The sequence below is a fragment of the Rousettus aegyptiacus genome, unplaced genomic scaffold (assembly GCF_014176215.1).
Source record: "Rousettus aegyptiacus isolate mRouAeg1 unplaced genomic scaffold, mRouAeg1.p scaffold_m13_p_10, whole genome shotgun sequence".
Classification (NCBI taxonomy): domain Eukaryota; kingdom Metazoa; phylum Chordata; class Mammalia; order Chiroptera; family Pteropodidae; genus Rousettus; species Rousettus aegyptiacus.
The window spans coordinates 46388980-46677337 of record NW_023416285.1 but is presented as its reverse complement, the minus strand read 5'-3'; the positions used below and the strand labels follow the sequence as shown (position 1 = coordinate 46677337).

The following is a 288358-nucleotide window of genomic DNA, read 5'->3' as shown; positions in this document are numbered from 1 at the left end:
CTTCTCCTCGGTCCAGCAATCAGTCCACTAATGTTGAAAGAGAAGATCAATCAACCAATGAGCATTTACTGAGTCTTTACTTCAATGTGGTAAAGAATATCATTGGAAATCCCAGAACTTGTCCATATACTTCACAGCAAAACAACTATCATCTATCCCCACATTTATTATATTTATCTCAGCAGAATACTAAAGATTTAACCTCTGCTGAACCAAAGGACCCTGGACATGGAACCAGCAAGCTCAGCTTAGAGCAGAGAAGCTATAGTGAAAACATAGACTTCTGTGAAAGTTTACATGTAAAAACTGAGACTTGCCCTACCCTTACAGCCCAACTTCTCAATAAATCCCAAACTACCAAAACAATCTTGAGGGGAAAAAAAATCTAGAGGCCTCATATATCCTGTTTTCAAAACATATTATAAAGCTACAGTAATCAAAACTGTATAGTACATATAGATCAATGAAACAGAATAGAGACTCCCTGAAATAAACTCTGTGTATATGGTCAAATGACCTTTGACAAGGGTACCAAAGCTGCACAATGGGTAAAATATAGTCTTTTTACCAAACGGTACTGGGAAAACTGGATACCCATGTGCAAAAGAATGAAGTTGGACCCTTACCTAACACCATATACAAAACCTAACTAAAAACAAATTAAAGACCTAAATGTAACATCTCAAACTATGAAACTCCTAGAAGAAAACATGGAGCTAAATCTTCGTGACATTGCATTTGGTTATGATTTCTTCGATATGATACCTAAACACAGTAAACAAAAGTAAAATAGATCAATGAGACTACAATAAACTTAAATACTTCTGCACAGCAAAGAAAACAATGAACAGAATGAAAATGCAACCTATGGAGTGAGATAAAATATTTTCAAGCCATATTTCTGATAAGGAATGAATATCCAGAACATAAAAGAACTCCTATAATTCAACAACAACAACAACAACAAATAACTCAATTTTAAAATGGGCAAAGGACTTAAATAGACATTTATTCAAAAATATATACAAATGACCAACAAGCATATGAAAAGGTGCTCAACATCATTAATCAACAGGGAAATGCAAATAAAAACCACAATGAGATACCACCTTACCCCTGTTAGAATGTGCGCTATCAAAAAAAAACAAAAAACAAAAACAAAAACAAAAAAAAAAAACAAAAAAATACCTCAAGGGAAAAAAAATGGTGTAGATAATAGAGGTTCCTTTCATCCCTCTGGTGACCAAATTAAAGTTGCTCTGTACAGAAGTACTGGCAGGATACATTGTTCCCTGTTGAACCCTCCTCCCTCCTCCTTCCCAGTGCACAGACATGGTGCTGCCATAGTCTGAACCTCACCAACTAGATAACCAAGGTTGCTCCGCCCAGAGGATTCCCTGAAACTCCACCTCCCCCAACTCACAGCACCACCCAAGGCACATCCAGGTGTATCTTCAGCGAGTCAGGTGCTCCTTGCTGAGCAGCAACAAGAGTTACACTGGAGGCATCCTCAGTTTCTGGCATGACTTTGGAGGCAACTAGAAGCACAGTATTTGTGGATTGCTTGCTGAATCTTAACAGTGGCCCCAGAACGGTAGAGGCTTAGGCTAAATTTGGCTGGCAGCTGAACCCCTTTCAGGACTGTGCCACTGGACACCTACTTCACAAATCCATACTAACACGACCAGGAGACTTAGGAGTTTTGCTTAATACATAGAAACAGACCTGGAAAAGAAGCCAAAATGGGAAGACAAAGAAGCAGAAACCATATGAGAGAACAGAACAGAGACCCATATATAATGAAGTCAAGAAATCTAACAGATGCAGAGTTCAAAACGTTGGTTATAAAGATGCTCAATGAACTTTTGGAAAGTGTAGATAAATTCAGTGAGAACTTCAACAAAGAGATAAAAAACATAAAAATAGAAATGGAAATTATAAAAGGGAACCAGTCTGAAATGAAGAACACATTATCTGAGATGAGAAGCATATTTAATGGAAAAAAAAACAAAGGAATAAACAGAGTGAATAAAGATCAAGTGATCTATCTAGGGGGCAGGAAAGCCAAGGACTCTCAATCAGAACGGCAAGGAAAAAGATGCCAAGACTATAAAAATTATTAAAGGAGCAAATGGGACACTATTAAAGGTCGAAATATTCGTTTTATCAGCTTACCTAAAGGAAAACAAGATGTTGAACAGCTACTTGAAGAAATAATGATGGAAAGCTTCCCTAACCTGGTGAAGGAAATGCACATAAAACTCCAGGAAGATCAGAGAACTCCAAAAACCAGGGATCCAAAGAGACTCACACCAAGACACATCAAAATTAAAATGCCAAAGATTAAATACAGAGAAAGAATATTAAAAGCAAGAGAAAAACAATTACATGTAAGGGAACACCCATGTAACTGGCAGCTGATTTCTCAAAACAAACTATGTAGGACAGAAGGGCTTGGCAAAAAAAATATCCAATGTGATGAAGACCCAGGGTCTACAACCAAGAATACTTTATCCAGCAAAGCTATCATTCAGAATTGAAGGACAGATAAAGAGCTTCCCAGACAAAAATTAGCTAAAGGAATTTATCACCACCAAACCAGTATTACAGGAAATATTGGAGGGACTTCTTTAAGAAGAAAAAACATGTATCAAAAACAGGAATAAAGAATGGTAACAACTACATTCCTATCAATAAGTACCTCAAGTGGAAAAGAATTAAGCACTCCAACCAAAAGATAGAGTGGATGAATGGATAAGAAAGCAAGACCCCTACATACTGACTGCAAGAGACTCACTTCAGATTAAAAGACACACTTAGACTAAAAGGAAGGGTATGAAAAAAGATATTACTTTGATGAACCTAGAAGATATTTAAGTCAGACAGAGAAAAATAAACACTATATGATTTAACTATATGTGGAATCTAAGGAATAAAAAGAACAAACTAATCAAAAACAGACTCACAAATATAGTAGACAATTTGGAGAGGGGTTAGAGGGCTGGGAGAAAAGGGTGAAGGGTTAAAGAAGTACAAATTAGTAGCTGATGGACGGTCATGAGCATGGCATAGGGAATGCAGTTAGCATTAATATGTTGGTTAGGTAAAGGGTCAGGGAGGGAGAGGGCAATTGAGGGGATCATTTTATGAACTACATAGGTGTCTAACCAATGTACCATATGCTGAAAACTAATTAAAATAAATAAATTAAAACAAAACAAAACAAAACACGAATGTGGGCGAGGATGTGTAGAAATTGCAACTCTTGTGCACTGATGGTGAGGTTGTAAAATGGTGCAGCTGCTATGGGAAACAATAAGAACCAATAATATAATTAAAATTAATAAATTGGACTTCAAAATTAATGACTTTTCTTCAAAAGACATAATTTAAGAAATAACCAGGCAAACCACACTTTGAGAATAATATTTGCAATAAATGTCTAACAAAATGTATATTAAAACTATATATATAACTCTTATAATTCAAAAAATAAGAAGGAAAAACCCAATAAAATATGGGAAAAGGACTTCAACAGATATGTCACAACAGAAAATATATGAATGACCAATAAATACATGAATAGGTGCTCAAAATCATTGCTCTTCAGGAAAATGTAAATTAAAACTATAATGAGATATGACTACACACTGAAGTTAATGGCTAAAATTAAAAATACTTACAAAAATAAGTGTCAGTGAGAATGTAGAACTACAACTCTCATACACTATTGTGAGAGCATGAATGGTACAATATTGAAAAATATTTTGGAAGTTTCTTATCAAGTTAAACATACACTTAACTCATTTCACTACAAAGATAAAGGAAAACATGTTCACCCAAACACTTGTGCACAAATACTCATAGTAGATTGAGTCCTAAAAGTCAAACACTGGGAAAAAAACTCAAATATCCATAAAAGGAAAATAGATTTTAAAAATTGTGGCATATCTATACGATGGAATGCTATTAAGTGATGATACATACAATGGGGATGAATTTCAAGATTATTCTGCTGAACTAAAGAAGCCATATACGAAGAAGAATGTACTATATATGAAGTTCTAAATAGCTAACACTAATTTATGTAAATTTCTGTTAATAAAAATTACATCAGTGCCTTGGGTCAGCGTGAGTAGAAAGAAAAGAGCAAAAGAGAACTTTCTGGGGTGATAGTAATATCAACCTCTTGATTAAGGTGGTGATTACATGGTTGTGCATATTTACCTAAGCTTATTGAACAGTATATCTTGTGATGTGATGAATTAAAGCTCAGTAAATTCTATTTACAAAACATAGTGGTATCATCTTTGTTATTTAGAAGTATTGAGGTAAATGACTAAAAATCACAGATAAAAGAATTGAAAGGGTTACATCTGGTGTAACTTCAGATTTAATGTAAGTGATTGCTATTTTTAATTTTATTTCTTATTAAACTATTTGAAGTTTTTAATAAGGTACATATATTATTTTAAATGTGTAAGTAAAATAACTAAATTAATTAATTTGACTATTAGGACTAATTAATTATTAATTTTCAGTTTTCTAAATCTTGTAGATTTGTGTTCTAATTCTATCTCTGCTACTAAGCTCTTTGATCTTGGATAAAATAGTTCACCTCTCTAAGCCTCAGTTCTTATTCACATAATTGAAGATAAAAATGTCAGTAGTCTCACAAACTTGTTCTGAAGTCTGCAACCTACATTCTTTGTGAAGCACTTAACTACAATGCCTGGTAAATAATAATTATTACATTTTAACCTTTAATATTATTAAATATCTCTAGCCTTCTCATTTCCATATCTCACAAATCCCTTCGTCAATTGCAATAGTCCTTTCAATTTTTTCTTTCTTACTCCTTATGTCTTTCCAAATTATTAGGATAGAATATTTTCTCTATTCAGACAAGTCCCAAAAGTGGCCATATTCTTAGATCATTAATGTAAGAAACAGGTATATCAAATGTAGCCAACTATTCATCTTTTGTTCTGTTTTGTTGTTACTGTTGTTCACATTAATAAAAATTTAGGTCACTTGAAAAAATCGTTACATGAAAATTGTTTGTGTTGGTGAGGCTTTCCTTGAATAAGATTGAACACATATTCCCTACGCCCTGAATACTAAGACATTGAAATTAGTTTTCTATGTAAAAGAATTTGCCTGGGTTTCATCTAGATTTCAATATAAGTAGGATAAATTTTACCTACTTATACTGGTGGAGAAGATAGGCTTTTTATTCCATAACACAGGAGATATACTCAATCCAAGATATTAAATTTGGGATAATCCATTGATTCTCATAATTTAAATATATGTCTTCATATTCAAAAGTGATCTTGTTTATTTCCTGTTTCTAATAATTTAAAAAAATCATGTTTTCTTGGTATAAAACAATAACTACCTCTTTGAAACAGCGTCAACTAATAAAAGTGATAGCAAGGATCTTTGTTTTCTTTCTTACATTCAAGATATTTAGCCAAATTAATAATAGCATAATGAATAGAATGTATAAACAGTTTTTCACTGTATTCTCATTACAGTTTTGAGCAACTTCATCATCAAGTCACATTCTAGGGTTATTGAGATAGGAAAACAAATTGGTTTTATTTATACCTTATACTGACAGAATATGTTCATAAAGCAGAACAATTGATAGAATGGAAGTGAAATAAGGGGACAGAATTATTACAGATTAAATTATTAGCCTCTATATAATATATGTTACATGAGAAGATAGAAATAGGATTCACAGAAAAATTAAAAATATTTATTCTCATTAATAAAGAATTTCTATTAAAAATAATGAGAGATTTTCTACATAAAACTGGCAAAGATAAAAATATATATAATATTTAAACTGGCAAGGTGCAATAAGATACTTCTATCACACAATACCATTTACTAATAATTGGTTATCCTATTTGAAAATCATTTTCAAAATGTGCATTGGGAATAATTTTGTATAGCATAGCTAGAGTAGGTAGTAGACCAAATTGTCAAGAAATTTTATCTTTGTAGCAGTCCCTCAACATCTGTTTTTCAAGTCCAGTGAAGTTGTTTATTTCTCTTTTGATTTTACTAACTCTGTGTTCCATTCTGCCTCTCAATTTAAGGAACTTCTTTGGAATTAAGGAATTTCTTAATAGTTAATTAATACTTCAGAGTGAACTTAACATCCAATAATGTTAGTTTAAGCAAGATATTTTACTGTGTTAAAATGATATAGGTGTTAATATTTGGGAATGGTGAGAGCTGGTTTTATTTTGGAAACAAGGAGCCATATATTTATCTTATTCCTAGAGTTGGGCTAAAGTATAGAGACAGAATTTTCAACACAGCATTCTTTCTGTATGAATGTAGTGTGTTTGTGTGTTCCAGTTGGTCAAGAGTCAAATGGAAAATATAAAGTGAGTCTCTGCTACTTTATCTCTTTTTAAACTATTAACTCTCAAAGTCATAGGCTTCATGAGAAGCATTTCCCTAAGGCAAGGTTCCTCAAACTATGTTTCTTAGAACAATTGTTAAAAGGTGTTTTGTGGAGAAAAGTAGTGAATTCTATTTGAAAAAAAAAATAAACTCAATAAAATAAATAGATGATCTTAATTATATTTCATAAGACTTAATTTAATATTTTATATATGAATATGCATTGTGAAGCTTTTAGAAATATAAAATTAAGTTTTTCTGAAGACTACATCTTGGCATTTATTTATTTATTTATTTATTTATTTATTTATTAATAAAAATATATCCTGTTGAAGGCAAGTTAGGTGGCACTTCTTCCCAGATGTCTTTGCAAGTGGACTTACTCAAATCATAATACCCTCTTGAATTTTCAGGATGGTGATTTAAGGGCAACTACTATAACTTTTACCCTCTCCCCACTTGCTTTCACAAAGAAATAAATTAGTAAAATAATTGCATAGACCACTTCTGAGAGGTATGGGACTCCTGATCTGATCTAGAATTAAAACAGTTTCCAACGTTCTAGAACCTCTTTGTTCCTCCATTTGATGGTTTATATACTTTTTTAAAAAAAAAAAATATATCCCTCAGGGATTCCTTTCTCACAAGAAACTTGGAAAGGCAGTGTGTGATGATTTGTGAAAGGAAAGAGATCTGTAAAATGCACTGAGACAATGATTTAAAAATTCATTCCCAAGACACTTTTTAAGAAACAGGAACTTTCGGACACCTGTCTGGAATTCAACTCAGTGGGCTTCTGATAACTGAGAGAACATTGTGAACATAATTAAGCCCTTATACTTTTAGTAGGTTGCATTGTCCAATTATTTCTCCCAGCACTTTAAATTGCACATCATCGAACAAGCACAAATCAGAGTGTTCAAAACAAATATGTGATGTTGAATGAAGCAGACAAGACAGGGGAAATTCTTTACTCAGAAGTAAACCGCAGAGCAGATTGTGAAGCCATGAGAATTACATAAATTACATAGAATTGAGATTTAAAGAGTGAACCATGCATACCTAGAAACACAAATAAAACAACGAGACTGGAATGCCCACAGAGGTTCCTACTACTGAATGAGATCTTAATGAAAGGTAAAAGAATGAAACAAAATATTTTCTTAACTGAACATTATTGAAATTACAAGAAAAGTGAAGAAACTTTTTCCTTATTTGAAAATTCCTTTTACTGTGCTGGAAGCTGCTATCGGGTAGGAGAGTTGGTGGCCACCTTACCCATCGCTAAATCCCTAGTTCCTAGCACATTGTCCACAATAAACCAAGTTCTAAATTTACCCGGGGTATCAACTAACTAACACTAAGATGTGGTATGAAAGGAGTGGCAGGAGCCATTGATTTCTTTAAACATGGAACTTAAAGTGGGCACTGGAGTGGCCGGGTGCAGCACCATGTCGCCAAGGCAGAGCTACTGCAGCACCGGGTGTGGTGGACTCTACAGTAGAGTCTGGAAGATGACTGACGTTCCAGCACAGCTCCGGCGGTAGTGCAGGCAGCCAGGCTTCCATGTAGTGGGTGCACCAGTGCACTGAGTCACTGACTCAAGCTCAGGCCCTGGTGACCAGCCGGTTGAAGTCCCAGAACTGCCTAGCCTAGAGCATCGTGCGTTGTAACAACAAAGCAAAAACTTTGGTGCCGAGTAGAGAGTTTGGGTTGAAGCGGCAGCTGGGAAGTTGTGTGACCGTGTGTGGATGACTACATGAACCTCATTCCAACCATGATCGAGAAGATGGAGGAGTGTCTCTCATCCATTCAAAATAGAAGTCTTTGTCATTGGTCTTCGGGGCTGAGGGCAGGAATCTATTTTTTAAAAGAGTGAGAACTTAGGTCTTTTAAGTGAAGTTTATGAATAAAGGATAACAGCAAGTTTAAGGCATATGTCACTGCCCTCTGGACACTGGTTCCTTTATGTTTTAATTCTAGAAAATGGCGCTGAAATTTGGGTCAGAGATTTTGAGAGCCTGAGTTTCTTGGGCAAGCGCTTACCCTGGCAGTAGGCATCTGCATCACACAAAGCCAGAGCCCTCTGAAGTACCAGATTCTTCGTAGGACACAGTTACCAGCAGGCTGATAGTTTCCTCTAAACTGCCAGCAATCTGATGGAGTGTGAGGAGGGTGTTTCTGTTCGTTAAAAATCCCCTATTCACCAGAAGCATCAGCACACCATTTTTTATAAGCTATAAAACAAAGTCCATGAGGTCGTTAATTCAAAAGGGGGTGGGGGCAGTGGTTCTGGGTCTTTTGTTTTGCTTGGTTTTGTTTTATATGCAAGGGTATGAAGTCGATTTAAGATATGGAGTTAGGAGAAAGAGTTTGGATGAGAACTTTGAATGGTTCCTTTGGATATCTGTTTTCTGGCCATCATAATATAGTTATGCATGTCTTAAAACTCTCACACATTACATCTTGCAGCCTGGAGAGCCTCCAAAAGCACAAGGTGATGTCATACTGGGTATGGGAAGCAGGGCTTCCCTCTCACTGGCTGTCATTATGGGCCCTGAGGCTCTCTGCAACAGAGTGACAGGACAATCTTGCAGTGACAATCTCCTTGAAGGGAGAGAGGGTTTTGTATATCAGTGTATATACTAGTATCTACTCTGGTTTTGTATATAGCAGTGTCAGGAATGAATAGTGAAAGAGGAACTGTTGGTTGCTTAATTAAGAGAGTTATAAAGTACCAGATTTAGGGAAAACCTGGTTTTCAGGAATGAAAACCTAAACCCAGTGTTGCTTATTTAACTCCCTAAAATAACAGAGCCCTACTGAGACAATACCTTGAGAACAGGGAGGTTAAAGGAGAAAAAGTAAGCAACTCAGGGGTGAGCTATGGTTTCTTTGGGGCAAAAGAGGGGCAGCCCCCCATTACCAAATGCCACTTTTGTCTGGGGCCTTTGCAACAGGCAGTATTCTTGCCTCAGCTCTAGCACCTTACCATTTTGATAAGGACCTTGATGTCTCTTTACCATTTTATTACTTGAAATGGTAATATAGCCTGTCTGTTTGCTGTTTGGGGGCTGTGATATACTTTCCTAGTGGTTCAGTTTAAAAAAATTAATAAGGTTTAGTTTTTCCTCAAAAAATAAAAATAGACCAAAGGCTATTATTGAGGCAACCATGTAACACATTATAATAACATGTTCGCTAAAATTGATTGGAGGTAAAAGTTCTCAGAGCAAATTAATTAACAAAAGTTTGGAAACAGAAGAGGGAGGGAGTAAAAATGTCTTTACCTTGCAAATTTACTCATATTTCACAGTGGGTATTCATTAGATACTGCCTCATTTCTGAAGATGAGAGATTTAGAAATATAAGTTTTATTATTATTATTTTTTGTTCATAAAAGTAACAACTAGTAGAATTAAAAACAGAACTATATCTCTTCCTAATTACCCAAAATAACTAAGAAAAGATAATAAATTAGAGAAATAAACACACATACATTAAGTATAATAACAGATGTAAATTGGAACTACCATTATAATGATTCATCTACATGTAATAAATTCATAAATTAAATAGAAGAAACTCCTGGATTTATGGGTTAAAATAATGGACAATAAAGTCCCATTGTAACTAAATACTATCAACTTACCTAAATGAAGTCGACTCAGAATAATTCATGGTATGAAATAATAGTATAAAAGAAAATTCCAGAAAAAGAAAACAAAGATTGCAATATAAATAGCTGACAAAGATAACTTCATGTAAATATGATGGAGTTTTTTTTTTTTCAGTAATTAGGAGTATGATGCATAACAAAAATATAAGGAAACTATACAACAAATTTCTTATTATTTAAATTGTGTAACATATAAGTAAAAATTAACAGAAGCACTCTTTCCAATTTTTTTCTTCCCTTTCCCCATGAGATCAAAATATAGGCTATAGATTATATAAATAATCTATATTAGTGCTGAGGGAACAATCTATAGCTTTCAGCATATTATCAAAGTGCTCACAATAAAGTTAAAATTACTATTCTCAGAATCCTTTATTTTGTTTTATGGCAGTACTCATCTAGCCTTTCCACTACAAACAAGTACAAAACTATACTATACATGAGGTAATTGTTTTCAGGTATTCAACAACACCTGACTGTACAAGAATATGATCCCTGAGTGAAGGGACATTCATAAGGTGAGTCCCATATTCACTCTGTCATCTGTATGTAGATAATTTTCCTACCATGGCGTAGGACTGTGGAGCCAATGGCCTGGCAAGGTAAGGAGGCAAAAATCACACTTTGGGTCTGAAGACATGATTAGACTCGGCAGGGCACCTGGTAGAAAGGTAGCTTCACAGAATGGGGGTGGGAACCCCAAAGTCTGGGTAGGACTTTTCACAGCCCTTTCCCAAGAGTTAGACTTCACATGCATAGGACAAGACTGCACAAAGTTTACCAAGAAACAGCCACTATGGGGCTGGGAATAGAATAAGGATACTGAAATAAATCAATGCTGCAGGATTTTAGAGTTACATTCTAGCCAAAGTGGAGAGACTGTTAAAACCCCAAAGAATCCAGCTAAGATTCCAGAAAAGCCAAGATTTAGGAGTAAGAGTCAGTCTCCCGGAGCAAAAACTACTCTAGATCCACCATAACAAATCCTAATCCTGACGAGATCTTCAAGGAAGACAGAGTTTGAAGTTTGAATCCTGCCAAGTTATGAGTTTGGTTAATATGTTGGGTTTTCCACAACTCATCCCTAACAAAACATAACAAATTCTATGTAAATGATTATATTAACTCATACCATAACAAATGCTGTTTTCTGAAGTATGTAAATTTTAACTCTCTGAAATAATTCTTTCCACCTACAGGAGTTATATAAAGATTGTCTGTAGTTCCCACTGTGACTCAGCCCTTTGGATTAGTTAACAAGGCGAGATCATCTTCCATCACTAGGTAGTAATCTCTGGAATAGACAAAAGGGCCTTTTAGAGTGCTTTATGACAGTTAATTCATCTGATATGCTACAGTCATGATCATACTGCAAGGCAGACTCAAAAATAAAATTCGAAAAGTATTTGTGATATTAACTAGAGACAAGATCATTATTCAACTCTATGAAGTGAAATATTTGGCATACAGTGATGACCACCTATCTATACAAATCAAGGTGATCAGAATATTCCCTACAACTCGACTGAAGTTTAGACAGTTTTTTTTCTTGACTATAGGCCCCTGACTTCCCTTTTCTCAAAGGATTTACATTTGAAAATTGATAATTGTAGATTTTTTTTCTGCTCCTTGAGATGTAAACCTTTTCCCAATCTCTTGATAGTTTTAAAACCCAGGAATGTCTTTCTCAAGGACCTGAGAGCCATCTCTTTGAATTTTAATCATCAAAAAAGATAGTGCTGCTATCTTCCAGTCTCTATGGGAGGGTAAGAGCCTAACTTTCATTAACCAACACAGATCACATAATCTCACTGACCATCGTCTCCTCTAACATCCTTCTAGACTTTTCCACTAGATCACCCCAGTGTTTAACACTCTCCCACCTTTTGTTTCAGAGGAGTTGAGATCAATCTCTCCTTCCTAATGTAATAGTCTTGAATAAAGCCCTCCTTGCCTGTTTAACTTGTCTGGTGCAAGTTTTCTTTATCAGTTCTCTCTTTGCTTTCATATCCTGGAATCTAGTTGTTTTTGTCAGTAATTAATTAGCAACGTCTGCTGTTCATCAAATCATTTTATACCTAACATATTAGTAACACAGATTCTAATAAAATTAAGTTGTATGTATCCCAAATAAGAAGATTTGGAACAGATAAGATTCACTCATGTATTAAGATGTGGTGGTAAAATATTCCAGATGAAAGAATATAATGGAAGAAAATTTGGGAGCCCTTAGATCCAGAGAGGCTATGTTTGGAGCCCCAGAACATTCATATCAGGCTGACTTATTGAGTGTAGCACTGAATTGCAGGTTTAGTTTTAGGTGGACTTTGGACATTTTTGCCACTGGATTGTAAAATAGAAACAAATACATTATGTTTCCATTCAGGAGGGTTTTAAAGGCTTCCATGTAAAATAGTGCATAACTTAGTTGATAGAGAACATATGGTTTTGAGTCAAACTAAATGGAATTTGACTGCCAGTTCTGTCACTTATTACGTAAATGATTTTTAAAAAATTACCTAACTTTTCTGTATCTCAGTTTCCTTATCATTAAAATGGGATGATAATAACCACCTCAGAAAGTTGTTTTGGCAATTATATGAGAAAATGCAAGCACCTGGCTTGTAATAAGTCCCTAATAAATGATAAATTTAAATATTTCCTCAGTGACTTTGACCCAACTTTGGCCTGGTGAGATATAGGATTTAATTTTAAATTCTGTTCTCAAAGATTTTCTAGGATTTCTGGGAGATAAGTCAAATATAAATATCAGGAATTCATTTATCAATTCAACAAATTTTTATTGAGCACCTAATACTTCACAAGCATTCTTCTAAGCTGTGGTGATATAGCAGTAATCCCTACAGACAAGATCTCTACCTGCACGAACCTTATAGTCTAGTTGGAGGTGTGAGGAGACAGACAATATACAAGTGTACAAGTAAATGTTTAATTTCTGGTAGTGATAAATGCTATAAGTAAAAATATATTAGGCAAAGGAGACAGAGGCTGGTAATTAGGGAAAGAATGTTTAAATGATGTGGTCAAGGAATGCTCCTCTGGAAGACGTGAGGAAAGATCTGAACAAAGCGAGGTAACAAACTATACGAAGGTCTATGGGGAAGAACATTTCATTCAGAGAGAATATTTAGGGCAAAGACTCTGAAGTAGGAACAAGCAGTCAGCGGACAAGTCTATTCTTTCTCATCTAGAAAGAAACTTTTAATTGCATGCATCTGTATTTATGAAATACTCTAAAACTTGCTACATACAACATTCATTAGTTCAGCATAAACTTTTATGAGTAGTTGTGATAGATCATGAAAATATGTTTAAAATATCTGAATTTACCTTTGTTTTCATAAAGCCTATCACCTAGTATTGTGTTTGCATCATAATTAACCTCTACAGTATATTTTTACTAGATTTGGACTGCTTCTATAGGCATGGTGTGGAATTTCATGTGCTCTGATAAAAAAGAAAGAAAACTGTAGAATGAAGTGCCACGACCAAGATCATATAATTAGAGCGAGAAGTCCATAAGACGTTCTAAGAAATAATGGTTTTCAAGTTTCGAGTTTTTAAGATAAGCTTCCAAGTCAGTTTTGAATATTTTACAGTAAGTAAAAACGTTAGAAAGTAAGTACAATGTAGTAGGCAATATAAAAATCATGGCCGAATGAGAACTTAAGCAAATGATAGCCTTCTCTGGTTGCTCTACTTTTATGTTTGATTTTATAGAGTATTTTAAATATTTTTATGTTCTTTATGTATAGTTGATAACTGAATAAAAAAGATTTACAGAAAAAGAAATCAAAATTATTGAAAAGGCATAATCAAAAAGAAAAAAATTAATATTATTTTTAGCATTATTTAAAAATAATATGATATACATTTTATGTAATTTAATACATTTGTGATTTAAAATAAAGCCAATGCAACCAAAAATACAGGAGGGTATTAGAAGCATATTTAAGGCCAGAAATCCTGGTACCTATAAACGCTTAAGGAAATAATTTAATGACTGGCAGATCTATAGGGGTAGATCTGAGAATCTTTAATAGAGGTCATCATTCATTCAACAAATATTTATTAAGTAAGCCAAACAGTCAATGAAAATCTAATATCTGTACAACCCTTTCTATAACATATTCCTTGATCTTTCCAGTATACCTATTCATCTGTACAAGGTAGATGCAAAGACATTCCTCTTTCCAGGGCCTTAATTTTCTTTGATTAAGAGTCATTTTTACCATGAAGTGAAAGGCTGAAAGTTGTATAAAATGTTGTTAGAACTGAGTGAGAAGTGATGTGCACGTGAATGAAGAAAAATATATATATATTGAAAAGAGAAGAAATAGAACTAATTTGAATGAAGAGTTTTCATTGTGAAACAAGAGCCTGAAAGAGAAGAGTGAAAGTGGTAACAAGGCAGCAAAAGATGCAGGCACACACTCCAGGGAAATTTTCTTTGTTGTCTGTATTTTTCAAGTAGCCTTGGTGCTTCTTATACTAGTTTCTAAATATATTACTCAAGGAAAAGTATGATAATCACAGTTAATTCTTACTGTTTACTAACATCCATTTCCCCTAAAATTTTTAATATCATCTTTAATCCATTCCCATAGTTTCCATTAACACATCTAAGTTGCTCACTCCCTAATTTTTATCTCTAGACCCAATTGCTCTCAAGAGAATACTGATACCTACTAAAATAAATCAACTTGGATGATGCCACCAAGTACCTTAAATTCAACCTGTCCAAAACCAAATTTATAACCTATAAGAAAACATCTTATTCCTCTTTCTGCCTCCTCCTATATCTTTTATCTTTCTAAGACTAGAAAAGCTATCTTTTTCTCCAAGGCTAGCAAATTTAGCCCTTGTATGGCTCATTATCTTCCTCATCCTCTATATCCATTCACAAATACCTGCCTTTATATTTCACTACTAGTTCATGAATCTGTCCACATGGCCTTGGTAATTTCATCATTATCTCCTGCATTACCATAAGAGCCTAGTTTTTCTCTCTGTTTTTTGCGTCTTCCCTTTCCATTCCAATCTTTACACTGTCAGTAGAGGCAACTGTCTAAAGCACAAATTTAGTCAGATAATTTTTTTGAAAAAAATTACTGTGGGATCTGCAAGTTCAAACCCAAATATGTTAATGTGGGTTTCAATGCTCTCAACAAACTATATTCAACATTTCTCACCATACTCAGCTACTTTTACCCTTAACCAAGCCAAATTTACTTTCTTTTTGCTTAATTTTTTTAAAAGACTTATCAAGGCCCAGAATTGTCTTATTTATGTGTTATCGTTGGTCTCCTCCTCCACTAGAAAGTAAGTTTTCTAAAGGCAATTACTCTACTCATTTTCTTTACTATGTAATCTACAGCGCATAGAACAATGTCTGACACCTAACAGAGGCCCAAAAGGTATTTGTTGATTATCTGATTGACCGACCGAGACAATTGCCTTTAAAGTCCAAATTCATAATATCTATTATGTATTATTAGATGTAATAAATTGGCAATCACTTCATCACCTTTCACTCTCAGTAGTAAAATTTAAAAATTGATACAATAGGGGAAAGTACAGGTCTGTGTATTAGAAAGACTCAGGTCTGAATTATGGCTCCACCTTGACTCAGTTACTTCATTTACAAAATGAGGAAATACTTCTTTCTTCATGTAGTTATTTTTATATCATGTGTGACACATGATTTACACTGAAAATATTTTCTCCCTCCTTTTTTCCTTCCATCTCCTACTCTTCCTCTTTGGTATAGAACCTGTTTTTGTAAGACAAAGCCTCTGGTTTTAAGTAAGAGAAAAAAAGAGGGACATTTCCACATATTATTTTAAAACTATCCCCCTTATAGCTTGAAATTCACAGTGTCTGATTTGGAAAGGGTCCATCTGGTCTCCTCTAAGATGTGTCAATTTCCTCTATATAGTCATCTCCCCTTATCTACAGTTTTGTTTTCTGAAGTTTGTTACCATGGTCAACTTCAATCTAAAAATATTAAAAAGAAAATTCCAGAAATAAACAATTTATAACTTGTAAATTGTGTGTCATTCCGAGTAGCTTGATGAAATCTTGTGCCATCCCTCTCCATTCTACCCAGGATGTGAATCACCCTTTGTCCACCTTTTCCACACTTTATATGCATCCTGCTCATTAGTCATTTAGTAGCCAGCTCAGTTATTAGATTGACTGTTGCATTATCACAGTATTTGTGTTCAAGTAACCCTATTTAACTTAATAATGGCCCCAAAGCACATGAGAGTGATGCTGGCATTTTGGTTATGCCAAAGAGAAGCCATAAAGTGTTTCTTTTAAGTGAAAAGGTATGTATGTGTAAAAAAACATAATATATATAGGGTTCAGTACTATCCATTCAGGGATACATACACTGGGGGTCTGGGAACATTTTCCCAGGGGACAAGGGGACACAACTGTATTTTCTCAGCCATGTGAGTGTCCAGTCTAAGTTTAAACAGCTTAGCAAGGAAAATTCTACCTCCTATTACTGTTTTACCATCAAAAATCACATCATAAATGATATATCAATACCATCTAAAATTGTAGCATCAGCTAATATTAAAGATAGTTTTGATAGTACAATAAATTAATTAAATTATTTTTAGTGAGTTTATTTAAATGGAAACTTCAAGTTTCCTGCAATTTCTTATCAAGGCCTCTAAAGTTGTATTTTTATTGCTATTTTTAAAATAAATTCCTGTAACATCAAACCTATAAAAGGTTCATCACAGACCAAATATCTCTCTAACCTTTTAAGCTTTCACAGTAAAAACTGTCTTTTTTATTTATATAAGTTTGGGAAAGATACAAATGTAATCATAACCCCCAAGGCAAAATTTTATGGCAGTTTTCAGAACTCTTCACTATAAAAACTACTCATACCTACAAACATAAAAGTTTCCAATAAAATTTGCTTTAGATACTAGCAATAAAACATTCTTTGCTTGCCTCTTAACTCCAAAATTTGGAGCCACAGCTGTCTAAATGCAAAAGATATATTCCAAATCTCTCAGCCACATATTCCCTAAACTTTTAATCTCCTCCAATTGAAAAATACTATTGCTATTTATTAAATATCATTAATATTTCATATTTAAGGAATGTGTGTTAATGAGAATAAAAGAAAAAATAGATCACAGCAAAGAAATCACAGAAAGAGAATTACATAAATCACTAAAGCACCTTTAAGTAACTATTTGTAAAAATAAAGTCCTCATGTTTTCATTTAAAATGTGATTTTTATGCTCCAGGACATGTTTCATAATGAAAATTTAAATAATAAGGGGAAAAAATGTGCCTATAGCATACAAGTGATTCACATCGAAAAGTCTTCTGAGGATATGTGTATATTCTCCTATAAAGGGCATGTAGAGAGCTGATTTCCACTCCAATTCTGACCTTCCCAGTGCCACAGGGAGCTTATTAATGGCCTCTGCACCAATAAGCACCTGGAAGCATCCCAGCTCTAAACTCTAGTAATTTTACCAAAGTGTTCCTTTCTGGCTTGAGACCTTAAAGTCAGTTAATTCCATCCATTGCCCTGATCTCTATTTCTCAGACGTACTACACAAAATATAAACTAAGCTCCATCCTTCAACATCAACATATTTTTCACTGTGTAGATAGCACTTAGTGGTATGTCATCAAGGACCTGAGCTCAATGAACATCTTACACACAAGTTTTTTACTCTGCTTTAGAGAGGAAGCATTGTGTGGAGATGTGCAAAGGCTTTGGCACTAGACACATTTATATTTGAACCTCAACACTGACATTTTCTAGTTGTATTAGCCTGGCAAGTTAAGAAACTGTCCCAAGTGACAATTCTCTCACCTATAAAACTGGGGTGATTTTCCCAGTTTTGTCCTCCTTCCTGACTCACTATTCCCTTGCTGATATCCATGCAAAGTCTTTCAATTTTACATTCAATTTCTCTTTAAATAAACTCCATGAACCCTGAGACAAGAAATTCTGCATAACAAACTCACCATGGTACCAATAGAGATTAGTAAGAAAATGGGGGAAGCAGGGCAGGGAGAATGAAGAAGTCAAGTAAGGATCCCCTTTCAGGCAAACATGTGGCTTCACTTGATCCTACAGAGGAATTCTAGAGCTTAAATTACATCTATAAGTTTGTCTCATTCATAAGGTTTCCAGATAAAATACAGAACACCAATTAAATTTGAAATTTAGATAATCAATACATTTTTTTTCTAGTATAAGTGTGTCTCAAATATAGCATGGGATAAATTTATACTAAAAAAAAAATTGTCATTAATCTAAAATTCAAATTTCATTAGCCATCTTGTATAAATCTGGAGACTCTACAAAGGACAAGTTGCTGGAATGTCAAACCCATAAGGGTTGTAAGGGTGAGACATAAGGATGGGGCTGGGGAGGGATGGACTTGCAGACCCAGTAAAAGAGATTGAATAGGATCCAAATAAATCACCAACAGTGTCTGCTAGCATCCTAAATTCTCTCATGTTCTCCACACAAAGCTCTTTCTCCTTTCTGTGCATTCTGGAAACTTGGCCCATCCCTAAATACGCACTTCTTTGCAGTTCTCACAATGGAGCTTGCTTTTACTCTTGCTTTGACAAAACTGGTTTTCTATAGTTCTTCACAATGGCTTCCAGTTCACAAACCTATTGTTCTGATTCAATAAAGCTTAAGTCTTTCTGTCTTTCTTTTTCCTTTCCTTTTTTTTTTTTTTTTAATCTCTTGCTAACCTTCTGGCCCCCTGAAACTTTGTCTACATTTATGAGACTCTTGGCCAATTCACTGATAACTGGTATCTGGGTCACAGGTTCCACCATCCCCAAATACTGTCACCATTTTGGTCACTACTTTCTTAATTAAGTAGTCTTGAGGTTCTGTTATCTTTTCTCTATTTCCACAGCACATTCTCTTGATTTCTCCCTGAGCTAATCATTTCTGGGAACTTTTCCACCCCCTGGCCTTAGACTTAATAGAGACACCCTCCTAATGCACCAACTCTTCTTGAATTCACTCCCTTTTTTCATCGGCTACCCATTTCATCCTTGTATAAACATTTATAAACATTCTCACTAGCCTCATTCCCTTTTCATTCTACTATATTCACTAAAATCCTTCAACCCTTAATGATGCAAACACCTCCCTTCTTCACCTTTCCTGAATTTGATTAAAAGATCACCATGACATTGGGATATCGGGCTAGCAAAACTTTCTTTAATGATAGGAACAAATTTAAAACATACTGAAATTAACTACATTATATATTATAATAACATATTCCCAGTGGATAGTATTTTAAGTGCAAAGATGCTGTGATACATTGCAAGTTTCCTTTAAGAGTCATTAGGCATTTAATATGAAGAATATTAGCTAGAGTAGAATAGAAGCTTGAGTCTATGTATTTAGTAATTTCTCATGATGCAGGATAAATTGGAAGTACATTTTTTTAAATGCTGAATCCATGTTTATATGATATATTGAAAATAGATACAAGGAAATGCATAATTATTTTTCTTAAAAAGTTAAAATTTAATCCTTATTTCCAATAACCTTTGATTACTTATTTTGAAATCTAAAAGAACAAAAGAAGCAGAAATAAAGTGAAACAAAATAGGATTTATCACATGCACAGACATATGTATACTTACACATAAACACATAAAGGAAGATGAACTAAAGAGCAATTGTCATATTTGAATATACATAAAAACAAAAATGAACTATTTGCAAAGTTTTATTTTCTTCTTGGAATTAACTATAAATAACTCGAGGAGCAATTTAAAACCCTAAAACATTTTTAAGTTCAACATTGTAGAATTAAATATAATGCTTATTTCAAAATATGGTAAATAGATATTTTATAACAGCTTTTTCATTCATTTTGCTATCACAGTTCAAATCCAGAATAGCTAAAAGCTGGAAACTACATTGAGTCCCACACTCCCAATACTGAAATTGAAGTATAAAGGTTAATGGTATTTTAAACCTATTATTTTCCTTTCTTGTCTTATCTCACTGTCTAAGCTATTTAGTATTTAGCATTCATGAAGGTGTATGAATATTATGTTCTTGTTTCAGACATACTTAAACTGAAATAGTTTGATTACTACACAAAGTATAAGGTAATAAATCACAATGATTCTTCATTTAGTAGAATTGAATTTCACCAATCTTTTGCCTTAAATTTTTATTTGCTGGACTATAATATCCTCAAATATTTCCATATACTGTATAGTTAGAGTCTTTCAGCAAGGGTCTTGAATCCCAATGTAAGTTGTTGTGTGAAAGGAGATAGTCTAGCAATTACGAAAATGATTACTTCAAGCTGCTGGGATGAGAAGGCCCAAAGGTATGAATTCCAGATTAATAATAATTAGTTGGAGTCTCTACTGATTGAAAACCTGAGTCTAAAATTTCATGAGATCCAAGTAGTCTTTCAGAACAAGAAGTTACAAGGACTCAAAGAAAGGTAACTTTCACAAATAGCCCTTTAGAAACTTAAATATCTACAATAAGGAGCTGTAGGGGAATCTAACTTCCTTCTCCACTGGCAACACACACACACACACACACACACACACACACACACTCAGATTAAATGAGCTGTGTGCCACTGAGATAGACATGTCTTTGAGACCTATTACCTAATACAGGATATGCATACTAGATTTAATAAGTATATAGTTCTGCTGATAGTATTTCTAAGTGTATAGTTCCAGCTGATATTCATAAAATATTATCTAAAAAAACCCTCCCCTCTATACTTTAGGGTGATGTTGATACAATTACATCTTTACTATTTGAGCTTTTAGTTCATTTACTTGTTTATTCATTTAATAAATATTAATTGAATATCTACCATGTGCCAGGCACTCCACTGAGTACTGAAAAGAATAGAACTGTGCCAAAGATAAAAGTAGTTTTACCATCCTGGAAACTTACATATGTTGAGTATTATGATCCAGACAACATGCACTTTACATGGCCAGGAAAGTTTTCATGTCTTAGAGGTCAGGGAAGGCTTTTGACCAAGTGACCTTTGAGATGAGACCTGATTTGTGTGGCCAGGAGGCTATGAGGAAAGGCCGAGGAATCTGGAGGATAGGATAGCCTCTTCTTCTGGAAAGGATTAGTTGTATACTTAGCTTTCATTTTCACCTGTTCAAATAACTACATTCACAATGGTTAATAATAAACTAAGATATAAAAAAATAAAATATGAAAGCAAGGTGAAATTTGGCATTCTTTATGGTCTTTTTTCTCTTTGAAGTGCTCTTTCATATGGATTTGACTTGGAAACAGATGGCATGTAGCAGTGATTGAATAAGATAAATGCTCTTCCCCATTAAGATTTTAAATAGTAAAGTATTTAAAAAGAATAAAGTCAGTTGCTGATATATTACTGCTTCTTAAGTTGATAATATTTATATTCCTGTTAACCAATTTTAGAATATATGGTCCGGGATGTGGTTATACTATCAATCCAGTCAGTACTTTTACTTCTTATGGTTTATCTTAAACAGGGCTAGTATATAATTGCTCTTGTGCTTTCTCATTTGTTTTTTCTTGTAAAAGAAAAAAAAGACTGAGAATATTAACAAGCCAGATGTTAGCACTTCCTTGATATTTCCCTATGGTCTGCTCCATTAGAGGGGCTAAGTTCTTAATATCAATTGAATTTGTTAATTATTGGTAAACAGAGCTCTGTTAGTATTGAGTAATGGGTTCATTTTGTGCAGTTATTTTTACCATGGCAATTTGGGTGTTCTCTTATCTTTAATTGTTTAAAAATACTTAAAAGCATAATGATTTACAAGGCTTCCACCAAATTAAAGAAAACAACACTTTCCTTTATTTATATGACTAAAGTATATATAAAGTTAAGTTTTTAATTTAAGAATTTATTTCAGATGATCTTGGATCACATTCTCTATACCTATCACCTTGAGAAAAAGAATAGGAAAAGTCATTGCATTCAGGACATGAGCTAACACTTTACTAAATTATTCAGATTCGATAAAATAGATTGAGGTTCTACTTTATACCAGGTTTTGTGTTTGACTTTGTGGAGACAAAAGCAATGGTAACGATGGAGAAATTTTCGCCCTAGAGGTTTCTAAATAGTTGATCCTTTCAAATAAAGTTCAAGGTCATTAGATATGGTATTTGCTGTTCTAAAGGAGACAAAGAAGAGCTCTAGTAAATTATAACAGCCAACAAATGCCTCATTCCAGTCTCCTTGTTGGTAGCCCAACTCTGAGATAGATCAATTTATGTCTTTTTAGCCTCATCATAAAGGATATTCATGGGGAAACTAAGAGACATAGATCTGGATATTTAGCTCTAGAGCAGAGAGATGATAGGAATAATTTGGCCAGTAGTATCTGGGAAAAAAAAACAAAGTCCTCTACTCAGTGAACTCATTTGGAGAACATTTCTGAATTAACCCTCTACTGCCATGTATGGCTCTAAGCTCAGACATGCAAGAGAGTTCCCCGTCTCCCATGAGGTCTTCATAAAGTCTGTGACAACTGGAAACACAGAGAGAGCAAAAGATACTGAGAGACTGAAGTCTAAGGTGCTTTCAGGATCCTTGAGGCCAGATCCTTAATTTATCTGAAATTTTACTCAAACGTCTCACCGAGGCAGAAGCATGAATGACATGCAGACTGCTTCACAATTTTCTTAGCTGATGACTGTTTCCCAGAACTGACTCCTAAAAGCCCCCTCAGTCAGTCCCGGGAACATCCTAAAGAGGTTGACCACTTCCCTGATTGGAAGATTTACAAGGCAGTAGATTTCCCTCCACCTCCCTGTACATATAGGTCCATGGAGGACAACAAACTAAAATGATCCTCCTTCCCTGGAACCAATATGGAGACAATGTGAAGTGCAGGCAAGTCCCCTGAGTCCTAAATGGCCTTCAACAGACATGTCCTAATGAAGCAAAGTTAAAAATCAGTAATAAATTAATGAGAATGTGCCTCTTAGTGGCAATCATCCATCCATTCCCTCTTAGAGCACCTTTTAATTATCGTTACTAAATGACAGAGTTTGGGGGTCACTGATTTCAGAAAAGAAGAAAACTTTTCTGCTTTTTAGTCAGTAATATGTAGCCTCCGCCTTCTGTTTATTTGGAATAACAAATATTTATTACTTGCAGTTGTTTCTTTTTTAAATATTGAGCAATGACATTGCTTCACTGGGCTGACAAGACACTTTCTAAATTTGCTTTTTTGTCATTCTGAAAGAGATTGTTCTTTTGGGCTGTTTATCATTTTTAGATACTAACGATGTGAGTAATATGCCCCACACACTTTCTCTATCTTTACAGGATATCTCAATATTTTCTGAAGAGTCTTAGAAGTAGGAGGTGGAAATGCTCATTTTTTATGCTTCTCATCTTTCTATTAACTGGGCTTTTGCCTAATTTAAGCAGAGAATCATTCGGCTGCTTACCAGTGATCTTCACAGCTGCCAGCTAATGCAACCTCTTAAACAACTCTAAGATGCTCTAAAAATCTGCTTAGGAATTTGCCTGAGTGACATATGTTGGCAGAAATTTAATTTCACAAAGAACTATGGAGTGTATTCACTACCTATTTTTCTCTCTCTCTCTTCATTTTTTTCCCCCACTATACTCTATGCATTCCTAATAGGGCAACTTTCTGGGGTTGCCTCTTATAGAAGATAATTTACAAGTTAGAAAAGTATACTTAACAAAATGTGTCTTATAGCAAATGAAGAGCAATCAACACAAGTCAATAATTTGTCATTATTTTTATAGGCAACCGAGATGTAAATGAGAAATAGAGGGTGAGGTCATCCCACTGGACAGTGACAGAGAATGGAACAGAGTCATTGTGCCAGAGCTCTCTGCTTGGCCATCTATGGCAAGTGCATGCTCATTGCTGTCTTGTATTTTTGCTTCAGCCACCAAGTCCATCTGATCTGTCCTCTGTCATCTAACTTCCAGATTCAGAAATGATGAAGTGTGCAGAAAAGCAATTATAGAAAAACATGTATATATTTGATAATAACTAATGAGGAACTATGGCTTCCATAAAGTTGCTAATCACTATTCTAACTGGCTTGCTGCTTCCTATTTAACAAAAGAGCAAGAAATTACAGGCAGAGCTAGAAAGCTCGTAATGAGGAAAATATAACAGTAGATTTATACTTTTAGGGAATTTGTTGAGCTTTACATTTTTAAAACTTCTCTCACAAAAGTACCTTTTTCTCCCCCTTTAAGACAACTAATACAGGATCTATCACTCAAGAGAAAATGATATTCTTATAATTTTCAAAAACAATTTTGATTGGAAAGAGAGTGTAAGATTAATATTTTTAAATGAATTACAGAGCCTGGATGCAGCACTTTCTTTAGTGATTATTCTTAGCAGAGCAAAATATTGACCCCAGTCCAATGTGAAATTTCCCTAACAGAAGTAAAAAGTTAGAATTTAATATCAGCAACAAAGTTGTGATCGCTGTTCATTGATAAATTTACATAACTGAAGTGCTTCAGCTGTCCATGGATGTAGTGCACACTCCCCCGTCCTCCTCATCACAAGGCCAGCAAGGCTGAGACCCATCGTCTCATTTTCACTAATTCTCATATTCACTTTAAAATTAAAAATTAAACAATCTAATTTTATCTGAGGCTTTTTGCAAAAAACAAACCCTTACTTGAACTAGCATCATTTTGAAATAGTTTCTAACAAGCTAATGCAGCCCCCTTTGAAAAGAAACCTTCCAGGGGTTAAAAAAAAAAATGCAATCATGCACATCCAATTTCAAAAGTATCACTGAAAGTGAAATAAGTTCAGCAAAATTTATTTTAACTTGTTAAACTCTGAAAAGTCATCCACACAGAGAGCAAGCTTAAAATTACTCTTCCCTGTTCAAAGGACTGGAACATCTTGTTGCCACCAGTTAAGAGGCTGTGAGGCCATGAGGCTGGTGAAAGATATCTTTACATATTCGTATGTTTTAAAGAAGACTTTTAAAAAAATGTTATTATTTAATTTTCCAGAAGTCCAAAGGGTCTTGAGAAGAAACCCACAAATTTAAGGCACTGTGCTTTGGATGTTAAATTGATAGCAACCATTAGAAGGGTTGCCTAAGTTAACTGCCCTGGAGATTGGTGAGTTAGATTTCTTTTGGCAGTTTCACCATTATTTGTACTACTCAGAGAACAAATAATTCTCCCATTTTCTGTATGTTTTATGTTGGTACTACATTTATCTTTTAGTCAAAAGTTAAAAAAAAATAATACTTATATTGGTACAACCCAGAATTAAGGGGAAAACCATGAGAAGATATAGCTCATACATGACTTTGCTTGTTCAAAGTCTCTGATTAAAATATAGTTGATAACATACTTTTATCCCGTGCCTTGCACGATATCTTTATGCCCTCAAAAGAGAACTGGAATTGCTTCTGCTAATTTAAATCCCAATGATCTATTGCTCTTTAAAATTAACAGTCATTGCTAGTCTGCCTCTTGCAGCACAAGCAGCTTCAGTTCCAAATCTCAAGGTCTAAAGACTGTAGTCATTTATCTAATGAGCCCCGGGAGGACCCAGGGTAGCTCAGCCCATTAAGCAAGCTAAGTCTCAAGTAAGAGCTGATGAAAGTTGACCTGAAAGTGCCAAAATCCTTCTTTGTGGGGTTGTGTTATGAGTCATAAAACTCACTTTCTTTGTGGCAAATCCAACAGTATTTGTTAATTGTGTCTCTGCACTATGCCATAAGCTTCACTTCAGCAGAGCATCTGCTTTGGCTTCATCTTGTTGCTAATGATCATTTTCTACTTTCCAGTCACTAATTTTTAAGCAGTACCAGTGCAATATTGTAAAAATATGCCCTTAAAAATATGTCATGAGATTTGATTTCTATTCTTATGTTATGCCTGCTAATAACTATCCAAGTGACACTGGAGTTGCTTGACCTCTCTAAATTTCAGTTTCCTCACATGCAAAATGGAGGTGGAAGAATGTATTAGATGGCATACAAGTTACCCCTGGCTTTAAAATTCTAGTTATAGTTACATATAAAGCAAGGGCTTTATTTCTACTATTTTGCTATAACTTTTGGTGAAATTGGACAGTTTTACATGATGTATAAAAAATGTAATAAATATTCAGTTGCCAAAACCTGGGACAACTCTTTAAAACTGGAGAAAACTTAAAACGTTAAAAAAAATACCATCTGAGTGTCAATGCACACTTTCCTGATATGATTTTCTAAGTGTGCAAAAAATAATTTAAATATTTATTATTCACTTCTTGAAAGTCTGGATTTACTAGAAGAAATACTTAGTGTTTGGTATTGTGTGGTTTCATTATATTTGTTTTCAACATCTTAACTATCTGAAGTACCTCCTTTATTTTCTGAAGGTGGAAATTAAAACACAACGACTTTAGGAACCTGTGGTTTCTTTTCATTCCTCATGCCCATCCACCTCTTTGCAGAATTTAATAATTATCTACTCCATTCTTAACACACTCTTCTCATTGGGCTTCTGTGGCACTACATTTCTGAGTTTCCTCTCCCTATGTGACTGCTTCTACTTCATGGTTTTCACTGGAATGAACCTCTTCCTCTGCTCATGCTGATATGTGATTGTTTTCCCCAGGTTCCATTCTAAATCTTTCAATTTTAATCTCTCTATATGTGTCCCATTAGTAATTTCAACTACATGCACATAGTATTCAAAGTTATTTCTTTGTTTAAAAAAGCCTTTGTGACCCACCATTACTTCTATGATCAAATTTAGATTACTTGACAAGAGAAATATGGTACCAGCCTGCCTTTGGAGAATTAATTTCATTTTTCTCTGCCACAAACACCTTATTCTCTAGCCTTGCTTAACTAAGCATAATTCCCTGAGCTTTCAACAGCTTTCAACTTTTTCTTCCTTTACCTGTTATGTCCTCTTGGAATATCTTTCTTTTCCTTCCATTATCCTTTTATACCTTAGAATGTTCTATTCATTTTTAAAGGTTCAGCAAAGCCCCTTTTCTTGTTGTAGCCTTACCAAACCAACAGGCAGAATGAATTGCCTCACAGTCCCCCTTCCCACTACCCCATGTATTTCTCTAGGGAATTTTAAAGACTTTCTGTGGTAGATATTGCATCATTTTAATTGAGTATCTGGTTAATTAATTAATCTGTATTTTCCAGAGAAAAGAACAGAAAGCAATTTTATTTTATTTTATCACTATCCCTTTCATTGACTTTGTCAAATTGTTTTTCTTTGACTCTGGATTAAATCTTGGATGGATCTCATTATTTTTCTCATCTTTTTTGTGCATGGAAAACTAAACGCTGTTTAATATTTAAAAAGCAAAAACCTTTCACAGGTTATCTAACTTAAAACTTCTCTTTTCCTCTAGCTTACATCTGACTCAGCCTCAGAAAACTGAGGGAAAAGGACAATTTTTGGTCAAATTCTTCCTCTTTCATGCACCATCTCCTCCTCAAATTAGCAGCTGTTTTAAGCCCAGCCAGATCAAACAAGAGAGTTTGGATTAAAAAAAGATTAAACTCTTAGTGGCCTCTCTGGTTTTAACCCAGCATTACTCCCTTTAAGGGTGGCAAAGAACAAGAAATAAGTTATTTCTCTTATGGAAACTTTTGTCAGTAAATTGGAAACTATTTGTTTTGGTTAACTCTGGCTGCCATTATACCAAAATACCATAGACTATCTGGCAAACCACAGAAATTTATTTCCTCACAGTTCTGGAGGCTGGAAGTCCAATATCAAGTGCCGGCTTGGTTAGTTTCTGGTGAGAGCTCACTTTCTGATTCATAGATGGTCGCTCTCTTGCTGTGTGCTTATATTGGGGATTGAGACACTTTCTGGTGTCTCTTCTTATAAGATACAAATCCCATTATGAGGGCCCCACCTTCATGACCTCATATGAAATCAATTAATTCCCAAAAATCTCATCTCCAAATATGATCACATTTGGGTTTAAAACTTCAATAGATAAATTGGGCAAAGTGGGGCATAATTTAGTCCATAGTATCATTCTTGCTGTTATATATTCACGGTTTCCGGGTACAGGAATGTCCTTTCTAGTTTTCATGACAGACCTTCAGCCTCTGGCTTTTAGCAGTCCATTCTACATGAACTATCTGTTGAGAAGAACTTGTCCCTCCAGACAGAGATTAATTTAAATTCCTTCCTTTTCTCAAGGGCTCACTTAGCCAGCCCCCTTGGAAAAATTCACACTATCCTTCTATCCATGGAAACTTAGCTTCCTTCTTCTGTAATATTCTCTACTCCTCCACATCAGGTCATTAACCATCATATATCTTTGGATGAAAGCCAAGCAGCAACTTCTGTGTTCTCCATCCTCGTCCATTCCATGTTAAGTAGGTCTCTGAACTACTTGGTTTAGAGGCTGGGGAAGGAATCTGCTTCTCAAGATCCAGTTGGAGAAATGCACAGTACATCAGTGACACTCTCATTCTCTCTCTCTCTCTCTCTCTCTCTCTCTCTCTCTCTCTCTCTCTCTCTCTCTCTTTCTCTCTTTCTTTTTTTTTTCAAACTTCCACTCTTTAGTAATATATGCTTGGGGCAAAGCACAAAGATAAAGCATGCTTGGCTTGTTCAAGGAACTGAAACCAAAATTTTGTGGCTGAGATGTAATTAGTAAAAGGGAGATGATAGACAATGAAATCAGACAGGTTAACCAGACTGAGATCACATAGGCATCTCAGAGGTTATAATAAAGAGCTGGGTTTTATTCTAAGTGTAATGGTTACCTAGTAGAGGTCTTTAAGCAGGGAAGTAATATGAACAATATACTGTAATTTACATTTTAAAGATGTACCTCTAGCTGATATATAGAGAATTGACTATAAAGGGAAAAGAGTAGAAACATGAGTGTCAAATATCAGGTTCCCAAATAATAAGGGGATGGACATGAAATATGTTTTGAAAGAAGAATTGAGATGATGTGCTAAAGGACTAAATGTTGAGGATGAGGGGAGTAAATGATTATGAATGACTTCTAATTGGGGGATGAACAACTAGATCTATGGGAGTGGTAATAACTGAAATGGAAAATATTGAACTAAGAGTAGAAATTTTTTTGCTTTTGTTTTCTGATCTGTATTTGAGGGCAGAAGGGATTATAGAATTCTATTTAGGTTATATTAAATGTGAGATATTTATTAATCCAAGTGGAGATGTCAAAAAGGAAAATCGACAAATGTTTAAATTTGAAACTCAGTGGCCATGCTACAGACAGAAATTTAGTTGCTATGGGTGTATATATGTGGATTTAAAGCTCAACAACTGAATAGAAACATCTAGTGAGATAATGTGAAGGAGAAGAGTGGCTTAGGATGAAGTTCTGGGGCAATTGACATTGGTAAAAGGAGAAACCAGCAAAGACGAAAAGGAATCAGAACGCATCTTATTCAATAATTTTTCAATATTTTAAATATATAAATAACGAAACAATCCTATTCTTCAACCGTTTCTAACTTAAGCACTAGTGAGAATCTAAAGAGCAAGACTGAAGACAAAATTATCTAATTTGTAATTTAATAGGTAATTATTTGAAAATATCTCTAAAGTTTGGAGAAATTTCCAAATAATGCTGATATTATAGAATTGGACTCATGAATATCACTTAACCAAAACTGGTCATTATCATGTATAAACATTCATATACAGAGGTGAGGAGCATAGGCTTTTAAGTATAGACCTTCATTTCTTAGCTATGGGACTTAGGGCAGGTTACTTAACCTCTCTTAACCTCAGTGTTTTCATCTGTGAAGTGAAAATAATAGGACTTATTTCACAGGACTAATACAGGGGTTAAATTATTTAATAGATATAAATGCTTAGAATAGTGTCTCGAACAAAATAGCACTAGAATAAATATCAACTATGAGCATTACATGTAGTTATTATCTTCTAGGAGCTTGAGTCATCTACAATACAACCAGATTAGTAGAAAAATTAATGATAATTTTTTAGATTCAATTATAAATTCAGAATTAAGTTCATTATGTCCTAGAGAAAAGTAGTTATGAACTAAGAAAACCAATTTGTTCTACAATTCTGGCACATTCCAAAATTATGATTTTGGAAAAGTCCTTTAAATCATGGGGCCCCAGATGTCCAATTTAAAGAGTGAAGAAGTGGAGAGGCTAATAGTTATTAATGGTTTTCTCTAAATTTTATTTTCTTCATTTCTTCATTTCACACAATTTTCTTTCTTTTGAGTCTACCTGTGGATGGAATCACTGAAAAATAGATTGAAATCATCACTTAAATTAAGTCTGTGCATAATTCATCTCATACTCAGCTTTTTTAAGAACTTGAGATAACATAGAATAATAGTTACATTTTACATTATTTTGGTAGGTTACAGGTACCAAAGGTCCATTATAACTGTTACTGTAAATCTGTTCAAACATCATGCTGAAGTAAGAAAATTCTTACTTTAGTTGCATCTGACGTAATTTATTTTGTCTATCACTCATTTGTAAGGTGTCTTCTAAGAAAATATATAGTGATTTCAATACATTTAGTTTAAAATGGACAATTTTCAAACTATTTGTTTGAAAGTACTTATTCAGTGAGTATTTTGTGAGGGTCTTAAGTTTCAATATAAGTTTTGATTTGGTTGAAAACATATACAAAGTATGATTTAATGTGTGAATATCATAAAAATAAGAACATTGTAAACTATTACTAATTTTTCTCTTTTCAAATATTTCAAAAATAAACTTCATATGAGAAAATAGTTTATGAAAATTTGGCAGTGCTTCTTGGTTACGATCAGACATTTTGGTTACTCAGTCACCCAGCCTTCTGAAGACCTTTCTTCTAACTACAGAATGTAAAACTGTTTCCCTTCTTGTAAGCCATGGGACCTTATACCTAGAGATTTCAGAACAAAAGGTAAGAAAGACAGTTAATTATAGCCCAGGCCTCAAACACAGAGTTAATGAATTTTAATGCATATCAATTAATAACTAATTGAGTTTTGCCTGATCATAAATAGAGGTATTAGGTGATGAGGAGAAAAAGGCTGTATTTTAATGGGAATACAACTGTCATTCTTCTATGGCTTTGTGTCTCTAGTTTTTCTTGTCTTTAAGTCAAAATCAGAAACAAAAATATCCGAAGCTTCTAAAGCGGTATGCGTGACTTATCACAAAAAGTAAATACAAAATCTTTATGCAATGCTGTATCAAAGCATTTTTAGATGATTTATAGGTAAGATGACTATTATATTTTAATTTCTAAAATAAATAAAGGGGGAAAAGAAAATAAATGAAGAAAAAGGAGAGGGAGAGAATGTAGAAGAGCTCAAATATAAAAGTCTTGGTTTCATTTCTTAGCTAGTGAAGTTGAAACAGATACGAGACTGAGTCTTATGAAAACAATTGCAATTCTCTCTTGCCATGACATAAAACGTTACCCAAAGTCAGTGCATCATTAAAGAAGAACAAAGACTTATAATCAATCTATAGTAATCACATTTGTGTGGCATTGACTTAAAGATGGATAAATATATTAATGGAAAGAATATGGAGTCCGACAATAGGCACAAATATATGTGGTCAACTGATTTTCAACAAAGGCGCCAACATAATTCAATGGAAGAAGGAATAGTCTTCCTAGCCAATGATGCTAGAAATAACTAACATAAATATTTAGGAGAAAAAAATTGAACCTTGACTTCTACATTGTACCACACACAAAAATTAATTTAAGATGGATCATAGACTTAAACATGAAATCTAAAATCATGAAGCATCTACAAAAAAAAAAGAAATAAGATAACGTATTTATTAGAGTAGGCACTGACTTTTTTAAAGGACACATACAAAACCCCAAGAAATTTATAGAAATTAAAACTTCTTTTCATCAAAAGACACACTTAAAAAATAAAATACAAAGCCACAGCCAAGGAGGAAATATTTGCAACACATCAAGATGACAAAGGACTTATATCTAAAATATGTAATGAGCTCTTACAAATCAATAATATATAAACAACCCAATTAATCAATATGTAAAAAACTTGAGCATAAAGTTTTTTTCAACTGCATAAGAAATGTACAAATGTCTGGCAACCACTTAAAAATATGCTCAATATCATTGGTCATCAGAAAATACAATGTATTTAAAAACACAATTAGATACCACTTCACCTCTATTAGAATGGGAATGCTAAAAACTGATAAGCTTTCTATCAAAATTTAAATTAATGACTTTTTCTTTGACTTTGTTAGAAAATTATAACTTCAGGGCAAAAATTTTATGGAATAAAAAAAAAAAACTTTTTTATACCTGGGTCAAATTTCATCAGATGCCTTATAAGCCAATAAGAAAAGTCAGCTAAAATTTTAATGAATTACTGAAGGCCAACGTGTATTGATAGGAGATGTAAAGTCATTTGTGACTCTATATATAGGTAAGGCCTGCACCCACTTACAAATTATTCCTTCATGAACCACATCAGATACTCACGGAGAAGATTGTTTGGAGTCTTGAGAAAACTTCCATCACAACACTTGTCAGGAGGAGAGAACAGCAGCCACTGTCAAAACCCCACTTGAATTCATCTTCCTTAATTCCATTATAGGGAGATAGTCTACAGGGAAAAGAGCAACAAAACTTTTGATTAGGGCATTGTTGGAAACCAATTAAATCTAGAGAAAAGAAACAGGGAAAGAATGAAGTTCTACTTTTGAAGAAGGAGAAGGAATATGTATGAAGCAAAGCACTATAGCTTGAAGCAAGGGCAGGAGCACTTGAGAGGGTCACACTACTGTGAGATCCAGGTTCAATTCTGCCTAAGAATGAGGCTTAATCAGAACATAAGAGACTATTTCCCCTGCCCCTACCTCCCACCACCATGCCAACAGCATCTGGTAATTATAACAATAGACTGCAGCTAGAACGCTGTATTCTCTATAAAATATATATATATGTATATTAATTAATAAAAAGCTCTGGAAAACTAGTTCATATCCTATGACTAGAGAAATTTGAAGCTTGTGTTACAAACTGCAAACCCAGCCCAACCTCTGAGTATATTGATACAGTCCTCCACACTAAAAGCCTAGCTAGCATCAGGATAAGCATAACATATCTAATTATAGAAAATTATTTAATTCAGTATCTACTGTTCTATAAAATGTGTCCAACAAAAAATCACAAAGCATCTAAATAAATTTTTTTAAAAAAACAAAATATTTAAAAAACAAAGCGATCATCAGAACCACTCAGATATGACATGGATATTGGAAATATCATAGAAATAATTTAAAATAACTAAAATTACTATGTTAAAGGCTCTTAATGAAAATGTAGAGCATGTGTAAGATTGAATAGATGTTTTTTAGAAACTATAAAAATTCAATGAAAATGTTAGAAATATAAAACACAAGAACAGAGGTGAAGACTGTCTTCAGTATACTTTACATAACCACAGAAAGGATCAGTGAGCTCACAGCTAAGTCAATAAATATTACCCAGTCCGAAATACAAAGAAAAAATAAGTGAAAAAAGACAGAGCATATATGAATTAAGGAACAATATGAAACAGTCTAACATATGAATAATTAGAATCCTAGATGGAGAAGAGAGTAAATGGGGCCAAAGTCTTACTTGAAACATAAATGGCTGAGAATTTTTCAAAATTAAGAAAAGTCACCAAAGCACACAATTAAGAAGCTTAGAAAAGCATGGGGAGGAGAGGGAGGCGAGAGATACTTATGCATATCATATTTGAATTGCTAAAAATTAAAGACAAAGAGAAAATCTTGTAATCTTGGAAAAGATATTACCTAAAAACAATGATAAGAATTACAGAAGACTTTTCATCAGAAACCATGCAAAAAGCATACAGTACAAAGGTATCTTTCAAGTACTAGAAGAAAAAGAAAGACTGTCAATCTAGAATTCTATACCCAATAAAATATCATCCAAAAGTTAAGGAGAGATATTTTTTCTCTCAAACAAACAAAAAAATAAATTTATTGCTACCAGGCTATCTTGAAAAAATAAAAGTGTTCAAGAAAGTTCTTCAGGCATAAAGAATATCAGAAATTTAGATTTACACAAGATATGAAGAGCCTTTGAAAAGGAATAAATTAAGGTAAATTAAATTTATAGGGTTTTTTTTTTTTCATTTTACCTACTCTAAAGGTAACTGACTATTTGATTCTAGAGGTAATATCAGTGTATTCTGTGTTTATGGCATATTTATAAGTTAAAAATATATGATTCAGAACAACAAAGAATCAGAGGTAGAAATCAGGAATACACTGTTATTAAGCCTTTCCTACATATGAGGTGGTATAATATCATTTGAACATAAACTTAGATGTATCTACATACACACACATATACATGCACACAAATGTATAAACTCATGTATATATTAGATTTCCCAGGAAAACCACTAATTTTTACTAATATATAAATATTAAGTCAGCAGAGGTGATAGCATGGAATTATAAAAAAGTCCAATTAAGTCAAAAAATAATAAAAGGACTTAAAGAACAACTGGAACTAATAAACAGCTAACTAGGTGGTAGATTTTAATCAAACCATAATAATTATCATTTTAAATATATATTTAGGAAGAAAGATATATATATATCTTAAGAATCAATTAAAATTGAATGTTTCTTGATGACTGACAACATTTATTCTTATAGCAGATTTTGTTTCTTCAAAGGATTTCTTTTTAATGAGGCACTATGTGATGGATATTGTCATTTTAGAATTTCATTTTAATTTTGGTTGTTCATTTTGATCACAAGAAATCTGATAACTTTATTTTTGTAGTATTTGATAGGGTACTGCCTCATTTATTAAAAATGGATGACTTCCCAAAGTGCAGTATGTCTTTCCTTCTTGGCTAGCTTCCCATGTGGGAAAATAAGTGTTCACAAATATCTGAAGAAGAGTGTTTGCATATTAATCCTTAAGCATATAATTATCTCTTATATTTTGGGAAGCATTTTATGTGTAGGCCTACAGCATACTGTATGTTTTCTTTAAAAGGCAAAGTAGCTAAAAATGAATGTGTGGAAAATGTGACAGTCATACCATGCTAGCTGTATTTGTTACTATGCCACTATATGATTTAAAAGCCCCTAATGCAAATGGAAAGTGCATGATACTTGCTGTGTGTTTCTAATTGGCACAATTTGTTAATACAGTCCTTGACGCCAGAATTCTGTTGTTCACATATCTGATTTAATATAATTAAATGGCAGGCATTTTTCCTTGCAATTTTGGAACATCAGAACAAACAGAAAGAAAGGCTATGCCCGTGAATACTAATTAATAGCAGTTCCTGCTAAATATAAATCATTTTTCTTAAAAGCAGCTATGATAAAGACAATATTAAAAATGAATGCCTGAAATTCCATTTTATAGAATAAAAGTCTATCAAGATTTTCTGTTTTTCTTCTTCAGTCCTCAAGTACACAACAGTTTGAGCTTTGGAAATGTGATTAATTAAACAAAACCTTATTTTATCCCTCACCAAATTCCACTCATAAGAATTAATATCCATGCTGGTAGAATTTGAGCTCTCCATATATAATGCTGTCTTTTTCTCTTTTTCACTTCTTTTCATTCAACTTTCTCACTCCAAACCTATTCATTGATGACGAGACTCCCCAATACAACCTTAAATTCACTCATTCATCCATCTATCCATCTACCGAGATTTATTGAGCATCTACTAGATGTCGAAGACCACATTGGGTTCCAGGAATAAAATATTAAGATATTAAGATATTGCATGCTTTCAGGAAGTTTATAGTCTAGTGGGGAGAAGTAACTCAACTACAATAGCACACAGTGAAAAGTACCATACTGAGGTACTATGAGAAAACGTAGATATTTAGAGAAATCTTCCATTCATGGATGAAGTTTGTAATAAGGCTTCAAGAAGAGTAGGAATTATTTAAATGTAGCAGAGAAGAAGAGCATATCAGGCAGGGAACTACAAGTGCAGAAAAAGTACCGCTCCCCCTGCTGTGTACAAGTGTTATATAAGAAGCTTGTAAATGGATGTGAAAAATTAATGGTCATCAGAAGCTATAATATTCCTTCCCCTTTCCAAAAATATCTAGGAACTTTATATATATATATATATATATATATATATATATATATATATATATATATATATATACTTCTATATATATATACATACATATATATATATACACACATACTTACATAGAGATAGAGCCCATCACTAACCTGTGTCTTGAGAATTGGCTTCTTTTAGCAGAATTATTTACCATATTGTTTGCATAGTGATACCTATCTCTTCTTGTCAGAAGATTTGGTATGTTTTCTTTTGTCATATAATGAGAAATGTACCCTTATTTGACTTGGCAATCTGGAAGCCCAGAGCTATATTTAAATCTAAATCATAGTGCCTTGTCATATGTTCCTGTTATAATTTTTTTCATCAACCACATTTTGTTGAAGAATATGTTTTTTGACCTCTCTAACTTTATTTATAACCATCTGGAACTCTGTATGTCATCTCAGATCATATTTTATAAGTGCATATACATTGCAAACATTTATTTCTATAGTAGATTCTTATATTTTCACATGGGCCTTGATACAATGTTAATAAGAATTTAAATAACTTAAATACTTTAAAAATGCATATTCTCCTAAACACTCATTGCATATTTTCAAAAATCACAAAGATGGCTTGCAAGCAACAACATAACATTTATAAAACATTTAAAGTCATTATTCTTATTTTTTAAAAAAAAAAAAAACAGCAACACTTGAACTGAAATATTCTTCATTTAACAATCAGCATTACCACTGCTGCTGATGAAATCTGCATAAGGTAAAAAATTTATAAAAAAACACTCACAATCGCCTTATGTTTCTGCAACGGAATTTATTTTCATCTATATATTTATATTATTTTTTACATTAAATTGTGTTGAATCATTTATTTTATTTATTTTTAATTAAATTTATTGGGGGTGACATTGGTTAACAAAATTTTATAGTTTCAAGTATACATATTTATATTATTAATGCATATCTTGAGTTGTCTGTGTCAGGCTACATTCCATAATGTATTTTCATTTACAAAATAAAAGTAGAAATATTTAATACAAATTTAAAAATGTGTCTCTGTTCTGATCATTCTTCCCCCCTCTTTATTATTCAAAAGATAATTTTAAATATTTTAAAACCTGAGGAAGTTAAAAGAACGTCCTTAAAATGAAGAATCAGTCTGTGCCACCTCTTTTAGAGAATAAAATGTTCTAGGAAATCATAATGGAACAAAATGCTATCTGGAAGATAGCAATTATAGGACAAGCAGTACACTCATCAGCGCTTGCTGCCACAAATAAATTGAAGGTCCAAATGGCATACATAATCCAAAATTATAATAAAGTCTTTTCAAAATCATAGTCTAAGAAAAGGAAAGATGATGCTTATCTTGAAAGAATAAATTTAACATTTTGTTGTAAATGCTAAGAAAAAAATACAGCGAGAATTGTGCTTAAAAAGCAGCATAAGAATGAAAGTACTTTTATATTTGATTCGGTTCTCCTCACACACTCACCAGTAATCATTTGTCTTCCTTCTTTTTTTCTCCCTCATTTTTCCACCCTTCATCTCTTTCTACCTGCTTTCCCTCATTCTTGCCTGCTTTCCTTCATCTTGCCTTCCTGCTTTCATTCCTATGTATGTTGGACTCACAAATGCATAAATATACAAGAATAATAATTCAATAATCAATATTATTATGACTTCACATTCTGAATTCATACTTTGTACTTATTCCCAGTGTGTTGCTTTCTATTTTTCCCTCATTAGGCAAGGATCAGACCCTTTCAGATTTCATAACTTTCTAAGCAAGTCCATATCTAAGACTTAACAGGAAGACACAAATCAATTCTACTTAATACCAGAAATAAATACAGAGACTTAAGACTTTCAGAAAGAAGTCAGAGAATGTACCTTTCTCCTTATTGAATTTATTCTCATTTAATGCTACAAAAAATTGTTTGCAGTGATTTGTTGTTTTATCGAATCCTCATTAGGAATAAAGTAAAATGTTTACCTTTATTCCATAGCATTTACCTATTATCATCTTTTCTTAATTTTCAAAGCTGTTTGAAATAGACTTTGTTTTGTTTGTTGATATGTAATTTTCTTTATCTTGATATCATAAAAAACACTAGAAAATATGTTCAGTGGAAATGGATGCCTATGTTCTTTCTAGTGGTTAAAGAGAAAATTTATATGCAGACTTCCTTTCCCTGCAATTCCTGAAATATATTTATTAGAAATTTTGCTGATCAACAGCCAAAGGTGTATAAACCCACATGCTATTAATTTTAAAGCACCAGAAGAGAGAATAGTGATAATAAGAAAAAGAAAGAACGCATTAGTTTTTAACAGAGCATTCTACAGCTCAGATTTTGCCATCTAACTATTTAACCAGGACTTCTCACCATGCCCTTCAGAACTGCTGCACAATAAATAATAAAAGATTAAAACCTTAAACCTGGAAAACTTAGAAAAAAATATTAGAAAATTTTATTTGAGATTATAAAAATCCTCAAATGATTTACTTTAAGAGACACCTTCATTGCTTCCATGTGCAAGGACTAATGATGGCCCAGGGTCTAGGAATGGTGAGAATGCTGTTTGGGAAACATAGCCAGGGGTAGGTGATAAAGCAGGCCTTCCAATGACTCTCTTACTGTCACCCACATATCTTTTTACCATTTGTTACAAGAAAATGATAGTCTATATACATATTTATGTATCTGGACTGTTATAACTCTGATTTGCTTTTTCTGGGACAAATCTTTTTGTTCTAAGCAACTCAGTTTCAAGGCAGCGTGATTGCAATGAGGTTTTGTGTCTTGATCTTAGACAAAATAAAAGAAGATTCTAATTAAGGGATCAGTTTCTAGGATAGTGACATCCACAGATACAAAATTTCACAATCATTTTGGCTCCCTCTACACCCTCTCTGGCATTCTACCCAGGACTCCTTTAATTATTATATGATGTCTTTAGTAATTTGACACTCATTTTTTACTTCTCCTTCTCATGGTAGTGTATCTTTGATAGCTGCTCAGATGACTCCTGAAATGAGGTTGGATGTGCCTTTTCTGGTGAATAAAACCTGAAGGTGTACTTGCCATAGTCTCAACTAGGAGATAAAGATGAAGGCTGAATTTTAATTTGGTCACATTTACCCATGAAATAGAAAAATGTAAATAAGCTTGAATGATGATATTATAGTCTGGAAAAATCTATTGAAGCCAGCAGGCTGCACATATTCTTTACAAAGCCAAGTTGTTTACTAAATAGTGCATATGTTTTTGTTCAAGTTTATAAATAAGTATAAGGAAATGAAAAGAATGAGAGAGAAACGAAATATTGTCTCTCTCACAGGACTTAACACACTTACTTCTTCCCTTGTCATAAGACTCCAGAGCAAAATGTTATTTCTGAATGCCTTGAATTGTTTGGAAACTATGAATATGATGTCTCCACAAGAGCTAAAAGTATTGGTTCCAGGACCTATAGAGTGATACAGTGACAGGTAAACAATATTCCAGATCCAGACACCTCTGCCTTTAGGAAACTCATCTTGACCTCTTACTAGCTTTATGATCTTAAGCTCTCTCTGAGCCTCAATTTCTTTGCAAATGAATTAATTATAGGGTTTAGATCACAAAATTTGATAAAAGTAAGAAAGAAAGCACTTAACAATCCCCAACACACAATAATTATTAATATTATTACAGGTTATTTTGCAATCACCAAAGTGTTAACTGTATGTTCATTATGGAAAAGATACCAATGAATTTAATTAATACTCTAGGGCCTACAGATAGCAAAAGATAGCAGCAATAGAAAGTTGGGGGGGGGCGGATTATTTTTTTTCCCTATCAACTGCTATTGGAAAAAAAAAGAGAAAAAGAGGGAAAGGAGAGAAGAAGAAGTTAGGGAAGTTCTAAGAAATCAGCATTTATTAACAGAATTATTTTTAATATAATGATTTTCTAAAGGAGAAAAGGTTTGTACATCATTCAAAAAACATTTGAGAGGGATGTACTGGGTTAGAAGATTGGTGACAATTTTTTTTAACAACAAAGTTATTGATGGATATTCAAATTCAAAGTATGTAGTTTACTGTATCTGAAAAATTCATAAAAATATTTTGACAAAAATGATAGTTAAAATCTAATTTTTGATGTCATTAAAATTGTCTATGATGTGTGTCTGACACTTGTACTTTTCCATCCATAGATCTCCTAACAATATCAGCAGTGTACTCTACAGATATAGCTTTTGAAAACCTTCCCTCTTTCTTGTGATTTACATTGTATTTCTGAGGAATAAACATCGTTGATTTTCTTTTTTGCTTTCGTCATTAGAGAGCTATACAATGTATTGCTCACTTTGGAGAATTCTTAACTCCCAATCTGTTCTGGCAATATGCTACAGTGGTTTTTGTTTTTGTTTTTGTTTGGTTTGGTTTGGTTTTATCTTGTCTTACTTTTGCAAATATCAACTTTCTTCTCAAGATTCAATACTCTACATTTATCTGCATCGATTTCTGGCATTTGCCATCTTTTAGCCCAGTTACTTAAATAATCCAACTTCTGCATCTGGCTGCATAGTTCTTTATTATTTACTATTCTTCCAACTTTATTATCATCTGCAATATCAGGTATCTCTATGATAAAGTTTTTCTTTTGGGTCACAGTTTGAAGTCAAACCAATGTGTAACACACATCTCTCTGGGTTTGAGTCATCTCTAATAATATTTGCATATTTTTTAAAGACTAACAAGTATATTTTGTATTTATGCTATATCTCTGCAGGTGAAGGTTAACCTCTTTGGAAGATAGTTATCCCTGAATTTTAATTCTAATTTTAAAGGTACTCTCTCCAGACTCTTGTATAACCAATAAATATAATCTTTTTGCCTCTTCAATATACAAAAATGATCAATAATATTTGTGTCTTTTACTTGTGCAAATGCAGTTCCTTAGAATGTATTAGCCTTCTCTCACCTTAGTGTGTATTTTTTAAAATTGATTTTTAGCTGATATTAGTAGCTCTAATCAAATTGGAATTTTAACCAGGAAGTCTAGAAATTTTGGAGAAGGAAGAATTCTAAGGAAGGACAAATTATATAGCTTATTGAATTCTTTGGTCATGGGTTAAGAGAAGAAACTAAAAGAAAATTGTGAGGAATAAAGTTGGTAGAATTTTGACTGCTTAATTTTTGACAGAGGTTCTAACATCTTAATAACAGATATCATTGCACAGGTAATGATCCATACAGATTTTGATTTGCTTATTTATTTTCTTTATACATTTTATCATTGTACTGCTTAGTTTATTTCTTATTCATTAGTATAAGCTCTTGTGTATTAGTCATTACCCATTAGCATATGTTGGAAACATTTTTAATTATATTGTTTGTCTTTTAATTCTGTTGTTGATATATTTTCTCTGAAGACATTTAAAATATCCTCTGTAACCAAACCTCTTAGTCTTTTCTAATATATCTTCTGTGTTATCTCAGATGAGATGTTAGATTAGATAGGTAATAAATAAATAGGTAGGTAGGTAGGTAGGTAGGTAGATAGGTTGGTAGACAAACAGGTAAATGATAATTCAATAGATGGAGGATGGAGAGAGAGAGAGAGATGGATGATGGATAGATAGGTGGAGAGAGATAGACATAGAGGAATAGTGAAATGAGTGGGGTAGGAGTAGCGATAGGGATAGGAACAGGATTAAGAATAGATATATAGAGAAAAATAGATAGAGGTACGTAGTCCTTAAGGAATCTATTTTTGTGTATAGTTTTAGTTAGTAGTTTAACTATAACAAGAACAATTATTTTTATTTATTTATCTTTTACCTATTCTTATGCTATTGCCATATTGTTCTGTTTGCAGCTTTATAAATTTTATTAACTAATAGGGGAAGTTCTTCCTTAATATTCTTTCTCAAAAATTTTTGGCAATTCTTAAACTCTTGTATTACCATATATATTTTTAATTGTTTTTATAAGCTAAAACAAGATACCATAGAATTCTGATTGCCATTTTATTAAAAGTATATATATTAGGATTGTTTTATAACCTTGTAATATTATTTTCTTCAATCAGAAACATGATATGTCTTTCTGAATTTTAAACATTCTTCTTTCAAATTCCACCTCTTATTATTTAATATTAGATCTGTTACTTTTTTCTCTAAACATTAATTTTCTCAACTAAGTTTTGTCTAAAATTGCTTTTTAAGAATTATTAAGAACTTAATTATTATTAAGAACTCTAAGAAGAGAATTTTGGGAGTAGTTTTAGAAGACAAATTTAATGCCTAGCAAAGCAGGTCTGTAATCTCCATTCAACTTTCGCCCCATTTCTAGTGAAAGAGTAGAAGTAATAAAATGAGTATAGAAAGAGCATAATTTTAGACATTATGAGTCGCCTCCTACCCCATTAATAGTATTCATTAGTGCTTTATTAATATGGTATTCACAAGTTGTACTATTTGGATCAACCTTTAAAATATGTCATGTATTTTTATAGTTCTTCTTACAAAGAATCTCTAACCTCTGAAGCAAATGAAGTAGTATTTGAAGTGATTGTGACCATTGAAAATTTTTTTTTAGTCTTAGGCATGGCTGAAATTTGTATGCACCATAACTTGAAAGAACGAGACTTCCAAATTCTTAAATCAAACAAATAACAACAGATACAAAATTCTTTTTTGACCTTCAATATAATAGACTGGATTATGTCCTCATTTCACAATTTTGATTGTCTATTAACTCTTCCGTAAGTTTATTTACTCCTTTTATCCTCTCCTCAAAGTGAGCTCATGGCAGTTTTGATGTCTTCACTTTCTCCTTCAAGTCTGGCCAGAGTAACTTACACATTTCAAACATCCAGCCAGTGTTAACCCAGAGAGCAGGACACTCCTTTCAGCCTGACCTATCTTTTCCTCCAGAGGCTACTCTGTCTCATTCTGTAAGTTCAGCTGCCACAACCAGAACTCCCCATTACAGTCCCATTATCAAGAGAGATTATGCTAAATGAAACTTTGTTACTGGGCAAATTGTCACTATCATTATTAATTAACAAATAATATTTTCTAATGAGACTGATTTAATGCCTATTAAATGCCTAGCACTATGCCAAATATTATACATATCTTAAAAAACATTTTGTAAAAAAATTGTGTAATTTCCATTAGTGTGATGGAAATATATTAAGCTCAGAAAGGTTCAATCTTGTCTAATTTCATAAAAGTAGTAATATTGGACTCAAAATTGTTAGTCGAAGTGTTGCTACATTGCAATTAAATTATTAGGGATATGTTCATTGATTTTAATAAAAATATTTAATGAGACTTGAGCATAATGAAAACTGAGAAGATAGGGCATAATCAAATGTTCACTTGTTGGTCTTTAGTTTTGTCTCAGTTGCCTCTTCACATACTTCTCAAAAACCATCGCACAAGATCACTGTTCCCATTATTTACAAATTAATTGATAGGCAGAGTAAAGTTTTAAAGTTACAAAAACAGATTTGTTTACAATCCTGGAAGAGCACACATTTTGTAGAGTAAATTTACTTTATAAAACTTTAATAATTGCTGGACTTCATCTTCATTTGTTGTTCAAGGAACTGACAATTTAGAAAGATATTTTCACTATTGCATTTTTGCTATGTTTCTCATATATTTAATCTCTAGTTTATAAATGTAGGTCTGATATTGTCTCTTTAAATATATGACTACAGTTCACTTAGAAGTGTTTATCTGTTTATGGAGGTGTTTATCTGTCAGTCAGTCAGTTAGTATTTATTGAGGTCCCACAGAGTGTATGTGTGTGTTTGTGAACATGAAGCTTATAGATTACTTAGTTTTGAAAAATTGCACTTGTAAATCATGGCAGACTAACTCCATAATGAAGATAATATTGTTTCCTAAAACTATACTGTGTAAATGCTACTTTAACCATCTTTTAGCCTCTAATACATTAATCACATGCACCTGGTATGACTTTCATGAGTGACCCAATGTATGATTAAATTTTTGTTGTTAATACTCCTAATGTTTTGGTCTGCAACAGGATCACTTCCCAGGTCAGATTTGTGTTGTCAGTTCACAAATTGCTCTCTGCAGACACACTCACAATCTTGGTGTCAGAATGAGAATGAGATTTAGCCTAGAAACAGCTATTTGCTGTTCTTTATAGTTATGGCACTGGAATAATTATTTAGCTTCCTAAGACTTCAGTTTCCTTCTGACGCAAATGTTGAGTAATCATCATATTCATATTAACAATGAACTCAGATTTTTGTTAAATACTTACCATAGTACATTCTCTTTGCTAAGAGTTTTGATAGATTGTTTTAAAGGAATTTTTATAACAAAACTTAATTACAACACCATGATCATCTCCATACTTCATCCTCCCACACCCCAAATAAAAAATTTCAATGGCTTCTTATTACTTTAGAATAAAAAAATAAAATCCTTTACACATCCTATGTGTTTCTATAATTCTGATCTTTTTTTGGTCCTGTTCCCCTTCAGTCTCCGTGCCTCAGCCGTTACAGGCTTGGTTGCTTGCTTTTTTTTCAACTCCTTGAACACACTTTTTTTTCTCTTTCCATCAAAGATACACTAAGGAGGAATATTTGAAACATATACAACAAAAGCCCAGAAGCAGCTCCTCATATCAATTAAGAAAAGGATATTATTTAAGTAGAAAAAAGGCAAATCACTATAAAGAGATAATTCAGAAATAGGAAACAGAAGTAGACATAAATGATAAAATGTTCAATTTCACTAGTTTTTAAGGAAATACAAATGGAAATAATGAGATGGTTATTTGCCTGTGTATAATTCTTCTCATTGACAGAGATAGGGAGGGCCAAAGAATTGTAATATCTTTCTCATCCACTTTTATACGTATATACTAAGATGCTAGCAGTGTGTCTTTTGGTATTGTTTATGTGTTATGAAAAAGATCTATACCATAACCTATGTAATATATAGGAACACGAAAAAGAAATTGTCAATAACAAAATATTGATATGTTGTTTCAAAGTATTCTTGACATCACAGAGAAACTATAAAATCAAGACAACTTCAGCATTTTACATTTTTTATTGTACTATTCAAATATATAAAACCCTATTTGCAATAAAGGTAAAAACGAGCAAATGTCACAACAGTGTTTCGACCAAAACACTTAAGAAATTCTGCCCTCCAAAGAAAAATATCAGATTGGATGCCATGTGTTCATCACTTAAAAACAAGAGTACACTATGCATTTGATGAGTTGATATGCCACCTGCAACTGCTTGTCAAAAGCCCAAATATGTACAGCTTGCAAATAGCATCATTCAAACTAAAATCATAGAAAACATTTAAATGTAAGTGGTGAGAAAAAACAGGACTATTATACAAGTCAATATTAACTGTGCTCAATTATTTTTTATACTTTTACTTTGAAATAGTTATAAATTCACAATAATTTGCAAAAATAATCTAGATAGATGGCCTATATATCGTTTACCCAGTTTCTCCCAATGATTACATGTTATGTAACAATAGAACAATATCAACACCAGAAAATTGACAGTGATGCAATGTTTCTGTGATATTTTATTATATTTTATTTCATGTGCCATTTGTAGCATGTGTATTACATGTGTGGATTCCCAAAACTATCACCACATTTAAGATACAAAACAATTACATCACCACAGAAATATCCTTCTTGCTACTCTTTGTAGTCACAGCCTTCTCCATCTTTTCTCTCATCTCTAACTTCTAGCAACCATGAATCATTTCATCTCTATAATTTTGTTATTTTGATTTACTCAATAGCTTTAATCTTTAATTTTGTGTGTTTTTATTTATAAATTTGTTAATTTTTAAAGTAATAACACTTTCAAAAATATTTCAGATGCAAACTCATTGCTTTTAAATTTGTCAAGGTGACAATGTCAAGTAAATTTGTAAATGGCTTAACAAATTTTGGCAATTCTAAACCAATGACTTCATTCAAATACCAGATAAAAATGTTGACAGTAGAAGAAACTGCAGTAGTAACTAGTATACATCCTCTTATTCAGCAGACAAATTTTTTATCAACTATTATAACTTTTATAATGAATAGAACCTATTATACCTCATCTACTAATCTACTTCCTCCTAAGACCAACCATTTATACATACAAATAAAATATGTATTTAACTACTACTGTGTATTAATAATGCTTTAGTATTGTATGAAGAAATATATAGGCTTGATGAACCTAAAATACAGATAAGGACTTAAGTTATTTTAAAATATTTTATTACTACATTTAACTTTTCTAATCTCATTTATTAAGCACAAAGTGGCTACTGAATAATTATTGTTACGTAATTATTCCCTTTACTTGCTGCAATGTCACATTTTTTAGATACTAGTCAAAAGATGTCATGAATATAAGTAAAAGGTTCCATGTGCCTCTGTTCATTAGCTAAAGCTTGGAATATTTGTGTCCTGTTTTGGACTGGAGTTCTACTCCAATTATCATTGGATTTGTAGTTCAATTAAACCTTGATAGGCTGATCCAAGGATGCATTCAATCATCCAGCACAGAAAGCTAAACCCATTTTTGCACATTCAGTACCAGATAATCCAGATTTTCTCCATGTTAATAGATATTTGGGCATGGAGAGCAAACTGCGTCAGTCTGTATTGGCTATATTAGTGTATAGCAACCAGTGCCAGAGTTTCATTTCCTGTATAGATTGGTGTATAAAGAAGTAAATAACTATGAAAAAAAATAGACTATTCACGATAGAGCTAATATGTTGCTTTCGTAAGAGAAAAATTATAGCGACTATAAAATATTGAGGTATGTGTTTGTTTTATTTTATGAATACATTTATAAGATGAGTTAACATTTGTTATAGTGATGTTATTAGAAATAGAATAATCAGTAAACAGTATTATAAAATATTGAAGTATGTTTTGTTGTTATTATTGTTTCTTTTTATTTCTTTGTTTTTGTTACTTTTCTTCCAAGGATAATCTCTATAACATAGTGGTTGAGGATATGTAATTTAGGTAAGTAGATTTAATATTCAACTCTAACATGTATCACTTGTGAAGTCTTAAACAAGTATTTCCATTTGTAAAATTTAATACTGTCATCTCTGTTTTAGAGTGGTTATAAGAATAAATTAGGCTTTCTTTATGGATACTTAGCACAACATCTGGCATAGAGTAAAAGTTCAATAAATGTCAGTAGCTCTTATTTTAATTGTTATTATATGTAATACAAATAAATATTTAGATAAAAAAATTTAATTTAACAGTATATAATCTCCACTAATATCCACAATTCTCTCTTTAGAACTTCCTTAATATTAATAACAATGAATAAACTAGTTTATGTGTAAATAAAGATAATGGCCAAATAAAGACATTTTGCCCCACTCTGCTTGAAACCAACTAAAAACAATAGAGTGGAAACCAGAGGACAAAACTCCATCTGCAATAAAACTAACGAAACCACAAACTGAGACTGAGAGCTGCCAAATCCAATGGAATTTGTACCAAATTAAGAAAGGTTTCTGAGAGGAAATCAATCTTTTATATGATGAAATCTCCCTATAATCATCTGGGCTGAAGGGTTCAAACAATGACTGCTTGCAATAAGAATGTCTGAAGAGAGTGGAAAGTGTGAGAGCATCACATGGCCATTTCATACTACAGAGAAGCAGAGAGAGAAGGCAGAATGAGGAATCAAGGAAGCAACACAGCCTTAGCAGAAGCTGATTGCCAGTGTAGAAGAGGCTAGGAGTAACTTGGACTGCTAATCAAAGATACTTGAAGACAAATAAGTGCATCAAAGTCATATGCCAAAGTTCTAACCCCCAATTAACTGTATTAGGAGATAGGATCTTTCAGGAGGTAGTTAAGGTTAAATGAGATCATAAGGGCGGAGCCCTAGGACTAGTGTCCTTATGAGGAGAGAGCCACACAAGGGATATGCATGCACAGAGAAAAGGACGTATGAGGACACAGTGAGAAAATAGCCATCTGCAAGACAAGAGAGAGGTCTTAGGAGAAGTCAAACCTGCTTATGCTTTGATATTGGACCTTTATCCTCTAGAATTGAGGAAAATTGATTTCAGTTGTTTAACCACCCAATCTATGGTATTTTGTTATGTTCCCAATAGCCAAATTTGTAACAATTTGAGCAACAAAATAAATACTGATTGTCTTTAATTATAACTTACAGGATAAAATATATATCCATGAGTCCATATTGATATAAATAAGTAATTGAGTAAGTAAATAAACAAAGTAGCAGCTCTCTTTTACAAAAGAATTCTAATTAATAAATGTAGCATGGAGGGAAATACTAAATTATCATTAGAGAAATACCACAGTCCTAATTGCTGCAAGCAGGATCCACACAGGATGAAAAATGAAATGGATGAGTGTGTGAGGAGAAACAGAATATTTGAAGAATCTCGAAATATCTCCCTCAAGATATTTATCAGTTACAAACGGAAAAGAGTAAACTCTCATTGGAGAAACCTAGCAAACACCACATTAGTCATGTGATTGATGTTTACAACACTTATTTTAATTCTGATGAAAATCATTTCTCCTTGTTATAATTTAGTGAAAAGGACATATCACTTATATTATTTTCTTGCCAAAATTCATAACCTCTAATAATAAGAAAACATCAGACAAAAACAAATTGAAAGATTTTCTACAAAATAACTGACCAATACTCATGAAAAGTGTCAAATTGTAAAAGATAAGGAAAGACTGAGGAACTGTCACAGTTTGGAGAAAATTAAGGAGACACAGCAACTAAATGTAATGTGGAATCCTAACTGGATTGTGGAACTAAAAAGGGACATAAAGGAAAAACTAAAATTTGAGTAAGTCTGTAATCCAGTTAATAGTAGCACACAAATCTTAATTTCCCAGTTTTTATTGTTATACTATCGTTTTAGAAATCATTAACATTACGGGAATCTGAGTGAAGACTATGTATGAACTCTCCACTATATTTGTAACTTTCTTGTATGTTTAAAGTTATTTAAAATTTTTTTTGAAGATTATATTATAAAAGAATTGCAAAAGAGGGTGTATTTCTAGAAGTTTACATATTTGTATATACATATACACTCATTTTCTATGTTTAAAGGTACTAACCAGGTCAATATTGAAAATTTCATCTTATTTTTCTAAAAATGAAAGAAGGTCGAATCTCAGCACAACATACTTTCGTGCTTTTTTTTATCAAAGAGAGACTTACTATGAAACTTGGAAAAAAGTAATTGTGTTATGTCATTTTAGAACAAATTACTGATTAATTATTTTTTAAAATAAAATTCTTGATTGGAAATAAATGAAAAATTGACTCAACAAATCCTTTTTGAAAGATTGGTTCCACACATAATTTTACACATGCATGAAAACTTAAATCAAGCAGTATTTTTCCAATGGAGTACCTTGAAACTAATAAAAAGAATGAAGTAGATCTGTATGTTTTCATAGGGAAATAGAAATCAGTTGTAAAATTAAAAAGTAAGTCAGATCAGAAAAGAACACATTTTACATTCCAACTTGTACTTTAAAATCTGTGTAATTTATATCTATGTCAGTAGATATATGTGTTTTTAGGTGAGAATTTTATCAGAGGATCTCCAAGAAAACTTTTACAATGGCTACTTTTGAAGGGTAGGGCTGAAGGGACGGAGTGAGGAAGAAATACTTTTTATTTTATATTTTTATGTTATTTAATTTTTATTATAAGCCTGTGTTGTTTTCACAACAGAAATTTTAACAGGAAAATTATTTTGGTATTGGCAATAAAATTATCCAATATCTGCCACAGAATTCAAATGGGTCCAATTGAAGAACATTTCAGAAAAATATTTAACCACTTAACATTAGAGAACTTTTTTTTACAAACAAAACTGCACAAAGGTAGAATTTACTGTCTCAAATAATTATGGCAATCCTGTTAATAGAGGTATTCAGGGACAGACTCACAAGACAATCACTTGAAAGAAATCTTATACAGGGAATCCAAGCACTAGATTGGACTGGATGATTTTGAGATGTTACATTCTTCAACTTTTAACAGTGTTCTTTCTTGAAGCACACAAATTGTGTCATGCTTCATAATAAGGAACATTAGAAAGTGATGAGACCTTCTTATTTTCTCAGGATTTTTGTAGATTCCTGAATCATAGAACAACTATTATTATTATTTATTATTAGTATTAGTATTAGTATTTGGTATTATTATTACATGACTATTTAAGTGTTTGAATATTCTAAATTGGCATGTTCCAATGCCATAAGCAGTTTCTCTCCCAGAGGAGGGAGATGATTAGAATAATTTGAAAGTAAAGAGAGTCACATTTATTTGACCCAGTGACATCAATGTTCTTTTTCTATCAAATGAGTAAAATTTAGATGCATCCCTCAAATTCAGATACAGGACTTGGTGATAAGACAATTTGGAAATTAAGGCTTTTGAAATAAAAAAGCCATCTTCTATTTACCTGGAAAGCAGAGCACATACGAACTAAATATGGTCACCATGATTTCATGTAATTAGCTTTAGACCTCAGCTTAAAAAAAAGATGTTGGAATCAAACTTCAACAAAAAATCTTAGAAAAGAGCTGAAAGCTGGTTGGCAAATAGTATTTATTCATTCATGTATTCAATAATTATCTATTGAGCACCTACTATATTAAAGGAATTTTTTACACATGGGGGAATAGTGAAAAATATAAGTACTGCCTATCATGTGATTACAATTTAGTGGAGGGAGAATATTTTTATTTAAAAAAGAAATAAAATACAGACAGTCCCCAACTTACAATGGTTCAAACTTACATTTTTTTGAGTTTACAATGGTGTGAAAACAATATGCTTTCAGTAGAAATTGTACTTCAAATTAATAATTTTAATCTTTTCCAGGGCTAGAGATATTTGATATGATACTCTCGTATGCTGGGCAGTGGCAGAGAGCCACCACTCCCAGTCAGCCATGTCATCATCAGGGTAAATAACCACCACTCTACAGTGTACTGTTTCCAGCATTTTTGGGGTATTATGTTTTGTGTTTTCACATCCTATCATGTCTACAAAATGCCCATCTGTGTTTCCTGCTTCTGGTGAGAAGAGAGAGACAGTTATTCTTGAAATGAAATGCAAGATAATTGTCAAGTTGTAGGTTAATTTAAATGTTCTGAGAATGTTTAAGGTAGACTAGACTAAGCTATGATGTCTGGTTAGAGGTATTAAATAAATTTTTGACCTATGACATTTTCGACTTACCATGGGGTTACTGAGACGTAATCCCACTGTAAGTCATGAAGCACCTCTAATTTTATACAGTGTTATGTGTTATGAAAAAAATAAAACAGGGCACTGGGTTAAAGAGCAAATGATCAGGAAAGCCCTCTTGAAGAAATGACTTTTGAATTGGAAAGGAATCAGTCATATAAAAATATGAAGAATAGTACTCCAAGGAGAAAGACCAGTAAAGGTCCTAAAATAGTCAAAAGACTCTAACTTGGCATGCTCAAGGAACAAGAAGAAGGCCACTGTGACTAGAATTTAGGTAGAGAAAAGCAAGGTAAGGAAGAAGAAAAATTAAAATCACTGTGTCTGGTACACACCTGACTTGATTTCAATTGTATTTGAATAACAACATTGTTGTTATTAAATCTTTCCTCTGAATGTCTATGTTCTTTGAATAGCATAAAGTTGAAAATACTATGGGTATTCTGTTATGCTTTGGGGATTTATATTCCATCACTAAGAAAAATGACTTTGAATAACTACAAATCATTTCTATTCAGATATGAAGATATATATATATATATCTTCATATCTGAATAGAATTGAGGAAAGCAGTTAGGAGGAACTGTTATAGGATATTGGACAGAACTGTCAGGTCTGTTAGCAAGATGAACTGCTGTAGTAAGGTGGGTTTGGCATTGATTATAGTTCTCTTTTTTGAAGGTGTGTTTCCTTATAAATTGGAAATTATGAGAAATTTGTGTCAACAAGGCTTAAGATGCATCCATCTAAAAGCTGAATATTTAAAAGATGGCTTAGGAGTAGTAGAAATGTGAATATAGCATTTTCCAACTTAAATCTCACCATTAAATAAACAGTTGGAGAGGAAAATTATTGAATGTTGTAAATGTCACCTTTATTTTTTCAATACAGCAAAGAAGTGTGTGTCTGCTTGCTTAGAAGATTTTTGCTGGACAGATGTATGCTCAGATCCAGACTATTTATTAGAGAAGAGTCTCGGCTCTCATTTTCAATTTTAATCACTGTGTCAATTTTTAAAAGGGCAGTTCTCATTACATAAACATTTGGAAGTTATAAAGCTGAAAGGTCAGGGTATAGACACGACAAAAGATAACATACTACCAGCTGGCATAGACTTCCATAAGCAAACCTTTTTTTTCCCAGTAAGCTCAACCCTCAGATATCAAGCTCCTAGAACATAGTAAGCATTGTTAACCATTTTTATGTTTGTCCATCAAAATAATTTTACTTGTATGGGAAGAATTACATATATGTTTCTACCCAAGGGTTATGAAAGGTGGAATTCTGCAGTAAAGCTACATAGTAATTAATACTCCAATTTGATTCAAATATCTTTATCTAAAATAATAATCATAATTGTTACTGTTCATTCAGCAATAACTATGCACCAATTGTTCTCTTTGCATTATCTCATTTAAATTCACCATAGGTAGGTATTTTCATCACCAATTTACAGAAAGAAAAATTAAAATTTAGAGAAAGCAGTTATACAACAGGTATGTGGTAGATATGATACTTTAATTCAGGCCTGAGTTACTTCAAAACCATGATATTAACCTCACAAAGACACTATGTCCTTTAATAAGTATTGCTTGAGCTGAAGGTTTTATTCAAGATGCAGAAAAATTGGTACTGTAGGATTCAAGAAATTTTAAAACACCTGAAAGGAAGTATCAGAAATCTTTGACATTATCACTTTTATCTAAAAGGTACAGTATAAACTAAAAGCTTCAAAAAGTACTGGACTTCCAGTTAAATATAGCAGAATAAAGTTTTTTCTCATTCATTTTCTTTGAAATTAATGGAAAATAAATATTAAAAATGTAGAAAATGTGAAACCCAAATCATGCTTTCAAAATATTATAAAATGTGGACCAAACTGCAGAGAAAGATGAGATCTGACCTCCTTTTTTTCGGACTTTTTTTTTTTAATTAAGGAGCATTGTCACCAATGGACTATACAAATATCCCTTGATTGGAGACACCAGAACTACGGGTATATGTGTATCACATGAGAAAATGGATAAGATCCTGTTAGAAATCGTTTGAGATCACAGAATAAAAAAGGAGGTAAAGCTGAAGGAGAAACTATGTTGATCAGGTAATTTTATGTTCATCGTGCTAGCCCAGGAGCCATTACAAAGTAAACTAGGATCAAGGAGAAAAAAAAATAAAGTGATTGTTTGGTAGAAACACATAGAGCTGTGATCTAATGACTTCTTCAATAAGCCTATTAAACACTAACAACAATTACAACTATAAGAAAATTGGCCCCAAAGAAAAAGAAATAACAAATTTATGTAAGTCACTTGCAACAGAAATTTCAAGAAGAAAGTTACTGGCTCATTTCACTATCTTCATTTCAAACCACATGAATTTTTAACAAATAATTTAGCTTCACTCAAAATAATAATAACAATAAAATCAGCTGAAACTCTTAGGCGGGAAAGAGGATCAATAAAAAAAACTGAAACATAAGTAAAGTGCAGATGAATGACACATATCACAAGAGTAAATATGTAAGAAAATAGAAAAGGATGTCATAAAAATAATTCTTTATAGACGTTATTGTATATTATAAAGACCAAAAAAAAAAAAAACCAAAATACCACAAACTTTCTAAGTGAAATTATACAAAATCAAGAGATACGTTTGGACCAGCAAACTTTTAAAACAAATTATAAGAAAAAAATACATTTAGAGGGGAAAAAAACACATTAAAAGCAACAACAACACAATACAACATATGTGATTAAAACATAAAATGGTAAATAGGATAGAGAAGATCATGTAAATGACATTCGAAAAGTTCATATAGCAAAAATGGCAGACATAAGTCCAACTAAATGAACTAATTGAACTATATATAAAATGATTGAAAATTGCATTTAAAATAAGAGATTGTCAGACTGTAAAAAGATTCAACTATGTGCTTTTTATAAATGATTCATTTTGACGTAAAATAAATAAGAAGACATACATATACCATAAAAGTAATAAGCATAAGCAAATTGTCATGACTTTATTAATACCAAAAAAATAGACTTTAGAATATTACTAGAGATAAAGGAAATATTTCATGGTAGAAGAGTCAAATAATTGAGAAGACAAAAAAAATTACAAATGCATATGCACCTAATAGCAGAATTTCAAAATGCCTAGGAAAAAAAAAAAGTTAAAACTAAAGAATAAATAGACCAGCACAGTTTCATAGCTGAAAGTTTTATACAATTCTGTTAGTAATTGATAAAACAGGAAGTCAAAAAACCAAACAGAATAGAGAATATCTGAATAATACTATTAGCCATTATTACTTTGCTTGACATTAATAAACATTTAACATAACAAGTGGAAGATATATACTCTTTTCCAACGTACAGTGGATATTCATCAAGATTGAACATATACTGAGTCAAGAAAAAAATTCTTAATACATATCAAGAAAACTAAAATATTTCAGAGTAAGTTTTCTTATTATAACAGTATTAAATTAGAAATGACTAACAATATTCCTAGAAAAGCTACAAACACTTGTAATAACATGCTTATAAATAACCTATGGGTTAAAAAAAAAAGAAAGAAATTAGATAATAGGAAAACTTTAAATTATAAAATATCAGAATTTGTAGGAGAAAGCTAAAGTCATAAAAATGTATAACTTTAAATACATCAGTAAAGAGAAAAAGTCTCTCAATATCTAATTTTTCATCTTAAGAAGTTAGAAAAAGAACAGGAAATCAAAGCCCAATAAAGTAGAAAAAAAGAAAAATGAAATTAGAAATGCAAATATCAATAAAATAGAGGAGATAATTATAGTAGAGAAAAATCAACAAAGTCATAAGTCAGTTCTTAGAAAACCTATTTTAAATTGATAAACTCCTAGCAAGAATGCCCTAAAAGGAAGGAAAGAAAACATAAATTATCGATAATACTGATAAAAAATAGACAAGAGTCAGATCCTAGATATAATAAAAAATTAAGGATGGACTATAATGAAACAACTTTACACCAACAAATTTGATGATATATTTGAAATGAACAAATTCCTTGGGGAAGCAAATTACCAATTTTGATATAAAAAGAAATAGATAATTTAATAATTATTAATCTATTAAAGAAAGTGAATCCATTGTTTTAAATGTCCATGCAAAGAAAGTACCAGATCCAGATAGTTTCTCCACTAAATTTTTCCACTATTTTAAGAAAAATAGTTTCCCAAAATTATTTCAGAAATTAGGAAAAAGGAACATTGATTTCTGGGTTCAAGATAATCTTTGCACCAAAACTGAAAAAGAAATTAAAAGAAAAAAGTCAGACTATGCTTTTTCATAGACTACTTATAGATGGAAAAATTGTAAACAAAATATTAGTATTAAAAAGAAGTTTACTCTAGAATATAAAGTTGGCTTAACATTAGAAGATAAATTAATAAATAAAAGAAGAAAAATTATGGTATAATATCAATAAATACAGAAAAGTATTTATAAAATTCAACATGTATACCATAAAAAATAACTCCCTTAATATTTGAAATAATCTACAAAAATTTACCATGCATCATACTTAATAATATATTACTTAAAGTTTTTCTCTTAAGGTTCAGAACGAGATATGGATGCCTATTGTATTAGTAGTCCTAAGTGTAAAACAAAACAAAATAAAACAAAAACAAACAAAAATACAAGTTATAAGTATTGATATGGAAAAATTAAAACTAATTATTCATAGACGACCTGATTAACTATACAGAAAGACCAAAAGAATCTACAGAAAAATTATCTGAATTAATGAATATCTAGAAATAAATATAGTAAATTATGTACAAGACCTCCAAACCAAAAAAAAATTTCAAAATAATACTAAGAGGAATTAAGGAAGATTTAATATATGGAAGGCTATATCATATTCATGGCTTGGACTATTCAGTACTATAAAAATGTCAGTTGTCATCTAATTGATTTACAGATTTAATTTACTTAAACTAAATAAAAATTGATTAATTATAAAATTTATGTAAAAATAAAAAGGCCCAAGTATAGCTGAAGCATTCTTGGGGGAAAACAAAGCTAGAAGTGACAATACTAGATGTCAAGATATAGCATAAAGCTGTAGTAATTAAGAAACTATGGTAACAGTACAAGGAAAAAAATAGACCAGTGAAACTAAATTGAAAGTAAAGAAATTATCATCTTTTTTATGATCTAGATGACTTTTCAATGCATTGCAGAAAATATGGTATTTTCAATAAATGGTGCTGGGTAAACTGAATATTCATATAAAAAATGAGCACTACCTCAATCAATACACAAAAATAAAGTCAAAAGCTGAATGTTAAAGTTAAAACAATAAAGCTTTTGGAAGAAAACAGAATATTTTCATGGTTTTGGCATAGGCAAATATTTCTTGAACAGGACACAAAAAGTATTAACCATAAAGAAAAAATAATAAACTAAACTAATTTATAATTAAGAACTTTTCATCAATAGACAGTATTAGAAGTGTAAAAACAATAAAATACATTTGAACTATATATATTCATCAAAAATTCCTATCCAAAGTATATAAAGAACATCAAAAAGTCAATATGAAAAATGTATATAATGGAATACAATAGAATGGAAAATGTGCAAAAATACCTAAAGACATTTTACAAAAGAGAACATCCAAATACCAATAAACATAAAAGAAGGTACTCAAGTACATTTGTTTTCAATGATATGCAAATGAACTATTATATATCTTTATACCCACTGGAATGGCTAAAATTAAAAAAAAAACTCTTTTTACAGATCAACTGGTGGTTAGAGTGTAAATTCATAAAAAAAAAAACTTTAGAAATTTATTTGACAAAATCTGCTAAACTTAAACATATGCATACCATGTGACCCAGCAATTACGATCCTAGGTATAAACCCAAACAAAAGACTTGAATCAAATGTTAACCAAAAGACATTCATAACAATGTTTATGGATATGATATAATAATCTCAAACTGAAAATACCTGTTGTTCATCTACAGTAGGATGGGTAAATCGTGATATGGAAAAATTAAAACTAATTATACATACAATGGAAAATTTAAAAACAAGAATAAATAAAAATGAGAAAGATCAATCTCACAAACAATATATTAAGCAAAAAGGCCAGTTACAAAAGATGATATAGCATACGTTTCCAATGACATCAAGTTTGAAACTACCTGGGGTGGTAGAAGCTAAGGTAGTGGTTATGCTTGACAGGGTGGAGGAAGAGATGGAAGGGGACAGGTGTCAGTTTGAGTCCTCCAAGAATCAGATGTTGAGATGAGATAAGAGTACAACAGGGTTATTGAGAGGTAACACCTGAGAAATATAATAAGTAGGGTGGAAGCATGATTGAGAGTGAGTCTGTATGCCCTAAGCTGCTCTGACAACTGTGGAAGGAAGCAGAACTGAGCAAGAAAAGCCAGAGTGGAGTGTGGATTTGAGAAAGTCTCAGACGATCAAATGGGAAGCTCTGCAAGAAGATTACCAAATAAAGGAGATGGTCAGAGGCGCTCAGGCCCTAGTAAGCCCACTCTGCTCAGTTATTGACTGAGGGTTGCCACAGAAGAGCGGGGCCCTAGCAGCCATTGACCCTGAAGGGGACGCAGTTCAGGGCGATCTGCTAGTTGCACTCCTGGCAGCTCCACAAGTAAGTCTTTGTTAAAGAAAGATGAAAGCAACACCTCCAAGGTTGTCATAGGCTGATGGGGGACTTCAGAGCTGCTAAGTATGTAACTTTATTCCAGTTCAGTTTATTACTCAAGTGAATTCACTTTGTGAAAAAAAAAGAAAAATTAGAGCTGTGTTCTCATAATTTGTGTATCTTCTGTAGTATGGTATACCTTAATAGAGGAATTTACTAAGAAACTAATCTCTTAATGTTTGTCATAATATTATATTCTTATCTTAGGCTAATTGTGGCTCATGGCCTGTTTTGTTCAGTCCTGGAGCTAAAAATGGTTTTAAACTTGTAATATTTATTATTAATATTTATCACAGAGAAAGATATGTGACCATGTGTGGCCCACAGTCTTTTAATATTTAATATTAAAAATATTTAATATCTGGCTTTCTACAGAAAAAGTTTTCCCATTTCTGCTTCAGAGAGCTCTAGAACTAATATGTCGGGTAATAAGGAAATTATCTAGTTTAGCATACCTTTAATTTCTTGTCTCCCTAGTAAAATTCTATTTTATTTATTTTAAAAAATGCTATAATATATCCATTTTTGTCCTATATATCCTTTTTACTTACATATATACTTAAAACTATGAAAATGATATCTAGAATAAAGCTAATAAAAACGGTAAAAATATTACTAGGTATTGGGACTATCTATGAATGACTTAAAAAAATCTGCTTAGGAATTCTCTTAGTATATAATCTATATAAAATTTGATACACACATACCAAAATGAAAACAATGAAATTAATTTATTTTAAAAAACAAAATAAAATTCTAAGTAAATTGCGTAGTTTTCAAAGCCAGAATGATATCTCTCACACACACATATTGTTTAAAGAATAAGATATAAAACCTATTTGGTCATTTTGCTATATTTTGCTTTTCTTAGTCCTAGAGATCCATAGGAAACATACCAACATGTGATAGAATATACATACTGTGATTTATTTTTAAAAATGACATAAAATGTTGGGCACTTTTCTCAAGCAAGGAAGAAATAAACAAAGAGGAATCCCATGAATCCTGGAAGTTACCACAAATACATGTGTCACTTTAGAAAAACAGTTAATTTTTCCTAGCACTATATGATTCTTTCCTGCCAAATGTCTTTTGATCTCACTAAATTGAGTTCACAGAGGTCTTTATGTGTAAAGAGATTTTTACACCCAGAAATGTAAAAAGTTTAATAGAACCACAGGAGAACTTCCCTCCGCCTGACTTATCTACATGGGAATTTATGAGTGACTTGACAGAACTTTAATTCTCGATCTCTCATTTCCTCTTCCAAACTTCTTTACAAAGACTAAGGCATTTTAGAAAAGATATTAACCACTGAGTCAAAAGTTTTTTGTTAAAATCTTTTCTGCCCATTCTTGAGAAAATTAGTTCTTAATACTGAGTCTGCATTCCTTTTGTAAAATAAAATGAGAGTGTAGAGGATATGGACTAGGTTTCTACTGCCATGTTACCAGTTACCTACTGAAAACATAATAAGTAATGAAACACAACACAAATTTAATCTCTCAGTTTCTATAGTTCACACATGACTCAATTCTCTGTTCACAATCTCACTGGCTGAAATTCAGGTGTCAGCGGTTCTACATTTCTAATCTGTGGTTCAGGGTCCTTTATAGAGCACATTTGCAGAATTCATGTCTTGCCGTTGAACCAAGCCTCTCTTTTTTCTACCAGGTGTGGGTGTGGGACCACTGTTTACACCAAGAAGTTGCCCCCATCCCTTCCCATGTGGTTCCTCTGTCTGCAAAGCCAGCAACCTGGCATCTCCCTCACTTCAAATCCCTTTCTTGCTTCTAAACTCTGACTTCTTCTGTATTGACCTCAAAGACCCAAATTTAAAGAGTTCATGTGGTTAGACCCAATCCACCCAGATAATCCCCCTTTCTGAAAGTCAATGGTGCCATCTGACATAATCTAATAATCAAAGTAAAATCTGAGAATCATAATCCCAGTGATAATGTACAAAAATGTGCATCGGGGTGGGTGTCTTAGAGGCCATTTTAGAATTCTGCTTATGATGAGATTAGTTTAAAGTTTAAATAAAATAATATGAAAAAAACATCTAAGTAACTGGCCCTGAATAAGAGCCTAATAAATTATGATTTAATATGAATACAATAAATGGAGGAGGAGAGACAACTAAACTACTAACTAGTCATCTACTCAGTTGAACCATAATAAATTTTTGTAGATCAAAAATAATAATATATCAACAATTTCATATAGTTCTATTTAACACATCTGCTCAATATCATATTTTACAAAATATTGAAGAAATACTTCTAAATTGATTTTTAGTCAGTAATTCATTCGATAATTTCTCCTTTCATTTATTCATTTGTTTACAAGTCTGGATGGTATATATCACCTAGTATGTACTAGCCACTGAGCAGGGCAATTTAGAGCACAAAGAGAAGAACAAGGCAGCATCCCTACCCCTCAAAATGTTAGGATCTAATGAATCTGAGTCCTCAAAAATTTTAATAGTGCAGTTGATATCAAACAAAGCTGCTTCTGACAGATCTAAAAGAAGCAACACATATAGCAGTTTCATGTGTCTAACATCACATTGTTTATAATTCTATAACAAAAACAAATGGAGAAGATAAATTTAGAAGAAACTCTGTACTACACAGGCCCTGTGACAAATGGAGTTTACAGTCTTGGCAAGCAGCCCCCAAGGTTTTTCAGCGTTCGATGGCATCGTACTTTGGAAATACCTTTCTTAGTTTCTCAGCAACAGTTCGGATATGACAAACAATTCTAGCGTCTCCTTTTTTAGCTTCAAATAAAATAGCATAGGCATATTTAAACATCTATCTTCTGGCTTCTAAAAACCCTCTTTCAAATAGCATTTAATTCATGGCTTTGGGCACCTTACTAGAGCTCCCAAAAAGTTTTCAAAACTTTTCTGGAAACATAAACGCTTCCTTTATAACACGATTCAGGATTCTTTTTTCAATGTTTTTTTTTTTTCATTATGTCATCAGTCAGAATGGGCAATTTTTGCTGCTTATACAGTCTCTTTTCTACCCTGCTGATAGCAACTTGGTTGAGTTATATTGTGATATAAAGACGATTCCCAAATCATTATTAACTTCATTATGTTGATATATTATAATTATATGTAATATATAATTATATTAAAATTATAAAACTCATGACAGAAGATATCTTAGACATGATCTAGTCTACTCCCTATTATACTTTGAATTTTTATCACAGTATCCTTAAGCAGTTGATACTCAGTCTTTCTCAAACCCCGGGATTGAAAGGGAATCCACTAGCAAAGCAGCATTGCTCATACTGTCATTCTGAATTTCTAAGTTGAAAAATAGTGCATTAAAACTTTATTATTGTTGAATTTCTGGTATTTTGTGTTGGTTGTGGCCTGGTAAAAAGAAGCTCTCCCACCTTCCCCAAATACATACATATTATGTATATTAAATTCCAAATTTAATTAGCCATGACACAAATAAATGACAGAAACAAGATGGACCACACGAGTTAGAAATAGGTGCAGTTTAAATTGCTGTGACTTTTCCCAGGCCTCCAGTTCCCTAAGAAGTCAGAAACTGATAACACTTTGAATGGTATAACACCTGATCTGAGAAAAAGTGTAATTTTTGTTACCATGAGCCTGTTTTACTCATGGTTTACCATCTGCAGTAGGTGACATAATGACATCCCCCACTCCTAGAACCTGAGACTAAGTTAATTTTCCTGGAAAAAATAGAAATAAAGTTTGCAAATGCAATTAAGTTTCCTAATCAGCTGACTTGAACATGAGGAGGTTATCCTGGATCATCCAATGTAATCACAAGGGTGCTTTAAAGTGGAAGAGTGAGGCAGAAGCGGAGGACCGAGTAATGGAAGAAGAAACTGACTAGTCTTGCTGACTTTGAAGATAGAGAAAAACTTTCTTTAGTATTTCTTGAAGATGAGGCTGTGAATAATAACTTTTCCACTTTTAGTTTATCTTTTAATGTCTTTACTTTCATTTTTAAAATGTAGCTTTGCTGCATATAAGATTCTTGGTTGATAGTTTTTTGTTTTTGTTTTTGAACACATTGGATATTGTTATTCCACTGCCCTCTGGCTTCCATTGTTTCTGATGAGAATTTACTTGTTAATCTCATTGGGGTATCCTGTAACTGATGAGTCATTTTCCTTTTGCTGCTTTGAAGATTTTCGCCTTGCCTTTTTGGCTTTCATTATTTTTACTATGATTTGTCTATTTGTGGATCATTTTGAATTTATCCTATGGAGTTTGTGGATGGATAATGTTTTCCAAGAAATTAGGCAAGATTTTAGCTATTATTTCTTCAAATAATTTTTTCCTCTATTCTCTCCTTTGCTTCTGGCATTCGTGTTATGTGTATATTGGTGTAGTTAGTAGTGTCTCACACTCTTTGAATGTCGGTTTATTTTTCTTCACTCTTTTTCTTCTTTACTCTTCAGATTGCATCATCTCTATCAACCAACACTCAAGTTTGCTAGTTATTTCTCCTGCTTGTTCAAATTTATTGTTGAGCCCATCCAGTGAATTTTACATTTCCATTATTAAAATTTTCAACTCCAGAACTTCCTTTTGGTTCTAATTCCTTTCTTCTTATTGATAGTCTCTATTTGTGTCATTATACCACTTTTATTTCTTTATTCGTGTTTTCCTTTAGTTCTTTGAACATATATAAATGGCTACTTTGAAGTTTTTGTTAAATCTGACATCTAGTCATTCATACATCTGCTTTTTTCCAATGCATGGGTCACATGTTGTTTCTTTGCATGTCTCATACCTTTTCTTTTTGGAAATGACATTATATATTACAACAACTCTGGTAGTGGTCCTCTCCTCCAGATCTTGTTATTGTTATTGCTTTATTTGTTTAATGACTAACTGTACTTAAAGTGAAATATGTCACCCACCCACCGCTTTGTGAAGCTTCTGATATTGCTCTTTAAGGTACACAGGCTTGGATAGCTCACAGCCACCTAGGGTTGACAGTAGTTTAGCAGGAGTCTCTTTAACTCTTTCATTCACTGCCCACATCAGGCTGTCAAACTAGAATAATTGCCAGCTAATTGCTTTTTTGTTTTCAACAATGTTCCAGGACAGGAATTGCTCAACAGATCCATTCAATCAAATTTGGGTTCCTTTGAAGGAACAGTCAATATTTGAGATTTGTTCTGGCCCAAATAATATTCCTCCCAGCTGTCTCTTTCCCTGGCTCTCCCTGGTAAACTAGCTGAATAACACTTCTGCTTCCATCCTCAATAAATTTGCCATTTCCTACCATTTTTTTTTATTACCATACCCCTCACTGTTTTTAAGAGTATCCTTAGGCTTAAATTTCTCCATACTCCATTGCAAATGAAGTCAGTTCCTTTGGGAAAAGATTCAGAGATCTCTAAAATATAGCCTGATTCTTTCTCTAGGCAAAATATATTAACCATGGCTCTGAAGCTAGGTATGGAAACAATGCTAAGTCTTTCTCTGAGACATACTACTTTGGGAGCTAAATGAAAGTGGGCAAACAGTAGCTTCAGGTCTTCTCAGATTGCATTTGTCATCATGGAACCCCCACCTTATAAGCAAGGAAAAGGACAGGCCTCAGTATTCTCAGTGGTGCTGTACCCAAGGTAGAGTCTCTGTCCCATGAATGGGGGCTGAGTGGAAGAAAGGAGCCCCCACCTGTCAGTCATACTTGCCCAGAACTTAGGCCCAGCAACAGAGCTGAGAACAGGATTAAAACTTCTGTTGTCCTGCTCATCCTAGGAAAATAACTCTCTCACTTGGAGCTGGCATGAGAGAGAGCTCTGTGTCTTGGCTACACAAGTTTGGAATGGAGTTTCCATCTTGCTGAGATGGAAGAGGGAAGGAGAGAATGCCTCGATTCCAGTACCATCAAATCTCACTGTTCTTGCCAAGTTTTAGTAGATTTTCTTGAGAAAATATTTCTTCATTTGGTGTGTGCCTTAAACCTGTTTCCAGATGAATTAAATGGTTGTCTTAAAATATTTTGTATTAGTCTTGCTGGGAAGCAGGTTCATGGAGCTCTTCACACTGTCATACTGGAGGTAGAGTCTCCATATTATTTCATCTTTGAATTTTTTGAAAAAATTGCAGAGTTGGGGAACCTCTGTGAATGAAATATATCATCCTTACTTTTTAGATAGAGAAATTATTCTTATTCCACATCACAATTCATTGATGAGAGAAGATTGAATACAGTCCTTGAAAATGCAAATTTCAAAGTTTCTTCTCAATATATTACACTAACTACTTTAATAGAAAAGAGGAGATATGAAAGAGAAATGACTATTCCAGAAAAACACTGAGATAACTTATTTTGAGATTTTGAAGTGCAGAGAGGTCTATTATAACAGGCATCGTAGAGAGAAGTTGTCATGTGATATTTATATTCTGAATATTGAAGGAGTGTCTGGTAATAGGGATTACTTAGCAGGTTTGTTGCTGAATTAATACAAAAATTAATTATAGTGGGGGAAATTTTAATGAGTTTGTCCTTTTCATTTTTAATTTCAGTTCATGATCATTTTGAGATGAGATATGACAATTTTTAGATCATGAGGAGAAATTCTATGTAGAAACACTGGAGGTAAGTAGCCTGAAAGGCAGGAGTGTATAGTAAAGATAAATCAAGTCTAAGAGCAATTAAGTCATTCATAGGCTGTATATCAACCTCTGATACTTCAAGACTGTAGTAAGCACATAGATAAATAAGGCACCAGCTTGTGAGCACTATGTAATGTTTAACCCATGACTACTTATTATTTGCAAATATTCAGGAAGATTTTAATTAAGCTAGATAGCAAAATTAAATTAATAATTATTTTAATTAGTGTATAATTATAACTATTATGTTTTCTAGATAATTATAAGAATATATATCATTATAATATATTTTATGTAGTAAAATGTATAGTCGTGTAATTATGATCAGTATTATAAACATTCTGTGCTAAGGTTGTATAACTTTAAATTTTGATAAAACTATTTTAAGTAATAATTTCAAATAGTTTTAAATATTTTTGCTTTTATTTTAAGGATTTAAATTATTTTGAGTAATAGTTTTTCAGTATGGAAGTTTTTACTTTTTTATTTTTAAGAAAACAAATACCTTTATTGGATGAGGTCTACACATTTGGCAACTTAGATAAACGACATCCTACAATCTGATGACAGTTACTAAAATTACTAACATAATCTCTAGGATAGTATTTGTACAAAAATGATACCCTGACCTTCTGCAAAAGGAATTCCTAGAGACTTCCTTACACATGTAGCTCTCTAGGCACCACCCTACTGCCTTCCAATCAGAAGCTCTGGCAATGTGGCCTAGAAATCTATAGTTTTTTATCATGCATTCCCCAGATGTTTCTTATGCACACCACTACTTCAGAACCATGGATCGAACATATCAAATCCTAATAAATGTACTCTAAACATCCAACATATTCTCCAAATATCAAATATTATAAAGGAATAAAGCAAATAACCTCTGCAGAAGACATAAGGGCAATCAGAGAGATGAAGGGGTAATCAGTGAGGAAAAGTTTCTTTGCCAGTATTTAGCATTAATATTTAAAAAATTGTAAGTTAACAGACTAAAAATGAAAAATGTTTTTATTTGGTATAAGTAAATTACAAATACATGCACTATCAGAACGGATTTAAAAATATTTAATTTTGTGCATGAACAGGCATAATTATAGTTCCTCAATCAGTCTGGACATATAATACAGTAGTAGTTTAAGTATATTTCTGTCTTAACAGTAAACCTATAAAGGGGATGAAAAGCAAAAAAAAAATTGATTTCTCCTTTTTTATGGTAGGTTAAATGGGTAATGGCATATTGAAGAACTAGAATTTCATCAGAGGTTATTTAAAGCAAAGTACTGTAATTATTCATGTTTTACAGATACTAATTATATTTTTGCTCATGCTTTTCAGTATTTCAAAATGAAATTGCTCTTCATTTTTATGCCAAAACATCTTTACAAAGTTGTTACAGATAATTTTCAATACCTTTTGCTCAGCCATTTGGCATTATCACTATTCAGGCAACGATATTCATATGGTAACAATTAAATTTGTTTTTCACTAGGGCCCTTTGTCCAAATTTTTCATTTTCATTCTGCACATGCTGAACTCTAAAAAGTGTTTTAATTATTTTATTTCACTATAGTATTTCTAATTCAATTGATATAAGATATATTTCCAATTTCCCTTTGCTAGTTGAAGAGGGGGACTTACTTTACAAATTTAAGGGTTTTTTGATTTTATATTTTCAGGTCATGGTTAGTCAGGTTTTGACTTACATAGCACACACTAATCAGTTATTACTGCTGCCTAACAAATTGCCCCCAAACTATTAGAGCAAACATTTTACTTTACTCCTCCTTTTATAGGTTACAAATTTGAGACACGGTTGGCTGGATCACTCATTCTAAAGGCCTGTGATACGGTTGCACTCAGGTGTTGGCTGGAACTGCAGTCATCTGAAAGTCTGAATAGACTAGATGTCAAAGGTTGTTCTCTCAAATGCTGACGTGTGATATTGACTGTAGGCTGGTAACTCAGCGGGGCTGTTAGGTAGAGTATCTACCTGTGACTTCTCCAGTTTAGTGGTCTCAGGATAATCAGACTACATGGTTTCTCACTTCCCCTAGAGTGAGCTTCTCAAGAGAGACAGATGAAAGTTTCATTGTCTTTTCCGATCTGGCCTTGAAGTTACATAGCTCACATCTACCACATTCTGTTAATTATGAGTCATTAAAGCCAGTGTAGATTTAAAAAGAGGGAACTTTAGACCCCAAGTCTTGATGGGAAGAAGTTCAATTTCTTTTAAAACAATCACATAATCCTACAGATTTGAGATATGCATAGTCCATGTAATTTAATTTTTCTTTCAAGTTTTTATATATTATACCAGAAATATATACTATATAGCAGGAGTATATACTATATACTGTATATAGTATATGTATATATATACACACACTACATATATAGCATATATAATATATAATACATATACACTTTACTCATTTATATATGTTATAAATATAATTTATATTAGATTTTTCTAATATCTACATCAAGCAATCAATTGATGTAAATATTAGGAAAATTCACTTACAGCTGTCAAGTATTAAAATAGACTATTAAAAGATTGGTATCTCTTCCAGATTATTAATTTTTCAAACATAGTTTAATTATAGGCAAAGGTACTAACTAGATTTAAGATCTGTAGCAACCTAAGGTTCTATGAACCTACATTCTGAAAAGAAAACATAATAAAAAATAAATTTAAATTATGACTATTCAAATATTAATTGCCGAAAGAGAAATATGAAAATACTTCGTAAGCATTTCTGTTATGTATTATGTATGTTCTTTTTTCTCAGTTATTTCATTGCATTACCTCCATGAAATATTTCTATTTAAAAGAGTGAGTTCAGATGTTAATTTTCAACTTTGATTTGCATGTTAGTGTTTTGACACTCTAATTCTGCATGGAATTGCTATTGTCATCAATAAACCACACTTACTGAAAGCAGAGCTAGCTAAATTTCTTGAGAATAAGGTCTTCACCAATGTGACAAATTTCTAGGTTGGAATTTAGCCCTTTTGCATCCAATGAATTAAAAATCTGGGTATTTAGATCTGGAGCCTTACCTGAAACACCAGATGAGTTCAGCGGCAGTGCTGCCCAACACGTTCAACCAAGCCATAAGGTCCAGTAGGCACAACAGCAATCCTGTGTATGAGTGGGAACATTTCATTCAGGTTCAGACTTGAGCAGATTTAGAAAGAACGAACAAATTACATGACAGATTTCCATGGAAACCATCTCTGTTATACTGATGCCTTTTCTTCTAGAGCAGCGGTCTCCAACCTTTTTGGCACCAGAGACCGGTTGCTCCTATGAGAATCTAACGCCTGATGATCTGAGGTGGAGCTGAGGCAGGGGTGCTAGTGCTGGGGAGCGGCTGCAAATACAGTTGAAGCTTTGCTTGCTTGCTGCCGCTCACCTCCTGCTGTGTGACCTGGTTCCTAACAAGCCGTGGATTTATATCAGTCCATGGCCCAGGGTTGGGGACCCGGTTCTAGAGGTTGACTACCCCAGCATGTGCTGAGATTAACTACTCAGATTTCCCTTTAGGAATTACCCCCACCTGCAATAATAGCCAGGCTTCAGCTATCAGCTGTTTTGGGGATTGCTCAGCTGAAAAGAGCCTTCTTGCAAAGATCACTCTTCTCCTTCAGCAGCCTACATTAATGACCTTTGGTAAAGGCATATAAAAGTCTTGCCTCCTTGTCCCAATTCAAGACAGCTCTGAGACTTCTAGTCTTCAGATTTCTCTGTGCGGATGGCTGATGCATTCCATATAAACTGCATCATAGCTCACTTCTCTCTCTACCCAATCCTGCCTCGTCCCTTTTTCCTTCCACAGATATTGTTCTCAAGAGCACACCCTAATAAACCTCTTACATGTTAAATATGTTAAACAGAGTCTGCTTCCTAGGGGACCCAACCTGAAATAATTGTGAGCAACTGACAGAGGAAGAAAAAGTCAGGTCTGGTCCACAGATGGGAAGATGTAATACACCGGGACCAGCCAGAAGTTACTCCTGCCAAACCACAGCTTCATTCAGAGGTGGCCCCCAAAGACTGTGGTGAAGGAAATTCCTCCAGTGTTCAAAACTGTCAGCAGTACAGTTTATTGTTTACCATGCGTGGAGGGGTTGGTGGTTTGATTTATGAATATACATTGACCCCTGTGTCCGAAGGAACAACAATCAAAGATCAGAACGAAGGAAGTTTGGAAAAGTGGCAAGGGCAAGAAGATGGTACAATAGAAGTGGGCTTAGAGTATGCAAATATTCATGTCTCACATTAATGCCCAGTGAGGAACATCCACCACAAAAGAGGCACTTAATTACCAATTGGACAAAATTCTTATAATTCACAGATAGAAGCACTGAGCACATGCTTCTTAGCATTGGGCCCTGGCTCTGCATAATGAGTGGTCACGGTTTTGTGGGTGGCTCTTCTTTCTTGTTGGGGCCAGTGCTAAGGCATCCCCCTTTCCTGAGGAGTCTATAGAAGAAGCCTCTCTTGAGTCTGAGAACTGGGTAACCTGTTTTCTTTTCTAATGCCACGCTTTCCCCATTTCCACTTTCATGGATGTTGTTGAAACATTCAGATGCAATTGTCTTACTCTGCCGGGGAATGGAGACACATCCCATAACGAATTGAGCATAGAAGGTGTTACCTGTGGTGTCCAGGTGGACTCCTTTCACTGTGAGGAAGTGTTTAAAATCCAAGACGTTCTTACAATAAACTGCCTGAGGGTCAGGACAGAAAAGGGCTCTAAGATATTTGTTTCCAGTCTCCTGAAGTTAATGTCCTTGAATGCAGAGTATTGCTTTACTCTAGCTACACCACGGCCCTTGCACCTTTGGATTCTTAGTAACTACAGCCCTCCCTGTCTGAGTTCCAGTAGCAGCATAAATTTAGTTGTTTTTTTTTTTTTTTTTTTTTTTGCCTCTTCAAACTTGCTGTGTTGTGCCTGCCCAGGGTCAGTACACACACTTTTACCTACTCTTTATTTTTTTTTCTGAAGTTCAAGTATTTTTTCTTCAAAGTTAAAAAAATGAACTATCCTGTATTATTGCAAAAATTCACTAGTATGAAACATTTCGCAGCTGGTGAGAAGGCAATAAAAAGTTGATTTTTAAACTCATTAGTATGAATTATTCTTATAGTACTATGCAAATTCAGAATTTCAAACTGCATTTTCTTTTTCGAAATTGCCCACAGTACTCAAGATTCCTGAGGCTAACGGCAGCTGTTCCAGAAAGGAGGACGGAGAGGAATAGGTAGTTGACATCAAGGGATTTCCATTTCTCTTCCAATGCTTATGTACTTCAGGGCATCAGCTTGACTGCACCTGTAATCAAAGACAGCTCTTCACCAGTCTGGATGGCTCTATTTGCAAAATTCCCTATCCTGTGAATGCTGATAACCATTATGACTTCTGTTTAGCAGTTTGGATTTACTGAATGATTTACAAAACAAATTTTTTGTTACCTGTGTGGGTTCCATCCACCACAAAATCATTATTTAAGCTGAGTATAAAACTTTACAAGTATGTATAGTAATATACCTTCCCTCTTCTGTCTGATTCATCTTGAGAAGAACAGATCAATTTACAACAAAAGTGACATAAGAATGAGCATATACCCACAGAATCCATTCGTCTTATTGCACATTCATCAGTCAAAAGCTAAAAGTCTGAGTCAAATAGCTAACTAAAGAATAGAATAGTAGTTAAGCTTGGCAAAGGCACCAGCTTAGATACATCATCCTGTGATTTTGGCATGCAGTTCTCCAAAATGGGTTTTATATTCTGAACCAATGGTTCTGTGTCCCATGTGGATAGAATATACAGGTCTGAGAACCAAGGGTAGAAGTAAGGTAGGTGCTTCTCACCATTGTTCCCTGTGACCCACTTTCAGAATGTATGCTTCCTGTCACCATCACTTTAGGTCACATTAGGACTCCTATTTCCCAGGATGGACTATTTCTATCAGGATACCCTGTCAGCATTCGTGTAAACTTGAAGCTGTAACTATATCAGGTTAAGTTGGGTTCATCATGCCATGGAACAGAAAGCAAAGAGTTAACTATGTTGCAGATGATAATTTACCTTAATTCCTATGGGGAGTTAGGATTGCTGCTACACACTGGAGTCAGGGAGGAATATAATCTGAAAAAGAGAAGATTCACAGTGTTTATACACTGAGTAGTAACTGAGAATCAGCAGTTGCAGCAACCACAGCCCAGCAAGGGTGAAGCAACTAACCGTCCAGACCCACGATGATAAAAGTCTGAGGCCATTGCCCCAGGCAACAACTAGACTGTCTTACTAGCCCAATATAAGGGAAATTCAAAGTAAGGACCACAGCTCATTCACTCTCTTTTATTAAGTCCTTGCAAATTTGGCCACTACCTTGAAAGGAACACTGTAATAGGAATGAAAGAAATGGAGAAATGTTGGACTCTACTCCAAATTTTCTCCACATTCTACTCCACGACTGCTGTGGTGACCAGTTCTGAGAAGGCTGTACCCAGCTTCCCACAAATATAGCCTGACAGCACTGGACTCAAGCCTGTGTTAAATAAATATCTCTCAATTCCTGCCTGGGTTTTTGGCTTTTTGTTAGAATTTGGTTTTAAGGCACTCACACGGGAAATCTGTAAGAACCCATGTGTCCTTCGGAACTGCAAAAGAGTTAAATATCAGGGAGGCTTCCTTTGACCAATGGGAAGCAGAAGCTAAGGGATTGATGTCCACCTTTTTGATATCCAGTTCGTCAATTTTGAAACACATACCATAAGGCTCTTTAGAAGGAACTACAGAATCAAGCACCAACCCTGTGGCCAAATCAGTAGTAGTAAATCCTTTCACTAGCTTTTCCCCCTTTCTGTTCAATACTCCACCACTTCTTGCTTTCTAGTTATTCTTTAATAAACTACCTATATATAAGACTTTGTCTTAGAATCTGCCTTCAAAGAGTGTCTAAGACAAATGACTTTTAGGGAATCTAAAGTTGTGGTGAGCCAGAATGGAAGAACTTCTGAAACATGAAAATGTTAACCAGTTCAAGGAATTATATTTCTACATAGAAACCTAGGAACCTTTACTTGTTTATTAAATCAGGACTTATCCCAATTAAATTATCTTTGTAGCTTTTAGAAAACTAATTATGAGGATATTTAATTCTCTTTACATCTGATTCTAAGCCTGGAAACTAATTTTATATCTAGATCTAAAACACCCAGCCATGATGTATCCAAGACTGGAAGGACTTCAACCCGGCACTCCCATTTATGTCACTGGGATGAGTACATGAAGATCCTAAGACAATGCTTGGCTGGCTTTTAAACAAAGGGAGGGCTCTGTGTTGTGGCAGATACGCACTGACGCACATCTTTCTGATTTCGAAACAATTTCCACTCATCTCTGAACATTTCTCAATAAAGCTAGAGAATCTAGTACCCTAAAAGATAGCAAACAAAATAAGTCTGATGTTCACGGATGTTTCCATCTTCCTCTGCATGGCATATTTTTTAAGCATTCCACATTGGTATACAAATGTTTCCTTTTTTTTTTTTTTTAATAAAAGTATTTAAAAACATCACTCTATTTTGGCATATCAGATTTAAAGATTAGACAAAATATATAATGCAAATATGACTATCAACAAACTTTAATTACTGAGATTTTTAGATTTGTCACAAATCAAACATTATCATGTCTGAAAATTAAACCTATTTTTAGAATTTGAAATTAAAAAATAAAAATCTTTTCTTATACATGTATATGATTCCCTTACCAAGCAGATTTGGAAGGTGCTGATTTTTTTATGTTTTTATGTTTTCAAATCAGACAGTTGTGATAATTATGTAAAATTATAGTCAGAAGTTATATGCTATCTTCAAACATAAAATTTATCATTTAAAAATTACTGTGTTCTTGATTAACCTGAATTTAAATGAATAATGATGGTGATGATAAAGATTATTACAGCTAACACTTATTGGGCACTTCCTATGTCCCAGCATTTTGTTCAGCACTTTACATATTTTATTCAATTTAATTCTCAAAGAACTGTAGCAGGTAGATTCTAATATTATCTCCATTTAGTAGTTGTAATTACACAGAGAGATTTAAAAGTTTCACAATAATACCTAACTTGTAAATCATGAAGTAGCAATAAAATTCATTCAAAAAAAAAAACAAAATAGAGGCAAAAATTACTTTGTATTTCTCTGAGATATTCATTGGTAATAGTCTTTCGACTTAAAGAAATGAGATAACACTAAATAACAACTGATACTCTCTTTATTTCAGCTTATATTATGGATCTATTGACATTTCTGAAGAGTCATTTTAGAAACAGATTTTTTTATAAAAATAAGTTATAATGTGAGTAGTGACACTGAACAATTGAAAGGATCTTTAAAATATGTATTTCGATTATGAAAATACAGTGGTACTTTATGATTTGCTATGGGACTTCATGCCCTATTGTTGTACCAAGATCAGATATCTGTTCTTAGGCTTTAGTAAACATGTCTGTCATCATATTACCAAATGCTAAGAAATATACAAAACTTTTAGCCTCAAATGTTTTTTTTCCTTGCAGTGTGGTCATGCCACTCACTTGTATTTTGTTTCTCTCTTCTTACACTGCCCTTGTGTTTGGTGAAAGTGCCCTCAGGCTCCTTAAGTTTACTTAGTAAAGGGGATTTCTGGACCTTCTGTAGAATCCTTGGGGCTTTTTTCAATCATCCCTTCCCAGCTGTTCCCTCTCCACCTGGCCGGGTTCCGAGGAGATGATGCAAGGCTGTGAACTGGGACTGTGCTTGGGATCCAGCTGAGGGGAAAGCATGCCGGAAAGTCACAAAAACTTCCACATAAACAGAGCTGTGACTTGACTGGGTCTGGTTAACAGGGTTAAAGGTCATCTTTCCGAGAGAAACACAAGCAGCACTCAACATGTTATGTTCCAGAAATGCTTCCTCTTCCCTTATACAATATTGGGAAGTGCCTTTGACGTGTTTTTTTCTCCTTTGCAAACGTGATTCAATGTCTCTTAACAAATTATTTCACTCAGTGATGGATCTTATTGTATTATACTCAGAGCAGGCCTTGGGCACAATTACGAAGCAAGCCAGATTTATCCAGTGAAGCCTCTTCTCTTTTGACATCTTCAATCAACATTTGCTTTTTCTGTTGGATTTTGAATGTCCTTACATTGTACTCATCTGATATTAAGGTACCACACCTTAGTCTGATCCCCCTGGTGGCTTAATGTTCTAAATCTTCTCATAACCAAAATTTACCTGTGCACTGTTTCCTCTTTCTTACTCTACCACCTTGGAATCTGTAGTCTTTAATTGGCATATAGTTCTCAATAGAGGTTCACATGTTAATTGGGTTTAATTTTTGGAAAGGCCTTCTAGAAATGACCTATTATGCCTAAAGTGAAGCTAACAAAATTTGAAGCCATATATGACACTGGAGAGGACTGTATTGTGAATACGTAGAGCTTCTCCTATTCCTCAGACATCACTGCCTTCTTCACTTCATGATTATGTAATGATATATTTTCGCCACCCCTGGAGAAGGCTGAAAACATTTATAAAAAATTCTTAATGTGTAATTTTCTTGATTATTCACAGTAATTTTGTCTATTGCTTTGAAAATGTGTTTTGGAAGAATTCCCAGTGCCTTGTAATCCAGGTCTTAGCCCTTCCAATCCTTTCTCAGTCTGTCCAGCTTGCTCAGTTTAACCCCAGCTACAAGCCTTCCTCCAATGTTCTCTTTACCAAAATAAAAACCAAAGGTAAGAGTGAAGGATTACTAAAAAATGGAAGTTCTATTCCTTCCAAAATTTTTGGCCTAAATAAAATTTATAAATAAAAATACCAAATGAAAAGTATGGTTTTAATTAACAACCTGACTTAACCTAAGAGACTATTCTACATTATCCAGAAATAACCAGTTATTCTTCAAATAAAATTTTATTTGGTCCAGTATAAATAAGCCTAGAAGAAAAAGTATAGAACTTGAAGTCAGAAAAAGGTAAGTTTAATTCCCAGATCTGCTACTTTTAGTTGTGTGGGCTTGCCCAAGTTAGTAACCTTTCTGAACCTGTTTCTTATGGGCAAATAGGTCAAATAAAATCTACCTAGAAGGAATGTTACAAAACTGAATTAAGTTTTAGAATTTAGTATGTAAAAGATCATTGTTTAGTAGCGTGCACTTTTTTCCAGAAAAAAAAAGAAAGAAAAAGAAAATTAAGGAAAGAGAAAATGAATCAGCCAGAAGGAAACAAATATATGTCTTTAAGTGTTCTGTGATAAATGGCATGTCCTATAGTATGTGTCCCCCTGAGGAATATAGAATCCCTGAAGGAAAAGAGATGAATCTACTCACGAAATATACAAAATCTGGTATAATCCCATCTCTAGTCTCTTTTCAGCCTCTTCTCACAAGGCTTCACTGTTCCACTAAGGACGTGTCATACCAAACTGTCTTGACTTCCTGAATTCCCCTGCCATATCATGTCTCATTATTTTTGCATAAGCCATTCCTCCCACCTAGAAAATATTTTTTTCCATTTTAATCTCCTGAAGAAACTAAGATACTTGTATGTGTGCATCTGCACACGTAGGCACCACTGGCTCACTCTTTCAGTTATGCCCATGCTGTAGCACAAAGATTCTAAAATCTGGATTAATCCCAACATAAACTGTCATAAATGACCTTTAGAAAATAAACAGATATTCTGAAATCATACGTAACATTTTCTTTATATGTGCCTTTGCATATTTTTTTTCTGAAACTAGGATTTGCAGATTTGAACACAATCTCTTAAGATTCTGTGATCGAAAACAATGAAAGAAGTACTGTTGCAGTTCTGGGTGCAAATTACCCACTGTACTATCATATTGTTTGCAGGGATCAGGTCTCATTAATCTCTGTTTTTTTTAGCCTAGAATGTGTACTAATGCTCAAAAGGCATTTAATGGATGATAAAATGCATTTGCAAGAGAGCATTCTTAGGGTACTAAAAATTATTGTAACAATATTGCACAAGGAAAAGTGACATTTGTGAAACAGAAAAGTCCATCCTTGCCCAGCTGCCATTGGATAAAGCTTGGTTGGTGCCATTTACAATTAGCTAATAATTAGTGCTTTTCTACATACAAAATTAATTATAGCATAATAAAATCCAATAGCATTTGTTCTTAATTCTCCTCTGATCTGCATTCTGTTGTTTATTCTCATTTGTTCTGATAAGGTCCATTGTCTCTAATATTGCTTCATAAAGGGTAAGAAATAAATCAATGGTATTTAGCTTTTCTAACCATCTGGTTTGGCAAACGTCCCAAAATTAATGTTTAAATCTGGGTGCAGTTCATGTATTTTGTCTTGTCTTAGGGAACATCTCTGGAGGGAGGAAATGAGAGGTAGGAATTGTTCTCTAATATCACTGAGAAATTTGATTTTTTTCATAAATATGGCTCTCTATACAGGTTTTCATTACACATTGTGAGGTTCAGTTTTACAACAATAGTCATGACTGGTCAGAATGAAAGCTCCACTTTCGATACTTTAAAAAAAAAAAAGGGCCAGGTAGTAACTCTTTCAGGCTTGGCAGATCATACAGTTTCTGTTGTAATTATTTAACTCTGCCATTGAACTTTTAAAACAGCCATAGACAATATGTAAAAGAATGAATGTTGCTGTGTTCCAAAATTTATTTACAAAAACAGGTTATTCTTTAACTCAGATTTCTGAGGTTAGGTCAGAAAGGACCATGCAACTTCCTATTGGTTCTCTTGGGAGACACTGTGGAGAAGACTGTCACCAAGTAAGAAGTCCATGGCTCTCTGTTTAATTAAGAATAGTATTCTTTACTTCTGATTTCTAGACCTCCGTATTCTGACACCAGACTGTTTTTCCAGTCTTATCCTGCTTTACCCATTCCATACATTGTCGGCTTCTGAACTTACTTTCTGTGACAATGACACTAGTGAGGATGGGAATAATATGACAACTACTGCTTGGTAAATAGGTGTATTTGAGCGGTGAGATGAAGGAAGACATGAAAATGACTCTGGGATTCAAAGTTGAATGCATAAGAAGTGGTAACTTTAGTAAAAAGGTTGAAGTCAAATGAGAAAATTGATTTTAAAAAAAACCCATGAAATTGGTATAAAACCACGCTATAATGAAAATCTTCCCTGTTTATGCCTTCACTTCCCTTGCACCACTTTCATTTTAGTATTGCAAAAACCCCATCCTGGTTAAATTCAACTCTCTGATGGTTCTGCTCCTCCACCCAGCTGCACATGGTTGGAAAAAGCATACAACTTTCAAACGGGTCATTCCTGTTATTCAAGGACCGTATATGTTTGCCTAAGCTGTTCACTCTCCCACCCATATAGAAGACCATTCCAAATCTCTTTGTCTATCCTCACACACCCAACACCTCCTCTCCCATCTTCACCTCAGCTGTTGACCTTGCTTCCTATTTAACAGGAAAAGAGAAACAGTGAAAAAACAACTCCCGTGAGCTTGCCTCATCACACCTAACCACCTCCCTGCATCTGTGCCCATATATTCTTCCCAGCTTCCTGCCATCCTGTCACTTTGTACAAATTGTGCTGCTATTAATGGTCCCTTGTACGTTGGAACACATAATCCCTTGACTACTCAAAGCCAGAGCTCTAGCAATTCTTTCTCTTCTCCTGCATCGCCATTTTTTCCTTTCTACTGAATAGTTTCAAACAACTTGCTATTATCTCTTCCATATTAACAAAAGAATCCTTCTCTTGACCTCACAGACCCCCTCCAGCTACAACTCCACTCTGGACTTCCCTTTAGAAGTTATGCATATTCACTCTCTTTAATTTTCTTCTCCTTTACTCTTGAACTCTTTCTGACTTTTGACCCTACCTCTCTACTGAAACTGCTCTGTATGGTCATCAGTGACCTCCACATTGTTAAATCCAATGGTTAATTCTCAATCCTCATCTCACACACCTCCCTTCAGTGTTTGACACTGTCAAAACTTTCTTTACCTGGTTGCCAAGACCTAACTCTCCCTGTCACCTTCTACCTCAATGTCACTCCTTCTCTGGCTCCTTTGCAAGCTTCTCCTTAGCCTTCCAACCTCTAGATGTTAGAGTGACCGAGAGCTCAGTCTTAAGATCCCCCTCTTTTCCCCTGCACACATTACCTCAGTGATTCATCCAGTTTTGTTACTTAAACTATCATCTACATAAGGATCCCAAATTTACAATGCATCCCAGGCACTAGCCTGTACTCTAGATACATATACCTAGCCCACTGCCTAATTTATATTTCCATTTTGATATCTGACAAGTATCTCAAACTTACTGCATCCAAAACCTGATCCTCTCCTCAGACTTACCAAGTGTCAGCATTTGCCCAGTCTCAGCTAATAACAACATCTTTCTTTCAATTAAAACATTAAAATTATCCTTCATTCCTCTCCTCATATCTTGCCTGTTAACCAATTCTATTAGTTCTACTTTCTAAATATATCTAGACCCTCACCTCACCTTCCTGCATCTATTGCTTCCACCTTTTATAAAGTCACTATCATCTCTTGATGGAATTATTGTAACACTTTCCAAACAGATGTCTCTACCTCCACCCTTGCCCACACAATCTCTAGTCTAATCTCAACACACCAACCACATCGTGTTGGTCCTTCTCTCAAAACTTTCCAGTGAGTTCTCATCTCATTGGAGCCCAAGACATCATCTTTAGAGAGGCCTATGAGGCTCTCTACATCCTGGAACCATTATCTCTCATCCTATCTCCTGCTTTTCTTTTTCTCTGGCTCACTCTCATCCAGGAATTGGCTCCCTTGGCACTTGTGAACATTCTAGTCACGTTGCTGCCTCAGAGTTTCCGCATTCTCTTTCCTGTGCCTAAAAGGCTCTTCTTCCAGAAAGACTCCCTCACTTCCTTCAGGTCTTTGCTGCAATACTATATTCCCAGTGAGGTCTTAACTGACGACCTTTTTAAAATTGTCATCTGCCCCCTCCCCACCCAGGTACCCTTTTCTGCTTCTTTGCTATACTTAGCACCAGCTGACATCTTTTCAGCCTCATCCTACTCCATGGAGGCACAGATGTGGTTGTGCAGCTGAGACAAAGTCCAATCACGTTACTACTACACACCACTTGCTGCAACAATGGCTGATGTAAAAACTGACCCAAGAAGATGTGAGACAAGGTATGTAAAGCACCCAATTTAGATGCCAACTGGCATAATCATACCAAAACATCAGCTTGGTTTTCCTAACTAGTCTATTTAAAACATTGCCTCTCATGCCCTTTTTAAAATTGATTATGTGGAAATAGATTTGAAACAGATTTCCATTTCTTTATCTGCTTAACTCTTTCATCCAGTCCATTAATCAGCCATTCACTATTTCCTTTAAATTAAAAAAAAATATATGCTTACTCTACTATACCTATAATACACAAGTAAAAAATGTATTTGATATTATTATGTTTCTCTATTACCCAATGCACCAGTTTTTTATGCCTCTGGAAAATGTCATTTTCTGTGAAGGAGCAAGGACATAAATAATTTTGGTAGTAAGTTTAGTTATGCTTTTGTTGGGATGTCTTAACAAATTGATTTTTAAACTCTTATTTAACAACTTGATATAACTTAGTAAATATAAATAAAAATCTCTCAATGTGTGCATTTGCATATTTACATGTTTTCAAAAATAAGGAGAAAATACACAATATTTGGGAATAAGATATGAAAATCATTTTCACAAGTTACAGATGTCCTGATAACTCATAAGCAGTGAAACTATATAAGGTCATCTCTAATGAATGAAAACATTTTTAATTTCACACTTCCCACATCTTGTATTCTGTTTATAAGAATTACTTAAGATGTTTTAAGATTTTAGAAAAATTTAAAATGGTAGCTTATTTAACTCTCAAAACTAAATAAATACTTCTTATACAGTTTAGTATTGCTAAGCTTTCATTTGACAAAAAGGGACTTGAAATGTTTTTAAATTGATACACTCATCATAAATTCTGTTGTTTCATTTTCTAATCACTGTAAATAAATCCACCTTTTATCTTTTCCACGTGATAGATTTTTTTCTGGGTTTAATGATATAATTGATTTCAAAAAATTATTTTTAGAAATGTATTCACTTTTTTAGGCCATTTCAAGGGCAGAGCTTAGTAGCAGAATCATAATAATTTTAGAAATATGTTTCTCTGGCTTGCAAAATTCCAAAAATCACTGAGAAAGTTCAAATCCTAAGCTCATGTATTCACAATAATTATGTGCACATTTAACCAAACCACCTCAAATTCCACATCAACATGGAAAAGAGGTAGAGAGATTGGATAAGAGCCCAGTTACTGGAACCTGGATACAAAGTGAGACATGTGGCCCTGTCCTGACCAATTGTGATAATCGTGTTTAACGGCCATGGTCACTACTTCAGGACTACATAAGAGGCCCCAAAACCCCTAGAATTTTTCTTGCAGGGGCTCACAGGAACTTTTCCATTTCTATAAGATCACCGAATTAGAATGATATGAGCTCAAGGCTGTTTAAACCATATCACCTACCACATGGAGAAAGACTATCTGGATTAGGATAGGATAAGACCAACAAAGACAAGTGTGAAATAATAAGAAATATATTATCCTTCCCCCATTATATTATAGCATCCGTTATAACTGCAGAAAATAGGAACACAGTAGATCAAGCAGCAATCTGGATAAGTGAGAAATTCAAATTCTCTCCAGCTCATGTACACTAGATTACGGTTCCAGTTGGACATGCTAGGGATCTAGCAACCACCCTGCACTTAGCTGTGTGACAACTAAAGAGGTTCCAGATGATGACATAAAAGTTTCCTGAACTCACCTTCTGCCAGAGACACACTGAATCTACAGCTACATATACAAAAGTTTCCTCGGAAAGAAACTTCAAATCTAGCAGAGCGACTCCCACACATTGGGCAAACAAGAAATAGCCACATCTAAACTGATAGGAGAGGCTGAAACACAATTTCACCATAAACCCCACCCTCAGTATGGCAACTCACAATCAGGAAGAAACTCATAACATCAAGTTTCTCGCTGAGGAATGAAGTGTTTTAACTCCACATCTGACATTTCAATTTTTATGATATGCACCTGAGACATAAAGCCCCCAAACACGTAGCTTTGAAAGCCTATGTGGCTTACATCCACAATACCCACAAGGGCATAATGAATGATCTGAGAAACAGATCTTCAGTGGGTCACATGGACTTACCCATAACTACACCCCAGGGCCCAGGAGGGAGGCAGTTGAATTAAACACCAAGTCTTTCTGTGAAAGAGGCCTATTAACTGTGGCCTGAGAGGCAGACTTCTAATGAAACATACATCTAAGGGATAACTATAATATTTTTTTTAAGACCTCAAAAGACAGTGCTATGCAATCTTCATGCTCTACCTCTGGTGAAAATAGATAGATGATAGATATAGATATAGATGATATAGATATAGATATAGATGATAGATAGAGATAGAGATAGAGATAGAGATAGAGATAGAGATAGAGATAGAGATAGAGATAGAGATAGAGATAGAAATAGAGATAGAGATAGAGACAGATATAGATTAGACACAGATAATGTCTCTGCCTCCTGTTCCTGCTCTCTCTCCTTTTTGACCCTTGTTCTAGGAAATTGTGAAACCCAAAGAGGGAATTATAGGAACATTGATTTGCAGTTGGTCAGTTAGAATTAGAAACAACAACCTGGGACTTGCAATTGACACCTGAAGTGGAGGCAGTCTTGTGTAGCTGGGTCCTTAACTTGTGGGATCTGATGCTAAGTTCAAATAGAAAATGTCGGAACTGACTTAAAATTAGGACAGCCAGCTGGTATTGGAGAATTGGTCAAATGAGAATAAACTCACACGTCTGGTGTCAAAAGTGTGGTTGGTGTGGTGATAGTGTGAGAGTAAAGGAGAACATAGTGCATTTTCCCCCAGAAAGCAAGAGATCCAGGAGAAAGGAAGTCTTGGTTGCATTGTTTGAATCCTACAATTTTACACCTGAGTCTTGCTGTGCAAAAATCATTATAACAATAATAATCCCTTTGTTTTGTATGTCAGTCTGACTTATATTTATGTCACTTTTGAACTAAAAAATAATTGATTAAAAGATGTAAATGATTAGTGAATTAATTAATTAATTAGTTAATTAATTAATTGTGTGATTAAGAAAGAACTTCTCACCACTGGGAATGTGAAAGGGACACAAGTCTTTTCTTATAGCATGATGCCAGATCTTCTAAATTAGCCATACTTTATATGTTCAACAATAAAGAGAATGAAAATTCTCAAGAGAGCATGATCCCTATCTGACTGCTGAAAAGAGACCCTTGGTCATTAGTCACTTAGTGAACAGCTGTCCTCTACATGCACAATTCATTTTGAACAGATTCATGGGTATTGGCTGGTTGTAATATTGTGATAATGCTTGTTCAGCCTTTATGTGACAATATCACTCCCTGTATATAGGAAATAGGGTCTCTAGCGAAAGGCAAATGCATTTATAAACTTGGCTATCATGACTGTCAAATTCCTGAGGATAGAGACGTGTCTTTCAGATAAGTATTTAAGGGGTGGTCATAGAAAAAAACAAAAACAAAATTATTCTTCTGAGCTCTCAAAGGCAAAACTATAAATGAAAGTTACAGGGAGTAGGGTTCAAATAAAAATAATGACTCTAGCAATTCTCATCATTACAAGTATTCAAATAAGATTTTCCAAGAACATTTAAAGAGGATTCCTAAATTGGGCAGAGGAAAATGTAAAGATGATTCATGCATTAACTTGAATGATTTCTATGCTGATTTCAATTTTAACCTTCAAGTTCTATCCTCTAGATCCACACTTAACTGCTCAGTATGCAAGTTTTTTAATAGAAAAAAGAAATATGAATAACCAGTATTTTTCCACTGTTTTATATTTTTATAAAGTAGCAGTATGAAAAACAAATAGAGTTCAGACCAATGTGGTTTTATGGCTTCATCTTTAAAGATACGATGTCAGATGTTTAAAACAAGTGTCTGCTATCAAGAACATGTCAAGGATCTCAAGACATAAGAAATTAACCACAATAATTTTTTTTTTATTTGGGGAAGTTTCCTATGCAATAGAAATAAAAGTGGAGGATGGGAAAGTATCTTCTAGAAAATTATATTTTCTCAAAGGTCATTTGTAAATTTTAATAATTTAATCAACCATCTGATTCTGATTTAAAGAGTATGGAGGTTTATTTTATTATAAACAGAAAAACTTATATTGTCATTCAAATTTCGATGACAGAGACTAACACCATTAACTATGCTGAGAGGAAAACAGGAGCCAAATAAAAAAGAAAGATGCTTTTTGTCACTCATCAGTTTAAGAGTGTTCTTCTCCCATTCTAAAGCCAAAATTGGAAAATATATTTCTTACTTTAGTACATAATGATTGTTATTCCATCCTTCACATGATCTATGTGTCTCTGAAACTTGGTTTCTATCTAAGTGTCTAAGTAAAGGCTTCATTAGGGTAAAACACATTTTTGAGGGCATTAATGTGATCTCCAGGTTTGGGTTACCAATCACCTAAATGAAGAGAATAGAAGTAATGTATGAATAAGGAGAGAGAGGCAAGCACGTAGCTACCCTCCTGCCGTTGCTCTGTTCACAGTGAGGATTGAGCCATTCTAATCCCTTTGGATTTTCTATCTACCAAAACAGCTTGGGCCCATCAACAAATTGCAGTGGCATATGGTCCAGGTTTACGAGTAATCTGGCACATGATTAAGGCAAGGGGGATGTCATACTTCAGCAAATACTGAAAATATTGTAGGAGAATTTGGTGGACTTTTAAAAAAGTTAAACTGATAAAATTATAATTATTAAATACTTCTAAAAATCAACAATTTGGATTTTGTCAAAATAAAAGTTTTTTAAATGTAGAAAGTTACCATGGAGCGGGGGGATCAATTTTCAAAGTGTTTAAGAAATACTAGTTCTGTTTCTCTTCTGTAGCCTGGGTAGCTTGTATGCTGATCTTCAGGATCCCATAGGGCCACATATGAGGTCTGGATTTCATTGAGAATCAAGTTTTCGCTCCCCTGTAATCAGTTTGCAGAATACTTACAGCTATTCAAAGAGCCCAGTGATGAGGGAAACAATTTCAAAGAGAGGTATGATATGAAGGCAGGTAGAATGATGGATACTGTTTAATATAACCTCATCTACGTCTCCCTCAGGGGCGTAAGTCTCTAGCTACAGCAGTGGGTCTCATCTTTGACTGCACGTTAGATTCACATGGTGAGATTATAAAAAATGTCAATGCTAAAAACTTATTTCAGAGATTCAGATTTAATTGGACTTCAGTGAGGCCCTGACACTAGCATTTTTCAAAAGGTACTCTACCGTTTCTACCGATGGGCCAAAACACGCAAAACTATAGGATACAAACTGAACACATCTTTGTGGAAAAATCCATCTTACTCAAAGATTTGGAGAAGAAAACATTTCATTATTTTTTGTTCCTAAAGAAAATACTTTAAACGTTAAGCCATTAATTACACTTATAGTAAGCCTAAGACAGATATCAATACATAGTAAAATGCACAATTTATGTAAGGTTTTCAGGTAAAATCATGCCCCAGTAACCTAAGAGTAACATGTTTATTGATTCATCTATTCCTTCAATCATTAGACATTTTTGAAGAGCTAACATACATAAGATATTATACTTTTATTGAGGCTACTGCAGTGTTCTAAATTTCTCTCATTTGTTTACTCATACATAGCAATATAATAACTACATAATTAAATACTTATCTAGTCATCAATTTCTTAATATATATGTGCATTTGGGCATGTATGTAAGTTTATCTTTTAATCAGCAAAAAAAAAATTTTTTAAAGAATCCTTAATGTTACATTATTACATCTATGTCCAAACAGGTACAGTTACATAAGCTTGATTTATATTCTAACTCCTTCATAGGTTATTTAGCATTCATGACTGTGGGGACACTGAATAACAAATCAAGCAGCAGAAAGAAAATAGGTAAAAAATTTTTATCTCAGTCTGCTTAATATTACAGTGTTCTTTAGAGCCATGACATAACATAAACAATTTTTCAGGATTTCTGGTTGTTCTGGGCATTATATTCTTACTTTATCAAATTATTTCTCATTGGATTAAAGCTAATTAGTGCTACAAAAAATCATCATATCATTCAATCCACTTTTTAAAGGGACCAAATTTCCCTGCCCTTCTATGCTCAGCACGTACCATATGAAAGAGAAGACATGTTTAACTTCCCTGTCTTCTCATCTTTGATGGTGAAAATAGTATTAGCACTTGCTACAGTAGGGTTCCAGAAACTTCCTTTACTGACAACCTTTCTTTTTTCCCATTTTCTCTTCATAGTTAATTAATTGAAAATGTACTTATTGATCCATCTTACCTACACCTTCCAGGAGAGAAAAAATAAGAGTTTTATTTTACTGTCATAAAAATAATTGTTGTAAAAACTCTTGCCAGTGACCTCTTGGCCAGCTATAGAGTAACCATAGCAACACAGTCACCTCATCACATCAAAACTCCTGCACTGTCTGGGCGTTCAGAAGGGCTCCATATCCAGTAGCACAAACTGATGTAAAAGTGTAGACATGAAAGATTCATCACTGTGGCTCTGTTGGGAAAAACAAAAAATATCTCCAGTTTTAATTTTAAATTTTCATGTTGAATACTTCTATTACTTTGAAAAACCCACAAGCATAAATCGAGAAAGCATTACAAGAAATGTGGACAAGATCCTTTGCATTGGAGCAAAATCTTGAGAATGCTCCAAAGTTCACTGATGGATGAGAAGGAAATGAGAAAACTAGTGACATCAAGGCAATTTCCAATATTGAAAGGAATCAAGTTACACCCCCCATTTGGTAAGATTAGAATGAATTCTGATGATTTTCATGGAAATTTGTTTTGATGGGTAAGAGCTATGTTTTAGTCTGTGGATTTTTAAAGCAAAAAGCATAAGGAAACTGTAGGCTGGGCCAGAATCAGTGGTAAAAGTGTTGGAAGTGATTTTCCTGGCTTCCCCGTGAGTCATGTACATTCTAACGATATTAAAGTGAGTTTTGGAGAAGTGAACTACTTATTCCCAACAGAGATGTTTCCAAGGCTGATAGAGAAGGAAATGGAGTCAAAGCATGGAGTCAGGAAAGCCAAGATGCAGCTAAGCCACAAAATCCCAAGACAAACCCAGGTAAGGAATAAAATAGCAGATTTAAATAAGATAAATGGCTTTGCTGATAGAAATCACCCAGATTCACCATGTGCACATTTGATACAGTATAATATCTTCCATTAATTAAATGACAAACTAATATTCTTAAGATTTCTGATTCGTAACTTGGGTATCCCTGGGATTTCTGGGAAAAGTGAATACTATAGACTGTGATTGTTGTCGAAACTCATGAGCTTACACAAAGAAAATTCAAGAAAAGCACAAACTAAGTAGAAACCACAGGCATGCGTTTCCTCAATATTTTACCTTCTTCTAGGGTTTGAGTACATTTGAAGTGAGAAAAATAACTGCACGATTCACAGAATAAGCAGACACCCATTTCATTCTGCCCAGGGAATTCAAAGTTTACCCAGGAAGTTTGTAGCCAAAAGAGCACTTGTTAAAAGTCAGTAGAAATTTTGTAGTTATTATTAAAATGCAAGAAAGGCATTCTCCCTAATGAGTTAATTAACTGTTAACATGTAATATCCTTTCTAAGATATCTTACCAATAGTCTCCTTGGAAACCTAATAAGAAATATTAGAGACCTGGCTTTGAATTATTGTCATACCAGATTTCCTCTTGAGAATAAAACCATTAAAAGAAATAGTAGCAGCAAAAGTTGCCATTTATTGAGTGCCAACTAGGTTTCAGGTGCTTCGAGAAACTCCGAAGGATAGTTATTAATAAAACCTATAATTTATAGATGAGGAAGTTGAAACTTAAAAAAAAATTAAATCACTTGCCCAAGATTCTCTAGTCAGGATCCTGACTCAGAACTTTCTGATTTGAGAGATCATGCTCTCAACCATAGTCCTACACTGTCCCATCTCCCAGGACTCATTCCTTTCTTCCTTGAACAAATATTTGTGGCACATGTATTATATGCCAGGTGTGTGTTCAATACAGAAGTAAACAAAATATTACAAGTTCCTGCTCTCTTAGAGTTTACATCTCACATTCTACGCATATATGTCAAATGCTAGTAAGTGTTAGGAAGAATAGAACATGGTAGAGGGTTAGAAAGATGAGCCATTCGTCATTCTTGCTAACCTCCCCAAATAGGGACAGATCTCAAGTTATATTTTTTCTTCCATCCTGTGATGTCCAGTTGGTCTTTTCTATTTTTCTCTTAACCGGTTCTCTTACTCTTTTACTTTATGAAATTTTCCACTCTCCTTTTCATAGAATGTTTCCTATATTTCAATGTCCTTGTTAAAACCTGAATTTAATGATAGCATGCCCCTTGCAGCCCTCTGGAGAATTAAGCTGAAAGGTAGCATTTACAGTTTTATTTTTATTTTATTATATATATATATATATACACATATATATATTTATTTATTTATTTATTTATTTATTTATTTATTTATTTATTTATTTATTTATTTTAGGTGAGGCAACCCTTGGTTGGCATCACAGATTCAAGGACCTTTTCAGCTTTCAATCCCTTATGGTTTTTTTTACACCTACAGCACCTGGTCTTCCTAGGTGGTCTCTCATCTAAGTACTAACCAGGCCTGACCTTGCTTAGCTTCCGAGATCAGACAGGATTGGGCTTACAACAACAACAACCACTTCTCCACTACAAGCACTTACCCGTTGTCACGGCTGGGATTTTATCATCACCCAGACCTAAAATATACTTCTGAAATCTTGAAGTTCTATACCCAGTCTCTGAATAGAGTTTCCTGTATTTCTAGCTATCTTGTTTGTACTATTAACATCTTTGTTTCCTAACCTTAATAAAACTTGAAATTTATTGACTATTTCTTTCTCACCCATTATCCAGCCTCCTCCTGTCCCCATTTCCCATGTGGACAATATCCAGACATTCAATCGTTCTTTTGTACCTCAGTACATTGTGCCAAAGCCACAAACCCCATCACTGAAAATAGACGAAAGAGGAATAAAACATAAAACTGAGTAGATCTGTGTCACTCTAAAATAATGGTGTCCATTTGGCCCTGAATATCGCCGGAAAATCCTGTAGTGTATTCCTAATCAGCTTGTTTCTCACTATTCAGAATAACCATTCAGATCTTACCTGCCTTCCATAGGTTCCCTATTCTGTAATCTCTTCCTTAACTCTTAGCGCAAGTGCTCCTTTCATATTTTACAGAGAAAACAATCAGGTGAAAACTTGTCCAACTTCACATTCATACACACACACATTTGCTTTCTATTCATTTTTTCTTCTTCCTCTCTAGAAAAGATGTTCTATCCTTTTTTTCTGAAGTTAATCCTGCCATCTCTCTACCCATACAGAAGTCTTTCAATCATTTACTCTTTTTGGTGGAAAATTCTCTGACTTCTCCTTCTCCCTTGACATTTTCTCTTTTGCATGTAAAAGTGCTCAAGCATCTGCCAAACAAAACATTTTTCTTTAACCTCTTCTCTCCTTTTAACTCCTACTCAGATTTCCCCTTTAAATAGAAGATAGTTCAAAAAAAAAATAGTCTATACATGGGACAGTTTAATTTCTTACCATTCTTTTACTCCTTAACTCTTGCCATCTACAGCCACTACTCCTACCACTTCATTGAAATAATTCTTCCAAATGTAGGATGACCATACATCCTGGTTTGCCCAGAAAACTGCATTTTACTTGTTGTCCTATATTAATTTTTAATAGCAATCCCTGTATTAGTCAGAGTTCTCCAGAAAAACAGAACCAACAGAATGTTGAGAGAGAGAGAGAGATAAATGATATAGATATAGAAAGAGATTTATTATAAGGATTTAGCTCACGTGATCATAGAGCCTGAGAAAACTGGCCATCTGCAAGCTGGAGACCCAGGAGCTGGGGCGGTAGTCCCAGTCCAAGTCTGAAGGCTTAAGAACCAGAAGTGCCAACGATATAAATTTCAGTCTAAGGGCTGGAGAAACCAATGTTCCAGTTCAGCAGTCAGGCAGAAAAAGAGTAAATTCTCCCTTCCTCTGCCTTTTTGTTCTATTCAAATCCTCAACTGATTGGATGATACCTTCCCCCACTGGAAAAGGCAATCTGCTTTACTCAGTCTACTAATTCAAATGCTAATTTAATCTAGAAACACCCTCACAGACACCCCCAGAAATACTGTTTAGCAAATATCTGGGAATCCCTTGGCCCACTCAAGTTGACACATAAAATTAAACATCACAATTTCTTTCATTTTAAAATTTATCTATATTGGATAATTTATATCATCAGTCTTTTCACTTTTCAATCTTTAACTTGCTTGACTGCACTGCAGCAATTACCTCTGTAACCCAGGCTCTTACTCTGAATTTCTTTGACACTGGGACACCACTCTCACATGGTAATACTCTGACTTCACTAGCTATTTCTTCTCGGTTTCTTTCATAATCTCCTCTTTCTCTATTTGCTCCGTAAGAATCTATATTTCTTTAAGTTCATTACTTAAACTTTCTCCTGGATAATATATTCATACTAATAGCATCACTATGCAATAATTCTCAATCGTACTTCTCTAAACCCAGATCTTCCTGACCTCTAGGCTTTTATGTACAACCACATATGGGAATCTCCACTTAAATGCCTAAAAAGACACTAAACAGAACCCATCTCAAACTGAACCCATCAGTTTCCCTTCAGATCTACTTCTTTTCCCAGCTCTTATCCAGGTGAATGGCAGTACCTGTTAGAATTGTTCAAATCAGAGACCTGAACATCATCTTTGATCTCTCATCTTCTCTTGCTCCTGTATCTCATACAAAATTGTCATCAATTTCAGTTGGTTCTATTTTTCAAAATATTTCCTAAAATTTTGACATTTGCTTATGTCAACTGTGATTACCTTGGTTTAGAACTATTATTTCTCACTTTGTCTGGTCTTCCTTTTGTCTAGTCTTCTTGCCTTTATTTGTAATCCCCTTTAATCTATCTACTTTACTACCACCAATTTGATCTTTCTAAATCCTACAATGGCTTCACAGTGACTTTGTCAAGTAAGACCCTTTATAATATTATCTAAGTTTCCCTCCCTAGTCCTTGCACCTTAGATACCAGTATATCCGATTCAAAATAACTGATTTGAGCCAAGTCTTTCATACTTTTGCACATGCTTCTTCCTCTCCCTAGAAGGACCCTCCTAACCACTTTTCTTCCAAATTAGTCTCACTTGGCAATAGTCTTAAAGGCTGCGTTAGGTGGCTTTCCTTACAAAACATCCCTTGCTTCCTTTCATCATGGAACTCATTATCCCATAGTGTAATTTGTTAAATCGCTCTTCATCTCTACTACTAGACAAGAACTTTGGGACACTTTTACATCCATTATGCCTACCTAGCACAACACATGGCACAGAATAGGAATTCAATTAAGGTAAGTAAGTAACTGAATGAATAATTATCAGCCAATTAGAAATCATTTTTACCATAATAGATACAATACATATGAATAAAAATTTAAAAAAAAAATAACATTTCTTTTCATAAAAAGATTTTATTTCAATAAGAGATTTTAAAATCCTGCAGAAATGTTAAAGTTTCTTGGCTAAGTTCTGTTCCATGGTTCATGGCTTCCATTTCATGATTCATCATGTAATACCTGTAGCTGAAATTTTTTCTTCTTTATTTTTTGATCATTAAGTCACACCCTGCTGTCTGATATTGCTATATTAAGGCTGTGCTTGTGAAATATTTCAAGCTTCCATAAATACAGACCAGCCATTATAGAGCTCTTTTTCTCATACAGTCTCTCTTCTAGCACTTGTATTTCTGAAATACTTTTAAGGTAGACACTGTTGTAACAACTCTCAGTATTAGAATATCACTATTCTTTTACACTAAAGGATGAAGAATCATTTCTTGACTCATTTGTGATATAAATTTTTTTAGAAATAAAATATTTTAGTATTTTTTTAAAAAAATTAAAAGACAAATTAAATAGGAAATCATGATTTAAAATAGAGAAAAGAAAAGGTTTTCGCTTTTGCCATGTCATCTCAATTGGAAAGTACAAAATGGTCAGTTACTAAGAGAGGTGTGAACAAACATCAGAGAGGAGCTTTGATTTAATATTGAATAAAGCATTGTCTCATAATTATTACCTCACAACAAATCATCCATATTGAAACATCACAAGTTGGAAAATGAGAGAAGCTATCAATTATGAAAAACCTAACTCGGTTTACCCTTAAGACAAGTTTTGAGTGGAAGGAAAGTAAAATAAATGTTTCTTTAAATGAATGCGACTACATAAAACTAAAAACCTTGTGCATAGCAAAAGAAACCATCAATAAGGTAAAGAGACAACCATCCAAATGGGAGAAGATATTTGCAAGCCTCCGATAAGGGCCTAATATCCAAAATATGCAAAGAACACATACAACTCAATAACAACAACAACAACAACAACAACAACAACAAACAATCCAATTAAAAAATGGGCAGAGGACCTGAACAGACATTTTTCCCAAGAAGATGTACAAATGGCCAACAAACATGCGAAAAGATACTCAACATTGCTAGCTATTAGGAAAATGCAAATCAAAACCACAATGAGATACACCTGTTAAAATAGCTATTATCAACAAGACAAGTAATAATAAATGTTGGAGAGGATGCGGAGAAAAAGAAACCCTCATACACTGATGGTAGGACTGCAAATTGGTACAGCCGCTATGGAAAACAGTATCGAAGTTCATCAAAAAACTAAGAATTGATCTACCATATGATCCAGCAATCTTACCTTCGAGGGTTCCTTCTTCACTGTGTTTTTGGTTTCTGCATAGTCTCTTTTATTCAGGCCCAAAATGCATTTAATTAAAATTTTATATAAATCTTATCCAGAATTTTGTTTAATTAAGAGGAACATTTAGAATATCTATCTTTCATTTTTCCAGGTAGGTGTACATCTTTTCAACATAAAGAGAAAGTTGACATTTGAGGAGAAAAAAACTCTAACATAAAAAATAGAGATCAAAAAATAAAATAGAATAAAAAGAACACTCTATAATTAATATTCTCACAGAAATAATAAGAGTTTGCAACCATGAAATAAGAATAGGATAACATAAATGGAAAATGTTCAGATAATAAGAAAGGGCTTTTGGAATTTAAAAATATGAGATAAGAAATATAAATAACTAACAGAAATATTGTAAAATAAAGTCGAATAACTGATTCATAAAGTAAAACTAAAAGACAAAACATAAGGAGAAAATCAGAAAAATAATTCAACACAGGAAATGAACATTCAACTTACAGGTATTCTAAAAAAAATAATTTTTAACAAATCAGAAAGGAAATTAATAAAGACAGAATATGAGTGGGTTTCATATTTTCTAGAACTTAAGAATATGGATTTGTGATTTCAGATTTAAAGGTATCAGCAAGAACACCAGGAATGGGGGTAAAATAGAATTAAAAGAAAGATTGTAAAAGCTTCCAGAGAGACAAAAACAAGTCATATGTCAAAAATTAGTAATCAGAACAGTATCACACTTCTCAACAGAAGCACCAGGACAGAACCTAACAATCAGCCAAAGTAGCAATGATAGAGAAAATTGAATAGAGATATTTTCAGACATGTAACATTTCAAAACATCAATTGCTCATGCAATCTTTCTCAGAAGGCAACTGGAGGATGCACTCCAACAGAATTAGAGAGTGAATCATTAATGCAGAAAATATAGAAGGCCAGCAATGTGGGATTCAAAACAGAAAAGGATAAGATGGCTGTGAAGAAATCCCAGAAGATGTAGTGATTGACAATCGAGATTAGGACAGGAAAGTTGAAAGCTCCTGGAGAAATACAGCAAACTCAAAGAAAAAATAATTTAACTGATAGCTTATTTATTGTGTTTGGTAAGTTCTTTTATAATTTTATGAACTAATTAGTCATTTACAAGTCAATAAATAGAGACAATTATTACCTCTACATATTACATATACCTATGTAATAACAGTAACGTATATACTGTATACTGACTTACCCCAAAGTGGTAAAACAGTTATGTCAGAATAATAGAAGAAGGAAACATGTATATCTGTAGTTAGATGTTTGAATAGGAAAGTGGATGTAAATACTTACTGTCTAAAGTAAGAAATTGAACAATATTCTATAAAAATTTTAAATTAAGAAATAGCAACATTATTATACTATGAAGACAAATGGAGAGGAGTACTAGAACAGATGCAAGGGTTCATGTTGGAAAGGGGAACCCAGGGATAAGGATTGGGAGTCAGGGGTGAACATTTGTGTTTTATTTATAATGTCTATATGTAGTTTAATTCTAATAAAATTAAGATGCATAAGATGTACCTAAGAAAAAATATAAAAACTAAAAATCTTACCCTCAAGGATTTCTGGCTTCTTCACGAAAGAGGGACTTTACCACCAATGGCATAATTTCAGCCAACTCTGTTAGAGAAAAATGTCTCCTTTGGTCTTTTACCTGGAACTTACCTGTCATTCCTCTTGTGGTACTTAATCACAGGTTTGCCTCTTAGAAAAACAGGTAATTAATTTACACGAAGACATGCCCCATTGCTTTGGTCACTGATTTGATCATCAAAGTCAATTCTACTGACGTACATTTTCTGCTTGTAGTTCCAAATATTCACTGTGCCTCTTACATCTGTTCACTCAGAGTTTTCAGTACAAACCTAAGTCATTAACACTAGACTCCTTAGTCTGCAAGAGCTGTCTTACACAGACCAGAGGAAGCACATGTCTTCAGGATTTTATTCTCATCAGGAGAAACTTGGAGTTTACCCCCCACTAATAAGAAGGGCTTCCAGTTAGCATATTGTACAGTTCACCAACATGCCTTTTAGTCTCTTCCAATATCCATATATTATACTAAGAGCATTCCACTGTAACCAAAAAGAACAAAATCCACAAGCCAAAAAAATCTCTACCACAAAAAATCCTGTCAACACAAGATTAGTTTGATAATCCTTTGAAATAATCATGCCATGGTGCTCAAAAGAATGTATGACTAAAATACATTTCACAATATTGCAATGAACTATTTTTAATTTTATCTAAACTCAATGAGCTCTTGAGGTTTTAGTACCTGTGATAATTTGCCTCTTTATAAACATGGCTGGATAGTAGCATTTCTTGGCTTCCACTTAGATAATATTCCCCTGAGTGAGACCCAAAAAGAACTAAAAATGCCTTAAAAATCTCATGATGAACTTGGTTTCCAGGAAGTTTCAAAGTGAATTACAATTATATAAGCAGCTTTTAAGAACCTCAGTGTAAGCAAAATGAAAACCTTTCCCAAAAGTGGCCCCAAATGTAATTCCAACAATGGGTCTTATGTCCTTAAACCTATTGAGTTACCCTGTTAGTCTTTGCAGAGTCAAGACCTAAGCCATATATCAGATTCCTCTCTAATTACAAACATTGGTCCCTTCATGGGGTTGTGGTTTATGTCAGTCCACACAGAAGCCACAAGGAGGTCAATGTCACCACTTGTTTTCTGAAGTCTACTATCATCTAATGATTTTCCAGGAATTCAGAAACAGTCTGTCTCTCCTCAAGGAGGCTAGATCATAGGAACCATTCATAAGGCCTCAAAAAGGAAAACAAATCTATGTCTAGGAAGGGAAAATGCTAGGACTCAAATAGCCTATTTCTCCCAAGGCAAGTTATTCTTACGCCTTAGGAGAGGTTCCAAGCTCATAATCTAGTTAAAAGGTTCAAGTAATTTAGCTTGATATGAAAGTGAATTGTTACCCAATTAATTGTCGTGGGGGTGGGAGTGGGGTTCCTTTTCTTGTAAAACAATCTCTCAGTGCTACCGATATGAATGATGTTGTAACTAGACCATAGCTAAGAAAACACATAGACATGTTGAGAGATGGCCCATCTTACCAATCAGAAAGTAGATAAAAAGAGAGAGCAAGAAGAAAAGCAAAGAGCAAGCATCCAATCAAATCGATGATGTTTTACAAAGGGATTTTCATATGAATCAGTGACCAGAAGAAAATTCTCAATCTGAATATTAACTTTTCATGACTCATGGTAAAAGAAAGTGGGAGCACAACTAGCCAAGAAATTGAAAATTTACCTATAAGATATCAAGAAAAACATTACTGGTAAGTTGACTTTTAACCACATTTTTGTACCGACTTACATATTTTGAGTTTAAAGGAATGGCACAGTAATTTGCTCAAAAGAAGTGAATTATTCTCAGAAAATATTCCAAAGATGATGTTATGGCAAATCACATTTTGATGGTTGAAGCCCTCACATAACAATGGCAAGAAAGAAACATTGGATCTCTAATGAACTGTGTTATAATGAAGCTGAGTTCACAATTGTCTCTAGTTATTTCTGACTCCAGCCTAGTGTCTAGCATATGTTTATTGAATGAATAAGTGAATAAATAAGTCTATTATGGTGTCTATACTTTAGTAACAACATTAAGACTCCTCTGAATTAATTTCAACATTTCAGCCCTAGGTGTTAAAATTAAGATAAAGATGCCAGATAACAATCTTAATGACACTGTTGGGGGCAACAATTTAAGCACGTTCTCACTTCGGTCACCTCTGAAGAGTGAACTGAACCTAAGGTCAAAAGAAACTCAGAGAGATGACCAGTTTTCTAAAATCTATAAAAGATTCCTTATCCTGATTTATAAATTCGCTGGCACTTGTGACTAACAGTTTGCTATAAAGCAAAATTCGGCATAAGGCAGGTCCATCTTGAACTCTATCCAAAGGGGTTTAATTACTGAATCACACACACAAAAAAATCTTGTTATAAAATGGATTTACCCAAAAGGCAGCCAGATGGCCTAGTTCCAATGCATTAGTGAGGATAAAAAGAATGACAAACATGTTGTTCCCAACTCCACCCCCCCCCCCCCCCGGCCCACCTCACCCCAAGATGTTTGTTGTGTTGCTTAGAGGAGTCAAAACCCAGGTAATAAGAAGCTGATGCTTGGGAGAGGAGAAGAAATTGGCTTTATGACACCCCTGCAGCAACCGAGCAGAATCCCTTGACCTAGGTCTCGGCAGGTATTGGGGGAAACAGTGCCTTGAGATCAAGATCACTGTTTCCAAAAAATGTGGGTGCTACTTGCCTCCATAAGCAACTGTATCTTAGGAACAGAAAATTTAACTAACTGAAACCACTGTGTGAAACTTAGAATGGAAATTGGGTTCTCCACCTCCGCAGCACCTTTATTTTGGGCTATAAAGCTTTGGAAGGACAGCAGGATGTATAAACTGTCTATTGATTGTCTCCTGTATTATTCATTTATGTAGCAAAAAAAAGAGAGAGAGAGAAAATCCTTTCCGATTATGAGAAAATTACACGAAAGGTAAGAGCACTGCTAGAATGATTTGTGCCTGTTGGCTTATGAAGTAAGAGGATCTGCTGTACTTTTTTTTATGAAAGGAAAAGTATTTGAGATCTGTCATCTCTGGGAAGTTTGTCACCTGTGAGAATTTTATTAGCCTTCTGTATACCTTTATTCAATTCTATGCACCAATTTTTTTGAGGGCAAGGACTGTGTCTGGTTTATCTCTATTGCACCCAAGTCAACACAGTGCCTGGAACTTAGCAAGTTCTCAGTAAATATTTATGGAATGAAAAAAAAAGATGAATAAATGAAATTATTAATACATACTGTTTATACTTCTACATATTTTAAAAACTCAAAAATATATGAGCACAGCATATTACAGCATAGAAAAGAAAATGCTTTGTAGAGAAAGGTCTTAAGAATCAGGTTTAACGTTTTGATTTTAAAGATAAGAAAGTGAAGCCCTCGGGAAATTTAATATTATATTGACTACAAGAAAAGTAAGAAGGTCTCAAAGATTTTGAAAAATATGTATACAGTATGTGTGATCCCCATTGTTCCAATTACATTCACAGTGCCCGATTCTCTCTTGACTTCCAACTTACTTCTGGGTTCTCTTCATGTATATTTGCCCAAAGAATGCAAACTATTTAAAAATCAGCTAAGTAAAACCTAATTAAGTAAATTAAATACTGAAATGGATTCCAAAGATATATTTAAAAACCCCTCTCCATAGCACTTTCTGAAGTTAGTCACTTTATAGTTGATGAGCCACCTTGTTTAAACTGTCCAGGTCAGATGTCAGGAAGAACCAAATTTAGAGGGTTTCCAAATAGATTCAGTGACAATGTTATAAAGTGGTCAATCAAATGTGCAATGTCAAGTTTAGATAACAATCATCATAGGCCAAGCAGACACTGACTACTGGGCAATGTACATAGGATAAAGCAGAGGTAGCACCCAAATCTCCATTGCTTAGGCCCCAGTACACAGTGCCAGCCTCACAAAAGGGGACAAGTGGCCACTATGTGGTGTCACTGAAGGAGTCTTCACCCCAAACTGTCTTCCCAGATAACTTCCTCAGATGCCTGAAACTTCACAGTCTGAGGATTAGCAATTCACCTAAACACAAATAGGCCTGGAAAAAATTCTATGTCAAAAGTTTGTTATTTAGGTAGAAGATTCACAGCTCAGGAGGCAAATAGGTAAGGGTTCAAATTCAGGTGTCATCAAAACCTTATAACTGTTCAAACTTGGGTAAGTTAATGAACCTTTTGAACTTTAGTGTTCTGGGTTTGTTTTTTTTTTTAAGTTATAAAGAATTTAAATCCTACCTTTCAAAATCATTGCAAGGATTAAATTAGATATTGTATGTAAAAGTGCAAAGTTGGCAGTTGAGAAATAGGGAGAAAAGAGGAAGGACCGAGGAGGAGATGACAACTAGCTTAGCTTAATGGTTAAGCATCCCATCTCTATTAGATTGAATGAGTTAAAATTTCAACTCTTTTACAGGCTGTGTACTTTTGGATAAGTTGCTTACCTTCTCTGTGCCATTGTCTTTTCATCTGTAAAAAAAAGGAATAATAATAGTACATATATCATAGGTTATTGTATAGATTCAATGATATCATAAAGGTAATAAATTGAGCTCTTAGCAGTAGAAATACAGCAGTGTGAAGATTTAAGGAGATGGTAGGTGAAAGGGAAGCAGGTCAGGGAAACAGGTAGATGCAGAAAATCCTTTAAAAGGAATATAGATGGGTATCAAAGAATTCAAATATTTATCCAGGTCTGTACAGAGTTAATCTTTATTTTCCAGCAACATGCTTTAAAAAGCTGTACATGTTTTAAGATGCTGTCTTTGACTTATTAATTTTAGTTTGTTTCATTTTGTTTTTGAACTTAAGGCTAGTATTCAACTGCTGGCTTTTTGCATGTATTTAAAATTAACAAGTAAAAGCATTAAAAAATGGCATCCCCACCCTTCCAAAGAGACTAAAGCTGAACCACTCTTCCCTTAATATTGAGACTGAACAGATGAGGCTTGCCCTGTGCCCTGAGGTTAGCGCTCTCAGGCTGCGACCAAATAACAACGGGAATGAGTTCCAGCATGGAATATTCTGTATGTTTACAGCAGAGCTCAAACTTGACCTGACAAAGGCAATGGGTTCCCCTAATGGGAAGATTCTTCTTAAGGTTAGAATCTACCCCTGGTACTTTTGGAGCATTTGTTTGGTCTTAATAGGTGGGAAGAAACAGAGAAAGTAACCAGCCATTGAGTTCGATGCAAAATATTGTTGTCAAGTAAGGTCAGTCCTCCCTTGTCTGGGTTCAACATAGGTTCCAAAATAAGTCAAATTAAATTATAGACTTTATTTTAGTCAGACTCTGAGGCATAATTATTCCTTTTTTTACATTTCCTTCTTATTATCCATCACATTTTACTAATAAATTTTCATTTTTATTTTCTATATTTTATATATAGTGGAATGTACAGAATTTATGGGTGGAGTTTGATGAATTTTGACAAATGACACACCCGTGTAACCACTGGATAAATCAAGATATAGATTTCCTTTACCCCTGAAAATTCCCTGCCTAGTTAATATCTACTTTTCACCCTCACCCCTCCCTGGAAAATTTTTTAAAAATATTTATTACTAAAGATTAGTTTGGCTTGCACTTTGACTTCCTGTAAATATAACCACACTGTATTTATTCTTTGGTGCTATTTTATTCTGGTTAGTATAATATTTTTGTGATTAATTCACAATATTGAATGTATCCATTCTATTAATTAACATTTTTCACCAAATTAACATAACAAGTTGATATCTACTTTTGTTGATGAACATTTGATTGTTTCTAGTTATTGACTGTAATGAATAAAGCTATTTTGGGCATGCATGTACACATTTTTATTGGATACGTGTTTCCATATATCTTGGGTAAATACAAAGGAGTGGAATTGCTGGATGCTAAGGTAGGTATATGTGTAACTTTATTAAGATCTACTAAAATGTTTTTCTAAATGGTTATACCATTTTACAATTCCAATAGAAATGTGAGAGTTAACTTGCTTCACATCATCACCAATTTTTGGTACTGCTTGTCTTTTTTATTGTAGCAATTCTAGTAAGGCAGTGGTACCTCCCTCTGGTTTTAAATTGCATTTCCCTAATGACTAATGGTATTGAATACCTTCTCATGTGCTTATCAACTATTCATGTGCTTATCAACTATTTATGTATCTTTTATAAAATATGTTTGCCCTTTTTTAATGGATTGTCTTTTTATTATTCAGTGGTAAGATTTTTTTATAGATGACAGATACAAGACCTTTATCAGATTAATGTACTGAGATATATTCTCCTAATTCTTCACTTGCCTTTTCATTTTTTAATAGAGTCTTTTCATAAACAAGTTTGTAGTAATTTTGTTGAAGTCCGATTTTTAATTATTATGTTATATTTTACATATTACATCATAATTACCATGTATTATATTGTATTGTAATTATAAAGTACAACGTATTATATTGTATGTTCTATTAAAATTTATTAACAATTGATGCACTATATTATACGTATTTGTCCTGTCTAAAAACTCTTTGCCTACTCCAAGGTCATGAAGACAGTCTCTTACATTTACTGCTATAAGCTTTGTAGCTTTCACTTTTATATTGAGGGCTATGTTTTATCTCCAATTAATTTTTGTATATGCTGCAAGATAGGAGTCAAAGTTGTTCCCAAACCTTTTGTTGAAAAAATTATTTTTTCCTGTGAGTTTATTTCATACCTGTGTGTTTCCTCAATTGTGAGCTCTTTAGTGGTAATCTATGTTTGATTTGTCCTTATAATCTTAGAGTTTTCATAGTATCACTCTTATGCAGGAGTTTAATAAATGTCCACTGGATAAATACTTTTTCTAGAAGCTGAAAGAAAACTGAGATGAATACTTAAGATTTCTCAATTTTTATATTTTTTCCTTTTTCCCTTTAAATAAAATCCAAATTACTTACCAGGCACTGTGTGATATAGTCCACTTTTCTCTCTCATCTTATTTTATTATATATTCCTATTATTGACTGTATTCATGTTCCCCACAAGTTGATATATTGAAGCTCTAACCCCCAATGTGACCATATTCTCTGATAAGACTCTTATAAGGTAATTAAGGTTAAATGATGTGATGAGGGTGGGGTCCTAACCCAATAGGACTGGTGCCTTTCTAAGAAAAGGCACATATCAAGGAAAGGCCATGTGAAGACAGAGCAAGATGACCATCTGTAAGCCGGGAGGAAAGCTCTCAGCAGAACTTGACCATACTGGCTCCCTGATCTCAGACTCCAGCTTCCAAAACTGTGAGAAAATAAGTTTCTTCTGTTGAAGCCATCCAGTCTATGTATTTTGTTATGTCAATCTGAGCAAACGAAGATAGCCCCCTACCCTTTTCACCATGCCCCAGCCACATTAGCCTCCTTTTTGTTCCTCAAGCTCATCAAATCTCTCCCAGCCTAAAATTCTCCTCTAGCTATTCTTATTCTTTAGATCTCAATTCACATGGTAACTCCTTTGATAACTCTCCTCTGGTAACCTTATCTGAAAGAGACTTCCCCAGTTACACTTTATCTCACCACCCAGCTTATATCCTTCACAGCACTTTTACCATCTGTAGCCATCTTCTTATTTATTTATCCATGTTCTTATTTGCTTCCTTATGTCACGTGTAGCCTCCTGTCCCCAACACACAGACAGCCCTCTCAGAACAAAAATTCACATAGTCTCTACTCTATTCCTAGTTCCTAGCTTGCTTGGCTCATTACTGAGGTTCATAAACATTTTTAAAATGAATTAATAAATGCTCTGTTATGAAAATTCCATGATCTAAATGAGATTCTTACTCTAAGAAGTAAGTACTGCTAGGCTTTATTAAGTGTCAACATAACATTAAAAAGGAAAGGATAATAGCATAAAGATTAGAATAACTTTAATAAGGGCAGACTCATCTACCAGTGGCTTCCATAAGACCTTGAATAAAACAATTAACCTCCTTGTTACCATATTTCAAAAATGGGTATAGTAATATTTATTCTGCTGGCATCAGTGAAACTAAAACTTAAGATTGTAATTATATATTTATTGTAAAGTACCTAATAAAGTAAAGCATTATTTCTTGTTAGGTACCAGACACCTTAGGGAAGAGTAATAACTTAAAATATACTATCTCTGGCACTGAAAGCTGCATTGTTCAGTTTCATAGCCTCAAGCCAAATGCTGCTATTTACATTTAAATTAGGTAAAATTTTAATTCCACAGTTACACTAGCCACTTTTCAAGTACTCAGCAGCTACATATGTCTAGTGAATATTCTGTTGGAAAGCGCAGATAGAGAATATTTTCATTATAGCAGAAAGTCCAGTTGAAAAGCATTTCTCTAGAGCTTAAAAGTTGTTTTAAGAGACAAAATAAATACCCTTGAAACAATGTGAAAACAACCAGCATGATGTGTTAGCATCTGCAAGGTAACATTTTAAATAATAAAATAAAATAAATAAAATGTTATGGAAACACAAGAAGAAAGAAGAGTGGAAGAGAAGTTAGAGTATGACAGGTAAGTTCAAAAAGGCTTCCTGGGGAATATGATATTTGAACTGTCTCTTTAAGGAGGTGAATCAGTAAAAGGGTAGATGGATTTCAAAGAGGAAAAAGAGAAGTCATGCCAGAAAGCGAAACACTGAAACAGAAATTAGTATACCAAGAACAGAAACTTCTAAACCTAGAGATTAATGGATATTTATTTACATATAAAATACTTATTTCCTGATACTGGTATTAACTGGTACGAGTTTAGGGTACACAGATACATAATATATAATCTCTGCCAAGGCAAAAGATGTGCAAAATGTCATCCAACATACAAGGCCAGTTAAGTGTCATCCAATTATTACGAAAGCTCTGAGGAGTTCTGTATTTTGTAGGTAGGAAAGGGACTTGGAAGAAGTAAGATTGCCAAATGTGAGTGATTCTAAGGGAAAGTAACAGGAGGAGGAAGGACTGTAGAGGAAGGTCCAGGAAGCTGTGGATGGTCCAGGTGGATGGAGACAAGGGATATATGAGAAAAATCTAAGAAAGAGTCCAAAGGTACAAGTGGCTAAGAAGACAGAATTGCTACCTGTACACCTGACAAGCCACCAGGAATCTCAGTGCAGTATAGTAGGTCCTCTGGCAAGGGAAGCACCGGTGCTATGAAAGCATATTGGAGGGATAAGGCAAAAGGCAGGAACATAAAATTCAAGCAAAGGCAAAAAACATATGCTAAGATTCAAGAAGAGAGGGGCACGTTGCATTGAAGAATTATATTTCGATTAGTTTGGGGTTTGAGATTAAGGCAGGTTTTGAGAGATGATGCTAAAGAGGAAAGCAAGAATCAGATCGTGAGAGTCACCACGATTACTTTTAATTGTTTAGGCATGAGAACATTTCAAGATTTTTCTCAAGAATGAGCCTTAATAAGAGTTTCACTAAGTTTCTATGCAGCACCTTTCCCTTCTGCTATTTCTCTCTCATTACATTGTGAGTTGGAGAGGAACAAGAGCCCAGGCAGGAGCTATTGTAGAATATCTGGATGAGAGACAATAGTGGTCTGAATGCAGGGAGTTATCATGGGGTAGTGAGAAGTGAAAGAATCGAAAGATGTTTAAATACAATGACAGGACCTGATTGTTGATTGAATTTGGATTTTGAAAAGAAAAGCTTTCTCCCCTTGTTTTCTGACAAGCGAAATGTGCTAGATTCAGTTTTGGACACAATGAGTATAAGGTGACTCTGAAACATTCAAATCATTGGCATAGTGCGATTGGGTACATGAGCCTAGAATGAAAAGAAAAACCACACTGGAGATCGAGATTTAAAACTCTTTAGCACGTGATGATATTTAAGAACTTTCAGGAAAAATGTAATTCAAATATTTTAATTTTTTTTTTTCTGTACATACTAATCAGCTTAGCTTTTTGAAAATGGAACAACTCAATTTTTTTTTTTTTGATATTTTGGTAGTTTTCATCCATTGCTTGAGGTAGATGATTTAAATATTTTTGTCATTTAACTCTTCTCCACAAAATAATAATACTACTAATAATAATCTTCTCCATGAAAATTTCAAAAACTTATCACAATCTCAATCTTTCCATTTAACTGTTTAATTTCTCTTGGGATAGTCTTAGAAACCTGCTGATATTTCAATATCGAGGGACCTTGATTTTAGTTTTGTGAAATAACCAAGCTTACAGTTGAGTTGGAAAGATTTTGTGAAAAACTTGCTCTTTGAAGTAGCCTTTTAAAGTATTTTGTGTGAGTTAAATTACTTTCATATGTGCAAGAAGAGTTTCTTGATCACTGAAAGTGTTTTTGCTTCAGTGTCGATTAGGATTCCACAGATATTCTAATTTGTAAATTTGCACTCAATACAAAGTAATGTACAAATAGAAAAAAAAGTGGGAGTAAATATCCTAAAATAATATGAATGCCTTTAATATTATGAAGGACTTTTTCCTTTTTTACATTTTTTGCGTTTTTATGACTTGTAAGCATTACTTTATGTTATAAAAATAAATATTATAGATACAGTGATTTTACTATCATATTGCATTGTATTTGTACAAAATAATATTGGTATTGGTATAGTTTTCTCAGTATTTTGAATTGTATTCTTCAATATTCCTTTAAATATCTTTATGATGCAGACTCATTTTAATTTTATTGTAAGAAGAATATAATCCAGGTACGGATAATTTAAAGATGATTTAATAAGCGAGGAACAAAGCTTTCAATAACTTTGTTCTATGTCCATCATAAGATTGTTGTATAAAAAATTATCTTTATCATACAGATAAAGCTGAAAGAATCCACGGTTTTACAAACTGCCTGTTAGTGGCAGAAATGAGATTAAAATTCTAGTCCTTTACACAAAGGGAAGAGGAAAATCATTACCATTTTATATATTTTAAAAAGTCAACTCAATTGACTTTCCTATTTCCAGACTCAGTATAATGGACAAATCAATATCATCAACAGTAATTAAAACTGCTAGCCATGTGAAAGAAGTCAGTCTGGTAAAATGACTTTCTAAAATTATCAAATGATGGAACCAAGTATGGGAACATTTTCTGAAAGTGTAACATGTGCCCTACACTAGTAAGAAAAATAAATAAATTTGGAGAATGCTTCTCTCTCCCCAATAAAATGTTTGCCTTAAGAACTAAAACTAAGCATCCCTTACACACTTTCTACTTCATGAAAGTTTAAAACAAATAGGAGAATAAAAGAAAGAAAAAAAGAAATGTTCTATGGTTTAGCCAGTAGTGCCAAGGAGAATAGTGTTCAACAAAACGTGTCTTACTTTTAAAAATAATCCACTACTTGATTACAAATTACTTTACACATAGAACAAATTAGATCTCCCATAAGAGTTACCTAATAATGGTTATAGGAGGGCAAATGAATAATCAGACTGTAGAAGAGCATTTAATGTATTTACTTTTAGTAATTCTTAAACAAAAAATATGTTATTATGCTCCTGTTTTTTGTACTAAAACAGTGTAGGATACCTAAAACAATCTCATTGACTTCATCTCATTCATACTAGCCTAATTTTTTTGTTTTGTTTTGTTCTCTAATGTAATACAGTGTCAAATGACATAATTTCCTGTATATTAGTCATTGTCCTCCTTTTTTCCACATAAAATGTTGGTGGCCAGATGCGTAACCTACCAGACTCATTGTTAATATCTTTGCCCTGGAACATTTCAGAGACAGATGTGTTGGCTGGTTTCTGGTTAAGTTTAGTATTTCCTTATGGAGAAAATTATTCATTTTAAAAATGAGTTAGAAGCAGTCCATCACAAGGGCAAACATAACAATCATTTTAGCTCAAATACATCTTCAACTTTGAGTGAATCGAGACATAGAAGGTTAATTTTCTCATATGCAAATACGTCTATTGTCCTTTAATTGTATGTCCCTCTTTAAGAATTTTGTCTTACAAATATAATATTTTTCTCATGGGCATATAATTTGTGTATTTATTGTTCATTTTGACATTGCCAAATAAGGAGTGCAAGATAGTTAGAGCTTGAAGACCTGTATAGAGGAATGAGTTTAGAAACCTATGAGGAGAAAGAGCAACATTAAAGCCTTCTGTTAATATGTCCTTTCTAACAAGAGTGTGAGACAGAACATTCTTGAACAGCTACTTCCTCTTGAGCAAGTGATTAATGTTGTTAGTAGAAAGACATGATCACAACATATAGCTCAGTAACTCAGTCTACTATACCAGATTTATGAAGCCTGGGTCAATATAAATTGTTGTAGGAGAGCTCACAACCTTGTAATTCACTGAGGAACAATGATTGAAGTGAAAACATGGCCTCGATGTTGTCTTTGCTCACCATTTTCATTGGCAGATGTATAATTGAGTAAAAAACTACCATGGTACTTAATGAACAGGTGAAGTATGAAAAATAGCCCTATTTGAATCCTGTCTTTAATTTTCAATGATGGCTCAGGCCTTAGAGACAAAGGTGAATTTTAAAGCGGCAGACTAGTTATTCCATTGGAAGATTTATCAACCAATCTTTCGGGTTGAATTAGGGTATTAATTTTATGGTTTTACATTTTGAGTAAGAGAATTCTTTTAAAACATGCACATGTCAGGAAGATATTTTGCATATGAAAACAATGCTTTTCAAAAGTACATAATTTAACAATCTAACATAATACCAAAAGTTCTCCAACTTTGAAGTTTATTTTAAAGTCAAATGGAAAAACCATTTACACTATCATTCCTCTATAACACATATCCACCTAGGTAATTCTTAAAGGACCTTTCTGGCCATTAGAATAAAATAACAAAATAACTCATAAGCATATCATCAAATCCTTATTATCACCCCATTGTCATCTAAAGGGCTCATTTCTTTTATTACATCTATTACTTGTACTATCCTCTTTCTAAAAGGATTTCATACTTTAGTAAAATTGTTCTCATCAGTAAAAGCCTTGTTTGAATTACATGGTTCTTTGAATGTGGTGTTCACTCTTTTTAGTTGCTCTATGGAACCAACTCAGAAAGGGCAAACGTTTATTGATTTTTCTGAGGCACATACTGCAACCTGAATGAGATGAACAGTATTTAATTTACTTGCAGTTATAGAAGGCAAAGGAGTAAATAAATGAGTCTCATATAAGACATCAAAGAAAAAAACTGGAAATTCCGTAAATGATTCTGGTCATATAGATTTAGATTGGTTTATGACATTTCACATGATTTTTAGTGTGATACTCTTTTTTACTAAATGAACTGAAAGTTAGTTTAAATTTCGATAAACCTATGTACGACTTAAATGTAAAGCGAAATAATGCAAAATCAACATTTTGCGTTGCTCCATCTGTTTGATGGAAAACCAGAAATCTGAAAACAAATGACAGGGTGAATATATTTTTCACTTGCCATCTTAAATTGAGTAGCAAGAGTATGTTAATAACATAATTTGAGTAGCACCCAAAGGATCTGTTTCTAACACAGGCGTATGTGGAATTCACATGGTTAATGTTTTCAGAGGAAAGCATTAGCAATCTTTATTAAATAAGAAAATAATCATTGAACTACTAATACCTCAATACCTCATTACAAATTAATTTGAGGTTAGTTAAATAGTAATCTAATAGTAATAATATTAGTTAACACCTATGATAGCTGAGGCCACGAGGCATATAAAATCTGGGGTACAAATAGGCCACCAAAGCATCGATGGTGTTACAGAGTCAAGAGATTCTACATATACACACACAGACACACATGCACATACATACACAGATAATTGTAATGCCTCAAGGACTTGCCAAGGGTCAGTGATATATAGATCAATATAAAAAAAAAGTGTGTTTCTGCATATACAAATATATATTTAGGAATATGTGTATATCCATATGTGTATACACACATGTGTAATACAGGTTTATATAAATGTATACAAATATGGCTGAGACACTGGGGACAATATAAACAGAACAAGAATGGCCTAAATTCCAAGGTGTAAAATATCTATATCAAATTCATAGAGCTCAAGTTCTAAGTACATCTTCCACAAAAATTACACTTAATTAGGTTTGAATAGGCATATCTCATAACTTTTGCAAGTTTTGCCATTCTTTTTAGTCATTTCATTATCATTAATTATTATTCATTGAGTAAATTGCATAATTATTTATTAAGGAGCTAAATTAATTATTATTTATTGAGGGCTTGCATATGCCAGGGACGGCTGGCAGAGCATAAAGGGATACAGTCCTTGTCCTTGAAGAATTCACCAGATAAAGAGAAAAGACAAATGTGCTCAGCTTTAGCCTTTAAATGAGATTAGTTGCATTTATGCTATACCAAGAGGCTGTTCATACATGTGTACACATGTGCATGTCTGTGTGCATGTACAGTCAGCTAAACGTATGTGACTGATTTGACTATTCACTTGGTCACCAAGTCATAGAGGTTCGGGTCTCAGAAAATAGAAGTTAAAGTCATATAGCATGTTGGCAATTAGTGTCATTGGCTTTGTAGAATTAGGAAAGGGTGCCTGATGTTATTTTTATTACATCATTAAGTATAAATGCTTTTGAACATACGATAAAATAATATAACAGATGCCTATATAAACACCAATAAGAAAAATACATATCGACATGTTTTATTATATTAGCTAACATCTACAGTGTTTCCTGTGTCAAGCATAAGGCTTAACACATTTGCCTCACAGACCTTCCCATTCCCTCCCATTTCATGCCTATTGGAGGTAACCAAATTGATTTATATCATTCCTATAGTGTTTTTGTGCTTTTACTCTCTCTGTACATATTCAACCATAAAATATACTATTGGTGTATTTGTTTTAAAATTTACAATAAGTTTATCATATGGCAATATCCTTTGGTGGGTTATTTTTTTCACTCAATGTTACATTCTTGTGATTTATTCACACTGATACATTCATTTTAATTATATGGATGATCCACAGGTTATTCACCCACTGCCCAACAAAAAGTTATCAGATGATTTCCACTCTTTCATAGGTAATGGCCTCCAGTAAACATTTACAATCCAAGCTCCATCTCACCATGTGCTTCTGAGAAACTGGCCTGTGTAACTCAGGCAGTTGCTCCAAGCCATTAGGAATAGTTTATCTTGTGACAGGTTAGTTTCTGATTCCTGAAACAGACATCCAGACTTTTATTGCTCTCTTCAAGGCCCTACCCATTCTCACCCCCTTCTATCCTAGTGACTCCCTCATTCTATGGCTGTGACAGGAACCTCTATTTTTCCCCTCTCACCTTTTCTTCCCCACCACACAAAAAGAAAGAAAATCCCATGTCCTTTGCATGACAAGGCAGCCGTCTGCTCTTTGGACCTTGTTCTACTGTTCGAGGGTTTGTTTCTTTGTTTGTTCATTTTTGGTATTGCATGTGTTCCTTCTCTACTGGTTTCTTTTTTTCTTAGTCTATAAATAAATTTAAGTTACCTCATTTTAGAAGGAAGCTGTAACAAAAGTGTAACAACTTCTATAATAACTTCTTTTGATCCTACAAAGTGCTGCTTCTGACCTTTCTGGCCAATCCTTCTATTAACTGCTTACCACACTGGAGTCTGGCTTCGACCACCACTACTTCACTGAAATCTTTATCAAGGTCCCTAGTACTTTTATTACTAAATCCAAAGCACATATTTCAGTCCTTGCTTTACTTAAACTTCTGCAGGATTTGGCAAAGTTAATTAGTTTTTTTTAAATTTTATTAATATTATAAGTACTTCAAATATAAAAATTTCAAATATAAACATACATGTAACATAAATATAACTGACACTCATTACTTACCATTCAGATTAAGCAAATATAGATGTTTTGTCATAGTTTCTTGAACTCTATATTATTAAAAATAAATAAAACATAAGAGATACTTAAAAATCCCCATCCTCCATTTCTTCCTCTCCAGAAGTAGCTTATAACCTAAAGTCAGTGTGTATTATGTCTATTCCATCTTTTTAAAAATACTATGACTTATCAACTTACGTGTATCACTCTTTCTGAGTTTTCCTCATCAGTTCGACTATTAGTTCTTGGAATCATTTTTGGCCTCCACTTCCATCAATATCCTGCTAGTGTATATATTCCCCACAAGAGGTTCCCTATACCACTTTCTATCTTCGCCCTCCTCTGTTCCACTCTTTCAACTTTGAGTTATTTTTATCTATTTCCATCCTTTAGCTAATATTCTTTTTGTGATATAAAACTGTACATCAGACAGTCTATTGAAAATCGCCATTTATATATTTCATGGAGTTAAACTAGTGGGACCAGAACTAAGCTCATAGTTTCCCTGTATTAGTTAGAGCAAAGTTAGCTGTTGTAATACGTAAGCTCGTATTTTCCCGATATTAGTGTAGTAGCTTTAAAATACATCAACAAATTCTTTGACACACCTCCCTTCAAAATTAGAGCCTAATTCCCTCCCGTTGAGTGTGAGCTGGACTTAGCTACTCTTTTTTTTAACAAATATGATATGGCAGAAGTGATGATGCATGACTTCTAAGACTTGGTCATAAAAATCTTATTCTTTCTCTCTTCACTTGCTCTAGGACGTGAGACTTTCTATGTCATGGGGACACACAAGAAAAGCTATCAACGAATTTTTATGTCAAGAAACTGAGGTCTTCTGCCACCAACCATGTGAGTGAGTTCTTTTAGAAATAATTATTAGCTCAGGTCAAACCTTCCCCCATTAATAAATGAAATCATCAGTCTTTTGCAAGCCAAATTTGCCAGAGGCAAAAACCAATGGGGTGTCTTGGTTCCCCAGCTCTCTTCACTTTGTATAGGTAATCAGACACCAAATCTTGTTGATTCTAACTCCATAACATATTTTTTTCCAGTACATTTTACTTTCTTTCTCTACTGTCATTACAGGTAAAGATTCATAGCAACAATCTCCCAACTAACATCCTCACAAATTTTGTACCCTCCAACTGTTTCTCCATCTTGCATCTTATAACCTTTCTAACATGCACATCTAATTATATCTCTCTTTCCCTTAAAAATGGACAAATAAAAAATTAAAATAACCTTGATTAGTCCATTACCTAATAAATATGTTCCAAGCATCTTAAAATAGAAATAAAGAAAAAAAGCTTAGACATGACCCTAAGATGTTTGATTAACTTTCAGATTTCATCTCATAACATTTTCCTTACTTTGAATTTTAGATTTCAGCCAATCTGAACTTTTATAATTTTCCTCCAAATGGACCATATTTTCTTTTGCTTTATTAACATTATACATGCCTCTCTATCTGCTCTTCTGTCATCTTTACTCTTTACCTAAGTCTCATTTCAAGCACCACCGTTCTCAAGAACTCTTTTCTCAACATCTAGTTGCTATCTGTCCTTCATCCCATAATACTCTGAACATGCACCTTTATCACTTTCTTTGCAAATAGACCCTTTGAGAATTTAAATCTTCACTATGCCCCTTACATAGTAGGTTTCCTCCAAAAATATATTTTTTTAGCATTTTATTATTTGTTTCAAGTATACAGTACATTAGTTAGATATTTATATAGTCTATGAAATGATCCCCTGATTACTCTATCTTTCCTCTGGCTCTCCACCTACCTACTACATTACTGCTGACTACATTCCCTGTGCTGTACTCCCCATCCCCCTTGACCATCTCTCAACTACTAATTTGTGCTTCTATAACCCTTCCTCCTTTTCTACCAGTCCCCTCTCCCCTCTGACTGTCACCAGATTGTTCTCTGCATTTGTCAGTCTGTATTTGATTAGTTTGTTCTTTTTGTTCCTTAGGTTCCACATATAAGTGAAAACATGCGGTATTTATCTTTCTCTGTCTGACTTACTTCGTTCAGCATAATAACCTTTAGGTCAATCCATGTCATTACAAATGGTAGGATTTCATTTTTTCTTATTGCTGAGTAATATTTCATTGTATATATGAACCATAACTTTTTTATCCAATTGTCTGTTGATGATCATTAGGTCACTTCCATATCTTGGCTATTGTGAATAGCACTGCCATGAACATAGGAGTACACAGATCTTTACAAATTAGTGTTTTGATAAATACCCAGAAGTGCAATTTCTGGGTCCAAAGGTAGATCCATTTTTAATTTTGGGGGGGAACCTCCAGACCGTTTTCCATAGTGGTCATACCAATTTGCAATCCCACCAACAATATATAACTATTCCCTTTCCTCCATATCCTTGCCAACATTTGTTCTTTGATATATTGGTGATTTATTGAGGTGTTATTTTATTGTGGTTTTAATTTGCATTTCTCTGATGATTAGTGACCTTGAGCATCTTCTGCCTGTTTATAAATTGGATTGTTTGCTTTTTTTGGTGTTGAGTTGCATGAGCTCTTTATATATTTTTGGATATTAACTCCTTATCTAACATGTCATAAGTGAATGTCTTCTCCCATTCAGTGGGTTGTCTTTTCGCTTTGTTGATAGTTTTCTTTGCTGTAGTTCCATTTCCTTATTTTTTATTTTGTTCCTCTTGTCCGAGGAGATAAATACAAAAAGAAATAACTAGCAGAAATATCAGAGAGAATACTGTCTATGTTTTTTTCTAGCAGTTTTATGGTTTCAGATCTTACATTTAAGTCTTTAATCCATTTTGAGTTTATTCTTGTAGAGTGTCCCATAGGGGAGCCCAACTAAGGCACAATGGTGGCTGCCCCTCCAGCCCTTGCTTTGGCACCACATAATGCAGTCTTTCCCCCATAGGACTCTTGTACCTCATGAGCCTCTGTCCCTCCGCTGGTACCCAGAGTGTGTGTCTGTGTGAGAGAGTCTATGCACAGGCCCTTTAAAGGGGATGTCTGGGATTTCAGTCTCCTTCTGTTTTACCCAGATGGCCAAAATCTCCACTGATTTTTCCAGTCAGATTTTTTGGGACTCCTCTTCCCTGGGCTGAGATCCTGGGCTGGGGAGTCCCCGTATGGGGCCAGGACCCCTCTCTCCTTCATAGGGGCCTCTGTATCCGCATTCTCCCTCCCGGTGCTCTACTTCCACACACAGGTGCAGGCCCAGCCCATTTCACATCTTCGCCCCTTCTGCCAGTTTTGATGTGGTTCCTTCTTTATGTCATTAGATGTTTGTGTTATGATCAGCTAGACTTCAAGTGATTCTCTACATTTATTATTTCATAATTTGGTTGTAATTTTAATTCAGTCCTGAGAGAAGGTAAACCCGTCTTTTTACCTAGTCTACCGTCTTGACCTCTCCTCCAAAAGATATTTTTAAATGACTAAATGTACGTATAGATGAAGTGAGTTTATGAAACTCTCAACTTGTGCTGTCCAATACAGCAGATATTAGTAATAATATATAGATAATTAGATATAAATTAATTAAAATTAAATGAAATTAAACATTTAGTTACTCAGTCTTTCTAGCTATATTTCAAGTATTCAATAGCCACATGTGGCTAGTGGTTACCATATTGGATAGTGAAGATTTATAGAAGCCTTCCATTATCTCAGAGATCTATTAAATAGCATTGTCTAAGATTAAATTGATTAGAACAGGAATAGCAAAGAAGAGGAAAAAAAAAAAAACAGTCCTAGTAAAAAATAGGAAAATAAAGAGAGGAGGAAATTGATTATGATTTCTAGATGTCATGATTGGTTGATGAATTGATGGACATAGGAAATACCATGCTATGTGTAGGGTTCAAGATAAGAGATTAATTATTGTTGCTGTTGTTATTGTTGTTGCTGACTGTGAGACGACAGTGGTACATCTTCACGAATAGTTTCTAAATCACTGCCCACAGTTAATATCAAAACCTCTGTTCTATACCTTGCCTTTACATTAGGAGATCTTTCTTCATAAAATTCCTTGTTTCTCCAACTGTTTAGTTTAATGACAGTCTGAAGAATACTGGATTCTCATTGTCTTTATGCTATCCTATATTTACAACAAATGAGTCTAATGAAAATTATTGTTTCCATTAATTTGTTTATCCCATTTAATAGTATTTTTTCCTTGTGGATTAAATTTACATTTAAGAAGAAATCCTAATGGTATTGCATATGAAAATGTATAGAAAGTTATAAAGCATTTGAATTTTTAAGAAATTGCCCATAAGAACATCAAAGGATTTAAAAATTTTCTCCCAGAATGATATGACATTAATTCCCTATTTAACAGCACTGATATACTGCTCCTTAAATGCTTCAATACATTCCTGCGAGACAGTAACACTTTATCCTGTAAATAGGCATACAGGGACTTGTACAAATACATATTAAGTATGATGGATTACCCCAGAGTTCGTATTTTGTCTATAATAGAGTACAGCTGTTAGTACTTCTTCAGTAATTGACTGGTTAAGTTATCTGAATATGCTTTCCCATTTTGTATAACTAATCATTGCTTTAAAGCTAAATCCCTGAGCAGGGTATTGAAGAAACCTCTGTTTTAAGAGATCTTTAATATCTCAGATTTCTAATGAGCCTTACATATTACACAGAATTCTGTCTAATTAATTAAAACTCACATCCATTTTCCATTTTTATATATTAACCTCATATCACATACTAATCAATAGATATTTCTGAAATAAAGCCATTAAGATTTTCTTCGGGTTTGAGTATTTAAATTAGTCATGGAATATCACATTCCCTTAATTTCAGGTGCTTCCTGGCAATCTACTCCACTATTTTCACTTGCGTTTTTCTTATAAAACTTTATTTATACTTTGGCAATGTTTTCATGTTCTTATGGCATATGTATTTTTTGGTGGGTTTTATTTTTATGTTACTTTTATTTGCATCCCCAAGTGTAAGCTATTGTTTGGTTTGTTTGTTTTAACAGGAAATATTTGTATTTGGCTTTTTTAAAAAAATAAAATTAGTATAGTTTACATAAAATTAAAGTTTCTAAACATTTAGTTCTCTTGATAGTTTATTATCAAATATTTGCGTATATCCAAAAATCTCAGGGCGAGCTTGTTAAAATACAGATTGCTAGGTCCCACCTTCACAATTTTTATTTTTATTTCAGTAGGTCAAGTGTGGTCCAAGAACAAGAATATTCAACAAGTTCCTAGATAATATATTGCTGTTCTGGGACCACCATCAAAGGTCACTGTTTATAGAGCATTTTCATCACTCTGAGTCCTTTCTTCTCTTTTTCAGTAAGTCCAACAATCTTCAACATCCCACCCCACTCCCAAATCTCTAATCACTTCCTGATTGCTATCACCATAGTTTAGTTTTGCTTGTTTTTGGATGCGATATAAGAGGAATTATTTTTTTGTCTTCTTTCACTTACTATGAGCCAATGAACTTTTAAAGATATTTAAGTTATTCCATTAACTGTTGTAATATATGTGTTTGGTCTTTGAACATTTTGAATTTTTGATTTCTGTCTTTTATCTTTCCTTAACTTATCAACATTTTATTATTCATACCAGATTTGTTGTATTTTATTTTGACTTACGCTTCTTTGTACGTATTTCATCTCGTATATTCCTGTCTTTTAATTAATTACACTTCACTTTTATTTCTATATTAGTTTTTTATGATAAAATGCAAGCCATTGAAATTTACAAGAGTTTAAAACATTTTTATTTGCAATCACAAATAATATATTTTTGGTCTTAACCTCTGTCATTTTGGTATTTTAGTTTCTGTTTTTTGGTCTTTATTTTATGTTTATTTTATCTCTACTTTTGAGTCATTTACTATATGAGTAATTTTGTTTTGTTTATCTTTGTTTTTGTCTTCCTTGGTTTTTTGGAAACAAATGGTTTTAATTCTAAAAAGTGTCCATTTTCGAAATGATTTTTTAAAAGTTTCAATGGAAATGGCTCTAAATATCAAGCTCAAGAAATTATTTACACTCTTTTTCTGTCATATGAAAAATCAAGACTATAACATGTTTTTATTTCTTACACTTCACATTTCTCTACACTATATTCGAAAGTATATTTATGAGTATAAATCATGGGTTTTATGTAATTAAATACATTTTTAATGATTTAAATACTTATTATTGTTCTTTTAAAAAATAAGCTCTTATAGTAATTTTGTAGTTCTACTTTATAATGATTATTAAAGTGATATTGTACTCCTTTTATATTTCAACTTTCTCTAAATTTTTACATTATGTATTACATTAAATAGTTATTTGTAAATTTGCATGCAGTTTTATAATTAAACTTACACTAGTTTAGTTTTAAAATTTAACTGAGTTCATTGATTATCACCAGTTTCTTAACCTTTAAACTTTTCATTTTAAGCACTTTATCTTTCTTTATATCTGAACAAGTTTTCGAGAAGGAAATGTGGATGCCATAGTTTATGAGATCTTTAAGTTTACTGTTTTCTTCACATTTAAAACAACATGTCTATGTGTAACTAATGGAAGTTACCAAAAATTTTCCCCTTAAACTCTGCAGATATTGTGAAGCTAAGATGATTTTTCTTTTTATGTTTTAACTGGATTTTCCATGCCCATACATGCATATAACTTTTGTTAACCTCATAATTGAAAAATATAGCTGTTTATCTTTTGTCTTCTTCTTTCTTTCTTTCCTACTTATTTATTTTACCAAGAATGTGATAACATTATTTCATCTGCATGCTCAGGTCTTGCTTTGGAGCAAAAAAGTTCTCTTCAAACATGTCTTAGATTATAGTTTTTGTTCCATTTGTTCTCATTAATTTTTTTTTTCTGTTTTCAGGTATTCCATGCATTATCTCACTAATTTTTACGTCTTTAATTCACTTGACAAATATTTACTGAGACAGTGTGCTCTATGTGGAGAATCAAGAATAACAAATTCTGAGATCATATATACTTATAGTTCTGCAGGGAACAATAGACAAGAAACAAAAAAAAACGCATTGTAGATTAATTATGGGAGAAATAAAGGGCACTATGAGAGCACGAGAGGGGCACATGAAGGATCAAGGACAATTTCCAAGAGAAAATGATAATCAATTGGAAACCTGATTTATGATGAAATCAAAAGTTTTAAAATATCTGAAGTAGGCCAAAGACAGAGTCATTCATTCTAAGCTTCACACCAGTAAACCAAACTTTAACTAAGATTACACTTGGCTCTCCCAGAGGAAAAAAGGCTAGGTTGTCCAATGAGCATCTGCCTGGTCAACACAAGTTACCTGACTGGCTCCCACATTGCATTTTGCTCCATATCAGGAAAGTAGCCCTGCTCTAACAAATCAGCAAATGCCCAATATAACTTCTAAGTTCCTGCTCACTTTGAATTATAAAGCCCTCTTGTCTTGCAAACTTAATAGACTACGGTATAGTGTAAGCATAACTTTTATAAAAATCTGTGACTCACCTTATTGTGATACTAGCTTTATTGTGGTTGTCTGGAACCAAACTTGCAATATAATATCTCCAAGGTATGCCTATTTGTAAGTGTATAATATATATATATATTATATATCTTTTAATGGTACTAATTTGTGATTGATTCCAAATCTTCTAGAAGTATTTTTTAGCCTTGTAGCAGGAAAATTGAAAGCAATAGTTCAGAATTAGGAATTTGTACAGAGAGGGTGGCCAACTGGCTATAGACAAAGAACCTGAGACTGTTGAGTCTTTCAAATTGTTAGAAAAGAGACTTCAGTTGACATGAGAATAAACAGAATTTTTCCACCTGGGTCTTGTCAACATAAGAAACTTCCAAACCTGTAGTTTTATGAATTTATCTGAGCCAAAATGAGGACAATTGCTGGGAAGCAAAATCTCAACAGATTGAGAAAATGCTCTGGAGAATGGCAGTTTTGTAGGTTATTTTATACATTCGAGTACAAGGAAATGGAAGGAAGGTTGCAGGAAATCCATTGGTGGTAGATTAAGGGAGCGAAAGAGAGCAAAGTAAGGAAACTTCTGAGTTTGAATAAAAAGTAAAATAAAGAGAGACATACTTCTTTTATACTGGTCAGTACAGGATAGCTAATAACTAACATTTACAGCACATAGAGATGGTATATGGGGAACAAGATAACAATGAAGGATTGTGTGGTTTCCTGCTCTGGTTGGTAGTTATGCCCTGAGGGGTCTGGAAAAGGAAATTACCATGACATTTCAAAGGTATGTTATCTTAGACACGAAAAGACAATAGATGGGCTCACTTAAGGTAAAGACTGACATTTGTCAAGGAAGCTACAGATCTAGGATGTGATTACCCACCCTGACTTGCTTTTAGTTTGGAATTTTTATATTTAGACCATCCTATGTGGTTACTTTTGGTCTCTGAATTTGTAAGGCCCGCCATGCAGACAGGCCTCCCCTAAGCTTTTCGGGTTTAATATGTGACTCTTTTTTTTGGTCCAGTTTCAATAAATTAAGTTTATCTGAAATTTTTAAAAAATTGAGTAATTTTTAATTTAGTTCCATTTTCAAAGCATCTAATATAACCTTAAACTGTTACTCGAAATAAACATTTCAAGGACATATTTTCACCAGCCCAATTCTTCAATTCACTCTCTATAGCAATGTCATAGGCAGAGTAATGTTCCTCTCACCCAGAATGTCTGGAACTTGTGAATATGTTACCTTACAATGTCAAGAAGAACGTTCAGATATGATCAAGGTTAACGTCCTTGAAATGAGGAGATTCTCTTGGATTTTCTAGAGGGGCAAGTCTAATCATTTCTTAAAAGTAGAAGAGAAAAGCAAAAGAGTAGGTCGAAGAGATGCAAAACAAGAAAGATATAACTTGCCATTGCTGGCTTTGAAGATGAAGAAAGAAAGCCATGAGGCAAGGAGTGTGGGCAGCCTGCAGTAGCTGGGGATGGCAGTTCGCAGAGACCTCAGTCCTATAACCTCAAAGAAACAGATTCTCTACTGTAGCCTCCATAAGGAAAACAATCAGACTTCTGACCTACAGAGCAGTAAGATAATGAATTTGTGTTGTTCGAAGACACAAGAGTTATGATAATTTGTTACAGCAGCAATAGAAACTATTGAAATTAGAGATAAGAAGCTTCATGAAAGACAATGATCACATTTCTGTCTTTTTCACTTCTGTAAATACGTGGCCAACTAAGTGCCTATAACACACCCAGAATCATATATCACTTGATTTAACTAATTAATTAATTAAGCCCCAAACATTGTTCTCAGCATTTTGGCTTTACTTAGTAGGGAAAATGGTCTCATTAGATTCTAAGGGAGGACTAGAATATACTGATTAAATTCTGACTTTTCACTAGCTTAAAAATGTAAACTAAATTCTGGGAAAAGAGTAATTTCTTATGTAATTAGCTAGGTAAAACTTTGAGTGAATGGAGAGGTTGGATCTTTCCAATGTAATGCTTGATCTCATTTTATTTGATTAGGCAAATCATGGAACAACAGCATGAAATGCATTACTATACTAATGTAGCCTCCAAAATGTGAATCTCATTAAACTGTGGCCTTGAGGCCTTTTAATGTTGAATTTGAATGAACAAGTTAAAGTAGTTCAAAAGAGTGTTCACACACACACACACACACACACACACACGCATGCACACACAAATGTGTTAATTATACCCTTTGCAGAGTGAGCTTAACCTTTCAGGAAAAAAAAAAAGGAAATGGCACATTAATCAATTTGTAGAAATGATAAAAGTAGTCAAGTCACTTGAATGTTGCAGCAATTCCAAAAAGGCTTAATTGTGTGACAGGAGATGAATGGCAGTGATGGTAGAAAAAGAGAATAAATTGATTTAATTTTAAGTGAACTATACCCTTAAAAATGGTTAACATGGTAAATTTTACAGTATGTGTATTTTACCACAATAAAAAAAGTTGAAAAAATCTGTCAAGCAGGGTGCTAGTTACTGGACTCTAAACACTTCTGCCCATTACATTTTGCTATTGGAGTCACCAAGGAAACTACAATGCAGTGAAACACTGGATGATGCCATGCTTTGCTTATATAGAGAAGACACAGAAAGTAAGATCAGCTTCGGTAGTGGCCGCCAAGTCCAGGGGCCAGTTGGTCTTTCCCTGAGGTTCCCTGTATTGAATAAGCCAATACAGAAAGTCAGGGCACTCACCTGCAAATTGTTGCTCAAGTCCTTAAGCTGTCTGTCTTCTTTCCACCTTTCAGAAATGACAAGTCTTTTTGTTTTATGTCCAGGATTTTTAGTTGTAATAGGGAGGACATGGGAGGAATGAGACTACTGGGTCTTGAAACTAGAAGTCTGAATAATCATTTTTTAATTTATTAACAAATATTCATTAGGAGGCTGTTATGTTCCAGACACTCTGTAACTTTATGTTATACTATATTGCTAAGTGGATAGGACTGAAGGTGGAAGGAAGGAAGGAAGGAAGGAAGGAAGGAAGGAAGGAAGGAAGGAAGGAAGGAAGGAAGGAAGAAAGGAAGGAAAGAAAGAAGGAAGGAAGGAGGGAGGGAGAGAGGGAGGGAGGGAGAGAGAGGGAGGAAAGGAGGTAGGGAGAAAGGGATTAAAGGAAGGAAGGATGGAAGAATATTCATGCAGTCTCAGCAAAAATTTCACTGCTTTCCCTAGTGACTCAGATTTGGTTAGCCCCTTCCCATTGCATGCTTTTATAGTACTTTACATTTCCCTTTACGGAACTCATAATCTTTCATCTTCTTGTTTAATGTCTCTCTCCACTTGCCAAAAAGATTGGCAAGACCAGTTTGCCTTTCTCAAGGAAGTATCCCAGCACCTCCTGCAGAGACTTGCACAAGGTAGGCACCTGTCGATATTCATTAATTAAGCCAATGAACGTGCAAACACAAGGCAATTTCCCCCTCTCTCTGGCTTTGTCCTTATTGTTTTTCATCCCCTGTACAATTGCTGCATGGCTTCTGACCTTCTTGGTCATCTTTTGGCTCCTTTCTCTCAGTGACAGAACCAATTTCCCAAACTTAGGCATGGTTCACACTCATCTGGGGGAGTGGGTCTTCACACTCTTGATAATAAGTACAACTATCATCCTCTACCCCAGGACTCCACCCAGAAGTGTCATCCTCGCCCTCCTCCAGGGGCTGTCAAAAAAACAGGGTGCGTAGATGGCTGAAAGGTTGTCATACCTGGCTTCACCCTAAGCAGCATTGTTCTTTACCTACTTTGTGGAGGTCCGTTGGTAAAACAGAGGGGAAATACTGATTTCAAAATAGAATAAATACCTGATACAGTTAATTATTACAAGATGAAAAAGCAAAATACAAATCTATTTCAGTTTTCCATCATGGAGTCACATTACTATATGATTGTTGGAAATTAAAACTAAGACTCTGGATTGACTATCCTTTCATTGTTTTGGGTTTTCTTACCTTTCTTGCTCAACATTAACTGCCTCTGAAATTGTGTTAGAGCAATGATGTCTACTGTAATATCCTTCAGCTGGCCCTGAAAACAATTTTCTACAGTAACCTCCCTTTTCCCTAGGAATCGTGTCAACCTTCTTAACCTCATCATCTTTATGGTATTCTGTTTTGTTCTGCTTTGTTTACTCTTGGGAAATATTACATTTTTAATGTGCTTAAGTGACCTGTGACTTAGACCAAAGTAATGTTTTGCAACAAATGATTTAAAATGCAACAAACGATTTAAAAATATTTTGCTTCCTCAGGGAGGCTGTTAATACACATGGAAAATTGTGTGGCAACATGAGATACTCTCAGCAGCAGAGTTTATCTGGAGTTGCCCATATAAAATAGGTCTCGTTTAGCATTAAATCTTTTTATGAGATGAGCATTATTTTTAAATGGATCACTCAAGATTCATGCTGTACGACTTTTTTTTGCTGAGTAAAGGCCATCTCTCCCATCTCCCACCTATACCCTTCCACCACAGTTTCATACCCAATTTGTCTAGATTTTGTCCAAATTAGCACTGTATACTTAATATGCAGCCAATACATGTTTATTAAATAAAAATAATAATACATGTGGGAGTACTTTGGATAATTATAAAATGATATATCAATGCAGATTATTAATGTTATCCAGTTGTTTGCCTGGTTTTAAATAGCAAGAAATCATTATTTTTGACAAATTCCTTCATATGAATGATTAGAGATATCATTGGGATTATGAAGCATGTTAAAGGTCATATTGTGAGTCATTCATAGCATTTTTTAATGTAAATGTACTTCTTAGGTGTGTGCAGCTATATAAAGTGATGAAAAGTATAAGAGATATAAACAATATTTAATTACATGTATAGAATTTAATAATTTGTTCCTAAGAACTCAAGGGTCATTTTTTGGCACATGGCGTTATATTTTAGGGAAAATCTAGCTGGAGAATCTGATTCCTATCTATCATTTTAGAGTTTATTGATGTCTTGTTCAAGATTATTACTCAAAGAATGTTTGAAGTGAATGTTAGTTTTATTAACTTTAAAAAATCATTCTCCTTTCTTTCAAAATATATCTATTATTTTAAATTCTGGGGAAAAAACAGTTAACAGGCGGGGGGCACTTTGCTGTTTAAGATCCATATGTTAACTTAAACCCACTGATCAGTTTTGGATTGGCCAATCCACAATATTTCTGCAAATTTTCAGAGAGGCTTATTTTTTATATTTATTTTAAGAATAATTTTACCATCCCTTGGGTGCTTTCCCAATCTCAGCCAACTTCCCTAAGTAACACAAAAACTGAGTTAGCAGTCAACTGCGATAATGAGCTGGAAAAATTTATATTGCAGGAATGCATACAATTTAAAATGGAATATCAGACATCTCCATTCTTAAAAACACAAAACTTTCTCTATCATTTTCTCAAGTTATGCTCAACCTATGATTTTGCCCAGCAATCCCAGGTCTCTCTCCTTTCTTCTTCATATTATTTCCCTTCCATTTCAGGGGAGGGAGAAAAACTCTCCAAGATTTGCTTTATGCAGGGAAATTGTTTTGTTCAGCTACTATTTCAGAACTCAAATTGGAGATTCACTTCATACGTAAGAACTCAACTGAATCTTTGAATGTGTGATTTGCAAGAGCCCTTCCTCACTAAGCTAAGTTCTTAGACAAAAGCTGCCATGCTCATTTGTTGATTACAAAGAGGAGAGTAAGGGCAGTTTACTCTTCCAGTTACCCAAGCACAATGAGTATGAGATTTTTAATATCCTGGTATTTCTTTTAATAATAATATTATGGTCAACTTCAAATATAGGTCTTCTATATTATTTACCACTATATTTTGAAAAATATATAAATGATCTTACACTTATAGAATTTTAAAAACTGGATCTTTTCACATGTCTCCCTGCTTCCATCTTTGCCTCCTAATGGTTACTCTCCACTCAGAAGCTAGAGTCATTTTTTTCTTCTAGCATAAAACAGAATATAGCACTATCCTCTGCAAATCCTCTAAGAGCTGGCTTCCTGTCTTAGTTAATCTTCTTACATGGTCTTCAAAGCCCTACCTCAGCTTCCTCTCCTATCACACACACTCTCTCTCACCAGCCCCTGTGCCCTTCTCTATTCAACTTTCTGTCCTTACCAAGCTTGTTTTTGTCTCAGGACCTGGGAATATGCTCTTCCTTCTATCTGGAATTCTCACGCCCTCAGAGAGAGCTTCCCTGACCACCTTAACTACAAATCCTTCTGTATTTAGTTTTTAATCTCATCCTGCTGTATTTTCTTCACGGCACCATATGACAAATATTACATACTTGACACCTTATGAGAGCATCTCTCTGGAAGTCCCACTGTTTATTTTCTGTTTCCTCACTCGAATGTAAAATCCATGAAAGCCAAGATCTTGCCATTCTTCACTACTATTTCCCCAGCACCCAGAATGGTGCCTTTTTAATAAATTATAACATAATGTTAAATGGGATTCTTTTTGTCTCAGTTGCAGCAGAAGTTCCAAAAGTCAAGAATAATATAATAGAGATGACATCCTAATGTGCATTATGCTAGGTCTTCTGGGCAGGACATGCCAATATTGTGAAATTGGTGTTACTAGCATTAGCAAGTCACCTCCAGTCAATATGAGGGTAAAGCTAAAAGATTTAGAGCAGCAATAGGAACCTGGTGGAGGTGAGATCCCAGAAATCTAGGCACAGGGTTAAGAAGTCCCATAGAGATGGTGTAGGGGGACAAGTGAGGCAGAGAAGTAGTACTGTGGACCAAATTATTCAAAATAGTACTCTTGAATAAGTAACAGAAAAAAAAAACGCAAGTGTGAAGCAAGATGACTAGTTCTAACTTTAAACACCTGACATCTGTTTAAAACTGAGGGGAATTTGTTTTAATTGAGGTAGTAGAAAATAAATGGTCCCTTAATTCAAAGGGAGTTTGACTTATGACAAGATCAGAAATATAATATCCAGACAATGCAAAATGATGTGAGATTTGAGGATAGATGTTGAGTTATCTGTGATATATTCTTTCTTTTATGATCTCCTCTCTAATCTATTATTGCTTCCAAAAGTCAGTACTATTTCTTTCCTGCTTTAAACCTTCAGACACTTGTTGAAAATCTTTTCATATTGAAAAACAGAGTAAAAAATAGTGAACCTAGCCCTATACTTTCTGATCCCTTCCTATATCATTATGACCCATCTCAGGCTATTCTGTAATTCATATCTCTCAGTCCTCAAAGATAGCCTAGTTTCTATTAATTCTAGGGTACGATTTCCCATTGTCTATAATTTTTTTCCTCCTCCCTTTGTGTCCTTATCCTTCAAAATTCTTGCTTACTCCAGTTTTCCCCTGAAACCCTAGACCCAGTTAAATCCTCTTGTTAAATGCTACCATAGCATTCACACATTCAAAGTGCTCATCCCATTTGTTACCTATTACTTATATTTTTTCTGCACTAGAATGTAAGCTCGACTTATGCATTACCACTTCTCTAGTGATTCACATATTGCTTAGCTCTCAGTAGACATTCAATAATTATTTGTTAAATTTTCTGTGGTGAAATATATGTTCTGGGGTGACAAAATCATACATGGAACCAAACGATATAATTAAAACTATATATACTATATATATACACGTATATATATAATACACAATATTATACATATTTTCTCATGTATGAGTAGCAAGAATATATGTGTGTGTGTGTAAATATAATGTTAAATACACACACACACACACACACATATTTTTCCATGTGAGTGGTTAGATTGGAATCAGTGACCTGTGTAAACACAGGGTGTGCCATGTGTGAATGCCACATGGTTTAGGATAAAATAGTTAATATAATAATTTAAAAAGTGCTTATCAAGTCCTTTTTTATATATCTATTGCTAACATTAGCATTAGAACATAAACTATTTTTGTCCTTTGTCTCTAGTGATATTTCAATACCTTCTAAATAGATTTTCAGTAATGACAGCAAAAAGTACTATGGGAACTAAACTTGGTTTAACTTCTGTACTTAATCAGACAGGCCAGCTAAATGCTCCAGAGGCAACAAAAAAAAACCATCTAAACACTTCTCAGCCTTGTGTAAGGTTTATCATCTAATAAAGCTCTTCCAAGAATTTATCCTCTGGCACTTTTTTTTTTCCCCTGAAAAAAAACTTCAAGTAAAATTATGAAGCAGTAGAATGGAGACAAATGGAGTTTCTCTAAAACCCAAATCACTGTATGATGACAAGATCTAAAGAATTTGGGTAGGCAAGGATCTAACGGAGGAAGTTGAACTCAATTTACATTTTTTTTTGTTATGGTGTCAGATACAAGGAAAGTATTTAATGAAAGAAAAATTATTATTCAACCTTGTGGTAGGTTGAATAATACCTCCCTCCCATCTCCGCCAAGATGTCCATGTCCTAATTCCCAGAACCTGTGATTAATACCTTATGTGGAAAAAGGAATTCTGCAAATGTGATTATTTAAGGATTGTGAGATGAGGAGGTTATCAAGGATTAACGGAGAGGGTCCAGTATAATCACAATGGTCCTTTTAAGAGAGAGAAAGGAGATCAGAGAGGAAAGAGGTGATGTGATGACTGAAGCAGAGGCTAGTGATATACTTTGAAGATGGAAGAAAGGGCCATAATAAGCCACGGAACAGGTCACCACTAGAAGCTAAAAAGGCAAGGAAACAAATTCTCCTTTCAGAGCTTCTAAAAGGAATCAGTCCTGCTCAAACCTTAACTTTTTAGCTCAGTGAAACTTCGGACCACCAGACCTGTAAGAAGAGAAATTTGTGTTTTAAGCCACTAAATTTACTGTATTCTCTTTGTTGTAGCAGCAATAGAAAACTAATGCAAGCCTACTCTTCTCAACTTAATTGATATTTTAAGTGTTTTTTCAATGTTAGAAATTATAAACATATGTAGTAATGGCCTTGGTTTGAGGTTTATTGGATTAATATTTGAAGAGTCAAGGGAAATATTTTTTAACGTAAAGGGATGCCTTCTGTGCTATTTGTAATTTTAAAAAAATAATTTGAGAAATATACTATTTTTACTCTACTCAATAGATTCACTCTACTCAATAGATTTAATAATTCTGAAATCACTTGTGAATTGTTTTTTGTCGTTTTGAATTAAAAAATTTTAATCATTGATATAAATACCTCACTTCAGAGATGATAAACAATCATTAATTCCGTGGTAATTTTCTTTTGTTTTTAGTGTTGTGCCATATTATTTTGATCATACCAATGAACATCCCTTAAAATGAGAAAAAGTACACTGAATATTCCAAGGCATAATTTAGTCTTTGATATCCTTTTTAAAAATTATGTAAAATCCTTTCAAACTTTCTGGAATATTCAGCTCTCTATGAAGAATCCCAGGATGTTAATTACAAAAGTCCTGGAACCTTCTCCCATTTTTTTCAACATTAAGAATTTGTTGAAGATTTTTTACACTTGAACATATTGTTTAAAATTTAATCTTTCTTCCCATGTGACAGCCTCACACAAACAAAGTATTTAAAGAAGATGGTCTGTCATTGCTCTGTTTAATTAACAGAGACTTTTAGAATTAGAGAATTTTTTTTAAAAAAATAAAGAACTCAGAAAGAACACTTTAGTGTGATAATGATAATCATCTCATTTCACATCAGAATTTCAACTAGTAAAAATTCTATTTACAGGTGTCATCTGCTCGAACTAGTCAATCTTATTTTATATTGTCAGTGTTTCTTTCTCCAATTACTTATACAAATCAGATGGTGGAGTACAAAAGCATGCAGAGAGGTTCAGATTTATTTCGAAGTTAGTACATGATGTTTCCTTTTTTCTATCATCTATGACTTTGGAAGCTCTCAGTTTCTTTGTTCTGCATTGAAATTGTTTAAAATCATCTTGCCTTTTAGGCAATGCATATCTTTTTGATAGTCTACATTCTAGATTAACTCTTGATGTTTCTATCACATTGAAATCTCAAATGTACATTTTAATAACTTTTGCACTGCATTTTGGATTATCATTGATATTTACAATCTTGTAAACATAATTCATCTAAGATACAAATAACTTTACAGTAATTTGAAGATGATGTTAAGGGATTTATTTTTTTTAATTCTTACTTTCAGTTTCCTTTTATAACTTTGTAGTTAGGTTAGCAACTCTAACATACTACGTGACCTAAGCTGTGTTCAAATTACCCAATAAAATGTTCTCCATTGAATACTTGTTATGAGAAACGTAAGTATAGTTATTTTCAACTGAGATCTTTTTCCCCCAATTTTAACTAAGGAAAGAAGAATTCAATAGATTTTTGCAGGGTACAAAGTACCTCAATCATTAAAACCGGTGGCATATAGATCTCATAACAATTTCTGTACATTTTTCTATATGCCTTTAAGATTCTTGTTAAGACTATAAAGTCAGACTGAAATATGTGAATATATTTCTCAATATTTTATTCTTCTCTTGATGGATTTCATCAGATAGAAGCTTTATTATTAGTTTCCTCTTTGAAAATTGTAGTTATAAGAAATTGAGAACTTACTTTATTATGCCTAATTATCAAATTTTGTACTATGCTTCAATATCTTTTTTTGTAACTAAATAGTAGTTTACAAAGCTAATATTACCATGCTTAATAAAGTAAGTTATTAAAAACATGATACATATATACAATAAATACAAAACCTCCAATATGACAATATTTAGAGAAATGCTGTCAGAGTAGAAGAAACTTTAGTTATCTTCAGTTGATCTCCAGCCCGTGGTTGAGAAGCTATCCATTCAATTTCAGCAAGCTAGTTGTGGCTAGGTCTATGGTCTAGGCCCTCCATCACCAGATTCCTAAGCCAAGATGATTTGTAGCATATATCACACTAAGCCACTCTATCTCACACACACACACACAGATACACACACACACACCTTACCTTCATATAGTTCTTGAAAAGCAATCCGAACAAGTACATTTTAACATAAATTTGCATGTTATGTTGCGTGCTTATCGGCATTTTCTTTTGGCAGAAAAACACAAAAATAAAGTACCTAAAAAACAAGCATGGAGCTGGCTACATTATGAGAAAGAAAAGAATTTTTCTTTCATCAAGTTGACGAATTAGAATTTATTAAACGTATAGCTATGCCAAAATTGAAGTGTTCTCAGAAATATGCTATAGACATCTACTAAGTAAAATATTAATCTAACTCCAAGACTAGAATATATGGTTGCACTAACTTCATTATCTGCAAATAGACATTTTCTAGCCTCACATTCTTGTTTCTTGCGTTAAACATATAATAGATGTACCAGAGATGGTCTATGATTCTAGATTCTAGATTTTCTTTCGTATGAAACTAATAAATGTATTTCTACTGTGCACATACAACCACCAAAATTTTCCGATAGCAATAACACTAATAAATTTCCTAAAGTAATGTGATGCTGTACAAAATCTTGTAAAAGTTAACCACAAGGCTTTGTGGTGGAGGAAGTTACAATGCTTTACAATACTTATAAATGTAACTTTATTGTGTTTTGCCCTCTTAAAATTGAAGAACATATGTAATTCATGAAGCAAAATATTTTAGACATTTTGTTGTTCATAATATAGTTTTAATTTTAAAAAACTAATAAATTGCCTGTAAGCAGTAAACAATGGTCAATGTTATTTAAAGTTATTAAGTTCACAGAGACACTAAATCTTTTATCTGGTAAAGATTTATTTAAAAAACAAATATTGAATAACTTATGATTTAAAATGGGTAGAATGAAATTTAAAGGAAATATAAGCAAATTGCTTTTTTCTCTAATGATTTGAAATATAGAAGGTTTAAACCTTACATATTTTTGTCAAAATAGTAATTATCCATAGTGACAGATGCTGCTCCCTACTTAATGGAGGGTCTCAAATGTTACTCTACATTTCATTGACAAGGAAATATAAAATTTTAAAATAGAATTAACTTGGGGAAAGGCATCAGTGCTGTAACTCTCAGCACCAAATGTTTTTTCTGGGAGCACCAAATGCTTTAAGGAAAACATTCCAAGTATCAAAGTTTTCAGATAGATAAATATTTATGGATCAAATCCATAAAGAACAGACATTGTTATGAAATATATATAGATGCCTTCAAAACTTTCTTTCCAGGCAGAGTAGACACATAAGTTAGGAGTCATTTCCCACTTAATTGTTTTTGCAACCTTATGCAGCACAAACGGATTATGGATAAAGACTTACTCATTTATTCACAGAAAGTAGATCTTCACTGACATTATGTCCAAAATATTAAACAGGAGTTAGTTCTTTACATTCAATATAAAACGTTATTAAACTTATAGAAATGGCTTTATCCTAAGCTTTTATTTTCCTGGTTAAAAGATGTAGAATTTTTCAATTTAGTCCTTTGGTGAGAAAACAGTACTCTTTAAAGCAAATTCTTCTCATTTGCTAGTTAATCAGAGAAAATCATAACAAAGATCTGATTCACATCTTTAAATGCAATAAAATTCCATCTGTCTTCGAACTTTACGAGGGTTTTTTATTAGAGGGTTTTTTATTAGACTACAATAGACCATTGCCTCTCCCTCGTTGAGAGCTCTTCAAAGTTATGTTAGAACTGAAAATTCATTTGCATGACAATCTACAGAAAGCTATTTTACCATTTAAGGGCCGTGATCTACTTACATTGCTCATGTAGCAAAATACAAGTGTCATACAAATGCCATATGATACTAGACAAATTCAAAGTAACTATCAAAGAAATAGCCTTAGCCTCTAAGTATCCTTAATGCTCTTAAATGCCATTTAGGAGTGTGCACTTATCAGAAATGAAGTGCCAATTTAAGAAAATAGCAATAGGCGCTTCCCAGATGCAAATGTGGAACGAAGGTCTACAAGAACTAATTGCATGTGTATCTGGCTTCCAAGTCTCACTTGCACACATGAATAGTTACTGGCAATAGTATCTATTGTGAACATAAAAGACATGTAGGAACTCAATGTAATTCTGTCCCTGAAACTAACCAGGACAATTATATATTCAACCAAACAAGGCTTGAGTTTATGTAGGCTTAAAGAAAATGGTAGCAAAGGCACAGGTAAATTTTTATTTATGAATATATAGACACATGACTTTGGATCCAGCCAGCCAGTGACATAAATAAACTTGAGCAAAAGATTCAAACTAGAGTATATGTGTGTGTGTGTGTGTGTGTGTGTGTGTGTGTGTGTATCCATACGTATATTCGTATATTTGTGTTTGTGATTAAGGCTTCTTGGAACAGTGCCACAACTCTGGACACCAACCAAAAGAATCACTGCCGTCCTTTGAAATATCCATTAAGAGCACAACGGGGGTAATTATACTAGGTTGCTCCAAATCGCTCTTTCCATCTTGTGCACTCACATGCCCGCCAAACATGAAATGTTCGCCTTCTCCCCTCCAATGTGATGGTTGTTGAACTTATTTTTAGTGTCATTTGATAAGCCTCTGTGCTCGCAGAGAGACATCCCACTGACCCAGCCACTGGTCATTGTCTATACCAGTTCACATCAAAGCAGGCGCGCTTTGTCAGGTTTCGAGTCGAATATCCATTTCGCATCTGAAGTACAGTATCGAAAGTGACTAGATCATTTGAGCTTTTTTCTTCAGCTGCTGCCTTCTTCCTCCCCCACAGTGTTTCCGCTCACGCTAACATAATTTGGCATTGTCGACATGACACGATGGTGGTTTTTCTAAAAAATTATAATACATACATTTTCGATGTTTTGTGGTGGACAATCCTCCTGAAAATTTAATTTATAAATTGATGAGTGGAGATCTTTTTTTTTTCTCTACTGAATCATAACCAAGGTGAAGTGCTCCTCAAAATCCAAGTAATGTGCATACAGTAATAGGTCATTCAATGTCAAAAGGCATAAAAAAGATGAGCAAAATCTTCACAGGCTGCTGCTTGCTGTTGCCTTTAATTATATTAATTAAACTTTGAAATTTTCATGCAAAGAGAGTTGCTGGGTTGTGACGCTGAAGAGCCCTCAGAGACTTGGAGAAAGAAAAAACCCTGAGCGGAAGCTTCGATGTTACTGCTTCCTTTAAATTAAAAGCAAACAAAACTCCTAGGTATGTTTACAGATATTAATGCTTTATGCACTACTAAACCTTACACATAAAAAGAGGGGTAAATCTACCAACCACAGGGACAAGTTCTTAATTATGAGTCCCTTATACTCCACTCAAGATCTCTGCCTAGTGGCTGTCTTCCTGTGGAATAACGCTCTATTAATTTCTTCTTTTCCCGAGTGCATAATGAAAGAAAGGTGTCTTCAAAAACCAAAGGACACAATCTTGCTTGCTACCAATATCTTGAGGCATCCTGTCTACATTTTGTCATGCGTGTGCACTTTTCAGTGTTAGAATGACAAGAAGTCCAGTCAGAAGCTTCCCGTAAGGCATGTCGTGGTGGGGGACTTGGAAAGATTTTGTGATCTGACAGAGCTATAAGGCAATAGACCCCTTTATTTGCTTAGCCTGGTGGGAAATTTATATTCTTCCCATGGCTAAACAATCTTGCCATGTAAAAACACAAGTGCCATGTTTCCATGTTAAACACTCCTTTCTCCATTAAAGATCCATCATGGCCAGTTGTTTTGTGGTCTCTGTTTTGATATTATCTTCTTGCTGTCATTTTTCCTTTGTTCCTCTTCCACACATTCAACAAACCAAAGCATGTTACATTAAAGTTCCTCCTCATTTTCAGTATCATGAATCATGAGTTACCACTGGGTTTCTTCAACTGCCATGTAGATGGCAGAACAAATATTTGGAAATGTCTGGTGCAAGCAAAGCAGAAGGCAGAAAAAACATTTCCTGACTGAAAGGAATAAAGCTGCTCTTCCAAAAACTTCTAAAATGCACTTATTAGTTTCTCATTTGGTTGGAATTCAGCAGTGTGAAGATGTACCATCTTCATACCTTCTTGGTCTTCCTGTTTTCCTTTTACTGAGACGAAACTCGGGAGAAGTTTATGCACCGGCCCTAGGAAAGAAACAAATCCTTATTGAAATATTAAAGCAATTATAAAAAACCATAACACACCTAGTTTTCCTGCCATAATAAATGATTACCCAAGCTAAGGTCAATGTTAAGATGAGATATCAAGTTGTAAGTTTTTTTTTTTTCCTTGAGTCAAAGCACATAGTTTATTTAGATCTTTTCCACAGCAAGTTCACCTACACAATGATATGGTAAATTCGGGCACAAGAAAATTCTATGAAGAGAAATATGTTACTGCTATTCAAAGTATGGGGTTACTATCCTAGCAATAAAATATCAAAGCCATAACCTTATATGTTTCTTTTTACAATAAATTAAAATGAAAATATTCCTTTATGTAATCCAGTGCTTCTAAAACTGATACAAAACTGGTGTTCCTAAAGTACATGAGGAGCACTATTAAAAAGTAGTAAGAGACTGAAGATAAGGAGTCAGGGAGAAAGAGAGATGTCATCTACTTTATTACACACTTGCAAGGGACGTCTTTGTGATCTTGTCCATTGTTGTTGATCATTTCTCACAACTGCATATCATAATTATTTGCTCTCTATAAATGGTGATTATTTATTTACATTGCACATTTCCACAGAAACTTTTCCATTTCAACTCCTTAGCAATTCAATGAAGGCTGTGGAGCCACATTGCTTCATACATAATTGTAAATAATCTAAGATTCATTTGAAAACCAAGTTTGTGATTGATATGGCACTATTGGTATACTGTAGTACATAAATATTGTTCAGATTCGTCAACAGGCCAAAAGCTACTGCTTTCTAGTTAAGGGAAATTATCACGTTATTGAGACTTTTCCTATTCCTCATAATACCTGTTCTCTAATTTCTCTAATTAGAATTATTCTTTATTTCTCTCTAAAAGTGAACAATATACTCATTTACAATACATGGTAATATTCAAAAGGAACAACAAATATTGTTGGAGAAGAAAATTTGGAATACAAAATAAGACTTGAGTCCATTTTCCTTTCAAAAATTACTACTCGATAAATTTGGAAATTTCATAAATTAATAAAGAAATAAAAACACAGAAGCAAACTAGTTTCCACTAGCTTTTGACTAAAAGGCAAACATTAATCAAATTATCTGTGTTCTAAATAATTTTGGAAGCAACAATATCACTAAAATTGAAATTTTATTACTTATTTTGTGCCTAATGTCTACAAATAATATTTGTGCAAAAGGAAGTAAGAGGAAAGCAAAAAGATGAGCATAAAATGAGGTCAAAATTTTTTGGTAAATGCAGTGATCTAGCATTTTCAAACAAGATCTTTAGAATGAATATTAAGTGAAAATATGTTCTTCTACAGATTAACTAAATATGATACCATATGCTAAGAAAATGTTAAAGATGTTATCTGCATGACATATCTCTTTTCCAAACTTTCTTTTGGGAGGTGGAAGGTAGGAAAATGACATAATTAATAAATATTTGATCAAAGCAATAAAGCAGTACTTCTAAGCCACGACAGTATAACTAAATATGCAATGATATATATAAACTACACGATTAAAACAGTGATGAACATTACAAATGTTACCTTCTGGCATTTTTCCAGAATCAAACAAATATATGAGGAGTGATATCATGACAGCAAAGATATGAATTGGTGACATCTTTTTCTTGTGCTTTTATGTACCAAAACAGTAAGTTTCGCTGCTCTGCATTATTTTGAAAGCAACTTATAATGAATTGCTACTTTTACTTGAATTTCATCACTAATTAACTAGATTTAGATATAAGGCTCCTTCTCTGACCATTTCTGTTCTACACACCAGATTAATCTTGGTGATTCTGATCCATTTACTTTAAGCACTTGGATAGTTTAAAAAGTGAGATTCATAGTTCACCTGAATTCTCAAAATCGCTTCAACACCTAAATTATTTCAAACCTAACTATTTTCTATCTCATTTGATATAGTTTAATTAAAGACATAGAAATTCAAATGAAGAAAATCCTATTGATTTTGATCCTGAGGTCCTTATTTCAATTCTTTAAAAGTTTGAGTTAAATATTGATCATTAGCTGTCAAATATCTATTGATTCAAGTATGCAAAAAAAAAAAACACAAAAAACAAAAAAATACAACACTGCTAAATGCAGTGTTTTAGTACACACCTATTAACAAAAACAATCAAATGTTTTCTCCCCTCCTAATTATGGACTTAGTGTTTTTCACTTTTATCAAGAGCTGATAATGTCTGGGTATACTTTTATTTTACAGAAATTAAAAAGTCGGTAACATGGAAGAGTGCTGTTTAAGTGATGTGTAGTATTGCCTGGTACTCCCAGTTATGGGGTTCCTTCTCCCAAATATCCCACCTTATCTCCACTACAGCCAAACCACATTATGCCACTTTGCCACTTTTTAACTGTGTGAACATGAACAACATTTAACTACTGAGTCTTTCTGTCCTTTATCAGTTACATGATGATTAAAAATCTGTTAATAAATATAAAGCACTTAGAACAGTGCCGAGCATATAGTAAATTCAGTAAAACATAGGTACTTGTTATCCATCTTCCCTCTAAAATGTCACTGCACAGTCTAAAATGGAGCAGATATAACCACTTAGAAACAAATGAATATAAAATGACCACACCTCCACTGCAGGAGGAGCCAGACATCAAAACATGGGAATATAGAATAAGTGTGGATTTGAGAGAGAAAAAGAGGATTACAAATTAGAAAAATACAATGGTGGAAAAAGAGAGAAGAAAATATGGTGAAATAGAAGAGAGTAGCTGTAAGAAAAGACAGAAAAGGTATGACCAACAACAACAAAAAATTATTGGCCAGAAGGAAATTTTTATTCAGTATTCCATCAGGTGTCTTACTCTCAGGGGATTATTTCATGGTAGCTGCTACCATCTACTTACAGAATGTTCTAAAATCAAGGCAACACGCCTTGGTTGTAAGTAACTGTGATTAGGTTTTTCTGGCCCTTCAAATACTACTCAATACTATCTTATAAAACCCATCATGATAATGCTAATTATGTTCAAGGTCATGAATGTTTTGGCTATCACTGATATCATGGCAAGCAATATATGCCAGAACAGTGCAGAGCAATTTTTATTTGTAAGAAATGGGATATGACAAGATTTACAAGACTTCATATTTTCATGTTTACAGTGCCTACATAATAAAGGTATGTTATCAATGTAACAAGCAAAGAAATGTAAAATTTCTGGAATATACAACTCATCAAATAGTAGAGAATGGAAAATAGTATTAATTACTACTGTTCATTTTCTGAGAATATTTCATTTTGCTGATGAATAATAAAAGTGCTGAAATTTTTTTAGAAGTTAAATGGCTTAATAAAAAACAATTCAATAGACTCTAATTACATAGAAATATACATAGAGACATATATTTTATGTTAATACTTTATTCTCTGGATAAAATTAATACTAGTATTAGGTAACAGGACTGTACAGTCTTTAGAATAAACCACTAAAACTGTAATATGCTAAAATAGATGAACACAAGATTTCTTCTAGCAAGAGTTAAAATAAATGTGTAATATTATACTTGTTATATTTTACAAAATAATTTTAAAAATTTGAACTCAGGTGGCATAAGTATTCACAGAATAATACAACATGAGTATTATACTATAAAATAATTAATATAAAAATAGCATTTTCCTTATTTTTTTGAATTTTTAATTCAGTATTGTTTTCTAAATTTTCTTGATATAATATATGCATCTAAATAATGGATAAACTCAAAGTATACTATTGTGATGCTTTAAGCAACACCCATACTCTTTTTTCAATTAGTCAGTGAATATAAACAGTTTGAATTTGGTATCATGCTTTCTAAGTCACTAGGTCATCAATCAACAATAACAAAATATAGTTAATTTAGAATTGAATTAAATTAGTATCTGAGGACTACATTCATTTAAAAGTGCACTATGAATGTATTCCATTCTTTCGCCTCGGAAATACAGCATTCCTTGGATGCAATGACATAATTTTCAAATTTATTCATTTTGCATGACAGCAGATTAGGAGTACATTTTCTTAATATTTAAAAAAGTTAAGGTTAAGCAGAACAAACAGAATTTAACTACTGGCTTTAGATTATAGCCAAACACATTTAAGGAACATTAATTTCAAAATGGTGATAATTTAGACATTGACTATGTTATAGTTTGTTTACCTTCTCAGTATACTAAATAACCAGCCAAATTAACTGTAAACAAGATTACTATAGGCATGTTTACCCATTGAAAATGTTATGTAGCATATCAGAAATATCATTTATATATTAATAATTGACATCACTGTATTATGATCTTGGTATGACAACATTTTATATGTCTAATATAAATATGGCTTAAAAGGAATAAAACTGCCTTCCTTTTAATGTATACTATCTTATGCAACCTCATATTGATCACATTACCTAATTAGTGAACTTGCATAGTAAGAATGGAACTTTCATGCATTGCTAGTGGAAATATAAATTAGCAAAAACTATATAGTAAGAAATGTATACAGTAATAGTTTTTAAAAGCTTATATTCTTTGACTCAGTAATTTCATTTTGAGATTCAGCCCAAAAAAATGTCTAGACAAAGATTTAAAAATATTTACCATAGGATTTTTATAATAATAAAAAATATAATCGGTTAATTTATATTTATTTCTAATAAGAAAAGTTAAATAAACTGTGATTTATCTAACTAAATATTGTGTAGCCATTAAAATATAAATTTAAATAAAAACTTTTTAAAGATATAGAGAAATGGTAAATGAAAAAGATGCCAAATTGTATACATGCATAATTAGAATCATGCAACATATGTCTAAAGAGTAAGAGATAAGACTAAGAGACAATACATCAATCTGCTGCAAGTAGTGGAATTGCATATGGTTTCTTACATTCTATTTTATACTTTTTCTGTATATTTATATATTTGACAATTTAAAAAATTAATTTTCAAGGAGTAAACTTAATCAGCAAAAATGCAAATCTTTCTAAACAACTATACTCACATGTTTTTAAAAGTCGGCCTAGGAGCTTGTTTTCTACTCACTACCAGGAAAGACCACAGACTACTAACTACGCTGAAGTCTTTCAGCTCTCAGTGTTCTCTAGGTCAGCTTGTTTAGATGCTAGGGGTGTATTTTATAGTTAATATCCTGGTGAACTGATCTGAATACAGTCCTGCTCAAGAATGCATGGGTATGGTAGAAGCCAATGATTAATAAATCTTATAATTCACAGTCAGCATTTTCATTTTTATGGTGCACAATTCTAAGAGTTTCCATAAAATGCCTGTTCAGCATTTGTACAGGTCACAATCAGTGATCCAATTTTTTAAAATATGTGTTTATGTATACATGTGTGTGCACATACAGCCTACCTCAAACCCTGTGCATACTAGAATTGATTAAATTTAAATAAGAATATAAGGGAAGCTCTTTAATTTTCACATCATATTGAACTTTCTAACCACATGCCCAGTATATAGGGCACATATTTCTCTTATTCAATCAATAGCATAGAATATTTATACTTCAGGCACTTATCAGTGATAACTTCACAATCCTATCTCTCCAGATCAGCTGGCAAAAGTATCTTTGAGGGAGAAGTTCTAAGTGAAATACTAGATATTTATTTCTGTACTTCAGTGTTTTTTTCATACTGCATTCCACAAAGTCCTGTGTGCTCTACAAGGTGCCTCCGGGGCCACTCCAGCTGGAGTGATGCACAAGAAGGGAGCCAGTAGCCACACTACAGCCTCTCAATGCTAATTCGACCCAAGGAGATCCACTCTCATCTATCCTTTAAAGCTGTAATTTGGCTTAAGATTTTTGAGCTAAAAATGTAGTTTGATAACTATTGCTCAGGATATGCATGCCTATTTTAAATCAGATCGAAAGTATACTATTTACCTGGACATTGTTTCTTCTCTTCAGAAATAACTTCCTAGGTTTATGACAACATTATAGTAGTATCCCTTCTACATTGGGTTACATAAAGAGAATTTTGCATTTTCGACAATTGTTGGTATTAAGGGATCAATTCTTGAAGTTCAGAACTAGCTAGAAAAAAATCTTGTCCCTTCTGATAAGCTCATGTGCATCCCTTTTATTACACAAAACAACTGTATAACTCAGTCCTTCTCTTTGCGCCTTTGCTTTCAGAAAGCTCAGATGTACACGATGTTCTAAAAGGAACTGCCACACTTAGTGGACATTTTCTGGTGTTGCTATGTATTGACTTCGGCCCACATTTATTTCTCTATTTTCATTCTGAAGTTTTATTGTGTATTTTTCTCAATAATTCTATAGAAATAGTCTAGGTATATGTAAATGAATATATATTTCATAATTTTCAACTTTCCTAGTCATAAAGACTCCAAATTCATCTAAACCTCTAAAACCCTCCAACAAACTTATTACTTCAATCTCTATTTTATACAAAACGATTGTATCATGTCTATTTCCCTTCTCTCTTGCCTTCTCTTATTCTGGTGGAGCTAATGAAGTACTTTGCATACATCTGATTTCAAATGATGATTATATTGAACTTAACCTGAACTAAATTAACATAAATAATAAATATGAACTTGAGGTTTATATATGCAAGCATGTTGAAACTACACTATTCTTCCTAAAATCCCCAAAGTTCTTTTACAAGAATTAATCGCCCAGGTCTAAAGACTAAGCACTTAATTTCATTTTCTTCAGCTGTTAAGAAAGATGAGCACAATATGATTCTTTATAAACTAGACATTTATTAACATCCCGATTGATTTCTTAAAGCAGAGCTCTGTACTGAAGCTCTGTACTTTACTCCATTACTAGCTCTCCCTCAGTATAAGAAGGAACAGAATGTACTAAGTATAAACCACAAATACAACTCTGGTCATAACAAAGGCTAAATTCACAATTTGAATGTCAGCTTTAACTTAGATGATTTTTCAGGCAGTAACAAGTATCTATTAAAATAAGAACATCATTGACAATTCTCTGGAAACCATTAGCAATGCCTTCTCTTGGGTCTCATAATGAGTAGGAATTAGAAGTAGACAGCCAAAGTGAAACTGTCTGGTACTATGTGTTACTACTCTCCAGTTAGTTAAACCAAAAGATGGAAACGAGACAACATTAGGAACTGACATATTTGCTCTTGGTTAAGTATATAGACCCCAACTCTGTTGCAATATCTGAAAACTGATTTTACCCATTCTTTGTCACTGTAGCCAGTAAGAGTAGCATTAACCGGAGCAAGTGTCACATTTCCCATCTCTTCAACATTAAAATTCTGCTGGCATTAACGCTTGCAAGCTCCTTTACTAGCTATCTGCTGCGCAGGATGTATTTCACTGCTAGAACTGTTATAGTATTATGCTCACCTCATAAATATCCATTGACAAGCTGAAGCATACAACTGCACTTTAGACTTTTCAAACACGGATGATTTATTTATATCCTCACTTCTAAAAAGAGTTTACTAAACCTTCATGCTTTGTAAAACAGTAAACAGTGATTCAAATGTAAAATTGTACACCAAGCACAAGTACACATAGAAACAGACACAAGACAATTTGAAGAGGTCCAGGAAATCACAAATATTAGGAACAAATGTTGACTTGAGGAAACAATAGGCTCTTTTTAAATAAAATTATTTTTCAATTATAGTTGGGATACAATATATTAGTTTCAAGTGTACAGCATAGTGATTAGCTGTGTATATAACTCACAAAGCGATCACTCCACTAAATCTAGTACCCCTCTGCCCCTATACATAATTACTTCATCACTGACTATATTCCTTATGCTCTATTTTGTATCTCTATGACTATTTTGTAACTACTCATTTATAATTTTTAATCCCTTCCCCATTTTTCAACAACTCCTCAACCCCCCTCTCATCTGGTAAACCTCAAAATGTTCTCTGTGTCTGTGAATTTCTGTTTTTTGTTGTTTATTTTGTTCTTTAGATTCTACAACTGCGTACAATCATACAGCAGTTGTCATTCTCTATCTGACTTCATTCAGCACAATACCCTTTACGTCCATCATGCAATATCTTTTTCCATCTCATAACTTTCAATCTGTGTGTGTCTATTAATCTGAAGTGAGTCTCTTGCAGAAAGCCTATGTAAAGGTCTCGTTTTCTTATCCATTTGGCCACCTTACCTTTTGATCAGAACACAATTCTTTTTCATTTGAAGAAATGGTTGATAGATATGTAGTTATTGCCATCCTTTATTCATATTTTGGATACATATTTTCCTTCTTCTTAAAGAAGTCCCTCCAACATTTCCTGTAATGCTGGCTTGGTGGTGATCAACTCCTTTAGCTTTTTCTTGTCTAGGAAGCTCTTTACCTGTCCTTTGACTCTGAATGATAGTTTTGCTGGACAAAGTAATCTTGGTTATAGATCCTGAGTTTTCATCACTTTGAATATTTTACGTTAAGCCCTTTATCCTGCAAATTTTCTTTTGAGAAATCAGCTGCCAGCCTTATGGGAGCTCCTTTGTAGGTAATTGCTTTTCTCTTGCTGCTTTTAAGATTCTTTCTTTGTATTTAACCTTTGGCACTTTAATTATGATGTGTCTTGGCGTGGGCCTCTTTAGGTTCTTTTTGTGAGCTTTGTAGGGTTGGATGTCTATTTCTTTCATTAGGTTAGGGAGGTTTCCATCATTTCTTCAAAGAGGTTTTCTACTTCTTGCTATCTCTCTTCTCCTTCTGGTACCCCGATGATGTGAATGCTGTTACGCTTAATGTTGTCCCATAGTCTCCTTATGTCATCTTCATTTTTCAAAAATGTTTTCTTGTTGTTACTCTGATTAGGTGTCCTCCACAATCTCATCCTCTATATTAGTAATTGGCTCCTCCTCTTCATCCACTCTCAACAGATGAATGTGCTTTTTATACCAATATTGTATTCTTCCTTTCTGACTTGTTCTCTGTTATAATTTCCATCTCCCTTTTTTATGTTTTTTATCTCTTTGTTAAAGTTCTCACAGAGTTCACCTACTCTTCTCTTAAGTTCATTGAACAACCTTATAACCACCATTTGAACTCTGCATCTGTTAGATTGCTTGACTGTACTTTATTTAGATATTTTTCTGGAGCTTTGTTCTATTTTTCATGTAGGAAATGCTTTTCTGTCTCTCTATTTTGACTGCCTTTATATGTCTGTTTCTATGTACTATATAAAGCTCTTAAGTCTTCCGGTCATAGTAGTGTGGCTTTGAGGGGCCCAGTGCCATAGTCTTGAGAGAGGTCCAACTGCAGGCCAAGTTTCTCCCTAGCCTATGCCCCTCCGAGCCACCTGGTAAGTGTCAGCAAGCAATCCATAGATGGATGCCACCTGTGCTGTGCTTATAGCTGCTTCAAGAGGCCACACCAGAAACTGAGGCCAGCTGCCACCAGTGTGAGGCTTAGAGTTGCTCAGCAAGGGTCACATGGCACGCTGAGGACACTTCTGGCCATGGCATGGGTAGGGCTGCAAGTTGAGAGGGGCAGAGTCTCAGGGAATCCTCTTGGCAGAGTGACCTCTGTTATCCAGTTTGATGATGTCTCAGCTACGGCAGTACCTGCGGCCACATGTTGGGAGCCGAACGGGCTCATCCAAGGATCCATAGATACCACCAGCATTTCTGCCTGGGAGAAAAAGCCCCTCTAGCCCTTTCCTTGAAGCTCTACAACTCAGTGTCCTCCCCACCCCATCTGTCCCCAACACCCCACCCAGTAGCTATCCTAGCACTAGAGCTCAGGGCAAGCGAATCTGTCGCCGCCAAAGTCCAACAGAGACACGACCTCTTTAAAAGAAACATCTGTACCTGCCGGCTGCCACTGCTATAGGCTCTGTCTTGCTCAGCCCAAGGTGATTTCTTAATTCTCTCCCTAGTTGTAGGGCTTCTGTTCATCTAGACCCCAAGCAACTCTGCTTGCTGTTTGCTCTGTGGATTTGTCACAATTTTGGTGTGGTCACAAAAGGAGATTTACAAAGCCTCCTATCTTGACTGCCAGCCTCCAACAATAGGCTCTTCAAGTGGAGATTTTCTATAGCAACTAGAGGTACAAGACTGAAGAGAGGGTTCATAGTATCATCTTTCTCATATGGATATAAGAGATATATCGATATATATGATACATATAGGTGGAAAAAGGGCACACAATAGAGTGAATGAGGATGTAAATAAGATATCTTTGAATAGATCTAGTTATATCTTATTAAATGAAACCATGTAAATAGTTTACATTTGCAAACAAAAAGCTATGCAATAAAAAGAAATCCCTGCAAATTAAAATAGCCTTTACTAAATGCAAGGCAGAACCCTACCAGAGGATGAAGCCATGGCAGGAAAACTGAGAGTGATCACTCCATAGCACATGAGGTTTTCCTTGAGAGCAAGGAAGTAGTCAACTAAAGTCTGGGAGAAAAGCAGGAAGGTAGAGAAATACCTCCTTCTTCAAAGACACATGGGGCCTTCTCCAGGAGAAAAGGAAACAGCCAACTGAAGGTTTGAGGAATGGAAAAACACAACTCTGAGGGACCCAGGGCCTTCATTAACCATAGGGCAGAAGCCCGAAACCTGGGAGTAGGACAACTGAGAAAAATCCTTCCAAGACTCATGAGGCCTTCTGACAATATGAGGAATTGGCCCAAGGCTGTAGGCAGAGAATCAATGTGAAAACAGGGCTTTCAAGGTACTTAAAGTGGTGAGGAGTGAGTTGGGAGGGCATGGGAACATGATCCTGAGAGTAAAGAGAACTCCACTGCAACCCAAGCTCATAGGTATGCTGTAAAACAGGGCAGGGGAGGGGCTCTGCTGAAGGAAAGTCCATGGTCCTGCTCTCAAAATTTCTGAAGCCAGTAGTAAACTAAAAATAACTAAGATGGCAAGATACTGAGACCCGGCCAAACTACAAATGAGTAACATGACAGAGAAAGTGGTATATACGATTCTAGAGGTAAATATTATCTAGGTTAGTCCCAATATTTTATGTACAATGTCTAGCGTAAAAATCACAAATTATGGTATGTACAATGAAGCAAGAAAATATGAGCCATAATTGATGGAAAAATATAATTAGGCAAATCTATAGTAAATGAAAAAGGACTTTAAAATAACTATAATAGAAATATTTAAAGTATTAGAGAAAAGAGTGTATAACATGAATTTCAGCAGAAATGTAAAAATTATAAATAAGAACCAAATGGAAAAATTAATAGGGAAACTGCAGTATCTGAAATAATGTTTTTGATTCACATAAATTAGACTAGACATAGCGGGAAAAAACTCATTGAACTTGAAGGAGAATAGAAACTGTGCAAAAAAAAAAAATACGAAGAGAAAAAAATAACTAAATAGAACCTGAGACTTGTGAGACATTATCCAATGGTCTGTCATATGAGTAATTGATGTCCAGAAGAAGAGACAGAATGGAACAAAAAAAAAATCTTTTTAAGAATGACAGAGAATGTCCTAGATTTGCGAAATGCATAAATCTACAGATCAAGGAAACTCAGTGATCCTTAAACAGAATAAATTACACAGAAAATAATATCAGAGAATATATAGTAAAACTTATATAAACCAAAGAATATTATAAAAAGTATACTTCTCTGTCCTTCATCATGATATCCTAAGACATTATACAGATACTCCTCAATTTACAGTGGAGCTCTTCAACAAACCCATTGTAAGTTGAAAATATCGTTAATCAGAAATGTACTTAATACACCTAACCACTGAATATCATAGTTTAAATTAGACTACCTTAAACATGCTCACATTAGCCTACACATTAGCCTTAAATATTCACATTAGCCTACAGCTGAGTAAAATTATCTAACACAATAAATATACTTTAGACTCTCAGTTGTTTACCCTTGTGATCTTGTGGCTGGCTGGAAGGTGCAGCTTGCTGCCATTGGCCAGCATCATGAAAGAGTACCATATCATTTATCATTAGCCTGGCAAAAAATCACAATTCAGAATTTGAAGTGTGGTTTCTACTGAATCATATCGCTTCTGCACCATCATAAAGTCAAAAATTGTTAGCTGAGCCATTGTAAATTGGGTACCTTTTGTATACAGGGAAAATATCCATAAGTATAACAGTCAATTTTTTACCAGAAACAATGGAAGATGTAAGACAATGGAACAATCTAAAATGCTAAATGGGCAGAAGTCAATCTAAATTATATCTAGAGAAAACAGTGTTCAAAAATGTAGGCAAAATAAAGAAATTTTTAGACAAGCAGAACCTGACATAATTTATCTGTGATAAACTTCAACAATAATAAGTGTAAAAGAAGTTCTTAAAACTGAAGGAAAAGAAACTAGATGGAACCCAAATCTGCAGGAAGAAATAAAGAAAAACAAAACAGTAAATAAGTTGCTAAATAAGAAATATAAGTATATAAAAGAACTCATATTTCTTTATGACATCATTAATTAAAGCAAAAAATAATAATATGTTACTGAATTCATAGTATATGTAGAAGTAAAATATATGACAGTACGAGTGCACAAAATTGGAGGGGGAAATGAAAATTAAGCCATGGTAATGTTTATATATTGTTCTTAAATTAGTATAATAGTATTTGATGGCAGATTGTGAAACATTAAAGAAGCATATTATTACCTCTAAGGATAAATAGAACGGCTTAGAAATGTTTTATTTTACTCATTAATCTTAATTTTACGAATGCTATTTCCATATTAATTGGTATCTCTATATATTGTAGGATAGAGATAATAAGTACTTCAATATTGTTAAGGCCAAGATTTCTCATTCAAGAGAAAAGAGATACAAATGTAAATTCAGAAATACTTAGTAAGATACCTTAATGCTAACCTGGAATTTAAAATATAGTGTAAACTCATGATTTTTTTCAAAGTACTGAATTTCCTAGTTCTACCAGCTAAAAATGCTTAGTAAGCAATTACAACCCAATAACAATCAGCACCCCTGCCATTATTTACTAAAAACATCTAGGGCTCTTTGGAGTTTAATGTTTTATTCCAGTTTTGAAATGAAAAATTGGTAGATAAGCATGGGATATATTATACCAAAACAAAAATATATATATCAAAGACTAATATAGGCCTTGTCAAAAATATATAATAATCTATATAATGGGTCAAGCTTTTACCATCTGCTTTCTCTGATGTATCTTGGCATCACTGATAGTAGGACAATTGATGTGATGCATTATAAAATGCACAGCACCACTTATGAATAATCTATGGCAAAAGCAAAAAGTATATCTGAATCAGAGTAAAGCATTACAGAGTATCAATATATATGAATGTGTGTTGAAGACCAGTGCTAAAAGAGTTGTATTTTATAAAAAGTGTTCAGGTAGCAGTTGAGAAGAGATTCAAAGAAAGTCAATGAAACTGTGACTATCTGGGGAAGAATAATTCTGGTAGGAGAAACTAATAAGTGCAAAGGCCCTGGGGTGAAAGTGTCTTTGGCATGTCTGTAGAAAAGTAACACAGATAGTGTGGCAGGAGCAGACTGAGCAAGAGGAGGTAAGAGAAGAAGAGCCCCTATCATAAAACGCCTTGAAGCACTGTTATAAATCCTCTTTTTCAAAATCAAAGTTATTAATTATACGAAGTTAATACCTGAATCTATTCTCTTCTCCTATTTGGAAGATTGAGCTAAGATGTTAAATTATTTACTTTTAAAATTTTTTTAAATTCACTTGTACCCAAACTCCCCCCAAACACACACACAGTGGACAATACCAGAATAAAGAACAAACTCCAAAAATCATGTCAAATAATGACTAATTGAAAACACAATCCATATTTAAATTATGCATTTAGAAAGATGTTAGAAAAATCCAAATAAAAAGCATATTATATCGCTATTGTTTTATCAGGTGGAAAATAAAATTAATTAATTTACTCAGTGTGAAAGAATGCTACATAAAAATACTAATTTTTACTAGAGTACTTCTGGGCTTGAAATTTTAACCTCAGTTGTTAACACCACAGAGCAAAAATTTTATAGGCAATTCATTTTTTTCCCGCTAGAAATTTAAGCACTCATATAATTTATTGTAACAAACTGCTTTTGGCACATTTAAAAAGAAATTCTGAAAGTTTATATATCATTAGCACTGAAAATATTTATTAAGAGATTTTCCTAATGTATATAACCCTAGGGATGCAATGATTTATCCATAGCTAAGTTTCTAAGAATTAAATCTTTACTTCTGGGACATTAAAATAGTATACATTTTCCCAGTCGAGAAATTAATAACTAAAAATATGTTGATGGATTTAGTCTACACTTGATTCAGACATATTTCCATTAGCTATCTCTACTTAAAAGTATCCAAAGCTCTTTGGGTGATTTGTCATATGGCTAAATTCCCAGCCATCCCTGCTTTATGTGCAGGTGCAAGTCTGGACACACATTTCATACATAGCCACAGAGATTTATATTGCAAAGATAGATGCCACTGTGACACAGATGTCACTTCATTGATCAGTGAGTATACAATAGCATTTAATGGGAATCCCTTGCTCACGGTTTGAAAAGAAATAAACATTCATTACTTTTGTCCTTTAATCAATACAGGCATTCCTCGTCTAAGTAACATATCAACTATTAAGACTCTTCAAACTGGGACAATATTAAACCATTTCTAGAGAGGTAATTAATCCCCTCAATGGAAAGAATCAACTTTCAAAATTTAAGCATTTATACACATACATGCATATACATTCAAATAAGTCAACAAACATGATTGTGATAGTGTTTCAAAGTACTAATTACTTACTCATGTGTAATAAGTTACATCTATGCACAAAGGATAGTTCGCTTTTCAGTCTACAGAACTCAAAAATACTAAAGGTCTTTCCATTTAAGAATCAAATAACAAAAAGTGATTGTCTTTGATTATTAAATCTTCAATTGACTGTCCATACATAATTATTCAACATCTCAGAACCAGATACTGTCATTTAGATCTATCTACAAGCATTGGGTATAGTGTTAGTGCAAAATAGATGATAGATAGATAGATGATTGATAGATAGATAAATGATAGAAAGACAGACAGACAGATAGATAGGCAGACAGAAAGATGTTAGATAGATAGATAGATAGATAGATAGATAGATAGACAGACAGACAGACAGACATGGATTTAACAAGTTCATTTTCAGTTAGCTTAGAAAAACAAATTCTAATATTCTAAGACAAAATTATTTTCTAAACCGAAAATGATATAATTAGGCTAATATCCTACTTCAAAAATATAATTAGACTCTAGATAATAGCAAAGTATATTCAGAATTATAACAAATCTTTTAATTGTTTTAAACAAACAAATCTAAGTATTTATTTAAACTCTAACTCTGCCCTAGATTGCAATCTCCATGATGGTTTTTCTTTTTAACCACCATTTTGCAAATTCAGTGTTCACTCTATAGTTTAAGAGCTTAAAAATATTTGCTAAATTAATGATAACTACTGGGTTTGAAATATTTAATTTAATCTATGCAGCTAATATCTCTCTGAAACATATAACTGATATTCACGTCAATATTTGTATAAATATTGAGATATTTCAATCTAACAACACAATGATTAGCAAGCTACAAAATAAAATACAAACAGAAAACTATAAAACTATACTTCAGTTTTTACTGACTTGTAGTTAAGCAATAGTGGCAATCACTCTATGGGCAAAAGTCTTCCTGGTTTATTTTGTGGTATGAATATTCAAGCACTCCTAGATGTCCCATTTCTTATATGTTGGCTCAATGACTAGGCATAATAGGGTAATGGCTGAACTGCAGGATAGAAGTGTTCTAAGCTGGGAAACAAGTAGGCATCAGAGAGGAACTGAACTTGATGTCAAATTTAAATAGAGAGCAGATGGTTGGAAATGAAATCTGTTTTATGCCTGAAACCACCAACAGACAAAGAAGATAGAGATAAAAGTATATATTCTAAGTCCATTATGATTCCTAGATCTAAATACATCACATATTTGGACAGGCAGGAAGTGGTCATTATGAGCAACCTAACCACATGAAAACATATCATGCAGTAGTGAAACATTAAATCGGTGCTCAGTTAATTAATTGATTTTGTGAATGTTTATTTTCCTTTTACGCCTCTGTTATTCCCCGTGAAAGAAATCAATATTCCTTCTTCACACAAGTGGCATATTACTTGCTAACTCTGTGTCAAAAATTCCAGAGACCAAGTTACACATCAATAAAGAATTATTCTGCATTTATTAATTAATAGCATTATTTAATTTGAAAATAATATAGCATAATTCATTCAGATTTCCCAAAACACATATATTTTTAAATGTTCTCCAATTTATGGCATTTGCTGACAAATGTGAAAGTTTAAGACTGGACTAGTCAGGGTAGGATCACTTCATAAATTATACATATGTCTGACCTCGAAGCTATACACCTGAAACTAAAATAAAGTAATATTGAATGTCGACTGCAATTGAAAATTTAAAAAGTGGAGATTGAGGTAAAGGGGAATAAGAGGTTCAAATTTTCAGGTATAAAATAAATAAGTCTTGAGGCTGTGGTGTCCAGCATAGAGAATATATTCAATAACATTGTAATAGCACCATGCGGCGTCAGATGGTTGCTGGACATATTACAGTGATCACTTCTGTAAGTATATAAAAGTTGAATAACCATGGTATATACCTGAAACTAATTCAATATTGTGTTAGCTATATTTTAATTAAAAATTGTTTTAAATAAAATAAAAATAAATAAATAAAATATTTAGTTGATAGTGGACTCTGTCAATAAGTAAAGATTTGGGCTTAAAAAGAACAAAAACATTCTTGAAAGGAATAAAACGTAACTTGATAAATCAATTTTGATTACTAGATATTACTTAAAATTAATGAAAAATCAATCTACGATACATTGTTGGAGTTGTTCTTCCATTGGTGAAATATTATTAGAGAAATTATTAATTCTATGGCAGGACTGGAGCACAGAAGATTCTTCAGAGTCAGAAACATGAAAGGAAAAGACAAGAAACTGCCTTTTTTAATTGCACAAAATCTACTGTTCATAAAGCTTGTTTTAAGTGCAGTCTTTGGTACTTTTTAAATATGAAAATGAAAATTCCATTTCAAAACCTTGTCACCCGAAAATATCCCTTTGACTGAAACAAAAGAGAGATGCTAGTAGTCGTGCACCAGCACAGCGCCATCATCACAGCTGTGTCATGCTGTCATGCCCAACCTTGCACCCAGAAAGGCTATGTGAGATGACAGTGGACTGTGTTGTTTGAATGGCATCCCTGAGAAAAATCCGACTGCGATAGCACATTTTTTTGATTTCAGTCAAAAGACTGGTCATTCTAAATATATATCATTGTATTTTTTCATCAAAGTTAACCTATCTTTGGAACTTAAGAGAAGATTGAATGAATAAAATATTCTTGTATTGGCAAACTCCAAACCTGGACAATTGTATTAGCATTTTATTCAGCCTCTTTCGACAACATCAATGCACCTTGTGAAAAGAAAGCCAGATGTTCATTCTGTTTGGTGCTATTAAAAATCAGACTTAAATTATCTTCACTGTTGTTGTTGTTTTTTTTTTCCAAATGATGATGGCATTGAAGCCTTTGATAATGATGAAACCAGATTTCAATGTGAGCTTTTTGGTACTTCTAGCTTTAAATATACAACTCAACATATGTTTAAAACAGAGAATATGAAAATAAGAAAGAGCAAATCTGAGTCCCGGGCACAAATATTATTTCAAAAGCTACTTATAGTAATTTCAAATCATGCAGTCTCAAATCTATTGAGATTCAGAACTAACAGAAATATAATCTTTTTGCTGTAATCATGCAAACTTTCAGGACTTAAAATTTCCACAGTTGATATCCCATTGTTCAGGTTCTAAAAAATCTATTCCCAGATTTTAAAAAGTTTATATCAATAGAGTTCTCTTTGTGTGACTTGGGGTCATTTCTTATTGAACAATATTAAAAATAACACCTTTATGAATCAGTCACTGAATTCATTAGCAGTGACCAGTATTATTAGTGTAACAATATCCATTTATTCACTTAACTGCATTATCACAGAGATGACATTCATTAACAAATAAGCATTGAGCAACAAAGTCTGACAAAGAATAATTTGACATCATTCAGCTGTTCTCTAGACAAGAAGAATTTTTAAAGCATTTTTCTTTTGTTGCTTTTCACTTTCATGCAAAAAAGTACAAACTATATCCAATAAAATGAACTTAGAAATTATCTACCACCAATCAGTGTGTTCTTAAACAATCACTTTAATGTCCTAAGTTCTTTACCTTGGGATAACTATATAATAAAAATTGATTCAAGATAATAACTTTGGAACACTTTCAAGATTGCCAAGGGTCTGCTGAATTAGTATGTATTGAATAAGTCAACCAGTATTTTTGAATGAGAATTTGAATCCAACTTCTTTAATAATCTAAGATTCATATGTTCTTGTATACATTTTGACAGGATTTAGTTAACCACAATATTAAACTTACCAAAACATAGCAATCCCAATCATGTCTATAAAAAATAGTTTACTGTACCATGTTAGTAAGATAGGAAATGTGTCTAACTTGATGTCAGAAGTTTCTAGTTCTAACCTTACCATTTTACAAACCACATGTCAATGTCCAGTCTAGAAAACTGTGTTAGCTACTGTGGGTGTAAAGCGGAGTGAGTTGGTTGCCATATTGAAGCATATAAAGAGATTTGATTTTATGCTTAGAAAGAAAACTGAGAATTTATAAAGAACTGTAAAGACTTGCATATGAAAGAAACTTTTTTTAAAAAAATAAATCAGTGTCATCAAATGTGGAGATAACTGAACATAACACGTCTGCAGATATTTTTAAATGAACTGAGAAGTCCAACTATATCTCTTATATAAGAAAACTGTGATGAGGTTACCATAATTTATCATATGTCTTCTATCTTTGTATTTCTATATCAAGTAAAATGCCTGAGTTGAAAGTATATACTACCTGCTTATGAATGGAAAAAACATAAAAGTAGAAGCTAAAAAACTTATCATTATCCCACTTCACACTATTAGGATAGTTATTATCAAAAAAAATTGATAAATAAACAGCAAATAAGTGTTGGAGAAGATGTGGAGCATTTGGAATCCCCGTGCATTACTGGGGGAATTATAAAATGGTACAAACACTGTGGAAGGCAGTGTGGTGGTTCTACAGAAAATTAAACATAGGATTCTATATGATCCAGCAATTCCACTTTGGGTACTTACCCAAAAGAACTGAAATCAGGGACTCAAAACGGATATTTGTAAAGCCATTATTTGCAATAGCCCAAAAGTGAAAACAATCAAAATATCCGATTGACAGATGAATTGATAAACAAAATGTGATTTGTACATGCAATAGAATGTTTTTCAGCCTTAAAAAGAATGAAATTCTGATGCACACTACAGTATGAATAAACCTTGAAAAGATTATGCTAAGTGAAATAAGCCAGACCAAAAAAAACAAATATTGTATGATTCTCCTTTTAGATGGTATCTGAAGTAGTCCAATTCATAGAGACAAAAATTAAATAATGATTGCCAGAGGGAGAGGGGAGAATGGGGATTTATTGTTTAATGAGAATAGAGTTTCAGTTTGGGATGATGAAAAAATTGTGGACATCAATGAAGATGATGTTGTACAACAATGTCAGTGTACTTAATGATCTTGAATTATGTACTTAAAAATGGTAAAATATATATTTTACCACAATAAAAACTATTATTTATAGGTTTTTAAAATCAGTTGAAATATTAACATAACATAGAAATTTGTGAGAAGTTGAATGTAATATATATACAAATCAAAAAGTCACCATATTATAGTAATTTAAAGTTAGGAAGATTATAGAAAAATATTTTAAATAAAAACATTAATTAATTTATTTTAAATATAATAGATTTTATTATAAATTACTAAGATGTATTTATCTGCATATTTATGATTAATTTATAGACCAAGCCGGTTAATTAGTTTTAAAGAAATAAAACTAATAATGGCACATAAATTATTAATATGTATTTTCGTAAGACCTAATCAAGAAAATATTTGACATTTAAAAAGTTAATTCAAAATTCTATTTTAGATATATTACTAATCTAATCTCAATAGACTGCTAACAGAGTCAAAATCTTAACTATATGTAATAGTTGGGAACAAGTAGTTCTTAGTGGAATAATTATCCTATAACGACCCCAGACTGCAGTGTTTGTCTGAGTCTTGTGTCTGTTTTCTCACTCTCTTCCTTGCAACTCTTAATTCATATTACTGTGCTATATCCATCTTTCATAGCTCCTCTACTCCCATTCTATTGTACTGCTTTTAATTTGCCACATATATGGAAACAAGATAAGCCCACTAAAAGTAGGTATAAAATAAAAACAATTAAAAGTGTAAATGAGCTAGAACTCTTTGCATCTATTTTTACTGATTGGAGAGTTATTTACCTGCTTATTTCCATTTACAGCTCTAGAGTGTATTTTAGATATGGGAGTTGCTGATCTATTTTGCAATACCCTATGGTTAAAATAGTACAATCTCATAAAGATTATACAGAATAAATTCAATGCCGATTATATGTTGAAAATAGAACCATACTTTTCTTACAAATGGTTATAATATTCTTAAGTCTATAATTCAACACATTTACCAAAATAGAATCCAATTCAAACAGTCTACCAAATCTAAACAATGACACCAAACTCACATTTTATGTATTTGCTGTCACATAAAAAGTGCACACATATTCAAGTTGTATATAATTTTAACTTGAAAAGTTTATTAGTGTGTTTTGTTGTATATCCTTATTTAAATGTTTGGTTTGAACTTCTTTAGCATATCACAGGCTAAAAGAAAATAGCTGTTATACATACATTTTTTTAAGAGAAAACAAATGAACAGAGTCAACTTTATAAGGGTTGAGGTCATGGACACCAGCTGTAAATATTTTATGCTTACTGATGTGTCTTCTTTTCTAAATTCCACTGTGCCAACAGCAAGTAAAATAAACGCTCTAGGATCCTTCTCATTCATATTCTCATTCTCATTCTCTCTCTCTCTCTCTCTCTCTCTCTCTCTCTCTCTCTCTCTCTCTCTCTCTCTCTCTTTCTCTCTCTCATCTCCCCTTTTCTCTCCCCCCTCCTCTTTCTCCTTCCAGATAAATGCCAGTCATTTGGCCAGGGCTAACTCACAGAAGGTACAGCAGGCACAGATGGTACTAATGCATAAATGTAATCTAGCAAAAGAATGCCAACGCCAACCCAGAAAAGGTTCCAAATAACTGCAGTGCACTTACAGGAAGTCTGTGATTGGCAAGGTTAAAGCTGCAACTGTGAGAGCTCGCTATTTGTTCCCAGATCAACAATAGAAATTCTTGAGCAAATGAGCATATTTACTTTATTTGCTTCAAATGTATTAATTTAGATGGTATTTAGATAAATGATGTATCTTTAGAAATAATATTACATGAGTAAAATCTAAGTTGTGCTATGTCTGCATTCACAAGTCCATCTATATCTGAGCATCTGTAGACTTTTCCCTACCCACTCTCTATTTTCTTACCTCATAACAGTATTCTGATGTACATTCAAACTGATTGTTGACCCCAGATATATGTAACTTTGAGGTAGTTAATATTTTCTTTTTTTTAACTAAATCATATCACCGTACTGTAAATTTAGAATGTCCACAAAATATCCATTATATGGGTAAATTAACTAAGGACTTTCATATTCACATTTAAATTTTCAATACAAACAAAACATTAATAAATGACCTTTACTTAGTAATCCTGCCTGTGCCTACCCCATAGTTAAGTTTGTGTCATGAAGAATGCCGCCAAGAACAGAAAAGAGTTAAGTATTTAGTGTATGACTCAGTCGAGGGAGAGCACGAAGATCAGCAAAGGAGGCGTGCAGAAAGGATCATTTGTACAATGATTTAAATAGCTCGCCACAACTTTTAATGGCATAAGGGAGTGATGCATTTTCTTTGGAGAAAGATATTCCTTCTTAATTTTTCATTATAAACCTATTTATTTTCCCCTTGAATATACTCAACTTTGAATAAAAGTAATTGTTGCTGCATTAGTTATAGTGGTGCCCTTCCCATAATTGAAAAAAATTATTAAATATTCAAACACAGAGGATTTCTAAATTGACTATAGTAAAATGCTTGATAAAATGTTATATGACTGTTACCTTGAAATCTATTTAACAATATTAAAAAATAATATAATTTAAAGGATAGAAATTAGTATTTAAAGAGTATATTACAACTAGATTGAGAAAACAGGCTCAGAAAAAAAACTTTTAAGTATTGCTTTCTTTAATAGTTTTGGTTTATATGATGAGAAGATACTTTTTAATTCTTTGACCTAAAACTTTTACAACTTTTCTTAATAAGTATATATTGTTTGTAATAAGAAAAAAAGTAAAAGAATTTTACTTTTTTTTTGGATATTTAATAATTTTACCCCCTAGTTATTTTCCTTTACCTCTTCCACCAATATATATATATATACACACACACACACACATATATATATGTGTGTGTGTGTATATATATGTATGCATATATATATAAAGGAAAATAACTAGGGTGTAAAATTTTATACACACACACACACGCAGAGTAAAATTACTAAAAAAAAAAAAACTAAATAGCTGTTAACAATTTTGAATTTTCTCTCAGATATAAACTGTGACACAGAAAAAAAAAGTGTTAGAAAAAGCAATAGAATTTCTGTTATATGAACAGCAGCAAATGACTGCTTTGAATAAGATAAAGGAGTGGTCAAGAATGTGTGCTCTTTTCATCCTTAGAAACCAAACCTACCATTAGAGTCGCTTAACTTGAAGCAATGTGCCCTTTCCATCTTGTTTTCCTCATTTATAAAATGTGGAAAATGGTAGCACTGCTTCATAAAGTTAGTGAGAGAGCTGTGGGCATGCATACGAAGCTCTACGTCTGACAGATGATAAACTACAAGTGCCATTTATTTCTACTACACTTTCTGTCTAACAGAGATGAACTGGCAAATAGTTTGATGTATAAAATGGTTTTGTTTAAAACTTTAAAGTGGACATTGGAGGAAAAAATCAAGAACAAAAACAAAGAATCTTTATTAGTCAAGTTCCAAACTAGAAAAATATTTATCTATTCAGCAGTTTTTGAGAGAAATAGAGTATAGTCATTGGAGTAAATATCTTACAGGCTTTCAGAGCACTGACTCTGGGCACTTCATTAAGAAAACAATTAAATAGCGCTAGCTATTGCAAAGGATAGACCAGTTTGTATCATGCTTCTAAAATTAAAGTGCATGCCATCTATCAATGTGAAGAGTTTAAAAACTGTATGTTTCCTTCTTTTTTTTTTAAAAAAAAAAAAAAAGGAACTACCTTGGCGAATTAGAACAAGCACCTTCCCTCCAGGCTGACCAAGCTTGGCCAGCACAAAGTGGGCTGGAATTCAGTGACCACACCCATCAGTCCCTCAGTTTCGACCTTTATAAAGGACATAATTTACTCAACTAAAAAGAGCATTCCTGAAATTACATATTACCTGTTGTGGTCTTTCAAAAACCACGAATGTGAAAATGAAGTAGTGACAAATAGTTGGGAGTAGATTACCTAGGAGAAATAATGAACAGAAAAAGTGAAGCTCAAAGGCCAGCTGGACTGGCAAAAAAGGACCCTAAAACTGGGGGAAATACCAGAAGGAACAGTAACTAGGGTGAAGGCTGGAACAGACACTAAAATGAGAAGCAAAGTAGAAACTAAAGTGCAAGACAATACATTGACATTTATGTTTGCATGCCTAAGGTGTGTGGAATAAAATGGGAAGGAAGTCTTATTTATTCTGGCTATGGATATCACAATGTGAAGAAATTTTAATATGTGTTTATGATTCAGTCAAAGAACTTGGAATTCTAAGATGATTTAGAGATGAGTGCCCATTTGACTGTAAATGGGAAGGGACATTTGCTATATCACATTCACTGAAATCATATGTGGTACATTTCTACAGCAGTCTAGCTGTTGCATATTAAAGAGTGACACGAGTTAATATACTCACAAGAGATGACTTAGCTTTCAGTAGGCTCTGTCTTCTTAAACTATAAAAACCTCTTCCACAAAAAAAAAAAAAAAAAAAGGCATCAAGAATTATGATCCCATTCTAAAGTTGCAGCAAAATGGGATTTGTTAATTTTGGCATGTGTACAATCTGATTACGGATCACATATTCTAATATTAAGATATTACTCATAGTTCTAAATGTAGGGAGTACTACAGATCATTGCCAGTATCATTATAATACTACTTCTGAAAGTTCAGGTGTTTCAAACACCACTCTTAAACATGTACTACAATGATATAATTATTTAGCCATTGTGCATTTTTTTTGGGCTGGATTTTTAATCAATTTCTAGGCACATAAATTTTAAATTGATACAATGCTATTCAACTGTGTCATTTTCAGATCTTCTCTCATCAGAACTTGGCTATGCTCTTCAAGAGTATTACCATTCTCTTTCCTAATTTAGTACTGTAATTGGTAGCACCACTTTAGAACTCGACTTCGAGGCTTCCCAAACGAGAAGTTTTGCCCTTAATTTTACATCCAGTACCTAAATGAGTATAGCCAAATGTTCTCACATTTTTCTAATCCTATCAGAGTTTCTTTTCCTTTTGAGATAATTTATTTCCTCATAAATATTCAGGTATAATTGCTGATGGAAGGAGATAGTGAAATATTTCAATAGTATTTACGTTGGTCTCAGAGACCGGAGAATGATGCAAAAGAAATAAAAGTCCTTTGTTAGTCCTAAAAGAAAGTGAGGGAGAAAAAAACTAACATGTGACATAATTAGGAAACAATTAATTTTATAATTATCACCCAATCTTTAAAACAATGCACTTTAAGCTCTGGTTATGCATTGCAATATGAATTATAATCACCTTTTCACTTAGAATCATGCCTACCTAGTACTATACAAGGGTAAGAACTATACTTATATTTTCTATTTTTTCTATTTCATGTACAATTCTAGACCCAAAGTCAGCAAGCAATGAAAAATTTGATTGTGCAGTCACTCAATTAATTGAAGGCATTTCTCATTTTGATCTTTGTTACAAAGAAGAAAAAGTGTATTAATTATAACTTTTTTTGCTTTACTATTAAGAAATTAAAAATTAGCTTTAATTTTATACAGTTTTAAAAAAAAAAACACTCATAAACTTAATTAAGCTTTTAATTTAGTTATAAAGAATGGAAACCAATCACTATAATCTCAACAGTAGCATTAAGAAAATAAGGTGCCCATTTCAGTTTCTTAATGAGGTAATTACCAGTAATAGGAAAACCTCAAAAGACTCAGATTTGGCTCAATTAAGTTCCTTGAAAACTAACTTCATATAACCATCTAAAACAGCACAAAATAGAGCAAGAGAAAAAATTCCCTGGAAGATTGTTTCAATATCCAAAAAAGTATTGGCCAGTGAGACAGGTTTTTAATTATGTGCACCTGCACACATCTTCCTTGAAATTCTAACGACAGTACATCCACAGAAAATTTTCTATCTGTGACTTTTTCTGCCACTCACTTGGGCTACCAATTCCCAGCTCTGACTTATATCTTCCCTGATTCAGATACTTTCGAGATTGTGCCATTTTCAAACAACAGATTTCTGTTTTATTACCTAACCTATAAGAAATTATAATTTAAAGAAATTATAAAATGCTGTGGGGTCACTAACAAAGTACAACTAGAGCAAATAAGTATCTATTGAGCCACGTACTTATACTGAGATCAACCATGTACCTAGCACTGTGCTGATGCTTTTAAAACCCTCTAAGAGTACTGAATGATTCATTGCTTTTCAGTAAAAACAAGAAATGATATTGTGACATCTGGTTACTATTTTATTTTAGTTTTAACTCATAAATAACTGCCTTACATTCTCTTCCTTTTCAGTAATTTGTTGTTTCAACTCTGAAAGTGTTCATGAAGTGGATTGTAAACATTATGTTGTCCATGTAGACAGAGATAATCAGAAGGCAAGAACACTAAATGAAATGGCAAGTTCTCTTGCTAGGTCTGAAGACAGAGTGTCACTCACTTCTGAGTTTGAATCAAGCTCATTGAAACCTGCCAAAGGCTTTGCAAAGCCTAACATCACTGGTAGTGTTACTCATACAAATTACAAAATATATTACTCTAGAGAATATCTTTGTGAACCACAGAATGGTGATGGAAAATCAGGAAAGAGAAAAGAGCTCTAGAATTCAAGGCCATTAAATGTATCCAAAATGTGTCTGCATTTTTCTGCCAACCTCTCTATAACCAATTCGATCCCTCAGAAAAATTTAAATAATGCTGAAAAAGTAGGATATTACATTAAGTATTGCTACTTTGTTATCCATGGCGGTTAATATATTATATATAGGAATAATTACTACTATTATACTCATTAAAAATCACTAAATCTCAAGATCATTTTAAACTGCGACAGTAGGAGAAAAACAGATTTTTACAGTATCATATTCTGGCATCACACCAAAAATATGATGTATTGCACTGTTTGGGGGGAAAACGTGAACATGAGTCTTGTATGTAAGTGTATACATTTTAAATTTGTGTGACAAATAAAAGGTATTATTTTCAGCCTTCACAATAAAAAAGGCCTACTCTATGCCTGTCACAATATATGACCTATGCTGTGGCCCATATGGTTTTTACACTTATATTTATGAAGTTTGGTATAACAAGCTTTGTGTTGGCAATTTTAATTTCAATAGCCTATTAATCTTTTAAATACATTTAAGCATGTCCACGACTGCTGCCAGACTCTCCTGCCCCTTTGATTCTCCTTCCTTCTAGCCCAGTGTTTTCCCATAGAGCCTGAGGTTTCAGCAGAGAGACTCCTGCCAACACCAAGATAAAGAAATTCAATTGGAATTACAGTGTTGTTCTGTAATTGTCTAATGACAGCATAATTTTCTATTCTTACACTTTCTAAAATCAAGCATAAATGCTTTTCAAACAGATTATTCTTGGTTTTTAAAATGTTTCCTGAATTATTTAACTCATGAATCCAGGCTTAGTATCAAGCACCTTTAATGGAAATAGATTCGTCCTCAAAGAGCTACTGAAAGGCTGAGCGTGAAGTTCTCACCCTTCTGCCTACTGAAGGTGATGATGAGAAAGAAAATATGTGGACATTTCTTGCTTAATTAAAAGACGACTTATTATATTAAATAACATGTACAAAAGTTTAATATGGAAATCTCTTTTTTAGGAATATGCTCCAAAGTTTCTTTACATAGCTGTAGTTAACCTAAATATGGAATAATTTTACTCTTCAATGTTTTCTGCCTTAATAAGCCTACTATCTATTGATTTGAGATTCCTAATACAAGTTGAAAGCAAAATACTCAGTTATTAGATATCTGCATATCTAGTACGAATCAGCCACTCTGTTTCATTTTATGGTGTTCATTTGGCTCTACTCCAGAAGATTTAGCCATCCCACCTCTGATATAACTGGATGAAGTCACCTCATGCAATCAAAAAGATCTAAATTACACCAACTAGAACCTACATTAAATACATTTTGGTCATCACAAATAGGATCTACTTTAATACATTTGTTCTTACACATAAATATGTACCTCAGGTTTGCCAACTTCATAATCTAAACTTTTTACAAATTAAAACGTAAAACGCCAAAAGCAGAGAAAGTAAGCTCTTCCAAAGAAGAGCTGTAGATGTAAATGTAGAGTGAGTGTGAAATTGAGAAATTGAGACTAACAATTTTGGAAATATAATAACAAACATGGTAAAAATAATAATAGCAAATATTTATTAAGAACTTTTTGAGTTTCAGTTACTGAACTATGTGCTTTACTGTTTCACTTAATCTTCAAACAACCCTGTGTGATAAGTGCTATTATATAATGATTTCCATTTTAAATATTTAAAAATGAGTTTTAGAGAATAATGAGTTTTAGAGAGTCTAAGAATGTGCTTAAGGGCACAGAGTTAGTAAGTAGTACAGTCAGGAACAGAACCCAAGTCTGATAAGGCAGTGAAGCATTGCTAAGTTAGGTCATATGCCCCTGTAAACAGACGCTAAAGTGAATATTTGTGTGCAAAATGTTTATTAGGGAGTGCTTTCAGAAACAACCGGTTTCTGTGAAGGCTGTAGGGTTGGGCAAAACTAGCATTTGTATTGTGTTGCAGTTTCAATGGAAGCCTCAAACAATTCTACGGGATCTCTGAAGCTGGACTGAGCCTTCTAGTTGCTCTAAATTGAAGCAGAGAGCCAAGCCTTTGTACCTCCACATTAATCAGAATGTGGGCTGCTCTCCTCTGTTCTATTGAACCATCAGAGAAAATATAGTTTTCCTATATTTTTCATGAATCGCCCAACTTAAAAAACAAAAAAAAGGAAAAGAAAAAAAGAAAATAGCTGATAAAACATAAAACCCTGTTTTTCTTTTGTAATTGAAGGCATTTATTCCTTTAGGATGGTTAATGCTACCTGAAGATATAGAACAGATATTCCATAAAGTCCTAATCCTGAAACCCTAGTATCTAGATACCATATAAAATTAAAAGGGCACAATGCTTGGATTCTTTTTTACTAAAGTGAAGATTTAAATACCCACAAAGACCATATTTCAAATTGCTGTGAATCTCTTCTGTGAGTTAAAATGCCTGCTTCTTCTGGCCAGAAGCAAATAGGAACCAATTACAGTACCTGAATTGTAATCCCCGCTTCTCAGCCAGATGGAGCTGTTTTAAGACTACTGAGAACAGCTACCCTAAAGTTTGCAGTTCTTCCCATTAGAAATGTTCTCCTTCCTTCAAACTTTAGGTTAAGGGGATCATTCACATTTGTCTTATTTTATACTAGCATGTGTAAACAGGGAAGGCAGAATTATAAAGAAAATACGAATGGAAGAAAAATAATAATTATGCTACTCTGCATTGCTACCTCCTCTTATAACCAAACCCGATCTTGCATATTGGTTCAATTAGGTAGACCTGATTATTTGGGTAGCAATGGCCTACTTACAACAAGGATTGGTTTGGCATGACCATCATTCATGTTTTAAGTGCTACAGAGTCTAAATAATAAGAGAAATTCATAATATGAACAACATAAAAATGTTTATTATTTTGCTCCTGCAGAACATTTTCTAACTTACAGCTCCCAATCACACTCTGCTGTGGGTGATGTCAAAAAACACTTATTGCACAAGCACAGATGTGTGTTTCCTTTGCCACAGACAATAAATCTTTAGTGTCTTCTGATGTGCATGACTCCACTTGCTCTCACGAGGCACTGTATGTCTCTCTTGCCTTCCCTCACCTAGCAAGGTCACTTTTGAGTGATGATACAACTTACAGCAAAAACATATAGGTATGCACAATAATTATCTACTGTTAAGTATCTTGTCAGTAAATATTGTAAAACTCTAAGATGGTTACATTCCAAATGTAACTATGTATATATAAACTTAATACCACAAAGGTAGATTTGAATAAGTACATCTAAAAACAGATTTCTGTTCTCACCATTCATTATTGTTATAAAATTCTACCTCATCCAAAAAGTACATATTTAAGATATTAAATTTAGCTTCAGAGAAATCTCCTTTTCATTGCATAATAATCAGGGAACTAAAGAAAATAAATTGCTAGTTGACTACATTCACCCCCAGTTTGCAAAACCAAAGCATTTTTCTAAATTAATGGGAAAAATACTGGTAAAAATATCCGAGGTGGAAAAAACTTTTTACTTTTCATTAGCCTTTTTCATCTGAGGTTAAATGAATATACTAAGACCTTTGAAGTCATCTATTATATATGACAAACTAACTTCTCACCCAAACCTTATGCTAGTTGTGTAGCATCCTTAGGAAAATGAGAAAAATAATCCTTTATATATAATATTTTCTCTGTTCTGTGATTCAGATAAGACTCAGTTGAAAATTTTTGCTTAAGAATAAAAAGGTTCAGTGAGGTTATATAACTTGCTCAAGGACAATCAGCTGGTAAACTGAAAAGCTGATATTTGAACCTGGATTTCAACAATAAAGTTGGTATAAATCACAATGAATACAAGGCATGTGTTATTCCAAATTTCAGGCATGACTTATTTTGTTTTCTTAGAGTGTCAAATTAAGATACACAGAAATTCAGTAGCACATTTTAGATTAACTCTCCTAAGTAAAATAAACCATAACAGATGCCTATGAGTAGAGATTTAAGCAAAACAAAGATAATATAAGTCTAAAAAAAGTCACAATTTTCACTCTCTGGGACGAAGTTATTTCTAAATCCATTCAATAAATATACAACATTATGATGACTTAAAATCATGGTGGAGGTCTCTTCTATTTCAGTAATTTAGTGAATCCCCTGTGTTTCTCTCCCTCATTCTAAATGAAAGGTAGAAAAGAATATAAAGACAATTGACCTTGGAAATCACTCAGATGTTTAAATTAAAACAAAATTTTTAATATAGGCACTATAATTCCCTCTGTTCATGATTTATACCCTTTGAATTTGGTCATCATCTTTTCCTTGAGTCAGCACTACTATTCCTTTCTCTGATTTCTACTTTAGCTCTCCAGTATTTTTAGCAGGACTAATAGAGATTCTAAATCCATCGGCCATCCTTTATGTTCAGAAAATATTATCCCTTAATAAATGTCTGGCCATTATCTAAAGGAGACGAACCCTTTCAACAGGAGTGATAGACTAAAAACACTTCAATTTAGGTAGAAAATGTGTTTGAACACTGTAAGAAAAAAAGAAAAGACAGAGGATGCAGGTACGCATAAACAAGATGAGAATGCAGGACCTAACATGGGTTTGGCTCATTATCACATGACATTTTACATGTCTGTGATGACTAAGAGCTGTCTGTTAAATAGAGGATGACAGGTAGTAATTATTCTAATGCAATACATTGTACACCGAACAAGGATGGCTGGAATAAAGTGTCAAATGCAGGTCATTAATGATGATGAGGGCTGGATTCAGCTATAGCAGCTGTCGCTGTCCCAGTTGAGTGACCGTACTGTTCTATGGAGGTCTTCCTGAGGAAACTGCAGGCCAATAGGCTCAGTTAAAATATTTAAGCAATAACTATTATACACAGAAATATACATAGAATCTCAGTGTCCTCAATGCCCCCAAAATTTACTCATTAGTAGATTATGTCTTTAAAAATCACTTTCCAGTGTAATGTAAGAGAAAACTTTGTGTCGTTAAACTCTGAATTGAAATTTTATCACTTACCAACTGTTTGACCTTTGTTAACCTATGTACCTAATGGGGAACCTACTTTTTATGAGGCTTACATAGCAAGATCAATGTAACATAAATGGCACACAGAAGGTATGGGATAAATTTTAATTATCTGCTAAGCCACTAAACGAGTTGGTTAAATTCTGCTAAAATTACTTGCTATTAGTGAACATGCGTCATTCTTATAAAGTTTTGTTGAAAATACATCAACTTACAAATCCTATAACTTACAAATTATAGTCCAGTATTTTTTAAATGATGACTATATACAAAATTTTATGATTAGGAAAAGACTAGGACAGCTATCACTGCTATCCTCTTTGAATATGCATGGTTCCAACTAAGTCTATAAAATTCCCACTCAACATGCATTATTTTGTTTAGTATCTGTTTTCATTCTGTTCACAGTCATTCTAACTCTTCATTGGATTGTCAGTTGTAGAAAGTTGTAGAAAATAGCCAAAAGTTCCTTTATAATATCTTCATACTGTTTCCTTAGTCCAGTTAAGACTTCAATAGTTACTATTCATACTATTCCTTAAAAACATCAAATATCATTCACATCATTCTTTAACACTTCTCTTTCAGATACAATAATTCATAAGAACTTGCAGACACTCATCTCTCAGCTATTGCCCTTGTCACCTTATGAAACTCCTTCTGCTTTAGAAGCAAAAGAGGCCATCTATCTCTTGAAAGAATTAAGCTACTGAAAATAGCTGTAGCAAGTTAATAGCTTCAGAATTTTACAAACTAAAGCTACTATTTCTTCTTTCTTCTCCTTCCTTTCCCTACTCTCTCTATCCACTCATCCCCTCACCTTTGCAGATTATTTAAATACGTCAGTTATCATATATTTATTTCATGCGATCAAAAATGACAGAGTTGGAAAATAAGAACATTATGCCAAGGAGAGATCAATATGGAATTTCTAATTAACAAAAAAATTACATCAGTTGCTGTTATTGATCCAAAAGAGAAAATATTTGATACTAGAGGACAAAACTGATCTTCAGTCTTTTAAAGACTCCCACACATTTAATTATCTAAGGAGCCTCTCCATTCTCCATGTCCAGATCTGATTTTCCTGCCAAATTCAATACTTCTAACTTCTTAATGAGCATTTCCAACTTTCTTTTTCAAACTCAATTCTATGGCACCATCCTCAGGTACTCTCTCCTCTCTCCCTATCTCCCACACACATCTAGCTTCACTTAGTAACCAAGTCCTTTTAGGGGCCTGTTTTTAACTCGTATTTCCATTTCAATGGAATCCCACAGTCCCTTGCCCTCCAGCAGGGCCTCACAGGATGGTTCCTGCATTAGCTCAGCCTTTCATCTATCCAAGAGCATATTGCCTGTTACCAGGCTAATACTTTTAAATTTTTTTTTTTCATAAAATCATAATATTTTATTGTATTTTGAAAACAAAATACAATAAAATATTTTTGTCTAGTGGGGTAAAAGTTTAAAAAGCTTGAGAAACAGTGCAATAAATATTTGCCAGATATTGACTGTTAAGTGTTAATCTAATATACTAGACCCTCCAGAACTAGGTATGACCTAGATTTATTTCCTATTATTTCCTACACATATTTTGGAAGTTGCTAAAGAAAATAGTTAAGCTACTGTTCTAGAACAAATGTGAACTTTCTTATCTTCTCTCCCTAAACAAATCCTTCAAGGCTAATTCAAATTTATCTTCCTCTGTGAACTGTCATCTTCTAGTCTGAAGTGTTCTTTCCTAAAATCTCACAAAGCAATTAATGTCTATAACATTCATTTAGTAATTAATTAGGCAACACTTTTGCAACATCTCTTGTTATTGCCTTGAATTGGCATTTAAATATTTCATTATTTTATCTTCTAAATGTGTATTCTTGGTCTTTGAGCAGATTATAAACTTAATGAGGACTATGTACTAAATATTTTGCAGTCTCAAAGACTGCTTTAAAATAGTGGGTGCTAAAGAAGAAGTGATTAATTTTATTTTTATGCCTTGCATCCTAATTCTAGTTCATTTTTTTAAACTACCAATTGCTTGATGTAGAATTATAATTGTGGAGATATTTATATTTTATATATACTTTAAACCATTCTTTGCTGTATAATACATATTATAGATTATCTGTAATACATTTGTGTATATATTGCTAAGAATTAATATAAAGCAAATAGCAGCTTTATCATCTACTTCAAGATCATGAAATAGTAGAAAATAGTATTAGGAATCAAATTTCATCTAGACTGTACTTTATTTTATGTTTTTGTTTTTAATTTAATTTTGTTTGTTCTGCTTTGAATTGAATTTTGAGATTTTATCTCTTGCCCCAATTAGAAAATCGTTTTCTAGCTGGTAGGTCTTTCTAGTAATCATTAAATTATTTTAAAAGTTTATTTCTCTTAACTAAGAGTCTATTGACCAGATCATAGTTCATTTTTTTCTCAGTCTAATTTTTAAAAACATTTTAACCAAAAATTTGGAAAAGACAAAAGCCATAAATGTGTTTAAATGCTCAAGTTTTCCAACACACCAAAAAGGAAATTTCTAGCATTAATAATTTTAAATGCTAACAGATATTCACCTATAGTCCTATATACCATATATTAAAATTTCATTAATATCATTATTCTAGTGTTTTCCCTCTTATTCCTAAAAAGACTTCAGAAACAAAGCAGTAAATGTTTATAAATGATTAGAAAAACTGTTTATTATAAATATTATAGCTTAAGTTTTAAAATATAGTTTATGTAGACATTATTCTTATGTCTTCAGTTACTTAAATTGCTTTATCATTACTATTAATTTTGGTTTTTTATTATTTAAAATGTTTTTAACTATAGTTGACATACAATATTATATTCATTTCAGGTGCACAATATAATGATTTGACAGTTTTATATACCATGTAGAGTTATCACCACAATAAGTCTAATAAACATCTGCCACCATACAGTTATTTCAGTATTATTGGCTATATTCCCTATGCTGTGCATTACATCCCATGATTTATTTTATAACTGGAAAAATATACCTCTTAATCACCTTCACCTTTTCACCCATCTCTCAGCCATGAATTTGTTCTCTGTACCTATGAGTCTCTTTGTTTTGTTTACTATTAATTTAGATTTTAGCATTTTTATATGAAATGGAATACTCAGAATGATACCTGAGGAATAAGGGAGACATTATTTCTTAAAATTTAATGAAAAGGTGTTTGCTCAGCAAAATAACAAGAAGAATGGTAACAATAATGGTAGCATGCCATGATGAAGTCTTTCAAAGTGCCCTATCGAAATAACAGGATCAAAGACAGCTTTATCGGAAGGAAATTCTGGCCTCTCACGTGAAATTTAAGGAATGGAAGAACCACATACACTCTAGGCCATAATGCTAATGGCAGATGGACTGAAGAGACTTTCAGACTTTCGACTTTCAGTTCCTACTGCTTACACGTAAGAGGCTTCTGTTAAAAATAATAGCCTTAATTTTCACTAATGTATCTGAGGGGACATTTTAAAAAAACATTTCAGTGAGGGTCTTTTTTAGAATAATTTTGGGCACACTATTTGTGGCAAAATCAAAGGATAAATTTGACAAGTGGTATCAGTTGCTTCATAGATCAAAATGAGTCTTCAAGCAAGAGAGAATGATTGGAGAAGTAAACAATAAATTCAATATAAATTTAACTGAAGTCTAAAATGACGATTTTAAGAGGAATAATAAACAATTTGAGATTGTGTCATAATCTTAGTCTCCAGATGGAACTTTTCTTTCTAGTATGATTTTATATATTAGAAAAACAATCAGTTTTGAAAGTTTAGTATTAAGAGTAACCTGCTGATTTATTTTTCTACTACTAATTATATTTCATTTTCTTTTTAAGGAAAATATATGTCATAAATGTTCCTAAGCCTTGGCTCCTTTGCAATACCTGTAGGTGCCAAAAAAGTAAACCCATAAATATTTTTCTAACCCTAATATTTACAACAATGTGATTGATTAAAATACTTAACATTTATGTTTCACATATATTATATTTAGATAGTCCCTAGTGATTCCTACATTATTTAAATAGTTTACTAGTGATTCCAATTTCCATATTGGCCTTTTCAATTAATATTACTGTTTTAATTTTCTCAATTTAACTCATGGGTCTATAAACTACAACTAAAATCCTGAATTCTACACTGTGGTGTGTTTTCTGTATAATTGGCCAATTAATTCTAAAACATAAAGTAATGCTGAATTTAAATGGTTAACTAAAATTTCCAATAACCTATTTAAACAAAGTTAATACATTCACTCACTACCTGCCTGCAGGACTGGCAATTTTCCTGACCTTTCTGATCCTCAGCTTCCTTATCCACCAAAAGTAGAAAATAGTACTTTGCCATGAGTTGTTTTGAGAATTAGAGTAACATACGTAAAATCACTAGTACAGTGCCCAGCACGTAGCTGTTGTTCTATAGCTTATAATGATTTTTCATTATTAATGATGATATCAATAATGATGGTAACATATGCTGACTTCCACAAAACTATACAGTCTCAACTTTTTAGTTAAGTATATTCTTCAAGTTTGACTTTCTATACTGGCTGTCACAGTTTTGGAACCTGACACTCTCCTAACATCACTATAATTATCTAAGTTATACACTATATTGGGATCGTTCCTGATTTTTTATTTTTTCCTCCTTAAAAATGAAATTAAAAGTTGCTCTGTTTCCATATCTTGCTAGATCCTTATATTTCCCAATAACAGGTTGCTATTTCTATCTACATTGCATTCGTAATAAAATATTTCTGATATACATTTGAAATATTAATGGTCTAAGAGTTTGTGATTAAAAAATATTAACTCAGATCTTTTCTATTTATAAATAATATCTAAAATATACTTTTATCTAACTGATCAAGAGTAAAATAATTCTAATATAAGAATAACATTATGATCAAGCCATTGTCCTTAGATGTTTATGTTAAAAGCATTGAAAAGCTAGAAGTAATCAAAAGTGTTACTTGTCATCTAGTTATCTATACGGGGGAAAAAAACACTTAATAAAAGAAGTGTATTTATCTGATTTACAAAGTGATTGATTTTCATTTAGGATTCATCTACTACTGTTAGCCCAAGTTGGAAAATCAATCTCAGAGTGATCCAATAGGAGAAGAACAGTTCCATGTAGCTATACACACTTAATGACAGGAACACACTAGTACTTCACTGCTTATAATAGTTTTAAATAGAGAAAACTTTATGCTGTTGTGACACTAGGCAGCAAATTGTAACATACCAAAAATGACAATGGAAATAATCTAATATCACACATTAATATCTCTTTTTTTTTGAAAGAAGGAAAGCAGAAGAAATAGACAAGTTTTATAAAAACAAAAAGCTGGCATAAAATTTAAGCATACTGCTCTATTAAATCTGCATCCTCTTTATTTTCTTCCATGTGCAGTTATTTTCAATTTATTTTAAGCATAATGGTAGCAAAATATCCATTATGAATATTTTATATAGTTATATTGTTCAAACATGTTCTAGAATTTTAAAGAATATATGCCATTATTTACTTCTTATAGTAACTTGTAAATTGTTTATATTTATGTATTAATTATTGATGGCCTTATGAAATGTATAATTACCAAAAAAGTATGAATTTAAACAGACCTGTAAACAATGGACCAAACTTCCTATCTACATAAATTCTTTCATTCATCAAAGATTATTAAAGCCTACTGTCTGAGCAATAATGTGCAAGGTCCGGAAGTTATCCTAGTGAACATAACAGAAAAAGTTCCAGCCCATGTGATCGGAATTAGGTAAAATGATGTATTTTCAAAAGTATCTTTGTGATTGTTTATTTCTCCATACACGAATGAGAAACTGAGGATCAGAGCAATGAAGAAACGTGTGCTAGGTTTCAAGCTAATCAATGACTGTGTAGGAAACCCAGGTTTTCTGACTCCTAATGTAGTAATATTACCAACATGCCATCAAGGGCTTTAGAAATTGCCTTCTTCCAATAACTTACTTCTCCAACTACCAGTCTCTTGCTTCAGCCTGGAAAACTGCTTGCTATTTCCTGGAATATGCAAGCTATTTCATCCCTCTTGTTCCTTTGAACATGCCTTTCCTTTTGGGGCAAGTTGCAATATAAGAAAGAGTTGAATTACACAACCTCTTATTCATGCAAAATTTCTTTATTCTACTTTCTGTGAATTTGTTGTCATTTCTAAATATTGCTTTTTATTTATATATGTATGCAGAATTAAATATAATATATAATATTAAATTAATATTAAATATAAAATTAAATATTATAGAGTAATACACATGCATTTTAAATACCTGCTGAAATAATTTATCAATCTATCTATATGATCGTAGATACAAAATTGATAATTTTGTCACCAAAGAATCAGATTCAAAATCCAAAGTTTAACAGTACTTCTTTACCTACATAATAGCCCTAATTCAGTCAGTTATTGACTGAATAGGAGGACAAAGTGGTGCACTGCAAAATGACAGTAAGGCATAATGGAGCATTCACTGAATTGGAAATAAAAAAAACCTGGGTTTGAATCTAGTCTCTGTTGCTTTAAGAAATGTAACCTTGGGAAATTCACAAAACATCTCTGGGTCTCATATTCTTCATCTGTAATATGGGAGTAATATAACACCTAACTCTAAACACTGTTAAGAGCTGAACATAGCTAAATGAATATACCTAAGAATTGTAGGTGCTCAATTACTGCTGCTTGAATCGGAGTTCTAAACCTTTCCTGTAAAAGAAATTGTTCCCCCTTTCCTGAAATTGAGTGCCCTTAACAAGTAACAAGGGCTCTGTCACCCCCATTAGAACCAGGAACAACCCCTACATGTATATGCACGTACGCACATAGAAACACACAAATGAATACATATACATTTGTACCATAAGCTTGAGTTTCAGCTATCTCTCAAAATATTTCTAAGAAGCAAGAAGACACCTGACAGATCAAGAAAAATATCTGAAGCCATAAATCTGACTATTTTTAGCTAATGAACCTAAACTGTTCTTAAAAAAAAAAAAAAGATGGAATTTATATTGGGGAAAAAGTGTTACTGTATCCAAGAAACCACATTACAACATGATAATCCACCAGACTTACTCTATCATGATTTCATGTGATTTTTTTGTGACTCATAATGAAAGACAAGAGAAAAACATTGACACAGGGCTAAGCCATACAGAAAAACACATGTTATCTCCATTCCTGTTATAAATATATTTATAGCAAACCTTCCAAGACTCTAATTCTAATTTCATTGGATCATATTACCTCCCAGCTCCAAACTTTACTGGTTCTGCACTGCCTATAAATTAAGATCTAAACTCTGGACCCCTGCAGATTTTTGTGGTCTCTCCAATAATCAGTTAATATGCACAAAAATAAACAGGTGGATAAATGAAAGGTAAACTTTCATTTTCACGTTTTTTTCTGTTTACATTTAAAGCTGATCATTAAAGGAAGAAAAACTGATGTAAAGAAAAAACATATATCTCTAAGCCAAATTCACAATTTAAAATTTGTAAACAATACTACTCAAGCCACTGACTGTAACATGCTATTGAAATTCAGGTCATAGTCATCAGAAGTAAGATATAGATGTAAAACTTAAATTAATTTAGTGTATTGTATGTTTTCATTATAGACCTTTTCTTTTTATTTTGTCCATATGTATGGAGAACATGAGATATAACCGTGAAATCAAATTTCCAAAGTTTTGAACTTTATCTCCTTTTTAAAGACTTCCCTTTAAAGAAGTATAAGCCATTTTTCTATGACCAAAATACTTATAATTAATACATTTAGTTGTAATTTCCTATCGAAAAGTATCTCAGGTTAATAACATGGATTTGATAGTGCAGGGTGTTTAAGCCAATGAATATGCATGGAATAGCCACAGGTGGAGAAAAAAATAAGGATTTTCAGATTAGACTGCTTTGTCATTTCAAAGTTCAGTTTGTCGAATTCTAAATGATTAAGGTTGTAATAGCAGACTATATAATTTGTAGCTTATTATTTAAATAAACAATTTTCCTATCATTTCTGCATGTTTTTCAGAGGAATAATCTCTCTTCTCTATTCTTCATTTTTTTCCCTTGTTCTTCCCTTCTTTTGCCCTTTCTAGCTCCTGAATCTCCCTCCTTCTATTTCACTCCATAGTCTGACATTGCCTCTTAAGTGAAGTATTTTGTGTGCTGGTAAACATAAAAGTAATATTACTCAGATTTACTGCTGTTGCTATACTCAGGGATTTTATTTGGATTTATTGTTACTTGTCTATAATTCCTAACTGCCCTACAGTAACTGTCAAAAGGTAAAGGCCTAAATATTAACCCAGGGAAATCTTTGAAAGATGTAAATGAAAATATTTATGTAAGATACACACACACACACACACACACACACACACACACACCTCTCCCATAAACCTCTTATCTCATTAAAGAGCATCTGATGCCAAACCATGAACAGTGTATTAAGGACTTAACTTCAGTATTAATAACTCAGCTTTAAAACTCTTGGCAATTAATTAAGATTAATAACAGAAGTCATCCCCTTTTCCCCAATGTAACACTTCCTCCTATCTCAATTCCCTACTTCATTGATCCTTCCATGCTCATTTCAGGCTGTAAAAACCCAAGGTCCCGAAACTTTGATCTTATTATCTGCTGCCTTTTGTATCTGAGATTAACAAAGTAGACATTAGCAAATTTACAACCAACAACTCAGACAGCTGCCCTACTTTAAGCAGTTAATGAAAAAGGAACTAATCTAGTTAAGAGCATAGGACTAGTTCGTAAATCTGGATTCACAGGACAGATAAAGCCGTCACACCTCTTCTTGAGAGTAGGAACTGAATTCAACTGACAGCCCTCTTTTCACTATTTGTTGAGAGGAACCAGCATTTCTGTAAACTGGACTAATGATACACTCAGAGCTGGCATAAGATGATTATGTAAGAGATTGTTATTATAATGTATGATTTAACTCACACAAATACAAATTTCACAAGAATTCTAATCATGAAAACTCTTCTTGGGTCAAATATGAAACAAAGGTTAAATATGGTTTAGAAAAAAAATGAGAAGAATGCAACTGCAAGCAACAAAGTAATAAACATATCCTGATAAAGAGAATTATTAAAAATTACAAGCCTTCATCTATTCAGAATTCACCTAAATGAAAATAATTGTCATATTTTTATAACTCAGAAAATGTTTAATAGATTTAATTATAAATTAAAAATTAATCATCACCTCAAAATAAATTTTCGCTTCATATAAATAATATTTTTATGTATCAGCATCCTCAGCCATATCTTTATAATTCAAATTTGTCGAATTTAAGAAGTGCTCTGATGTCTTAATTTTCTTAGTAGCTTAGTTTCAGGGTAGAATCATGAAGGTAAAATTATAAGTCCTAATAACAAAAACCTTTAAAGTCTACAAAGTCAAATGCTTTATCTCTTAAAAATCAACTAAAGCCTAATTTATATATTCATCAATAGATCATTTTCTCTTTTATCAATTAAATAAAACTAAGAGGAACATTAATAGACACACTGCTCTTCATTGAACCAATATCTTGTGCATATTATAGGGAAATAGGATATCACAGCCAGAATTAGGGTGTTAAAGTCTTAATCCTGCTCACTGAGTTGTGGGAACCATGCATGAGGTCTGCTAGGCCTCAGCTTAGATGCATCAGGTGAAGAAGGGTAGAGAGAATAACTGAGAGAAAAATTAAAATTTGAAAGCCATTCATAGGGAATATGGTAAGTCCACTTTGAAATAGATATTACGGTGACAATAGGATATCCAAGAGGAAAATTTGTATAAGCTTTGAGAGACATGCAAGTAGAATGCAGGATAGTAGATGGTCTAAAAATGATGTGCCTCATGATGACAGCAAAGTGGTGAAAGTTTATGTGCTCTCTAAAAAAGTGAGATGTGAAAGAACATAAGACTGAGGATAAAATCTTAGAAATAAATCAATGTTAGGAGGTAGGAGAATGAAGAGAAATGAAAAGGAGGAAGATAACTGAAGAGTAATTGCTCTTTACTCTGGAAGTTTTATCTTTATATTATGTATATAAATGCACTATTTGAATATTTTATTGAAACATGTTTTACAGATTTACTTGCTAACTCTGTTAGGCAATTAAGATATATGTGTGCAATTGCAAATATGTATAATCCCTGTGTTATGTATGTGTGTATAATTTTAACTAGGGTAGAACAATGCTATTTGAATGAAATGTACTGAATTCATAATAAACTCTTAGTTAAAAAATCATTAGAGTCAGGAAATAGTTCTAGTAGAAAGTTTTATTGTAAGAATTGGTGCTTAATTTTTTTTAAAAAAAGTGTTAGAAATCTCTAATTTTGATTCAAATGTGTGCTTAGTACTGAACAAGATTATGAAAATATATATATATGTATTATTTTCAGTACACTTGCCTGCTTGCCAAGAAAAATTATAGAAATCTAAAGTTTAGGAAATTAAAATCATTGTTTTCTCCATTTTCCAAGTGAAAAGAGCTCTCTAAGGAGAGAGATATGAGGTAAATCAGATAATAAAATTATTTTGAAAAGAGAAAGTTTGTGAAAACTATTCCAACTTCTTTAATTGAAAAAAAAAAGAATAAGGAGAAAAAAAGGGAAATTTCATGTAACCCTTGGAAATAATTGTTCATTTTTAATCCAAAAGCAGATAAATAAAAATTTTTTAATTCCATTAATATTCTTAAACATAATTTCTTGCAAAGTTTGAAAAGCAAATCATTTTTATTTTATACCTCAAATTATATCAATTTCAAATTTCTCAAATGTTAGAAGTTGTGATTTGATTTAGAGTGGAATTAGTGGAAAATATAAGTAAAGATTACGTAAAACAATTTTGAAGATGATTCATTTAGAGATTATAAACATATTATAAAAATCCTACTGTTTTATTTAGGAATAGAATATAAAGATATGTAGCCAAAAAGGCATTTGTCCTTAAAAGTACATATTATATAATGCGTTAATATAAATTCATTTTTAAGAATAAGGGGGCAATAAAACCTTCCTACTCAAGTCAATTTCCTTAACTAAGTTATAGTTTTTTAAAACTGATCAACGGGGGTCTAGTAGACAGAAAGGCACTATCATAATGCCCTTTGTTAAAATAACAAACTGTCTACAAAATAATGCACCTTTGCCCCTCCTTGGACTGGGCCTTTTGATTCTAAATTGAAACCTGAATATTTAACACATGCAGAATGATATAGTTTTGCAAATTCTTAGATATTATAATGAAATTTAAATAATTATGTATTTCACCCTCTGTAATTAACATCATATAAAGGCTATGCATAAAGTACAGAAAAACAGAAAAAAAAGATAAAAAATTATATCCGTGCTGACATTTCTCCTCCCAGTTGGATGATATAATTAATATCCTCACAGTACTCTACATTGGAGCTGTGTATTGAGCCTAAGAAAAAAATTTGTCTAGCCCTGGACAATCAGTGTTAACCCTCGAGATTTTTAACATATTCTTTTAGTGTGCCAAAGCTCACTGATGATGAAAAAAAGAGTTCATTTCTAAAATCAGTGCATTAATTTGAGAAGAGAATATTTACACTAATATAGTATTTTTTGTCTTGATTATCGAAAGGTTGCTGACCAATTTTAAGCAAGAAATATCTCTATCTAAACTTATAAATGGTATATGATACCACTAAATAAAATTATATCTGGATCAGGGGGGTAAAAAGTCAATTATATATCCAAGTTCTATTTATACTTTTTTGAAAAAGTAAAATTTTTGGTAATTTCATGATTAAATTTTGCATATTCTGGAGAATCAAACTGAGTCAATACTTGTCATCTTACACATATAATTAAGAGATGATTTTATTTAAGCTAAGACATGGTAACAAAAAGCACCCTATTTCAAAAATTTGTTCTTTTCCATTAAAATAGACATTAGTTGATGACATACACACCGAGAAAATACATTCTATAAAATATATATATATATTTATATGTATATATGTATATATATGTATATGTATGTGTGTATATATATATATATATATATATATATATACACATGCACATAAATCAGTTAGTGAGATTGTAGTAAGAATGGCATGCTCCTGACATAGATTATTCTAATACAAATTTATCTTTCATACATGTATAAACCAGAGTTAATTACTTCTACTAATTTAAACAGGATATTTTAAGGATGCCCTAAAATATAAAGACAAGAGATAGTAAGAATGAAAGATAACATAAAAGATAGAAAATCCTAGTGGTACTTTTTCCCAGTGAGGTAACATCATAACTGGCCTAAAGAGCTACAAAAAATTTCAGATCTTAAAGCAATAAAAGGTAAGCAACCACTTCACAGTTTTAAAATTTTTTGGTATTTTTCTCTATTATTTCATTTAAATACAAAAAAAAAGGAAAGGTATGAAAGCATCATGGGCATTTTGTGTACAATCAGACTGACTCAGGCTAAAAAAGGGTTTACTTACAGCTGCAAAAATCTATTACAAAGTTCAGCTATCTGACACGAAATATTTTGAAGGAATGCAAAAACCAAGTTTAATAATGTAGTTGTTGTCTATAGCCATGCTGCCCTGAATGTGCCTGATCACGTCTGATCTCGTGAAGCTAAGCAGGGTTGGGCCTAGTTAGTACTTAAATGGGAGACCACCTAGGAATACCAGCTGCTGTAGCAGTTAAAAAAATAATCATACAAAAATAAAATTTAATTAAAAAATAAAATAATGCAGTTATTAGCAGCATAACTCCAAGCACTGAAAACATTTGAAATGTCAAATCATTTGAATGAAGGTTTCAATTTGCTCAAAAACACCCACAAAGTGGTTTACATTTTGCAAATGTTATGGGGAACCTAAAGACAGTGTGGCACAAAATCTCTGCTATCGAGAAGCTCATTCAGTCTGAAGATGAAATGGTTGACAGCACTGAGCATTGGGTGGTTTGTTAAGCATGACACAGTCAAGTGATCTTTGGGAAAGATCACTTGAAGAAGCCTCCACTGAAGAAGGTGAGGCCAGTTCGTTTTGAGCGTGAGAATTCAGAAGCAGGACTGGCAGAGGAGTGAGTATAAATCCAGAATTAGAGATGTAAACAGGAGGACTAGCCTTTTTTTCACTGAGGTTATCAGGCTACTCTAGTGCCTTTAAATGAACCTGTGCTATGTTCTCAGATTTTTTTTCTATAGAGTTTTTTTAAAAAACGAAGACCAACATTGAATTCTGTCAGAATGGATTTTTTTTTAAGCAGCTACCATTAATCATTTCAAAAATAAATAAATTATATTTGTATAATTAAAAGTTCTCTCAGTATAATAAATTTAGCTCAATTGGAAATTCACCATGCACTTATGTTGCTTATTTCACCACTGATGAAAACTTTGCCATGCACAAGCATCTCTCCCCAGGCCATTGCTCCCTGGCTACTCCCATTCAAAAGGATGCCTTTGACTTGGCACCTTTATCTCACAATGGTGATGCAGGTATTTCCTCGAGTGAGGAAGCCTAAAGTTATTAATAATAATAGTTTACATTACTATAGAGTCCTTATTATTTTACCATACCTTGGAGCTTTATTTGTCAGGCTAATATCTTAACCAATTCTATTATGTCATATGTGTGTATGAACACAGGTGCACAATTATGAGTTTTTGCAATATTCCCAGAGAATATTGTACATGTTAAAAAAATTGTTTTTCTGGCTAAATCTAGGTGGTGGAGAGGGAAAAACCACCTCAAAAAAAAATGCTGTCTTTAACATGTAATTCTTACTTTTGACTTGAAATTTTATTTCTAATATTCAACTATAATTATGAAGTCATTATAAATAGGAAGAAAATTAAAGTCAATGCAATTTTCTAAATTTTGTTTTACCAAAAATACACACCCATTTGAAAAATTCTAAATCCATTTCTCCACCATGTAATAAGAAACTCTGTTACTACTACTAGCGTTCTTCCAGTGCAGTATATAAATTTATGTCTGCTTACTGGTAAATGAGGGATTGCAGTCTGAAGGTTAACATAACCTCAATTACAGCCAAGAAGCTCCTTAGAGATTTAATGGGTTTATGGAACAATTCCAAAACTAGTGCTGTGCTTTCTTCTTTCTTTGCCTTTCTGCTTCTCTCTCTTTTCAAATAAAAAGAGGAGAATGCATGGTAATGCATCATTTATAAATTACCTTGTTATTGCAAAAACAAAACACTGCTTTGAAAACCAAACAAACTCCTGCTGCGGACTCCAGCATGTTTGATGGAGGCCCTTCAAAAGAGTCCATGGCTTAATGGAGGTTGTTTATGTGGAGACTTCGATCTGTACCTGCTGTCCCCCGTCACTCCCTGGAAACTTGGCGGCAGATGTTGCTGCGTTAACTCGTCTCTGAAGTGGCTTTCTGTCCTCGTCTCCTCACCGCAACGGAGTCAAACTGCATTAGATCTCTTTATTTGTGCCTAAGGCAAGTTTGGGAGCGCAGCTGTGTCCACCCCTACTCCTACCTTTGGTGTTTCGGGCCTCCAGGCAGCGAGTGTGAGACCAAAACGGTTCTGCGGCTCTCAGCTACCTCCGCTGACAATCTGGCCGCTCGCTGCCGGCTAGGGAGGCCGCTGCCGCTGCTGCAAACAGATGTCGGTGACAACCTGCTAGCTCACACCTGGACGCGCGGCCCTAACCTCGCGCTCCGTGCGCTGAAACATTCATGACTCCGAGGAGTTGCCGCCACAATCAAAGCCTGTGCCTGGTGTATGTGCAGCCCGCGGAACATTAAAATCACCTCGGCAGGAGTTGGCGGCACCAAAAGGTAGCGAGAGAGAGGGACGGAGAGATTTCGCGCCGCTTTGATACTTTATGCCTGAACTTCAATTACTTGATCAAGGACTTCAATTCAGCAGTGAATTCTTCTCCAAAAGAGCCCGGTGCGGCCTTTGAGCCATAAAAGGAGAGCATTTGGCTTGAAATTCAGCGTGATGCGACTTGCAGGATAAATGTGCCATGACTATGGGGTTAGTTCTACGTTCGCTGATTTGTTTATTGAACTAAACTCTCAAGAGGCAGAATCCGCAGAAAACAACTTATAAATAAATGACAAAATTGTTTTCCAGCGTAGAAACCTGATGTTGACTAGGCAGAGGTTCTGTTAATTTGGAACTATCAGCCACAGCTTGAAAACAATTGTTTTCTTGTCTATTAAGCGGCATTAAGAGTGACTATTATTTCCTTTAAAATTCAGAAAGGAGAAAACATTCTGGTTTACTTCTTGACAATATTAAACAAACTGCGTCTAATTCCAACTAGAATATTTTTCCCCAAAAGTCTACCTAATTTCTACAACATACAAATTGCTGTATACTTACACACACACACACACACACACACACACACACGCACACACCCCTCCTATACCATTATACAAATACTTCATAAGAAGCATAATCGATAGTAAATACATACAAGACTTTATGAGCACAGGGAAATAACAAAAATATCTGCAAAATTTATTCACCAATTTATATGCTGATGAAAGTTTCTTTTAAAAATAATTGGCCTTGAATAACTAAACATATTTGTTCCAAAAAATTATCTAATGTACAGAGACAAATGTTTTTAGGGGGAATCGGTGCATTTAATTCTAAGCAGACACAGGACTATTTACAAATTTCCTAATATTTAATGGGAAAATTTAATGGGAAAACAATTTTGATATGAAAGCGATCAACAGTTTCAAAGGACAATGAACATCTTATTTGTATGTACATACAAACATGAAACCTTTCATGAGTAGTCTGAGTTTCAAATGTTTAACTTAGTTAATCAGGTACTGATTAGTTTCAGGGAAGTACTTGACAGGATTTCACCCTTATGCTCTGGAGCCCTATCACAGGTGAGTATGGTTATGTAAAAAGCAATCAAAACACCTCCAAGACTAATTTTCTTATTCAATGATTATGCATTAGCTTACCTAGGTAATTCAACACAAAGAATAGCCAGAGAAGAAGAGAATACCGCCACTTGGACATCCTCCTAAATTTAAATTATTTTCTACTCTATATAATCCTATGAGACAAATATATACATACAAAATTGGTGAAAACCATGAAGTTCGGGCAGTTTCACTTTTGAGGGCTTAACTAGCCACAACAAATAGAATGTGACAGTGAACCATGCATGGTCTCCTTCTTATGTATAGATAAAATTCTACCAAAGTAAATCATTCCATTTTTTAAATCATACATTAAAATTAGCTGTGCCAAATGTGCTCTAAATCCCTGATTCTCTCTCTGCCTCTAGATCCTCATTTTTATACTAGGTAAATTATTTTAAGTTTATTATATTTAACAAATATTATATACTCTTTTTTTTATAAAACAAATCAAATTTGTGGAATGTTGGGAGTCATTATCTGTACTATGCCACTGCACCATGCATTTGTGATTTTATTTAAATGAATAATTAAATATTACCTTGGATAATAATATTTGATGGTTTTTCAGTTATTGTAAAGACTTTTAAATTAAGTCCACCAAAATATTTACTATGGTTAAGTGTCCTTTGGTGCAAATTCTTTTTGGCACAAGTATCACAGAGTCATATGGTTGGCCTCATCAGTAATGATAGTTATCGTGTTCATAAGGATAAGAATCGAGCAATTGAAAGGCTTCGATCATTCAAATGAGGCCAAAAAGAAAATTACCATAGTATATAAGAAATGAATTAACTAGTATAAGTAATTAGCAAGTCTGAAAGTGAAAGTATAGTGGAGATAAATGTGTTTAAGAAACAAAGAGGAATAAAGGAGATGGATGAGTGGGAGGAAGGAAGGAAGGAAGGAAGGAAGGAAGGAAGGAAGGAAGGAAGGAAGGAAGGAAGGAAGGAAAGCATTCTAGAGACCATGCAATCAATACAGGATGATGGCTTTCTAAAACATAATGAAACATTAAAAAAAAAAAAAAACTGGACTTCTTCAGTTATCCTAATAATGTACAAAACACCAATTCTGCTAAAGCATTAGAATTAGTTTTGCTATGTAATTCTATAAACTGAAAAAATACAGATTATAGTTATGTATGTGTGTGGATTAGGAAATTTATATTGGAATTAATTCTATCAAATAAAGAGGAGCTGGTTGATGATGTGGAGTTGATAGAAACAGATAGTATTAATGATCTTTTTGAAAGACAAAAAAAAATGGGATATGGCAAATAAAAAAGGGGGCAATATTTTCCTATTTAAAGGGAAAACATTATATGTTAATAACCACAGACTTTATATCGAACCCCAGTTTAAAAAATAATAAATATTATGAAGGATCACTAGCAAGAAACAGAAGCAATAGAGCAACCCATGCTGAGCTTACCTGATTTCCAAGATCAAGTTATTTTGCATCATTGGTTTTGTTGAAGGGGGAATACATAAATGTACATTATACCTCAAATTCAGTAAATAATTTAACAAAATTTATTAAAAGCCATGTGAAAAGATGGTAATCTAAGACTTTACTATTAAGTGGGTCCCTAGCTTGCCATACTAATATCATGTAACTGTGGAATGCCAACCCATGGGGGAAAATTCTCATGAAATGCGAGGTTTAACGGTGGCTTGAATAAATGACAAAAATTTGCATGGGATATGAAGTTAAAAGCAACAAACAAACAAGACAAACAAACACTCCTGGACATGGACAATAGACTAGTGGCTACCAGAGGGGTGGGGGAAAGAAGAGAGGTGGAGGTAAATGGGATAAAAGGGGTCAAATATGTGGTGACCGAAAGAAATCTAATTATTGGCAGTGAACACAGAATGCAATACATATATGACTAACTGTTTAATTGTACACCTGAAACTTACTAGATTTTGTTAACTAATGTCACCATAATAAAACAAACAAATAAATAAAATTTTCAAGAGAAAACTTGTTGAAAGCAGTAAATCAAAAATAGGTATTAGAGAGAAAGATTAAGTCACACTGTGTCAAACACACATAAAGCCATAATATATATTTGAGAGAAAAAAAATCAATTAATTGAACAGCAGCTGATGTTTACTAAGTTTAAATATCTGCACTTAAGTAAAAAACAAAAAATCATATAGCATACATAAGACTAGAGTGGAAAAAACTGGTATTTTAGTTAATCATGTAGAATAAATGTTATTATTTCTTATTTAAACTTTGGAAATACAAAATCTTTAAAAAGTTTTGTGCTAACTTTGTCACCAAAACTGATTTAGAAGCAAAACCTGACCTGAACTAGCTTGAGGCTATAGTCTATGTTTATCTACTTTTAGTAATTGATACTTGTGTAGCAAAATGTTTGAATAATATGATCATGAGGTACTGCTTACATAAATATGATATACGGACTATATCAGATTCCTAAAAATCTGAAAAATTCTGTATTTTGAAACAATGTGATCTCAAGAATTAGATTAAAAGGCTTTAGGACTATATTAAACAAAAGTGTGACAAAACTACTAAAAATCAAAGGAAATCTTAGACAAATAATAGAAGCATCAGTCTTAAATCATGGAAAAAAGAATTTAACCTATTGAGACAACACATGGAATGTTCTAGCACGCTAAAAAAAATGTTACACGCTAAAAAAAATGTTACATTTACACAGTATCTAATAAAGCTCTTGGTACATGTTTGGCTCTAGATAAATACTGTTAAATGAATTAAAGATTGAGTGTAATCCATCATTTAAAAATCAAATATATCAACTTATCCAAACTCAAAGCTTTCTTCTGTTTTTAAGCCCCATTCTCCAGATATTTAGTAATACACGAATCACTATATTCTTGGCTGCCTCACAGACTTTGCTCATGATGCTTCATCAATGGAATGCTCACTCTACCCAACTCCATCTAATGAAATCCTATTCATTTTCAAATATATAAGGCCTATGTTTTTGAAGAAGCATCCCCAAAGTCCTCTAGGAAGAGTTAACCTCTCTTCCTCCATGCCCTCAAGAGTACTCGATACCTAACTATAATATGGCCCAGATCACATTCTGGAATAAATACTTCTGTATGTGTCTTGTTTACCAAATTCCAGGTTTCTTAATGGCAAAGGCTATAGTTTGTACACATCTCTCAGTATTACCTGATGCCATTACTTGTGCATATATACAATCCAAAAATTACTGAATTAAATCAAAGTTAGTGGAAATGATGAAAGACTAAAAAATAAATTTTAATTCTGAGAGTTAAAAGAATATACAAAGTATTGGCAAGAGTGCTAGAACCACTGTCTGTTTGTGCTGGCCAATACATCTTCAGTGTTAACATGGTACTCACCACTAAAAACGGTGAAATTTATTGAACAAATGAACTAATGTCTAACCAAGGGGAGAGAAAACGAAGATGAAATGAAATTAAGATGTCATTAAAACCATTTTAAAACATAAAGTGAAAGTCTTGCAGTTGAAGGGTAAGTAGCATTGTTATATATTTTTCCCAAAGCAGAACTTCAAACAATGCATGTGTTTAAACAGAGGCACAAACTTCATTAAATATAAGAACATCTATTAACAATAGTGGTCTGGTAATGAAAGAGGCTGCTTCATAAACCACCTCGTTTTCTCTACCTATGCTCCTAGCAATGGGTAAGTGATCTGTTGGGCATATTCTAGGAATATTTTCTCAAACTGGATTTCCTAAATGGTTGAACTCATATTTTTTTTTAATTACCCCCATCTCATAGAAGTAAAGTATTAGATGTGTTTTTTTGTATTTTAAACACCAAGCTAAAATCATATATCCCTATATAACACTTAGTTCACACTGTAAAATAAATATGAATCTCATCAATTATTTCATCCTTAAGGAAAAAAAAGCCTATCAGACCTGAATGAACCTAAAGTCTTTTGAAGCCAATAAAGTTCACAGACTTTTTAAAACATGATGGTGATCACATTAACAATGAAAAGATCCTGTTATTAACACTGACAGTAGTGTGTCTCTGAACCAAACCTGCCCATTATTACGTTTTTAAAATTTTTAAATAGTTTTTCTTATATTGATACAATAGGAACTGGTGCTAATATATTAAAGAAATTATAAAACTGGAGTAATTCTAGACAAATTTCCAAGAACAAAAAAGCTCCAAATAGACTTCCTTGGTAGGGAAAATGCATGCACACAAACATATGTGTGTATATTTATTTATTTTTATATGTATACATGTGTGTGTGACCATTACAGATTTCTATAATGCTTTATAACTTTAAAGATAATTTCATATATTTGAGAAATTACATCAACAGTTGGAGGCAGGAAAATAACATATTTATACCTAAAAAAATGGAGGCTCTAAGGCACATTGTCCAGGCCTCATTTCTAGTAAATGCTACAGAATGACTTCAATCCTAATCTCCAGCCTGTCCTCCCATTGGGTAAAACCTCAGAACGTGATGTCATCCAAATCAAAGGCTGAAGCAATGAGTGTACCAATGAGCTTATTAAAGCACTGGTACCATGGACCCTAATTTTTGTGCATTACTTGAAAAGGGACTGGTGTTAAAACACTGCTTGAAGATGTATTCTACAATAGGTAATTTATTAAGCACCCTATTAATAAGAATTTGCACAAGATGATAATTCTTTCCTCAAGTGTAATGGAGGCTTTACATTTTTTTTTTTTTTTTTGGATTCTTCCACTACTTTCATTATACGGATCCCGCGATCAGTTATTTTCCAACACATTCACACATACAAACCTCGTCTCCTTCCTGAGGTCGCATCAATGAAACCCGATCATACTGCCTCCTCAACAAAGCCCAGAGCGCATCAAGACGACCCTAAAGGGAACATAATTTGTAAATTCGTAGGAAACAGATTCAACCTCTATTTGCTGAACAAATGAGTTAAGGTAAAGAAGGTAAAGCCTCATTCTCTACTCCCATCTATTTCATAAATTAATAGAGAGAGAGAGAGAGAGAGAGAGAGAGAGAGAGAGAGAGAGAGAGAGAGAGAGAGAAGAAGAAGAGGAAGGAGGAGGAGGAGGAGGAGGAGGAGGAGGAGGAGGAGGAGGAGAAGGAGGAGGAGGAGGAGGAAGAGGAGGAGGAGGAAGAAGAAGGAAGAAGAAGAAGAAAGAAAAGGAAGTTCTTATTGCTGAGAAAGTATTCAGTTGCTATAATGCAAAACGAATGTCTGCTATTTCATCTACCTCGGTCCTCCTTCAGATAGCTGGAGGGTAGAGAGGACTAAAAAAGTTACAGTTTCCTTAGGAAGTTTCAGTTAAATTACACAAAGTCTGCCCAATTACCTTAATTGGAGTGTACCACTTTGTCTGAGGAGGCTGGTATGTGGGTTTGGGTCTAGGTGGCTTGGGCCTGATGGGCTCCTCTGCTTCCTCAGGAATTGTCACCACAGCGTTTTTGGCTTTCTCTAGCCTTGCACCTTCCTCAGTAGACCCTTTATCACCCCAACGAACCTTTAAAACACAGGGAAATACTCGTATCAGACATATAGTATCCTAGAAAAACGAGCTATTATTTAGCCAATGGTCCCTCAGTTCACCACCTCAGAGTAAAGAGAAGATGAGTAGTTATACTAATTCTAAATTTCTCCTCTTCTGAGATTTAATAAGTTTCTCATCACTTCTTATGTGTTTAATATTAAGATTCTAGGAAAAAAAAAAGACCCTTTGGATCAATTAAAACTTGAAGCAACCATTTCTCCATTGTTTAAAATAAGGAATTAATTTTTGGTTTACATATGAAATGCATAGACAGCGTGTAACTCTATTCTCTAATTAGGTAGATTCCCCTTCTAGCTAAATACATACGAATATATACTGTTGGTACTGTGGGAAACAGATGTTAATAATGATAATAAACATTTATTAAATGATTACTATGTGTCAATCTACATTTAATTCATATAAAAATGCAGTGAGATAGATACTGTATTTTTTCCTTCCAAAAGAGGAAACAGACACAAAGAAGTTAAGCAACATGCCCAAAGTCATACAGCTAGTAAGTAGTAGGGCAAAGATTTGACTACAGGCAGTCTAAGATGGGTTAATACGTTTCCAATAGGTTTGAACTTTACAAATGTATTTTACGAAATGAAGTTAATTGTTCCTTCTAAACTTTTCATTAAATTTGATTAAGGCATAACATGTGATTTAAACATTTAGTGCTCAGAGCAATTTAATTATATTTGATTTTTTCTTACTTTTGTAAAGTTTGACTTTGTAAAGTAACTTTTAGTCTCTAGTTTCTGGGCTGATCTGAGTATGGTTACTTGACATATTAATTTTTCACCGAGGAAGACAAATTGGAAAAAATTCTGCTTTGTAAAGAAAAATTCAGAAACACCAGGGAATTCTGCAAACTTCAGAACATTTCATTCTCTGAAAATTCTGGACATTGAAAAACCATAGGGCCCGATGACTGTTTTCTTTATTTTTCAATGAACAAGAATTAAGGGCTAGATCTAAGCCAAACTTTGTCACGTGCGGGCATGGAAACAGGATGTGGCCCCTATAGGAAGGCTTTGTCCAACTAGGAGCAGTAGAAAAGTCCAAAAACCAATGACATCATCAAAGATGACAGAGATAACATAAGAGAAGTTCCGAAAAGAAATAGGAAGCTCAGTTCAGGGCATATTATGATTCATCAGAATTAAGTGATTTCTAAAAGAAAAAAATAATTAAATACTTTTTAAAGCATTTTAATAACCTGAGTTAGTGGGGAGGAATACAGATAATTATTGTTCATAGAAAGAACTATTCACAGCTTTTTGATAAGGCTTACTCAGATGTTTTTACTTTTTTTTACTACAATTTTAGAATAGTCTTTCAATTACAAGTGGACCCTACTGAGTCATTAAAACATATCTGTATCTTTCAGTGTGATCAGTGGTACTAGAATGTTCTTTATGAGGTTGTTAAAATTGTTTAAAACACCATTAAAGCTTTAGAGCTAGATAGTTGGCTCTTTCCAAAGAAATGACCTTCTCTTTCAAATCACAGCATGCCCGCCTAAATAAATTAAAACTTTAAAAATCTTTAAATATTAGCGAAATTGAACTACAAAACTCTAAAACCAGGATATATATCCTTGCAGTTGTAAAGTATTGATTTTAAGGGGGAAAAACAACAAAAAAGAGATAAACATATGACTACATAACTCACAAGTAATTCAGAATAGAAATATAAGAAGGTACATTTTAAATCTATTTTGAAATTAAAGATTTTAACATATATACCTACCTAGCCTAGCCTTCAAATTCATATCACAGAGTTAACGCTAATCATATTTTTCCTCCACATTTCACTGACACCATTATCAGAAAAAGAACATGAAGAAGCTAGCTAAACTAGAGCTCTGAACGAATGTGGCATTTCTAGGGACTTAACTAGCAAAAAACTATACTTATGAAATATAATTGCTGAGTTCTTAAGGAAGTCATTAGATAAATCCATTAGTGTTATTTTATGAAGTAGCTGTTTCATCATTGTCACCATCACAACAAACGATTATCTTAATCTCAAAGTCTAATAGTAGGAAAGACTTTATAGAGTTTTCCTAAAACTCTAAAAGAAATTAAATATAAATACACTATGTATAAATCTTAATAGTTTAGTTTGACCACAATAAGATAGTCGAAAAGGATAAAAGAATAACAAAAATAGATTGTTAATGGAGCCTTAGCAGAGTTCATATATCTGACTTTTTTATTTACCATGAAAACAAAAAGTGCAAGCTTGATATCTAAATTCTTCCAACTCTACTTGGCTTTCATGATTACAATGAAATTCCATAATTTCCAGAGTATATTTGGATGACTAAAAGGTTATATCATAAAGGAGCAATTTCAGAATTGAGAAAAGAAACAAAAACAGTTTTACACTGAATTGGCAGAAACACACATTTGATGTCATTAGGTATTGTGGATTAGTTGTGCTAACAGCTGTTACTAACATCAGCTCAGTTCCAGTTTTCTGCAAATTTCCATTACCATGGTGTTTAAGTATTTAATTTAAAAGAGGAGTAAAACAAAATTTCTAGGTAAAATCCCTAGACTGGCTTAAAATAACTTTAGTTATGAAGATATGTTCTGTAATTCAGATGTGCTCATAATTTCTATAATTTCTTTAACTTTCCCCAGTTGAAGGTATTTTTTTAAGAGATATACTCTCCAGGTTTGAATAAGCATAATTTTCAACCAGATTATGCCTTCTATTTTCCTTTAAATAAGTTCATGTTTGAGAAAGTTTAAAGATGCTTAATTTTCACTTCAATTTTTATGTATTTTTATGTACTATGTTTCCTCTTTGTAATACCCACTTTTTTTTCATTCTCATTCTCATTTCCATCTCATTGATGACATACTCCATAAAATTAAGCCAGAATTATCTATGGCTAAAATATATTAATATATTAAAAGTGGGTGAGTCTTTTTCATTTATTTTCCTCAATCAAGCAGGATGGGCAATATAATATCACACATTAAGGGTCAATGCTTAAAACTTGAAATGTGAGTTACTCAAGAATGTGCACGAACCCTTGGCTTTCTTGAGCATTAACTAATAATATACCCTTAACTCAGGAGCCATTCAGCTCATGCCTATGTTTTTCTTTTCTTTAGAAAGAGATCTCAATCTTTGGAACACTGGACTAGTAAACTAACTAAAATCTGGCATAATTCCTAGTGTTTTCAGCAAGAATATTATTTATTCATTTAAAATATACTCATAGATCACATATTAATATATTCATATCTTGTCATGTGGTATTTTACACATGTGTATTTTAAAATAGAATTAAATTTATTATTCTGAATGTAAGTAGTAGATGCTTAATGTCAAATACACTAGGAAAAGATGGAAAAATATATAGCATAAATTTAAAATCACTCCATCCAGAGAAAATTATTCTAACATTTTGTAGCATATTATGTCAAACTTTTTTCCTCCTCGCATACATCTTTTTGGAATGAGACTAAATAAACTAAAAATAAGTTGTGATAGATCATACTTAGATATCTATTTGTAACATTTTTATTTCAAAGCATATTTTTTATAGATAGGAACATCTAATATACTCTTTCTCACCCCTCCAATACTAGAACAACACAACAAAGGCAAGCTAAAGGAAAATGACCTTCTTTTTGTATCAAAAGACAAGAGCTAGACCTATCGTGTTCTCTGTACTACTTGATATTCCCAATTACCCACATATGAACACTTAACGTTATCTCTTCTCCAAAAGATAACCTTAATAGCTTCTAGCACTTGCCTCTTCCATGGCTTACTGGCAATGAGGTACTTGTCTCAGAGGCTATTTCAGCAATGCTTTAGCAAAGTCTTAGGGAAAATGTGCATTATTTTAAGATCCAATGTGCTCAAGAAAGTGAGAATCACTATCAGATAGATGACTTGAATAACCATTTTGGTAATGGCAACCACATTACGTAGGCCTGGGCTTCTCTTGAAAAATAATGAAATTTGTTCTGAAAGGGGGAAACTCCTCAGGTATCTGAATTTAATTGAAATGTATAAAAAGAGAAAATTGCGACAGGTTATTAATTAGCTAATTGATTTTTCCTGGCAGTAATGGGACAAAGCAGATACAATGGTAGGAGAAAAGTGCAATGACTGCACAACACAAAAATAATTCCTTATTAAGAAGTAAAATTAAAGGATAACTATATGGAGGAAATGTCAAGATCTATGTTTAATAATAAAGTCAATATATCAATGAAAACATTTCTTTAATTACTCATTGGGGTGAGATGATAGCCTATCTAAACTATTGTTAAGGGCTCAGTTCTAGCAAGGAATGCTTATTATTAATTAATTAATCACTTTGAAAAATATTTCTGTGGTAGTAAGAAGACCTCATTTGATGTTTAAGATATAATGCTAAAGTTCAATTATTCCACAATTTCAGCCAGTCAAAAAATTCGATATATTCCATAAATATTTAATACTTATTAAGGTCATTCATAAGTGATAACTAAAAGTTATGAAAAAAAGCTTTAAATGTGCTTCCTCTACATTTGAGATGAGTCATATCCATAATATTAAATATTTTAACATTTTCTCCTCAAATAATACATAACTATTGGATCTTTTCAAAGATGAGCATTGTTGCAATTTTAAGTGGTTGGCTTCTTCAAAGCTGATGTTCTCTGCCGTAATTTTTTCCAAAATAGTGAGAAAAATCCTAACTTTGTTTTGCCCTTTAAAATTCAAACATCTTATCAATGCAATTCTTTGACTACTGAAGTCAGTTCATTTTGGACATCTTTGAAATGGCTAACATGTTCTCATGGGGGGGAAAAATCCCCCAAAAAACCAGTGTTAAGTAAAAATGAATGTATTGAGATACTGAATTATAAAAAGTACAGTTTCCATGGCTTAATAATTCTAGAAATATATATTCCAAATTAGCAGTTTCCATTTTTTTTGTAAGATACCAACCTCCATTCTCTTAATTCCTCCAACCCCTCTACCACCATAATAGGAAGCATCCACAGTTGGCCATTTCTTGTTAGGCAAGTGTTCTTCTTCTTCCTATTAAGATACAATTTTTAAAAATTGGTTAAATTAAATTTCTAAAATATTTCTTAGTCAGAACCAGCTCACATTTAACCATTTTTCTGAATAATGCCATTGATATGTAAGAAATGTACTAAAAATTATATATTTTCATGTAGATGGATTTGTGATTACATATATAAATTTCAAGTAGAGTTCCAAAGAATGAGGACTCCTTCCCTTCCACAACTTTAGGAATCTGCCTTATTTCGCTGGAATACCAAAAATTGCTATAAGCATCATTTGTTTTCCCTATTCATTGCCTCCTATTTAAAAAGATTAAACATTAAAATTAGGGCAGCATTTCAATACTCATTTAAAGCATCAACATATATATAAGTTTGAAATCTATGAAGTTTGTACTAAAGAGATTGGTAGCTGAGAAGCTTTGAAGATGCACATCAGCACATCCCATATTTCATGTTGCCAACACAATTTTGGCTAACAAATAATAATATAAAAGTACAGTAGTCCCCCCTTATCTGCAGGGAACACATTCCAAAACCCCCAGTGGATGCCCGAATGAGTGGATGGTACCAAACCCTGTATATATAGGAAAAAAACATATATATATAAACACATATCTATGATAAAGTTTATCATATACATTAGGAGAGTTCATGGATAGAAGAGTCATTCTTACTATAGATCTTAGCAACCTCAGCATGTGATTTTTTTTCTCTTTCCTTAATAAGTTGAGAACTTTCACCTTTTCACGTAAAGCACTTTACGGCTTCTCTTTGGTATATCCAAACTGCCAATATCACTACTCTTGAGCTTTGGGGCCATTATTAAGTAAACTAAGGGTTACTAGAACACAAGTACTGCAATAGTCCGACAGTCAATCTGGTAACCAAGAAAGCTACAGAGTGACAACAGGCTGTACACAGCATGGATACAGTAGACAAAGGGATGATTCAGGTCCTGGGCAGGACAGAGCAGGGTGGTGTAAGATTTCATTACCCCACACAGAATAGCATAATTTAAAACTTATAAATTGTTTATTTCTGGCACATTCCATTGAATATTTTCAGATCTCAATTGACTGAAAGTGTGGAAAGAGAAATCACAGATAAGCACTACCATAATAATCATCTTGAACATCCTTAAAACTACCAGTTTGGATTTTCCAACATTTTGTAAATAAAATAAGTAACAGCAGAACTACTGACATATTGCTATAAGAAGTAATTTCAATCTCTATGTAGTGTTGATTTTGATGGCCAGTCTATGTTTATCAATGTGTGAAGGACTCATTCCTCTAGCACATGAAAGAAACTATAGAGGACAAACAATAACTGGTTTTCATAATTCAAAAGTCAACACATAGGTATCATAGTTATCTAACAACAATGTAATTGGTCAAACGTGGGGATGTATATCTAAATACAGGGGGGAAAAACACAGACATCACTTATTAGTTATTTATTTACCTCTACTGGTGCAGTGGGTGGTGGTGGAGGTGGGGGATCCTTGATAACCTGTCCAAAAAAAAATAAAAAATAAAAATATAATGTTAAAAAGTGGTATAGGGACGAAACAGTAAAGACTGCAAAATAATTAGATAAGTAAAATTCTGTGTTAGCACCAAAGATATCCCCAATTATCCTTGCCTCTCAATATGTATACCCCCCCTCCTTTGAATCTGGGCTTTCTAGCATGAGAGAGAAGTGGTACCACGTGACTTCTGAGGCTAGGTCAAAAGAAGTTTTACCACTTCCACTGACACCCTTGGAACACTCATTCTGGGGGAAGCCTGTTGTCATGTCAGAAGTCTATGCTGAGACCATTAAGCTGTGAGGAAGCCCAAGATAATCTTATGGAAAGACTGAGTGATAAGAGATAGGCTCCTGGCCAGTCGCAGCCATGTCAGCCATCTGAGCGAGGTGGCCAGACACGTGAGAGAAGAATCTCATTTGGACATAGAAGCCTCTTAAGCTTTCAGATGACTCCAGCCCAGCTGCCACCTGACTGTAATCACATGAGAAAACATCAGAGTAAGAATCTCCTAGCTGAGCCAGTCTCCACAGAACCGTAAAGACACCAAACTACTTAGAAGTACAAGGTTGTGGAGTTATTTGCTAGGCAGAACTAGATAACAAGCACCCAAAATTCACAAAACTCCCCATACATATTCATTCATTTTATCTTTATGATTTAGAAATATTATCAGCTTCATTTTTCAGGTGAATAACAAGAACAAACATTATCAAATACCTTGCACAAAGTTTCACTAAGTGGTTCTTCTAATGTCAAAATGCAAACATTTTTCACTAGATTATAGCATGTCCCCTCAAACAGAGTAGGAATTGACTAGTAAAATCACCCTGCTATGACTCATTGACTTTTTCAAATTGACAATACAAAACTTAGCTTGCTTTGGGTGAGATGATAGGGAAATTAATTTACTCTCATTCCCCACCATTTAACCTAAAAACAAACAAGCTTTCGAATGCTTGCTATAAGAAATGTTATTTCTATTTAACTCTTTTATTTAATTCAATTTTATTTTATCAATAAACAAAATTCAAGTCCTTTTTAGTAATTTTGAAAGATAAAAATCTGTATATTTTTACTGTTAGCACAGAAATAAATGCCAGTGGAGAATTAAGATTTAAAATAAGGCTTTAGTAAAATAAAATAAATTTAAGGTTATCAAGCTACAGGTGCATTTCCTTTATAAAAAGGAATTGCCTTGTATCATTGTCAACTCAATTGTCAAAAATCAATCAATGAAAACCAGCTCTATCAACATTTCACACTCAACAAAGCCATCTCTTCTTCCTATCTCCCCTGTCTTTCAAGTAAATTACTCCTTCTAGTTGCAACCTCAAATTATTCATATAATCTATAATTTCTTCCTCTCTTCTAAACGACTTCACCAAATCATTTACTATATCTAATACAGTCTTTGAAATAGTTCCCCTTCTCCATGAATTCTCCCAATTGTCCCCGAACAGATCAGATTTCCTTCATATGTGTAGATGCCTATTTGTTCTTCCTTAGCATTTATCAGAATTGATAACCTTTTCTAGTTCCAAAAAACTGTAACTTTCATGAGGATGGGTTTTATGCCATTGCTCCTCACTGTATTCCCTGTACTTAGTAATATTTCTATTTTTTAAGGGAAAAGAAAGGAAGGGAAAATATGGAAGTTAGGAGAAGAAGAAAGGAGGAAGTGGGAAAGGTAGAAAAGAGGAGGGAGGAAGAGATGAAGAGAGAGAGAGAGAGGAGGAGGAGGAGGAGGAGGAGGAGGAGGACGAGGAGGAGGAGGAGGAGGAGGAGGAAGAGGAGGAGGAAGGGGAGGAGAGAAAAGAAAAGGAGGGGAAGAACCAGGGAAGGACAGATTCTTTGCATTACATTCCCACTATCATTACCTAAAACCATGAACTCAAAATTCTCTGGACTTTAAAAATATCTAGTGCAACATTTTCAACTTCTTTAATGCATTCAACCAAAATTTCAGTATTCTGAAAAATTCCCACCAAGTTGAAGTCTATGTTTGAACTCTTGCAATAAATAGAAATTTACTACCTCACAAAGCAATTCATTCCATTGGCAAGGAACTCACATCATTTGAAAGTTTTTCCCTCAAAAGAAGCCAAAGCCTGCCTTTCTGTAGTTTCCACTGTTTAGTCCTGATCCTTGGATGTGGAAACACACACACACACACACACACACACACACACACACACACATCTGATTTTCCTTCCAGAAGACAGCAGTTCCTATTTTTGAATACTGGAATAATAACCACATATCTTTTGAGCCTATTCATCTGAAAGGTAAACATCACAACCATTTACCATGCAATGGTTCTGAATTATTTGGTCATCTTGGTCCATTTTTTTAGTATACATTTATTTGATCAATATCTCAAAGTGTGCTTTCCAGAATTAATAGTAAGTGTGAATAGTCCTCAGAAAAAAACAGATGCACCCCCACCAGTCGTCATTCTTTTATGTATTTTAATTAATAACATATTGATAACATTGATTAATAGTCTATAATTACCGTAACTTTTTTTGGCATCATTGTCTACATGCTCTATTTACTTAAATTAAGTATCTAGCTTGTTCATTTCTCTCCAATCCATCCTTCATTATAAGCTATGTAGACAGGTCAATATTTTTCAGCAGAAGCTTCGTCAATCATTTCTCTGGTCAAATGGGTCAATGGTTCCAATGACCACAATTGAAATCAATAAATTACTGACTTTTATTAAAACAACCTTACAAATCCTTTTTCCTCTCTTAGTTTTGCAAATTATATAAAGTGTTAAGAGCTCTCTCACTAGAAAAACACCCACTAAGTCTGAGTATAATGTATCTGAACCCATTTTCATACCCTTTGAGGATTTCAAATTTACTCTATTACCTATACCTCTTGCACTGGTATATAAATTTCTGAGGGTGTAACAGTATTCCCAACTTTGTTCAATATACCTCCTGAAAATGACTGAACGTACTCTTCCAGGACTCTGCCTTTTTTATGTCATACTCATTATCCTGTATAACATTGAGCACTGATATGGGAAAATTGAATCTAAATTTAAAATCCTTATATGATCACTGCTGAGAAACTCACACAGTATCACGAGACATATCTTCATTTTCTTTCATTTTACTAGAGACTCTTTATCGGGTATCATAAGCCACAGACTGGAAAACCGAAGCTGCATTTTAGTGCATTTACATGAACAGCTCTTCTATTCCCAATGTTCAAATGCCTCAGCACGGTGTAGTTCTGCCATAACAACCTATTTATAAATATTCCCTCTATATGTACCTCTGCTTTAGGCAGACTGAAGATCCCTCTGCTTCCTGCAAATAAAATATTAAGTCTCACCCAGCTTTCATAGACTAGTCTACCAACTTAACGACTGTCTTATCTAGAAGCTTGAAAACTTCTAAAACTATATGTTGCTGCAAAGTTGAACCATTCATACTTCATTAACTTGGGTTTATATGCTTATTTTGAAAAATTTCAATTACCCTTTAAGAATGTATATTTCTTAAGGGCAATAATAATGTCTTTTTTTTTTTAATAAATATCACCAGTGCCTAAAATGCTCTTCAAACAGCAGATAGTAAAAATATGATTGAAAGTGAGCTGAAGGAAATAGCTGAGAACATTTACGAAGACTCATAACCAATCTCTAAATTTATAAGAAAAAAATGAGGAAAAATGTATAAATATAAACAGAGATGATTTCCATGAAACTAAAATATTGTAATTACAAAGAAAATTAAGCATCAAATTTCTCTTTCAACCAATATAGTCAGAGAACTGAGAAACTGAATGGCAGATGGGAAGATGTAAGACTACCCTCAGTTTCTTCATCTGGGAAATAAATACGATGAATTGTAGGCCCTTCCCAATATGAAAATTCTAATAGAATGTTTAAAAAAATACATATCATAATTATTTCCATAAGGACTTTCACTTTGATACCTTTCCATAATTAAGTAGGCCATATGTCTAAATGCATTTGTAATCATCTTACTCCAGAAAAAAAAAAAAATTTAGTTTGTTTTTCCAATAACGTAATTAATCTTACATATGACTAAATGTGTGACCTAATATAAATTTAAATTGATATTGAAATCCTGACAGGTATATTTTCTACATTGTTAACAATAGAAACCAAGGCCTTAAAACTCTGCTAAGTCAAATTGTGACCTGGTAAATTAAGAGACACAATCACTACCACAACAAATAATGGAACCTTCAGAAACAGAAACAGAGCCATGACTCATCTGTGTGCTATTCTTACTATTAATAACACCCTCCTTCTATTGGTTCTGACATATACCATGTACTATATTTCTCTTATTTTCATAATCTGTGCCATTACTATGCTTACCTACATTTTAAATGTAAGGTGAGAGAGGCTTTAAATTCAATAACTTGCTCAAGAATATGTAGAGAAACCATTAGAATGTGAACCCAGGAGCCAAGTTCATCTACTTCCAAACTCTGAGTTCAACTTTTCTGCCATATGACATCATTTCAAAAGAAGGTTTGGACTGGAAAGGAAAAGGGTGCAAAAGAAAAGACTTAAGATTCGTCGAGTAGTTGTTACCTGTCAAGATGCACGGATGAATGGATGGATAGATGGATGCATGAATGAATAAATAAATAGGTAGATAGATAGAGAGATGTAGTTTAATTTTTATGGTGACTATGTAAAATAAAGATTATGATCCCTGTTTTCTTGAGATATAACTTGTTGATTCACATGCCCAACATCACTAACCTAGAAACGATGGAACAGGAAATAATGTTTGTGTGTGTGTGTGTGTGTGTGTGTGTGTGTGTGTGACGTTTCAAAATGCTCCCTCTCTTCACTCTACCACACAGCCTCATAATTAACAAAGGAGAGTGAAAATAATCTGAAGCCATTCAGCTCAAAATGATGAAAATCTGTGTCTAATTGATATTCCTACATTTCAGTAAAACTAAGCAAGAGAAAAGGAAACCTTACTGTTAGTCCAAATACATTAAAAATAACAGTCATGCGAATCCCATTCTTGTATTAAATAGTGCAAGAACACATTCATTTTAGAAAAAGATGTATTCATATGCACCATATTTTATGAGAATTTGCAGATTTTAAAAGGCATAATATTGCCTAGTTGCCAGGAATTTTTCCACTTAGCATCCTTCAGCTCTGTATTGAAGATTCTGGAAAACACTTTCACCACTTTATGAACCATATGCAGAGTTTGATTTTTCTCCAATTTTTTTTTCATGTTATTATCATCATCAGGGAGGATTACATCTCATCTACTTAGCTGCTAGAATGAAGATTTCAATTTGGAGAAGAGCCGATTTCTTAGGGAAAAAAAAAAAGTTAGCTGCTTCAGGCAACAGTCCTTTTGATCTGCTCATTAACACTTTTCAAATGTTCGAGTGATGTGGGCATTCTTTGCGCTAGAAAATGTCAGCGCTGGAGCCTGCAGCCAGCTTGATGGAATCATATGTTCTGATATTCAGAAAAGAGTGAAAAGAACTGTCAACAGTGAACTGCCTTGGATTAAAAAAAGAAAAAAAAAAGATACTATACAACAACAGTAGATCAAGTAGTATTTCAGAACTGATTCTTGCCAGTGACGAAAAAAAAAAAAAGCCCAATTTATTAGCAGTGTCATTAAGTGCCTAAGAACCCACAGACAATAGAGAAATTCTTTTTAGCAGTTATAAAAACGTATTTAAAATATAGGTGGGTCTTCCTTTCATTCTCTCTTCTCTTTTTGATCAGAGAGCCAGTGTAGTTCCTTTCCTCTGAAATGCATAAACATAAATTCTCTTAACATTGGAATTTGGAAAGTCCTTTTCTGAATCTCACAAAACTAGATGCTTTGTACATCTAGACCAAAATATGGTCTTGGTTACCACATCTTTCTTAGGAAAGTAAATTTCCTCCTTAACAGACTCATCGATGTTCAAAGATTCTTACTATGAACAAATAAATTACTGGTGGAAAGTTCAGACAATAAATATCATTCAAAATGCCAAATGGGGACTGAAAGAAGAGTGCTAAAGTTTACTCTACCAAGAATTGAGTAAAGGTGCTGCTGTAAAAGCAAATAAGACCAGGAAGAGTTTGATACCCTGTTTTGTAAATGATGCTCTGTTGGAAAACATCACCATGGAAGCAGTAAGTACTAACATCACATTCTATTTCAAGGAGGCAACCAAACATAAATCATTTTAATTAATGGTGCAAGGAAGGCATATTAAAATTTAAATTACTTCTGTTTTATTGTGCATTCCAAAAAAAAAAAAGCTCAGGCTGCTCTCAAAGTAACTCAATAAAGGCACCAAGAGTCCTCCTCGACAATAAAAAACAAGTGAATGTAGAAACATTATTACTATTTAGAAAAAACAGCACAGCTGTTGCTGGCTAAGAAAATGATTCTATAGAGCTCCAGTCAGATATATCCACAGTCATGAAAGCTCAACTTAGTTACAAGCAAATTAGGCTTTAAAAAGATAACTTTTTAAATGGCTTCTAAATCAAGATTTATGAGATCTTTATGTAACGTTTAAATGTACTAAGGAAAACACACTCGCAGGACTCCCTTGAGGATGGAGAACTTTGGCCAAGGACATTAGAGCAAAGTGAACATCTATCATTTCCAGCATATTCAGATATTTGTTTGCAGCTGTATAACACATTCTAATTGACAACACTCCAGAAAGCCTTTGTTAGCCACCTCATTAGCCTTACATCTGTAATTTTGCAGAGTGTCTGTTTATTCCAAATGATGCAACTACAGAACTGTCATTTCTGCCATCCTGATAATAAAACAAATCTGCTATAAACTCAGCATACCTTCTTAGCTAAACAATGATGAAAACATCCATATTTTCTGATCTCTCACTCATGATTCAATACATAACAAGTTTATTTTTAATCTTTCCTGTCCCATTTTTTAATTTAAGGGAAAAAGAATGATGTTCTTGATGTCTTTGTTAAAGAAAAGCAGTTGTGAAGGATGAATTTGAAGATACTCAATGAGCAGGATGTGGACTCAACAGATGGTGAGAAATAACTTCACACAAAAATGAGAACTTTTCCCTTATGGAATAGTTTGCAGACTCAACACACTCCACAAGTCACTAATGCTAGTGCCTAAATTTTCAGCTTTGCATGAGGGCTCTTTTGTTATGATTATTACTAGATAAAATTCTTTAAATATCATTGGTTTAGATTTGTATTTGTCATGGAAAGCCCAGGCACAGAGAGTGCACTATTCTGCAAGATTTTCATGATATCATCTCTCTTTTATCCTTGAAAATACTCATTAAAATGAACTGAAAGATTTAAAATTTCAAAAAGATCTCATATTAAAAGCATCTTGGATGCCCAGCTATTCTATTGCAGGGGTTTTTCCTTACCTTTTTTATTCTATGACCCTTTTTGGCAATCTGGTGAACCGATGGAACCCCTTCTCAGAATAATTAAGCTAAATTAAAAACACAGGAACTTCCAGGATTTAAATATAATTACCAAATATGTAAAAACAAATCTGTGATATAGAAATATGTGTTTCTTTATTAATTCATTAAATAAAGAAATATAATAGTAGTTCTAGGAGCTATTATAAGTTTAAAGTAGTGATACGTGTAAAAGATATTTTTAAAATATCTGGACAACTATAAATGTGATCTAGGGTATCTATGATTGGTGACAAAGTCTTCAGAACTGCTAATACTTTAGTGGACAGTGGTCTATATTCATATATGAAGGAAATGATAAATTTTAGTTAGAAGTAAATATAAATATTTTTGTCCATTGAAGTTCATAACCCTCTGGTTAGAAATTCTTGTGAGGTGTATGTAGAAGCAACTAGAAAAAAGTTAAATTGTTTCTACTTCAGAACTAAGATACGATTACATACAAAATTTTAATTCTAATTTTGTATGTAATTGTATCTTAGTTCCTATTACATAGAATTATGAAGGCCACATTTCCTATTGTATATATACTGTAAGGAACACATTTTTAAATAAAGTCAATTAAAATCATTATTTTTAATGATTTTACCATGAATTGTACCATGAATCCCCTCATACACACTTCCCCCTAGCTGACAGAATTTTGATTAAAACTGGCAACAGTTTACCCTATTTTGAAGTTGTCTTCCAGGTAAAAGGATATGAAGTGTCTCAATTTTAAGAATTGAGATAGTTCAGGAAGGATAAGTGCTTGCTGTGCAACATAACTAGTTTACAGTGATGAGTAAAATATGCATAATACTTCATGAAATTATTAGACTCTAGAGTGAGAGAAATGTTCAACAAATAATCACATAAATAATTGTTTAGTCATAAATTCATTTACGTATCACAAAAAAAGTACCATTTTTTTAAAACTGGCAGAGTAACTTTTTAAGAGTTTTGGCTAAAGTTTTATTATAAATATTCTAGAGGGGATATTTATTACTTTGATATATTTCATGTTCCTGATACCAAATTGGTACAACAAAGGAGGTATGTCCACCAACACAACATTTAGTTAAATGTCCAAGTTCTTTGCTTTTCCCTGAAAAGCAAAAATATCAGTTTCTAGCTTCCAGTAATTTAATGGTTCAATATCTAAATATGAATGGAATTGTACTGATTTCTTTTAGAAAATAACAAGCACCCTGGGAAAGTTGTCCATGGATCCCTGTTGTCAATTAGTTCTAATAACATCTATGCCTTGGATATTTCTGAAATTTAGAAACTTGTTTCTTCCAAACATTCCTTGTCACTCTGAAATAGTAAGCAAATTCTATTCAGTATATAAATCACTATGTATATTTACTTTACAGTTACCCCAAACAAAACAGAATAGTAATTTAAACTTTAAAGAATTCATATTAATTGTAATAGCCTTAGAACCATTGCGAATATTTTGAAGAATATTTCGTTGTCTTCCATCTTGCAATCTCTTATACTCCATGTAGTTTTTTTTAATGAGTTTATTCAAAAACATGTTACTAAGAATTCCTAAATCAACCACCCTAAACAATGATTCCCAACCCTGGAGATTATCAGTATCATTTAGGGAGTACATTAATTTCTTAATGCTGCTGTAACAAATTACCATAAACTGAGTGGCTTTAAACAACAGAAATTTATTTTCTTATAGTTTGGGAGGCCAGAAGTCCAAAGTGAGACTTACAAGGCTAAAATCAGGTGTTTACAGAGCTGCTTCCTTCTGCAGGCTGCAGGGGTAAATCGGTTCCTTATTCTTCCAGCATCTGGTAACCATCAGCATTCCCTGGCTGGTAGCTGCATCATCCAATCTCTGCCTTCAGTGTCACGTTGCTTTCTCCCCTTCTGTAGTCTAATCGCCTTCAATCTCCCTCCACCTCCCTCTTAATAAGGACACTTGTGATTGCATTTAGAAACAACCTAGGTCATCCTGGATAAACTCCCTCTCTCAAAATCCTTAATTGAATCACGTCTGCAAAGTCTCTTTTGCTATGTAAAATAACATTAAGTTTCCAGAAATTAAGACCTGGATAATTTTAGGAATCATTACTCAGCCTACCACAAGGGCCTTTTCCAAACTGCATTGATCCCTGGGGATAGCACTTGCTCCATTCCTTGCCCTCAGAGAGAACAGCCACCATTGGGAAGCTGACAGCTACTGCTCTGAGAGCCTTCTGGAAATGGGTAGGGGTTGTGAGGAATGAGAATCACTGCCTAAGATATAAGTAACACTGTCATCTTTGAGTAATTGCTAGATATCTGTGAAATTTTAATCTCTGAACAATAAATGATTAAATCACAGATATTTTCATAAAATATGGAATGATTGAATTAAGAATATATGACAAATACAGAGGCCTCTGTTCAGGGGTTTATTTTAAGCTTTCTACATTGATAAGAGCTCCTAGCATGTGATTCCCAAAGAGGTGGCTCACAGATATAATCTAACTATGCCTGAGAACACACATTGTAGCCTGTTTAGTCATGTTTCAGTTGAAAAACTGAAACGTTCAAACAAAATTTGTCCAACATCAAGCTAGAAGAAATAAATTTTACTTCCCATTAAAAAGTAATATTACTGGTAACAGTAGTCAAAGTGAAACATCCCTAATAAGTTAATGCTCCTAAGAATTATTTAACTACCCACATTCTAATCCAGCATTGCACGTATATATTCTCTAAAAGGAGCAAAATAAAATAAATACCTTGCAATTGTACTATAATACCCTCTGATACACTCAAGATCTGTTTTTCCCCCACAAGGTTACAGTCTTCTTTCTCCATTCATGTTCCACTGGCTCACTTAGCTTCCGTATTATACTCCAACTCGCTACACTTTGTTAGAGATACTTTGCTCCAGCCAACCTGAGGTGCACTACCTGTCACTGCCTTTTCGTTTCAATTGCTAAAACTCAGTTGGATATGAACTTATTCCCCGCCAGGACCAGATCTCAGAACACTAATCAAGAAGCAAACAAAGCTTCTTTCAGGGGATTATACTGAGCAAATCTCTCCAGTGGCTTCTCATCATCCCTGGGGTCAGTTCAAACTTTCTAAAACACATAAGTGGTCCTCCCTAGTGAAGTTCATGCCTAAATCCCAAACCATCTCTCACCACTCCCTGTCACTGGCACCCTAGGCCTCAGCCTACGCCTCCTTAAAGCACGCCAAAATAACTCATAATTCTGCACACACATCATCTGAAATGTCCCTCATCAACTGCCAACGATTTATTCATTATTAAAAACTCAGTTTGGAGTCAGTGGCTCAGTCAGTTTTTTCTGAAACAGTCCCTTAACTCTGGTAAATCCCTCTTCCTTTGTGTTCTTACTGGTCTTTACAGAGATTGCTATTGGAGCCCTCATGACCCTCCATTTACACTTTGGCCACAGATCTGTTTTTACATATTAAAAGATTAGTTTACATATCATACTATAATCATTTTTGTACACTTCCCTCTGCCCAATTCCTAGCACAATACTGGCACATATTAGATTACCAAGGGCTGAATGTGGAATTTTGCCTCTACCTTCTCTCCTTGCTTTTAAACCTACTTTAGAAAATACTTGCTGTGACTCTTTTGTACCAAGATCAAAATACAAGATCATACTCAGGACTAGCAGCTCTTAAACCTATATTCCTAAATGTAATATAAAGGTGTTTCTCTCTATTAAATAAATTCTAGAAATTAGCAAGCATTCCTGATGTTTCTGAGGATTGGAAGCCCTCCTGACATTCGGAAAACACACTTTAAAGGTGCCCCTCTATGCCTGGCATAAAGACATGCACCCCGTGACTGGTAATCTGCAGAGTCCCGGAGTTGGAACAAATCTGTTCTCATGACCTGATGATTGAATCCTCTCTATAAAGTCCAAAATGATGCTGAAGCCTCATTTGGGCCCATCTAGCAACCTCTCAAAAGAGTCTGTTGCATTTTTTTTTTTTTGTGAGTGTCTTAAAAAGAAAAAGAAAAAAACACACATATACTTTGACATTTTTGAGCCTTCTGGTCAATACTAAATGAAATTGCAAAGTAATAAAAGAAGGAAATCCACCATTTCAAAGTTTAAATTAAAAAAACAAGGAGCAAAAATCACCTTAGGGCACCTTTTTTGCTTTTTAGTTCGAGACTTAAGAATGCTAGCCACACTAAAATAGGCATAGCAAAGATAATCGAGATTACAACAGGAAACCGTTTGTGCATACTTGCAATGGCAGGAAACTGATTAGTTCTGCAATGAGACAGGATGCATCTTGTCTCTACTGTTGTTTAAATTAATCTTGTGCCTCCTCCCTGGGCCAACTTCTCTGAGATAAAGGACTGTAAAGTCGCTTCATGAAAGCAGAGTCTGAAGTACAATTAATAATAAATGCAGGAATAATACAAAGCACTGCCTAGTGTTGCAAGGAAGCTGAAATCGAACAGCAAAGGCACAGGGTGGGAAGGCAGTCTAGTAATATTATGTAAAAAACTACTTGTGATCTATAGAATACTAAGTTATATATAAGGTGCTTATAATAAAAGGAATACTATTAAAATAAGTAGTTGGTATGCTTTGAAAAAGTAGTTCTTCATTCTCTATGAAGCCTGAAGAATCCAAATTGGATTGCTTGAAATCTACTGTTACTTATTACTCAACATTCCACCCTGTGGTAGGCAGAAATGGCCCCACAGAGATGTCCACACCCTCATTCCCTGGAACTGTAAATAAATCGTCTTACTGGGCAAAAGAGACTTTGCATACGTGATTAAGGTTAAAGACTTTGATCACATATGCAAAGTCTCTTATCCTGAATTCTTCAAGCACCCAACCTAATCACTTTGTTCCTTAACATTGGAGGTCCAGTCCCAGCTAGGATCAGCATCAGAGGGAGATGTAACTACAAAAGGATGGTCAAAGAGATGCATGTTTCTAGCTTTGAAGATAAAGGCAAGAAATGTGAATGGCCTCTAGAAACTGGAAGAGGCAAGGGAATAGATTCTCCTCTAGAGCATTAGAGAGAAATATATCCCTGCAGATAACATTTTAGCCCAGTTTAGCCAAGTGAGATCCATGTTGGATCCATGATTACATAACGGTTAGATAATAAATTTGTGCTACTTTTAGGCACCATATGTGTTGCAATTTGTTACAGTAGCAACAGAAAACTAATATACACCCATATTCTTTCAGGGTTTTACTCAAACATGAAAAACGACTCAAACAAAAACCAACTGCCGTGACCATAAGTGACTGTTTAAGAGATACCCTAACATTTGTACTTGATTTACTTCTAAAATGTTTTTCTTTTCTCTGTTTAGAGAAGGTCCTGAAATAGTAGATCTTTCGGAAAGGTAATGAAAGCACTGAAAAATAAACCTGACAGATCATCAATTTCTCCCAGTGAATCCAGTAGAAAATATCATTCAATTTACTTGAAATTCTTTTATGCGTCAGTGGAAAATTTTTTATCCCTATGATCTCACCCCTTCGTCCTCTAAACCTGATTTTAAAGTATTTTTTAGATGATAAGTGTTTAATAATAAACACTATTGGCATGCATGTTTTCTAGATTTTTACTATAGTGATAAAAACTATTAAAACTCAATTTGCTAATTGAAACTTTGTCATTGTACAATGTGGCATTGATTTACATTTCAGGCCTTATACCTCATTGATTAAAAAAAAAAAGAATAGGGTTGCAAATCCTTCTTACTCACCACTTTGCAGCAAAGGGGCCAAAACCACCACATCAAACCGATGCCCACGAGCAGCAGTAACACCAAAATGGCAATGATGGCTGCAACTCCATTGGACTTGAGTAGGAAGAAAACAAAACAAGGCGGTCAACAAAGCTTAGGGTCAAATTCCAATATGTATGTATGTATGTACGTATGTATGTATGTACGTATATATTTTTAAGAAAACACCAGAAAATAGTACAAGAAACGTAACGATGTCAACCAGATTTCTACTATATTTCTTTAAATTATATAAATTTCCTTATATTCTATTTCACGTATGTTATTATAAGACAAGCAATAATTAATATAAAGTCTTCCAAAATGCTAGAGACCATTTTAAATTATGCCTTGAAGGAATACAGGAAAAAATCACTACTTGAGGTAATAAAATGGTCAGTCCCTAGAGTCCCTATCTTTTGTCCCTAGGAAAGGGTTGTTTTGGTTGCAAGCATGGTTACCTCTAGGCAGAATTTATGCAAAATTTTCCCAGACTTTTTGATGAAGGAATACTATTTACTTTATATATTTAAAGACAGGAACAGATAAATATCAAAAATCACCCAGCAGGTAATAAACCAACAACAGTGGTTTTTGTCCACGAATGGTATATGCACACCAATGCAAAAGTGCAATCATGCTTTTTTATCAGGAGATCACTTGTGGCAGCTCGAATGCTAACCCCCACAAGAACCACACTGGTATTCTCTCACTTCCTAATCAAAGTTCCTCCAGGCCTGAGGCCTCTGCTCTGGACTCTGCCTCCAGCTCCCTTCAACCAGCAATTACCTATTCATCCTACAAAGCCTAGCTGAAGTCACTCACCCAGGAAGGCTTCCCTGCACCCTCTGGCTGGGATCCCCACCTTACTATATGTTGCATAGTTCTCTATGCTTTAATCTTCAGCACTTATCACAATTTATTTGTTCATTGTTTATAGTGAACTGTAATTATTTATTTACTTTCTCTTTTCTACCACTATTCGCTGTGAGCTCTAGGAAGTCAGAGGCTATGTCCGACCTACTCACCAACATATACTCCATGGATGGCTATTTACTAAGAGAATGAACTGCAAAAAAATGTTTAAGATGTTTAAGGTACAATGGTAGTAGCATTTAATTAGAACACTTTATAATGGAATTTGAAGTGTAATACATAATGACCTATGTACAAAAAGAGATAATAATCTTCATGTAAACAGTTATTTGTAAATAACTGAAAAGAGAAGAGAAGATAGTTTTCAAAAGGATTAGCAAAGTGTTAGCAAAATATACTTGATTTAGCTAATCTGAAAAATCTTGAAACACATGTCATTTCCTATGTCATCTGTTAGTATCACAACGAAAAACAAAGAAAAAGAGATTACCAGATAGTGGCTTGGAAACTATCCCAAAACAAATCAATTTTCAAAGACATTTATTATTAGCGGACTTTTAGTTTTAAAAAATCTACTAAAAAAATAACTTTGAAATAATTTTCAGAGCAGCAAAAACCATATAACATTCATTAACTTCAGAAATGCTCATAAAAGGTTTAAGAATTAAGTATAAATGAACAATTAAAGTATCTTTTAATTTCTAATTTTTTATCTGAATGGAAGAGAGAATAAGCATATAAGCTATTTATGTAGCTCATATTAGGTTTCAAATTAACTGAAACAGACACCACCAAAGTATCACTTAGAATCCTTGATCACTTCATTTAATTTCTCTTTTAGAAGATAAGAAAAATAACTATAAGAACTTCACACATGTGGTATCTTTATAGAACTCTACTATTTACTAGTAAACCATTTTAAGGCATTCAAAGATGATAGATTATGCTATTTACCATAATTAATTTAAAATATAAGAAATAAAAAAGACTCACTAATCTAGCAATTTCTTGATGTAGAGTTTGGTAGAATAAAGATGGAAGCTCTATATTTAATTACTGAGATATCCTAAACATCTAAAGGTGTGTGTGTATGTGTGTGTGTGTGTGTGTGTGTGTGTGTGTGAGAGAGAGAGAAAGAGAGAGAGAGAGAGAGAGAGAGAGAGAGAAAGAAATACAATACCCTATAGAAATTTTTCAGGCAAATATTTAAATTCTCTTAAAACCAAAGAAAACAGCTCAAAGCATACATCAGGCTACTTAGGAAAATACTAAAAAGTACATCTTTTTTACACAGTAGCCTAAACATTCATTAAAAATCATGCACCTCTCCACAGGTTTGATTACTCTCAGCTCTAAAATCAAGGCAAACAGGAATACAACAGGAAAAGAATGCTAATATACATTTAGTACAACAATGTTATCATCTCAATTATTGCCAAAGATCTACAGTAAAATGAAAACAAACAAAAAAATACTTTCTAAAGACCTACAGACTTATTCTTTAACATATTTAAGCTAAGTATGATGGAAAACAGAAGAAGCAAACAATTTCATGCAACCTGACCTTGCCATAAATGTGTAAGACCCAGCCCTGGATGTCTGGTCCCAGACATTAGCTCAGTTTGCTGTATACAAATTCAGACTTTCCCAGTTCCTTTGTTTTGCTTTGCCAGAGCGATTATCAGAGTATAAAAGGGAAATACTTTCATTGTTCACGTAACTTTATAAACAAATTAAGGAAATGTCAAACACATAGACTTCAGTCCTGTGAGCAGACACCATGCTGCAAACAGCAGACATAAGAGTCAGATGAAACTAGATGTGATTACACATAGATCTGCCTTTTATGCAAAAACTAAACATTTCTCACTTGAGATTAGCATGCTTCTCTTTGAATGTTAGGCAGTTTTATATAAGTATCAAACTTTTAATGTTGGACAAGTCTACATGAAGCCTACAGGTTAGCTAGAGAGACAAGCCTTGAACAAATAAGTACAAATGTGAGAAGTATAGAAGGTAACTACAAGAGAAACATGTCCAAATGGGAACTAGCCTGGTCTAGGATTCTAAGAAGATCTCCTTGAGGAAGTATAAGAAAGCCTGGAGAGGGAGTAGGGGCAGAATTATGGCTTCTTGCCAGAAAAAGAAAAAGACAAATTTAGCTGAAGCATAGAGTTTGAGGGGACTTGGTAGCACCCGAAGATGCTGAAGAAAAGATATGAAACACAAATTTCTGAAAAGCAGTAATTCTCTTCCTTACAGAAGATTTGGCCACTTGTTGGACTAATGTCCATTTGTTGGATGATTCTTCAATTGGCCATTTGTTGGACCAATTCTTCCCAACTATAATTCTGAACAAGTAGCATTTTCAGAAGATGAGGGTGTGAAAGTTAACCAAGGAGTCTAGTCAGAGACTTAGTACCCAGATGTTGGTCAAGACTATGAAGTCAAAACTCTTTTAAGGGTTAACGGGACATACCAGAACCCGGAGCTTGACATTAGAGTAGAAGAAATACATTTTCTACTCATCTTGGACACATTAAGTTTTTTAACTTCATCTGCATCTAATTTCCTTTTCTTAATTAAAAGCAAGTCACAATGTATAATAAAAAATTTTACTTTGCCAAATAGAACTGAAATTCCAATAAGAGAATCATGGAAGCATAAAAACTATGCAGAGTCATTACTGTACTTGCGAAATAACTATGGAAAAGAGGAAGCACTCAAAAATTTCAAAACTACACGAGTAACATGTTGTAATCTATCTAGAAAATAATCACAGCAACCACATTAAAATAAAACAGACACAAAAAAAGGAAAAATAGGTCTCCATACTTGTGTTTTGATGGATTTAGTGTTAGGAAAACAAAAAATAACCACGAAATAAGATACAATTTTATTTATTGGGTTATTTTGGAATATTCCATATGAGGAATTAGCAAACTATGGCTCGAAGCCCAAATCAACTCATCTATCTCATAAGATTCCTGATAAGCTAAGAAAAATTTTTTACATTGTTACACAGCTGGAAAAAAATCCAAATTTCAATGTGCAGAGTTGTGTTGAATATAGCCATGTCCATTTGTTTACAAAATGTCTATAGCTGTCTTTGCACTGCATGGCACAATTGAGTAGTTATGACAAACCACACTGCCCCCAAACCCTGAAAAAATTACTATTTTATCTTATACAGGAAAAAAATAACAAAACAAAACAAATAATCCCTGTTTTGTAAAAATCACTTTAGGACCTGGCTACAAATGGCAGGTTGTGGAAGTGTTCAGGCTGCAGGAAAGATGAACATGAGTTCAATTCTCAATTCTATCATTTACTCATCTGTGAAACTTAGCAAGAAACTTAAACTCCAGAGCCTCAGGTTCCAAGTTTCCCACTCTCTTGCGGGCAGTGAGGGCATGTTCTGCTCAGCAAGCCATGCACTTCTACCAAGGGTTGGGTCCACCTAACAGAAGAAGTAACTTCTAGCACTTTCGCATAAATGAGCACTGACAATTGAAGGTGGCTCTCTGTTCCTCAGTTTTCTCATCTGCAAAATTAAGGTAAAGCAATAGCCTTCTATTGAGTTTTGAGTATTACATAAAGTCGAAACATGCTTAGCACATGGACAGTGCTTACCCCAGTGTCTTACACTTAATACATGCTCAGAAAACATGTTCTTGCTATTATTAGTCCAAATGAGTCAAAACAGCAGTAACCAGTTTTGAGGGAGGAAAAAGAGATATCTTTAACCGTGTTTTTTTTAAGCAGAGACATTTTGGGAGATCTTAGATAGATGAAGAGAAATGACTACCTAAGTACAAACTCTCCTCAGGCTCAAATCTCAAGTCACTTAAATCTAAACTTGTGTTTCCCCACTTTTAAACTAGATAAGCAGCTACTTTCATTCACTTATTTAACAAATAATTTGGAGCATAAGCCCTGTGTAAAGATCAGGCAAAGCGCAAGCCCTGCTGTCACTGTCTCAAGACTGCTGAAAAAAGCCAAGAAGTAAACAGGAAATGACAACTCAGTGACATAAGTGCCTTAACAGAACTGCACTTGGAGTGCATAAAGGGACTTCTTTATTTGTGGGATTTACACAAGAATTAATCAATTGCTAAAATAATAGTATTATTTTGTCTGCCTTTCAAATACCTGTGAAAGAACAAAAGGTCATCTCACATAATTATCATATCTGAATATGCCTGAAAGACTGGTTATCACTTAAATACAATGCGTAGTTATTTTTCACAATATCACTCACTGTCCTTTTCTATTGTCTTTCACTCAGTAATTTCAAAGCAGAACTCCATCTTCCCAAAATTGCTCTACTTGAAGACAACTCATCCTAGTTGCCCAGGTAAAAAAGATTGGAACTATCCTTAATGTCTTTCTCACACCCACAGGTAATCTGTGCAGGCATCTCATGGCTCCACCTTTAAAATACATTCTTATCCAACAACTTCTCACCATGTCCACTGCCATCTCCCTAGCGGAGCCACCCTCCCTCTTCTAGATTACTGAAATAGCCATAGAATTGGTCTCTGTGTCTCATCTTTGGGTCCTACCTCCAAAGTCTAGTTTTACACAACAGCTAGAATGATCCTTTCAAAACATTGTCATACCATGTCTATTCCAATGCTCCCTGTTTCACTCAGAAGAAAAAATCAAGTATTACAATGATTTACAAAACCCTGCACGATCTATCTCCCCTCCTTCCACTCTCTCCTAGTCATCTCAAGACTTCTACTCCCCCCAGCTAATCCACTCTAGCTTACTAGCCACGTTGCTCTCCTTTAAACTTGTCAGATATAGTTCTGACTTAGGCTTTGTTGTAGCTGCTCCCTCTGCATGAAACGCTCTTCCCTTGGGTGGTCTTAAGTACTCACTTCCACACCTTCCTAAAGTCTTTGCTTAAATCTCTTTTCAATGAAAATTATTTTAATTTCTTATTTAATATTACAACTCTCTCTCCATCTTTGATACAACCAATGTCTCTTTCTCTGAAATCATCTTACTCTTAAACCACCTCAAGTGACATGCTTTCCTGAGGACAAGACCTAGGAAGACTTCCTTAAAACATACAACTTGTAAATTCCAGATGAGTCATTTAACCTCAGCTCTCTTGCACGCTGCAATCACGCATAGTTACAGGATACAGACAAGGTCTGTTTTCCTTTTTGCATGAAAGAGAGGTGAAAAAGATGGTTGGAGGTACCGAATAGGAAGGAGCATGGAGAAAGAATGACATTTCGGTGAGCTAAACACTGACAAACTATATACCACAAATGTTTGTAACCTCAACCACATCCTGAGGGACCAGGAAATGTACATATTCCAACATCCACAAAACGTACAAATTGCAACATGAATTACAGATGGATGATAAGGGATAAAAAAAAAAAAAAACTAGCTATTTTCAAAATAGAACTAGATATTGATAAAGACCTATCCACAGGATTCCATAGTGACCCAAGTGTCTAAATGGATGTTGTTTTCCTTGCAATGCGGTTTTGCAATGAGAAACACAACTATCTCTTTACAGATAATATCGAGTTGTTTTATTTTTGGAGGAAGGATGTCTCTCAAATTAAAGGATCAAAATATAAAACTATGAAACCATAAGATGTTAGAAAATGCTTAGGTTTGGGGTTTTGGTCTTTTAAAGGCTTTTTTTTTTTTTTTTTTTTGCTTTGATTGATATTTTTTTTTTACAAAAACGTTTATTCATAGAAACAATGTGATCAGTCCCTTTCAGTGCTTTCTTTTTTCACCATCAGCAATATCAAAACTTCCCATAAACCTTAAAAATTATCTATAAGAAAAAAACTATCTTATCAATAGAGTTTAATTTCAAGCTATTGAAGCTTAGGTAAAATAAATCAATCATTTCAACTAAAATATAGTTTTAAACTAAGTCTCAAATGAGATATTATCAAGCTACCAAAATCAAATTCCTTACTCATATGATAAAGCACCAACATTAAAATGGACAAAATAATAAGCTCATTCTTTAATATACACTAATAATTTCAAACAGATGTCTTAGATACTATAGTGCAAACTTTATAACAGATAAATATTATTCTATTTATATATTTAATGTTTTAAGAAAAAGAAGCTTCATTTGGAAATCATTCTCCTACCTGATTTTGATTTTAAATATGACTTTTGAATTTTACAAATACCGAAATAAAATATACATTATCTTCAAATCCTTTTTAAAGGTGGCTACAGGAAAAAACAAAACAGCCTAAAATAAATTCTATACAAACTTTTCCTTATAATGGTCTCCCATGCTATTGTTTATACTTTCTTAGTATACACCAACACTGAGGATCCATAAATTATTTCTGGATAGAATTACTTTTTAAAAGTAACTGTATGCAAACTTTTTACTTACACATTCTGTGGCTGTGACTAGTAATGAACTTGAGATGACAGATTTTCCTCCATTAAAGCTCACTGAAACATCAAGAGTTCTGAAAGAAAATGAAGAAACAATTCAAAATAAATGAAAAGCTAGAGTATTGTGGGAGATTTTATGTTCTTACATAATTCAAAACCAGCCAGAAAGTCTACTTAAAGAGTCAAAGCTATTGATCAGTTACCCCAGCTTTTTTTCTTAGTTCCAGTCCTTATTGGAATAGCCGGAAACAAATTCCTTAAGTGATCTAATTTTCCTAAAAGAAGCATTAACACAAGTAGAAACATTAAGAAATTCCTGTTATTTTTTACAGTAGTACCCCCCCCCCTTATCTGTAATTTCCCTATTACAGTTTTAATTATCAGTGGTCAACTGTAGATAATATCCAAAAATATCAAATCAAAAATTCAGAAATGAAAATTAATATATTTTAAATTGTATACTGTTTCGAGGAGCATGATGAATCTCTCACCATCCTGCTGTGCCCTGCCCTGGACTTGAATTATCCCTTTGTCCAATGTATCCATGCTGTATATGCTCCGTGCCCAATAGTCACTTAGTAATCTTCTCTGTTAGCAGATTAACTATCAAGGTATCTCAATGCTTGTGATCAAGTAACCCTTATTTTACTTAATAATAGCCCCAAGGTGCAAGAGTAGTGATGCTAGCAATTCAGATATACTAAAGAGAAGTTGTAAGTGCTCCCTTTAGTGAAAGGTATGTATACATAGGAAAAAAACATAGTATAAATAGGCTTTGGTACTATCCACATTTTTAGGCATGTACTGGGGCTCTTGGAACTGGGGGTCTCATCACCAGTGGATAAGGGGGGACTTCGTACTTTAAATAAATAAAGGGAAAAAAGAAATTCCTTAATTCAGAGAAATATTGAGATTATTTCAGATTCACAAAAACCTAAAAAGTGGGGAAAAGTCCCAATTAGCTTATTTTTTCTATCTCTAGTCATTATTGGCATCCTAATTGTTTAAGAATAAAAAAATGGAAATAAACCATTTTGAGATAAAGTATAGAGAAATAATAATAAAAGAGAGATAAACTGAAAGAAAAAAACAAATGCTACTTATTTGTAAGCATTTGTTGTAGATGGCCTTAGGATATTAAAATATCATGACAAAGGTAGAAATAAGAGAGAATAATTGTTTTCACGGCTAAGAAATGTCATAGTTAAAATATAGCTCTCATTTTGAAAATGTGATTTCAAATTATAAAATATTTCAAAATAATTAAAATTTCATTAATTTAGAGTATAGTAATTCATTATTTGGGATCAGTCAGCCAGGAGTTAGTAACTTTTTTAAAATAGCGTAACAAAATATCAAAGGAAAAAATGACAAGGAAGTTTTAAAGTATTAAGGAAACAGCTCATTTCTAAAAGAGCTGACTAATATTACCATATAATAATCATTTTGCCATCAAATACAAGCTATCCATTCATTAAAGCAAAAGTAGTAAGTAATATTTTGTTAAGCTGGCTTCTGTACAACACTATGCTCCGATTCCCATAAAATATTCTAAATTACAAAAATTAATAGCCAGAAACTTTGCCTCTATTACTCTGAATTAGTAAAATTTTGTTATAGTTAGCTTTCTTCTCTATGCTTTGAAATGAGTGCCAAATACTTTTAGTTATGGAGAGTTAAGATTAAACAGAAACAATCTGAAGCCACTGGTAAATTTTTCAATAATGATGCCAGAGAGAGAAGATGAGAAATATTAGTCTCTGTTATGTGCCAGATGCTATCTTAGGCATTTTACAAACATTATCTCACTTAATCCTTGTATTAACCCTTAAAGTAAGTAGTATTTTCACAGTTTTACAGATGGGGTACATAAGGCCCAGAAATGTTAATTGCCTTGTCCAAAGTGGTAAGACGAGGATTCTAACAAATTTTGAACTCTTACCATTCACACTACAAACGATGAAAGTCTTTAATGTGCGTCTTTTCTCAATGATATTCGGTTCATTTGTATAGGAATAGAGCCATCAGGAAAAATACTACTAGCAAACTTCTAGCTAAACTTTTCTTCAAAATTCAGGAATGCTCCTATTAAATATGTTTCTTGTAAAATAACTTCCTCAACATGCTTTGTTTTAAAAAAAAAAAAAAAAAAAAAAAAAAAAAAAAAGCTTTGCTAAACCCAGAGAAAAATGAGAACTTGGAGTGTTTATGTCAACTTAACTGAACTTCTGAACTATTCCAACACAAAATGCCAAGCAGCTTACTTAAAAAAGAAAACTTAAAACTAATTGCTTATTCTGCAAAACCGAGTGCTCTGTTTTGTTTTGTTTTGTTTTGTTAAAGACTAAGCATAGCTGAATCCAAAAAAAAAAATATTTTCTAGTTCCTAATTCCTCTATTTTACAGCATGCACCAGAAAGCATACTGACATGGTAAGCATGGTTTCAGTTTAGAGGAAGATTATTTGATTCATAGTAATGTATGATTGTTGCAGGGAAACTTATCGACTCAATTTTCAAGAGATCAGCAGAACAGATTATTAATTCATAACCAAGTTCACTCTTTCCCAAAGTAGAAATGCATGCTGATGAAATTTGGGGGCAACTAAAATAACTGCACATAATCCCCCAAATCTCTGTCTAATATAATGTGGCTGATGTCAAATAAAACTAAGTTAAGTCTCTACAAACTTGGAAAGCCACCTTATGATTCCTCTGACATATAGACTCAATTAAAACAATATAATCCTCACCTTCCTGAGAGTAGTCATAGAACGATCAAAACATTATCAGCAACAACAGTACCAATAATGACGGTTTTATCAACTCCTTACTATAAGCCAGACATGTTACACTCATCTTCTCATTTAATTCTCACAACAACCCACTGAGGTAGGCAATAGCATTATCTCCATCTTCCAAATAAGAAAGTTGAAACTTAAAAAGCTAACAAGTGACAAGTAATAGACTTCTCTGACTCTGGAGTCCAAGTGCTTTTACTTCTACCATATACTATCTTAATTCTCAATAAATATTTTAGGATCTTAAATTCCTCCTACTGGCAAGGGCTTAGCATCACTTCTCTAGATTTTCATTCTATTCACATAATTCTCATGATTAACTATAATGACATTTACCATTTGCTAAGATATGATATTTATTTGTGAATACATATTATTTGCTATGAAAAATTTTCGGGAGGTTGCAAATATGAAAAACACACGCTAAAAGTTACTTCTGCTTTTAAATTTTGTTGTTTCTTTAGAAAAACATCTTTTTAAATTATTGGTACAATATTAGCACTGTTACAACCTCAAATCTTTGTCCAAACCTATGCTGCTTCCTTGCTGGCACACAGATTGATAAAGCCACTGTACCCTCTAACCTAAACTCAAAATCTTGACCTTTCTTTGCCCTAAAAATCTGACATGCGTATTTAATGTTTTCTGCCATATTTTATGTCATATCTGTTAGTATCTATAGATTTCTCATTCCTATTATTAAATAACTTCTATATAATTAAGACAGTAGAACCCAGATTCTCAATTATACTTTATTATGGACAAAAATGTATTAAAGCTATATGATTTTTACTTAATGTCATATATAAGTGAGAGGCAAGGGGAGATTTCATCTATATTTATTTGTCCCAAGAATCAAATAAAATTGAAATAAGAGATAGCTTCAGCCCACATGTTGGGGGATATATGTATGGAGTTCTGGTTTTCACTCTAGTCACTACACTCCAAATCTTGCATTCCTCCATCTGTAAAATGGGAACAATTATACCTATTTCAGTTATTTGGAGGAGGAGAGACTGATAAAAGAATGTACATAAAATGTCCAACACATTGTCTGGAATACAGCAGGTACTCTATATAAACTACTGTGACACCTAACTATTTGTCTAACAGAATATCAAGGCATATTTATCTAAACCTTTTCAATCCAAGTTAAAAACAACAACAACAAATAATAATAATAAAGAATATACAGCAGCAATGAAATAATTACCCAACACTTTTTCTTTAAAGAATTTTATTCTATTTACTGCCATATAAAAATATAGAAAGCTAAACTATTCAAAAAATGCCTAGTATATAATGTCATACAGGTTTATTTAAAGAAATTTTTCAATACTATTTCCTTCCTATTACAAAACATTGTCTTAACTAAACCCAACATTAGCTGAGTGTTGAGCTGAGTGTGCTTAAACCTAAAACCTAAAACTGCGCTCCAAATTGGTTTATGAATGTTTGCCAATAAGTTCGTTTAGTCAGTCACTCTTCATTCTATTACTAGTTAATTAAACAAATATTTATAAATTGTCTACGATAGGCAAAGCAAGGCTATGCTTGACAATAGGGCTGCAGTAACAAATAAAACACAGCATTACGATGTAATTGAAAGGAAGCCACATAAACAAACAATTACAATAGTGTATGATATTGACTAAAATAAATATACATGCAGGAGTACTAGAGAACCATGTGAGAGACACAACGGAGCAGCCTTGCCATGGGGATAGTCAGAGGTTTCCTACGGGAAGTCACCTCTAAGATGAATTCTAAAGAATGATCAGAAGTTGGTTAGGGCAAGAGATTAGAAGGGGATCTAAGAAGATAAATCACTATTTGACACCTGGAAGGCAAGAAAGGCACAGAACAGTCAAGGAACCAAAAGCCACTTAATCTTGCAGCAACACAGAGTGTGAGAGTGACCTCAGTCTGGAAAAGGATAAGGATCATGAAGAACCCAGGATGCTATCTATAGACATTTGGAATCAGGCTTAAGGGTTTTTAAGTTAGGTAGAAATATAGACAGAATTATGTTTTACAAATATCACTCTTGTTGCTGTGTAGAGCATGGGTTGGAAGACTAAATTTCTACCGTAGAAAGACCAGTTAAGCATGTCTCGGTGTATTTCAAATAAGAGCCAAGTTAGAATCTGTGGCAATTCTAAAATAGTAGCATGAAAGGCAGTGTGAAAATGAAAACTGAGAGACATTTATTGGATGTAGGAGGTGAGGAAGAAGGAATAGTTAAAGATGATTTCAAAGGTTCTGTCTTGCACAGGTGGGCGGGTAATCTTTCATAGGAAACAAGAAAAGGAGCAGGTTTGAATAGAAATACATAAGTTTAATTTGGGAACTTCAAGCTCAAGGTGTCTATGAGAAATCCAAATGAGTGAGCAGACAACTGGAGAGTGGGGCTAGTGGGCATTTGAGTAGTGAGTTTAGAGCTAAGGAAAAGATCTAGAGATTTAGAGCTTATTAGCAAGAAAAGAAAGCCTTAGAGAAGGTGTGTTTATAGGTCAGAAATCAGACAACGGTGAAAATTAAGAGTTAAGGGACTGTAAGAAGAAGAGTATGAGGTGACATCTGAGAAGCTAGGGAGGTGAGAATATGTCATGAAACACAAAGAAGACCTTCTGAGACAGGGCTGGCCTACCGTGGAGATAACGCAGGGCAGTCAGGGAAGATATGGCTGAGAACTGAAACTCAAGTTCCTTTTCTATTAATAGGTTCTACATTGTTTAGAATGGCTTACAAATATCTCAATCTACTCTTTGCTCCACCCTTAGAATATTTTTTATAAAGCAGGCAGAAGAAACTTAAACAACGATATATAACAAAAAAATTGTTTGAAGTTCATTTTAATATCAATTGGTACTCAACTAATAGTGACAAAATGAAATTCATTCTATTTGAGAAATTATTAAATACTACTAGGATATGTAATTAATAAATAAAATTCAATAAGTCCTAATGCTCATATTGTTTTTATTTAATGTTTAAAAATGTATGATAATTCCAAAAGAGGAGAATAGCTTAGTGCCATATGTCAGACTCGCTCTGATCTGAGAAATTTCATACACCATGAAATATAATTGGCATTTCAATCCATAGTAACCTATTTGCAAAGTATTCACTTGCTGCTGACTTTATGCATATCCATTAAAAGATCATCACTTTGACCATAATACCTAAAACATTATATAGATTTAATGCAATCCCCATCGAAATCTCATTTTGGCATTTTTTAAAGAAATAGAACAAAAAATCATCAGATTTGTATGGAAGCACAAAAGACCCTGAACTGCCAAGTCATTCTGAGGAAAAAAAAAAAAAAAATGAGGCTGAACGCATCACTCTGCTCAATTTCAAATTATACCACAAAGTGACAGTAATCAAAACAGCATGATATGGGCAGAAAAAGAGACACACAGACCAGCAGAACAGAATCGAGAGTCCAAAAGTAAACCCATATTTATATGGGCAAATAATTTTCAACAAAAAAGCCAAAAACACAGAGTGGAGAAAGGAAAGCGTCTTCAATAAACGGTGCTAGGAAGATAAATCACTATTTGCAAAATAATGAAACTAGACTGTTGTCTATCACCGCACACCAAAATTAACTCAAAATGTATTAAGGACCTGAATATAAGACCGGAATCAATAAAATGCATAGAATAAAACATAGGAACTAAACTCAAGGACCTTGGACTTAAAAAGGATTTTATGAATTTGACCTCAAAGACAAGGGAAGTAAAAAGCAAAAATAAATGAATGAGATTACATAAATCTAAAAAGCTTCTGCTCAGCAAAAGAAATCATCAACAAGGTAAAGAGACAATCATTCAAATGGGAAAATATATTTGCAAGCAATGCTTCTGATAAGGGCCTAATATCCAAAATTTACAAATAACTCACACAACTCAATAACAACAAAAAAACAAACAAGGTAATCAAAAAACGGGCAGAGGATCTGAACAAACACTTCTCCCTAGAAAACATACAAATGGCCAACAAATAAATGAAAAAATGTTCAACATCGCTAGATATTAGGGAAATGCAAATCAAAACCACAATGAGATACCATCTCACACCTGTTAGAATAATTATAATCAACAGGACAAGTAATAACAAATGTTGAAGAGGATGCAGAAAAAAAGGAACCATAATACACTACTGGTGGTACTGCAAATTGGTACAGCCACTATAGAAAACTGTATGGAGTTTCCTCAAAAAACTAAGAATTGATCTACCATATGACCCAGCAATCCCTCTACTGGGTATTTACCACACAGATTTGAAAACCCATATCTGAAAAAATTTTTGCACGCCGATGTTATAGCAGCACTATTCACAGAGGCCAGGACATGGAAACAACCAAAGTGTCCTATGATAGATGATTGGCTAAAGAAGCTGAGGTACATATATACAATAGGATATTACTCAGCCATAAGGAGAGATGATATAGTGCCATTTGTGACAACCTGGAAAGACCTCGAGATAATCATGCTAAGCAAAATAAGCCAGAAATAAGAAAAAGTTGAAAATCACATAATATCATTTATATATGGGATATAAACTTAAAAGCAACAAATGACCAGGACAAACAGAGACTCAAGGACGTGGACAATGGACTAGTGGTTACCAGAGTATAGGGGTTGGGGAGGAGAAAAGAAGTAGACAGGGTTAAGGGGGTCAAATATAGGGAAATTGGAGGAGGGTGAAATGGGTAAAGGGAATCAAATATATGATAGCTGAAGGAAAGTGGACTCTGGGCGTAATCACACAATAGAATAATTATAATGTATGCCTGAAAATTACGTAATTGTATTAACCAACATTACCCCCAATAAACTTTAAAAAAAGATAATCATTTTATGATCCATGAAAAAAGACTAAAAGAATTAAATTAAATTTTAAAAGAACATTCACTGGAAGTAATAAATAATTTACCTCCAATTTGCACACACTGAAAATTAAACTGGCAACTGCTCAAATAGTTATGAAAATTACGGTGACCTAAGGTATTCTGAAATCAAGTGCCACTATTTAATACTCTGCAGAGGTTTTTTTAAAGTTAGCTTTATGCATAAAGATTACAAGTTGAAAAATAAGGTTTCATATTAGTGAATAAAGATTCCACTTTTAGTTTTGAGTACGCATGTAAATTAATGTTTTGTTTAAGGATATTTTCTTAAAAATGGTTAAAGAATTCTTGAATATAATAATTTTTTTGAGATATTTCAATATATGTGTATAACTAAAACAAACACTGCAGTCAGGAAGATTGCTACCTTCAGAAGGAAAAAAGCTGTATTCAGAGATGTACTGAACAGCATACCTAAACTTTTATTGTTAATGTTTTCAGTATTACACAAAAAAATAACTTCTTTTTAACTGATTTGTATATTTTAATAAAATACTGAAAAAGACACTTAGAAATAATCACTCAAGTTTTAGTGCCTTTCATCCAAAAATGTCAATGTCTTTATAATAGTAAAAACTTTGACAATATAAAATTTTGAAACAGATATATAAGAAGATCTGAATATATTTTAAGGATATCCTCTACCTCATTATATAGCTGTCTCTCTTTAACGCTTTTAGTTACCAAAACACTCTCTAAATAATTCTAATTGTCAGAAAGATTTTCCTAATACTGAACTTAAATGTGCCTCCATTTACCTTCTACTCTTTCTCCTTTCCTTGAAGCAATAAAGAATAAGTCAAAGCTACCTTTCACATGACGGACCCATTGTTTAAAGAGAGCTAATGTGTCACACCCAAATTATATCTCATTCAGAATTTTAAATTGCATACTATTTCTGTACTTGGCATCATCTTATTGACCACAACTGGATGTGCTCAAATTAATTGTTGTTCCTCTTAAAACACAATTTCCAGAAATGAATATAATATTTAGAATAGAAATGCAATGCAAATTAGGTGAACTTATCATATTTACCAGTATAATCAGAAAGGAATACACTATGCGAAAGAAAATGTCCTTATAGGAAACAGAAGAAAGAATAAAGTTGTGGTTGTATCACCTGCTAATAAGATTATGAAATTAGGAATTGTATAGATAAACATACACATATATACATAGGTACATTGATAAAAAGGGTTCATCTGAGAAGCCAGGCTAAAGGTGGAATCTGTCCAACCATGAAAGAAATAAAATTAATCAATTTCAATCCAGAAAAAAATTGGATTATATGGAAAAATAATAATGTTGAGGAAAATAAAAAGATTCTATGAACAAGTCAGTCTCTAACCCCAGTTCTGACACACCATTCATCTCAATGATCCTTCAGAATCAGATGCTTGAAATTTTTCACACTCACTGATGTCCCACTACTTCTTACTCAAAACACTCTGTCAAATGTCTTTCCACACTGCCTCTTCAGAGAACTAATACTATCAGTTTCAACTAATTTAGATATTTATTTCATATTTGCCAGAAGATTCTGGCCAACATTTTTGAAAGCACATTTAACTATACCATATGCCTCCTTAAATCATCTCTATCAAACAAGCTGTAGGATAAGGCTCTGGTTCACTCTGTTCTGTTTTTCTTTCTTCACAATGTGTTTATGTATATTTACCCAATTTGCTCTGTTCTTCTTGCCAAATTGCAGGTTTGAGATCTCAACTATTGCAGAGCAGCTGTGCTATTGTTGATGTCTCACTAAACAAGGGTCAGAAAATAAGCCCATACTGCAAATACTGGTGACACCTGCACATTACACCACAAGCCTATTACCGCGGAATGGGGAGGATTCAAAGAACTTCACGGAGGCCTTTCTATTTAAACTAAAGACATTTTGGTACAAATGAACCACTGGCAGGAATAAACTCCCAAATAATCTACAGATTTTTCTTGGTAAGACAATTTGTTTAATCATGAGACATTTAAAAATTAAATCGTATCCAATGAAGGAAATAGAAAAGAACAACCTCACTACTACCACTTTTACATACTTTCATTTAAATACTAAGAATTTGTTCATCTTAGTCTAAAAATCTATATCAAATAAAGAAACTTCAAAGAAATTCCCTAAAAGAAAGTACTTCAAAGACTTATTCCAAAATGCTAAACAATAACATACCTTCATAAGATTTGCCCAGATGGCTTTAACTTTTTACTCCCTGACATCAGTTTCCGAATGCAAACCTATGTCCTAACTACTCTGCTACAATTCTTTGTCTTCATCTCCAAGTAAACATTTTCATGTTAACACTCTTTCAAAACAAAATTTAAGAGCCCTGGGTTTTTAATGAAATAATCTTGAAACAAAATGTAATCCTGGAAGTATAACATAAAGAAGAGAAAGGAACTGTTAGAGTAGGCTAATGAGATGAGGCACATGCCCGTGGATCCAGCTCTGAGACTATGCATCTGGCTTTGAGGCTGTCTGTCTAAGGTTACTTCACCAGCGTGTTGTTAATTATTTAAGTGAGAGAACAGGGGGAACCATCACCACATCTGTCACCCTCACACAGAAAAAAACTTCATTCATCGTTGGGCCAGATGTGTTTATTTGAAACATAGACTAACTAGCTACTTAATGGGTTTGAATCCTTAGCCAAAAACTAATTAGGCAAACATATTAAGCATCAGTCACCTTACAAGGCTAAACTGTTTCAGTTGTGTTGATTTTAATCCAATCTCATAAGAGAGCTCATCACCTACAAAAGTATCTGAAGAAAATTCAAGGCAAAGGAAAGTTCCAAATTACTTGCAACATACTTCATAGAACAAATAATGATGTCCCCAAATACCCGATACATTAACAAATAAAATCTTCTCAAGTTTTGCCTCAGTGATATAATGTATTTGATAAACAACAACAAAACATTTTCAGTTTTAGGTGAAATACTAACAACAAAAGCCAAACAAATAATGACTTCTCATGTCTAATATTTTTATGCTCTATATTATTTTTAAAACTCACATCTCCTGAGTATTTAGCCAATCTGCAAATTACCCAAGACTATCAGCAGTCTCTATCTTATTCTCTTCAAAAGTAAACAAAGCTCACAAGCAAACTGTAGAGAAAACAAATTCAGTATCTGGGATAGAAGGGTCAAAAAGATGAAGTCTGAGACTTAGTGAAGGTCCTAATCCCTGTAGAACACTGCGGTGATTAGACTCTCACTGTGAGTGGAATAGGGAACTCACTGTAGAGGACTTTGAGTGGAGGAGTGGCGTGAACAGATTAACAGGACTACTCCTGCCAAGGAGAGAAGCAGAGAGAACAGCGGATAGGCTAATACACCAAGCAAGAGATGAAAGTAGCTTGGTCTGGGATGGTATCAGACGAGGTGGTTGGGAAGGACTGGATTCTGAACATATTTTAAAATTAGAGCTGATGAGGTTTGTCGATGGCCTGAGTTAGAGAGATCATTAATCAAAGGTTTTTGACCTGTGCAACACAAAGGATGGCAATATCAATGATTAAGACAGAGAACACAGCTCTGGGAGCAGACTGGGGGAACAATCAGAAGAATCAATATGGAATTACAGATTCCTAAAAATAGGTCCAAACTTCAAGTCAATGTACTTATCATCGCTAACACAAGACATGATTACTCAGAAAGCCACGAGTCCCACTGTGCAATTGGGGTTTAGATGACTCTAGGCAAAATGCATCTGCCTCAAATTCCAAGACACAGTCTAATGTTGCCACAAGCATGTTGCCAATAAGACTAGATTATTACATGACACAGAAAATGAATGCTTTTTTAGAGAAAGGAAAAAAAACTCTGATAGTCTTGCTTTTATAAGTTATATTATACAACTCCTTTTAATCAATCTGAAATATAAAGCCGATACTGCTGCAGTTATTTACAGACCAGAAGTGATCAGTATAAAGTGATCTTAAAAATTGCATCCTCTTAATTATCATAAACATATTACATCAACTATTGTTGGGCTAGGGAAGATTTGAAACATTTGTAATAGTTTCCTTTGTAATAGAGAGGGTAGAAAAAAATCATGAGTGGAAATACTAAATTACTAGTGGAATTATTTGTATGTAGGTGATTCAAATAAAGGTCTTCTTCTAAACTAAATATCTCTTATTTTAACCAGCAATCATTATGGTTTATTACCACACTAAAGAACATAAGACTATAGACCTTAACAGGGCTGAGAAACAAATTAAAGCACAAATATTTTCTAGTCCAAGGTGTGCCTTTTTTGAGCCATGTTCTTTTTTTCTCATTAATCTTAATATTTAAAAACTATAGTAGTCAAATGTCTCACTTTGGAACTGTGTGTGTGTGTGTGTGTGTGTGTGTGTGTGTGTGTGTGTGTGCGCGCGCGCGCGCGCGCGCACACGCGCGCGCAGGTGTAAGTATAAATTCAATACCCTGAAATTCAAAATAATGGCTGTGGCTCTGATTATTTAAAGGCTCTAACAATAGTTTTTAGACCTACCCAGATAAATATGTACAGAGATTTTTACTAAATATTTACAAAATAAGATAAAACAGACTCCACTATTTTCAACCTACTAAGAATGCAGTTTAAGTACTAACCAGAGTGGTTTGCCTAGGGCTTACTATTTCATGTTCAATATATACAAGACACAATAAAACAACCAAGTATAATGTGTCATCATTTCCTAATAATTTTTAGCTAAAATGTTTTTTAAATGTTTTTAATGAAGTACTTACTCTCCAACTTTATTCAGGATAGGTGCAGGACAAAGCATAGAATTAAGCTCCACACTTACTGGCTTTACACCTAAAAAATAAAATGTCATTGAATTAAAAATTAAACCTTGGTTTCATTAATAATATGAAGAGCATATGGTTATCAGAGTTCAAGTGTGGAACATTAAACATATTAGCATGAAAAACCAAAAAGATATTCACCTAAAGAATGAGGAGAATGAAAGAGAATAAACAATAGAGATTATATGCTTCATTAGGGTATAGTACCAGTAAATTATAAATTATGATTTTTTTCACTTAGTCCACATACATTTGCAGATATTATAAAATTATCGCTTACTGCCTCAATTTTGCAAATATCTTATTTTTTTAAAAGATAAATTACATATATATTTTTTAAAGCAGAATTTAATAATGGTGGAGAAAAGAAGAATGTCCAAAGGAGAATGAATTTATTTCAAGAATTTAATAAAATAGTTGTATCTACAGTAAAAAACATATTTTTAAATTTGAATGTTTAAATTGTCCTTGTAATTTTAATAACATGTGAAAATGTCTACACTATAAATATTCACAAAAATTACAAAATCAAACTTAATACTAGAATGGGAATGATGAAAATACAATCTGACTCCACTTATTTGTTTGAGAAATTGTTTTAGTAAATGATCTTATGAAGCTAAGGGTAAAATATGTTTATATCATAATCAACTCAAATATGTAATCAAAAAAGGTAAACTTAGATATAGATGACTACTAAATAAAAAAATTATTTTGTCCTTTTAAATTGTGGAACCTGCTATGAAGAGAGTTTGTTACAAATTTTATTGCCTTGCCTTAACAAAATGATTATCTTAATAGAAAGAGAAGAATTCACAATAAAATATATCATGCTGAGATCATCACCGCTTTAATTCAACACTACACATCGAACAGTTACTGTGTGTGGCCAAATTATACTAATTAGAGTGTTTAGTACCATCAAATAAATAGCAAAATTATAGATGAAATGCCCAAAAAAGAGTTCTACCAAAGTTCTCAGAGTTGTAACATCTGACTTAAAGTATAAAATTTTAAGAGCCACTACAATCATCAATGAGGAAAAAATGTCTATTAGAAACCAAAAATGCTCAGAATACCAAGGTCACCTAATAAGAGTTTTTCTCAGAATAATGATAAAAACATAATTTTCTGCTGTTTTTTGAAAGCCAAGCTAGAAAAAATAAAACCTAATCCATAAATATGATAATTATCAACAAACACTGTTCTGATTGGACACTAGAGATATAAAATATCTATAAGACAAAAAGCTTGTCTCAAAAGCTTACTGACAAATTATTAGGAAATTAAATAAAGAAAACAAGTGACAATAAAAGAAGGCAGTAAGTAGTAGAGGAGTCCGAGTTAGTTAGATTTTTCAGGCCAGAGGGATAAGATATAAATCTGGAGAGAAAGGCAATTAAATCTGGTAGTTGAAGTAGTCCATACAGAGTGCAGTCAGGACAATTGGGTTCAACTCTCGGCTCTGCCCATTATTAACTGTGTCAGCACATGCAAATTATTTGATTTGTTCAGCCACAAGACAATCATCTGTATAATAGGGCTACTCAGGATGGGATCCAGCATTTATTAAGTTATGAACAAATGTTGCCATCATTAAATAATGATTAAATAATTATCTTTACTATTTATATTATTACTGGACTTAATTTCTTTCTTCTTTGGTTAAAAATATAGTATAAATTGTTTCATTTGGGGAAAAGAGGAAAATGGTTGATATTGACTTGCTGTGCAGATATTAAAGCAACATTGAGATTATGGGGACCTACTTTTTGTGTATGTTTCATTTACTGTATAAGTACAGAGAACACTGTCATGCCGGCTGCCCAAGTTGAATCCTCTTCCATTCAAAACAATTTGAAATTCCTCTACAAGTAAAAGGAAAAATAAACATTTTAATCACTGCTTCACACACACAAAAAAACATAACTTGAAAGTATCAAAGTACACAGAAGGAATTTCTTCAAACTATTCAGCCAACTAATAATAAAGAAGACAGGGCTCTATTTCAAACTTTACTTGGGTCTTCGACTCTTTAGGGAAATACAGTGAAGCTATCACTCACTGCCACATAGAAAAGCATTTCATTTTTTAAACAGAGTGTTTTCCAATAGAGACCAAGATATTAGAATTGAAGCATTAAGTCATTCCCAGACAGATATAATACAAACTTTCCCAAATTCTGTCCTTAGGAAAATATCATCAAAAAAGAATCCTCTTTGTTTTTCTCTACTTTCAGGAACTGAAGTATGGGAATGTAAAGAAAATTAATTATTTCTGTGTTTGGTTCTTAGAACAGTCATGTGTTATGTTTAATCTATCACACTCCATAGAGTTTGTTACCAGTTTCTTCGCATTACCAAGCCCAGTTTCCTTTTCTGTTATACAAATTTGTGACTCATCAGAGGTAACCTATTTTGGACTACTAACAATCTATAGCCAGTCACTAAAGAAAGTAGATTTAATTTATTGCACTCTCTTATAATAGGAGCAGTCACTGAATGTTAGAAAGTAAAATAATATTTCAGAAGAAAAGTTAACGGATCAAATATCTTGATTGGCAAAGAAATATTTGCTGCTTAGCTGCAAGATGGTATATAAATGGTTTTAACAGTGATTAATTCTCTCAAACACCTATCTAACATAATCTAATACATATGTAGTATTTAACTATGAAAAAAATACTGCCATGCCACTCTCCATTGTGTGTTATAAAAGAAATTTTACTTGTAATTTAAAATAAAAACATGTAAAACAAAATATGACTTGGTAAAAAGAACATGAGATTTAGGGTCAGACAGACAAGGGTTTAACTGAACAATTACTAATAGCAAATACTGAACCTGTCTCTGCCTCAGTTTCTCCCTCACTGGATCAGGGATTATAGAACTATTGGGATGTTGAAATTTACTATTTCTCTTAGACATCTCAGTAATCATTAATTCAGGAAATTTAAGATGCAGAACTTAATACCATGTCCTGCATTTGGGAGGCTCTATGGTAAATTATACATTTCCTCCCTTACCAGACCTAATATTTTTCCTTTGCTAAGCAAAGTCAGGTTAAAATGAATTCTAGGTCAGACTAGAAAAAGAAATAGAACAGGCCAAAGACAATCATACTCTCTTTGAGTAAGAATGACTTTAAGGTGCTAAAACATGAGTCATTTCTTAGCACTAGGTGATGAAGCCACCTGCTTCCTTCCTGCTATCCAGCCATAAGTCACTTCCTTATGCGCCCTGAGCTAGTGGATACTGTACTTTGGCCAGACCATCAAAGCATGGAACTCAAAGTTTACAGATACATGATTGTTTGTATAATCAGATAAAAGAAAAAATTTCATTTTTTTTACTTGTCATAGGAAAGGTCTCAAACATGAACTAAATATACAGAAGATTCTAAAAGCCTGTCACACAATATGTTCATTATTTAAAATAACACTCCAATCTTAAAAATTTAAATTTAAAATAGAAATATTTCAAGGAATTATTTAAAAATTCTTACAGAAAAAGATGCCAAAAAAGTTAATTTTGCTATTCTCTTTCCAACATGAGTTTCAAATCATATATTTTAACTACAAAAAAAAATACATTTTCTTACATGGTATTTTTAAATTCTAACCACTTACCCCCCACACAGACACTTGAGGGCTGCAATTCCAAGATTTCAGTGCATGACTGAGCTAGTATCTAAAAAGGAAATAAAGAAGACCAAGATATAAAAGCTAGTTATGTTATATGAAGTGAATTATAAAGTTATTAATAACCTCGAAGTCCTTCCCTTAATTTCAATAGATGGCAGAGAAAATCTATTTACCGTTACATATACAGCTACCAAGCTCTTAGCAAATTTCTGTGTTGTCTTTCAGTATAAACTTTAAGAGTATATTCTATAGGAATCTTTATTTGACTGAATACAGATAGCACAGATAAAGTGGGTGTTGCCTCAAAGTCCAGTCTTGGATACAAAAACATAACTAACATTTCCTGATAGCCATAAAGTCAATGCAGACTTTCCCCATCAAGGAAAAATATAATAGCAAATGAGACCTCCTATTTTAATTACTCTACCTTAATATGTTTTGTAGTAAGAAGTTCAAAATAATATCAATAAATAAAAACTTCTTTCCTCAACTCTGTCAGTTCTATTTGATTTCTCAGCCTCGATTCCCATGGATACTAATACCCCTTATATGTATCAGACATTAAACTTGCAAAACACAGTCTCCTTGTATGAGCCAAATATTATTCTCAAAAACACAGACTCTGTACTCTTGCATTCCCAGAGCATAGAAACAGAATGGCTCTTTTTAGCTTATTCTGAGAAACAGAAACCACCATACAAGGCACAAGGCTACAAGTGAAAAACAACAATGATGAAATAAGCTGTTCTTAATGGACGCAACAAGCCCATCTTTATTTTTGGAACTGCTCTGTGCTACATTATCAAAATCAGACAAATTCCAGATGATCTTCGAACAACATTCCTTTCTTGACAGAAGCTGAAAACAGATGATGTTCAGTGGTTTCTAGCATCTCCTGCTCATAACTAGAAGAGGAAGGAAGGACTATAGCAGGAAATAATGCTTTTAATGCTTTCTTTAACAACAATGGAAATATAAATTATCCGACTCTAAAACTCAGCTGGGTCAAATCAGGCAATTTTTGTTGCTGAATATGCATCTCAGAATAGGGGCACTTGTTCTACTTTTTTACATCGTTTACCAGTGAATCCACTTTTCACATAGTGATTGAAGTTTTAGTGATTAGGAAACAAATATGGTAAAAATTGTATCTAAGAAGTTTTGCATAAGGTCTATTTAAATGCAGAAATGACCAAAGAGATTCCATAGGCACCCAAAAACCTTTCAGTACCCATATACTTTCTTTGAGTCTGCCGTTATATCTCTTATAATCAACACTCACTCCTCTGAGGGGTGAATACCATTGTTTAATTAATAATTGTTTAATTAAGAATTAAAGGCTATTATGAAAAGTTAACGTGCCCTCTTGGAGAGAAAGTATTTCAAATCACTAACATCTTTAAATATTTCGACATAATTCCGATAACAAACAAATAGAATAGAAAAGTTCTACTAAAGGAATACGGAGCTAAAAAGGTTCCAACCAACAAAAAATGGGACAGTGGGGCATTACAGCTTTAGCTTTGGCTGATCTGAAATAAAAGTGAGTACAGTGAGCTACCAAAATGGAAGGTCAAAGGAAAACACAAAGCCCCCAAATTTATTTTGTTTGCTAGAAGTACTGTAGAAATTTCTTTTAAAACAGATCCTATTAAGGAGACAACATCATTAAGTTTGCAATCTATTTATTAGTTTTTAGCCACACCTCTGTTAGCATCACTGAAAAATGTTTCAAACATCAAGGAAAAGTATGAGATAGATTTGATTTCTGTTTGGAAAAAGAAATCATTTTTTTAATTCCTTAGAATAAGATAAATCGAGAAATTACCAAGAGACTTTTCAAAGGCCATGTCAATGAATATGCATCCCAGAATGACCTATGTGAATTTCTGAAATGTTGGTTTTCTCTCTTATACCGGTATTGACCATAATTAAGTCAGATCTCATAATATTTAAGACAAATGTGTGTATGCTGACTTCCTCTTTTAATTTGTTGTAATCCATCAAAACATTTTTTAAATGATAGTTCCAATGGCAAGATCAAACGAACAATTTTCATTATGGATCTTTCCTTAAGATGAGCGAATAAATACCTTCAAGGACTATGGATAGTAAGACCCTGTTAATCCCCTGTAAGGTATTATGGTTTTAAAGAAAAAGTTTAGGAACATTTAGTAATTTATGTTGCACTCAAGTCTTGAGATTTGAAAAATCAATTTACATTAAGCAAAGATTAAGAATAGCTAAAAGTTGGTTATATTTTGCAATAACTTGTATAATAGACATTTATACATAAGAATACAGTTACATTTGCTCATATTTGTACTTAACTATTTTAACAAAAAGAGTTTCATAGAATTAAATTATTGAATTAAAAAGTGGCTCAGGTAACACACATTCATTGAAAGCCAAGCAGTTTAGACCATGAGTCATAACACTGGCATCACCACTTGATGTAATGCAGTTGAATTACCCACAGACCATTACTTGCCTTTCTCTAAAGTTTATTTTCATTTTTTAAATTTCTTTGGACCATATATCCTATTATTTGAGTGGATGAATCACCTCCTCTATTAGAAAACAATCTTTGTATACAGAAATGGGATCATATCATACTGTACAACTCTTTCAGGACTCACACATTGTTTTGTGCATGCAGTACAACCAACAAATGCTTAGGGAGCACAGACTAGATGCATGAATTAATGAGAATTTTAAGAATGCCTATCTAGTAAGCAAAACAACAATCATATCAGGACCAGACAAGGCAGAACAAAGCTGATTTACAGAAAAAAAAAAAAAGCGCCTACTCAATAAATTGTGAATGCAGGAAATCTAGAAACTCATAATTTGAAACAAAGTTCACCAAAACCATTTCCAAAGGAAAATAAACAGGGAGAAGCGAATGTTGTCAAGAGAGACAAGAAAGAAGAATGTGTAAGAATTTTTAGGAAATAACATTTTTTCTAACCGGTTTTTTCATCTATAGTTTATCATATTACTCGATTAACATAAACTAAAAGTCAAAATAACTTAATGTTTGTATGCAAGAAGTTTACATTATTAAATTTTAAAAGTCTTGTAAATACAAAATAGTTCATAATCTATTCTCACTAATTTCACAAGTTCAAATGTACGAGATATCAAAATGGGTCTATTACAGTAAAATTATCATCGCTAAATGACAACTGACAGAGAGGGACAAATATTTTCAACACTCTAGATAATTTTTAGCAAATTAAATGCTGTTATTAATTGATTAAACATTGGATAAGGCGTCTCAGCTATGATAACTGATGCCCTTCCTGTACAACAGAGGATCCTGCAAGGATGTTTATTCAAATACGTGCCACCATCTGTCTTCATTACATCTCAATAGAAACAGAAAATAGTTTCCACTAAAGGTCAGTCTTAGTTGACATCAGAGAGAGCTAATAGCACCACAGACCAATTGAAAGACAAGCCAGGGCACTTTAAGTCATGCACACACTAGGTGTAAAATAGCATCATTTGAGATTTTGAAATAGATAGATAGTAGATAGATGGATGGATGGATAGATGATAGATAGATAGATAGATAGATAGATAGATAGATAGATAGATAAACGGATGGATATATACATACATACATACATACGTACATACATACATACATATAAATTGGCAAAGAATTTGATGTTCACTACGAAAAAAGTACATACTACTGAAGCATCTGTTCACTCAAAAGCATCAGTCCATTCAAAAGTGATATTAGTATTAAGAAATATTTAAAATGCAAATAATATGTACATGACCAAATCCCTACTTTTAAATCTTCAAATATTAATATGGATGACAAGCCAAATTTTCTAAATTTAGTATAAATGTCAGTAGTCAAAAATTCAAATGAATTTCTAACAATGATAATAAAAATTATCATTTCTTGAGCACTTATTATATTCCGGGAAAGGAACTGAGTACTTTCTCTGAATTTCTTCAGTTAATCCTCTCGAGTTTTATGAGTATACACTATTTTTATCCTCATAGAAGAGATGAGGAAACTGGGGTTTACCAAGATGTTTAAAAGTTGTCTTAGAACAACTAATTTTTAAATAGCAGAGCCAAATCTCCCCAGATTTGATTGAGTCCAAAGCCCATTCTTCTAATCAATGCACTCTACTAGCCCCCATGCTTTTGACCACCTAATCATTATAAAACCTAATATTTAATAAACTAGTGAAATTTATTTGCCTGTTTTGCCTGGACTCCTTGTATACTATCAAGCATAATCTAAAATCTGGCTTTTTTCTTATCTTAAAAAGAATGTCACTAAGATTTGACTTTTATTTGTTGGGAACTTTATAGGTTTGTTTTAAAATTCTCAATACCACTGACTTCGAACAAATTAAAATTTTAGATCATCTTACAAATTAATAGGATGCTCAAATGTGTAGTGCCTGCTATTTATTTTTTTCTCTATCGTCCTATTTTATTACAGCTTTCTATCTCAAAGTTGTTTCATACAGTTAAAACATTTATATGTTTACTTCTCAGCATCACCCAGAACCTAAAAGACAAAAGAGGCCATACTAAAACAACATGCTATCAGAGGTCCTAACTGTTGTCTGGGGACACAGAAACCACTTGGAAAACTGAAATCAAGCTGTGTTTAGAAAGATTAATTTGGTATTTAACCTTAGAACACATTTTTTCTTAAAAGCAATGACATCGATGGCATTTAGGCTTCAAAGTTCAAAAACTCAAACTTCCCTGAGTCCTGGGAACAGAAAGGACGGAAATTCAGAATAAGAAACAAAAGTTTGGGGGTTTTTGCTTGGTTCTTCTCTATTTTTTCTGGATGTGAAACTGCCTTTAGGCGACTTTTTGAGAGAGAATAGGTTAGTCTTTGTCCCTCCCCAACTCTTTGTGACACATAGACACTCCATTTCTAAATACAATCACTATCCAGGTTTCACTACCTCCTAAAATATTCCATTTCAATATAGCTATTTGCATTTCATGAACTCATTCATACTAATGTGTGAGTGTGAACTGATGATCCTTAAAACAACCTAGATAGGGTTTTATCTAGAAAAAATCAAGAGGACTTTTTTTAGCCATAAAAATCCATGGAAATACATGAAAATTCAGGCAGCATAACCATTAGTAAAACAAGAAATGAAAGCAGCATGAGGGAAAATGTTTTCTAAAATGGGATGCTGACATTGGAAAACAAGGTCTACCTACAGGTGTGCTTGAAGGAGGCCTATTCTCTGTTGTTATTTTTCTTAGTTTCTTTCCCTCCTATATTTGTGAACCACAGGATCTTTAAACCTTGTAACCTACAGTTGCACCCACAGGGCACAGGTCGGGTAGGAGATAAAGGTATGAACTTCCAAGAAAGAGAGGTCTAGACAGAGTAGCTGTTGGCATACACAAGACTAACTGCAAAACTTGTATTTATAACTCTGTAAAAATTTATAATCGAAAAGAAGTTAAAATACAGAGAATTCTAAATTCTGATACTTTGTGTAAAAATTCTACATTCTAGCATGTTGTCCCAAACTGTGAATAAAATGCATAAATATTTTATATATTTAATTTCTATAATAAGTCACTGTCTTCATTATCAAAACTTTCTGTCCTCCTTAAAATGTATTTATCTTGAATGCTTCCTGTAAAACGTGTGATTAAAAGTCTGCCATATATTAACATAAGAAAGTTAAAATCCAAATATTTCCCATCTTCCAAGTTGTTTGGGATACAATTTCAGGTGGAAGAATAGCATTCACTCTCACAAATTTTAATTGCTTATTTTCTGTTTCTTCTAACTAATCGTATACAATTTTAATACATTATTTGTACAATTTAGATAATCAGAACATTCTCAATAGTTTAGTGAATGCTGTAAATACTAATTTCATGGAATTTCTTCATTTGGCAAAAGGAGGATAAGAATAAGATAAGATTGTTTATGCCTCCCTCTGGGTTAATTTTTGGTTAGCAGTAAGACCAGGTGCAGCTTTAGGAGTCAGCTGCCTCCTGGCCTCTCCGAGATTACAATTGTTTGGCAGGAGATAAAAGTAGACTCCCTGTGCTGTCCCTTCTCTGAAGCCCAATTTGGAATTACAGAATGGTGTTTCACTCTGGACACTCCAGGCATGTTCAAAACTAATTTGGATTGAGTCTACACCTAGAGTCCTGTGGTCACATTACAGTATTTCACTGTAGGTCCAATTTGCATGCAAAGTAACAAGAGGCAGACATGCCCTCTGAAGTCAGAATTAGCAAGGTTTGGGGGGGAGGGACCATAGCTCAATCAGAGATGCAACTTTTCCAAGAACCCCATTGGTTATAAAGCAATTTCTTATCTTACTTGTCTGTAGAATCACAGTCAGATCTTTATAATTACTGAATAATAACCAAGTAGAGCGACAGTATTATCAAGGAACCATCTATAGCAGAAATAACCAGATAGCATCAAAAGATATGTTTTGTGAGAATCTTGACTTGATTTTCTTAGAGATTTTAAGATACATATGAAACTATATTTTGGTTGAGATCTAAGTTTCTAGGCATATTTATATAATGGGCACGTTTAATAACAAATGCAGGACAAGTAAGAAGTAGTGAATGCATGTTACAGCCTGAAAAAATGTATATAACGGATATAGCTATGAACTTTTTCTTCTGGCATTTAAGATAAAACAGGATTAATTAGTGGAGAGCTGTAGTTGGGATATATCCAAGATAAAATTTAACATGGAATTAGTTAAGATGAAGTGATGAAGTCAAAATATGCTTTAGGAAACTCCTATTCATAAGAAAAAAAATTCATGGGACAGATGTTAACCAAAGTTACTAGTACCACTTTGCAACATATACAAATACCAAATCATGATGGGGTACACCTGAAACTAACAGATTTTATGTCAATGATAACTCATTGAAATTTCTGTTGAAATTGGCCTTATGATTTGAAGATCAAGCATCCTGCTATATATTAAAAAAATACTTCCTACAACTAATATAAGACAAGACCAATTTTAAAATTTATATATTCTCCAATTTCTAAATGAGAATAGGAAGGATACTATATTTTGAAAATATGATGGGGCCCATTCCACAAGAAACTTGGAAAATACTTTTTTTAAAAAAAATAAAATACCACACATTCAAAACTGATCTAAGAAAGTATATAGTACAATATGTTATAAATAGAAGCTACCCAATTAATGTTCATAGAATTAATTGAAAAGTAAATGTAGAACTTTCAAATAAAAGCCATGAGCATTTTGACTATGAGACAAATAAATGGAGTCTGTAACAATAAACATTTAGCATCTAAAAAAATACAGAGCTTAATAAGCAGCTACTTGAATTAATCAAATCCCATCTTCAGTTACACACAATGAAAGAAAAACTTACTTAGATTGTTCAAATTTTGATGATGGCAGGCATAAGTGTTTATGCCAGATGCAGAGAAATTTTTTAAAGAAAAAGAAACAAAAACAGCACAAAGAGAAATATAAATTTAAGATATGTATCTTAAATTTAAAAAGGAGGGTCTACAAAAAATTTGAAAACATTTATCTATAAAGATATATGCAACCTGATGTTCACAGTAGCATTATTCAAAATGACCAATTCATGGAAACAACTGAAGTGTCCTTCAATAGATGACTGAATAAAGAAGATGTAATATATATAAACAATGGAATATTACTCAGCCATAAAAAAAGTTGAAATACCGCCATTCGTGACAACATGGATCTTGAGATTATCATGCTAAGTGAAATAAGTCAGACAGAAAAAGTTGAGAACCATTTGATTTCACTTTTATGAGGGATATAAAACTGAAAGCAAAAACCGAACAAGACAGAGACTCATAGACACGGACAACAGTTTAGTGGTAACCAGAGGGAGAGGGCGGAATAGGGAGAGGTAAAAGGTAAAGGGGGTCAAATGTATGGTGACAAGAAAATGTAACTTTGGGTGGTAAACATACAATACAATATACATATGACGTATTACTGAATATAATTATAAATTATCTATATAATTTTATTAACCAATATCACCCCAATATATTTAATTTTAAAAGGGGAGGCTAATTCTAAATAGGATATATGGAAAGAAAAAAAAGGATATTAAATCTCATTGAATAATTTTTTTGTAGTATCATATTTAAGGTCAATTCTAAATAATAAGAATTTTTCCCCTCAAAATAGATTATTTCCTTATACTTAAATTCAATATGATACCCAAACATCTCTAACATTTTTAAAACTTTGTTAAAAATTCAACATATTTATCATGGCAATAATTTTCTAACACTGACTTTGGGTACATAATAACACCTATAACAGAATATTACAGATAATTTACCAGCACCCTGGGTGTGTCCTTAACAAGTAGAAATTGCTTATTACCATGACATATAGCATGTCAGAAAATATCAGTATGGATAATAATAAGATCTAAAAAGCAAATATTTTTTTCTGGTTCAATCCAAATATATAAGATTCTAAGTTTAAATCTCATAAGGAAAAAAAAAAAAAAAAAAAAACACTGAACAGCACTAGCTCTAAAGTCCCCAACAAAATGAAGCTATAGTAATTAGCCATGCGTGTGATAGAATAAGCAGCTAAAACAATTGGAAAATGTTTCTCACAATCTTTTCTTGTTTGCCTTTTACCTTTCCATAAACAGATATGTAATTTTTATTTTCTCTCTGGCTACCAAACATCCTACCAAATATATTTTCCTCTAAGTGTAGTAATGCTCCAATGAAAAACAATTATAATTTGTCATCACGTGTTTGAGTTGAGTTCATTTTTAAAAACTGCTTGGAGCTTCACAACACCAGTTGCTCAATACAGCATGTTCTGCACCGAACCATTTCTACATATGGATTCTCCCTTCTTTTGCAAGTAAGTGAGTAGTACAAGCACGAGTGACAAATTTCTAAACAAACTTTTACTCTAAGAAATCTAGGAAAGAAGGTAAGTTGTAATCATTGCCTTTTACTATTCTCAGCTCCAAACGTAGCAGATGCATAGTTCTGATTATATATCAGTGAAATTTTGCTCATATCGTAAACTGTGAAACAAAAACCCAAAAGACATTTAAGTTCCTCTACCTCTCACAATTGGAATTTTTAATTTTATAATCAAACATATATGACTAAAAATTGTGAGCTTGGAAAATCAAGGGTACTACTACATCCATTTTTGTCATCCAACACTCAGAAAAATATCTTGAACACAGTAAGATATTCAATAAATGCTTCTGAATAAATTAAGAATTACAATGTTTGGGAGAAATAAGATATAAGTGAGAAATCATGCATTTACCAATTATAATTTACACTGATGACACATTTACTCATAAATCTCAATCATTTTATCCTCTTTTTCAATGTCTTTCTACTCAGTTACATTTTCTTTCGATAACAGGTGAGCCTCTAAAGATCATCTCCTTTTGTATCCCAATGGATTAATATTAATAAATAAACATTTGGCACTAATTTTGGCTATGTAATCCAAGGTCACCAGTTTTGTTTTCTCACAAAATCTCACAAAGCTCTAGTTATTTATTCGAAAATAAATAAATACTTTATTTCCTTAAACTACGATCCCAAGAAAATAAAGAAAAGAATGTTAGTATTAAGAAAAATTACAATGCAGATGCAAATAGAACATTGGATAATGGATGTCAAGATAAGATAATAAAATTTCACTAAATAAAATAAATAAGTAAATTGAATTTTTTATTTGTATTTTTGAGTTCGCTGAAATTTAGAAGAGAATGTCTTATTAGAATATATGTCAAGAATATTTTAAATGTATTTGAATATATGTTATTGTAATAGCTATTAATTTTTTTCTACCCAGAATACTTTTTCATCCTTACATGTCTATAAACAGTGTTTCCTTTTCTATTGGGGAAACTGTTTTCCACTCCATGTGGTCCTAGTGAGACTATGGATCAAGATGTCTTCTCCCTCACCACCTTGCTCCCAAACCCTTATCATGGAAATGGACACGTTACTCAAGCTGGTCTAAATAATGCTTGCAACATACTTAGTACAGGAATGAGCACTTGACCCAACTGAGTCAATCAGAGTCTTTATCTGTGACCAAACATACTGATGCCCAGAGATAATAGCTCTCTCTTTTTAACGGGTTTGCTGAGGACCATGTAGGTCTGAAACCTTTGGCAATTGCCTTCATCTGACACTGTTCTAAATGAAAGAACGAGGCATATAGAACCGTAGGTGAAATTTACAAAGAGAGAAGACTCTAAGAATATGGATTGATTCCCTGAATCCAACTGCACCTGAGGCAATTTCCTCCTCTGGACCACCCAGTCATACAAGTCAATAACTTTCTTTTTTTTTTTTTTCTTTAAGCTAGCATGAACTTGGTTTTTGTCATTTGTAACCAAAAGTGTTAATACAGTGGAATATAAATAAGAGGATGAAACCTAAGTTACATGGAATCAGAAGTCAATTCAAAATAAAGTATTTTTCTGGCCAAAAAAAAAAAAAAAGAGTTAATATTTCAATGCTTACATACACATGTTATATAAATGCAAAAATATTTTTAGGGATCATGGATTTTATTTATTTATTCATTGATAAATTAGAATTAAGCAATGACTGCTTACCCAATGCCATATTAGGCACTAGGCATAAAAAGGAGAAGGGGGGAAATAGAGTTTTAACTTTCCTACCATTAATATGAAAGATGTCATAATGAGACTTTTCATCTACATTCAGTACTAAAGATAAACAGAAGCCCAGAAGAATCTGATTTATAGTGAGCCTCACACTATGGCCAGTCCTTTTTAAAAGGATTCCTAGAAACTGATTTCCAATTTTGAGTAAGTCCTACTACAGTTTGTTTTTTCCCCTGTGAATATATCTTTATAGTTAGCTCAGGTTTCAGGTTTTTCAGCAAACCATAATTTTATAAAGAGAGATTGCTATAACTAAGAAGTCAATATTCATAGCAGAACCTGATAAAATCACTTAAGCTAAGGTCTTATCAGAATGTCTATTAGGTACCCTCTTCTATGGAAATTTTTTGCCTGTGGAGAAAATGATTTTGCAATGTCTTTTCATTCCACTAAACATGGTTTAGACACCTTTCTCGGATACTTTTCAAAACAACAATAGTCATTACTGAGAAAAATGATTTGGCTCCAAAGGTCAAATGAAGCTTATATTTCTAGCACTAGGAATGAAGTTACTTTTCGAAATGTATATTGCACCTTTATCTCTTTATAAAGAATCTGTTATAGCTTTATTTAAATTTCCTGCACGTATGAGTGATCGCTCCCTTCCCATTTATGCTCCTGCTCTTCCCATTAGGTACTAAGGAACTCTGGCGTTTGCCGCTGCCATCACCTAGGGTTCAGTGTTCTTAGTTCTTTTGGATCAGGGTTACTTATAAAACCAGCTTCACAACTGCTTCATCTCTCTTTTTTTAATATTTTCTGAGGTGTTCTATCAGAAAAAAAATTTGTTGAAAAATTGCAGAGAAAAACATCCCATGGTCTTGTTTTTAGAAAAAAAGAGGAGGGTCACCACAGAGCATTTTGATTCTTATTATTTCCATGTTATTCACCAATCCTGGTTTTTAAATTTTGTTAATGTTTTCTTCTACAGCACTGCGTTATGAAACACTGAACCAGAAACCATGCGGCATTCACACGTCACTCTGACCTATACTAGTGTGAGTAAAATTTTATTTTCAAATTAAAGTCCTACACTCACTTTTCCAAGAAACCAAAAATAATTGTTAAACCCTCTAAAACAGCAAAGATAACCTGAAATGGAAAATAGAAAAATTGCATCCTTATGTTTGTGTGCAATGGGAGGGGAGAAAACAAGGGGAAGAATGCTAACTGAAACTGCAGTTTTCTGATGTGGACCTTTCACTGGACCTCCTATTCCCTGAAGGGTAGCTCCCACCAAGATTTCTTCCTAGGCCCAATTCAACCTCCCTTTGCTCTTCTGCCCAATTCTACCTTGTCCTCTAACACTTGAGACCCCTCTGGGAAAACAACTTACACTCTCAAAGCTTCTAGCTATTCATAGACAGGGTCAGAATGCCCAAGTTACATTTGACCCAACTCTCTGTCCTTTTTATCATATATCTAGTGAGCTCTCAGGTTCTATTAACTTTTTAAAGCTTCATAAATTTACCTTTTCATTTCCAGTTTCACTGTAATCACAATAATAACAGCAGAAACGAATAGTTGCCAGCTAACTTGCCAGGGCCTGTAGAGCCTGACTCAGCAAAATGATTTTACACCTAGAGGTTCAACCCCACCCAGTCCCCGACATGATTCTTAACAGGGTAGAGAGTTTATTTATTCATCATTTCCCTCAAGGCCTTTGGCCTAGTTTTATTGTAAAAGACCTAGAATCCCCTATCCTGAAATAAACCAGGGGGGACCATGGTCCACAGGGGATGCCACTAGCCCCCTAACAACCAGGTTCTACTCTGAATCACTAATTGGGCTCCTCCACAAGAATGTGGCTCTTTAACAAATGCAGACTCCTGAAACTCTGCTAGCTTTTTGTCTTGGGAATACCAAATCTCTCTTCCTAGTTGTGGACTGTGTCCTAGTCCGATGGCCTGAGGATCTGGAACAATGGCACAGACAGATACTTAACTTTGGGTAGCTCTACCATTTAGAAATCCTTTTAATTAGGACTCACTTGCTAGATCTGATTCTCTCACTTCCATACCCTTTTAGACCTAAGTCATTGATCTTTTTGGCCATCTCTCTCAGTGGACTGCCCTGCAGAAGGATCAATAACCCCATACTACACTGTCCTAGCTTCCTGCCATTCCTAGCTTCCTACCAAATATTTTAAAGCCCAGCCCTTCTGAGTTAGATCATTCTTAATCATTATCTCATTTAATTCACAAAACAACTCAATGAAATGAATGCTGATATCCCTATTGACTAATGAGAATTTTAAAATCAAATTACATTATAGGATATCCACAATGTCACATGGCCAGGCAGAGGCAGAGTAGGAACTCACACTCGAGTCTTCCTAGTCCCAATCTTACACTGTCTCTGTGACATTAGGCTTCTTTTCACCATGTCTCACAAAGGCTACTTCAAGAGATTTACGACACACTTTTCCATCTTCCAAATCAGCCTAAACATTACCAATAGAACATTCACTGCTAACATATAAATCTCATTTTATGAATTAATCTGCTATGGTTCTCCAATTATTTATGAAATAAGTGCTAATTCCCCATCCAAACATTTAAGGGTCTCCATAATCTAGATCCAACCCACCTGGCAACGTTTACCCTCCATATCCCTTCATAATCTAAGCCAAGCCGCATTCCCTCCTCTGCCTCAGCCACTCAGCCCCGGCTGTTCCTAAAGTTCTGTGTTCTCTTTTTTCTAATGAAATCTACTCTAATTGTCAGAGTGCAGTTCAAATTCCACCACAAAAAGTCTTCCATGCCTTCACAGAACCAAACTTATCCCACCCTCCTGTCAACTTTAGCCATATCGGCATTTTAACACAGATTGCATTACAGAATTTCTTTGTATCACATACGGTGACTAACTGAAATCCCCCTCCTCCAAATTCCCACACTTATAAATTTTTCAGGGGACCACCATATTCCAAACCTCAAATTATCATTATTTTCAAGCTCCTTTAAAGGAGAGAATTTGTCTTACTTAAGTATGTGTCCCCTGGTCCAACCCTAATACAGTGCCCTAAGCATACTAAGAGCGCAATAAATGAGTAAAGAGAAGAATAAATTAGATAATGGTAAAAGTAGGGTGAAAACGAGGAAAAGTTTTTCACCAATACCTACTCGAGATAATAATAAATTTTAAATCTTCATAAGTACTAATTAAGATAGGAAATTAAATCAATATTCCAAAAAATATCATATATGTTTGCCAGGATAAAAATTAGAAATCTAAAAATTTTCAAATAGAGCATTAAAATGATTGTCTAAATCAATTTAATTTTACAAAGGTATTAAATTGTTAACATGCAAATATAACAAAGGCCATTTTTAGTCCTCTGCTTTGGAAGTTATAAAAGACAGAACTACTAGTATTTCTTTTTTTTAAAATTGCAATAAAGAAAGGCTCCAAAATGAAACTCTTATCCTTGCTGATAAGAAGTTGATTTTAGACAAACAATTGAAACCGAGGTTCCTAATGACTTTAATTAAATTTAGCTTTAAATCTTAGCTCTAGAAATCAGCGCTCGCGCTCGTGCGCGCTCTCTCTCTCTCTCTCTCTCTCTCTCTTTCTGGGAGAAGTAGCCTGACCTGACTAATAGTCTCACAGTCTGGACCTCTGCAGGCTAAAGATAACATCTTGACCTAAATTATGTTTCAGCTCCTGAGCCCTAAGGTGAAATGACCCCCTGGCTACTTTCTCATGAAACCAGACAGAGGGACACTGGAACTGACCTCGGAACTGCCTTAAAGACCTAAAAAAAAAAATGATTCATTACCTTTACCTCACCTCTGACCAATAAGTTCCCAGCAGGATCCCAAAACTCTCTAATCCATTGTGTTTTGTAATCTGTAACCTACACACCATGGAGGTGTTTGGGCTTTGGGGCATTAGCTTTCCATTCTACTGGGTGGCACCATTCATAATAAAATAGCCAATATTTCTCCACTGCAATTCTCAGTGATTTTAGTGTTTGGCTCTGACAGCACTGGGTAGACAAACTTTCCATTCGATAATACTATGTCTTTACAAAATGTGATATCTTCTACAGTAAGGGGACCAGACCATTCAGGTTATAGATTTTGGTGGGAAGGGTGGGGAGGACAGAGAAAACAGGAAAAACATGTTATCAATGTTTCTCAATTACAGATCAACTTCAAAAGAATTAATGTATGGACAATTAATGAGTCCAGATGTATTTAAATAACTTCTAGCCAGAAAAAAATTATCTATCAATTTAGCAAATATTTTGCCTTCATGGCACCAATATCTGAAAGACTTAAATTTTATCTTTTCTTCCATTTGCTTCTTAGCTTTGTGTAAATACAAGTACAATTTTATCTATTAGTTTAGTAAATCATAAAAAATAGAGGGATATTCTTTTCTGTCTGCCCTTACCCTGAAATAGATACTATATTTGTTTTAAATACTAAATATCAGTTTTTTAAAGATAAGATGGTACTTTGTTAGTATAAAATGCAGTTTGAATTTCAGGCAGAATTATAGCTTTTGTATATTATCGTGTGAAGCATGTTCTGCCTTGAAGAGAGATAAAGTGATTAAATGCCTTAAAGGTCTACAAAGTGGGCAAAAATCCCAAACTATCATAATGTTCATAAAAATCCCAGTCATTAGTGAGATCAACTTTGGTTGTAAAAGCTCCAGTTGTCTACCTACTAACTTTGCCAAGTTACTGTCAGGTTTTCCCCAGAGGCTGACTACCCTGAGAATAATTTATACTGCCCTTTATGACAAAATAGCTGGAGTTTAACTAAATTGAGATGAAAGCTATACTCATCAGCTCCTGCCAGATGAAACTCAAGAGGCTTTGTTTGTAATTTATAGCTAAAATAACACATCTTTCTAATATCATGCTAAATCTTTCAACATAACTTACTGAAGCTAAAATCCATCGACAATTTGGGGCAAGAAAGACTACAGTTAAAAATTCTGTTGCCTAAAATTGTTGATGAAATTTTTAAAACTAAAATTTAACATATAAATATAATAAAGCAACAACAACTATATCTACTCTGGTTGTCAATTACAAATTTCTTGAAGGAGAAATCTGTCGTCATAACCCATTAAAAGAGAAGAGTTTTTTAGCATTTTATTTTATTATTAGTTTTAAGTATATAGTGCATTGGTTAGACATTTATATAGTTTATGAAATGACCTCCCCCCCGCCCCCCGTTACTCTATCTTCCCTCTGGCTCTACTCATAGCCATTATATTACTGTTGACTGCATTCCTATGCCCTGCTCATCATCTCCATGACCATCTACCAACTACTAATTTGTACTTCTTTAGCCCTTTACCTCATTCTCTCAGCCCCCAATCCCCATTCCTCCTGGCCATATTTGTGAGTCTGTTTTCAATTAGTTAAAAGAGGGTTTTGAAAAGACAATTAGTTACCTGGAGAATTTTAAATTAAACTTTTTTATATAAAGAAAAAAAATACAAAGGGTATAACCCAGAGAGGTCTTTTCTCCTTCCCAGTATAATTATAAAGATAATTGTAAATTCCCAAGCACAATAAAGTTCTATTTAAAATATATCTTCTTTTGCATTGTCCATTCATTTTCCTATATTTCAAAACAAATCACAGTTGTAGAGTATTTATCTTGAATACAGCTAGTAAAATATTATTTTTATATTGCAATTTTTCCTAAAAATTAAACACAATAATATATATACACTCTTAAAATATAAAAATCTTTGTTCCATTCTGCATTTACAGTTGGCCTGTTCACTAGAAGAACCAATATGTGATAGGACCACATTGTAGGTTTTATCTGAAAAGCTTCATTAATTAGAAAAGAAAAAAAGCCTACATAATACTAAAACCAAATCCCATCTCATTCTGTGTTCCTGAAAAACATGATCTTTAAAGAGTAATTTTAAATGCCTGAACCAAAAGTCAGAAGAACCAGAGATTTTTTTTCCTTCAATAAATATCTAAAGATTAAAGGAAAATCTTTGGCTTAGAGAATATATATTATTCACTTCCATTTTAGGATGATGTTTACCAAAATATCATAAATACTTAATAGCAACTGCTCCTAGTGCTTCTAGCAAAAGGCAGTAAAATGAAACATAAACCTCAGCTGTGAAAGCCCAGGAGTTTTGCTTTGCATTTCACCACTCTACTTCTCCATACCCTCTTTAGGATAGCCCATATTCTAATGATCACCAGAGACAGCTCAACTGAATTTGAAAGAGAAATATTACAAGTGCCAGTGAAACTATTAATCATTAAAATGGAAAGAACAACAGCAGTTAAATACTCCACCGATGGTCCAAGTTGCCTGATAGCTGGGAAATACCATATTGGAAAGAGGGAGTAATCACACATTCCAGTCCAAATTTTCATTTTATACTTCATCCACAAAGCCTATAAAATGCTCAAGATATCTAGACAGTGAGGAACTCCGTGCCCAAAGGGTGGAAGCGTCTGAGACTATTTATGAACATCTTGAACTTAAAATCACAGTCTCACAGAGCTCAATTTACAAGAATTAATGCCAAATCTCACTTATGAACAAAATCCAGGTCTTCTGAGTTACACTGTGTTCATAATACAAACTTCCTTCTTAATCTCTTTCTTCAAAATAATGACCACCTGAACCGGATATCAGATTATTTTTTACAGGTTAAAACAAATCTAAAATTATGACCCCTTTGTACCTATGGAGAAATACTCACAGAATTAATTATTCCTTTAAGAGCTTGAAATCCACCTTTGACAGGGAAAACTTGTTCCTTGGAATCAGCAATTCTTTCGAGCTTTAGAAAAAGGAGGAAAGTGTAATTGAGTGTGGTTAAGACATATAATACTTTATAAACCTCTCTGCATTTCAATTATGTTCTGAAAAATTACACTGCAGGATTAATTCACTAGTGTAGTCTGTCAGGAATTAAAAATGATGGTATTAATGTTACTCTCAATGTATCACGATGAAATGAACTGAGATTAGCCACAGCCCTTTTAGATTGGCCTCAAATTTCAATTTCAAAACAAAGCAGAGCTCTACTAAATGTAAATGTCACAAGACACAAGAGGCTTAGCCCTGTTCAACCAAAAGTTTAAATGTAAAATCACTTTGTGAGTGGGAAAAAAATTAATATATAAACCTTTAAAACTTCATGAAAAAATGCTTTTTGTAAGGAAAATTATTAAAGATAAAAGCGAACTTCCCAAATTCCTGCACTCTTAAGAGTCAAGCTTTACATAAAATTGAAATGCTAAATAAGACTGCTATAATGATCTTGTTAGTTGAGTTAAAGAACAGGAGTACTCATTATTTTAACACAAATATCTGTCCTGTGTTAGGTACTCCAAACTAAATAGATGTTCAAGTAATTTAGAGTATTGTTTTCAGTTGTGAAACCTGCCAAAATCAGCTATTATTAATCAAGGCACATGGCCATTTTTATAGGAAATCTTCAACAACCAATTTGTGTCATAATAAGTCATCAATGAAAAGAATTAGATAAACTATCCTTAAGACAATTATGTGACTGAGATTAAAGTCTGCAGATCTGCTGTACTCACCTGAGCTTGTTCAAAGTCAAGGACACCAACACAATAAACTCTAGCCCCAAATGACCTGGAAACCTCTGCCTATGGAGAAAGGGAGTGGGGGGGGGGGGAGGGAGTTATTATTCAAACATCAGGCTATATATACATATCAGGCTATATATACATGCAGAGAAGGCTGGGGTGTAAAGAATAGCTTCAGTTCAATACTCACCTCTTTCTCTGCATATGATGGCACCAGACCGTCCAGCTTACCATCTGTCAGAGCAATTACAATACTGGAGGTTTTTAAGCCTCCTGCTTTCTGAATTTGTTCATTTGCCTGAAAATGAAAAATAATTATCCAACTCACAATTTAATCTCAACTTTTAACCAGTATGTTTTATTAAGCTGAATTTGTAAGTCTGACAAAATTGAAATATTATGGACTGGCTTTTAAAACACAATATTTATGTTAACTATTTTATTTAAAATATTCATTTATTTACATTATTACATTATATTACTATCAAGTATAAATGACAAAGATTATTAACTTTGATTGACTAGTCTAAATATAACCACAGAGAAAATAGAAAATTTGTTAAAAGGCAAAATGTCATCTAAACTTTTCTCATTACCATGATAATGTTTTTTATCAGTTTCATCCCTAGAATAAAAAGCATTAAATTTTTTTTTCTAAGATAAAATGTAAAGTGGTCTTTGAGTTTTACTAGAGAGTTATAATTTATTTCATTACAGAATAAGAAAACATTCTTTCCCATACTCATAAATGTAAAATAACTTACAAGCTTCAGTCCTTCATGGATGTATGTCTCTCCTGTTGGAACAACATGTTTTAAATCTTCCAGTCCTTTACTGATTTTGCCTCTGAAAATAACATATTATAATATTAAACAAAAGAAAAATGAGCAAAGATCACAATAAGCACTTCTCAAAGACATGGCAGCATTGCAACTTTGAGTCCAGATAGCTCTTCATACTTTGTAATTTTAATGAGTATTTAATAACATCTGTATTTTAACTACAAAAAAATAAAAGTACTTACAATGTGAAATGTCTTGAAAACCTAAGCATATTTTCGGCATTTTGAGCTGAGAACAGATATCTATTAATATTTGTTTTACTAAATCCAAAGGAGTAAAGCATGTTCCTTCATCAAAAAAAACACAAGGATTGAATAGGTCAATTTCACTGGAAACATATTTCTGAAGCGCTTACCCCTACCTTCCTAAGAAGTGGAAATTTTCTTTGTTATCTGTAAATTCTTAAAGCATGTTACTTAATCCTTATTAGTGTAAATTAACATTTTCTAATTTTGTCTCCCAAAGTTTTAAGTATCATGAGGTAGGCACTTTTGTAGCACCTTCTCACCTATCCACACACAATAGCTCATTTTCTTAAATATATCAGTACTTAATGCATATATGATGAACAAATAAAAGAATAAATGGATGGATCAATGGATGATAATGGATTCTAGAGAAAGGAAATATGAATTAAAAAGAGGGAAAAAAACAGAATCTTTCTTCATCATGACTAGTTACCTCAATGAAGTATATCTAAATGAAGAATGACTATAATATTAAGAGCCATCTTATGTGTATGAATCAGAGAAGACCCATTTTTCAGGTTTCTTTTAGACTAGGTTCCAAAGGCTCCTTTAATAAGAAAAACAAAACAAAAAAACAAAAAAAAGCAAGAACCTTAAAAGATAAATGCAATAATGTTGCAAAAACAATCCAAAATAAACTCAAAACTTCTTTTTAAAATTTTAACTTTAAAAGATCAGAAGAGAGACCTTAATATATTGTTTTCAGAATTTCAGAAAAATATCTTTTTCCATAAGTCTTAAATTATAAAACTAAAGTGTAATTCTTTAAATAAAACATGAAGACTATTCCCACTACTGAGGATGATGGACGATAGATGAAAGAAAACTAAAATTCAAGTTTACACAAAATATACACTATAAAAAGTGTATAATCTGAACATCAAGGAACTTACTGAGATCGTACACAAAGTTTTATATATGTACATCATACACGATTAAAATACATGTCAAAAGCAATTTAAAAATAATAATAATTATTATTTTGTGATGCTACAATGTTGTGTTTCGAATACTTTCAATAATGAGTCATTCATCAGAGCCTCAATCACATTTTAAAAGTAACTTATTGCTTATATTTTAATATTGCAATGTTACCAGATGGATTCTCCAAATCAAGAAGTTTTCAGAAAACACAAGACAATTTTCAAAGCATGACCTTAATCTTCCTCCTTCCTAATTCAGTCATCTCTACTAACCCATGATGATATTTCTTTTTAATTCCTGGTTTAAAATCCAGCTATTCTGAACCTATCTCGAACTTCATTACACTCTCTTTTCTATGATGCCCTGAACATATGCATGTTAAACTTTTACTACAATAAATAATTTTGCCTCTTAAAAACATTCTACTTAAAATAATTAAACTAATTTAATATTTCAATTCTCGACTAGTGTGGAAGTTTACAGTGGGCTATCCTCATGTCTACATGTATAATGTATCCCCCTACTCCGCACTTATTACTTATTATAATGTCTTTTACAAAGTAAATGTTCAATAAATTTTTCAATCTATCACAGGAAAAAATTCTAATTCCACAAGTGATGGAGTAAATTACATAATTTATAAGCTTGTTTTATCTAAATATTTATGTTTAGTATCTACAGAAACAACTTGAAACTGATTCTGTCTGAATACAGATAAAAACCAAATATTTGGTGCTTCCCAGAAATGAGTGGCAGCGTGTCCTCAAGCATTAATGTTTGCTGCCAAAAAGAAAATGAAAAAGACAACTGAAATTTAAGTTTACACAAACAAATTTTGCATGGCAAAAACTGCCTTCTCCATTCAGTTCAGATTCAGCTCACCATTCCTTCTGAGGATCAGACAACACCAGCAGAAGACTCTAGGCTAAAAAAAAAAAAAAAAAAAAAAAAAAGCCAAACGTGGAATTCAGAGTCTTTTGGGAAGGTAGGTCTCTGCTAGCTTATTTCATTAGAAGAAGCAGAGCATCTCTTACTTTTTTATCCATACTCACACCTGCCACCATAACATTTTAAGTTGCACTAAATCTCACCATTACTTTTGTAGCTGCATTGTCATTGGAGAAAAGATGTTCTTTGCCCATAACCAATAACATTAACCACATAAGTCCTGGTCTTGCCTCCTTCCAGCATAACTACACAGTCTGTCAGCCTCGCTTCCATCAACAAACATCATTTTAAGGAAAATGAAAACAAAAATGAGACAGGGCATATCTCAGGCCTTCGAAGGATTCCAAGAAGCTAAAAATAAATTCTAAATTTCTCTATTAGTAAACATTTACCAGGGAGACACAAAATTATGTGCTAGGTTCAAAACAGAACTCATTCATCTGTACTGTGACTTAAATCTCTAAAGGAAAACAAGGAGGAAATGGTAAAAATAAGTGAAGAAAAAATGAATATGTTATAAAAATCTGCTCAAATCTGACATTTCTTTCAAAGATCAACCTTACTGAGTTGGGCTTTAATGTTATGTCTTCATCTACGAGGAACAGCAATAATGAAACTATTTGGTATTTATTTTGAAGCTGTAGTCAAGGATGCTGCTCTTCTGACACAAAATGTCCCATATGAGTTCTTGTGGAGGAAGTTTCTGGTCATCTCTGAGTAATCTCTATATACTTCCTCTTTTCTGCTAACCACAACTATGAAAACGTTTCTTCCCCTACCAGGAAATCTACCGTAAATTTCTTACACATTGACAAAATTCTGCTAAGCGCTATGGTTATCATATTCCTACATCCTCTTTTCCAAGATTTTCATTTTTATATGCTATTGACTTTCTGCAATTATGTTCAGCTCAACTTCAAATAATTTCTGAAAAGAGAAAGAATTTAAACAAAATGGTATATAAAACCTCTGGTCTTCTTGGTTGTTTTTGTTGAGAATCAGGTGCCCAAATTCTATAATCGACTCTTTCTTCTTTATAATTGTATTGATTAAAGGATTTGCAAAAACACATTGACTCATTTTTTAATCTATAAAATTAACACTTTTGTCCCTGTTAGTATCTTTCAAATTTCTCTGCTGAGCAGAGAAAGGAAGAGATAAAAAAAGAAGGGAAAAGATAAGAAGACAAGAGAAGGGAAGGAAGCAGCAACTACAACTACCATGCACTGAGCCACATACCTGGCTTTCCTACATCCATAGAACACTGTGGATTGTGAAAGGTGTTCATGATGTCATAACCAACATAAAGATATAATTTTACAAATAACAGTATAATAAAAGGGTTAGCAGAGAACTCTGACTTTCCAAACTAGCACAATTAAGGCACAATTTTACTCATGACCAAGGATGTACATTTATACAATATACCTCTATAGTACTTGAATTTTTAAATGCACATCATTTTAACTTTCCAGATTTTAAAGTTCTTTCCAGATTTCAGTCAATCAATCTATACACATCTATTGAGCACCACCACATGTGAACACTGTGATTCTACAAGTTCATGGCTATTCTTATACACATCTCTGCAGATGCAGTGTAGTTCTCCACCCTGGTTGTACATTGGAATCACCTAGAAAGTTTAAAAAAAAATTTTTCTGGGCTCTCACTGAAGAGATTCTAATTTTCACGGTTTGTGATAAGGTCAGGGTATTTTTTGGAAACTCCCCAAAGTATTCTAATATGCAGCCAGAATTAAGAACCTCTGGCCTAATCTCATTTAAAAACATTTTTATGTTGTTGGAATGCTCTTTTCCTTACTTATTTTGCCAGTCAGTCCTACTGAAAGGGTTTTTGGGTGACAAGATAATCGTTTAACAGTAAAATGTAGTTTCCGGGATGGTATGACTTACAGCCAGAGAAAACACAGATTAATTCCAAGTCTTATTTTGTTTCCTCACCTATAAAAGAGGGATGAAAACATCTACTCCATGAGGCCATTATGAGGATTAAATTGCACATAATAGTACTAAGTTGTAGCCACTATTGTTGTTATTTCTTGGTATTAGTTATTGCTGTTGGTAGGATTTTGTTCACCCAGTTTACTTTCTTCTTGATTCCAAGGAGAGCTCACTAGCCAACTAAGGTTTGAAATTTTTTGATACAGAGACCAGAAGGAAGGAAAAGGAAAGAGAAGAGAGAAAAGCAAGTGTGATATTGAAGCTTCGGTGAAGAGAAAATCCTGGAAAGGAATTACATGGAAAGCTTTATAATGCAGTGGAAAGGCTCAGAACTTGGAGTAAATCAGAGATGAACTGAAGCTCTGGTTCTGCAACTAATGAACTACATAACCATCAGCAGTTATTTAATTTCCTGGAGTTCAGCTTCCATACTCATGAAATGTAAATGACAATGCCTACCCCTGTGGAGTCTGCAATCATTTATTCTACAGGTATTTATTAGGTACCTATTATGATATTAATAATATAATGTTATTTGGTAGCTTTGAGCAATAAGAAGGAAGTGGGTGCCTAGACAAAAGTAGTATTAGAAAGAGAGAGAGGAAAAAGGAAGTGAGTTGCACCCAAAATAAACCCATCTTGGTTACAGTTTTTCCTTTACACTGTTATGTTGCCCTCCTAGAAAACCTATAAATGGAAGCAGGCTGGATCTGAGGTAACAGATGGCATAATGGACTCCAGGCTCTGGAGCAAGACTGCTTCTCCACTTTCTAGGCACATGTACCTGGGCTAGTTATCTAACCTCTACATCCTTCGGTTGCTTCACATATAAATAAAGGTAACACTAATACTCCATAAAGCTTCTTTGAAAACTGAATGAGGTAAAGCATTTGTACTACCTATCATTTTTTTATCACATGATATGTCAGGGATCAAGCAACGTCACCTCAATTCCTTCATCATGCCTCTCTGCATCAAAAGATAAGTGCAACAATAAGGTCAAGGATAGGGCCTTGGCCTCGATTCCCAGCTCTAACACTTCCTAGTCTTATAACTTTGGCCTCTCTGGTCTTCCACTTCTCTAACGTGAAAAAATAAGATAACGACAGTACTTACATAATGGAGTCGTTACAAAAAGTGAAGGGACATCACATGTACTAAGACATTTAGTAGATCACATGGCACATGTGTTCAACAATCAGTACCAATTGTTTATACATAGTTACTGTACTCCTGTCTCTTTATCAATAGAAGAGAACTAAGTATGAATTATTAACCTTGTTAGTCACAGTTTGTAGGCCTCATTTGAGAACTATCCCTTTACTAGTCTCTCATAAAACACATAGAATTTTAAAAATTTTTATTAAGATAAACCATAAATCATATGCATAAGTGTTCAGTATTGCTCTTGAATGGTTAAGTATCAAGAATCTCAAAATATACTTATTTTATAGCATAAGTTTTTAAAATAGTTTAGGAAAGTTATAGTCATTTCTAAAAAATAAAACTTTCACCTTCACATTGTACAACCAAAGTATTTCTACATATTGTGAATTCTTAGGTCCTGGAGAGTGTAAATTTAATAATGCCAATAAAAATCATGGGGGGAAAGGGAAATGTGTCAATCTCTTTTAATCTAACTCAAAAAGGAAACAGTGGCAACATTAAAATAATAAAAGGAAAAAAGAATGTAAGTAAAAGAGAATATTGTTCATAAACGAAATACTTTTAATTTATATAAAAATAAGAGGAATGAGAAGGTGAGGTTAATAATAACCTCAGATGGGTTATAGGTTACACTAGAATCTAAAGACTAGTGTCAAAATTAAGAATCTAATTTGTTATTTTGGTTATATACAAGGTTTATATTTTTTTCTCTGAACTAGCATGTTTATTTCAGAAAGAGGTTCATCTTGAAATTTCAACATTACGTTTCATCTAAACTGTGGTAGATAATCTCCAACTGTGACCTCCAGCAATTGCCTCCCACTCTTTATGTGCCTACTCTTCCATCGAGAAATAGAATTTATCCCCCATCCCCCTGAATCTAACAGAGCCCTATTACTACCTGGCAATAGAATAAGGTTCTTGGACATCTGGGACCATCTCTTAAGAGAATTAAAGACTGCTTCTTTTATCTTGTAATACTTGCTCTTGAATCCTCTCTTGGAACCCAGTCATCATGCTCTGAGAAGCCTATGCTACATTCAGAGGTCACATGGAAGAGAACCAAGTTATTCCACTAAATAACTCTAGCTGAGTTCTGGAATCAACAACTAGCCTTTATGATTACAGTACCAGGTAACATTTCATGGGGCAGAGAACCTCCTAGTTGAGTCATCAACACATAGTACTGTAAAAGATAATAAAATTGTTGTTTGAACCATTGTTTTGGAGTGCTTTTTCACATATCACTGAATAATAAAAAGAGAAATTGGTACCATAAGTGTCAGATATTTCATTTCTACATATATTCCCAATTCCCTGATTATAGCTCAGTCCTACTTCCTGGAGATGTGTGTTAGTGGCTATTGATTCCACTCTCTAAGCTTTGACGCTGATTTCTGAGTCATCTTTCTTTTTTCATAAGAAATAGTTCATATGTGTGATTCCTTCCTGCCCATAAGAAATTGAGGGCCCAGAAATCTCTTTCATTTTGAAATATGTCTCTTTTAATTCACATTGTTAAATGTCCTTTGCGAGTTTTGTGAGATTCCTATGTATCAAACTATAATCCACTCTATTAGACAAAAACCACATGCACAAAACTTCTTCAAAATAGGCTCTCCTCCACTGTAGGCTGTAAGTCAGGTGAGACATAAACTCAAAAGATTTAGAATCCCTATATTTACCTGAGAGTGTCTATGAGGCACATCTTTTAAGTCCTTCCATCTAGATAAAAGGGTCTACAAGACATCATCTTAAATCTTTCTGAAGTCATAACCAAGGGTCTTGCAACTGCACCCTTAATCTGATTTTTCCTCTGATGCCACATTTTACAGGCAGCAGTCTGAGTTAGATCATTGAACTAAGACCGTTTCTTAAACTAGGGGAGTATTTTTGCCAAGGGAGACTGGGGATGAGAAAGAGTTTTATTTGCAAATTCATCACATCCTGGCTCTTTATATTTCCTCTAAATCGTCTGAAAACTGAAAAGTTCCTTCATTATCTCATCTCGTACCTCTCATACGTCATCATAGGTAGCTGAAAGAAGCCAAACGACACTTTCAATATCTTTCCTGAAAATCTCCTTAGCTATATTGCAACTTCATTATGTACATTTTCTACTGTCCACATTACCACCAAACCTTCCACCACTACATATCTCTGTTTCAGCCTCCAATAATAATTTGCTCACTGCCCTTCTGGTTTTTACAATCAATCTCCTCCGAATCGTTCAGCTTCTACTAGTCATAATTTCTATTGTGGTTATCTATTGCTGCATAATAAACTACCCAGAAATAAGTGGGATAAACACAATTTATTGTTTCTAATAATACTGTACACTGAATGGGCAGTTCTTATGCTTCATATATTGTCAGCTGGGAAGTTGGAATGGTCAGAAGAGTTTAAATGACTTCACTCACATGGTTAGCAAGTTGATGCTGGTGCTGGCTATTGCTTAGGAGCTCAGCTAGGACTTTATTCTCCATGTGGCTTCTCAATGTGGCTCAGTTGTGTTTCTTCCTACCATGGTGGCCCTGTGGTAGTCAGAGTTTTTATATGTCAGGGCTACCAAAGGAAACTCCTATGCCTTACTCAGGCTTAGACCTGGGACTCGTGCAGTTTCATATTTATGTCTGCTGTGACCTATTGATTAAAGTAGGCAATAGGGCCAGCTTAGATTTTTTTAAAATATATTTAGGTAAATATATCTATCTTATATATAAATATTTTTTATATATTATACATATTACATATATAATCACATATACATGTATATATTTATATATATGTATGTATGCATATATGTATAGGCATTATTCTCTGCTTCATTGGAGGTCACCGAAGAACAATTTACCACAAAAGCTAAAAGGTTCATACATATATGCTACCAAATGCCAATTTAGATAACTGCATAAACATAAATGTATAGGTATTTATATCACAGGTCAATTCTGTTCTTCATCCTTAAGAGGTTATTAGCCAGGATCAATAGTCCTTGAAATAAACAGTAACTGCAAACAAGATGTAGCAATACCTAAGAATTTTATAGTAATTAGCCAGTTACGTAACAGAATTAAATGTTTATTTTAGAAGATAAAACACAGTAGATTGAGTAGAACATGAAGCAAAATAACATACTCCAGATGTTATGTATGTCTCTACAAAATTACTAATGATTTGTAAACCATTTAGCATTGTACTTTACCTGAACTAATGCATATAAAGCATTAGCAAATGTCTGATACTAGTAAGTGCTCAATGAACTTTATCTACTACTTTTACTGTCTACTTCCATTAATAAACCAAAATATTAACCAGATTGACAAATTAGAAAAAAAAAAATGTATGAGAGGAAACCTGTTTATTCATTCAAACACACCCGCTCTAAGTATCTATTTAATGGTGTTACTTACTACATCCTACTATAGTACAAACTGCATAAAAGATAAACTGCAAAAAAAAAAAAGCAGTTGTTCTCTATCAGCACCTCAACTTAAAATTATTTATGGGTTTCCAAAGAGTGAAGGGTTATTTTCTAAACATAAGAATTACTAACACAGTATCATCTTATCATCTTAGGAAAAGGTTTATCTATCACTTTATATAAAAACTTGCTTATTGTTTATTTAACAGGTCACTCTAAGGCCAACATACGCCAAAATCTCTGTGATCCTGAGTCCAAGACCACCGGACCCAATGTAGTAGCCCTGACTCAAAAATACCTGCTTCCAGAATGCTCCACACAATCTGGGTTTTATGAAAAAATTTTTCTCCAACTTAGTCTACACTAACCAAAGTGTGGTACCTGGATCACACCTGAAGTCCACACTTGCTGCATTTTGTATATCTTTATTCCATTTCCCCACTCAATGCCTTAATGAGGCCCAAAATATTGACTTCTGCATTTTGCTACTTCAGTGTACCAGGTTTGTCTCCCAGGCACGAGTAACAGTGTACTTAATTTTCTAGAACATACTGATAAAGCAGATGTGGGACTTCATTGAAAGTATTAACATATCCACAACCAGAATCTGAGCTGCTCCATGTCCAGACCTCTCAGGATTAGAGCAATGTGTGGCCAAGGCTCTTTTTTCTAAACAGAATTTTGTTTAAACCCAACTATAGTCACTTTCTCTCACCACATCCATGGTTTGGAAGATAAAAAAATAAATTTAGAGGATGAATATGTCTTTGACTTATGATAAATTCTGACTAATTGTGAAAACTGGAAAAGAGGGAACAGAGAGTCTCAGGCAGTACAGCAGTTCAGTGCTCATGCTCAGCTGTCAGACCTGGACTGAATCTCGGCTCTAACTGCTTAGTTGTGTCACTTCGAGCGAAGTCACTTCTCTAAATTTCTGTTAGAATCCTGGCACAGCATGATGATGATGATGATGACAGTGTATACTGATAACCTCCAAATCGTCTTTCCACCCAGTCTTCAATTAGGCTTTTTCTGGCATTATTATGCATTTAATCATCCCAACATTGCTATGTAATAGGAACAATTAGCTCCTTTTAACTGGCAAAAGAATTGGGCAGCGAGAAGTGAAGTAACTTACGTAAGGTCACATAGCTATGCCTTTTTGAGCCAAGATCTAATCCTGGTGTTTTCATTTTAAGAAGGAGCATTTCAGGACCCTCCAGTGTAACAGCTGGATATGCTCTATTCCTAATGCTTAATCTTTCCAACTCTTGAATTCATTCTGATTCCAAGACAGCTATCTCTAGCTACAGAAGTCAGTAACAGCAGTAACATAATTTTTTTTAATTTAAGCATTTGTCTAATTTTTACATAGTACATTATTGTTTAAATAAAACTGAGTAACTAGACAAATGTAAATTAAAAGGATGAAGGTTTTCCCTATCTTGAATCTCACTGCTAAGACATCATCATTGTGAACAGTTTGTTACATATCTTCTGGACTTTTATCCATGCCTTTATAATCTCTCTTTCTCTCTCCTTCTCTCTCTCTCTCTCTCTCTCTCTCTCTCTCTCTCTCTCTCTCTCTCACACACACACACCATAAAAACAATTAAAGACTTTCTGTTTATTTTTTTTTAATGTCATACTTAACAGAGTTTCTGCAACTTTCTTTTCTCAATCAATACATCTTAGACATTTTCATATCAATATATATGGATTTTCTCATTCTTTTAATAACTGCATACTTACTATCTTATTCTATGCATATACCCTAATTTAATTATTGTACCATCAGTTGATGAGCATTTAGATTGAATACAGTTTTTCACTATTATGAACAATGATGAAGTATCTAATTTTGCACATACATATCTTTGCACACTGATGCTAGCATTTCAGTAGTATATAGTCCCCAAAAGTAGAATTGCTGATAGAAACTTTCTAAATTTTTACAGATACTACCAAATTTTCCTTATCAACTCTTAAAAGGGATATTTTATCACAAGTAACTTTTTAATTCAGATTATAAGGAATTAGAAGAAAGTCTTTCAAATAATAGAATAATGTATATTATCTAAATGTAGTCAAAAGGCTTCTCTTTAATTTCCTACCAGTTTGTCTAAGGAAAATCTTTTTCCTAAGTAATTAATAATTGTGTTCAGGTCAAACAATAATATAACTTTTTCAATTTGGGAACAAGTATATTAAAAAGAAAGTTGTAAATGCTTATAATTGTTCTATAAGAATAGTAATGAGAAAATTAGCAAATATGTCCTCATTTATCATTTCTCAAAGAGAATATATTATAGAAGTTAGTAACTCAGATTCTAGACTCAAAACCCAATCATTTAATGACTATTTATTGAGCATCTACTGTGTGTCGGGTTCTGTTCTTTCTAGGTGTTAAACATATGGGTGAACAAGACAAAGAAGACCCCTCTGCTCTCATGCAGCCTACATGAGGGTCATGGAGATAAAAATAAATTAACTAATAAACAGAACAATTTCAAAAAGCGATAACCAAATAGAGTATTATGAGAAATTACTGGGGCAGAGGAGCAGGGTTTCTTTCAGACTCAATGGCCAGGAAAGGTCTCTCAGAGGAAATGGCATGTGGGATGAGGCCTAAATGACTGGAATGAGCTAGCCAGCGCAAGATCCAAAGCCGAGGAAGAACAAAATAACAAAATTCCTAATGTAGAAACACATTCAGACTGTTCAGAAGGCTAGTGGGCTAGCCTGTGGCATCAGATGTTGTAGGAGATAATTGGGTGAAGCAATTAGGTAGGATTTTTAGGCCATTGGGAGACATGTGCTTTCTATTCTAAGTCACTAGATTGTATTAAGCATGAAAGTGGCATGATCTACTTCATACATTAAGAAACAATTCTGGCTAATATACTGCTCACCACTTATTATTAAGTGCATGTCCTTGGACAAGCTACATTACCTTTCTTAGCTTCAGTTTCCTCATTTGTAAAGTTGAGATAATAATATTATGTGTTATATGGAGTTGATTTTAGGATTAAGTGAGGTAATGGATGAAAAGCATTTTGCACATCATCACCTAGTACATAATAATTGTTCACTAAATGATCTCAACTAAATCACTTTTATATCATTAAGATAATATTGAACAGAACTGAGCATAATTCACTATCCCCAATTATGCAACATAATAAAAAATATCCTTTAAAATGAGTCCTGATTCAAGTTCTCTAATATTGAGTGTCTAGATATTTCATTATTGAATCATCATTCGGTACCTTCTTTTTTGCTGATCCTGTAACACAGCCCCTTACACTCACACATACTAGATTGTATGTCTTTGTGTTACCCCTAGAGCCTGCAATGCTCAATACATTCTATATAAGGGTGGCAAGCAGGTAGGTAGAAGGAGGGACTAACAGATATGTGGAGGTTAAAAATCACAAAGACAAGAGAAAAGAAGAGAGTGTTTTAAATTAAAATGTTTTTTTAAAATAAAGTTTTTAAATGATGAGTATATAAAATGTATAACTGGTCATTTCTTGCCATATTCATTATTCTATTCGTGCATTTACATAGTACCAGGCATTATGCTGAAACCCTAACAGAAGACACATAAGCACTTACTGCCTTCTAATCTTGCTTCATCTCTACTGAAAATATTTAGCAACGTTCTGAAAAACAAGAAAGAGGTACTTCTCACATTTACCAAGGTATTGAAGAATTACGAGTAATAGAATCAAAATTGTGAAACCTACTGTACTCAACCTTTGAGTGTCTCGTACTTAGATCTACTTGTCAATGTGATATGTGACATCGAGAAAATTGACGTGCGGAATTCTAATTTCTAGGCTTTGAAACAAAGATCCATGATACTTTCGGAAACATTTGTTAACAATTATCTTTCATCTAAATACGTAAACTGTTTCTACACACTTGAAAGTGCGTAATGGATGAGGTACAAAAAACAATATCCTCTAATGGGGACTATTCTGTGATATACAATATTCTATGCATTGTCTTTTTCTGATCTTCCCAACATTTCTCTTAAGAAAACCTCATAGTTTATATCTGCAGTTTATAGAAAGAAAAAAAAAAAAACATCATGCAGAGTAGATGATTTGACCCAACTCTTTAAATCAGTAAATGGTAAAACTAGAACTTTAGCTCGAATCTTCTTAGTGAACTTTCTGCCACCCTAAACTAATTTAACATGCCACAAATTGTACAATTCATTAAAACTGCATGAATTTCTATTTAAAGACAGGTGTGCAAATTACATGTAAATAAGGTGCAAGTAGCATTATTAAAATTCCACCTGGAATATTATACATCCTTTCAAGCAGGACCATAATCTCTTTATATAAGTACAATTTTCCCTTGATCATTAAAATACTACACATTCCCTAGCTCCAGCTAATCATAACAAGGCTTTCATTTCTTGAATACATATGTGTCAGACTCTATTTTCCACATTCATTGACATCAGTTCTTAACAACAATCTATGATTATCATCATCATCATTATCATCAATCTTATGATTGTTATCATAATCATCATCATCATATAGATGGAAAAAATGGAAGCATAAAGAGGTTAAGTAACTTGTCCATGACTATTTGGATAGCAAATTGATTCAGTGACTGTTAACAGCAACATTATGCTGCCTCTTGAAATAGAAGCCTCGTTACCCAAGTCCAATCTCTCCCCTGTTAGATTGGACCAATGATAAAGGAAGAATCTCTAATTTAGATTAACAATTTAAACTTTTTATGTGCATCTCCAAGCAATATTAATCTTGTCAACCAATGACTTCTTCATCTTCAAAGTGCTGGAAGACCCATATGTAAAATGTCTAACAGAGAAACTGGCACAGCATATGCAGGTGATAATTACTGAGAGTCTACTATGTGTTTGTCATTATGCTAAGTGCTTTTCTCTATATTTTCACTCCATAAATGTTAACATTTTTCTTTTTTCTCTCCTAATGGATAGGCTGGGTCCGATGCCGTTTCTTTGTAAATTATCTTGGGCAGTAGAGAAAATTTATTTTCATGAAGGCAAGGACACTGTTTTATATGGGTTATAAGGCACTATTATTTTTCTGGCCCTTGAAGAAACCCAGGTACACATAAGAAGTATGGAAGGGAAGTTATCATAAGAAGACTGAGGTTGTAAGCTTGACTCTCCACCAACAGAGAGATTTCCTGTTCAGGAAAAGTAATACTTAAAGCACAAATAAATTAAAAGTTTATATAAGTTCTCTCCCTAAGTCCGTTTAAATATTATGTTTTCTTGACATTGTTAAAGAAAAAAAATCATTTTATTAAAAAAAACTGTATTCACACATAACTTTTGAGAAATCCACATATTATGCAAAACAAAGTATACAAATATCCCCTGGTAAAACCACAGTTTGGAGAAATTTGATTTTGAAATGATGCTAACCCATTCATTAATTCAACAGGAACTAAGCAAGAACTGTCTTGCATACTTTGCATTAAATGATGTAGATATAAAAATGAAGAAGAACATCTCCCTTCCACTATGGAACTCAGAGTCTAGTAAACATGGAAAACAGCCATTCTTTGAAATATGGCAATGACTACTTCCTACTTGCCACAATGGGTTCAAATGACATAGAAACGACCATATGAAATACCATGACATTGGCTTGAAATAAGCTGCACCTTTTACAAAAAATATATATCTTGTAAAAGATGTGATATATGTGTGTATGCGTATTCTATATGTTGGTTACATATATATTATATACATATATAATATATATTAAAAATACATATATATATTATATAACAGAAAACAAGTTTCTTCGTATAGGTAAATATATTTAGCATCAGTGGACCTCAGAGTAAGACTGGAAATCCAGGATGTCTGCTGAATCTAGTAAACTATCCAAATAGAGCCATATCTTTCTCCTGCCTAATGTTCTTCAAATTCCTAGTTCATTAATATATTACATCTAAACAAGAAAGCTATGGAACTACTTACAGTAACAGGAGAAAGGGTGGGAAGTAGTGAATATAAAACTAAGGCAGAGTTTTGGGTTTCATTGTGCATTCCACAACCAATATGAATGATATTGATTTTCAGATTATCTGTTATTTTATATTACTCATACCTCCTTTCCCCTCTATTAGTGAAGAGAACTGAATTGTCTGTGCATTTGCTTGATTCCACTGAGAGGCCTGAATCGCCACTTGGAATATCAATCATTCTTTTAAGATTAGTCTGTACTAAAAGCCTGCAGTGAAATGATAATGCACTAACCTGTCTCCAGTTAATGGCAAAATAATGGTTGCTTGAGAAGAAAACACAATGAAAGATAATCTCATTTGAGGGCTGCAAAATAAGAAGAGAGGCAGTTAAAACATTTTTAAAAGAAAGATTGATACAATACAAACGTATAGCTAGGGAGTCTCATTTAAAACATGTCTCACTGAATGATCCTTTTAAATGGAATTCCCTAAGTAGATACACTACCTCTGCTTAACATTACCGCATAAGTCACTTTGGATTTAGTCAGTGCTTCTCAACACCCAAGCACTCCTCCATGACCCATAGGACCTTTTAGGAGGAGTCTAGCTAGAAAGATAAATTCTAGGCTGATGCAAAAAAATTCTTTTGTAGAAAATGCTGGATGTTTTACCTCATCTTTTTAAAGGAGGCCAGACTCTTCAGAGTGATTATTGTTAGCAATGTTTAGGCTGGAGAACAGTCGGTTTGACAATGTGAAAGAGACTAACAAATCCCATTTTAAGTAAGCATTTTCAATTTTCTAAGTCTCTATCATCATAGTTCTCATTGCCAAAAATTGCCCCAGTTAGCTACATCTTCTAAGCTTTCAGCATTTATCTCACAGAATGGTTCTTGTTTCTAAGACACTCTTTACAACCATTACTAAGAATTGAAACTAAAGACATGAAACTAACATTTATAAACTGAAGATGAAAATGATCTCAAAGGCTTATACAAATTTTGAAAGTAATTCTTCAGTAGTCACCCTTTATTCACTTACTACAATATACTCTTAGTAACCAAGGAAGTAACCTTGAGCCAGAGAACTGAGTATTACAGAATTCCAATTTGCAAACCAGACCAAATAAATAAGAGCGCTACTTCTTAAAAATGCTGTATCGAAATGATTCGTTGCTTTCAATCAGAATCTATGTGATATTCTTGAATTAGAAAATTTATAAACAACTGTCTCTTCTGCCTTTGACATTGAAGGATATAGGGCCTTATTTTTCTTTCTTAGACAGTTTTACCTTAGATTCTATTCAGAAATAAATATTATACTTGGCTTCTTCAACAGGAGACTGATGATTGAACATGGACAAGCATACATTTTTATAGGGATGAGTTTACTGCTGCCAATAACTGAAAGCAAGGATTGCCTAGGCCTCTACAGATTGTTGAAGTTACTTGCAACATGACTTTCAAAATGTTTTGATCATCCAAGCCTGTTTTACAGAAAACATTTGGGCTAACAAGACTGAAAGAAGCAATATTTAATGATACAGCTCGTTTTCATGTCCTTTCCATTATCTTGATAAACTTGTATTTACTCATTGCATTTTATTTTATTTTTCTAAGAAAAAGGAGAGGGAAAAAAGCCTCAAAAGCCTTGTGTCCTGGGGCTATTTTTAAGTAGGAATACCACTAATTCCTAGTTACCTCTAAATAAGAGAGTCAGCTGGATTTCATAGCAGCTTGCTTTTTATAGGAGAAGAAACTAGTCTTTCCTAGTAAGGTTTATTGCATATAAAGAACAGTTAAATTTTAAACCAGCCACACACCCACACATTGTGTAAACACAAGTCATTTCTTTAAACATATACGCAAATGCCTTTTCTAGTAGTGGGTTATTAACACATGTTCATTCGAAGTTTATCAACACTTGTTTTTTTTGTTTGTTTTGTTTTGTTTTGTTTTGTTTTCTTAATGAGGACCTCTACAATGCTAAGAATTGTGTGGAAAGGAAAATATATTATGGATATTGTTAGCATAAAAATATTTTAATGTGATAAGTTATGAGGAAGGATAACTGAAATTCAACACAGATGAAAATTCAGAAAGGAAAATACATTTGGAATAGTATTTGAAGATGCTTCCCCAAAGCCTGGGCCAAGTTTTGGAGATCCAGATGAAATAAGCGCTCAACAACTGAAGGCTGTCCTAATAACTACTTATGTGTAATAACAATCTTGAGGAACTTAATAATAGACATTTCAGTAAAGGCTTTTCCTGCAAAAGGTTTCAAAAAAGGGATACCCTACATTTTGGTCTACTTCCCTCCACCTCTAACTCCCCTGCCTAGAAAAGTAAAGTAGGAGAAATACCTCACAAATCTCTCTGTAAGTTGCTGGACAAAATTGTAAATTTCAATCCAATTATTTGCCACACTCCCAGACCTGAAAAATGAAATTGAACATATCAGAAAAAAACAAACATTTACATTGAGGTAAACTAGCCTCTTCTTTTTAAAAGCAAAGTTAACAATATCACTAGCTGAAACTTAGGTGCTACAAGAATCAAGGAAGTCAACCCAATTTCAGGAACACCTGCCTGCTGACTGTTTGGAGTAGGATCCCAGCTCTTTAAACGCAGCCTTCTTTTGCCGGAAATGCAAACCACGCTGGGTATGTTAACCTTTGGCTTTTCCAGGCAAACTTTAGCCAGAGCAGCAGAATAAGGACAGAGAGGCTGAGGAAGAGTCCTGCCTGGGTTCCATTTCCATTTCCCAAAGGCCCTTTGACTGGTAAGCAGTGACTACCTCACCTCCCCTCAGAATCTAGCATCTCCAGGGTCCTATCACCCCGACTCCTTCAGGCCGCCACAAATCCGAAAGCACTTGCCCTCTGCACGGAGGCTGCAACAGGGCACGCACCAAAGGGTTTCTAACACACCCCTCCCCAGGGCGCGCACACATCTCAGTTTCTTCCACGGCCACAGCTCATCCAATGCCACCCACACCAGAAGACCCTGGACCTCCCTCTGGCACTCACTTGTCCAGGACGAAGTAGAGATCAAAGGCTCCTCTGCAGGAAGGCTGCTCCTGGGCTCTCAGCAGCCCCCCAGGACCGCCGAGCGCCAGCAGCCACAGCCCCGGGACCAGCCAGCTCCCGGGACTGCGGGCCAGGGACAGTCCCGCCACCATCCTGCGGCCAGGGGCCTGCGATTCCGTCCTGCTCGCAGCCCCCTCGGCTCGACTCAGTGAGGACACTACGGTGGTAGGAGTTACCAGGGATCCTGGGGTGGGGGACAGCGAGCAACTAGGTCGCTGGCGCCTGGGGCAGCGGAACCCACTAACTGACAGAGGGAGGGAGAAAGGGAAGGAGGGAGGTCCTAGGAGGACAAAGGGAGACTCTGCAACCGACTGCCTCAGCTGCCGCCGGAACTCTTGACGAATCCCAGTGGAAAAGCGATCCAGTCCTTCCCCTCCGGATTCCGGAGAGTTCCTGCAGACAATGAGGGCCCACGGCGACAGCTCTCAAGAGAAGTTCCTCCCCTGCCTCTGGCCCAGCGTCTAGCGCCTGCCTCGAACCCGGACCGAGAGTCCCATTCCTCCGGGTGGGCTGAAGTCCGGCGGCTGCAGCGCGCCGCGGGGCGGGCGCCTCCGGGTCGCGGCGACGGCCGCGCAAACTTGGAGTGAAGGTCCCTGGGTTCCCGTCCTCCGGCGGTCCAACTCCCCTCTGCACTCCAAACTTTCTTCCTGTGCTCTGCTCTGGCACAGTGCAGCCGGGCGGTCCTCTTTAGGGGAGGAGGCTGAGCGGGCCCTGGGCTAGTGGCTCGGACAAGCCACTCCAACCAAGGCCAAAAGCGCGATCTGGCCAAGTCTCATCTAAGTGTGTCAGTGTGCGCCTGAGAGCGAGGGCGGGGCCTGATCCGAAGCCTCCGAGCCACACACGCACACTTGTGGGTTCCTGCCTGAGCTGAAAATGACTAACGCTTGCCAAATTTTGGAAAGGGGAGAAGGACTTTAGCAAAACAAATGTCCTTTAGAAACTAAACATACCCAAAGATCCTGCAGGCCTGGCCTATTTCAGCAGCTGTGCAGAACAGTCCTCCGTGTGGCTGGGAGACCAAAGACTAGCAATTTCAAGGGAGGTAATGGTCTCCTTACTCAACCCCACCCTCACTACCACAAGCACACAGTTTTTTACTTTTAAACTGCTACCTAGGAAGGCAACTTCCTCTTTTTCTATTATAAAGCTACTTTGTACTTTCATTTCAACAAGCCAAGAAAAACTGGGGGGAGAAGGTGCACACAAAACTCTTTAGGAGTGGAAAGTTTTGCTTTCAGATATTTAATTCCACTGTCATTCATCCCAAGATCCAGATATTAAGAACTTCGTCTCTGGCAAAATAGGCCACCCATGCCAGACTTGTGAAGGAGCTGGAGTCTGCATGCACTCAAATTCTGGAAGTACTCATTCGACACTCCTCCCACTCCCCTTCTCTCTCCCCATGACTTCTACCAGTTTGTTAAAACTGGTTTTTAGAACTTAAAATCTCTAAATTGGCTTTTAGAATTTAGAGTGATTAACAGTAATATGAGGTATCACCTCCTCCTTTGTCTTTTAACTAAATCAATGCTTTATGATAAAAACTTCACATAGTACTTAATCACGTGTTGCTTTTTAATCTCTTGTGATATGTATATAACTTTCCATTTACATTATCTTTGATATATAACCAGATTTATAAGCATTTTGAGAATAAAAACCATTTACTTTAACAAAAATTTATAAAGTATCAACTATATCAGGCACTGCTCTAGGACTTACAGTTAATGTACAGAACAAAATGACAAGTAGCTGCTTTCATGAAGCTTGTAGTATGGTTGAGGAGGAAAAACAGACAAAACTTAATAAATAAATGCCCATATTAGAAGGTGGTTTGCAGAGGTTTAAAATATGCTAATATGATAGAGAATGACTGAATAGATGACTAACAAAAAGAAGGCAGCTATTCCAAGAGCTAAAAGAAGAAACATTCCTGGCTCCTGCAAGTCTCCATAAAGCATCAATTTAGCACAGTCAAGAAACAGAGGAAAAGCAGAGAGGCTGGAGCTTCGTGAGTAAGATGAAGAGGGATACGCAGGGCTACATTATGTGTTGCTTTATAAACTGTGATAAAAAAAAAAATCAGATCTTTAATATTAAGTGTAATAGGAGCCCAATAGAGTTTAACACTGAGGGTGGGGTAGGGGATAAAGTGATATGATCTATGTTTTTCAAAGATCATTCTGGCTGATACAATACAATGGACTTAGAAGCAGCGACAATGAAAGCAGGGAGACCAGGACACAACAAAATGGCACCTTGGACTATTATCCCTATAGAGGCTAAACTGAGAGAAACGAATGGATGAGAGCTTCAGTAAATACAGGTGATCCTCAGTTTGGAAATATCTGCCACTTGGAAGTGGAAATTCCAGTATCATCCTCTGGATCCACCTGGTGGGGTAGGGAAGTGACCGATGGGACAACTGGCTGCTTGACCTTTCATTAGAACTGAAAGTAACTGAGCTCCAGAAGAAAGTCCGAGGAGAGGGATGGCTATATTAAAATCATCCCAATTCTGTCCTCCTCAGCTTCATCTTTTCTTGAGGTTCCGAAATTCTGATTTTCTACAGCCATTAGGACTCCAAGGATGTGCTGCCACCTCTAATTTCACATTTGGGCCCAACCATGGATATGTTAATCTCTGTCTTCTTATAACAAAGCTGAAACAGACTGACATTTCCAGGAAATTTGTATCAAAGAAGCTTGTTAAAGTTTCTTTTCAAGGTTTTTGTTGGCTAAAACTGGTCTTCATTTTCAACTTTAATTTTAATCAAGACAGAATCAAAGATATATACCTTTAACAATTAATACCTTACCAGTATATGAGTGGATAAAATCTGGGAGGAAAATCTGTGATGACAACTGGTTTCAAGTTAGCAGGAGACAGAAAGTGAAGAAATATGAGATGTGATGCTAACCATGTACTATATCTTCATGAAGTATTTTAAACTCACATTTGTTGGCTGCCTTTTCTTCTAGCTTTTTGACTCATTGTCTGCTTATCTTCTCGGCCTCCATAAACTGATCTAAGAAACTTTCTTGTCATAGGCCCAAACTAAAGCAGAATACTTTGAATTTAAAATTTGTACTGCCTCAAAATTCCCAGACCCTCCTCAATCCTTCCACTCAATTTTTCTTCCCTGATAAGGCCAGTAAAGGTGATCAACATACTAAAGCATATCACCATGCTTTTGTTTGTTCATTTGTGTAATTAATTCAGCCCAGCTCTGTAACTCTTTTCATTTTACTCCCTTGCTCATATAAGATCCTCAGCAAAGCAGGGAAATGGCCTTACCTAGCACAGACCAATAATTAATCGATAGTCATACAATTATCAAAATCACTTTCATGTAATAAAATTCAGTGGGGAAGTCATTAATTACTGGGCAAACAAAGGCCCTGATTTGCCCCAGATGAGAGGTATCCAGGGACAGGGGACTTTCAGTGCTACAACTGGGGCAGTCCCTGAGATAGTACCTGGCAAAGAAAGCTATTTATTGGTTACCAGATTTCCAAGCAATAATGAGGTCAGACCTGGGACTCTCAGCAAGCCATGAAGAGGGAGCGATAAAAATAATATTTTCTCTTCTCCTCTATCAGGTGAGAATACTGTGGGATTGTGATTCCTGGACCCTCGTCAGGCAAGGTTACAAACTTATTATAGCACCATGGCAGACATTCTGGAACTCTGTTTAACTTTCAATTTTAAATCATGAATAAGATAGGGAAAGCAGATTTTTAAGCAGAGAGAGAGAGAGGTGGTGGGGGTGGGAGGATAGAGAGGGAGAGAAAGAGGGACTAGACTGAATTATTTAGATAAATAAACCTAAAATATTTGTCTTTATCAAATTATCTAGATTTCTACTGAAGTATTTTGCCTCACAATCCATACAAGCCCCTACTCTTTGAAAATTCTTTGTATCAAACCAAACTCTGAATTCTATGTTAGAATTTATAACCTCATTGCATAAAATACACTACTAAATCCAAAAGCATTTTAAACTCAGTTTAACACAGTTAGAATAGCTTGAGGGTGACACCTGATGATTAAAAATGTCCACTAGGCCTTCTATCACGGTCTCTCTCTTTGAGCTGCAGACCACCTATAAATTTCCTGTTCATTTTTATTTAATTATTTCTTTAATAACTTTTATTTAACAAATATTTATTGATACCAACTATGTATCTGGTAATGTTCTAAGCAGAAATATCATACCCTCTCCTCTCAGGAGTTCACCTTACCAACTTTCTAATATTAATTTATTTCTATTTCTTCCCTACCCTGACAAACAACAAACAGGAGGGGCAAATAAAGAACAACAATAAACACAGGAAAGTAAAATGAGATAAATGTGTCCTTTATGTGTAAAGAAAAAATCACATAATCTATATTATTTACAAGTAAATATCTTTATATGACATTCACAATGACAAACATGACTCTCCTGGAAGTTAAGTATCATACTGGTTGTGATTCATATTCATATTACATATGGAATGATTCATTTTATGATATCTACAGTTACTCAGAGGAAGCAAACAAATCTTTAGTACCTGTAGGTGACAAAGTTTATTTAAACTTTTATCAGGTATAGTCATTAAAGAGCTAGAATTCCCCAATGTCTGAACTAGTTCCTGAGAGGGAACAAAATGCAATGACTTCTAAATATCTCCGTGTATGACAACAAGAGATGTCAACCAAAGACAAAGAATGACTACCGACATCTGCATTTGGGATTGAACATGTTTTAAATCCAGAGTCCCCAAACACACCTGAGACTCAGTTGTGCATGCAGAAGGTATACTGGAACATGCTCTCTGGCAAACACTCTGAGGGGTAAGAGATGCGGGAATGGTCAGAGGGCAAGGTGGATGTGATGCAATGGCAAAGGAGGCCTCAGCAGAGTCCGGTGGTAGCTTTGATTCACAGTTGTTGTGATTTGATTGCAGCAATGGGCCCAGGGCTTTGTGTCCCCTCATGGAACAGTCATTTAGTGTGGGCTCTCCCTTTAGAGGGAGATAACCTTGGGGCAAGGCAGCTTCATTTGCATTAGGGCAACTATGAGGAGAAACTCAGTGGCGAGCTGTCAGTAGCGAAACTCCTGTCTATGGGGAATGAGTGCCCCAGCCCTGAAGGAGGAATCTAGTGATACAACCACAGCATTTAGCATATCTGCAAAAAGCCAAGACATCTGGCAGCTGGTTTGATGTAAGTCATATCTCATGTGCAATGTCACCCTATCATGAACTAGATCAGAACCAGAATGGCATCTTGGAGTGATAAAGTCCTGTAACTGTATCCCTTCCTCTCAGTCCCTCTATCACAGGCCTGGTCCAGGTCCATTTCTCAATTCTCAGTGGAGTTATTCTAATATTATACTGTCTTCCAACACCTCCTACACACTTCAGTAACTGTAAAACCACGCACATTAATCACCTACCTGTAACTGCCAATGAGATATCATTTGTTTACAACTTAAGGCCCTCCATTGCATCACAAATTAGCTCTCCTCGCCACTAACAAATTAAGTCCCTTCATGTACTCTATGCTCCAGAGAAACCAGGGTAGTCACTGTGTCACTCATATACCTACACAATTACACCTTTGGGTCTTACCTTATTTTGTACCATTTCCCTGACACTATGTTTCACATGTCAAACTCTGTCCCCTATTTCTCTTCCCTTTCATTCCCTGAATGAAAAATTTAGGTCAAAAGCCACTAGGTAGGGCCAAGCAAATGGAGTCAGGATGAAGAGGAGCTTAGTAGTCCAACGCAGGGTGTCAGAGGTGAAGCAGGTTGGAGAGTGTCCCCCTGGTGCAGGGAGGGAAAGCTTGACATGGAGTAATGAAGCCTAAGAAGGGTGAGGGAGATGCCCACACTGGAGGGCAGTGGCCCAACTTGAGTCAGAAAACAAGCCAGGTGAAGAGGATAGTGTGTGTGTGTGTGTGTGTGTGTGTGTGTGTGTGTGTGTGTGTGTAGTTGTGGCACTGACCAATGTGTGGTCTCTGAGATTAAGGGGAGAAAGACTTCTGTACAGTGAGGAAACTCATTGAGGAGTAGAGTCCAATCATGGGCTTCTGTGCAAGGGGCTCGCCCTTTGCAGGGTGCCAGCATGACGAGGAGAGAAGAGAGTCTACAGTGGAATATGAGTGAACAGTGAGCAGAGCAGCGCGGTTCAGGTATAAGAACCTGAGCAGAGCAGTGCGCAGAGAAATTGTGCCCAGGCTGGTGTGGGGCTGAATTTATGCCAGGTAAGGGGAGCTTCAGGACAAGGAGCAGCCGGGCACGGGAGATCGAAACCCAAGTAACGGATGGAAGGCTTTTCATCAGGGATCAATTTCTCCCCAGAAGGTAACAGAAAATCTGGAGATAGGTTGTAGAAATTGCCCAGGCAGAATGGCGGCCAAGTACAGAGTGTCAGAGCCTGAGTCGGGGTGCAGGTTGGTGACAATGTCAGAACTCCTGCAGGCTGAGGGAATCAGTGGTGGTGGTGGTGGGGAGGCTAATAATGCTAATGAGAAATTGGTTACATACCTGGGGGGGGGGGGTGATAAATTAAGTAAGTATAGATTATAGGAGCCTTGTTTCCCCATCAGAGAAGGAAGTTACACATAAGGAAATGGGAAAACGGTTATTCTTCTCATAGGCCTTTGATGCATATTGACACAACTTGATTCATAAGCCAGTTTCAAATTCTATTCATTTTGCTGTTTATGAGCATCCCAGCTCTGGGAGAGGTGGAAATCAAAGAAAGGAGAAAATAAAGTTGCTCAAAATGGTAGTGGTGTGAATATACTCAACACTAATTCAAGTAACACATCTTTCTACATGCTAGAAAAATGCTTTAAATGGACATTTCCTAGACTCTCCTACAGGTAAGCTTCCTCATGATCTAAATCTACCCATATATACTCATGCCAGACATTGTTCAGAACTGAGTTACCAAAGCAGAGAGGCGGGACACGGGGTGTCCTTTGTACTGGGGAGGGTCGTGACAGAGGCAGTATGAAGGTAGCATGATGGCAGCAGCTGGGGCTCATTAGATGTCTCTGCACTTCATGTCCTCCCTGACTGCAGCAGAGAGGGCAGTTCTCTTGCAGCTCAGTGCTGGAGTGTACTTTGGGAGTTGTTCCTGAAAGTCAGCTTTCACTCTCCTTCAGCAATCTGAATGACTCTGTGAGGTGTTTATGCCCCTTAATAAACCTCTTTCTTTTAAAGTGACTAGAGTAGATTCTGTTTTCAAAGACATTGACTAATCCTAACATTCTACAATCTCTGTGAACCTTAAATTAATCATTCTGTTGGCATTTATAATTGTGATAAAAGGTTATAAATGAAAGAAAAGAGATAAGAAATTGTGAATTTTAAAATTATTCATTGCATTCATTTGATATTATTCTTCTCCTTAGTAAACTCAGATACCCCTGGAGGAAAAAGAGAAATTAGATTTTAAAAAAAAAAAAAAGGATCCAATCTACTTCTTTGAGAATATTGCAAGACAAGTACAAATCTATTTAGCTACTTATGGACACAGAAGTAGAAATTTTAAATAACAAAAAGAATGAAAGAGACTATAGCTAGAAGCAGGTAACTCAGAAGGGAGACAAAACAAGTTACAGCTTAATTGATTTAAATTGCAAAGGACATAAGTAATCTTTCAATCAGCCACTCCCAGAGTACCTTAAACAAATAAATTACACATTTATACTTACTTCTAAGAGGTTACACTATAGAATAACTTGGAAGAATTTAAATTATCATTGTAATATCTATTTTACAATATGTTGTAATACATAATACTTGGAAAATAATAATAGAAACAAATTTAGATAACCATTTAAAGGTTTTACAGCATTCTGTCTCTATTGCCTTTTTGATAAACATTTTCAGTTTTCAACCAGCTGGCTTTAAACACTGGGTGCATTAAAAATCAACTGTATTTAATCTCAGTTCCTCCTTATCTATAACCTTTCTCAAAAGAAACAAACAAAAAGACTGGCTTATCCTGGGTATGCTACCTAAATTAGGATATCCTTAGCCAATCCTACCAACTAAGGGAATTCAGATCTGGCTATTCTTGCTTTCTGGCTTGCAATCTGCTGTGGGAGAGGACCCCTCTACACCTATGTTTTTATCATTTCCAAAAAGAAAAATCAACTCTTATAAGCTAAGCTCTAATTTAAAGACTGCAGGCAACATGAAAGGGAAAACTTTTTTTTACTTGTTTCAAACTTGTTTTATAACATTTTAAACAGCCACAGTGTTTCTGCTCCACGATATTTAAGCTTTGGTATAAACTATATTTTTTTAGATAAAAAAAGTTTGAAATGTAATTTTGCTATTTGGAGTGCCTACCATAAGTACTACAATTAAAAAGATTTTTCATATTTTGGAGGCCTAGCGTTTCTCATGGAAACCGCTTGATTAGTGCATATCCAACTTTATCTTAACAGCACATATGGCACATAGATTATCTACCCCAGTTTTCTTGGGAAGTTCTTTGAAAGGAGCAGTAAGAAAGTTGTCAGTCCCCAAATGGCCAATGGGTTTCATATGTAGCAAATTTGGCTAACAAAAATACTGACTTAAGTTCAGCAATTCTGGACCACAAGTGCCTGAGGCTATTTTTTAAAGATTAGTAAATCAGAGGTTTGCTTTTGACCTTGATCTTTATACAGAGTTAATGTTTCTACATCTAAAAAAGGGAGCTTCGATTTGAAGAAATCCATTCTTACAAATTTTTAAAATGTATTAATCAAATAATTATTTAATGCCTGGTCTCTGCAAAGCACTGTTCTGTGTGCTTTTTGGGATACACAGAGTCTATGAAGAGAGTTAGGGTAGTGAGATATTCTAGTTATTAAACTAAGATAAATAAATAGCCAGAATCCCAACATCAAAATGATGTGATGGAGTGCAACAAGAATCCAGAATAGGGAGAAATTACTCCTATTTGGAGAGATCAGGGTTAATTTAACATGCATCTTGAAGGACTGGTATTGCTTTTAAGATTATCACAGATGAGAGGAAGAAAATTGCAGAAAGAAAAGGCATATCTAGCTTCTATATCTGAGGGTAAGGGCTGGTGGCATCATTAATTAAGATGGGTAGAAGAGCAAGCACATTTTTAAAAATAGGCACAACCTTTTTACTACCTTCTTACCTGTCTCATAGTATTACACGTATCATAGTACTAGTATTGAGTTTTAGTCATATATTTCATTATGCTTTCTCCAGAATATTGTTAGCATCTTCTTAACAAGTAGTAAGACAACATTACTTTAAAGTTGATATAAAGGAACTGCTTATAAAAACATGCTTGGAGAAACAGTAGTCTATGCCCCCACTCCATCCCCCATCCAAGGAAACAAGCGTAGAGTAGTGGATGTACAGAGTACCTAATGGGCACAGGAAGAAATTTAATTTCAGTGGAGCCCTGAATATGTAGAGATGAAATAGAAAGTAAAGTGACAGAGTTGGCTTTAGATCAACGCTGCCTACCACCTGTTTTGTAAATAAAGTTTTACTGGACACAGCCGTGCCCATTTCTTATATATTAACTGTGGCTACTTTTGTGCTATAGTAGCACAATTGAGTAGTTGAGGCAGAAGTCATATGGCCCACAAGTCTAAAATATTTACTATCCGGCCTTTAATAAAAAAGTTTTCCAAAGATAAAAAACTTTCAGTGTATGAACATTTTTGAATAGACAAAATGGAGACAATATATTTTAAACGGCAGAGGGGTCTGAACAGAGCTATGCTTTTAGAAGGATAATCAGGTGTTGTGGCAAGACAAATTGGAGAGGGAAGATACTAAGGAGCTGAGAGCACTTAAAACTGTTTTCAAAATAGATAAAATTTACTATTATTTTATTGTTTTTTATCTTGTGTCCAATGAAATATTAAGGCTTAGATTGGTTCAAAACTGTAAATTTAACAGTAAATCAGAAGAATGACACTCTTAAGGGTGGGAAGGTAAGGGAATTTCTATAGAACTGCCTCATAGAAATACATGTAGTCTGGAGGTAAGCTATGCCTGGAAAAAAGTGGGAGGCTGAGCCGCCGTACGTGAGACTGTAAATGGGAAGGCTCAGAGGAAACAGCACACAGGAACTCTCATTGTTGGAACAGGGTCCCAGAAGATCTTGACAATAGTGAGCCTGCCATTTCTAAGCCAAAATCCTCAATCCAATCCATAGGGTTCACCCCAAGGAAGAAGTTATTTGGTTATAGTAACAGATACCAATGTGAACTAAGTATAGTCAAAAGGAAGCATCAATAAGCTATAGAGTGTCTCATGGAATCTAAGGAGAGGACTATAAATAGAACTTACAGATGTGACTAGAGTCTAACCTGGTAAGTCAAGGTCCCAATTTCAAATGCCCAGGAAAGAAGATTTTGTTGTATTAATCCAGTTTGGATCCAGTGTCCACCTTTGATTGTAGCTCAAGTTCAGATACATGAACATGTAACCAAAGCATGGCCAATGGGGTCCCACCCATGATGGTGAGAGGACATTTGCTAGAGACCAGGTGCTAGGAAGATGTCTCAAAAAGTTTCTCCACAAGAAGCATAGCCCCTCTTTCATAAAGGGCGTCATCAAGGGAGCAAGAGTCACTTGGACAAAAATTCTACTTATACTCAAGTTTTACAGAATACCACAGTTCTATATGGTGCAATATCTGCATTTTTATATGGATCATTCTTGTCTCCTCTCTGTCCAAAAGATTTTTCTCTCACATGAAGCTCAGTCAGACAAACAAAAGGTTGGTAATGGCTTTTACAAATTAATTTTAACTGTTATAGTCAACGTTTTGATTGATAATCTACCCAACTATTAAAGAGAAATAAAATGCAGTGCATGGTTCAGAAAAAGCTTCTGTTTTTGAAACTCTGACCTTGACAAATTTACACTTTAAAGGTATTCATTAATGATTCCCTTTCTATAGCACAAATACTGAATATAAACCAAGGGAGCAAAGTAGACACAAACATCAATATGGAAAGGACACTGCAGATAAATTCATTGCACCTTAAGGTGATTAGTTTAAAACTCATTGAATTTCTGGTCTTTGAATTAATGCCTTTTTTGTTCATACATGATATAGTACAAGAAGAATCATGTGGCAGTCAAAAAAATAAGCTAACAAAGTTGTTATTTTCACCATTCATCATATCCTTGACACTTCTAACAAAATGGTTTTCCACACTGAATTGACAGTCAAAACAGAGGGACTTCACATAGAATTTTAAGCTGCATTCATGTTAGATGATATCATAACACAATACCAAACTCATGAGATCAAACAAATAATTTCTCTTCTCCCCGATGCAGAATTTTTAACTAGTAACATTCCTTAAAGAGTATCTTGTAGGCGATAAAGTACATTGACATTCTTTATATGTTGCTATATGCTAGGATTTAAACTGAAAGCTAGTTCCACAGGGAAACTAAGCAAAAAAAAAAAAAAAAGTAGTATTTTTAAGTCTTCTTGCTGTGGCTTAATAAGAAAGCTAAGAGTATAGACTAAAAATGTATATGTTAGTATAACAAATTTCTGAAGAAATACAAAAAAAGATTTGCAATCACTCCTTTGCAAAAAACTACAAACTATTCCATCTTTAGTATGTGAGGGTGACGGACACTATGATTGTGTCTATATTATTCACTCTCTCTTTAGTCAGACCTCCACTAGCAAGGAGATATTTAATATTCTTTATCTTAATGATTTGGGGAAAGGTTTTGGATTTTTTTTTTATTTGCCCTTGGTCCCCTTCTCTTCCTAACTTTTCTGATTTAATTTACCTCATATTTATACACATATGTCTCTGAAATATTTGTCTGTGAGCACATACATGTAGACTAACATCTTCTACGTATTATCCTTAGGACCTATCTCAGGTAAAGGAGTAGGTCTTCTCTTAGCCTGTGCTTTTAAATTTTGCATCTTTTTGAGATTAAACATTCATTTTTTTTCTGACCTTTCTCTGTGAGATTCTGTGTTTATAGCTTTCATATAAATGATATCATCTGATATTCACAATTATTTTCTGGAAAAGATGTTATATCTTCTTATTGAGAAAACTGAGGCAAAGAAAATCAAGGCTTAACTAATATTTTGCAGAGGACCAACTTCAGTTTTGATGTCTGCCCAGAACAGTTTTTTCACACTGTGCCTTGGCTCTTGCTCTGCAGGGTCTTCCCATGAAAGAGCACAGCTTCAATCAGGTAGCCAGCCCTCTCTACACATCTCTTTGCTTCTAGAATCTACTCCTTCCTATTTCAACCCCATCCCTTATAAATCACCTCTCCATTAGATTATCCAGTTTGAGGGTCTTCCATCTGTTTCCTGCTGGGAATCGGATTGATATGGCTCACCCCTAAACAGCATTCACCAACTCCCTACAAGTTTCCAATCCTACTTCCTTTTTCTCCCATGCTCCACCTCAACTACTCTCCCTCTTGTTTCTGTTAAAGTACCATTCTTGCATTTCTTGCTGTAGACGAGAAATGTCAAGCTTTCCTCATAAAAAGAAAACAATCTGAAAAAAAATCACACTAATATATGCATCACTGATAAATATTTAACATATTACCTTTCCTTCTAGTCCATCTCCAAGCTGACCAGCAGCATTTGCATATTCACTTTAATGTCAAAGAATAAACGTGTAATGAGAGAATGCCAGGCATCTGCTGCAGGGGGCTTACAGTCAAGCGCTTTTGACCATGTAGGCTCAAAGATCTGTAGTTAAGGAGAAGAAGTGCTGCTAGGGCTGAATTTCAAAGCTACTTTTAAAGTATCTAACTCGCTCCCAACTCTGAATCTACTTGGTGACAAAAGCATCTAACAGATAAAAATTGACAGGTAATACATTAATATTAGACAAAAGTAAAAGAATGTGCTTTAATGGAAAGTTCCAGGAGGGTTTTTTATAATGCTTATGTGTGATCTCCAACTCTAAGCACGTGAGCAGTTTGCTTAATTAAAAAATAATACAATGCTATGATGTAGTCAAATATTTTTTAATGAGAATAATTTTGTCATTCCATGTAATTACTTATTCTCTTCCCATTTGATATGAATGAAAGAAGTCTGTAGTTTCAACTAAATAAAATACAAATTTTAAAATATAGCCGTCTTAAAATTTCCTATGGACTTTTAAAAATAGACACATTAGAGAGGATTGGAGATAGGATTGTCTGTACATTATCAAGTAATAACCCAAATAAAAATATGCTTCCAGACATGTACAGATGGCTGTTTTATAATCACTGAAACTTAAGAAATGATGAAATATGGCCGGCCTTTAGGTTTTCTGGATGAAGTCTATTACAGGATGATTTAGCATCTGAGGATCCAGAGGATGTATAACAAGTGTTATCACCAAAATAATGTTGGATAAAGTCTTGAGCGGAGCAGAAGTAAGAAAGCAGCCTGGGGCCTTGGCAACCTTCTGTCTGGCCTGTGGCACCGTTATCTGCCACAGTATCTAGTCTGTACAGAAACCTTATTTTAATTTCACTTGGGATCCATATGTTTCTGCTGACCTTTCCTTGCAAAAATGACTTTTTTTCCCACATTTTGCTATTTTCTGCTTTCTAAGCATGTGGGTATTTTTTAAAATTCTTTTGCTTTTGTTGAAGTGACATTTCATTTGCTAAGACAAACAAAACTTCTAACATAAGGATGGTGATTAAAAGAGTTTGATAGTATCTTAAATCTACATACAATATAAAGAATATCCCAGGCTGCATTTATTTGCTGACACTAGCACCTATGTTTCTAATGCCATATTTGTTTAATTCAATAGATTATCATCTTTAGCTTTATTCTTATTAAAATGAATTTGAGTTCATTTTAGTTAATTGCTGGGTTTTCTTTTAATGCGCTTATAAAAATATTAGAAAACCATATGGATACATTACTCATTTTTAATCCCCACAGAAACTGAGTGTTCAAATTATAATTTGAAATATGTAAAATTCATCAAGAGGGCATGCCTGAAGTATGACTTGTATAAGAGAAAACTTAAACCTAATCAAATGTACTGAAATATAGCTGAAGAGTAAGTGTCGCCAGATGGTCTGCATAAAGTAAGGCAAAGAACACAATTCTGTCATAGATGAAGGTCACTTGGCCAGCTAATGTGGACATTCTGGTTGCTTGGCAAATACAGACTTACAGTGTGTTGGGGGACGTCGTGTGTCAGAATTTGATGATATTAGCCATTAAGATCATCCCATAACTGTGCTCTGGTTGCATTTCTACCAACCAATTTGAATTTCCATAGAAACGTTTTTTTAGAGGGGAGCAAGTGTGCAAACCAGGTGATAGTACTTTGGTTCATTTGGCAGTTATACTTCTCATTGAAAATTAATAAACAAATTGTCACACTGAATTATAAAATAGGTACCTATTATAATAAAATTATCTTTATCTTGCTTCCATAGCTATGCTAATATTAGGCAACTTCCATAACTTCCCTTCCTTTTTCCCATATTCCTCAATTCTTACCTCCTAACAAAACTAACTGTAAAGTGTTTTCCTACCTATTTTACAGGACGATTATAAAAATTACGTGAAAGAGTAAAAGTGAAAGTACTTTTATTAAATATAATAATGATGTAATCTTATAATTAAAATTGGTACCTTCACATTGTAAGTATTCTGTAAATCTTTCGGACTTATTTATATGTCACCTTGTGAGAAAGGAGTTAAGGTGAGTCAGCAAAAGATTATTGAGGAACTTTATCTCTCTACTTCTTTCTTACTGGAATCGAGATTGTTTCTTTTATTCTGGTTCTTTTAATTTAAGCATAATGAACAAATATAACTGTTCTTTATAAGTTCTAATGTGCCTATCCCTCATTCACCTTTCCTTCTATTTATATATCGAGTTTCTGTCTGTGTTTGTGAATTCGTGTATACTCAGAGTCAACTATTTATTCCTCTCCTTACTCTAAATTGATTCTTCTTCACTTCTTTTACAAAGTATTGTCATAATAGTATTAGTTGAGCTTCATTGAGTATTGTGTTTAAATATAATCTACTGTAATATTCAAAATAACCCTGAGATATAGATATTGTTTATGAGTGCTTACTGTGTGCTTGGTACTTTACTTTCATTCATTTACCAAGTACAGATCTGAAGTTCAGAAAATTTCTAGCATGACCGAGGTCATAGAACTCATAGGTAGAGAAGTTGAAATTTGAATCCAGGTATGTTTGACTTCACGGAACTATATTAATTGTTTTTATATTTTTATTTTTAATTTTTCCATAAAGTAACATGTTTATCAATTTCTTATCCCATTTCTAATCTTTGCTTGGAGGAACAAAATAGGTAAATCTATTTTCCAATACTTTAGCAGCATCTTCTGGTGTTATCTATATTTCTAATGCCATGTAATAACAAATAACCTATTTATTGTGACATATTTTGATTTTTCACTGATGACTACATTCTATAAAAGATGGGATTTAGCTCACATGCAGACATTTCCTTCCACCAATCTTCCCAGAGGAGCTGTATTAGTAACAATATTTGTAGGTCGTTTTTATGAGCTGTTTCCCTAGAGATGAATCCTACAACCTCCTGTCTAAAGGATATAAACTTGGCCTCCAGTATTGTGAATGTTAAGAGTCCCATGGAAAGGAGTTCTAAGGGTCTCATTTTTCAGAATGTGGACTTTCGCATTTTCCCCATTTTCATTATGGTATCTACCCTCCATATCCACTCTTAACTGTATCTGGTATCTTTGAGAGCAGAACATCTTTGGTTCAACGAGTTAACTTCCAGGTTTCTCCTTGGGGAAGACTGGGGATAAAGAGGAATGGGAATTCCTTCTTATAACACTGTCAATCTATTCTCCCACTTTCAGCCCCACCCTCTATTCTCACCTCCAAAAGCACCTTGAGGGTTCAATTTGAGAGCATTTCCAGGATTTGGCAGTTTTAATTAGCTTATTGGTTGACTGAGGATTCAGCTTTTCTAGATCTGCTAAGTCAGTTTCCACTCATCCATCTGCTTGGCAGCTTCTAAAATTATCCATCGTTCCAAAAATGTACTGGAATGTTAAGTGAGTAATTGAGAGGTGAGGTCTTATACTTTGAATTAGCAAGCCAGATCAACCAATGAGAACATACTTGTTCACACTGTTAATATTCTGGGCTTCTCCAAAACTATTTAAGGAATGGGGATGTTGGTTTGGGAGAGGAAATTACAGATTATTCAATTTCTATTTGAGTCTATGATTAAATAACCTTATGTGAAAATTACTTGTAAGAACCATAAACTCATCACTTTTATTTGACATAGAATCTCAGCTTGTCTACTTGCATATAATCTCTCTCTAGACCATGTATGTGTCTTATCAGTATATCCCCAGTGCCAAGCATGTTGCCTGACCTATAATTGGTGCTCAATAAATGTAGAAAGAATTAACATAAAAATCTAATCCTCAGGTATAGATTTAGTTCACTTCAGTAATAAAGTTTCAAGGTTTATTATCACTGTTGTTTTCAAATGGAACTATATCGCATTAATATTGGCTTCATGATTAGATAGAGAACAGCAGTAAAATCTTTATGAGAACCTTCCTTATACTTCCTTGTTCATAAGTATTAGAAGAATATTAATCTTTCTTAAAAGATTCTACCTAATGTCTACTTTGGATAAAAACTGGAAATTCAAGAGGAAAAATATATAAAATGTATGCATGTTTCACATTTGTATCCCATCTGCAAACTGAGATGTGCAAGAATCCAATATTATTTATTTTGGTTGAACTACTCAATTTGAACTCTGATAGAAAGTTCTGGAAGTAATTAAATAATCTCAGTCAATCCCTGTGACTCCCTACTTCCTTTTGCAGGGTGCATCTACAATCGAAGAGACCTTACCAAGGTGTTTATACATATATATGGAAGGAGTGGAGGAAGGACAGGTAGAATCTGGTCCTCAGTGTCATCTGTCCACATGGCATATGCCAACCAGATTCAGTCCACAAATGAGGAGGGAGTGAAGGATCAACTTAGGAGGAAAGATAGTGGAAATGGAAAATGCAAAGAAAAACTCAATTAATATCTCAAAAATACATCGTCTCACATTTTCCAATTGGAATCCCATGAGGTTGATATACTTCAGTGTTTATTTTATCACATCTTGCCCCAACTTCTTTCTTGTTGTTATTTGTCTTTCCACAAGCTCCTGTACCCCCCTTCCACATTCCCCAGTGGTTTATTTCACCTGGCCTAGGCTGTTTGTTCCTGTCTCACAGTTGTCCTGCCGCCAATAGGGTGGGATAACCAGGCTGAGCCAAGCTATCCAGATAATGTCATTCCTGGCAGGAAGAGAGATTTGCAACAGAAACACACATTGTGCCTTCTTCACATTCCGGACACTCCCAGGAATTGTGGGGCCCACTCAAACAAAATTGGCTCTCCACTTCATTCATCTGGCAGCCAAGACCCAGAAACTAAATCTGGTTTCTAGCAACAGCAGTGGTAACAACAACATCAAAACTGGTTTGGTCCATTCCACAGATGTAAAAATTTGTTTTTTATTGGCTTTGACAAATACTCCTGCAAGCAGTGTTTCTGGGGACCACATCTAACTTATTTTTACTGAGAATTTGACTTTTTATGACTCAAGAATAATAACAACTGACATATAGTGAACCCTTTTCTGGCTTAGGCTAAATATTTTACATAAACTATCTCACTAAATCCTCATCACAACCTCATCTCTATTTTACAGATAAAAAAATAGAGTAGACAATAGATATATTACTTGCCTAAAGTCACATAAGTAAATACTGAGCCGAGAATTAACCAAGAATTATACCAGAACTTTAATTCTTAACCATAGTTAAATTAAGCCAACCAAACTGAGATAAGAATTTTAAAGTAACCTGTAATTTAAAAGATTATACCAGAAAATTAGATATTTCTCTTCATTAGAAAGAAGAGAAATTCAGACACATATAAGCTGAACTAAGTTAAAGCAATGTTTATTTCTCACTTAAAATACTAGCACAGATACATAATTAACATTAAAATGTATCCTGAAGAAACCAAGAATGAATATGTCCATTTTTCAACTTTAGAAACACATTCATAACTACCACAATGGTGAAATCACTAACCAGAGAACCAAAAACAAAACAATACAAACAAACAAAAATATCTATCCCATCTCATTTCTGTCTCTATTCCTTTTTAAAATTTTTCTTCTCCTGGTAGTAGAATATAAAATTCTATGGAAATGTACATTTTTTTATCTTCATACTATGAAAAGACAGCCTAAGATACTTGAACCATCACTAAACCAAGATCAGAAACTACATTTAGTGCAAATTCAACCACTAACCAGCTATTAGAACTTAGCCCATACGTTTCTTAATCTCCATGCCTTAAAGAAACATTCTGAAAAATAAGAAGGCTGGACTGAATAAGCTTGTAGGTTCTTTCCAGCTTGAACATTCTGTTATTTCAATTACATAGCTCAAATTATGAATACTCCTTTTCTGAACTAGGAGGCCTAGAAGGAGCTCTTGAAGAAGAAAAATATAACAGGAAATTAAAAATAATTAAGGATCTATCATTACAGATAAGCTTAAAGTTCCATATTTCTAAAAGGTAAGCAGTCTATCTTCTCAGCTATTATATAACATAAATGCAGTTGAAATGACCCACATTTTTATACCATAAGGGACTCCTGTCTTAAATACTACTTCACCTCTATTTTACTGCTACTTATCATTCTCCATTCTCATATTAAACATCATTTGCTCCAAGAAGTCTTTCCTGACTCTCTCTGGAGAAAGACAAATATACCCTCTATGTATCCTAGTTCTCTCTGCATTTCCTAAAGATACTTTTTATAATTTATTGTAATCGTTTATGAATTGACTTTTCTTCAAATAATATCATAAGCTCCAACTGAGAATCTGTCTCTTTTTTTTATCAGCACCTACAACAGTTGTGGTACATGGTAGTTGCTCAATGAATATTGATACAAATCTTGTCCAGTTCAATTTCCTCACTTTATAGATGAGAAACTGGAGCTTCTGGACATAAACACTAAAGAGTTGTTTTCACTATACAACACTATCTTTTAAATTTTGAAGTATGTTTTATATATTTCAGAATAACTTTAAGTAGAGATATGAATGATAATAACTAAGTATAAAATCCAAATATGTAAAGTATATGTAGAGTTCAAAAAGTTTTGCCATAGATAAACACAAGCAGAAAAATTTAAAATTTGCCAGCTTTTTGAATTAGATAAAATCAAAAAAGTTGCTGACAATTTCTCAGCCTTTTAAATCAGATCACAACCATAATCTGTTAAGAGATGAAGGTGTTTACTACCAGGACCTGGCAAGAAAATGAAAAAAAATCCAGAGAGTCATCAAACTAACAAGGAAAGAGAAAGTTTGAAACTTTTAACAACTTATTAACAGATAGATAAGAATGATTTGTAAGCGCAAGCGCATACTCATGCATGCACACACACACTCCGTTATATATGTGAGAGGGTTTTAAAAATATCAGTTGTACGTGTGCATCAAAAAAAAGCATTACATCTAGAAAAACTCTAAAGTTATAAAAGAACGAAGGAGATGTCAGTACAAGATGACAATGAATCAAACACTGAGCACCTGATTTTATTCCTAAATCTGACTCTGACCCATTGGATCATTTCAAGTACTTTTGTTCCCAAAGTCTCATGGACAAAATGAAAGCACCCAATGGTCCCATTTGTTGACATGGAGCCAGTATCAGCTCATCTGAAAACCGTAAAGGAGAAACAGCCATATGGGAATGAAGAGGGTAAGACAGATACCAGGAGAGAAGAGAGTAAAAGAGAGCAGAAATGGGTTCCCAGCAGAGGGGGCCATCAAACAACCCACTTCTCACCCTTTACCTAACTTGTGTTTTTTGGTGCCGCAGCAATTACCTGAGGTCCATGAGGAAACAAGCATGAGAACAAAAACAATGCTTTAAGGATGGCAGTTAACAGAGGAATAAGTCTTTTTAATATTACTTAAAGAGATTCTTATCATTCAACATGGCTTAATATAACAGAAGAATTCATTGAAAAGAAGTAACTGTAATCAAACTATGTAAAGTTCGTTAAAAAGTTTCAAATAAGCATCTTACAGACAACTTCACTCACATTTTAGCATTCATATATTCAAATAACTAACCACACAACTGATAACTGCCAATAATTCATAATTTCTATATTAATGTACGTCGAAGTGGGGGATATGATTAAGGGAGATATCTTGCTCTTCTTAGTTTGATTCCTTTATCTTTTTTATATGTAGATTATTGCAAAGTTTCCTCTTTCTACTGTTTTGGGGCGAGGGGGAATAAACATGTAAATCACCCAATTATTTTATTATTAAAAAGTATCTTTTGCTACCTTCAAATGTACAAATCCCACACTCATTAAGACATGCCAGCAAGTCTGCATCAAAGGCAAAGGGCTCATATTAATATAGAAAAAATATGCTTTCCACTTCAGAGATTCCTCAGAAAATTTGGAATTATAAAATATTTTATCTGTTGTAATTTAAATATTATTAGTAAAACTTATAGTAATTAAAATAGAACACTTTTGCATTGGTAAGAAAAACTGGAAAACAGAAATGATAGATTTTTTTAAATTGGATTTTTAAAAGTATCAAATATATGTCATTTTAAAATGTGTAGTTTCAACAATGTACAATAAAATATCGAAACTGGAGGAGATGAGGGATTTTTTCAATCATTTTAAAGAAAAGGAAATTATCAGAATTATTAAATGACTTAAAGTGAAATAAAAATTCTCAGTTGTGGGTACTAGACAAATTAGGGGATCACTTTGTAAATTATATAAATGTCTAAGCACTATATCATACACCTAAAACTAATATAAAATAATATCAAATGTCCAATCTAATTGAAAAAAAAGAACTCCTCAACTTTTACAATGCTTCAGTAAAAGACTGTTTTACCCTTTAATAACTAAAGAAAATGGAGAGGGTAAGTAAATCACTTTTTGAGGCCATGCTATTCCACCTCACCTAATTTGACCTTCTGTTCTTTATCAATTTCACCCCGAGTGGATTCTCTCTTCAACTTCTCCCTTGTCCCTCTGATTTATACTCTCCACAGCTGAGTTGGATCTAGTCCTTCTCTTTGTATATTAAGAAAAACATACCAAATGAAAGATACCTCTTCACTCATTTTATAAAAGTCTCAGGTTCTAAGATTTTCCTTTAAACTTCTCTTGAATCCTTAGAATGACAAGTGATCATTCCTTCACCAAAAGTAGGAATGGAAAAAAATAATAATAACCCAAGGGAGAAAAAGTGATAAAAAACAACTGCTTATAGTGGTGTTTGGAGAAAATTATGTAAATATTTATGCAAAGACAGCTTTGCAGAACACATCGAGCTGCATCAGAACCGCTTGTGCCAGTGCACACAGGCAGCCTCACAGTTGGATCAACAGCCTGAAAAGCAGATGTGCCAATTTCCTGTATTTGATTATGATGATTCCTAATTATGCCAAAGCTGTGGCAATGTCCTTCCCTAGAATGACTCTTAATTTTGTTTTGCTAAACCACGCACACAACCTGTTTTGGATGTGTAATTCATTGTCACTTTAAGTCTATGAAATACTCATTTGTTTGGCTAATAGTTCTGAGGACAATGGCTCACATGGATGTTGTTTTCTTTTTTTTTTTTTAATTTGGCATTCTCAAGCACACAGGGGGAAAGAGAAAGACAATAAACATAGTGATAGAGACATGTTATTTAACATCATTGAGGTTTAGGCTCTTACACTAAGGTCTACAAATGAGAATACCATTATACAGTTGTTCTTGAAAGGGCCATTTTCTTGCTTTACTTGTGTTTATGTTTACAATGTCATTAACAACAAAAAACTCATGATTAGGCATGAACTATAAGCCATAGCAAAATGATAACACCTGTGTCAGATGCCAAAATTAACAAAGAGCTTTGACTATTAAGGTATTTAGACCTAATTGCATGAAAGTTAGAGGGGGAAAAGAAAATATGACTGATTTAATAGTCATAGAATCTTCTATAAGATCTTTGAACTTCTCTGGCACACACATCTAAAGGAGCATTTGCTAACCTGGACACTGATGGTATTCATATTTGCTTTATAATTTAAAATGTGCTTTTTACATATAATCCTTTATTTTACATATAATCCTTTACTACACTATAATCTTATGAGGTCAATATTGTTATTATATTTGTTTATAGATGTAGAAATCAGTACATAGAGGTTAAATTCTGTATTCAAAGTATGCAGTAGAACCAAGACTTAAACTTCAACTTGTATGTAAATCAACCATTATATATTAAGTACCTATTTATTAAGTAGGATTGATCTTTATGAAAAACAGTGACATAGGCAAAGCCTGAGTTTGGCCCCTTCCCTTCCTAAACTTTCAACAAACTATAACTGTGTCTCTTTCTCTCCAGGAATCTAGCAGCTTCTTGTTCCTCACTGTATAAGGAAATAATACTGGCTCCTCTGCCTTAGGTTTTGGATCTTTCTCTCCAGTCTTCTATCAAATCCTACCTACTTTGCTTCTTTACAATCCTAATCTATATTTATTCACTATGGAAAAAACTTAGAGGATTTAATTGTGATTTGCACTACAATATAAGCTTGATAAGGTCACTCCACCAGGAACATTCCCTGAAACCCCGCCTCCCCAAGCTCACAGCCCTACCCAAGCCATATCTAGGTATATCCTCAATGAGTCAGGTGCTCCTTGATGAACAGAGCCTAGACTCACACCGGAGGCAGCTGGCCTTGGTTTCTGGTGTGGCCTTTTGAGGCAACTAGAAGCACAGCATCTGTGGACTGCTTGCTGAATCTCTGCCCCTGAGGGGCAGATGCTTGGGCTAAATTTGGCTTGTAACTGAATCCCTCTCAGGACTGTGCCACTAGACACCTACTTCACAAATTTACACTAATCGGATCGGGAGACTTAAGAGCTTTGCTTAGTACATAGAAACAGACACGGAAAGGCAGCCAAGATGGGAAGATGAAGAAG

At 33.7% G+C, this 288358-nt stretch overlaps 1 protein-coding gene, 1 long non-coding RNA gene and 1 pseudogene across 3 annotated transcripts; 1 reads left to right on the top strand and 2 right to left on the bottom strand.

Annotated features, from left to right (window-relative positions):
• Window positions 1-32486: 32486 nt before the first annotated feature.
• Window positions 32487-75474, bottom strand: LOC107516476. 2 transcript variants are annotated; one of them, XR_004953094.1, is made up of 5 exons: window positions 75372-75474; window positions 71073-71132; window positions 69636-70313; window positions 68035-68116; window positions 32487-32785 (listed from the first exon to the last, which is right to left on the bottom strand). It is a non-coding gene; the product is annotated as an uncharacterized LOC107516476 (long non-coding RNA). The 2 variants fall into 2 exon arrangements; XR_001598310.2 differs by lacking the exon at window positions 32487-32785 and adding an exon at window positions 61534-64471.
• Window positions 75475-129288: 53814 nt separating this feature from the next.
• On the bottom strand, window positions 129289-266303 carry ANTXR2 (ANTXR cell adhesion molecule 2). Its single transcript, XM_016156173.2, has 17 exons — window positions 265196-266303; window positions 264530-264601; window positions 262458-262529; window positions 247425-247506; window positions 246851-246958; window positions 246652-246720; window positions 245802-245882; window positions 228357-228417; window positions 226498-226596; window positions 224669-224738; window positions 212186-212264; window positions 204889-204984; window positions 191630-191677; window positions 190080-190172; window positions 184911-185078; window positions 184363-184443; window positions 129289-132103 (listed from the first exon to the last, which is right to left on the bottom strand). The coding sequence occupies exons 1-17, from the start codon at window positions 265345-265347 to the stop codon at window positions 132065-132067; spliced, it is 1470 nt and encodes a 489-aa protein (XP_016011659.1). The 5' UTR covers window positions 265348-266303; the 3' UTR covers window positions 129289-132064.
• Window positions 176211-176330, top strand: LOC118609259 (annotated as a pseudogene).
• Window positions 266304-288358: the final 22055 nt, after the last annotated feature.

What these genes read in the sequence shown, in the direction of transcription:
- ANTXR2 (XM_016156173.2), bottom strand. Translation starts at nt 265,347, where the DNA reads ATGGTGGCGGGACTGTCCCTGGCCCGCAGTCCCGGGAGCTGGCTGGTC. An exon ending in TTGCCATTAACTGGAGACAG is followed by an intron (nt 247,507 to 262,457) that starts GTTAGTGCATTA and finishes TGTTATTTTCAG; the next exon opens with AGGCAAAATCAGTAAAGGAC. An exon ending in GGCCCCTTTGCTGCAAAGTG is followed by an intron (nt 191,678 to 204,888) that starts GTGAGTAAGAAG and finishes TTTTTTGGACAG; the next exon opens with GTTATCAAGGATCCCCCACC.